The sequence below is a fragment of the Zonotrichia leucophrys genome, chromosome 21, assembly GCF_028769735.1.
Source record: "Zonotrichia leucophrys gambelii isolate GWCS_2022_RI chromosome 21, RI_Zleu_2.0, whole genome shotgun sequence".
NCBI classification, from domain to species: domain Eukaryota; kingdom Metazoa; phylum Chordata; class Aves; order Passeriformes; family Passerellidae; genus Zonotrichia; species Zonotrichia leucophrys.
The window spans coordinates 4,836,521-5,049,806 of NC_088190.1; the positions used below are offsets into that span (position 1 = coordinate 4,836,521).

General features: G+C 45.0%; 10 protein-coding genes and 1 long non-coding RNA gene across 21 annotated transcripts; 4 read left to right on the forward strand and 7 right to left on the reverse strand.

Moving 5' to 3' along the window:
• The first annotated feature begins 15,092 nt into the window (after nucleotides 1-15,092).
• NPPA (natriuretic peptide A) lies at nucleotides 15,093-17,405 on the forward strand. The gene is made up of 2 exons (XM_064730906.1): nucleotides 15,093-15,607; nucleotides 17,082-17,405. Exons 1-2 carry the CDS (start codon nucleotides 15,488-15,490, stop codon nucleotides 17,403-17,405), a joined length of 444 nt encoding a protein of 147 aa, XP_064586976.1. The 5' UTR covers nucleotides 15,093-15,487.
• Nucleotides 17,406-20,554: 3,149 nt separating this feature from the next.
• CLCN6 (chloride voltage-gated channel 6) lies at nucleotides 20,555-40,987 on the reverse strand. The gene is made up of 23 exons (XM_064730376.1): nucleotides 40,780-40,987; nucleotides 39,975-40,034; nucleotides 38,878-38,943; nucleotides 38,326-38,391; nucleotides 37,620-37,686; nucleotides 37,131-37,237; nucleotides 36,776-36,902; nucleotides 36,145-36,212; nucleotides 35,990-36,048; nucleotides 35,237-35,369; nucleotides 34,722-34,835; nucleotides 34,298-34,464; nucleotides 33,304-33,430; nucleotides 32,809-32,935; nucleotides 32,340-32,493; nucleotides 32,086-32,245; nucleotides 31,833-31,939; nucleotides 31,070-31,256; nucleotides 30,499-30,656; nucleotides 29,590-29,746; nucleotides 28,815-28,922; nucleotides 28,289-28,414; nucleotides 20,555-26,341 (listed from the first exon to the last, which is right to left on the reverse strand). Exons 1-23 carry the CDS (start codon nucleotides 40,855-40,857, stop codon nucleotides 26,261-26,263), a joined length of 2,604 nt encoding a protein of 867 aa, XP_064586446.1. The 5' UTR covers nucleotides 40,858-40,987; the 3' UTR covers nucleotides 20,555-26,260.
• Nucleotides 40,988-41,021: 34 nt separating this feature from the next.
• On the forward strand, nucleotides 41,022-52,144 carry MTHFR (methylenetetrahydrofolate reductase). Of its 5 annotated transcripts, XM_064730378.1 has the most exons (13): nucleotides 41,022-41,202; nucleotides 41,861-41,895; nucleotides 43,811-44,062; nucleotides 45,070-45,308; nucleotides 45,602-45,712; nucleotides 45,880-46,073; nucleotides 46,503-46,753; nucleotides 47,166-47,300; nucleotides 48,148-48,328; nucleotides 48,698-48,880; nucleotides 50,146-50,247; nucleotides 50,455-50,574; nucleotides 51,172-52,144. In XM_064730378.1, exons 3-13 carry the CDS (start codon nucleotides 43,821-43,823, stop codon nucleotides 51,367-51,369), a joined length of 1,956 nt encoding a protein of 651 aa, XP_064586448.1. In that variant the 5' UTR covers nucleotides 41,022-41,202; nucleotides 41,861-41,895; nucleotides 43,811-43,820; the 3' UTR covers nucleotides 51,370-52,144. The 5 variants fall into 5 exon arrangements, with proteins under 5 accessions (XP_064586448.1, XP_064586447.1, XP_064586449.1 ...); XM_064730377.1 differs by lacking the exon at nucleotides 41,861-41,895; XM_064730379.1 differs by lacking the exons at nucleotides 41,022-41,202; nucleotides 41,861-41,895 and adding an exon at nucleotides 41,211-41,713.
• Nucleotides 52,145-53,017: 873 nt separating this feature from the next.
• Nucleotides 53,018-57,029, reverse strand: C21H1orf167 (chromosome 21 C1orf167 homolog). 2 transcript variants are annotated; one of them, XM_064730873.1, is made up of 6 exons: nucleotides 56,909-57,029; nucleotides 56,571-56,679; nucleotides 55,745-55,952; nucleotides 54,889-55,024; nucleotides 54,080-54,190; nucleotides 53,018-53,380 (listed from the first exon to the last, which is right to left on the reverse strand). In XM_064730873.1, exons 2-6 carry the CDS (start codon nucleotides 56,590-56,592, stop codon nucleotides 53,321-53,323), a joined length of 537 nt encoding a protein of 178 aa, XP_064586943.1. In that variant the 5' UTR covers nucleotides 56,593-56,679; nucleotides 56,909-57,029; the 3' UTR covers nucleotides 53,018-53,320. The 2 variants fall into 2 exon arrangements, with proteins under 2 accessions (XP_064586943.1, XP_064586942.1); XM_064730872.1 differs by lacking the exon at nucleotides 56,909-57,029 and having other exon boundaries at nucleotides 56,571-56,698.
• A 3,570-nt stretch (nucleotides 57,030-60,599) lies between these two features.
• On the reverse strand, nucleotides 60,600-61,990 carry LOC135456568 (uncharacterized). The gene is made up of 3 exons (XR_010442573.1): nucleotides 61,909-61,990; nucleotides 61,274-61,416; nucleotides 60,600-60,743 (listed from the first exon to the last, which is right to left on the reverse strand). It is a non-coding gene; the product is annotated as an uncharacterized LOC135456568 (long non-coding RNA).
• A 12,219-nt stretch (nucleotides 61,991-74,209) lies between these two features.
• AGTRAP (angiotensin II receptor associated protein) lies at nucleotides 74,210-83,602 on the reverse strand. 3 transcript variants are annotated; one of them, XM_064730580.1, is made up of 5 exons: nucleotides 83,474-83,602; nucleotides 78,159-78,193; nucleotides 77,841-77,952; nucleotides 76,948-77,146; nucleotides 74,210-74,949 (listed from the first exon to the last, which is right to left on the reverse strand). In XM_064730580.1, exons 1-5 carry the CDS (start codon nucleotides 83,498-83,500, stop codon nucleotides 74,843-74,845), a joined length of 480 nt encoding a protein of 159 aa, XP_064586650.1. In that variant the 5' UTR covers nucleotides 83,501-83,602; the 3' UTR covers nucleotides 74,210-74,842. The 3 variants fall into 3 exon arrangements, with proteins under 3 accessions (XP_064586650.1, XP_064586651.1, XP_064586649.1); XM_064730581.1 differs by having other exon boundaries at nucleotides 74,211-74,949; nucleotides 78,060-78,193; nucleotides 83,474-83,530; XM_064730579.1 differs by lacking the exons at nucleotides 78,159-78,193; nucleotides 83,474-83,602 and adding an exon at nucleotides 78,032-78,130 and having other exon boundaries at nucleotides 74,694-74,949.
• A 7,085-nt stretch (nucleotides 83,603-90,687) lies between these two features.
• Nucleotides 90,688-108,123, reverse strand: DRAXIN (dorsal inhibitory axon guidance protein). Of its 2 annotated transcripts, none has more exons than XM_064730815.1 (7): nucleotides 108,047-108,123; nucleotides 99,255-99,721; nucleotides 97,762-97,949; nucleotides 95,976-96,087; nucleotides 95,553-95,642; nucleotides 95,206-95,295; nucleotides 90,688-91,710 (listed from the first exon to the last, which is right to left on the reverse strand). In XM_064730815.1, exons 2-7 carry the CDS (start codon nucleotides 99,697-99,699, stop codon nucleotides 91,598-91,600), a joined length of 1,038 nt encoding a protein of 345 aa, XP_064586885.1. In that variant the 5' UTR covers nucleotides 99,700-99,721; nucleotides 108,047-108,123; the 3' UTR covers nucleotides 90,688-91,597. The 2 variants fall into 2 exon arrangements, with proteins under 2 accessions (XP_064586885.1, XP_064586886.1); XM_064730816.1 differs by lacking the exon at nucleotides 108,047-108,123 and adding an exon at nucleotides 103,357-103,513.
• Nucleotides 107,985-115,172, forward strand: MAD2L2 (mitotic arrest deficient 2 like 2). Of its 2 annotated transcripts, none has more exons than XM_064730819.1 (9): nucleotides 107,985-108,122; nucleotides 111,061-111,112; nucleotides 111,322-111,440; nucleotides 111,966-112,037; nucleotides 112,838-112,938; nucleotides 113,054-113,148; nucleotides 113,251-113,324; nucleotides 114,305-114,397; nucleotides 114,693-115,172. In XM_064730819.1, exons 2-9 carry the CDS (start codon nucleotides 111,073-111,075, stop codon nucleotides 114,732-114,734), a joined length of 636 nt encoding a protein of 211 aa, XP_064586889.1. In that variant the 5' UTR covers nucleotides 107,985-108,122; nucleotides 111,061-111,072; the 3' UTR covers nucleotides 114,735-115,172. The 2 variants fall into 2 exon arrangements, with proteins under 2 accessions (XP_064586889.1, XP_064586888.1); XM_064730818.1 differs by lacking the exon at nucleotides 107,985-108,122 and adding an exon at nucleotides 108,693-108,779.
• LOC135456748 (F-box only protein 44-like) lies at nucleotides 113,615-119,670 on the reverse strand. Its single transcript, XM_064730817.1, has 6 exons — nucleotides 119,629-119,670; nucleotides 119,199-119,512; nucleotides 118,455-118,581; nucleotides 117,681-117,776; nucleotides 117,207-117,342; nucleotides 113,615-116,447 (listed from the first exon to the last, which is right to left on the reverse strand). The coding sequence occupies exons 1-6, from the start codon at nucleotides 119,640-119,642 to the stop codon at nucleotides 116,301-116,303; spliced, it is 834 nt and encodes a 277-aa protein (XP_064586887.1). The 5' UTR covers nucleotides 119,643-119,670; the 3' UTR covers nucleotides 113,615-116,300.
• Nucleotides 119,671-119,913: 243 nt separating this feature from the next.
• Nucleotides 119,914-127,515, forward strand: FBXO2 (F-box protein 2). The gene is made up of 7 exons (XM_064730820.1): nucleotides 119,914-119,928; nucleotides 119,973-120,034; nucleotides 121,935-122,203; nucleotides 123,476-123,602; nucleotides 123,694-123,789; nucleotides 124,952-125,087; nucleotides 126,560-127,515. Exons 3-7 carry the CDS (start codon nucleotides 121,960-121,962, stop codon nucleotides 126,692-126,694), a joined length of 738 nt encoding a protein of 245 aa, XP_064586890.1. The 5' UTR covers nucleotides 119,914-119,928; nucleotides 119,973-120,034; nucleotides 121,935-121,959; the 3' UTR covers nucleotides 126,695-127,515.
• A 22,198-nt stretch (nucleotides 127,516-149,713) lies between these two features.
• On the reverse strand, nucleotides 149,714-193,408 carry DISP3 (dispatched RND transporter family member 3). 2 transcript variants are annotated; one of them, XM_064730564.1, is made up of 21 exons: nucleotides 193,146-193,408; nucleotides 175,420-176,356; nucleotides 173,395-173,614; nucleotides 171,731-171,867; nucleotides 170,789-170,923; nucleotides 169,768-169,928; nucleotides 168,196-168,335; nucleotides 167,379-167,524; nucleotides 165,842-166,003; nucleotides 165,103-165,264; nucleotides 164,073-164,195; nucleotides 162,963-163,099; nucleotides 162,248-162,429; nucleotides 161,696-161,826; nucleotides 160,641-160,813; nucleotides 159,396-159,522; nucleotides 158,241-158,386; nucleotides 157,650-157,809; nucleotides 156,560-156,673; nucleotides 155,564-155,730; nucleotides 149,714-154,659 (listed from the first exon to the last, which is right to left on the reverse strand). In XM_064730564.1, exons 2-21 carry the CDS (start codon nucleotides 176,345-176,347, stop codon nucleotides 154,297-154,299), a joined length of 4,014 nt encoding a protein of 1,337 aa, XP_064586634.1. In that variant the 5' UTR covers nucleotides 176,348-176,356; nucleotides 193,146-193,408; the 3' UTR covers nucleotides 149,714-154,296. The 2 variants fall into 2 exon arrangements, with proteins under 2 accessions (XP_064586634.1, XP_064586633.1); XM_064730563.1 differs by lacking the exon at nucleotides 159,396-159,522 and having other exon boundaries at nucleotides 158,241-158,360; nucleotides 193,146-193,269.
• Between the last annotated feature and the right edge of the window lie 19,878 nt (nucleotides 193,409-213,286).

The window sequence follows — 213,286 nt, forward strand, 5'->3', positions numbered from 1 at the left end:
CTGAAGTTATGTGAGGAATCTCCAGTGGGAAAGGAATACTAAAAACATTTTCTGCCTCTGAGGTCCCGTGGCCTCTCTCTGTGCAACCCATACTGATGTGATGGTTTTAACTGAACAGTTACGGGATTTAAAGTGTAGGCAACTGTTCATAAAGCAGTTTTTTTCTAAGATGGGTTTTGAGTGCTCAAATGAAGGCCCTTTGGAGGGTTCTCCCCTGTTTCAGAAAGCACTGAAGCACTATTTTCTATAAAAAGCAGATTGTGTGGCTGTATTCTTACTCCACCTTCCCATTACTGCTATTCTTGCACATATTATTCAAGGTTTCCCATCTGTTGGAACCTGGATGCTGAGAATTTTAAACTTTCTGTGCTGAAAGGCACAGACCCGCAAGAGAACACTGCATTTGATCTGAGGCTGTGGAGAAGCCTTCCAAAATTGATTGATAGCACTGGGATTAAAGTGTGGAGTTGGTTAGAAGTGTGTAATATCACATGGGGGAAAACTTAGAGTTTGGGATTTTAGAATATAGAAATAAATATGAAGCAAGATGGGGGGTTTAGGGTGGAGGCAGCTGGTTCTTCTTTACCTTCTTCTTCCTTCTTCTTCATGGGTTTGGGTGATGTTTTGTAATTGCACAGAAAAATCCACATTGTCTCAGAATTTTCCACTGCAAGAAAACTGAATAACAACTTCTAGCTTAAACCATAATGTACTAACTTTTAGTGATTGGAGAACAGTAACATGGATATGGTAATTATAGTAGTTATGATGGGCTATAGATAACAGTTAAGGTATAGATTGGTTCTGCTGTATTGAGATGCTCAGCAAAGAAAAGTCTATAATGCATTGTAACCAAAAGAAAAGTATATAATGCATTGTAACTGAAACCAAAGGGTCTCCAGGCCTGCCTGCAGCTCTAGCCGACCGCTGTAGGCACAGCTCTGTCACCCACAACCCTGGAGTGCTGTAACCTCTTGGATACAATAAACTGCATTTTGGAGAGCCCCTGGAGTCCCACATCTCTCATTCAGGCTCTTAGAGTGCTGCTCAACATGGGGTTCTTACCATTAGTAAGAACCTGACTGAGGAATGTGGATCTCCAGGCCTGCCTGCCTGCAGCTGGAGCTGACAGCTGTGGGCACAGCTCTGTCACCCACAACCCTGGGCTGCTGTAACTGCATTTTGGAGAGTTGCTGGGAGTCCCACATCCCTCATTTAGGCTCTTACAGTGGTGCCCAACGTGGGGCACCGTTAGTAAGAGCCTCAATGAGGAATGCAGGACTCCAGGCCTGCCTGCAGCTGGAGCTGACACAAGCTCTGTCATCCATGACCCTGGACTGTGTAACTCTTGGGTACAATAAACTGCATTTTGGAGAGCCCCTGGAGTCCCACATCTCTCATTTGGGTTCTTACAGTGGTGCTCAACGTGGGGCACCATTAGTAAGAGAGGTTAATAAGAGCCTCAATGAGGGATGTGGGTCTCCAGGCCTGGCTGCAGCTGGAGCTGACAGCTGTGGGCACAGACTGTGTCACCCACGACCCTGGACTGCTGTGACACCTTGGATACAATAAACTGCATTTTAAAGAGCTACCTGGAGTCCCACATCCCTCATTCAGACTCTTACTCCACCCATTCCTCTTTCATCCAGACAGTACATCCCAAGGGAAAGGGTTTGAGTCCAAGGTTGTGGGGGACTATCCTTAGTGACAAATCACAGTATTCCTTCTAACCAATGTCAGCCCAAGGGCACAGGGAGCTGTGCAGCCCCTGTGGGCACAGCCCAGGCCCTGATCCCCCAGGGCTGAGGCTTTGCAAGCGCCTGGTGGGAATGGCAGGGCCAGGGGCTGTGACAGGGGAGGTGTGAATGTGCTGCTGACAGTGAACTTTATCTCAAGCATGAGCACAGCCTCCAGCCCTGCAGCCTGAGCACCTTATCACAGCTTTGGAGTGTTGGTTTTTGAAAGGCTGCTTGCCAGTCACGCTGTGCTGAGAAGCAACAGCTAAAATATCCTGTCCCTCTGGCCCTCAGCCACCCACCCTGCAGCACAAAAGGCTCCAGCTATTTCCAGAAGCTTGGCAATCACGGTGAGTATTTTCTGGGAAAACAAAGAAAGGTTGTTAAATCAAGAACAGAGGGTGATAAGAGCAGCCACGCTGAGTTCCTGAGGGAGAGCAGCTTTGCTTTCCCAGATTTTCTGGGTGAAGCTGCATCCTTCCCACTGCAGCAAGAAATTCCCTCTGTTCACATGCAGCTTTGTGGGCATCCACTGCAGAATTCCAGGATGGTCTTGCAGTTCTCAACAGGAAGGATTTGCCCTCTAATCACAATAAGCAAGAGTGGGTACATGTTGCAATTGGGCAAGAAATGAACGATGAATTACACACACAAGCTGAGATGTCCAAGGTAAAAAGAGAGCAGTTTATTTCCAAACTCCAATATTTATAGACTTTCAAAAGTGACCATGGATTGGAGGATGAAATTGCCACCTCTCCAGCCACACTGGTCCATCAGTTCTCTCCTCCTCCAGAAATGAATGCAAAACAATCATTATTTACATGAAAAGTGCGTGAGAAACTACATTACAAAAATTGAGTTACATTACAGTAATGTAATATAACTCCATTACATTACTGCACACTTGCATGTACCTGTTGCCCTGTTCTAAAGTTCTTCTAAGCCTTCTTCTTCTAAGAACTTCAGAAGAACAGGGCAACAGGTGTGCAGTTGTACCTGAACTGATGAGAAGCATTGATGAAAAGAACCATAAATGTTAGCAGGAAGAAGAAGAATACATGCATGAGTCCTGGACAAAAATCAGGGTAGTTTACCTCCCTATTCTCAAAACTGACCTACACCACTCTCTAGTCAAGCACAGTCCACAAACCTGAGTTTTGTCAAAACTAATGGACAATTGGGATCCTGCTCTGGGAGCACAAAATTTAGGTTACGTACAGTGCCACTCTCACAGGCTGAGGGAAAATCTGCTGAGGGTTTTGTGGAGGACAGGCTTTATGTAATGATTACATTTTTAGTTAGTTGGGTTATTTTTAGGTCCGTCACCAGTCTGTTAGGGGAGGCAGAAGGGAAGTAAACAACCACTGCAACTCCTAGGACAGGAGCCATTTCATTCCTGTAGCTGTTTAGCCATTTCTAGAAATGGCTTCACCTTCTTCAAGCCCCACAGTGACAAATGGCATGCAGCCATAAATAGCACAATGGGATGGTGTGACCTCTTGCCCCTGGATTTGGCTGCCTGGCAATAAAACCCTGGTCAATGGGCACTGGTGACACTGCTCCCAGCTATGCCAGGGTGAGCTGAGCTCAAAGAAATACCTGGCAAGTGTTATCCCAGATAAAATGCTCAAGAAATATCCTCCTTACACCCTTCTCTTCCTACACAAACTTGCATCCTGTAAAATCCATTATGAGAGTCCAGATCAACATATCCAACCATCCATGTGACACTGAAGCTTTTAATAACTTTAATGTTTAAATAAACAATACACCATAGACATACCAAGAGCCTTCCCAAGACATGACCACTCACACACACTTCCATGACTAAACCCCAAAAAAGAGACACTCAGAACTTTGTTGCAGTGCATGCACCATGGTTTTGATTATGAAGAAATAATTTTATTGAAGCCTCTCAGTGTCTGGTCTATTATTTTCTCTGTTTTTAGCAGAAGTTGCTCTGGAAATTGAGGCACGTTCTCCACTCACCAGGAGAGGTCACCACACACCTCAGTAACCAAACCAGGAGCCCGGATGGGATCTCAAGAGAGGGACCTGGGTGAATGTCCCAGCTCGGAGCAGCTGGGGATGTGTCCTGTCCATGCTGCCCACAAAGGTTCTGTTTCTCTCTCCCGTGAGGAGTCAGGAAGGGCAGAAAACGAATGCCACAGCTTTCCTGCCTGCAGCTGCTCCCACTGCCAGTCCAGCCTTGCTCCATGCAGAAAAATTAGACCTCCAAACACCAAAGATGTCCCATAAAACACAGAGAATGAGAAACTTGGATTCTGAGCAGTTTGGTGCAAGATCAACCTATGAATTTCTGAGATCCAACCTAAAGATCATGTGGAAGCAAGGATGTCCAGATCAACACATCTAGTGATGAACTCAACCATCCGCGTGACACTGAAACTTTTAATAAATTTAATAATTTATTTTATAAATTTAAATAAGCACCCATTCATGGTGGTGCTGCTGTGCACTGAGCCTGCACAGCCCAGCTGCAGCCCACCCAGGGAGGGGAGGCAGGGGGACACCAAGAAAATGCTTGGAGCATTTTTCCAGCTAAATGTCAATGTCTCAGTGAGGAGCCCCTGGTGCCAGCATCCCTCACAGGCTCAGTGATCCCTCTGTGATGAAAGTGCTGCAGAAACACCACTGCCCTTTCAGCCAGCCAGGGAATGTTGGCCTGAGCAGCTGGGAGGGAGAAAAAGGCTAAAGGGGTCACTGAGCTTGGAAGGAGGAAGATGAGTTACTGCAGCAGGGCTCCAATGATCCCTTACCAAACCTAATTTATGTGCTGTCAACTTCAGTGCTCAGCAACCTCATGGGATGGGCAGGTAAATCCCCAGAGTGTGGAAACCCAGGGCACTGGGAATATTTCTGTGTCTGTTCCCTCAGGGCAGCACTGACTCTGACCCTCATTCATGGAGAAAGTTTCCTAAACTCCAGAATAGCCTGGAATCCACAAAAGTGTGAAATAAATTATAGAGAGCAGTGCAGGTGGATCACTTGGTGAGAAATTGAGGTTTGGGATTTTTAGTGTGTTGTGGATGGCAGCAAGATAGAGGGCACAGGGTGTTGTCCTGGGTTTCTTCTTCATGGGTTTGGGGGGCATTTTGTAATTGAGCAGAAAAGTCTGCATTGCAGCTCTGTGGGATCAGTTATTGGGTTAAAAGGGAAAATAATCCAGGTGTCAGCTCTTAATTGGACAGTTTAGTCTGAAAAGCCCTTGTACCAAGAGATTGTTGGCCATTTTGTGCCTTCTGATGAAAAGCTGCCCAACTCACAGCAGTGAGACTGTTTCAGTGATAAGGAATAATAAACACCTGAGTGTGAACATGAACTGCTGTCTCAGTGCCTTCAACCCAGACCCAGAGGAACCCACAGCTGGGACCCCCACACCAGAGGAATAGTTTGCCCTCATCTTGCTCCTAATCAGATTTCTGATGATACAGGAGAAATATCTCAGGAACCTGGTAAACAACTTCTGGAGATGAGCAACACACACCAACCTGCTTCCTTCCACCCTACATGAAAGACTTGCCATACAAAGGAACACTTCAAAAAGGGACACAAAGCCATTTTCTAACTCTAACTCCAAAACATTTTCTGCTGTCCTCAGGGGTTCATTCTTTCTCATAGACTGATGTTTGTGCTGAGGTCTCCATCTTAGCTGCAATGATAAATCTCTGTGAATATCCAGACCAAGGCATTAGGGTGAGAGGCAATGACACAAATGGCAATGGGAAAAATTCCAAGTGGATTTTGGTAAATCGTTGTTTCTTGAAGGTTTTCAAATTCACCTTGACAAGGCATTGAGAAATTTCATCTAAGCTGGCTCTGCTTTAGCTCAAGATTGCACCACAGACTTCTAGAAATCCTGTCCAGCCTTAATTATTCTTTTACCAGCACAGTCATAGATGAGGATTGTACTAATGAGAGTAACCAGAGAAACATTCAGCAGAACCCCAAAACAACTTCAGAGATCTCAAGGTTTTCTCAAGAAGATTTATTATCCATTTCTGCAGACCTGTGAGAAGCCATTCAAAACAACAAAACAATCCTGGGGAAAAGATGAACCTGAAACTGCCCTGACCTTTTCTCACTGTGTTGTTACATTGAGAAATACACACCTCAAACCTCTGGGATGATGATTTCAATTTCATTTACAAACAAGATTCATGTCAAATGTGGTTTTCACCAGCATCAACCACAAAAAAACCTCAACAATATAATAACATGAAACTTCCTTTTCCTTCACAGAGGGATGTTTCTAAGCTGTCTTCTTACAACACCCATTTAAAATGATACCTCAAACTGATCTGCACAAGAAAAAAGCATTGAAAACATTAAACCTGCTGACACATCACAGAATTATTTTTTCCAAGCTTCCAGGACCAACAAGTTGATACTGAAAACTGGTTTGCAAGCTTTCAGTAACTCAAATATCAGATGAAAAATACCAGATGGTCTTTAATTTCCATTTCCTCCATGTAGGTCCAGCTTGATGGCCTTTAACTCTGTGCATCACATGTGTGCAAAAATGCCATGAAAGGGCAAGAAGTGTTATTGCATCTCAATTTTTCAGTGAAGCCAAATTTCAAGCCTGTCCTTCCTTTCAGACTGATTGTGATTTAATAGAAAACGTGTACAATAGACAAAGATCACACAAAGGAACTATTTTAAGCTGGATCCAGGGAAAGAGGAATTTCTTCCTCAACTTAAGCCTTGTAGAAGTTTTCTGTGCATGTCAGGTTTTGGCCACACTCGCTGTCATTCAGGCCAATAACCACTGCAACTTGAATTTGTAATAATTGGTTTTCCCCTTCTTGTCCAAATCACACTCTTTCATCTCTGAAGTCAATAACATCATATTAATAAGTTATATATATTATTATGTTATGATAGCATTATTATGTAATAACACTCAGTTCTGAGCATGTTTTCTGAGCTCATCCCTCTGGTATGGAGCTCACAGTGACAAAGGAGCCAGGGGGATGTGGTGGGGACACCATTCACTTCCTTTCCCACTTCACAGCTCTCTCACAGTTATTTTCCTTTGGATAAAAAAATACAGGGTTAGCAGTGAGCCCAAGGAATCCTGAGCTGTGCTCACTCACGTACATCCGTGCCACCAAAACTCCAGATGGATGCTGCATTGCCTGAGTGGAAATTGCTCCTTTAATTCACCACCAGAAAAGAGAATTATTTCCTCCCTCCTCCTCGTCTTCCCCCTCCTCCTCCTGGGTGGATGAAACCAGATCAAAACCTCAAACCAATCCTTGCACCAGCAGGAACTCCAAAGGTAGATTTGGGAGGGGTTGGAGGGAGATATAAATGCTGATAGCTGGAGACACAGAGCAACACTGACCTGCAGAGACTTAAGGGAAGAGGGATCAGACACCAAACATGAACCTGAAACTCCTTTTTTGCCCTGGATTCCTTCTTCTGCTCATTGTCAGTCAAAACCAGGCAGGGGCCAGATCCATCTCCAGCTTGCAGGTAAGTGACTGAATAGAGCTGAAAGAAGCTGATGCTTCTTTAGGAATTGGACGTGTCAGATGAGCTCTGCTTCTTCCAAACCCATCCTAAAGAGATAACATGACAGCAGGAATGCTGAGATGGGCAGATTCAAAGTGATTAAACAGAGGAAATTAAAGTCATTGATCACTGGATTTAAATTTCTGATCACATGAGGTGATTGAAAGGAAAATATTTGGGGTTTTTTTCCTGTGGATTCAGTTAGGGGATTGTACATTCAGGGTCATCCTGTGAGTGTAGCAATGAGCTTTTGGAGTAAAGGAATTATTCTGGGAGGGCTGTGATCTGAAGCCCTGCAGCAGTCACCTGCCTGCACCCCTGAAATCCCTGGTTTTAGCTGAAAAAGGAATTAAGGGTTATGAATGCAGGATCTCCTCCTCACTCAGCTCAGCAGCAATGCAGCCCCTGCCTGTGACTGCCAGGTGCAGAATATAAGAAAAAGGGAAAGTATGTATGTGTACCTCTGTGTATTTGTTTGTGCAGGAGTTCCAAAACATTTCAGTTACTGCACTAGGGAGCTGGCATTGCCATATATGAAGTGACCTCTCAGTGTGCTAAGAAATGTATAAGATAATCCTTCAGAACCAATTTCAGCATGTCTCCTGCCATTGCATTAATTCTCTTAGATATCAACTATTTTTTTCTTTTTCCTTATTCACTATTTTTTTTCTTTTTCCTTATTCTTATTCCTTATTCTTTTTCCTTATTCCTTATTATTTCCTTATTTCCCTTATTTTTTCCTTTTCCTTATTCATTAAGGATGCCTTAATGCAATGGCAAGAGACGTGCTGAAATTGGTTCTGAAGGATTGTCTTATACATTCTTTGCACACTTTATGATGCCTTTTTCAAATTTTTAATAATTTTTCATAATTTTTCATAATTTATCCCTATAAATTACGAAAAATTTGAAAAAGGCATCATAAAGCGTGCAAAGAAATGTCCAAGATAATTTCTAAGATTTATTCGCAGTTCTAGGAAACACTTAACTGGCAGTCTGGCAGCTCAGAAATACATCCTCAGATTTAGCACTGAGTACGGCTTACATGGAAATAATGAGAGTTTCCCAAACCCCTCCTTCTTATCTTTTCCCACTTCCTGCCCTTCCCTTTTTCCAGAGCGTGTCCAAATTGCTGGATGAGGACCTGGAGCATCCCCTGGTGTCAGAAGAGTGGGAGCATGAGCAGGACGAGCTGATGGCAGGAGATGTCCTTGATCAGCCAGATACTGAACTGCAGTGGGTGCAAAGCACCAGGGAGCAGCCCAGGGACGTTCCCGTGGCTGATGCTGCTGCCACCCAGAGATTCCTCAGCCACCTCCTGAGCTCACCCCGCAGATACCAGGGCAGAAGGAAAAAGGGGCTCCCCAAACCACACAGGGGCTGTTTTGGTGTCAGACTGGACAGAATTGGGTCACTGAGTGGATTAGGATGCTGACTCTGCTGTGGTAAGAGAGAGGCAGAGGCTGCTGGTGTGTGTTCATATATAACTTGCAGAAATATGCAAAAGAGCAGAGTTAGTTCAGCTTTAAGGAAATGGTGCCTTAAAGTTAAGTTTCCCCCTCCTATCACAAACAGAATTTTTTATTTTACTTTCCTCAGAATTCACTGTCATCAGATGTAGATTTAAAACCTGTGAATGCCACTCCTCTGTTTTATTTGCTTTCCCTCCTTTCTCTGAGTCAGCTGTGAGCATTTCATCTTGTCTTAGAAAATCAGAGAGGTTTTTCCTCTCTGCTCCCCAGGGATAATTGCTTCAATCCAAACAAACTCTAAGCAGAGCAGTGGAGCTAAATCTGCCTCTAGAACAGCAAGAAAACAGTTAATTTCCATATGTGAAACCCTTTATACTTCTATTTCTTATTGATCTTCTTTATTGACAGGATAACTTTGGGGTTTCAAACACCCCTTGCCTGCTACAGTTCTGCTCTGTACTGAGCAAACAAACCCACTTCTCCCATGATTTACTTGTCCAACAAAATGCACCTTTGCTGTACTGCCTGTTTGTATCAGAGTATTTATTTGTCAACATCTATCTGAAAATTAATTGCAGAAAACTACATTTGTACTCTTTGTTTACTGACTGTATAAATAAACAAGTCTCATTATGTCACAGGTAATAAACTGTTTTCCATAATGTAATGAATTTGCCTCGAGGTTTGCTGTGTGATTTGTTCATATTTCATTCCTGAAACAGAGCCCTAGTTTGCAGTTAGACATTGGAATTCAGGAGCATTTCAGAGGGTTTTTGTCTGATAAACAGAAACCAAAGCCCCAAATCTCTGACCCACAATTTGAACAAAGGGCAGCTCTCTTAGCAGACATCACTAGAAAGCAGTGACTCTGCATTTGCATCCGCCACTGATGGAGGAAAACAAATTTTCCTTAGTATTTGTTTTATTTAAAAAAAAAGAAAAAAGAAACAAAAACCCACAATACAAAAAAAAATTATAAAAAAAACAAAAAAATCACACAAGAAACCCAAACACCACCAACTCTCCATAGCAATCCAGTATTTGAAAAATCCACTCTTAGAAGGAACAAATTGAAAAACATATCCTGAAGGCTTCTCTGTTTAACATTTTTGGTTAGGTCTTATGTTGTTTGCTAGTTAATCTGTTTAATTTAACTTTATTAACAAAGCAACAGCAACTGTGAAAATGCACTGAGCAGGTATTTGTTGCCATATGCATACACAGCCCTGATACAATGACTTTAGTTCATAATGAATTTGTTACACTCTGAATTGCCATTCCTAAGAGAAAAATCACAAGAAAATTAAGATTTCTACCAATCAAAAAAAGAATTAAAGTCCAGAGTGAAAACTGTGTTATTCTTTCATCTTCCAGCATAATTCCATACCAATAGCCAGCCTATACATGGCTTAAAATCATATCTTGTGACACCTGGAGTTAATGAGAAGTTTGCAGCCTCCTTTCTGATAATCCTGAGTCTAAAGCTTGTTCCTGGCTCCCAGTAGCCCTAGAGCAGGGATGTTGTCACAGACATAAAGGTTTCTTAATGTTGAAATTTCACTGAAAACCCAGTGGAAGGCAAGAACTACTGAAGTTTATTTGCAGAAAAATAAGAGGTCAGAGCAGGTTGAAGTCTGAGCTGCGAGCACCTGTGAACAGAATCCTACAGAAGATGAATAAGAAGCAGATAAGAATTGCAATTACAGAGGTCAGGCTGGTGATGTGCCACCCCATCACCTGGCAATTTGTGGGAACACTTTAAAAAGGCACTTTTCTCAAAGCAAGAGCAATTTATCTCACATAAAAGCCTCTATAATTAGATCCCCAAGACTGAAGCCAGGTGTGGTTGTACTTTAGGTAATTTGCTGGGTTCTATTAGCATTTAAATAATCCAAGCTAAGCTTTGAAGTGAGGATGCCAGTCAGATGAGGGAAGCTCCTCTCGAGCTGTGCCCTTTCCATCTTTGCTAAGAAGCAATGCATGAATTTACAGACCAGGGTAACACAAGCTGCTGAGGACAAAAGCCTCCAATAAAAGTACTCCTACATGGAAAGAAACATTCAGATATCTTTCTCAAATATGTGTGCTTTTGGTGTGTCTGATTTGAAGTGATGTAAGGCAGAAACTGAGATTTGGTCTCATCCAAGACTCACTTCTGGCTAGCTTATTATCAGAGGGCCAATTGTATTTATTCCCCTTGGGCTTTAAAAATAGCTTTGAAAACACACCGGGGAGCAGCTGCAGGTGCCGGCAAAGGGCTGCGAGGGCTTCAGCACCGGGGACAGACGCCAATGGCCCCGCCGGGCTGCCCCAGCCTGCCCGGGGCTCCCTGAGCACTGAGCCTGCAGGGTCCAGCACACAGACAATGTGACACAATCACCGGGAGAAACAACCCGTGCTTGGGATGAAAATTTAACTCCCCCCTTGGAAAAAGTGAGGCACCACTTAATTGCATCCTCTTAATTGCAGGATGGCCACTCCAGACATTTTTACATTTCTGTTTTGATTCTTGTCTGATGGCCTCACCGATTAATTTCCTTCTCAATCTAACCATCATGCAGGGAAAGAGAGCCTGGGTGCGGTGTGGTGTCGCAGACATCTTTTATGAAAAGTCTTTTCCTTAGGATTTTTCCTCCTGAGAAGCTGAGAGGGCTCAGGAACAAAATGTAAACAATGGTTATCTGCTGCTGTGGAATGCAACAGGTGGATCTTTGATTAGCCCATGTTGGTTGTTTCTAATTAATGGCCAATCACAGTCAGCTGGCTCGGACTCTGTCTGAGCCACAAGCCTTTGTTATTCATTCTTTCCTTTTCTATTCTTAGCCAGCCTTCTGATGAAATCCTTTCTTCTATTCTTTTAGTATAGTTTTAATATAAAATATATCATAAAATAATAAATCAAGCCTTCTGAAACATGGAGTCAGATCCTTCTTTTCCCTCATCCTCACACCCCTGTGAACGCGGTCACAGTGTGGCACAGTTTTGTCAAAGGTTTTGTCACTGGGAGATGAAAGGAATCCAAACCCAGGCTGTCCCTGAGAACAGGAGGCTCTGCACACACAGCTCACAGTGCCCAGCCCAGCGTGGCAGCAGCAGAATGGACGCAGTGCCAGGATGTGCAGCAGGTCAGGGCAGCACTTGGGGCAGGTCTGTCCATCTGCACATGGAACCCACACAGTGCCAACCCCAGGGTTACAGTCCTTACCCTCACAGGGCTGAAAAACAAGGACACAGAATCACCTGGCTGGGGAAGGGGCAGTGCCATCTCCTCATCACAGCACCCACACACCGGCTGCCAGCAGCATCTCTCTGATCTGAACAACCAGAGCTGCTCTGACGGAGCCTCCTGGCACCACAGCTCCCACCCCACACCCTGGGCAGCAGGGGGAATGTGCCAGGTTCCCCAAAACCAGTCACAGAAAGCTTTGCAGAAGAACCTTCTGCCCTGTTAAGGCAGATATTTTACTGGGGAAATGCCCAGCTGTGTCAGAACTCAGTGCATCCCTCTGGGTGTCCAGAGTTGCCAAGGACCCCATTGGGGGGCTCAGAGACCCTGGCATGCTGCCCAGAGCACCTGGGGATTTGATTTTGACCCCTGGAGCAAGTTGTCAGCTTTGTATGAGGACCTGAAAGTCACACAGGTTTGAATGGTGTAACAACAAAATGATCACAGGGTGAAAATGTGGATTTTAGGATTTTTGGTAGGGGGGTTATGGGGACAAGATGGAGGAACTTGGGTGTGTCCATCCTTTCCTCTTCTTCTTCTTGTTCTCCATTTTCTGCAGTGATGTTGGCACTTTGGGATTGGTTTAGAGTAGAAGCTCACTGTCTAACGCAGGTGGTAGGTATTGGGAATTAAGTGTAAATATGTTATACGTAGTTTGTGGTATAAAAGGACAACACAAAGAGTGCCTGTGGCTGCCCTGCTGAGCAGAAAGAAAATTTTATAGATAAGAATTAATAAACAACCTCAAGACTGAAAAGTGAAGAGTCCAGACTCGTTCTTCAGTTGTGCAGGCTGAAACAGAGACACCCTGCACATCTCAGGGCTGCAATTAATAACCAAAACCCGAGACAGCTGAGCATGGGCAATGCCAGATCTTGACTTTACTGCTAGGCTATAAAGCCTAAAGTCCATATTAATTTACCTGGGTGATAAGACTGAGATAAACAAGTGACTTTTATAGCTTAACAATGATGAGCTGAGTTCTGACATTTCACACTCCGTTTGCTTTGGCAGAACTGCAAGATGGATAACTGAGGGCAGAATTTGGCTGTGAAAATACAACTGCTACTGTGACCGGCAGCCATTTCATCCCATGTCTACACTTCACTACATTGTACATGGAATACAGCACAAATTTTTCCTTAGAAGCTTCCTTTTTCTTAGAAAAGTGTTGTCAAGGCTGCTGCATCTTATTTATCTGCCATGGAACACAGAAGATGAAAAAGAATGAACCAGTAAATAAAGGACTATCTTGGGGTATGACTTAATGACTAAAATCCTGGACAATTAGATTGTTTCACAGGGACAGGTCACTGAAAGCAAAATATTTCACATCTGAGATTAATATTGTGTCTCTCAATTTCTTGCTGCTGGGTTTGTGCCACAGGGGCTGCTGTACAAAACAAAAATAAAAACAAAACAAAACAAATTAAAAAAAAACCAAAACAGACACAAAGGAAATGTCAGAGCAAGCTACAAAATGTTTTTGTACAGAGAGCACTAGAGAATACTTAGTGTGGGGGGATGTGAAAGGAAAGAAACAAGAAATACAACAATAACCGATTCCAATTATCTTAAATTGGACACTCAAAATGAACGAATAATTCTGGTTTATCTTCTCCCACTTTTGCAGTTTACAAAACAAAGTGTAACAAACACCTTGGCACAAACAAACAAAGAGCAGCAGGAAGAGAAAATTTGTAACTAATTAACAAATTATACAGACACTGCAGTATAGAATGTTAAATATAAAAAATAAGCTATCAGGATCTTAATTCTTTTTTAAAAACACAAAATAAGAAAGTGTAATAATACAAAATTAATAACACAAAAAAATACAATAATACAAAACAAATAGTGTTGCCTTTATGTTCTGAAACAAATAAAGCATTGAGGAAAAACACAGAGAACTCTTTTAATAAAGGGCTTCATCAGAACATACACAGAGTTGGGCTGACTTCGGGCTATATTAGGAAGAAGTAGCATTTGAGCATGACTTCACAACCTTGAGAATGTCCTTTCTGGTATAATTTTGGTAGCTGATCATGTGAGCAGTATGTGCACATGTTTGTACATAAACACCATATTAAGACATATAAGACATGGGCAATAGTTTTTCATTCTATTGTTATTTTGAAAGCATACTCAGGTTTTTCTTTCAAGATATATGTTCATATGAAAAGTCAACAAATTATTACTAGACTGACATTCAACTTACTCCTATATTTGTTGTTGTTTCAATTTAAAATAACAAGAAACATTAGGAAAATGAAAAAAAGCTATTGCTTCATGATTTAGAACTCTCTTGCATTTCTGTAAAAGGATTAATTTTTAGTTATACTATATGTACAAAGACAAAAACGGAAGAGAAATTTGAAGCATTTCTGTACTTCTGTAATTTCTCATCTAAGAACAGGCAGTTTCTAGCAAATTTTAAGACATCCAGCACTTAAACAAATAAATACTTTTAATTTTTTTATATATTATATTTAAGATTTTGTTTTAACTTCTCACAAAACTCACATATACACAGATTCATCCATTCTTTCTTCGGGACAGATTCTGAATAAAACCAGCTAAGTTCTCATTGAACAGGTTTCTTTCTTGTATGACGGTAAAATAAGATTATTGCTGAAACTGGCTGCCTGTTCTTTGTATTTTATTGATGCAGGGTGAAGCCTTACCATGAGTGCTTACAGAAATCCCATTATTTAAGCTTTTGGCTGTTGACAAACTCTAGTGTTTGTCAGCGGTGCCGAGCCGGTTGTCGCGCAGGGCTGGAGGTGCTCGCTCTCCCCACTGCCGGTTCTGCACTGAGCTGCAGGTCCAGGGGCTGCTCTTGTTGCTAACACACAAACACAGAGTTTCTGTGGTGATATCACCTCAGGAGCAATGGGAAAATGGCCCAAATCTGGGATTTTCAGCACATTTTCTGTAGGTGGTGGCCGCGCATATTCCATATAAGAAGTGTGCACAATGCTTTAGGTGTCCTGAAAGACAATTTATCGTCATTCTTGACTCTTCACCAAACACTGATCTGAAAGCCTGCTCTTTCCCCTGTAAAAGGCATTTTCTTTATGGAAATCTTCTAAGTGAGCAAAGTTTAGAGCAGTTTTGGGATTGTTTCCCATCTCTGTAAATCTGACCATAGGGGTCTCTTGAAAGAGAATTGCTAAGAATTTCCAACTGGACTATGTAATCACAGCTCCTGGTATCAAGAGGAGGGGGAGTGACATGAAATCACTGACTTGTGACATACATTCCTCAGCAACAGCAGCTGCTGCCTAATGACAGCTAATAAAGGGAATCTTCCCTTGACAGAGCTGCATGCCTGCAGTGGGACTGGAATGTGCCCGAGATAAACCCACTGATAACCTAGGAAGCAGGGATCACCCAAAGAGTATAAAAGACGAGCTTCACAAGAGACACAACACCACGAGGAAGAAAGAGACTTGAAGGGACATCTCAGAAGAAACAGCTTGAACTTCCCAACTCCCAACGAGCTCAGCGCCATGGACACTAAAGGCTCATTTTTCTATGGCTTCCTTTTGCTGCTGCTCATCCAGCTCCAGCCCAGCAGAGCCAACCCCATCTACAGCCTCAGCCCTGCCAAAGAACTGGCCAGCATGGAGGTGAGGACTCTCATTTTGCAAGGGTAAACTTTTGGGGGGCTCAGCAGGGTGTGAGGGGGTGATTTGCCTTCCTTTTGCATGGTTGGGTTGCAATAACCACATCAGACATCTCATGCTGGGGGACAAAGCTTTTCAGAGGGGTTCAGAGAAGCTCTGTAGGGAAATATCCTCCTGTGTTGGGTTCACCCCAGCTCCTGGGCAGTAGTGGGAACCAAAATTGTGATTGCAGGATGTCTGGTTTGGTGTTTCGGTTCTTTTTCTTTTAAAGACACATCTTCCAGGGAACAAAGTTCCAGGGAAGGAAAAAATCATCAGAGTAGCTCTGTAAGAACAAATAGAAAACTCTGAGGTGGGGTCCTGTCTATGTGCTTACCCCTGCTCCACAGGGCAGCCATATGGCTCTAGCTTTGTGAATTTGAGAGACCTGCTTGTGTATGGATGAGAGATGAGGAGGTAGAGTGGAGCACCCAAAGACAAACTTTTAGAAATTTTACTAGAGGAATAACACATTAATTTAGTGTGGCTCATCCAGAAAAGCTTCCAGAGCTATAAAATTACCGCTAAGCATTTTAACAAATGATAGAGAAAATCTATTGTTACAGCATAGTACAAGCTTGAGACTCTGATGGGATCTGAAAGCTCAAACCTTTCCTTGGGCTGGTTGGTACCAGTAACCAGCTTCCCAAAGCTGTTCTCAGGCCCTAAGAACAAACTCCCTGAGCTGATAAGGACAATTTGAGGTAAAGCTGCATCTGGGGTGTTTCCAGCAGCCAGGAAGAGTGGCTTCCAAATGCACTCACTGTCAGGCAAGCCATAAGGCTCATTCCTCTATATTCATATTCTAGAGTTGGGCAATTAGATTCCTCTAATTGGTTGAGCTGCCCTTGAGGAGGTTATCTGACCCCAGTTACACAAAGCTTTACAAATTACAAAGAATGGTGCCGAGCAAGCAGTCACACAGCAGGCTGTATGAATTTACCACACAGGTATTTTCAGTTACTTTCAGGAGTAGCAATCCTGTAATCCCTGGGGCAGGAAAACACTAGAGCTTCTCCAAATGATGTCCATTGAAATAGCCAGGGGTGACAAAGCAGTAACATGGGAGTGGGCTGTGTGGCTGGAGGTTCTCTCGGGCTGTGTACCACTGGTGGGCTGAGCAGACCCTGTCCAACCCACATCTTGCATTTTCTTCTCTGCCATCGTGTTCTAAACTTGCCATTAAGATGCACATGATGGCAAGCAGCTTCACTCAGTTCACAAGGTGAAGCTATGCCTTCCCATAGATGGAATTAGTGTGAACAGGGAAATAATGCAGAGGACAGAACCCAACAACACCAGCAAGGCTGGGATCCAACCTGTCAGTGTCCCCAGGGTGGGCTATGGGACCATGGATGAACACAGAACAGAATGACTGGAATAATTAGCAAATGACAACAAAACAAGGAATTTCATTCAGTTAATCCTGTTCTTACAGGCTCTGCTGGAAAGACTGGAGGACAAGTTTGCAATGATGGAAGCCCTGGAGTCCAATCCTGACCTGCAGGAACCCAAAGCGCAGGAGGAGATCCTGCCGGAACTCACCGATGACGGCGACAACCAGAAGGCTGAACCCAGGCTGGCACCCAACACCCCCCTGTCCTACAGGGAGCCCCTCCTCAAGGGACTGAGGGGGCTGCAGATGCCCAGGATGATGAGGGATTCTGGCTGCTTTGGGAGGAGGATTGACAGGATTGGCTCCCTCAGTGGGATGGGCTGCAATGGTGAGTCCTGGCTAAGCCATTTCACCGAACAGCACTGACCGTGTCCGTGCCATGGCAGGGAGCAGCTTCTCCTTTAAATCTTTAAGAAAAAGTCTCAGAATAGAATTAATTTGAGCCTAGTATTGGTTTTTCAAAAGCATTGCTGACAATGGTGACACGTACCTACACAAGAACACATCCTAATAACATTTATTTCATGTTTGGTTTGCAGGTTACCGGAGGAATTAGGATCAGCCTCCCTAGAACCTGCTCTGAAGAATGCTTTACAGTACCCCTTCCTCCCAAGATGAAAGCCAGATGCTTTCCAAGCTCCTCAACAGAAAGTTATTCCTATTTTTATTTATTTATTTATTTATTTATTTGATGTTTTTTAAAGAACGTTTCTTACGTTAGCACTGCCAGACCATCTTTAAATAAAACTAACACGTTAGACATCTGTGCTGGACCTCTCTCCTGTCTGTTGCATTAAATTTTCTTGCATTTGCCTAAAGTCAAAATCTTAAGTTTTATTAATATTCTGGTACCCACAAGCCTGGATCTTACTTACATGAGACAGAGAAAACTTAGTAAAAATGAAAATGAGTTTTTGACTAGAGGCTTTTCCTCTGCAGTAAGAAATGCTAACAGGTTAGCAGGAAAAAAAAAAAAAAAAACAACTTGCTTAAAATTGAAAGATCATCATGAGTCCTCCTATAGACAGGGTTTCAGTGATAAGAGAGTCCTTTTGCTGGTTTAAATTATTCAGTCATGGGAACTGCCACAAATGCCTCAAGTAAGCAAAAGAAAAGAAAATAAATAAAGAAAAGAAAAGAAATACATGAAAAGAAATAAATAAAACCATAACACTCCACAAATTTCAAGATAACCAGAGGGAGGAAAGGGAATTCATTGTATATGCTTTCTAGCAGTGACCCAATAAAGGTTACGAGCATCAACACAAAGATACATCATGAACTGTGTCTTGTCTCACTCTGCACGGGGCTGAGATGCTGATTCCCAGAATTTCTTGAAGGATCCTCAAAGGTTTGAATATTATCATGAGAGGGTAGGTGGGATCACTGAACTACACAGCAGCTTGTATGCAAAAATCATTTATCACTTTCTGGGAGTGGCTCCTTGCAAAATTGTCCTGACATGGCTAATGGGAACACTGCAAGTCTGATTAAGGTTTATTTAACCTTGCTAGATTTCACACCTAGGAGCTGAATTTGACCCAAAACTATTTTAGCACCCCACAAAAGAAGGAAATATTGCCAAAAACACACATTCAGTCAGCATCCCAAGGAACAGAGAGCTTGGATCCCCATGTGAGCCCCAGCAGTGGCACCAAGCCCAGCTCACACAACTGTCCTGTGTCCTGCATGTTCTGCTAGGAACTGTGTTATTTTGAGCACCTCATGAGTGTCATTCCCAGAACCTCAGTGCATTCCCATGGACCTGAGTACCCTGAGAAGCTTGTTCATGGCTTAGGAAGGCAGCACAGCACAGACTCAGCTGGAACAATCCAATTCTGACTTTGCTTATGCAAAGGTGCCAGGAACAGTGCGTGGTGAGGATGAGGAATTGGACTGCAGGTGTTCCAGAGCTGCTGACAACAGCTCTCAGGGGCCACAGCTCCAGGGAAAGGGTAAATTCAAGCACACAGCCCTCCTTGCACAAGGCCAGTCACAGCTCAAGGTGCTGCAACGCTGACAGGGCTCATGTCACACATCACATTTGTGACAAGCCACCCTCCAGTCACTCCCTGCAGTGCTGACACGGCCTCCAAGAGGTTTCTGTGTGCTCCTCTCCACGCTGGGCCTTGTGATTCTTTCCTGGGGAAGGAGGGCAGAAGGCCAATCTGAGGGACTAATTTTGGAACACTCCAACAGGAAACCAGAGTGTGATACAAATCCTCTCCTTCCAGCAGCACCAGCTACAGATAAAATGCTTTGTGGAATAGTGTCCACACAGCTTTCCCTGACAGGAGAATAAATTCTCAGGCTGAGATTCCCAGCAGCCTCTCTGCAGTGAAAGGTACAGTGACTTTGCATTTACTCAATTTCACAGATCATGGGGGTGTGAAGTCACCCTTTGGGGGGATAATGGGGCTTTGTCTTTTTAAAAGTTTTCCAAACACACCCCCTGCAGCACGATGGGAACATGCAGGTGGATCCCTCTACACCAGAAATGAACAACAGCCTGACTTCCCCTGTGCTGCTGAAAGCAACAACAATTCATGTACTCTGACAACAGCTGGAACTGAATTTTACCCAGTCAAGCACAGCTTGCACAGACACCGTAAATTGTCCCTCCCTGTCAGTCCCTCAAGGCACAAAACACTGATTAGTTCAGTGGAATGTGCTAAAAATGGCAAGAAGAGGCAATGCTTCCTGACCTAAAGCCAGGTGGGTCCAGTATTAGCAGCAAGCCAGTTCCTGGTGGAACAAGTCTGTATGAGCTTGCAGACAGTGAGTTAATAGACCCTGCAGTCTGGGAGAACCTAATGGAGGGTAAGCAATCGAGGAAAAAAGCATCTCTGACTGGATTTTTACTGCTACTACCGAGCTGTAAAGCACCCTCAGGGAAATCCTGCAGCCAGGGCAGAATAGTGCTGCACTGGGAAAAGCTGAATGGGAGAAACTCAACACTGCTCAGCTCTACAGGCAAAAACATCATCCCCAAGGATGGAAAAAGCTGCCACTGGTGCTGTGAGTGATCAGAGAGAGCAGGGAGCAACCTTGTGAACAGCTATCATGTAAATGAAATATCCCAGCGGGACCAGAGGAGGACAAGGCTGACACCCTTCACACAGCTCTAATGACATTTGTCACCTCCTGCCCTGGCAGACTTCATTCTGACTTCTGAACAGCATTTGGCAGCACCCATTATTGGCCATGCATAATCCAGCTTGCTTTCCTCTGGACTCTGAAACACAGAAATTCCATTAGTGTGCTCCATGCACTCTGCAAGGCAAGAGCCTTGTTTGAATAGGGCTCTGCTTGGCACTGAGTATATTTGCAAATTAGATTTGATGGTTTCTCTGCCCCTCAGACACTGCACTATCCCTATCCAGCTTCCCACTAAACAAAATGCTCCCACTGAAATCCAAGTTGGCAGGCAGGAATGCCAAGAGGTGTGTGACCGTGTTCACAGGGGTCTTTGGATGAGGGAAGAGACAAGGATCTGACTCCATATTTCAGAAGGCTTGATTTATTATTTTATTATATATATTACATTAAAACTATACTAAAAGAATAGAAGAAAAGGTTCATCTCAGAAGGCTGGCTAAGCTAAGAACAGAAAAGAATGAATCAACAAAGGTCTGTGGCTCGGACAGAGAGAGAGCCAGCTGACTGTGACTGGTCATTAATTCCAAACATCCACATGAGACCAATCCCAGATGCACCTGTTGCATTCCACAGCAGCAGATAACCATTGTTTACATTTTGTTCCTGAGGCCTCTCAGCTTCTCAGAAGTAAAAAATCCTAAGGAAAGGACTTTTAGTGAAAAGATGTCTGCGACAGAGGAGCTGTCAGCACTGCTTGGCTCCTCCAAGAAATCACAAGTGAAGGACAGGGCACACACCCACCCTCCAGTGCTGCAGGGAGACGTGGAGCTGTGCCAGTTCACAGCCCAGTCTGGCCACAACCAGCTTGCCTGATTTACTTCTCCTGAATCTTGGCCCCCACGGGCCTTTGCTGATTGACATCTGCTTGATAAGCGTGTCCCACACTTCTGTGTGGGAAGGAAGGAAGATTTGTAAGACTTTCCCCCTCTATTACCATCACCTGACTGCTCTCTCAGAAAACCAACACAATCCCTCTCAGGAGGAGGTGAAGTTTGTGATGGGAAGGAAACTAGAGTCAGGCCTGCTATGCTGGGAATTGGAATACAAAACCAGAAAAATAAATCTGGTGTGTTAATCCAGTCATCACAGAGAGATGTTCCTTAGTATGGGCATCAAAGAGCTGCTGGGGGAGTCAAAGGTCTCGAGGTGGTCATGTCTTAGCTGTTAGTCATGAGTTTTCAACACAGTATTGTTTTCTACTGAAATTGGTATATATGGATTCCAGTCTGCTTTAAAATGCTTGAAGTATCAGTAAGATGTGTGTTAAACCATACACAGCCCATACAGCAATGGAAACAGCCTGGAGAAAGGGACATCCTGCTCACTTTGAAACTGTTATCTTGTGGAGTTTGTGAGGGTTTCCAGCACGAGGTGAGAGATGAGAATCTGACTGTATGTTCTCAGAAGGCTGGTTTATTATTTTATGATATTATATTAAAAGAATACTACACTAAAACTATACTAAAGAAAGAGAAGGATACAGACAGAAGGTTTAACAAGAATGATAATGAAAAACTCATGACTGACTCCTCAGAGTCTGACAGAGTTGATGGTGATTGGTCATTAAATAAAAACAATTCACATGAAACCAATCAAACATTGACCAGTTGGTAAACAATATCTAGACCACATTCCAAAGCAGCAAAACAGGGAGAAGCAATCTGATAATTATTTTCATTCTTTTCTGAGGCATCTCAGCTTCCCAGGAGAAGAAATCCTGGCGAAGGGATTTTTCAGAAAATATGACAGTGACATTATCTCAACATCCAAGGCAGCAGGGGAGCTCACTGATGTCTCATCCCAGCTCCCAGTGAGCCCTTTCAGACACTGCATTTGAGCAGTGGATGCAGAGCAGACTGAGTGTGTCCCTTCAGCACCCTGGACAACAAGAGCAGCTTCACTCTCCTCTCACAGCCCTGCAACAGCCAAGGCTCCAGGCAGCCATCCTCTGCTCCTCCCAGTGCATGACTCACAACTGGGAATGCACACACACTGAAGAGGCAGCTTGTATCCTGCTAGCAAAGCAAAAATTAAAAAAAAAATAATAATCTCACTGAACACCACTATTTTTTTTTTCTGCTAGAGCCCCAGTGTGTCATTACAGGGCCAAGGATGCATGGTTGGATTCAATGAGTCTGTAAACCTCTCCCATTCCCTCCTGTGTTGCTGCACTTACAATCCAAGGCAGCACAGAGCTGAAGATTTCCCCCAGTCCTTTCTCCTGATGACTCCTTCCCACCCCTGCTAGGGTATCCTTCCTATTTTCCTTAGTTAAACCCTCTGTGGCACTTTTTTAGCTCCTCAAATCAGATTTTCTGCCATTCCCTCCCAAAAGAGGGTTTTGCCCATCTCAGGCTTTCCCTGGCATTGCACAGCCAGGGGGCAGAGCCAGACAAGCTGCTGGCCAATTCTGTGTTAGAGAGCCTCAGAGAGCCACTGTGAGCATCTGTACAACATCTGTACATCCTGTACTGCATCTGTACAACATCTGCATATCCTGTACTGCATCTGTACAACATCTGTACATCCTGTACTGCATCTGTACAACATCTGTACATCCTGTACTGCATCTGTACAACATCTGTATATCCTGTACTGCATGAATCCTGTACAACTCAGCCCCCAATGCACAGAAACATGGAAAGGAAGGGAGGTTTGGGTCAGATATTTCCACAGAGCTCAAAGACTCTACTTACATTTTTGGCTTGTAAACCAAAATTAAATGAAAGCTCAAAAATTGTCACTAATTCTTTTCTGTAAGGCAGACAGCAGGACAAAGCAGGAAAGATAGGCATAAACTAAATAAATATTCAAGATGAAACTAAGATTTTTCATACCCTGGAGAAGCCAACTGTAAGTGACACAGTGTAGTTTTAACCTCTTTCATTAACTTACTGGGAAGAAGGTGAGTTGTCAGGTAAGAAAAGCAGCACAATGTGCACAATTTATCCTTATCAAATTCCCTCCTCTGAAAGAGCTGTGGTGAGAATGTGGAACTGCAGTGGTCACAAGCTAATGGATCACAGCCATTCCTCTCTAAAAGCACCTTCTGTACAAACTGTTAAATCCAGACAGCTCATAAATACCAACAACTCAACTACCTCAAATCATGCTCTTGGATGTTGCCATGTTCTACTGGTTTTATTATCATAAAGGGCAAAAATAAAACAATACTAGAAACATCAAAAGGCCTTGAAAGTGCTGAAGGAGACACACAAACATTTTACTCTCAGACATGTTACAGCTACATGAATACTTCCCAAGTGCCATTGTTCAAATAAAAATATATTCATACAAATTATAAAAAAAATACAATTTATATACACACACCATGGAATTAGCTTACATCATTTCATAACAAAAACAACAGTGCAAAAAAAAAACCAAATGGAAAGGTAAGTTGATACCATTGGAATGGTTCACAGTAATTAATAATTCAAAACTGCATAATTAACACTGCACAGGAAGCCACAAGGCAAGGAGGAACTAAGCCCCTAACCTTGCCATCAGAACTCACCCAGTTCTGGGTTATTTTTCCCTTAGTGTTGCTCTGTTAAAATGTTCCTGGCACCTATGTTAGAATAAGTTCCTCAGTAAATCACTTAGCAACTACAGCCAGGGTAGAAGCAGTGAGTGTGTTGTAAGAAAGGATTGAAGTAACTGAAGTGTGAGAAGACTGATTCAACACAAACCCCTTGGCATCAGTCCTCATCAGAAGGGAAATACTGCATCTCCAAATGTCAGGTGAACTTGTCATTCCTTTTCTGCAGGCTACAGAACAGTAATTGCACACTGAGATTTCCCTTTAAAGCAGCTGACAGGGTCACCCACCACCCTCACTGAAAATGTCTTTACTGAAAGAAGGAAAGGGGGTTTTTCAGCTGAAACATTTGAATAAGATGCCCAGGCAGAGCAGACAGTGCTGCCAACAGATGGAAGGAAAATGCCTTGTCATGGGGAAGCATCTGGTGCCCAGAAAAACCTTGATAAGATTCTCCAGCCTGATTTGTCTGGATTGCCCAACTCTTGTCTCAGCAGCAATGACAAATTCATCCTGTAGAAAAACACCCTGCCATTTGTGTACAGAAATAAAACAGGACCAGCTCAAGGCAAACAACCCAAGGAGCCTTCATGTGCAGGAAGAGAAGGAACCTTCCCTTCCACACACATTCACTCAACATTTGTCATGGAGAGACACAGGACATTCTTGACAGGTGTTCTAACAGTACAGGATTGCCAATCCCACCTAAGTGATCTGAAATCCCACAAAACCAGGATTCCTGTGATTCCTAATTACCCAGATCCTTTGAATGAAATCAGGTAGCCTAACAAAAGCATATTTCAAACCTACAGCCCAGCTTCAGGGAGTGCAAATGGGTGCTGGAAGTTTGCAGGGACAGCTCAGTGCAGGAGCAGGGCTCAGGGAACACAGGCATTTCAGACAACACCTGCAGATCCTATCCAGACAGAACAAACATCCTCACTCTACTTACAGGGAAAGAACTCACAAATCAAGGGTAGCACCTGATGCCAACTCCTATGCTCTAAGGAAATACAGAAAATCAACAAAGTCTGCTTTCTGTCCCAATTCCCACCCAGGCAGCTCCTTATGGCAGGCAAAGGGTTAACTGCAGAGCTCAGAGGCTGTGTAGAAGCTTTTCTGGAATACATTCCCCATGTCTCTTGGCTGAGAGAATGCTCTGTGCTTTATCAAGCCAATCAGCCCTGCAGTCCCTGAGGCACAGCACTGGCTTCCCACTGAGGGTTATCTGCACACAGAACCCAGCAGGGCAGGTGCCTGCTGGAACAATACAGGTGCTGGCCAGGATGGTACCTGCTAAAGCACTCAACTGGCTGCAACTGGCTCCTGAGGGCTGATTTTACCCTTACAGATTGCTGCAAACATTATCCCAAGCATTTACAGAGCACAGACAGCCCCACTTATCACCTGCCTTAGTCACCACCATCCCTCCTTATGGCAGCCTGGAACTACAGCAACTCCTCTCATGACACAGAGATAATTCAAGCAAGCCCAGGGACCATCAGCTCTATTTGCTTCCACAAAGCAACATTTCTCCATGTGGAGATGGAGAGAAATGCTCTCAGGATGTGGAGTTCCCTGGTCTCTGACTCCAGCTGGAAAGGTGGCCCAGGCTCTCACTGTTTGAGCAGTGCAGGGACAAAGTGCCTACAAACCCCAAGAAATGTCAAAGTGGAGTGCCACCAAGCATCTTAGAAGAGTCTCTTACAGGGAGATAATAGCAACAGCTAACAGGGAAGAGATCTCCTTTCTCTGAGATGTTCACAAATGTATTAAATATTTATAAACCTAGTGTAACCATTCTGAACTTCAAATCTGCTGAGCTGTTCTCAAGTCATCTGCTGTCAAAAACATCACAGCAGAAACATTTCCCTATGAAAAAAGGAGAGAAATTAAGAACAAATGAAGCCAGAGTGAAAAAATATGGGCAAAGGGGAACACTTGCAAAGACAGGTGCATTTCCAAAACGCTGGATTTTTTAAAACTGCTTTTGCAAGGAACCATCCTGGAGAGCAGCTATCTGATATCTGCAACCTTCAGTATCTCCGCTCAGTGGTGACAGCAACTCCCTTCTCACACAAATAAGGCAACAGTTGCAGGAACAAGGGAGGAAGAAGAAAAGGGAGTCAGACAGGAGGAAGGGAAAGACACTGCAGTTCTTTGCCCAGGACACAGTGGAGGGAAATGGTTCTTTTTTCCAACTCTTCAGAAAACCCCAAAACAAAATGGCAGAACACACAGTGGTGTCAGGACATCTGACAGAAGGAGATAACTGGGGGACAGGGGAAGAAAACACCTGGATCAAGAGTTGTCACACCAAGTGCCTGAGGCCAATCAACAGCTCTGGGCTCAGGCAGCTCCTCGAGTTCTCTGGCTAGCAAAATGTCTTCCAGTTCCCCAGGCTTGATATGCACGTGAGAAGCCAAACGGGAGGTCTTGGGCCTGGTGTGGTCCAAGCAGGATGCGAGCATGTGAGCCAGCTTGGAGAGGGAGGAACCACACTGACAGAGGGGCAGGGGCATCAAATGGTCTGATAGTGCTGCCTCAGTCTGGCCTGCAGGAATTCGTGCGTCAGGTTGTGCCGAGTGATTATCCCAACAACCTTAAACAGGAAGGAAAGAAGAAGAAAAGATACAAGTTTGTGTCAGAGATGTGCCACTGAAAGACATCCATAATAAAGTGTGTGAAAAATGCATGTATTTAATGATTGGCCTTTTGCAAATATTAAAATGAATGTTATATGCGTTGTGTTAGAGGGTAACACTGTATTAATTTTCTTAAGTAGTGTGTTAAATATAGTTTTAGGTTATAAAAAATGTTAAAATAGAAACTATGCTACGTAGGATACTTTTTTTAAAGAAAGGACTCGCACTGAGATAGCAGCCACAGGGCACCTGAATCTTTCAGAGAAAGAGAATTTATTGCTCCATTATCAGGAGAAATGAACTTCTTCCTGCCTCAAAGGCGCTGTCAGGATTCAGAGGAAGAAGCTGACACTGCCCAGAATCCTGTGTTTGAATGGAATTATGCATCATGGATGAGGTGTATGAATATGCAACAGGCTGTTGCTTTTAAGGGTTAATCCTCTGTAAACGTGGGTACTTTTTCGGGCTCATGCTGCCCAGAAAGAGGTACCTGGACATCCGTAATTCTTTGTATTTATTGTCTCATATTGTCCTAATTCAAACTGTCCAAATTATTATTACTCTAATTGTCTTACTATTTTTATAACCATTTTATTACTATTAAACTTCAAAAATTTTAACAACAAATGATTGGCATTTTTCACAAGTGATCATTCTTTTCAACACCTCAAAAAGAGGAAACCTGAGAGCAGTTCTTGACCAATGCTGAGTTAGAGTGGATTCAAATTGAAATTCACAGAAACAACATTCCTCCCTCTACCAGCACTTACTCTTCAGGCAAGAATGCTGATTTAACTGTACCCAAACAAACAACTTACAACCAAACAACAACACCCAAACAAACAGCTTGACCATTGCTGTGGTGTCTGGCAGCAGTAGGACCCTGTGCCTAGGAAGGGAAATCCTTTCCATGTCAGACAGCACAAGGATGTAAAATCCTCTGGGAAGTAAAAACTGCAATTGGAAATAACAAAGGTGTCTTTTAGGGCTTCATTCAAGATATTTCTGGTATTCCACATGGCATGACCTCAGATAGCTCCTGTCAGGTACATTCAAGGAAGCTCTAAAGACCAAAACAGAGAAGTGTTGAAGATTAGCTAAGGCACACTGGCAGGTGACAAGAGGGACCCTCTCCCAGCCTGCTGTGGATAAAGCCAAACCACACATCTCAGCTGGTAAAATCCCTCTCTGATTTTACACATGGAAAGAGTTCAGAACTAGGCTGCTCTCTAGTACCACAAGCATCTTGTACTAAAATGGAATAAGCTAACATCTCCTTTGCAACTCACAGGCCCTGCAGAGTCACTGTGGGAACCCTGAGGTACAAAAAGCAGTGCTGCCTCTCACAGACCAGGTCAGCTTAGGGGAAACAGCTTCTCACAGTGGTTACAGGAGGCTGCTGACATCTACTGACTGTTTCTGAGCATTGTAGATGGCAAAGGGACAGTGAGTCAAGCACAGACCATTTAAACACTCCTTTGCTTTGCTGCTTCTGTGAGCAGAAATAGAATACAACTCCCTTCCTACAGAAAAACCTCTTGCCCCAACATAAAGGAAATTTTGCTCTTAGCCTTAAAGGTGTGAAAGGAAAGGCAAATTAGTGGCCTCTAATGAGCTCAGGGCCTCTCAACAGATAGAAAAATGGGACAGCTTCTACAGCTGCACACCTGAGACAGGAGAGATGCACATCCTGCTCTTTGCAGGTAAAGGGGAAACAAGCAGGACACAAAAGATGCCAACAAAGTCACAGCAATCAAGCATTCATGGCCCTGAAAAAATCCTATTCTGATCTCTTTAAAGCATTTCTGTTTGATGTTAAAAGAGATCTTTATTACCCCAAAGATGGAAAATGTTGCACAAACACTGTGGCCTCCTTGCTCAGCTAAGCCAAGCCAAGGACTCACCTCTCCAACTGCATTCACAACTGGTAAATGCCTGAGTCCCATTGTCCTGAACAGGTTGAAGACTTGTGACACATGAGTATTTGGAGAGACAGTAAAGGGTGATGGGTTCATGTATGGGGTGACATCCTAAGAAAGAAAAGCAATCATGTTATTTACAAGATGCATTATCAATGTCTCTGGGAATCACTAACATGCAACCCCTACAAGTCCTGCATGGCACTGATGCCTGGTCAGAGTATTTGACTGTGGTCATCTTCTATTTCTGCACAAATATGACAATATTTTGGTTTGTTGAGTTTAACTGGACAGGCAACACCTTATTCTAGAAGTAAAGCACCAGTGGACACTGGTACCTCATAGCAGGGGGTTTCCACATGCAGAGAAGGCTGAGTGCTTGAGGAGCACAGGATGTTGGTCACTGTGCCAAAGAATATATTAAAACATGCCCTCAGTGTTTTTTAAAGGCTTTGGACAGTTGTAAATATACATCTGAGGAGGGACTGTCACACTGCAGTGCATATCTTACCACTATCATACGAGGGTTCAGCAATGTGAGGTCCAGATCATGGATATCTGGGTAGTGGGGATAATCCTCCAACATCTCTGCGTGGGACAGACGAGGCTGACTTGCACTCTGCAATCAAAACAAACCCCACTGAGCCCCTGTGTCACCATTCCAGACAACACAGGGGCTGCAAGCACAGCAAACCATGCCTCCTAATTGCTCCCCCAGATCTCCTTCTCCTCCCACACCCACCTTCTGCAGAGGTGCTGTTACCCAAACCTATGCAGGCCTTCAGCTGAGACAAACCAGCTCCCCAGCCTCTGACAAATCTACACCTGACACTGAAGGACAGCAGGAAACCAGCCTTGTGGGAGCTGGGCCTGATCTCAGTGACACAGCTGACATTTTTCTGCTAGGACCTCAACACACAGCAGTAAAATACAAAGTATATACTGCTGGATGCTCTATTTGCATTTAATATCTGCCCTCTGTTCTCCAGTTCTGCATATCTTTATGTCTTATATTCATATCATATATTCTCCATAGCTTTATGCAACAAACAGGTCTGTTGGATGAATTTTTTTAACAGTGGCTATCCTTTTCCTGGAGATATTTTCAACTTCCTTTAAGAGTGCAAGGGAGAATTCACATTACCCATCTGCAACTTAAAAAACACACATGCCTTCCTTAAAGTGTAAAAATAGATATATTCTTCTTGGCAGCCCATGAAGATTGTTCCCAGCCTCCTGAGAAGGCAGGGATGTGTCTGCTGCCCTTTCTGAAGAGGAGGACTCACCGACTGGCTCTCAGAGTAGCAAACCCCCCTGTCAAGGAGGGTGACCAGCTGTGAGCGCAGGATCAAGCCATGGAAGGTCAGGGGTCTGAAGCGTTCCTCCATGGTCCACTCCTCACTGGGAGACTGGTCAGGGTACAGATTGGGGTAAGGAGTGTATCTGTGATGGATTTAACACCATGTGTTACAAGGTTCACATACCCCAAAAGAGCAGCTGTTTCAGCTCTTTGCAACCTTCCCCTGAATATTTCAGGGACTCTTGCTAGGGACAAGCAAGACTTCACAATAAAAAAAAAAATAGAGGGGAGAGAGGTCAAGAGCCATTATGTGGGACAGTCTCCTAACTCAATTTCACATGATTTGCTATTAAAGCAATTTTCAGTTCCAAATTACTCAGATTCTAATAAAAGCTGAAGCATCTGGCAAAATATTTGGGTCAGGATGCCATTCATGAAAGTCACAATCTCTTATGTAGAAAATTATTCACTAGACTGGGTTTCTACTTGGGAGTAACAGAAACACAAGCCTGGTGACTCAGCCCAGTTACCAGAAAGGTGGGATCAGTATCATGGCACCAGGTCATTAGCTGGGATAAGGGAGCTTTCCAGAGCTCTCACATTTTTGCAGATAAGAGGACATTGATTTCTACAGAAATCCTTCCAGGTACTTCATCCTCTCAAGGAAATATGTCTGTATAAGTGTTTGAAGTAAATGTGAAAAGCTGGACATAACCCACTTGCTTGGGACTTGGTCACAGGTGTGAGACACAGCATTGGCTCCTCACACCTGACAAATCACTTTAAAACATGGATACCAGCACTGTTTCCACTGACATATGAAACATTCTTTACAACACACCTCAACATATGGAAAAACCCTGCTTCTGTACATTTGTGCCTACCAGGACCTCACCTTCTCTCCAGCATCTGTTGCAGCAGATCCTCTTTTTCAGGAGGCTCCTCTGTTGCTATGTGCTCGTCGCACATGTTACGCAGCTCACTCGAAGGGTACGACTTCATGGACTGGCTCCGCTTGCGCTGCTCTCCAGCCCGGGTGAGGATGCTGGATTTCTGCATACAACAAACAATTTTCAGACACTCACTAAGCAAGTCAACAGTTATCCAAGAGTGACTATGAACTACTAATCATAGAGTTGTGCCACCACATGACATGTTCATTAGCCGCTGCTGCTGCAGGACTTGCAAGAATAGGACTGTGCAATTCAGTAATAAATCCAAATGTTTCCATGTCTATGCTAAACAGATTAGTTTTTCTTCTTAATTTTTCCCTCTGGGAATGCAGCCCACTCTTTTGTCTCCACCATAACCCCGACAATAGAATGGAGTTCTTAAAAATTTTCTATTGCAGTAGGTGTTTATCTCTGACCCAAATTCTGCCCACAAGCTTAAATAGCTAAAGCAAGGCCATTCTGAATGCAAAACAAAGCTCTCTTCAACATATCAAACAAACAACCCTTTTTTACCTTGAATTTGATGTTGTTACTGATCAGCTGATTTCCCTTCATGAACTCCCTCTCGTTGCCCCTGTTCTCTGTCACCACAGGGAAGGCGTGGTGGACAGTGGTGCGCAGGATGCTGACAAGGGACTGGATCCGGGTGTGGGGGTACACGTACGTCAGGTTGGGCTCCATGATGTCACTGGCTTGTAGCCTGAGCAAACAGAAATCCAAGATTGCTGCATGAATCACATCAGTGACAAAAGGCTGGTGATGAACAAACCAGTCCCTAAACAAGATCCTGAAGGAGTCTGCTGCAGTTAAATTCTGCTGGCTCCTTTTACCTGTGCGCTCACCTTCACTGTGGTATCAGCAGTGATTGTACACCTGATTTTTTAATTATTTTTTTTATAACATAACATTGTATCAATGAAAGGAAAGGTAGAATGTTCTAACTTACAAATAAAGTTTTTAAACACTACTGGGAAGACACAACAGGTGGGAAGAGGATGACGTTCCACAAGAAGTCCAATGGAATGTTTTCACAAAGCATTTGCTGAACTTCCCAAACCCACCCTGCAGATTTCCATCCATCCATCCACCCCCTCAGAAAGGGCTTCAGCATCTCTTTCCTGCTGCTGGTCTGGTGCACAACTCCTTTCACAGCAGCTCCTCAGAGCAACCAGGTTGGTTGAAGATGAAGCATCACCCCCCTGCATTAACGCATTTCTAAACAAGAATTCCCACCACAAACTGTAACCCACAGCCTGGCCAAGAGGAGCAGCCTTACTTATCCATTTCCATCCCGGTTTCCCACTCCAGAAGAGGCACTCCTCTCAAGTTCACATGGATGTCATAGATGCCTTTGTTGAAAAAGTCTCCTGTCCACTTGGCTACCTGCATGGCAAACACGAGGTCTACTGAGTCACTGTTCCAAGGGCGACACCCCTTGGCTTATGACAGCCCTGAAAGTAACAAAGATTCACGGCCAGCACATGTTCAAGCATTCTGCAAAAAGCCAGAGCTACTGGTGCTGCACTCACCATGAGGGTGATCATTATGGGGAGCCCATAGGTGATCTCATTGGTGGACTCAATGAGGATGACAGTCAGGCTGATGGTCATGCGCACCACTCCTCCCAGGAATGCTGCTGCCCCAATCAGTGCAAAGGTTCCTGAGTAGATGTGATCCAGACCAATGTAACTAGAGCAAAGCACAGAGCCCTCAGATTAGAAAAACCTGCCTGAGAGCTCATGGTGCACCTGCAGCATGTCCCTCACACGCACACTTGATGCACCTTTTGAGGAGGTTGGCGACCAGGCGTCCGAAGGCAGCCCCACAAAGCAGTGATGGCACAAACAGACCACTGGGCACAGAGATCCCATATGTCCAGCAGGAGAGTAAGAAATAGAGAAGGAAGAACAGGGATAGGGTGACTGGGCTGAAAGTACCTGCAACACAAGAAGAATCATGACTAAAGAAAGGGGCACATGTCTGTCCAAGACAGAGCCTTGCACCATCCACCCCTCAGCTCACAGCAGGCTCATCTCACAACAGCTACTGAGTCTCCCAGTCCAAACACACGTGCAGACAATGAGTAAGTGAAAAGAGAGGAAAAACAGGTTTTTCTTCCCATCAAAGAGACTTTCACCAGTTTTACTAGCAGGCCTCCAGAGCCATGAAGGCCTGAAGGTGCTGCTAGCCTTGTGGTGCTGTTCCAGCTAAGATGAAACTGAAGCTTAAGTGTGGGATGAGTAACCACTTACCATCCTGGTGGAAGAGCTGCAGGATAGCTGACTCCTGAGGGTTGAAGAAGAGCGTGGCCATGTCATTGTAGGTTTCATTTGGGCAAAAAAATGTTTTGATGCTTGAATTGACATCCTCTGATATATCCTAATGCAGAACACAAAAGACACAAAGGGTTAAAATTCACTGTCTCATACATTAGCCTTTGGGGAGAATGGAAATAACACTTCTGTTACTGTTAGCCCAGGACAGCCATGCTTTGGGAAGACAGACCAAACATCAACAGCAGAAATGGGGCCTACAAATCAATGTGCTCCTTGACTCAGAGCCTGAGTTGTTTGTACAAAAGCACAATGCAGGTTTCATTATTACCCACAGCTCCTGCAACCCTCCATGGGCTCTCACTGCAGCTCTGTTATGCACTGCAGGCTGTCAAAAGCTCACTGCATGCCTGTGCTTCTCTGCAGGGTGAACAACATGACAGGGAATATAATATTCACAGAAGAACCCCTCACCTGCAGGCTCAGGGTGTCATTGCCACCGTGCCTGCTGGAAGATATCTGCCGGCATTCCCCCAGAACCATGGAGGCCACAAAGACCATGACAGTGGTGGTCAATGACACAAGCAAGCTCTCCAAGACTCTGAAAGACACAACAGAAACCATGCACTGAAGCCACACTCAGCACTGTAACCCAGTCCCAGTTCTGCAGATGATTTGATAAAGCTGCAAGAAGCAACAGTCACCACAGCTTAGCATCAGAACAAGGGACGCTGCAAATCAAGTTGAATTTTGACTTGGTTCTCAAGGACTGCCTTAGCTCCCCTTTTTAACTGGTTGCCCCAAAAAGGAACTATTTCTACTCAGAGAACACACAGCAGTCACACATGAAAAGCCCCAGGGTTCAGTAATGGGGCTGTTCACATGGAATCAATGTTCTGTACATCCTTACAGGGTAAAAGGGTAGATAGGACTGGGCAGAATGATGCACAGTCTCTCAATCTCTTTTCTAACTGCTGAAATACGCTTGTTTTTCTCTTTAAACCTGGGCTTTGTGTTTAGGAGCTGTCCAGAGCAAACAAGCACCTGCTTTCAGAATAACACAGAAGTTCCCTCTCTAAACAACACACATATTGTGAATTTAATTAATCAATATGATTTTAAAGAGTGAGATCAGCTATTTCATCCACATCAGTTTGGACAAGGACACAAAAAAATCCTGCATGGAGACAAAGCTCTGGTTTGTTCAGCCTTTATGATAAAGAGCTCCCTCCACTGCTCTTATAAGAAGGATTGCAATTCTCTCTGTACCACCAAAGTCATCAAAAAATTACAGGGACTGTAACATTTGTTTCTGGTGTTCACTTTTAAGTTCTATGGAGGATTCATTTAGTGATTTTTAAAACAACCAGGCTGAGATTTGCTCCAATCTTACTCAAAGGGTCTTCTAGACTGATTCTTTTGCTCTGGGAGCAGAGATGCCTGCACAAACTGGAGAGGGCACACACACCTGACCAGCTTTGGCTTGGGGTGCACATTGCGCATGCGGTACTTGGCAAGCCTCTTGTTCAGGCAGTTAAAGGTGGCTCCAAGAAGGCCTCCTACAATCCCCATCAGAATGAAGAAGCCCAGGTCCACAGCTGTCCAGAGGTGGCATTTCTTATCAGACTCAGAGCACTGTGCAGAAAAGTGTACAAAAAAAGGATTACAGTAATTGCTGCAATTTCCTACCAACACTTCTGTCTCCACACCTAGAGATTTTGAGTAGCTAAAATCAAAAGGCAACAATTCTGAGGATATCAATGTGTTGCAGGTAAATATAAAGTGCCTTCCACTGAAATACAATTATGTGTCAAAAGAAACCTCCAAACTAACAGACAGAAGCACAGGACTAACAAGAGACTGAAGAGTGGGGAAATAAGAGTAAATCTCACCTTAAACTCCCCGAAGTTCAACAGCCCAGGGAGCTGGAAAGACCCCCAGCTTCCAAACTGAATCCCAGAGCGGAAAAAATTCAAGGTGAAAGTGGCAGCCATGGAACAGAAAAGCTGTGGAACAAAAAAAAAAAAAAAAAAGAAGGGGAAGCAAAGGTTCCCAAAATTAAGATTGGCACAGTCAGCTCTTCCTTGAGACCCATGCCTGGGCCAAGGAACTGACTGTGGAAGGGATCAGACTGCAGAGAGCCCAGGCACAAAAGCCCACTCTGCCAGGTACACTAAACCTGCTGCCTAAAGCTGTCCCACAGTTCCAGATAATACCAAATCAGGTATCAGGGCTCATCTCTGCCCCTGATCTGCAGTAGTTCTGGAACACTGACAGAACAGGCAACCTTCCTCCTGCCAAGGCAGCTCAGGAAGAGGCAGGATAATCAGAATGCCCTCATGGACAAGCCCTACCAAGGGCAGCCCTCTTCTCAAGGCACACACAAAGAGTCAGAATCACCACTCACCACTTTCCATGTAAGTCCCTGGTTCCAGAAGGAGGAACCTTCTTCCAAACTAAAAAGAGTGCCTCCAATTGGGGCTCCAAAGGCAGCTGCAACCCCTGCAGCTGCTCCAGCAGATACAAAATCCCTTTTATCCCTGAAATGAAGAGAAAAACAACCTCAGTTTAGCAAATTAGAGCTCTGGAGATGCTTAGGTTCTGCAAAGTAAGGGATCATCCCCATTTATGGAATATCCCAGGGATTCAAGATGAGAGTTGAGAACAAAGCTGGCCATGGCAGACACCACCATTTATTCATTAAATTGCAGCATTGTGTTCTTTCTGTAGAGCACAAACACAGAGCAGAATTCTGGTGCTGCACAACTGCCCAGTATGTGAGGAATCATCCCAAACTATGGACTCCAGCATCACTTGAAACAATTACAGAAACAAAAGGGCAAGAACTTGTTCACACTCAGAAGTAGCCTTCTCTGTAGTATATCCTAATCATAAGGGGTGAGCTTTCAACCACCCACATTAAAGGTTTGAAATGGGTAGAGATCTGCTGAGAAGCACAAGAGAACATCTATGAACAGGATGACCAGAGCAGCTTGGAAGAGTGACACCCTGGTGTTGTCTTGCTGCAGAATGAAAATGCAGGACTCTAGAAAGAAACTGATAAAACAACTGACTGGTTCACCCCAGCCCACCACCCTTCTCCCAAGGAAGTCTGCTCACTCATCCTCCTCTCCCCTCCTCCACATCCTGGGTACAGTACCTGTCACTGCAGAAATAGGGAAAGTTAAACTGGATCTTCCTCAAAGAGATGCTCTGGAACTACAAACAAAGTAAAGATTTAGAAACACAGGAGATGGGAACTTACTCTTACACAACAGGGGCGTGACCAGGAGCGTGGCTCAGGCCAGCACTAACCTGTGGCAAGCCTGCACCCACAACAGCACCACTGTGAATCATGGGCCCCTCCTTCCCGACAAAAAGACCTGGAAAAACAGAGTTTATTGAGGGAATGCACTTTCCCCACTGCCACCCTCCCTTGCTGAGAAAGCCAGAAAAGATCAGCTCAGCACTCCCATGCCATGGAACATCTCTCTGTGCCAAGCCTGCAGCTCCTCACAGGGAGGTGCTGACCTCCTGCTCACTCAACAACCCCAAATGTTTGCAAAGACTTGCAGATTCTGCACTCTAAGTGGGTGAAATAACTGAAAAACAACTGTACAAGGACTCTGAACTCTCCAGGTTATTCTGCTCTTCTGCCCTCAGGCTGCTCCTGGAACATTCTCAGGTCTTTTTTCTTGGATTCTGCCCCAAGAGTCACATGTCATTAGCCCATCAGAAAATCACCTGTTTCCCTGATAGTCCTGATGCTTCTGTTTATTCTCTACTCTCTAAATGCACTCAGGGCTCATGACTCTGCTCCAAATCACCAGAATGATTTTACTGGAAAGGCAGGGCCTTCTGTGCCCTATATAAGCAGAGAAAACATTTTTTTCCCCTTCAGTGACTCCTTCACCCAACAAGAACAGCACAGCAGAGCCCTCCTCACCTCCTGCCACGCTGAAGAGCACTCCTGCAGCTTTGCACACCACGGTCCGCAGGCGCACAACCCCGGGAACCTTCACTCCATTGAGGTAGCACTTAATTTCAGGAATTCCTGACCCAGCTGCTACAGGCTGCAGAAAAGAAACACTGGCACTATGGTGCACTGATTTCATACCTGACCAACTTCTCATCAGAGAGCAAGGAACCAAGAGACCCTGCTTAGCTAAATCAAATAGAACTGTGAAGGTAATTTGATGCTTTGGGGCAGAAAGTGTTTCTAGCAAGGATATTTCATCTCAAGGACATGTGTGAGAGGAAAGGAAGGTTGTGTAAGGAGCAGCAATGGACCAAAGGCTTACTTGGATCAGGACCAGAAGACTGGCAAGGAAAACAAAGGTCAGGTTGAACCCCAGCAGCTCCAACAGGGACAGGGCAAGGCAGCCTTTCTCAGTGCACTCCTCCACCGCTGCAGGGATGGTCAAGGAAAACAACATTCCCCACACCAACACACAACCACTTGGTAATACCTGAGCCTCCCACTGGCCTCAAAAACCAAGCCTGTGCTTCCTAATCCAGCCTAATCCTGTCAGGAAGTCAGGCTTCCTTTTCAAAGCTCAACACTGAATTAGGAAGAAGGGAAACCACTCATTCTTTCTGCCTCTGCTTATGTACCCGACACTGGAAACATTTCTTGGTTTCAAGGGCTGAATTACATAAGCAAGTTGAAAACTTGCTTAATTATGAACAACATGCCCAATGGCAAAATTGTGAAAGTCAGCTGTTCTGAGCAAATGGGAACAGAAAGGAAAAGGTCACTTGAGTCTAGCAAGGCCCAAGGTAAAAGATACAGCTTTGTACCACCTGAAACTTGAGCTGGGTAAAGAGTCTCACGAAGAAATCTACAAAGAGGCCCACCTGGGAAAAAGAAGACAGAATTTCCATCAGTTATTTCTACATACAAATTAAGACCACCCTCTAGTTAGTCCTACCAGAAATATGTACACAGGGGAGAAGAGAAAATGAAGAAGACAAAAGCATCATTCAGAGTAAAGCAGCTTTGAAAACTCAGATTTCTTCCCTCTTTCTCACTGGGACAGAGCCATCCTAGAATTATTCCTGAAATTATTCACTTCTGCATCTGATTATTTCCCATTAAAGTACTAATCTGGCACCATTTTTAACACCCTCAACATACTTAAGGCTACAGAAGAAAACTGATATTTAATTGAGGTATACAGTCAGCTGAGCTGATTATCACAGTTCAGCCAAAAACTGTCATCCTTTTTTACTAAGTTGTTTGCTTTGGAAAAGTTTTCCTGCATGCAGAATTAAAGGATTTGCCAGACTACTTTACAAAGAAAACCCAGCAAGTTCTGAAAGAAAAAAAAATAGTCTATAACAACATGCTACAATTTCCAAAAGACAACTCCATCTACTAAATTCTAATCACCATGAAAGAAAATGCTTCCTCTTAACTTTACTCTTTAGCCATTGGCTTCTAAATGATTCCTGCTTAGAAAGATTTCCTAATTCCCCAAACAGCAGGATCCTTACCAGTCCTGTACAGACTCCAATAGCAAACACCAGCACCCACTTCACTGCTTCGTATCTCTGGGCTTTCTGTTTGGAAAGAGGATGAAAAAATAAGTAAAATAAAAGCAACACAGAAACAGGGATTTTCTAGAAGGTGGGTTTAGGCTCCACAGCTCAACAGCCAGAGGAATAAATGAACAGAAGATTGTGTTGTGACAACAGCGAATTGAAAATAGGAAACTGAAAGACTCAACATCTTGCTCACTTTAAACCTGAGGATCACAAGAGATGCTGGCAGCTACAATCTCCACTATTTTATTTTTTATAATAGAGAAACCAGGAAAACATGTAGAATTTCAGTCATAAATAAAGAAAAAATCCATAAAATTTCCTGCTGATCTGGGTTGGAAGGGACTTTAAAGCTCATCTCATTCCACCCCCCTGCCATGGACAGGCACACCTTCTCCTTCCAGGCTGGTCAAAGCCACACACAAAAAGGTTTTGAACACTTCCAATCCACAGTTGCTCTGGACAATTTCCACACTTTTAGCTTATAAAAGAACAAGGTCCTACCTTGTTGTCCATGCTTTCCAGAATTTCCAAGTACGGGTCATTGATACAGCGATCATAATCCAAGCTCTGAAATTTAAAAAGGTCAATTTAGGAAAATCAGCTGCAACAGGTTATGAAAAAAATTATGTCTAGAAGACCTTATTAAAGACTACAGAAGTCATTGCTACCCCCACAGTAGAATCTGCAAACAACAGTAGGAGAAAATACTCCTAGAAACAACTTAATTTAAATATTTAGATCAGTCAGACCCTGAAAATCACAAAGTGAAAGAACAATTTCACTGCTCAAGCTGAGAGAGACAGTGAAACAAACAGAAGCACAGCTGATTTATACATCTTTATATTAGAGAAGTCACATTGTACAGTTTTTGACTTCTTTATGTCTCCACTTTGACAGTGCAGGAGATAACACTGGATCTTTATATTCACCCTCTCACTGGAACAGGAATACTAGCTAGGAACTCCTGTGCAGATGAACCATATCAATTCTTCAGTTTATCACAGCAAGGAGTTAACAGCAATAGTTTCCCACTCACACTCACAAAACTCCACTAGTTCTATCCACATCTTCACCTTTTCAGGCCAGGCTGTAACAGGCTGGGCTGGTGACACCCATACTGACAGCAGCTGTTCTAAATACTTCAGGGCCACCAGACAGTGATGCAAAAAGCAAAGACCTCCTGTAAGCAGCAGAATCTATGGGAAGATCTGCTGTGAGCCAGCATGACAACACAGATAGCAGAAGGGCAACTGTGACCATGTATCTACAGATACTTTCTATAGTCACCAGAAAACAAGGCCACCAGAGCCTATAAATCTCACACTGAAGAAGTGGGAAAACGCACCAGGCTCTGAAAATGAATTTTCTCAACAAGAGTCTGACTTGAGAGCAAACATTCAACCTACTCACAGAGCTTTATCCCAGAAACACACAAAGATGAGGAACAGTTCTTTGCAAGCACAGAACTCTCAGTATTTCTGCTGATGCGAATGCAACCAAATGATCCATACTGAGCATCTACCCCATTACAAACTCAAACAGATCAAAACCTGTCTGCAGTTCTTATCACATTAATATCAGATTAATTAATTCCCCACCTCATAGTCTTTGCGTGGAAGGATCTCATCCTCCTCTTCATGAGTTTCTCCTAGGATCGTCTGCAAAACAAATGCAGGAAAGGAAAACCATGAAGGGAATGAATGCATCTACAGCTGTTCATGAACACTGGTAGCAAAGCCAAAATTGCAGGAGCCCTATACCATTGTTGCTTATAAATTGAGAGTGTGGATTACCAAACCACCACTTACTTTGTGGTAACGCTAAAGGGTCTTACCTTACAGCTTGTCCCTCAGCCAAACACACATTATTTCTATATAGGGGCTCCCGGGAGTAAAGTTCTAACCCACATCCCGTTTCATTCACAGCAACGGGGTACAGGGGAGCACAGGACAACAATTTTGCAGAGAGCACTCTGCAGGGCTAGAGTCAGAGAGAGCCTCTGCCAGGACCACTCCCCCTTAGGGCTGCGAGGGGCAGCGGCTCCAAGCGCTGGGATGCGAGGCCAGACAAAGAATGCGGGCTAGGGACAGCGCGGGGCTCCGGCACTGGCGGGGAAGCACCAGGCCCGGCAGCTGAACGGGCGGGAACGGGCTGTGCCACCGGGACGGGCATCGGATCAGGGACTGGGCCAGGAGCAGCACCCTGAGCTGGCGACACCGGGCCGGGAGGCGCGGGGCCCGCACTCCAGCACCGCTCCCCGCCCGCCCACCCCCAGGCGCTGCCCAAGCCGGGCGGGGCCGGGCCGAGACCGGGGGTGATGGGGCTCCGCCAGCACGCACGAGTCTGGAGGGGGATCAGGGAGCAGCTGGGGCAGGGCAGGGCGGGGTGGGACGGCGGCCGTACCAGCTCCTCGGGGGTGCGGCTCTCCCGCTCGCCGCAGCAGCAGCAGCACAGCCCGGCCCCGCACCCGCACCGCGCCATCTTCCGCCGCCGACCGCGCCCCGCCCGCCCCGCGCGTCACCCGGCGCGCCGGCCCCGCCCGCTCAGCATGGCCGCTCCCCTCAGCCCCGATCGGCCTCTCCTGCGCACGGCCGCGCCCCGTCCCTTGCCGACAGCGTTCCCTCCCTCAGCCCCGCCGCTCCCGCCTCCTCGGCCCGCTGTGGCCGCACCCCCAGGCCCCATCCGGCCCCCGGCCCCGCCCCGGCCCGGCCCGCGGCGCCATGTCGGGTGAGGGCAGCCGCGGGCACACACGTGACGCGCCCGGCCGCGGCCGCCTTTAAAGCGCGGCGGGCGAGCGGCGCAGGCAGCGCCCGACAGCGGCCGCAGGTGAGCGGGGCCCGGGAGCGGGAATTCCATCGCTGCCCCACTGCCCGGGGCTCCCCTCGGCCCGTGTGGCTGCTCCGGCCGGGCCGTGCTGCTGGCGGGGTGAGCTGAGGTGAAGGGGCGATCGGGCTGCAGTGACCTGCCTGACTCCGACCCCTTCCCCGGCGCTCGGGATCGCAGATGCTGCTCCTGCCCTCCTTCCCCAGCTGCCGGGTTCCCTCCGGTCTTTCCCCCTTGGCTGTCCCTTGGCCCCTCAGCTGTTCGGGGGGTGGACGCAGCCCCGGGCCCCTCGGTGCCCGCCTGGCCTCAGCCTGATGCCGTGGCCCTGGAGCAGCGCCGTGCAGCGTGTGCACCTGTGAGAAAAACGCATCTGCTGCTGCCGAGTTCAGTCTGAAGGGAAAAACTGAGCTTAGGGGAATGCAGACTGCACACTCTGTGTGTATCGGTGTCAGCTCAGGGCTGGAAGGAGTTGGAATACCACTAACATCATAAAAACACAGCAGGTACATCCATGGTGAGCATCAGAAGTGTGTTGAGCCACGGATCTTTGAGCTCTGCAGCATGACAAAGGAGCAGGAATGTTGACAGGTGTTAAAAATTGTCTTGCTTTGCTGCTGTTCTTGTTGTTTAGGCTTATCTTTTTTCTCTTTGCAATAACTAGAAGTATCTGCCAGCAGATCTGTGATGCGTATCATGGTAAGGAAATTGTTCCAAATGCTGCCTGTAGACAAAAATCTAAGCGTGCCTTTGTCATGTCTTCATGATTTGTTATTGCTAGTAAGATAAGGAGCTTTGCTCAACAGCCAATCTCATTTTATAGAGACCTGAACCCTTTTTCCATGTGATGGGTGTTAAAATCTCAAATCAGAAAACAAAGCTCCTTTGATTTGCCTGCAGGGCTGTGCTGTGCTTGCTGGAAATGCGATGTTGGGAGTTGACAGCATGTGATTGTGAGCTGCTAGCTCGATCACTAATGTGTGCTTGGGGATATTTCTCCCAGATTAATGCATGTGGATGTCAGGCAGAGTCCTCTGAGCCTAGTCAGGGCTGTGGCTGTGCACCCAGTTGGGTTTGCTTCACCTCTCAGTAGGTCTGTGGTGCTGATTTTTACTGCAGCTGCTGTGTTGGTACACAGGAGAGCTTGGAACAGAAAGCCTGCGCTTCTTTCTCACATCTGCTGCCAGCTGGACAGGTTCCTCAGGTGATAAAAGTAGACTTTCTCTCAAAGGGTTTTGCTTGATTGGCAGCTCCGGTGTAAACAGTAGAAGATGAGTTCAAAGTCTTCTTGGCTGAACTAAACCCACAGACCTGATGATAAGGACTGAGAGTGTGATGGTTCACGCAGCTGCTTCCCCCAAAACACTCTCCAGAGTTATGTCATACTTGGACATGCTGCTTCCCAGTGAGAATTTCAAGTTTTGGCAGCTACTAAAGCAAATAACACAGATCCAAATATTGTGGTAGCTCTTCCATAACTGTAATCCCTACCTCGTTTTAAAGGCACAGGATGGGACATTTTGCAGAGCTAAGTGGAGTTGGGTATCCTAAACCTACTTGTACCACTGACTTGCAGTGCTGTTTAATTTCTGTAGTACCAAGCAAGCACAGCTGATCTTGTTGCAAGGCAGGGAGATGAGGATGGTCCCTGCTGGCCTTGTTTCCAAGCAGCCCCAATTGTTGACCAAGGGAACAGTGTGTCTGGTACAGAGTTGAGTGTGTGCAGTGGGACTGGCATAGGGGACAGTGGTGTGTGGAGAAGGCTAATGGTTGGAAATGCAGGTGTGAAACCAGCAAAGAAAACAGGCTTTACTTTGTTTCTGACACAGCAATAGTTTGTGCAGTCTTGAGTATCTGCCCCATTAGCACTGACTTTCCTACCTACACTGTGAAGCAGTGCTGCCTTTTGGGCACAAACAGGATGGAAACAGTCCAAGAAGCAGCTGCAGTAGACAATAAAAAATATCTGCCGGCATGCCTGAAATAGGGGTCTCCTCAAGGCAGGTCTCATAAGCTCTTGGAGATCTATTTCACACCCAAGATAGCTCAGCTGCCTTAGAAGGCATAAAATCAGCAGGATGGCTTCTGTGGTAGTGTTGGAAACATAAAGATTTAATAAAAGGCAAAATAACAAAACTCTTTACAGAGAAAAACCGAGCCTGGTGCAAGAGGTTCTTGCTCCTGGTAAAGCACCTCACAAAAGCCATTGGTTTCTTTCTCTTCTTTTTCTAGTAAATTGCTCAGGTGGAACTTTCTGGCTCCTGTCCAATTGGCTATCCTTAAGTTTGAGGTGAAGTCCCCCAGGTCCTATGAGGTGTCTTTTCTGATTGAGGAAACTTCTGGGCTTATTTCCTCTTTAAAGGAGGGTTTTGTCACTCCTTCAACAGGGGGCACATTCCTATGCATGCCCAGCCCAAGGCTACAATCACTATCAGCGCTATCTAAACACGCTTTTTCCTGTGTTTTCACCAGATTTCCCACTACAGCTTACAGTGAAAGGTGGTGGTGGTGGTGGATGCTGGGTCTCGGCATTGGCTTCTTCAATCATCTGCTGCTCACCCCAGCAGTGCAGACACCCACGTACCGACCATCCTCTTTGTGCTCCCTTCTGCAGAGCTCCCACCATGGTTAATGAGAGCCAGCAGAGCTGCAGCGGCAGCTCCAGCTCCAGGTCGGATGGCGGCAGCAGCAGCGGCAGCGAGGGCTCCAAGGACAGCTCGCGCTGCTCCACGCCCGTGCTGGACGCCGAGCGGCACGAGCGGCTGCGGGACAAGATGCGCCGCCGGCAGGACGCTGGCGACAAGTGGTTCTCCCTCGAGTTCTTCCCTCCACGCACGGCCAATGCTGCTGTCAATCTCATCTCCAGGCGAGTGCTGCAGGGTACGAGAGGGGAGGTGTCTGTGGTGGAGGGCAGGGAAGTAGCTGACTAACAGAGGCAGGCTCTGCTCCATGCTCTGTCTCCCCTTCCAGGTGACGAAGCAGGTAGTGGGGCTGTGCTTTCCTGCTGAGGAGGGTAATGGACACCAAGTAACGTGTCTTCCTTGGAGGCCCTGAAGAGTTAAGTGTCACGGTGGGATTGCTGAGGGGCCAGGTTGTTTCCCCACTCCCATGCCCTGGGAAGATGGAGTAAGCCCAATGTCACTTTCTGGGTCTGAAGCACAATACTGGGGCAGAAAAGTACCTAGTAAAAGCAGAAAATATTCCTTGATGGCCAGTGTGCCAAAATCTCTGAAACACATTCCCATTTCCTTTCAATATTCATCCAGCCACTATGGTTTGTGCCTCTGTACTAGAGTTTTAGCCTAGACATAGGTATCCACATCTACATGCTAAATGAAAGCTGATAGGTCACAGCAGAGCTAGGAGTTATTCTGGAGCCCCAGGAGCCACCATGGACATATCTGGAGGAGAAAAGGGTATTTCATAATTCTTTTTATAATTGCTATAAGCCACTGCTGAACAGAAGGGCCTGTTCCACCTTGGAGCAGGAGAGAGACAAGTTAGGGAAGCTCTGTGGCCTCTACAGTTCAAGCTGGCAACAGAGGGGGCTGCAGCATAGTCTCCTATCTCAAAAGGAATGGGATTTGCATTTCTGTCTGTCAGAAGCTGTGTCAGTCTATCAGAGCAGGCAGGGAGAGAGTCTGTTGTACAGAGAACACCTCCACTGCCTCTTCTATGAAATTGTAAGGATGGCTTTCCTTATTTACATCAGCCACTTGCTAAACTCTTAGTGCAACACTTTAGTGGTCTGTCCTGTTGCTGTCATCCAAGCTCTCTCTGCCTGCTGGCATTCCAGCAGTGAGCAGGATACTCAAGGCACAGGGAGGGGATTTGGCCATCTGCTGTAGGCTAACTCAGCTTTAAACCCCACAGGTTTGACCACATGGGAGCAGGTGGTCCCCTCTTCATTGACGTGACGTGGCACCCTGCAGGGGACCCAGGATCTGACAAGGAGACCTCTTCCATGATTATTGCTTACACTGCAGTGAACTACTGTGGCCTGGAGACCATCCTGCACATGACCTGCTGCAACCAGAGCAAGGATGACATCACAGGGCACCTGCAGAAGGCCAAGAGGCTCGGGCTGAAGAACATCATGGCCCTGCGTGGAGGTGAATCCCTCTGTCCTGGGATGTTAGTGCAGAGGTTGTGCTGCTGCTGCTGTGTCCAATTCCAGAGTAAAACCAGAAAAGATTTGGGGGCTCCTTCTGCAGGAATTAAATGCTGAGACTGTTTTACCTGAGCCCTTTGTTAGCAGTGCCTTCAGCTCAAGGGCAGACAAAACCAGTCCATAGGTAAAACTGCAGATTTGGGAGTTCACCTGTCTTCCTTTTGATACCAGGTTTTTACAGAACTACCAGATCTGAGTTCAGCAAACAGACCTGTGAATTTGTTCTCTTTTCAGATCCTGCTGGTGAGGAATGGGAGGAAGAAGTAGATGGTTTCAACTATGCTGTTGATCTGGTTAAGCACATTCGCAATGAATTTGATGATTACTTCGACATCTGTGTGGCAGGTAAATGCCTTCTGCTGCAGACTGTGCAGGGTCTGAGACAGGGAAATCAGCTCAGCAGTCCCTCCCTGGACCTGGGCTGTGACAGTACAATCAGATTGGATGCTTCCTAATTTCTGCATGTTGTCCTGACCACCATTTTTCATTTTTTTTCTCCCTTCTCCCCAAAGGCTACCCCAAGGGTCATCCTGAAGCAGAGAGCTATGAGGCAGACCTGAAGCACCTGAAGGAGAAAGTCTATGCAGGAGCAGATTTCATCATTACACAGCTTTTCTTCCGACCAGAAACCTTTCTCAAGTTCATGAAGGATTGTCAAGCCATTGGCATTACCTGCCCCATTATTCCTGGCATCTTCCCTATACAGGTGAAATCCAGTTATTTGGATTTAGGGAGGGAATAAGGATCTAGGATGTTAGGTATTTGTAGGGGGCCTGAGAGAGGTCTGTAAATATCCTCCACAAAATTTTAGGGAAGAGAGACTGCTGAATGTAATAAATCTGTTGGTGGTAGGCCAAATTAAACTCTTAGGCTGCTAATAACAAGCTGAAAACGTTTCTTGTGCCCATATGGCAAAAAGGGATATAAAGGACAATGGCCTGCAAGTCCTGAGTATGCTGGGCTTAGGCAAGGATGTGGGGACAAATCACCTAAAGTGGCTGTGTTACCATCCTAGAGATGAGGCCTGGGAGCCCCAGTTGTAAATCTCCTGCCACAAAAATCGAGATAAAATACCTGTGTTAGTGGGATGGCCAAAACGGCTCTTGGAAAAATAATAATCTGCATTCTCATCCAGGGCTACCACTCCCTGCGCCAGCTGGTGAAGCTCTCCAAGCTGGAAGTGCCCCAGGAAATCAAAGATGTGATTGAGCCCATCAAGGACAACGACGCAGCCATCAGGAACTACGGGGTGGAGCTGGCAGTGTCCATGTGCCGGGAGCTGCTGGACAGTGGGATGGTGCACGGGCTCCACTTCTACACCCTCAACCGCGAGGTGGCCACCACCGAGGTGCTGAAGCGCCTGGGCATTTGGAACGAGGACCCCAGGTGGGCAGAATGCCTTGGCTTCTGTTAGTTCCACTTGTCTGTCCATCTGTCCATCCCTCCCGTCTACTGAAGGTACAAATAATGGATGGGTGTCACCATGATGCTTCCTGAAAAATCCCTTCACCAGGATTTTTCTTCTGAGAAGCCCCAGAAAAGAAATGTAAACAATAATTAGCTGATTGTTTGGAGGTTGCTTACCAACAGGTGCATCTTTGATTGGTTCCATGTGAATTGTTTTTAATTAATGGCCTATCACAGCCAGCTGTGCTGGACTCTGAGTCTGTCATGGGTTTTTATTATCGTTCTTGTTGAGCCTTCTGATGTCTCCTTTCTCTTTCTTAGTATATATTTTTTATATAGTATTTATATAGTCAGCAGAGGAGCTGTGTTAACATCTGCTCATCCCCTGCAGGCGGCCTCTGCCCTGGGCAGTCAGTGCCCACCCCAAGAGGAGAGTGGAGGATGTCAGGCCAATCTTCTGGGCCTCCAGGCCAAAGAGCTACATCTACAGAACCCAGGAGTGGGATGACTTCCCCAATGGCCGATGGTAAGCTGGCACCTGCTGTGGGGGTCCCAGCTGTGGGTTTCTCTGGGTCTGGATTGAAGGCACTGAACAGCAGTTCATGTTCACACTCAGGTGTTTATTATTTCTTATCACTAAAACAGTCTCACTGCTGTGAGTTGGGCAACTTTTCGTTAGAAGGCACAAAATGGCCAACAATCTCTTGGTACAAGGGCTTCAGACTAAACTGTCCAATTAAGAGCTGACACTTTGATTATTTCCCCTTTTAACCCAATAACTGATCCCATAGCTGCAGTGCAGACTTTTCTGCTCAATTACAAAATGCCACCCAAACCCATGGAGAAGGAGGAAGAGGAAGCATGAAGAAGAAACCCAGGACAACACCCTGTGCCCTCCACCTTGCTGCCATCCACAACATACTAAAAATCCCAAAACCTGAATGTCTCACCAAGTGATCCACCTGCACTACTCTCTGTAATCTATTTCATACCCTAGTGGATTGTAGTCTAGTCTGGAGTTTAGGAAACTTTCTCCATGGATGAGGGTCAGAGTCAGTGCTGCCCTGGGGGTCAGGGCACCCCACAGCAGACACAGAAATATTCCCAGTGCCCTGGGTTTCCACAGGGTGCAGGAAGGCAGAGCTGTGGTAGGAAAGTCTGATGTTCTGGGCACACCTGAGGTGGCTTTAGCAAAGTTGTCCCCTGTTGCTTGGATTTGAGTGAGGTGAGATGAATAGCACCAAGATTTTGGGACTTTTTGTGTCAAGGTGGGTTTTGTTGTGTGCTTCTCTTGCTGCTTGGCTCTCTTCCTGCATCACCAAACCAGCTCATTTTCCTCAGTAATTTCAGCTCTGTGTCTTCTCCCCTTCCAGGGGTAACTCCTCCTCTCCAGCTTTTGGGGAACTGAAGGACTATTACCTCTTCTATCTGAAGAGCAAGTCTCCCCGTGAGGAGCTCCTGAAGATGTGGGGAGAAGAACTGACTAGTGAGGAAAGTGTCTTTGAGGTGTTCACATGTTACATCACTGGAGAGCCCAACAAGAATGGGTACAAGGTGAGAGGCCAGGAAGGGATGGTCAGTGGGCCACAAACAATAATGCATATTTCCTCTTGTTCTTGGTACCACATTGTTTTTGTAAAGAATTAGCACTTCTCTATCCAAAAGGATTTCCTAGCACACTGGTTGAAGGGGGTCCAGCAGCCAGAGCTAAAGCTCAGCATAAAAGAGTATACAGGACCAGTATTGATTGAGTTCAGCATTCTTAGAGTTGTGCATATCCTAACCCTTGAACCAAACCTGGGAGTTCTCTCCTGAAGCAGCTGTGTTTGAGACTGTTAAGGCACTGCTGAGTTACCTCAACACCCCGATGGAAATCCAGGGGTTGTTACATCCATTGTGAACCATCCTTTCTCCTCATGGCAGGTCACATGTATGCCTTGGAATGATGACCCTCTTGCTACTGAAACCAACCTCCTGAAGGACCAGCTGGAGAAGGTCAACAGACGGGGAATCCTGACCATCAACTCCCAGCCAAACATCAATGGCAAACCATCCACAGACCCCATTGTGGGCTGGGGGCCCAGTGGAGGTTATGTTTTCCAAAAGGTACTGTATTTCTCTGGGCTGGACAGCAGAGTTTGACTGCTTTGGTCTCTGTTAGGCTGGGAGCTCCCAGCCTTACATCCACATAATCTTTCTATCCACACCTTACTGCATTCTTGGTGAGATAAGGCAAAGCTCCTTTGGTGTCTTAAGAGCCATAATGCCATTTCTATGGCTATTTCCCCCCACTTCAAAACATCTATTGAACATCTGTAGAGTTTCATGGTTTTATTCTCAGCAAGTAATTATTGGTAACTTGTTTCTAGAGCAGGGCTGTGACATTTTATCTATATACACATGTGCCTGCCCCTGCATCTGATTCAGTGATGCACAAAGCACCCAGATTTTTCACACAATGGGAATCAATGGGGTAGTATCTCTACCACCCAGCATCTCTTGGTGATAAATAGATATTTAAAAATTTCCTCTGTCCCTCTGTATGTCAGAGTTGTCCACAGTTGCCCCCAGCCCATGCACTGTGCTGTTTAGACTGGTCATGTTCCTTCCCTGGCCTGCAGTCATGCCTGCCTCCCCCTGTCAGGCATTTCAGGCCCTAGAATGGCTGTGACAGGAATATCCCATCAAGGTAAATGCCAGGCAAGTAACTCCTACTGGAAGACAAAGCATCCTTGTTCAAAAGGGATCCAAACCAGTAAAACCAGAGACCAGCAGATGGCAAATGCATTTATGTTTTCAAAGGAAGAAATTCCCCTGAGGTGAGGGAAATCCATCATCTCCCGCAATTGCCAGGAAATGGGGGGAGGGGATGCAGTTGTTGGGAGCAGCCAAGCACAGAATTTGGTTATGTAAGCACACGGGGAGAATTGGGAACAAAAGATGAGGACAGGGAGTGGTGGTGCTTGGGAGAGGCCAGCTGAGACCCCAGAGTTCTGCTCTCAGCAGGCTGGGCTGCCTTGGCAGGACACTCCTGGAAAATGAAGATTAAGCTGAGGCTTCTTCCAAGCTTCCTTGTGCAGTTGTGGTAACCCTGGAGTTTGTTGCTGCTCCTGGACTTACCTGGATGCAAAACAGGCAGCGTGTAGCTTTCTTCAGTGCACTGTTCCTGGGCTGTTCCCTCTGCTCTCCCCAGTTATTTTTCCCCTAGCTCACTCACCACAGAGGCTTGAGCAAGAGTGAATCAGTATGTGTTTCTGGGAATGAACATACAACCCCAGACTCTACAAATGTCATTGTTTACCTATATTTGTGCAGTTCTGTTGTGATTTAAGGTTCTGATTCTCTTCCTCCTTCTCCATCCCTCCCTGCAGGCATACCTAGAGTTCTTCACCTCCAGTGAAATTGTCAGGGCACTGCTCAAAGTGCTGAGGAAGTATGAGTTGAGAGTGAACTACCATATTGTCAATGTCAAGGTAAGGCCACTCTCCTTTCACCACCTTGGGAGAGACACAAATACCAAATATTCAGACATGATGAAAGGAAGGGAAAGCAAAGCTCATCAGCTGTGGTGTGCAGCAGCTTTCTGGTCCCTAAACAAGGAGAGGGTAAATACACTTTTTCCAACTAACTCAGTCCCTTCTCCAGCAGTTGCTTCAGAAAGGTTTTCCTTCCTTTGTCAGGGTGAGAATATCACCAATGCTCCAGATCTGCAACCCAATGCTGTCACCTGGGGCATCTTCCCAGGCAGGGAGATCATCCAGCCCACTGTAGTGGATCCTGTGAGCTTCCTCTCCTGGAAGGTGAGTCCTCCCTTCTGTTGCATGCATTGCTGTGATGCCCTGGAAATTCAGTGTCTGATTTAGTTTTAGTTTCTGGCACTCCTCCCAGTTGAGGGCTGTTGCTATATTGGCTTGCAGAGGTCTTGCTCCTCCTGCTCCCTCAGCTCCAGCAAGAGCTGTTGTCAGACACAAAGCACCCAATAAACAGGGACTGAGAGCTGCTACTGTTACTGTACTGTAAATTCTGATAATTTTCCCCTCTGGTAATTTTCCTGTGCCAGAAATGCTGGCAGGGGAACAGAAACTCTCCTGTCAGCTGTGCCTATGCAAGGGGATTGTATCAGCAGTTACCAAACTGGAAAAGAAAGTGGACAGTGGCTCTTCCTCCCCTCCTGCACATGCAGGGGCAGCATTGAGCCATCCATTGTACTGCAGGGTCTCCTTTCAGCTCTGAGCACTTGCTGCTGACTGGAAAGCATAAAGCTCCTTGCTCAACTCTGAGCATTTTTACTGTGAAGAAACAAGCCACAGTCTGGCCAGTGATGTGTAACACGTGTACCTAAATTAAGTAACATGAAGAAGTCTCACAGCTGCCCATGTTTGTTGTCCCTGTGGCAGGATGAGGCCTTTGCACTGTGGATCGAGCAGTGGGCCAAGCTCTATGAAGAGGAGTCTCCCTCCCGCATGATCATCCAGTACATCCATGACAATTATTACTTGGTCAACCTGGTGGACAATGACTTCCCACTAGAAAACTGCCTCTGGCAGGTCGTGGAGGATACCTTTGAGCTGTTGAACTCTCCAACTCAGCAGTGAAAATTCTTCTCCTAATCTCCTACTTCCTCCTCCCATCCACTGACCTGGGGAATGCAGCAGCTGCTGTGCTGACAATGAACACACTCCCACACCGTGAGCAGGGTGGTGCTCCCATCTACCCTCACTTTGTGCTCCTCTGTCCCCACACCAAGGCTGCCTGAGCCATTCTCACTGAACACTAGCCAGAACTGCCTGAACCTCTGAGCCCAAAGGCCGGGGTCTGCAGGATGAAGAGCTGCTAATCATGGTTAAGCTAATTAGAGTAACTGAAGAACACCAGATTCTGGTAACTTTCCCCTCTGGTAACTTGCCTGTGCCAGAAGTGCTGGCAGGGGAACAGAAACACTCCTGTCAGCTGTACCTGTGCAAGGGGATTATATCAACACTTACCAGCCTGGAAAAGAAGGTCAAATTGCTTTTATATTGCACTCTTAAAATATATTTCACAGTTGATCATCAGGCACTTTTGCACTCACTCCAGAAGAAGGTTCAAATTTTCTTCCTAACTTTTCTCTTTGTATTGTATTTCCTGTTTTCTTTTTAATACAACTATGGGAATTTCCATTTGGATAAGACTAAGTAGGAATCATACTATTTCCTAGATTACATACAATAAAATACATGCATACAAATGTCTCTTTTATTAGGTTGTATTCTATAGCAGAGACTCATGTTGTTTGCTTATTAATCACCTGGCATAGGGGAAAGTTTTAAGAAAATTCAATTGTTTCTGGGGCAGTTCTGCCTTCACTTTCAATGCATGTCCTGAGTGTGGTCCAAGTTCCAAGGTAGAGTGGAGAAAGTGTGAATTGTAGAATTTACCAAAAGTAACCAGCTACACTGTTGAGCTCAATCCTGCAAGGTTAGGTATTCTTTTCAAGAAAAGATAGGTTATCTTTCCTGAGCTAAGCTTATCTTTCCTGACCTAATGCCTCTCAACAGCCTCAGGCCCCAAGGCATTGGAATAAGGGGCTGGGGAAGCTATGGCGGCTGCTTTGTGTACTTAACAATCCTGCAAAGCTGCCACAGGCTAGGAAAACTACCTTGGAGCAGTTCCCAGTGGGATTTCAAGATCCCCGCCATGCTGTGAGCATCTCTTTCAAACAAGCAAGGAAGAAAAGCCTTTTCCAGATTGTTCAGACCCTCTTGTTACAGCTGTCTGAGAGCGGGCTCATATATCCAGGGTAATTACAAGGCATCAATCATAGAGGCAAGTAATGGGAAGGCTGGGGATCAGACACGCCTGTCTAGCCTCGGCAAAGCTTTTGGTGCTCAGCTGTTCCCAGCAGGTTTCTTCATACCTTGCCCATTCAGCACAGAAATGAAGCAGCAGGAAGCAGTCAGGAGGTTGGCCACCCACTGAAAGGCTTAATGAAGAGCTGATGGACCTAGACAGGGGGAGGAGGTGGGAGCCATGTGGAAATCTGCCCCCCCACCTCCAGGGGAAAAGCCAAATCTAAAAATAAAGAGCTGTGTTTGTACCTACCCAAGCCAGAGTTTGAAATCAAAAGGATTCAGCACTCACAAACTCCTGCTCGTCTCTAAGGCTGTATTTGCACACTCCCCCCTTGACACCAAGCTCCTGTCCAGGGAAAAAACACGGAGTAAAAGGAAAGCCTATAAGGTTTTTCTGCTCTTTAATCAGAACTCCAGCAAAAGCATGGTCCAGAGAAGAAGAGAATGTACCCTCACAACTGTGAAGAGGTAAAGGGATTGTTCTCTGTTTGTGTTGCTAAGGAGTTAAGACACAAGTCCTTTAAAGAGGACCTTTCACTAGGTACAATCTCTTCCTGGTTGTTCTTTGGCTGTCATCCTTCTGAGTGGCAGCCCTGCTTTTATTGTAAGAGCAGAGAGTTCTTTTTTGGCAGCACAGGACCACCTCTTTGTTGTGACAGGAGCTGGATCCTCCACGTGTCCTGAATGGAGCAGCAGCTGCAGGCAGCCCCTGCATTCAGCGGGATCCTTTGTCCTTACACTGGAATGCTGTGAGCTGCCACCACCTCCCAAAGGCCTGAAAGAGCAAAGTGTACACATCAAACACTCAGGTTACCCTTGAGGGGCTGCAGCCATTCTTACAGAACCCATAAACAGCTTTCCTAGCAATGGCTCTGCCAGCTGCCTTACCCCTCACTCAAAACCCTTCCCTGTCTCTCCTGGAGCCAATATGGGGCGTGCAGAGTACAAATCAATGTGACAGAAGAAAGACCAATGCCCTCTAATTTCAGTACCTGCTCCTGTCTCCTTAAAGGAGGCCCTAATCCTGCATCAATCTTTGGGATGCAGGCAGAGGAGCTACTGGATACGAGTTCTAAGGCTTTGCCTGCTCGCTCAAATTCATAAATTCATAGTGATTTGCTTGCCCCTGGGTGCAAGTCAGCACAGTCCTCCTGCACCAATGTGGAGCCTGTTTCCTCCCTGAGTGGGGTCTCAAGAGGCAGGGGATTAGGGGATTAACACCACTAATAACAGCAGGGAAGGGGGCACATGTCAGGGAAATTGACTCCTGACACAAAGCTTTGAAAAACACCCATAGATGAACCCATGTAAAGCTGGAAGCTTTTTTACTGGCTGGTCCAATTCCCTGATGTGTTCATCTTCTCCCCAAGCAAGTGCATTGTGCAGGGGGAGACACAGGGAACACCAGTTGTCTCTTTGAGGTGCTTTCTGTATCACTGAGGTCCACTGAATTGAAGAAGGCATAAATGCTTACCTGAGACAGGAGGCTCCTGGCTTCCTGCTCCAGAAGATTCTGCACCACACAGCTTTGCAAGTATCTTTGTCTCCACACCCTCCAGGCCTTCTCCATCAGCCGCTGCTGGTGCTGCCAGGAAAAGAGGCAGCACACAGATTAACTGGGCTCTGGCAGGCAAATGACCTCACCTCCCTCCAGTCCCACCTTGCTCCAGCTGCTTTCCTGAGTCCCTCTTACAAGACTTTGCACTGGTAACAAACAGAGCAGACTAAAACCAGAGTTCTTGCTGAGCTGCTCTCTCCAGCACAGTGTGGGTAAATCCCAGCACCCTGGGGAGAGGACAATGCCCCATTGTGCCCCAGCTATGGATTTGCTCACACTACACTGGCATCATCCTGTTACCTGGGCAGGCCAGAGCACAGCTCACACAGCTAAAGCCCAGGAACCAGGCAGAACATGGCTATGAACAGAAGGGGAAATGCCAAATGACAGCTCTTGGTAAACTGTGGGCACCAGTGGGATGTATCAGGAACACAGATGAGGACAAAGATCATAATAACTGCTGTGAACTTTTTGCACAGTCTACAGACAATCTAGACAAATCCTGTTTGAGCTTCCCATCTGTAAGGGCTAAGCACAACTAAATCTGTGGATATGCCAGTCTGTCAAGCTGACATTCCAAGAAGAACAATGGAAAAACCAGCCACAGCAGTAAACCAGGATTTCTGTTGCCTACTGGTATTTGTTAAACCCCCAGGTCTCATCTCCCAGAGCAGGCTTGCCCAGTAACACCCATCACTGCCACCCCAGTGGCACCAGACACTCACCAGCACCTGAGCCAGTATCACCACCCTGCTGCCTTCCCTCCACTGGTGCCACCCCCTTGCCAGGCACAGCAGTTTCCTGTCGTGCTGGCACCGGTGCAGTTCCACTGTGTGCTGCCACCTCTTCAGGTATCTCCTCCTGCAGGCAAGAGAATCAAATCAGCTTTACCAGCCATACAAGGGAGCCCTTCCCTGATGGTATTGATTTATTAAAAATATGGATATTGATCCTGCACTGATATCCAACTGTGACAGAAAAAGACTCTCTAACAGTTTAAAGTTAGAAAGTGTGTGTTTATTGTGGGATAGCTCCCAAACACACACTGCAATTTACAGGTGATTACAGAGTCCTTTTATCTATACAAGTATTGAATACCCAAAATACAAATGCATATTCATAACTTTGGTACATCTCATTCCCCCCTTCGTATGGTAATTAGTTAAGCATGCATAGTTTGTTCCTAGAAATGGATCAGTGGTCCCAAAATGAGGAAGTAAATGAAGCCTTCCTCGTTCTGACCTTTCTACCTTTTCAATGCAAATATGACAAATGAACCCTTGGTAGAACTCCCATTCCTGTCTTCAATTGGTTTCAGAACAGAGGAGGCCACAATTGTCTGATGTTCCTAAAAGCTATTTATCAGTTTCTATATTCTTCATTACAAACCCAGCTAACCAAACATTATGTTGACAAGCAATCAATTATTAGTTAATTACTAACTCTTAACTTCATCAATGCCTACCTATTTATTTTGATTATTTCTAACTAAAACCTCAGCTCCTCTAAAATCCCTAAATTCCTTAAAGTTTATGTCTCAGTATCAGCAAGAGGAAGCCCAGAGCCCTGCACTCCACTTACCCAAGCCACTTCTTAGCCCGCTCCTCCAAGTCCACACCTGCTGTGTTCTCCTGGATCCTTGCATGAGCATGAGAGGCTCCTACCACATCAGGTCTCTCCAGAAACCTCTCAGCCCTGTTCTGACTCCTGTAGATCACCAGCCAGCGCTGAATGGCACTGGGAAAATGTCCAGTTGGTGCTGAATCTTCTTCTCTGCCTCTTCTGCTTTCTAAGAAACAAAAGAGGAATCACACAGGAGCTAACCTTGGAGAGGGAGACATCAGAGCTGCCATGAGCCCTCAGTCCTTCAACTCCTGAACACCAGAAATCAACTGAGTTTGATTGCCATGAGCTCCTGCTCCACAGAGGAATCCTGTAGCCATGATATTTTCTGAAAAATCCTTTCCTTAGGATTTTTTTCTCCTGAGAATCTGAGAAGCCTCAGGAACAAAATGTAAACATTGATTATCTGCTGCTGTGGGATGCAACAGGTGCACCTGTGATTGGTCTCATGTGGTTGTTTCTAATTAATGGCCAGTGACAGTCAGCTGGCTCAGACTCTCTGTCCGAGCCACAAACCTTTGTTATCATTCTTTCTTTTTCTATTCTTAGCCAGCCTTCTGATGAAATCCTTTCTTCTATTCTTTTAGTATAGTTTTAATGTAATATATATGTAATAAAATAATAAATCAGCCTTCTGAAACATGGAGTCAGATCCTCATCTCATCCTCGGACCCCTGTGAACGTGGTCACAGAATCCCAGTCATTAAGCTGGTGAACACCAATCCCCTTTCCCTCACACTCCCCACATGGGTCTGTGAAAGGAAGAGAGGAGTGAGAATCTTACTGGTGGGCCAAGAGAGAGCCATCTTTCTGCTTTTCCTGACACCTATGAGGGTGCTGCGCTGCCGTAAGCACTGGGAAAAAGCAGCTGCTCTGGTCCAGTAGTTGCAGGCCTGCAAAGAGAAATAACACAGCTGCAGCCAAGAGTAAACACAATGCACACAGCACTCACACAGCCCAGGCTCACAGCTCTGCAGGCAGCTTAATGTGCTAGACCCCAGGCTGGAAACTGCACAGATGAGATCCCAGCAGGACTGACTCAGCCCTTCCAAATCAATGGACTTCTTTGTAGTTTGCTAGCTGTGAGTCTTTTGAAAAAAAGCTGTATCTCTGGCAACTCACTCTGCTCTGCAGGGACAGTGATTATCCCATCTTATCTTTGAGCAGAGAGGAAGGAGTGCTCTCATCTCTCTGGTCAAAATGTCTCCTTTCCTTATTGCTGTGCTCCATATGGTTGCTGCAATCAGTGCCAGATTATGGTGATGAAGTTGTGTGCACAGTCGGTGAAGAATTTCACAGCAGGGACTAAGCAGTCACCACAAATCAAACCAGGTTTTTATGCAAGCCTTGTCACACTACCTCAGTGCCTCATGACTCACTGAGTTAATAATAGCTGTCTCATAGGGACCTTTATCTTCTCATACTTAGGGAGCTTTATCTTGTCTTACTTGTTTGACAGTGCTCACAGATCCCAGGCGCAGGGCTCGCTGTCCTCTCGCAGCCACTCGCCAGCGGTGACAGGCTTTACCTGGAGAGGGCTCCTGCCACTTGTGCTTGCTCCCTCCTGGCACCTGTTCAGCTCTCCAGAGTTTGTCCCTCCACTTAACAAAGCTCCCAACCAGCAGTCGGTGCTCTCTGACTCTTTTAAAATAAGAGAGGGCTTCACGCTGCCTCAGGTGACATGCAGTGACCTGGGCCCAAGAGACAAGGCACCTGAAAAACAGTTCCAAGCACAGAAAAGAAGCAGATGCCTAAAGTAACAATTCCATCTCAGACCAAATTTCACCCTCTCACCTGCCCTGCAGTATCCCACATACATGGCCAAAGCAAGACAAAGAGAATTCAACAAAGAAAAAATCCTGTTCCTGTTACTGCTGCAATCAAGATTTATGCATTGACCTCTATGCTATGTGTGTTTTTCCAGTGCCTCATCTCTGGGAGGTGCAAGTTCAGGCTCTTCAAACATCTTCCTGCTGAAAACCTGCCCTCATTTTACTTCCAGTTCCCAGCACTGTTACCTCTCACACCTACTCAAGAGACTCTGCTTCCCTCTGGCCATTTTAGCATTTCCTCCTATTCAAAGGCCTCTGCAAACTGAATCCAATCTTATACTATGCATTTTCTTTGCCTACAAAACAAATTCTTTCCAAGGCTGCCTTGCCAGTACACATACTCGGTCCCCCACACACACTAAAAAAAATAAAAATTAATTAGCCAGTCTTCAGTTTATCTCTGTGTTACCAGCTGACCAGAAAGATGGTGCTGGATGAAGGCTTTTTCATTTTTCCATTATAGGATGAGAGTAAAACTGTTAAAATTTCCTTCACCATGGAACCCAGCAGATTCCTGAAGCCTGCTTGCAGCATTTATGACAGCCACTTGCTGTCAAGATTCAGATTTTGTTTCTTGGCTGTCACAAACTAAAGCCCTGTGTATGTGGGATGTACAACTAGAATCTTTGCAAAGACAATTTTATTCCAAAAAATCAACAACTTCAGGAGTTACTATAATCAGCACTGTAAATCTGCACCCACAAAAATCTCTCTGTATCTCACAGGCTGATGCACAGGAGGCCAGTCTTCCTCTGCAAGCAGAGAATGCAATCTGCTTTTAATTCTAGCTTATCCTTTTGGTTCCTTGTTCCATTTGGACCTTCATTATAAAATCACCCCACTGCACCATAGGGCAGAGGTGTGAATATTCTGTGCCTGGCAGGCTTTCTGGAAGATCAACAGAAGCTGTTCCAGGTTATCCCAGCACAAAAAATGCCCCCCTCAAAAGAGAGAGCTCATCCAAGTGAGAAATTAGAAACACTCTCATCAAAGAGACTCAGAAGGAAAAGATTAATGGTGGAGACACACTCAACAGGAAGGAGCAACATTAAGGGCTTATCCTAAATACAATTCCCATGAGGGAGCCACACAGATAGATTTGCAGAGGAAAATGCAATTGGATAGGGTAAGTGCAGAGTCTAAACATCACCAAAGTTTTACTGGGTTTTTAGTTGCCTTTTCCTCTGCAGATCTTTGTGTTCTCTCAGTCTGAACCTGCAATTCAAAACAAAAACTTATAGGGCCAAACTTGCACATCTCGTACCTTAAAATGAACCCTTGGCATAAATAATCTTATTCATTCTTATCCTCCTGAATTATTTTCTGGTTCACTACAGCTGGACACTTCTCTGCACTTCAGGCAGGCTCTGGCCTCATAGAACATAAACTACAAACAAAACTGTTTCCAATAAGAAGACCACTGAACACAGTTAAGAGAGAAAAAATTTAAATTCTTGTGTTTTCAGGATCTGTCAATATAACATAAGACTCAAAGACAGATTACAGCTTCACCTATATTGTAATAACCCCAAGATGAGTTGAATATCATGGTTCTCCCTCCATAAGCTTTACACTGCTTTGCTGCAGGAACAAATCAATCTCAACTTTTCACATTAAATTAAAATCAACCCACTGTGTCAGAATCCTAAAAGACTAACTTTGTAAACATCAGATCTCTGCAAGCTCTCTGCCCACCATTCCTTTCAGCAAACACTGAGGTGCAAATAAAGCTTGCAAATTTTAAACTGCAGAAATTTGTTTGCATCTCTCCCTTGCTTAGTGCACAAATACCACCCTGCACAACAAAGACTGAATACAAGTTCTGGAAGGAAAATAATTTTTGAATGGGAAAAATGAGGTGGGGTGTGAGGCTTTAGTTAAGAGACCCTTTAATAGAGACATCCTCAGAGAAGTGCTGCTACAGAAGCTCCATTTATACATGAGCTATCCACACTTTCAAAGGCAGGATAATGCTACATAAATTGGATACTACTACATAAGTGGATACCACTACATAAATTGCTCTTCATGCAGAGCTTCCTTTGGAAATGCATTGAGAGCAAGAAACAAACCTGTGCAGGAGAAAACGTTCCCAGAACAAAACAGCATATTTCTGCTTCCTTGTTTGGCAGTACCATGTGTGCAGGACCAGCCTCTTCTTCTCCTGGCAGCTGTGCCAGGCCCATTGCTGCTGCAGCTCTGCCAGAGCACGGCTCCCTGTGAGAGAGCACACCTTCCTCAGCGAGCCCAGGGACTGCTTCTCCAGAGAAATAACAGCAAAGAATACATCTCCTGCAAACACCAAATGGGACCTAACTTGCTAACATTTCCTGTCCTCTGTTAAGCAGCTAAAGAAACTTTTGAATTCACCTTTTAGTTTTTTGTCTGCAAGGCAGTCAGACCTTCTTTCAAAGTTTCCCTGCAAGAGAGCATGGATTACTTCCACTCTTATCTGCAAGGCAGTTTTCCATTAAAAATTGGGAGTTTTTCTTCCCTGGCACAGTGCAAGTACTTAGAGCATATGGAATTCCTTGAGGGATCAGGATTGTTAAGATACACCCTGTTCCCAACCTGACTGCTTGGGCTGAGGAGACATGTTCAAACTTGGAATGCTGCATGGAAGCCCATTTAACTCCTCAGCTCCTAAAATACAGTGCTTGAACACACTTTTGTGCAGGTAGAAGTGTCAAAGGAGCATCTTCCCTAATTTAAAGCACAACAGAACAGTAGGTCACATGTCCTACTGACAGAATGCAGTGACAATGCACCTGCTAACTCCTGGTATGTGTTTTTCCAGAGGAGCAGTGCACAGAATTCCAGCCAAAAGTGTGACTTTCTCCATCCCAACTATTCCCAGAGCTGCTGAGCTGCTGTCTTCTCTAGAGACCAGTGATGCAGTGGGATGGGGTAACTCACTTTGCCAGCAGGAGTGCCAATGCCACAGAGCATCAGCAGTTATCTGGTGAGCATGACACCTGAATCTCCGGTCAGCTTCCACTTTCTGGGCCAGTCTCCTTTTCCACAGGCTGAAAGCCACCTGGACACAATGAACTCCATGTTTTAGTGCTGCTGCTGCTTCTTGGTTCTTATTTTCCATGACCCACTGGTGCCAGCTGAGAAAGGCTCTGAGAAGGACAAAGTTTGCTGCACTGACTGTGGGAACAACTCACAGAGATACACACCTTTGTAATGGAAAATTTAACAACAAACATACACACGAGGGAGTTTTGGAAACACATCTGACCTGTAAACATCCTTTCCCCATTAAACATCAGGGGAAATGATGGACAGGACAAGCTGGTCAGAGTTAGGTTTTCTGTCCTGGCTGTGCCAAGCCTGTTGTGCTCTTCAGCTTTGGAATCAGTAGAGAGCAAGGCCAGTTCAGTGGATAGGAAGTTATCAGGACTTGTTATCAGCAGAGCTGGGCTTGCTCTAATTCGTAAGGCATTCCATCAAACCAGAAATTACTGTGTTCCTACATAGTCATTTTGAAGCTGGAAAAACCCCAAAATAATGGGCTGCAAAAATCCCACTGAAGACAAAATAAAATAGCTAGAGGAAGAATCTTTTCCTTTTTCTTTTTTTTTAATTAAAGCAAGTGTAAAGCTTTTAGAACAGAGAGCTTTAGGAAACTTCTAGAAATCATGATCCCTACCGAGACAGCCGAACACGCCTGCAGTGCTGCTGGGCCTTCACATGGTGTTGAGTTTGAGCTGACCAGACCATGAAGCACCTCTGCAGGCAGTGCTGCTCTGCTTGCTGCCAGCAACTCCTCACTGAGTTGTCAGAGGTGTAATCCTGTAATCCAGAAAGCAAAAAAGGGCCTTGAACTGCTGTTATATCAGTTACTCCCCACAGCTCAGCTGTGTCTCCCTGCCACTGCCACTGTGTGATTGCCCAGCTCCATCCCTAACCCATCCACCCCACATGAACAGCCAGACATGAGGGTCTAACACATCCTTTTAAACCCCTGACATGCCCCACATGAACAGCCAGACATGAGGGTCCAACAGATCCTTTTAAATCCCCGACATGCCCCACATGAACAGCCAGACATGAGGGTCTAACACATCCTTTCTAAATCCCTGACACCTGCCTTACTTCCACTCAGCTGGGAGGGAAGAGTTACCCTGAGAAAAGCCTCAATCTCCCAAATTTTCTGTTTGAGAGTGAACAAAATAGCAGTGAGGCCTTCCATATGCTTGATATTGAAACCCAAAGGCTCTTTGCTAAATTTGAATATGCAGAAAACACTTGTTTATTTACATTTTACACACTTTCTAGCCTTACCTCTTCCCATGCAGAGTAACTGGTGAGAGGCTGGGAATTATTATCTGGACTCTGCAGCACTGAAGACTGGAACTGATTTCCCACAAACCAATTTCTTCTGCAAGACAGAAGTGTTGGGTGAGGAAGGAAAGAAAGAAAAAGATAAAGTCCCCTGGAAGGATGGTGTGACATGACATGAGGGATTATCCAGAAGGAAGGAATTCAGCCAGTTCAAACAAGGGTTACTCCTACCAGCATCCCAAAAAACCAGTCTCCAACTCACCCAGATGCAGGGAAGGAGCTCTGCAAGCACAGCTCAGCTGGCAGCTCTGTGCACTGGTGGAGCTGAAGGGAAGAACTGTGGCATGACACATGTGTGACATCCTCAGCAGCCACAGGGGAGGAGAAGCCATGCTGGCTGCTGTCACTAAGACTGCATTCCTGCAGGTAGGAAGGAGGAACATGCTGTGAGGTGAGAGTTCTCACAGTGGAAGAGCCCAGCTAACAGCTCTGACCATGCCATTTATTCCTTTTTTTATCAAGGATTCAGGCAAATCCAAAATGCATCCAAAGGAATTGCAGGCTAGCCATGGCACCTCTGCAGAGCAAACATGTAAGTGATGGGAAAGTTATTTCTATACTAATAATTTCCATACTGAATCCAGAAACACATGTATTTCTATATGGAGAAAAGGGGAAATGAGCATGTGCACTGTCCCAGTGAGGAAGCTCTTTATATCTCATCCCTTCCACCTTGCAGCCACAAACAGAAACAACTGTACAAGGGAAACTCATTAGCTCAGCTTCCCACATCTCTAATTGATGAACCAGAAAAGGCACAGAGAGCATTGACTTTACATCTTTAGATTTCATTTCAGCTTGAAGACCCCACAGATTCAGCATTACATTTTAAGCACAGTTTGCTGATGACAATACCATGTTGAAGCAGAAATTTTCCCCTGAAAAATCCCAGCAATTTAATACCCCAGAGCACTCTAGGTGTACCAAGACCTTCTCACCTTTTCCAATGAGCTCTGAGAGGTCAGAGTAGCTGGTGCACTGCTGTCAAAGCCAGATGATGTTGAGAGGTCCTCAGAAAACAGCATGGCAAGAGGTTCCTCATAGACAGCTGTGTGCAAGTGCTTAGAACTTTGTTCAATTGTCTTCAGCATGAGATACTTTTGGTGCCATAATTTCAGAGTTTTTCTGAGTTTACACTGCTCCAAAGTCTGAGAGAAAGAGCTGAGACAGAAGATACTGAGACAGTAAAGTGAAAGAAGAAGAACACCAGAGGGGGTGACTAGCACAGACATGATGGACAATAGACAGGGTAAAAGGGGCTCTAGCAAAAGGTTCAGAAAATCAAGTGGACACTACTAATGGGGGCAGGGCTCCAGGGACTGGCTCTTCTGCACTCACTCAGCCTTGTGATGCTCACAGAGCCTTGTTTTCCACAGCAGATATACTCTCTGCAGCTTCAGTTTTTGGCAGAAGTCATCAAAAGAACAGACAGTTTTCTCCAGAAACTGTTTCTCTCCCGTCCATATCTGACATTCATGCCTCTTTGTCACATTCTTGTCAGCTGCTGAGCCCACAACTGCTCCTTAACCAGTTACATAAAGGAACAAGAGATTGTCTCAAGGCATTCCAAGTCAGCCCAGCCCAACCCTCAAATTGCTTCTTTTCAGCAAGGTTTAAGAGTTTATGTTTGGTTTATGATGCAGAGCAACACACCTCCCTGTAGCTTCACTGACACACCCAGAACCAGCCCTCTGCCCACCCTGGTTTGTTCACACCCTGTATCATCTGAGCCCCTCTGTTTTCAGGCTGTTTTCAGTGTGCAAGAGGAGGAAGGAGCCTAAGCACATCTAAAGTTTAGATTCTGCACAGAGCCCAAACTGCTCACCATAATGCTGCCTCCACTGCAGGAGGAAGAGGTTCAGCACTGCCTGCTTATCACTTCTGCTGACCTGCAGCATCCCAAGCCACTGCTGGAAGTGCCTCCTCAGTGATACTGCTCTGAGATGGGCCAGGTTGCACCTGTCAAGTGCCTTCTGCTCAACAGTCTCCTTCCATGTACTGAAGCACCTGAGAATACCAAAGGAAAATGTTGAAAAACACTTAAACAAGATTATGTGTCTTCCTGAGACTAGGTTTAGTTCAGGGAAGACAGACACAAGCTGACCCCTGAGCTTTTTTTTGTTTATTTCAGTAAATAGCCACTGTCATGCTTAGAGCACAGCAGCACAGTGGCTGCTCTTTGGTTTGGTCTTTCAGAACATCAAAAGTCAGGACAAAAAAGTTTTGGCAGTGCACAGGAGGCAAGTCATAACATCTCTGGCCACAGCAGTTCCTTTTTATGTTTCTACCCCTACTTTCATCTTTATTAACTCCTGAAACAAAAGGATGGATGGCTTTAAGATGGAACAAATGTTACTGTTGGGTTGGCTCTGTTATTCCATGGACTTGCACAAACAACAGATTTTTCACATGAAAACCAGATCTCACCAACTCACCAGGAGACCAAATTTCTTTGGATTTGAGTTGTCAGTGTTAGAATCTTTTTCATTTCCAAGCTTTGGGAATGCCACATCCAGAAAATGTTTTGTAGCTTTTTCTTCTCCAGCAGAGCACGGGCTTCCAAAAGCCTGGCTTCCTCTTTGCTCAGCAGCTCCTTCTGCAGGCGCCACAGTCTGAAAGCTGCTGTGTCACAGGGCAGGAGGAGATTGACAGGAAGAGAAATAGCAGAAGAACTTCAAACACCTTCGTGTCACACAGCAAACACTCCCTGGCTTAAATCCAAGCTGCCAGAGGAAGGACACTTAAGGAAGGCAGCTCACATTGCTGGAGCAACACATGCTGCAGCTGAATTCATACAAGGAATGAGGCAAAACTTGTGTGGCATGGTGAGTGGCCGTCCTCCACCATCACACATACTGGTCCAGCTACTTTTGTCACCGTTATATTTCCTGAAAAATGCCCTTGCCCAGGATTTTACTCCTGGGAAGCTGAGAAGCCTCAGAGAAAAATTAAAACAATAATTTTGCTGCTTTGGAATGTGTTTGGAGATTGTTTACCCACAGGTGATTGTTTCATTGGTTTCTGCTGTGAATTGTTTTGACTTAATGTCCAATCATGGCCAAGCTGTGTCAGGACTCTGGAAGGAATCATGAGTTTTCATTAGTATCTTTTAACCTTCTGTCTGTGTCCTTTCTGTATTCTTTAGTATAGTTTAGTATAGTATTCTTTTATATAATATAGTATCATAAAATAATAAATTAGCCTTCTGAAAACATGGAGTCAGAGTCATCATTCCTTCCATCATCTGGAAACCCCACAAATGCAACATCACTTGCAGGATCACATTCTGAAAGAGCTCAAAGCAACAACCAGACACAAAGCACAAGAACTGGTGAAACAGTGAACACCTCCAGGCTGTTCCAAGGCTGTGGAATGTGTGCTTACCAGCCAGCCTCCTCATGTCTCTGATTGCTTCAACTCCCCAGCAGAACTCATCTCCTCTCTGCCTGCGACGAAGCTGTGTCCACAGCTCTGCCTCCATCCTGAGGGAGCCACAAACATCCTTAACATCCAGCTGTCCAAAGAGGCACTCACAGAACAGAACCCAGGGCTTTCCTCTCTCTTTTCATCTCAACCTGTTCTTCTGCCTTCAGAATTAGAAGCCTCAACAAAAGGCTTTTCTTTTGACACTTCTACTGCCAAACTGCTGCTAGAGACTGTAGTATTGCCTCACTCCAACCTCATTTACCCCTGTATCACACATGCAGGTGATAGCTGAAGCAAAGAATTAGTACAGGAATATTTCTGTCAGACACTCAGACTGCAAACACTGGTGCACAGAAGCTCTGAAATAGGACTGTTTAGTTCTTAACATTAAACTGCTAATTCTTGCAGTGTTATCCACAGCAATACATCCAAGGACATGGAAACAAGTCTGCCATCATTTGAGAAAAAAATTGCGTTTGTAACCCTTCCTTGTTTGTAACCCTTCCTGTGTTTGTAACCCTTCCTTTGTCCAAGAAAACAGAAAGGGAATACTCTCTGCTTACCTATGAGCCTGCTCCACTTCCTTTGAGTATCCTGCTGGAAGCTGATGCTGAGCTGGGGCTGTCATAGTGGCCAATCTTCCTACTCCAAAACTCCCCACTGATGAACTTTGAGTGTAGGGGTAAGGCTCAGGCTGCAGAGCTTTCTTCTGGCTCTGCTTTGCCATAGCTTCCTTCCACTGAAGAAGAAACCACACAATTAGAACAAACTGCAGACAGAGTATTGGCACCAGGGTCTACACCACAGAATTTCACACAGGGTACCCCTTCCTCCTCCCTACCCAAACAGGATTTGTGCTGCCTCTGACTGCACAGCAGAAGGTTCATGGCACCACTGTCCCCAGGCAGTGCTCACCCTCTGGAAGCTGGCAGCTAGCAGAGCTGAAGCATGTCTCTGCTGGGCCACCTCCAGTTGTGTCCTCCTTTGGTGCACAATCCCCTGCAGAGCACCAAAGCCCTTCTGAAGCAGCTGGTGTCTGTAGAGCTGTGTGGCTGCCCTCTTCCAAAGGATGTATCTCCTCCAGGCTTGGAAACACCTTGCTAGGATTTGTTTGTCACACAAGTGCCAGAAACTTAAAAATGAAAAACAGAGGTGAGTTCCTGTTACACAGAAAGGAAAGTCAAACCAGCCAGGAGGTGGCAATCAGAGTTCAGCCATCGAGTTGTAAAGAGGTTATTTCAAATCATTCTCTCTAAAGAATGGAAAACATGCAATCTCACATCTAATTAAGGAATCAATGTTGCTGAACAGGTAGCAACCTCATTCATGTCTTATCCACAAATTTGAATTCCATCTCATGGATAAATCTAGCTCTTGATCTTCCCTAATTGTGTAGGGAGCACATCAGAATTTGCTGCATTGAAAAGTAGCACTGATTATACCAACACTTCATTTCTAGCAACAACCAAGGCTGAATTTAGAAGATAGCAATGAAAAGATACAGAAATTATATTTTAGGTCATGCTCTATTCTAAATGACAACCCTTTGAAAAGAAGTGGATGCAGCCAACCACAGCCAACCACAGCAGATTAATGTAGGTTAAGTCCCAAACCCAAATGTTCCCAGGGACATGGCTCCTTAGCCACTTCCCAGGAGTGCTCCTTGGTTAACTACCAGCACACTCACACTCAAACACAGAGTCTTTTTACCTTTGCTCATTCACCTTCAATGACCAGAAGCTGTTCTCTGAGATCTGCAAACAGACAAGAGACAGTAATTCACAATTATTCACACTGCTCCACTCTATTGAAGAATTTGTGTTTGTGGCACACATCATGCTGGATAGAGACCAGAGCAGGACTGCCTCAAAATCATGTATTATGTGGGATGCCTTGGACACTGCTCCCACACCATTGCTCTGTGAATATTTTTATGTACTTCAGACATAAAAAGGCACAAAAAGCCTGAAATCCAGGGCCCTGCAACAATGCACAGAGTAAAATCCAGTTTAATGCTTTCCCTCAGCATGCAGATTAGGGAATATAAACAGGTGGTTACATTCCCAAAACAACCAAGTTGGCAAGCTGGTCTTTAGGAAGAAACATGTGAGATGGAAAGATGCATACATTGGGATGAAGAAGGACTGTAAGAGATGAGATTCTGGCTATTCAGTGACAAGAAAAAATGATAGGACAAGCATCCCCATCACTTGTACCTCAACTCTGCACCTCTAGCAAGTGGCAGAAACAAGCACAAGTAATAGCTGTGGACAGAGATGCTTCACAGTGACCACACCCTCACCTCTGTGGGCACAGTTCTCTGTGTCTGGTTCCCTTCTTCACAGCACCATGGTTCTTTGGCATTCCTTCCTACAGAACATTCTTCAGGCTGCTCAAGATTGCCATCAGCTTCCAAATTCCACCGGCTGCTTTGGCAGGAGTATTTGTTTCTCCTTTCTTCTCTGCTCATGTTCACACAATCTACATCAGAATGTTCATTAAAGCCTTCTTCAGCTGGTGTACCCAAAGGATTGGACTGGCAGCTGCCCACTGCAGCTGTTCTTCTGCCTGCTGGTGATCTGGAGTGACACACCTCTTCTGACTCTTTGCTGCACTTAACATCACAGTTGTTGACTTCTACAGATTTAGCACTAAGCTGCTGGCCTGGTCTAAACTCTTTATCTCCAGGATGAGAAGTGATGCTCACACACACTTCTGTAGGAGTGCCACACATGGCTACACAAACATTCCCCTGAGCTCCCCCCAAATCTGTCTCCAGTAACACCTGCAGACCCTCTGGATCCAGACTGGCTGAAAGGTTTTTCATCCAAGACTCAGCACATGAAGAGCCCCCATTAGATGTTTGTTCTCCTTTAACAGCCCTTCCACAAGAATGACTTTTTCTGTGAACATAAAGACAACCAGTTTCCAGAGATGGCTTTACCAGGGACTGGCACCTGAAGAAAGGGGAGCAACTGAAGGAGGAATCTGTTTCTGTACCCACTAGCCTGCCAGAGCCCCCTCCAGAAGCAAGGGTTTGTGGTTGGATGCCACCTGAAATTTTGGTTCTCCATGTGTTAGAGCCAATGAATCTGTGTCTGTAAGAGCCAGAGAGAGGCTCAGCAGCACTGAAGTCTCTTGTCACTGCACTAAGGCTCCAGTCTTTAGCAAATGGGACACTCCATTTCAATCTTGCCTGAGCAGCACTGGTTCTTACTGCAGCCAGCTGCTCTCCCATGGTCAGGATGCTGGGACCTGAATCATCAGGAGCAAAGCAGGAATGGCCAAACACTGGAGAAGACTCAGACTCCAGAGGGAGGGAACCCCGAATCCCCATCAAAGCACTTTCTTGCTCCAGCCTCTGGACTGAACAGCACAAGCTAGCAGAAGTCTGTGAGGATTGCAAAAGAGACTGAAAAGACTCCAGATTAGATACATCAAGGTTCCCCAGGGTCAGGGCTGAACTGTGACAAGTGTTCACACTTTCACCTGAGCTCCCTAAAGAAGGACCCACCACTAATTCATGCCTAAGAGGGGAATCTGCAGCATGAGATGACAAATGTGCATTGACCACTAAAGGGCTCACAGGATTCATACAGGAAGCAGCAGAAGGCTGATGCTGCTGGCTTCCCACCAGCCACAATTCTTGTTCCTTCTTTCTGAATAGTGATGGTGAACAGTGGGTATGGAGCAGCTACAAGCTGCCTTGGCTTCCTGAAAAGTCAATACTCTCACTCCTTCTCCCTCCCAAAAGACAAGGCTCAAGGTGAAAGTGCCTCTGGGGGAGATGCACAGCAGAGAGGACTGACAAAGCAAGATGGGGACTCTATGAACTACACACTTAGAGCTGTGCTGCTGCAGCCTGGAGCACAGATTATGCTGCTGCAGCAAGCAGGAGCTGCAGAACTGGCTGGCAGTGTCCAGGAAGGGCTGAGAAGGGCAGGAGAGATTATTCTGTCTTCAGACTGGGATCTCCTCCCATCTGACAGAGGTGTGGCACACAGCTAGCCCTGTGCTGCTGTCTCTGGGCTTATACTGAATGCTGCAGCCTCAGGCCAGGGGTGAGAAATGTCTACTCAACTTCCAGTGCCCAAATACAGATTGAAATTCACGTTCTTCTCAATGTTTCTTTGCTCTGAAGAAAAACAAGAAGAAATATAAGCAAAGGACTGTGAGTATTTCCTATCTCATCTCGCCTAGTTTGCCAAAGCCTTTGGGTACTTTCCTTGTGAATTTCTTGTCTCTGATCCACCAGCCTCAGTCCTCAAAGTGTTATGGACACTACTCTCTTCCTGTTTTTCAGCAGACAATCATATCTGGCAGAGCAGGAATGAATGAAAAGGACAGATTCAGTTCTCCAAAAAAACCTGGAAAACAAAGACTTCCAGCATTATACACCAGAAGGAGTCTGTTGCTTGCAAGGCTGAATTATCCCAAGCTCAAAGCTACACAGACTTATTTCTTTTTGTCTGCACTAAAGGATGAAACCCTGTTTTACATATTCATAAAATCCACACTGTCCCCTAATCTGGAAGATTTACAGCATAGCTGGGAGACCTACTGTGCAGTCTAGCCACTAAGTCTGATGGTTATACATATAACATTCATGCTGAAAATGGATTCTTAAGTTGCTGCTAACAGGCAAGTGCAATTTGAGAGGACTGTGGTTCCATTCCCTCAGATTTTAAAAGCAAGTTGTCAATCACTGTCATTCTAACCACCATTCTTTTCCACCTCTCTTTTTAAAAGTGAAAATGGTATTCTATAAAGACACACACATCTCTATCATCTTAAAGCCCCCTAGTCAATCTGAGAAGAGACAGCAACGAAATCAATGCCCATTGTCTTTTTCAAACACACTCTAATCCCAGAAAGCCTCCTGCCAAACTGCACTGTTTCTAAGCTGTGTTTATCTCATTCTCTTCTGAGGGAACATTCGAGGCTCAGTTGTCCCTGTTTGTAACAGCTCATTTTTCCCTCTCACATGCAAACTCCTTCAGTAATCACCACAATCTGGGGAGCAAACACAGTTTCTAAAGCAGCAGGAGACAGCCAGGCAGTGCTGCAATTATCGCTGGGAGCTGCTGTTACTGCCTTTCATCCATCACCGAGGGTGCCACCACGGAAAGATCCCATTATTTCCTCCAGACCAGTTGAAGTTGGCAACTACAGAGTGAACAGACAAAGCACAGCTGCCTTCCTTGGGGTGCCTATCACTGCATGAAGTATAACCACAAAATGCACTGGTGTTCCATGGAAGCACTCCTTGCATCCCAGAAATATCCAATCAGCAAGCAGTGTATCACAAAAGGGTGTTACAAAGGATTTAAATTGCAAAAGGACATAAACCCACCACGTTTTTCAGTGTTATTTTGCTCTGTGAACACCCAAAACCTGGCTCTGGACTACCTTGTGCTCAAGAATCTGGACATAATCTATTTTCTTGATAATAATCCATTTTCTTGATAACTTGTGATTTTTTTTTTTAGCTCTTCATTTCAGTTCTTTGTGCTAGGTACCAGGTTCTCACCACATCACCACAGTTATTCAGGTGGTGTCCTTCACCTCACTCATTCCTAATTTCAGTGTCATTGAGATCTGGAAGAAATAGTATCCTTTCAAAATCACATTTATTTGCCTTCTGATATTGCTACTCAGATCTTTAACATAACAACTTTTAAGCAGTAGGGTTAATCTCAGTCACAAGAAGATCTTAGGAAGATCTTTTAGAAAACTTCTTCTGAGGCCAAAAGATACCCAAGGCAAACTGCACATTCTATGAACTGCAAAATCCATGACCAATGGATTTTATGTTAGTTTTTACGATTCCAACTAAAACATTTAATGCAGGCTTACTATATACACACTAACACATTAAAACCTAAAACAAATTCAATTAAGCAAAAAATAAGGATGGTCAAGTTATTTCTGTTGTTATAGGCAAAAGGAAATAAATAGCACAGTTAATGAAAAGTAAATCAAGCTCTTTCAAGCAAATACCATTTCAGCAAGACGGTAACAATGCCAGACCCATAATAAACACATTTGCACTGCACACGCTGCGCTTATTCCCGATCCCTGCAGATCAAGACTGATCCATTTCATATTCCAAGTGAGGGCCAGTGATTACTCTGAGCTCACACTTCAGCTGCCTTAGAAAGCAGGTTTTTCCCAAACACTGCTCAGCGTTACAAACCAAACCAACCATCACTGCGGTAATGCCTGTGAGACCAACAAGTATTGGAATATTACCAATATAGCTGGACAGGATGTGCCTGAGCTTGTCTGGCTCTTGCTGCTGAACCAAAAAGTGGCAACTGTGGTGCTTCACCCCAGAGACATTTTTGGCTGGCTGTATGCTGCAGCTGGGTGCTTGGAGGCAATTCGAGGCATGCAGGAACTCTGATGGCTGAGGAATAGAGCTTCAGGGTCTGCTCCTCAGGTTTACCTCTGGTGGAGAAGCTTTAAGGCAGTGGTGAAGGAAAGGAGTCGGTTCTGATGGAGGGTTTGGATCCACAGCTTTATTCTGGCCCACAGGCCTCTGAATGCAGCACCAGCTCCAACAGAACTCCCTGACCCTGTGGTTGCTGTTCCTTTTAACCCCGGGGAGAGGGGCAGGGAGCCACCAACCAGGCACATAGAAGGAGGTCTGAAGGAACAAAGGACACCTGGATAGCTTAATGTCTCTCTAGGGGTAGAGGGCATCTTTTGAATTTTGCCAATCACTCGATGCCCTTCTGGAATGACAGGATTGACGGGGGCAAGGGAGAGGGAAGGAGAGGTGACTGACACACCTGGGGAAGGAATCTTCAAGGAGAAACCCGGGGTATCTGAGGCAAACAATGACATCACACCGCAACAAACAAGCACACACAGGTAGTCCTCCCTCCGCAGCGCTGCCATCCAAGCACCCACGAGGCAGTAATGGGAGTGAGAAACTCCTCACCCACGGCCGAGGCTCCACTTACCCACTCCGAGAGGCACCGGCGGCACTGCTGGGCCCCGGGGACCGACCACACCGAGCGTCTGAGCCGGCACCTCCTTCGCGGCCACAGCCACCCTCGGCCCCCTCAGCGCCCACTCCAGCTGCGCCTCCATAAGCAGCTTATCCCCCCGATTAGGTCGGTCACCGGGGCTACAGATGGCCGGGGAAAGCCGCTCTGGGCCATGGCTAATTAAAGCCGGGGCCCGGCCGGGGAGAGGGGGGCTCATGCCGGGCGGGAGCTGTGCCTGTCCCGGGCAGTGCCTCAGGACACCGCCATGGCTTCCTCTTCCCCCTCCTTCCCAACCCGAACCCGCCATGGCTGAGGGAGGCACCTGCCCTGGGCAGGTTGGGCTTAATGTTGCGAGTTGCCTGCTCGCCACCAAAACGCCGGGCACAGCAGGACCTGAGGGTTTAAAACAACAAAGCAAAACCAGCCGAATGGAGCATCGCAGCTGTCTGGGTGAGATCTCAGTGAGACCCCCTGAGAGGCAGCAAGGCCATGCTCTGGCACAGCAGCCCTGTGAATCCCCTCACACCCTCCTGAACAAGATGCAAACACTCTTTTCCTCCTCAGCCAGGAGAGGGGTCTGTTTTTATCATCACTTCTGATCTACTGCCCAAAATAGGTATCCTTGAGGCACTGTAAGATCAGTGTTACTCGTGAGGGGTTTGTTCCTATCATCACCTCTGATTTACTGCCCAAAATAGGTATCCTTGAGGCACTGTAAGATCAGTGTTACTTATGCCTTGCTCTGCTTCTTGGAGCTCCCAAATGTACCAAATTTCCCACAGAAAAACGCATGGCAGGTCAGCTAGATGGGTATTTCCCTACCTAGATATGACTGACTGTGCCAACACCCAAACCCACAGTATTAAAAGCAGTGATTTTGTCCTTGGTCCATGGATCTAGGTAAAAAAAGCATTTAAATGTCTTATTCAGGGCTCTGTGCTGTCATTGTACAGTTCTAAAGAGATGAAAAAACCCATTCACATAAAGGCTCTGGAACTCCACAAGCCGCAACAATTTCTGCCTACTCTTTCCTTCTTTGCCATCTAATCACAAGAACAGACCAATTCCTAGTCCTGTGCCCTATTATATGTAAAGTATGAAAGAAAGAATGTACAACACTTTTATGGCATTTACCATGTGCTTGGTTCAGGTACACCAAGAGGTCAATGTGCTTGTGCAGCAGAGGAGTGGAAGCATCTGAAGTGATGGAAATTGGGTGAAATCTGCTTGGTTTTAAAAATACAAATGGTTTCTGGAGGTTACAGCAAAGTCAACAGGGGCCTTGGTTACTGAAGAATCAACACAGCAGAAGGTCTTGTCACGAGAAATGCAGTTGTAAAGTAACAGATATAAACTTTGACAATGAACTTGCTTCAGAAAAATACCTATCTTCCTAGCACTAGAATTCTGCCAAAGCTAACACACTCATTTTCTTCTGTAAATGAATCCTGCTGAAATTTGGTTGTTTGCATGCTTCTGGGGTTTTGTTTGTTTGGTTTTCTTTTTTTAGAATCTTACCTGAAAGCCACAGCAGGACAGATTTATCGTGCACAACAACAGAGTCTGTAATTTGTCACACCCAATGGAACTCACATCTATAGTGTAAATAACTCCATCTTTGCTGAATCCCCATTTTACTAGCCCATCTTCCCACCCACACAATTATATGCAGAATTTTCTACTTCTCAGACTAAATCTTAGGCTAAAAGCCATCAGAGCCCTCTAGACCTTCCCCTATAATGACCCTCCCAGACTGCCTGGCTACAGTCCCAAGCCCTCAGGAAAAGCTACATTTTCAAATGAGACATAAGTGACCAGAGTAACTTTTTCTAACACAGAAAAACTGTGTTCATTTTATAGTTTTCTTAGAAAAATGTAACATTTCAACTTCTGTTAAGACAATCAGCTGAAGGCAGAAGGACATTTCAAGGCACAAAGGATCTGTAATCTACATTCAACAGTCATTTTAAGTATCCTAAAGGACATTCAACTTGCATAAAAGCATCAGTTAATAAAACCCAATACCAGATCCTGGGAGCACAAGAAGTTAAATAATGCCATCAAAAACAGCTCTTGGGAACTCCCAGGTGTTTCCTGGAAATATATTGCATAAAATCAGGCTAAACTGTGTTGCTTTAGGGCAGTCCATGAGCCTTTTAAAGATTGCTTGTCCAGGAGTGCTTTGAGTGGTTCTCTTATAAAGAAGAGGAAGCACAGTGGAAGACTGTAGGAGGTGCATGAATCACATTTAGGGGGAGGGAAGAGAGTACTGGGATTACACCGTGCTTAACATGACACCTCCAAAATCTTCTGGACTTACTGCACCACCCTAGCCTTTAGGCAGGCAAAAGAAATATCAGCTCTTCTCTTATTTTCCCAGTAGCAGGTGCTGCTCAGTGGGAAGAGGAAGGCTTGGCTGGGCAAGGGCAGTGTCAGTGCTGGCTGCAGGGTGCTCAGTAGGGTGGCTGGGCTGCCTTGCTTGAGGAAGGCCACTGTGGAGCAGCCTCTGGCTGATCAATGGGCTCGTAGCTGCTGCTGTCCCGGCCTGCACTGCTGACACCTGAAAGAGATGGAAGAGAACAAGCTTGGCACAAAGGCAAAAGCACAAGAACTGAATGCTCTAGGAGAAACAAACAGCTCAGGAGCACATATTTTACCACTCCCCCAGCATCTGTGGTCTGTGATCCTCACTGAACAAGGGGTAAGAAAAGTCATCCTTCCAACATGCCTGTTCTTGCCTTGAGAACAGCTCTCTTAGCAGCCACATGGATGTGTGGAAAGCAAAATTCACAATACCCCAGAGCAGCACAACAGGTTCCTGTAACAGTGCATTTCAGCAAGATAAAGTGTATGAGAACTCAGGGGAAAATGAACAGAGCCAGAAGCTGCAGGAGCTGTGGCCAGCTGACAGCACAGATTTAAAGGAATGCTACATCCAGGAACCACTCTTCCCAACAATGCAGCTATGCTCAATTGTGGTACCAAATTTGAGTCCAGCTGTGATCCTAACTGCACCATGAACAGTTTGTCTGTGCAAAATCATGTTACTGTCCAGGGGATGAGCAGGGAAAGAAGAGGCAGAGAATATCCATGGACAGCTCTTTATCTATGGGCATTTGCCATGGAGAGAAGGCAACTTGGATCACAGACAGCCACCAGACTATGAGGGGTTTGCTCTAAGCAGCAAGGATGCTCCCAGGCAACAAAGAGGGACAGTGTAGAAGGAAAACAAGACAGAAAAGACCAGGAAAATTTTAACACTACTGAGTTCAAAAGAAAATGCCAGATAGCAGGAAAATAAGAGGAAATTTGTTAAGCACATTCATCACAAAGCAACACACAGTACTGAAAATCTTGTAAGAAAGACAGTTCAGGAGAGGATATGAAACTACAAAGTGTCTTAATTCCCACCTGTATGTGAGAGGAGACTCAGTTTGGCATAGTGTGGTTGAAAAGAAATGCTGCCAAATCCCAAGCAGAGATGAAACTCCTCAATGATTCCAATACTTTCTATACACATACTGAATCCCAATGACAAGCACAGTGAGCAGCTAATAAAAACTGACACAAAAAAGGCACTGCAGGTGACTCACATGCCTCCTGACCCAGGAGACATAAGACATATCCATCTGGATTTTCACAGGTAGCTGGCAGAGATGACTCCACTAGCAGAGAGGTGCAAATATCACTCATGGTTTCTTTCCATGGCTTCTCCTCCCCTGCAGGTTTCCCCCTCTTTTCACAGGAGTGTGATCTTTGCTACCACCAAAGCTTCCAGACACTGTAATGCAGGTACACCATCCTTTTGTCTGGCACAGCCTTCTCAGGATGACAAACAGAACTGTGACAGGCTGCAGGTTTTGCCAGCATGAATTCAAACAACAATCCCTGGCAAACAATCAATCCCTGGCAGCTGCCCAGGCATGAATTACTACCAGGAATGCTTGGCAAAGCTGACCAAGACCCAGAATATCTAGCCACAGCCCATCCTCTCTGGCAAATCTTCCACGTTATCATTTTCAAATACAACCAGGGGAAAAATTAAATGTCTCCAAGCTAACCCACATCAGGTAAACGTTAGTGCTATTTTCCATGTGAGGAACAAAGTCCAAAGCAATCAAGGTAAATAGGACATGTGAGGCCCACATGGAGTTAGAAATCCAGCTTTATTTCCCTCTTGTTCATAATCCAGCCAGAGGAAATACTGCCTCTACTTTCCCCCAGAAGGAAAAAAAAATGGGTTGACAAAGAAAGGACACCCAAAAATTTCCAACAAACACACAGAAATGCAGGAGGAGAAGGAGAGGAAAAGCCTCTCAACACCATTGTGGGCAAAATGTCAAAATCTTCAGTTCTGCAAGGGGAGAGAGGAAGAATATAAATTTAAGGCCAAAGACACACCAGAAGGACAAAATGGGATAACAAACATGAGCAAGACAGAGCAAGCACTGTCTGCCTGGAGTGAGGGCAGAATCCAGTTACACAGAGCTCAGGCTGAAGTGCAGGGCAGCCCTGAGGAGGTGTCCCACACTGACATGGAAGCAGAAGCAGCTCCTACCTATGTTCAAGGTGTACTCTCCTCCACGCTCCCGATACATCCGATACACCAGGTAGCAGGACAGGGGTTTGAGGAGGAGGCTGAAGATGGCCATGCCCACACTGAACCGCCTGGCATCACTGAGGTTGTCGTGGGAAGGGTAGAAGATAGAGATGTGAATGATGTCTGTGAGGACTGTGAGCAGCAGGCCAGTCAAGAACTGCAAACAAGGACAGAGAATGGGACATGAACAGAACAAGGGTTTAACCACTGACAGTGACAGTCAGTATCTGCTTCCTGCAAGATCTGTGTTGCACAATCATCCTTCACCCCAGTGTCACACAGCACTCTTGGTACTGCCCCAGGCAGACAGATACTCCTAGATCAATTATCTTGTATTTCATGCCTTTTCCTGTCAGATATCTTCTCATAATATATTATGATACAATATCTTCTCTCTAGAACTGATATTATATATATAATCATATATCTCATGATTATATAACATCTTATATATCATAAGATATTATGATACAATATCTTCTCTCTAGAATTGTTTATTTTTGTTTGCCAATCTATTCAATATTCAGAAAAAGGTTTTACAGAGCCCCTCCAACTGAAGCATATGAAACATTTTGAATCCTCATCTGGCCTTACAAGTCACAACAGCAGGTTGTGAAAAAAAGGAAGAATCAAGTGTGTTTCATCTCTGAGAAGAAAAATAATTGACAGTGAATGCTTCTCACCATGGTTTACAGAGTTCATAGATTTATGAACTCTTAAAAAAAAAACCAAACCCACCCAAACAGGGAGTTTCTGTATTGGGAGCAGCTGAAAATCATCACCAGCTCAAGGACTCTGCCCTCCACCCTCTTCCTGGGCAGCCTGGGGGAGAGCAGCACTTTTACACTCACCATCGTTATGGCATCAAGGGAATCTCGCTGCACAATGGCCCAGATCCCCACTGCAAGGACACTGAAATTTCCCCAGGCATAGGAGACAGGCAACATGTAATTCATGCATCCCCTGCCAAATGAGACAAAAAAAATCCAGCTCACATTCACAATAAGCCTGCAACAGTTTGGTTTTATCCCTGTTCCCATACCTCACTCTTAGATTTAGGATTTTCTTACAAACAGGCACAAACAGGGAGTGCTGATTCCCAGGGAACATCCCATTCCTGGTTTGAAGGAACACCCTCTTCTCCCCCAGGCCAGACACTAATCACTCACCACACTGTGAGCAGCCAATGCACCAGAATGATAGCCTATGAAAAAAGAACAACAAACAGGAAGACAGGTTAGCATGTTGGGAGAACTCTGGGAGGATCAGTGTGAAATGGCACCATCTTGTTCCCAAGGGATGGCTGCAAGAGTGGCTTGGACCCATGAACCAGTGCAGAAAGATGGTGAAGCAATTGGGACAGTGAAGACAAAGCTATTTTTCTGCACATCTGTTGCTGAGTATGTCCTGTGGTGCTGCACTGTAGTCATTCACTCTTCTTGTCATCTCTGTCAACATCTGATTCAGGGACCACTCAGCCTTTTCTAAATGGGTTATTAATTTTGGAACTCCAGAAGGGTTTGCACAGAAAGCCAGGCAATCTGATTAACACTGTGCTAGCAGTTTATACATGGCCAATCTGGCATCCCACCACCAAAAAGCCCATGGATAGCCATGCCTGCAGCTCCCAGAATTTCAAATCCTTCTTTTACTCCCTTCCAGTCTGTGCAGAGCAGTGGTCCAACCTCACTGCAGTATTAACAGACCTGAAGGCTCCTTCCAGCACTCTGGGAACCTGATCCTGCCAGAGCACACAGCTTTTCTCTCCCACTGAAGCCACAAGGTCCAGTTGCCAACAGTGCCCTGAGCAGCAGTAAGATAATGCTGTCACAAATTCTGTGCAAGTGTCCTTAGTTATCCTGGTCCTTGTGCTTAATGGGACAAATCCAAGAAAAAAAGGATTGTACCTTAATAAGTGCTACAAGGATTCTCTTCACCACCACTTGCCATTTTTGTAACCAAGGAAACAAACCCTACATGTTTATTCAGAGAGCATATGGGAACAAAAATATATCACTTCAGGCTTTTTCTACATCTATAGCCTGCTGGTCACTCCAGCAAAGGGAGATCACTCATATTTGCTCTCTAAACATTTGTGAAAGCAAGAATTTGGAAGACAGGCTCTATTAAGAGCCTCACTAAAGAAAGGCTGAAGCCTGGACATATCAGAGGATCCATGGGATGCAGGTAAACTTTCATTTTTTCCTAGCTGTGAGAAAGGCTTCAAATTGGCATTTCTGCTGACCTTGGTATTAAATAAACCAAACCCACATTACCAAAACCCCTCTGAAGCACGCTCCCCCCCACCAAAGGAAAAAAAAGAAAATTGGGAAATGAGTACACAGCAAAAGCCTAAGTTACTCAGTGGAGGAAAGCTGTATGCAGATAGGAGTAGTGAAAAACAAACAAAAAAATTAAAATCTACTGACACCCTGCTAGATTCCTTGACTTAAAACATCTCTCTATGCTCTAACTGAAAACAAAACTAGTTGCTGGAGAAGAGAGTGAAGCTGTGAAGCTGTGACATAAGTGCAGCACAGTCAGGACAGCACAGGGGTGGCCCAGCTGCTGGGCCCACACTGCTCTGCCAGGACACCACAATGCAAATGATTTCCTGCTCTTCCTTCACTGCACTGCCCCATCACAGCTGCTGAGCACTCACACACTTTGCTGTAACTTCCAACACTGCTTAGACAGATTTTTACTGATTAATTTCTTTACTTGTTCATGAAAGCTTACAAAATGCTTCACCACCCCTCATGCTTCCCCTTCTCCCAAACTGTACCACAGACACACTGGAAAAACTGCTCATCAGTAAAATACAAGATATTCCTGGATATGAGAATGAAGACATGCAAATAGTGTTTACTCAAGAGACTATCACAACATCAGGAAAATTCTTAATTAGGTAGTATTTAATTGCATGTTACATACCCTCAAGACCCCTCAAAGCTCACCAGTTAACATAATTAGGCAGGGTGAGTTTTTTTAAAAGCTGTCTAGATCAATACTGCAGTTACTAAATTATGAAGTATGTTTAATCATCAGCATAAAGGGCTGATACTGTGAATGACTGCTGAAATAAAACCAAGATATTCCCTTTTTAGTTATTTATCCAATTTACCTGACAGTTCTTCAGCACACTATGGAATTGGCTGGTGGTGTTGGTATGCTTTAACATAGAAAATATAGTGTTAATGAAAAACTACAAGTTACTATGTGAGATTAGTTAATTTGCAGGCAGTCTCCTGATAAAACAGCAGAAGAATTTAAAATGTGTCCATCTATCCAAGGACTTAAGTATGTAGCTAAGACAGACATACATTTCTTCTTTTGAGAAAATAACTCCAAAGTTATTGATGAACTAGTCATGAGAGCAGAAAATAAGAAAGGTGGGTCCTTTGTCTCCATCTCTTCTGGGAAAAAGGATGGCTTTGTAATTAAAAGCACCCCATTGGAAACTGGGGAGAGCTCAGGAGAATTCCCACCTCCTCTGCAAATCCCAGCAGGCGATGGAACTAATTGCCAAGCATAAAAAGAGCCTAGGTCTGCCAGGGTCTCATTAGATGGGAAACTCTTTGGAACAGGAACTCCTTTAAACATGCTTCAGCACAAGATTGCATTTTGACCAAGTTAAAAATGAAACAGTTCCAAATTACAATTATTTTCTTGTTGTATCTAAATTTCTATTTTCCAGTGAGCTCGCCTACTCTGTGAGTGACATTCACCTGAGAACACACAAAACCAAAATAAGAATCTGAGTGGCCACCTGTGAGGATGCTCCTCATTATTATAGCAGAGTGATAATAATGAGAGTGCTTAAGCAGTGGGACAGGCTGTCCAATGGGGCTGACATGGCTCTGTTCTTATTTTAAAACTCAGCTGATTTTTGAGTTGAGCTATTTGATCTAACTTTGCCGTTTGCCTTGCTTTGAGTAGGAGGTTTAATCACATGCCATACAGACATCTCTATTATTCCTTGCTTCTGTGACTTAGCATTTAGAAATGCCTAAGCACAAAATGTGTGTTTCCAGGCACATGAATGGTAGGGCATTGTCCAGGCTTGATCAAAGTCAAACGTTGCATTTCGAGGCTCTGCATGATTATTTCAATAATCACAGGTGTCAAGCTGTCATGGCAAAAGCATGGCTGTGCTGTTCCCCCATGTTTTGCTGGGCATGGCTGTTAGAAATGAGCCAGTGGATCCTGTTCAATGAGCATTCCCCACCCACTGCAGGGCAAAGCCTGCCACCTTAATTTTACAGCTCTGCAAGGAGCTTAGAGCTACCCCAAGGCTAAGGTACTGCTACATTCTGGCACAAACACAGCTCAGTCATGCAGCTTTCTTGGAACCACTTCTATCACAAGGCTCATCTTCATCATCTCTCAGAACCAGTAAGCAGATCATGCCAATGAATAGTAGCAGTGTGTGATATTTCCAGGCCCCTTCTGAGTAAGAATCTTCCCCACCTTTGTGGTATTTTATAGGGAATCAGAATAAAGTGTAGGTACAACTATTCACTCCCAATTCCTGTCTTTGCAGCTCAGAGCAGAAGTGGCAGACCTGTCAACAAGGAATCTCTTAATGCTGAAAACAGTTTGCCCAGGACAAGCTCACACTTATCTAGCAAGAGATTGGGGAATGGTTGTCTGAAACAAGGAAGAAAGGCAACATTTTAGTTTTGTTGTGTTTGTGACTCATTCATTGAAAAATCAGTGTTTTTCAGCTTACCTATCTCCATTTCCCTTGGTAGAACATGTATTTCGTGTTGGCAAACTTTTTAATGAAATGTCTTTAGTTTTCACTGTTGTTTTAGCATGGGAAAAAATAATCAAATCGAGTTAAAAAACAAAGCAGAAGGCAAGATCTTTTAATCTTCCTGGTGCCCTGGGAATCACACAGTAGTCCAAACTTGTCAGAGCAAAGTATCAGCTAGTTTCCAGAATGTAATATAATCCATCCACAAGCTGGGTCTTGAAAAATCCATTTGCTTACTTGCCTCTAATGAGGGAAGTTGCTTTTCTTGGTGAACTAGTAAGAGGGGTATTCATCATTATAGGAACACCAATCTTTTCTTTAATACAGCCACATGAAAGCTGTCCTGTACAAAGCTGAATTAATAATAAAGCTGAGATAATACTATTGTCCCATCCAACCCATAGGCAGCCTGGTCCAAGGCCACTGCTCACAGCTTAAAAAATCAGCAAAAAAAGCCCTGATGTGATCTGTGATGCTTTCAATCTCTGGGCAAAGCTTTAGCCAAAGATAGCACCTGAACCATGCTGTATTAAATGAAATCACAAAGTAGTGAAGCCGGGAAAGGACACAAACACCTAGAAATCTCAGGGCTCTGAAAATGTGAAAGACAAAAAAATAGAGGAAAATGTCACACGTCTGGTAGCATAGAAGACATCGGAATCAAACATCAACATCAAAAGCTAACAGTGTGATTTTAACATCCACTGGCCAGAAGCAAGGAAGTGTTTCTTCCAAAAGTGAAAAATGCTACGTTACTGTTTAGGTCTCTTATATTTCCTTCCTGTGGTTATCAGATATTCACTGAAATTTCCCAAGTGCCCACAAGTGGAGCCTGCCCTACCCAGCAGAGAAGCAATTGCAGTTATGTATCAGATTATAAGCCTCAAGTAAGTGGGCTTATTTTTCTAAGATACTTTGCCTGACAAGCAAAAGCTTTGTCTCCTCAGGATCTTGTGCAGTGTTTATCTTGGCTTAGCTCTGGTCAGCTGATCCAGAAACCTCCACGGACACTAGTTAATAACTTCAGCAATATCCCTGAAGTAGGGGCAAACTTTGGAGTCATCACCTGGTGGATTTAATCAAGAATCATAGAATACATTAAGATGGAAGGGACCCATCAAAATCACCAACTCCTGGCCCTGCACAGGGCACCCCAAGAATTCCATCCCGTGCTTGAGAGCTTTGTCCAAATGCTCCTTGAACTCAGACAGGCTCGGTGCTGTGACCACTGCCCTGGGGAGCCTGTTCAATGCCAGATCACCCTCTGGGGAAAACATTTTCCTGACAGCCAACCTAAACCTCCCCCTGACTCGGATTCATGGCCTTCAGAACTTCTGTAGCCTTTGACCACGTGATAAAAAAAGCAGAAACTTCAGTTCTTCCTCCTCAGAGGGCTCTGGTTTTCCTCCTCAGAGGGCTCTGGTTTTCCTCCTCAGAGGGCTCTGGTTTTCCTCCTCAGAGGGCTCCATTCTCCCCCTCGGAGGGCTCGGTTTTTCCTCCTCAGAGGGCTCTGGCTTTCCCCCTCAGAGGGCTCTACAGCTCCAGCAGGGCCTCAGCCAGGATCTGGAGCAGGCACTCGGCCGGAGAACATGCGAGAGGAGCAGGGTACAAGGAGGGCCGATCCGATCCGAGCGCCCGGGGGGCTCAGCCCGCCGCAGCCGCCCCCAGCCGCCCTCCCGCTTCCCCGGCCCCGCTCCCGAGCCCCGGGGCAGGGGAAGCCCCTACCTTGAGGCTGACGGCCGGCAGCTCCATGGCAGCAGCCCCGGGACCGCCGGCAGGGCCGGGCTCGGGGACGGAGAAGGGCGGGAGGAGCCGGGACACCGCCCCCGGCCCCGCCTGGCCCCGGCCCGGACACGGCGGGCGGTGCGCGGCGGCTCTGGGGCGCGCCCGGGTATGGAATTTGTATGGAACCCCCCATGAGGGGAGGGAATGATGCATCTGATTCCATCTTATCAGAAGGCTAATTAATTACTTTATTACACTATATTATTTTATACTATATTACATTACATCTAAACTGAATCTGCCAAGCACTCCGCTGCGCTCAGTCTCGTGACTGTCAGCCGACAGTCCCGACACACACACCCTGACAGGCCAAGGAAACAGAACACCGGCACTTTGGGTAAACAAGCTCCATATTGCATTCTACTTTGGCACAGCAAATTACAAGAATTGTTTTTCCTTTCTCTGAGGTTCAGAGAATGTGAAACCCAGAAATATTCTGGGGAAGAATTGTGCCTTGCTTTTCTCTGTGAAGAGAAATGTGGCTACACAGGGGACCCTTGCTGGGGTTCGCTGAGTTGCAGCTGGTTAGAGGTGTTCCAGCCAAGGAGGCAGCCTGGCTGCTCTGCCTGACTGATGTGAAGCTCACAGCTTCTGATCTCATTAATGCCTCGAAGGAGGGTGCCACGAGGATAGTGCCAGACTCTTCTCTGTGGTACTCAGTCACAGGATGGTGGGCATAAACTAAAACACCTGAAGTTCCAGCTAAACGTGAGAAAGAACTTCTTTACATTGAGGGTGGCTGAGCACTGGGACAGGCTGCCCTAGAAGGGCGTGGAGTCTTTCTGGACACATTCCAAACCCAACTGGACACGTTCCTGTGTCACCTGCTCCAGATGACCCAGTGGCAGGGACCTGGACTAGATGATCTCCAGAGGCCCCTTCCAACCCTAACATTCCTGTGATTGTGTTTCAAAAGCCACCATTAAGTTAAAAATATGCATATATCAGTTTCTTGGCTGCAAACACCCAGCCAAAGTGTGCACAGATCAGTTTGTTGGCTCCAAAAACCCAGCCAAACTCTTCCATCTGTTTGCACATGCAATGCAGTGAGACAAGGTTGGACATTATACTTTGATTGTAATCAGTGTCTGGAAAAGCTAATGTGTGCAAAGGACTTAGCAGCTTTCTGCAGGAAGAGAGTTTTTGTGCATATATCAATGGTGTGACCAAAGAGTAAGGAGTGACAAAGAAACTGTTGATAGACACCAATAAAAAAGTTATTTTAAGGTGCTAACTGTGCTCAGCTATGTCACCCAACAGCTGAGGCAAGTTAAGGTGAGTCTCAGGGGTTGAGCCAGGTAGCTAACATGGCTGGCAGGTACTTAGTTGCTTCCTTTGGCCCTGGATTTTTCCCTAGAACTAGATGACTGAACCCTTTGCCTAAAAACCTGGTACAAATAACAAGTTCTTCATTTCTTATTCCGAAAGAAACCTGGTTTCATTTCAGGGCTTGGGAAGTTGATAAGTGACCAATTCAACCACACCCAGTTCAGCTATAACCATTTCCTGTCCACTTCATACCAGCAGCCTTCTCTGCAGGTCTAGCAAATGAAACAACAGAACCCAGAGGTCAGGATGACATTTCTCAAACCCTCCCATCCTTGCCTAATGAATGCTGTCTGCAGTGTAAGGCTGCAATGTCTTACTAGGTTCGTTCCTTTCTTGTCATTATTCCCTCTTTGAGAAAAGATGGGGCCTCTAAGAAAGTAGCTGGGTCAGAGGTTCATTGCAGAAGTTGGATGTGGAAATGCATGAGTCATCCCTCAGTCTCATTTCCAGTTCAAGGAGTGAGAATTGTGCAGTGCTGAACTTGCTGTCAGACATTCTCAAACCAGCCACAAATGTAGTGCAATCCAGCCTGTCCTTGACCGTGTCCTGAGTGCTATTGACTGCTTACAGCAGCACACTTCAAGATTTCCCAAGGCAAAGCATTAAATGCCAAAATGAAATTACCTAGAAAATGCTAGGAAGCATCAAAATAAAACTGACTGGCTGCATAGCTCAGAACAACAGTAAAAAAAACCCAAAAAGGCTGTGAAAGTCCCCTCAGGAATCTCTGAATATGTCACTTTCAAATGAAAGATTGAAATATAACTCATCTATTGCCACATGACACATGAGCTGTGCCTTCACCTCCATTATTGTGTCTTGCAGGGAAGTTCTGTCTCTATCTACAGAAGTCGTGGTATCAAATGAGATCAATGCTTGTGGCTCCAGTAATGTCAAGTGTCACTGTCATATTTTCTGAAAAATCCCTTTGCCCTGGATTCTTCTCCTGGGAAGCTGAGAAGCCTCAGAGAAAAATGAAAATAATAATTATCTGATTGCTTCTCCTGTGTTTTGCTGCTTTGGAATGTGTTTGGAGATTGTTTATCCAACAGGTGGTTGTTTCATTGGTTTCATGTGAATTGTTTTAACTTAATGACCAATCATGGTCCAGCTGTGTTGGGACTCTGGAAGGACTCAGAGTTTTCATTATCATTCTTTGTGGCCTTCTGCAAATATCCTTTCTATTCTTTAGTGTACTTTTAGTATGCCATTCTTTAATATAATACAGGATCATAAAATAATAAATTAGCTTTCCAAGAACATGGAGTCAGATTCTCAATTCCTCCTTCATCCTGGGGACCCAGAAAATACCACAGTCAAGGAATGACTGGATTTCAACATAAATGACAAAAATATAGGACACTTGGGATGGGGGGAAAGACAGAGAGACTGAACAGCCATATTGTTGGCTAGTTCTGTGTGTGCAGTGCACTAGGATGCCCTTCTGCCAAGACAGGTATCTATCAAAGGAGAACTGTTTGTTATGAAGATAAATTCCATTATCCCATGTTGAATGATAAGCACTGTTAGAATCCAGCATCATGTGGGTGTCACCCTGTTTTTTTAAAGTTTTTCTAAGCCTTCTGATGTTTATATTCTTGTGATGAACTTTCTCACGCACTTCATGTAAAGTACTTATTGTTTTGCATTCTTTTATGGAGGAGGAGAAATTTGATGGACTGTTGGTTTCTCCAGTGTCATTGGAGAGGTGGCACTGTCAACCTCCAATCCACTGCCACTTTTGGAAATTTATAAATGTTGTAGTCAGAAATTAAACTTCTCTCTTTTTTACCTTGGGGAGCTGTGTGTCCATGTTGTTTTATTTCATGTCCTACAGTGACAATGTGGGTGTCTTTGGTCCCTTCAGCATTCTCACTCAGCCTGAGACAGTCTCATTATCATTTATGCACCATGAGCCATAATTTGAATTGATGTATCCTCTGTTTAATGCAAAGCATTTCCCCTTGTACAATAAAAGCACTTGATTTCATTTTGTTCATCATTGTATCATGCAGCTAATTCATCCCTGCTTATTATATCCTGGGCTTGCTTGTCATGGGCTCAAGGGACTTAGGAATTATCTCATGGATATGAAACAATGAGAGCTATGACTGACATTATGCATTTATATGTCTCTCACACCTGTGTGATCTGGGGGTTGCTTGTTTTTTATTTCTACTTTGTGCTGGTGCACCTTGTAAATTTTCCTCTCTGTGTAACCCACTGTGTCTCTTCCCTTCCCCAGGTTTGATAAAGCAACACAACATGGTGAGGAAGATAAGCAGCAAGTTAAAGGAGGCCTGCAGGGAGGAGCAGGTTACCCAGGAGACTGGATACAGAGATTTTTGTGACTAGAAGACTGCTCCAAGTGAGTTCAGCTCACTGCAACCAATACCCAGCAATTAGCTGCTTTATGCAAAATCTGGTGTTTTTAAAAATCTATTGGTTTGCCTTGTGCAGACTGAGTAAAAGCCTGGATCCCCTCCTGATAGCATAAAGGTGAGGCTAATAAGGCAGAAATGCTTTCCTTTGCATTTTCAGGACACTGTACCCTATGAAAGCAATTCCATAGGGTTAATTCCACAGGGTTAATACAATTGTTCCTGCTGGCCCTTGGAGGTGCAGACAAGCTTCCCCTCTCTAGGGGTTCAGTCTGAAGACATCTAAAGGCTGCAGCTGACACCAGTGTCTCTGAGTTTTGCCCCTGGCTATGGGGCTGAGAGCAGTGAAGGCACCACCTCAGCACAAATTTATATATATCAGCCACAGAGCCTTTCTGAATAAGCAGTGAGGAAGGGCATATAGAAGTTGCCTGGCTCTACAAACTCCCTTTTAAATCCCAGTGGGAAATCAGCAAACAGAATCATTATCTGGATTGGAGGGGAATCTGAAGGCATTTTGTAATGCTGATGGAAAGCCTCCTCCTGCAATTTCACTGCAATTTCACTGGCAAGGTGATCTGGGGAGTGGAGAGGGTCACATTAATGTGGTGTCCTGACAAATGCACTTGGAAATCCTTCCCATCTCAGCAGCAATGAGCTGCTCCTCTGATTTTCTAAAATCTAACTAAAGCTTTGAGATATCATTAAGAGACCACTCTTCAAGGTTCACTGGCACTCCAGAAAATGAACTGACACACCAGAAGTGGTTTTATGGAGTGCATATGCTCTCTCAGAACATTCCAAGAAAACAACAGCCCTCGGGTTTTTTTGATAAAAAATATGAAAGCAATGTTTTTTCCAGGCTTCATGTAGCAGAGAATGACTGGCATGGATGTGAACAATTTGGTACAGCATGGGTTTCAAATTGAAGCACTTTCACACACTGTGGATTTACAGCAGGGTAATTACTGGGGGAGGGAGGGAAGAGACCGAGTTTCAATAAAACACCTCCAAGCAAAAATGAATGCAGACTATTACAGACCTGAGACAGAACCATTCCCAAGTGTTTTAATTTGTGCTTCCACTCCTTGCCTGTCTTGCAGTCATAATTTTGGCAACTGCCAGCAACATCCCTGAGATTCAACAGCATTGTAGAGCAGGCAGCTGCTGAAATGATTATGTCAAATCAGCATGCTGTTCTCTCTTTTCCATGTTTAATGATTCTCACCCTTGGAGAGCAGTTTAAGGTGATGCATAACCCTTGGACTCTCAGAGGCCACTAACAGCAGTAGCTGTAGAACAGGACTTTGGGTGGGACTGTGTCACTCACCTTTCTTGCATGCATGCTCTGTGATTAACTTCAGAAATTATTGCACAGAATCCTGCTCTGGCTGGTTTGGGACTGGTCCAAAGTCCTTTCAAGACAATAGACAATCTTGCAAGAGCTCTGACTTAAATTCTCTGGGGGCAGCAGAGAAGCTGAGTGAATTCTTATTTGTGTGAATTCTTAATTTGAGTTTCTTAAACAATCAGTTGTGAAGAACATCTAAATCAAGCCTTGCTTGACATTTGTGTCTCTCTCTTGTTCAGACCTAATGCCCCCAAAGGCAAAACTTACTGACAGCACTGTGGCTATGAGATACTGGGGAGAAAGGGGAAAGCTGCTAAAAGCAACCCATGATGGTGATGCTCTGCAGCTGCTGTCACAGAGTGGCACTAAGAGCTTTGCTGAGCTCACAAGTGGGTTGGGCTTGGGCAAATGCTGCCCTGGGGTTTTATATCACAGGCTGCTCTTGCATTCCACACCTTTGCACGTTGTTCACTCAACAGCTTTCCTTTGCACTGCAATTGTGAGGTCAGGAGTTGATCTGGCTGACCCATATTTCATGCTGATTCTTTTCACACTGCTGTGGTTATGCAGCGTGTGCCTGTGCCACTGCTCACCCTCCCTGCTCCACCTCTGCCACAGCACAGCTTGACTCAGCAGCAATGACACCTGGTCACAGGCTCTCCTTCTGAAACCCCAATGTGAGCAATCAATCCAGTAATCTGTAAATTGTATCAGTAAACTTGACTGATAATAGCTAACTGAATTTTCACTGACCTTAAGTAATCCCACCAATTAAGAGTAATGTTTTCTCTATATTCAGAGTTAATAGCAGACTGAAGGCTGAAAAAGCAAGAACTGAAGGAGTAAGTCTCCTTTTAGAGTCTAAAAGCTCTGATAAAATTCAGACTTGCTGGTATTTCATGATATGCAGCAGTCTTGCCTAAAACACTGTCCATGATCCTACAAGGATCCCATCTGCAGTGTAAGAGGCAAGGAATACCTGCATCACCAAAGATAAAAATCCCTGCAAAATTTCCTTCTTACATTCAATTGCACTGCTCCCCCCAAATCTTGGCTCCTACACTAAAAAGCAGTGTGATATCAAACCTGGTTTTGATAGTGCCTGTGCATGTGGTTCTCATCAGTGTCACACAGATCAGAGGCTGAGAGCTCTGCAATTGAATGTGATCAATTAGGAGCCTTTTTTCCCTTTATGCTTCCACTGACAATGGCTCAGGCAGCACCACCCACTATTCACATCTGGGCTGAAGGAGGGGCTGCATTGCTCTCCCTGGGTTAATAAACTGAATTCTTGCTGCTGTGGCATCGAGCTGAAGGCAAACCACCTTTCTTTATTTCTTTTGTGCTAAGACTGTCATGCTGTAAACAGAAATTGAAACAGCTGCATCCAGCTCTGTGGTAGGTTTTGCCTAAGTGCTCCCATACAAATTCCTCCTTTAGCAGGTGTGCACAGGTCAGAAGTGACATTGTGACATTCACAGTGTTTCTCTGTGGCCATGAGTGGGCTCACAAATTAGAGATGTAAAGTGTAACTCTCACAGTTTTTGAGTGAATACACAATGCACAGTGGCACTGTAGCATAAACAGGATTGCAAATTGGAGTTTTGAATAACTAAATGGAACATAGGGGGTTTAGAGAAGCTGTGTAAAGAGGATTCTGCCCACAGCACCATGATTAATATTTCTGTTCCTAAAGAAAGTGCTATCCATCTCCAGGCTCTGGGATATAAAAAACTTCATAGCTGCAGAAGTCAGGGTATTGGGGTGTTAGCACTAACAAAGAACATTTCACCAGCTACCAATACTCCAAATTAACACACAAAGCCTTTTTGCTCCACTGAAGCTAGTAATTAGGTATTAATATAAAGAAGTTTAAAACATCTGGCTGGCTACACTAGGTAGAAACAATTATCTCCAATTTGAGTGAGAATACAGGCAACCTTGGGCAGAGAAATTTTTCTACCAGTGGTACAATTGTTCTGTGTGGTTACCTCAAGTCACCAGTGTTACCTGCTGACCAACTTCCTTACAGGCTTTTCTGGCTCCTCCACATCCTTGGGTGCAGTCAAAAAGCAGAAGAGTTGCACAAAGGATATCCATCATATCTTTATTTACATATCACAGAAACACACATGCAACATGTCACAGGTTTTACTACAATGGAACAGCCTGTCCCTATCTCTTGTTACCAAAAAATTTATTTTTGGCTCACTAGGAAAACTATCACTTCCCCAGAAAGCTCCTAAAAATAGTAATTAAAAATAACAGACCTGGCAGGATAGAAAAATGAGTGAGAGCTACAGGCTGGGATGTGCTGCCACATCCTTGCAGAAACCAGGTGGTTCTCTGAAAGCAAGAAAGGAGGATGGAGTGGGATTGGATGGTCCCAAAGATGACAGGTCCCAGGATGCAGTGGTAGTGTGGAACAGCTAAGGAATATGCCTGGAGCAGTGAAAAGGGGAGAGAGCAGCAGGTCTGCCTCTGCCAGAGGGTCCCCCCTCACCTAGGCAGGCAGCTGATCAATCTCCCATCTTTGATTCCACCTGGGTGCTACAAATTTCCTCTCCTCTAGGAACTTCCAGTCGTTAAGGAGGATCTGTCTACCTTTATTCTCAAGCAATAATTAAGGGGTAAAGTTTAGGCTTATATCCCCTTGGCCCTGAAGGATCTTCCACATCTTGTCTGTCTTGAGAGAAGATGAAACTGCAGAGCCTTTTCCTGCCAGGACCACCAGAATGGGAGTCAGGATCATTGCTCACTAACTAGGAGAGGGGGACTCAATTCAGTGGCAGGAATGTGCTGAAGGGAGGGACAGGGAGTGCAGCCCTGCTATGGAAAAGGCTGATGCCACTGTATTTATAATGAACACGAATTTCAGTCTAGCTGGGACCTGGCACGTTCAGAGCCTGCAGCTTCCCTCATTTGCTCAGCTTTTCCCTCTAATTCCCACTGCTAGGTATTAAGAGTTTGACCCCTGACCGTGCAGGCAGGAGTCCCACCCTCCTAAACATTAATGAAAGATCCCTGCTCTCCGTTGGCTGAGTCGGGCTCCACACAGCGCCCCTTCCTCCGGGTCACTCTTCGGTTCCGGTGGAATTTGGCGTAACAGCGCAGCCCTATGGAAAAGACGTTGTGAAAAATGTGTAATTTATCATTGGCTTTTTGCAAATATTAAAATGAATGTTATATGTGTTGTGTTAGAAAGTTATGCTGTGTTAATTTTCTTGAGTAGTGTGTTAAATATAGTTTTGGGTTATAACAAAATGTTAAAATAGAAACTATGCTATGTAAGATACTTCTTTAAAGAGAGGAATGAGGTACTCCCACTGAGATAGCAGCCACAGGACACCTAAATCTTTCAGAGAAAGAGAATTTATTGCTCTCTTATCGAGTTCTTCTTGCCTCGCTCAGCCCTGAAGATGCTGTCAGGATTCAGAGGAAGAAGCTGACACTGCCCAGACAGAATCCTGTGTTTGAATGGAATTTATGCATCATGGATGAGCTGTATGAATATGCAACAGGCTGTTGCTTTTAAGGGTTAATCCTCTGTTAACGTGGGTCCTTTTTAGGGCTTATTTTGCCCAGAAATAGGTACCCAGACTGTCTGTAACTATTTGTTTTTATTGTCTCATATTGTCCTAAATCCTAATTGTCCAAATTTTTATTACTCTAATTATATTACTTGTTTTATAACCATTTTATTACTATTAACATTTTAAAAACAAGTGATTGGCATTTTTCACAATGTGCAGAAGTGAGGAGGGACCAGGGCTCACTACAGCAGTAACACCAACTATTTCTGCCTCAGATACTGCTGCACTGGGGACAGTCCTGGTGCTGTGTCAAATAGGGTGGGAGAGAAATGCCTCACATTCAAGGCCTATTGCTCTCTGGGCACTGCCATTCTGTTTGGCTCCCTGTTCTGGTTTGGGATTCATTGTTCAGTCAGGTTTCCCTGGATTCTTGAAATGCCAATGAATTATTCCAATTGTTTCCAGTGATTTTATGGAAGCCCTGCTTGGTTTCCTCCTATTACTTCCCATTACTGTCTAAGTAATCTCTCCACTGGGAAATTACTCCAGACTTAATGTGCAGCAGCAATGACTAGGGACCTCCCCTTGCTATTTATTTCTCTGAAGCTTCAAGAGAGAAGGAAGAGGCTTTGAAGTGTTATTACTGGGAGGTCTGATCCAAAGCCCACTGCTCATCTCCTTTAATTTCTCTGTTTTAGATGCTCAATGTGCACAGTCTGAAGGAAGCTAGCTAATATAGCATGGGTGAGTATGAAGGGGAAAAAAGGAATTTATTTGTAAAAACCATGAGTACATATTCTCCCATGGCAGTGGAAGGTAATGGGAGCCTCTGGTCGTGGTAACTATTTGGTTTCTGCCTCCAAGAGGTTGATTTTATGCTATTTCTTGTCTGACTTTGTTACACCAGAATGTATAGCTAGTTGGGCCAAACAGGGTATAGCCTGTGGGTAAATAATTCTCATGAAAACCCTGCTTTCAGTAGTGCAGGATCTTGTCATTGGGCTTGGCAGGAGCTGATTTGATCATTCCAGAAACTGCAGCTCTTTTCACTTCTAGAGCAGGCAGCAGAGGATTTATAGCTTTTGTAATGAGACAGCTCAAAACTTTCCTTGGTTGTACACTGGAGATCCAGATGATGTCACATAGCAGTCCTTGGGAATTATGTCCCTGGGCTACATTGAGAGCAGCTTCCTTAAAAAGCTGGGTTTGTGCCCCTCATTACCAATCACCCCAGGGCAAACTGGCCTCCTAAAAGGGGAGCATGCAAGATCAGAGCTCTCCTCTTATCTAAGCCTCTTGTCTATCTTACCTGGATCTCCCCTCTCTGGGGATCTTTTTTATGCTACACAGGATGCACATTTCCTATCAACTGATAACTAGCTTTAGGACAAAGCAGGGCCTGGGGCAGCCTCATTAAAGATTGCAGAAACACAATTCTTGTTTCTAGGCTAATCTATCAGATGGTCATCTCTGATTAGGACCTTGTGGTGTTACACAACACGCCCAGGGTGAAGACTATCATTTAACATTGCAACTCCAGGAAAGCTGCCCATTGAACTGGGTAAAAAGTAGGCAAACAGCCTGGTCAAATCACTGGGTACCTAATGCAGGTCACAAAGCTTGGCAAACAGTTTTTCTGGCAAGCAAGACTCAGTGCCTGGAGCTGATCCTGAACATGTTCAGACTAGGAGTGCCTTTTAACACTTTCATAATGCACCTGCCTAGTAAAGGCTGCTGTGGATTCTTCAGAAATAGAAGGAAATAGAAAAATAGAAGAAAATAGAAAAAAGAGGAAACAAAAGCCTGAGTCCTTCCCTATTAAATCTATTAAATCTATTAAATTGCTACAAGCTGAGTTGAAATTAACTTGGGGAAGTCATGTTAGGTACAAGAGTATCCCCAACTGGCCATTGCTCCTCCAGATAGTGCAGCCTTGTGTCACAGACATATTTTATGAAAAATCCTTTCATTAGGGTCTTTTCTCCTGAGAAGCTGAGAGACTTCAGAAATGAAATGTAAACAATGATTATCTGCTGCTGTGGAGTGCAATAGGTGCATCTGTGATTGGTCTCATGTGGTTGTTTTCAATTAATGGCCAATCACAGTCTGGCTGTCTCAGACTCTCTGGTCAATCACAAGATTTTATTATCATTCCTTTCAGGCCGTCTGATGAATCCTTTCTCTATTCTTTTAGTATAGTTTTAATATATAATTTTCTTTTAATATAATATATATAATAAAATAATAAATCAGCCTTCTGAAACATGGAATCAAGATTCTCCTCTCTTCCCTGGTCCTGGGACCCCTGAGAACACCACCACAGCTTTGTTCAGCACAGCTTGCCTGGGCTCCCAGGCAGTTCCCAGCCACAGGCTACCTTAGCAAGCTCAGCTCTTAGTGATTATCACCTCATTTTGTGATTTCAGCTCTTTAGCTTGCTAAGTGCCTTAGGTAGACACAGGGAGAGAGAGGAGAAAGCTGTGTGAGGTTCCACAGGGATGGATTTATTTGCAGCCTCTGCAAAAGTCTCAGGGACAGCTCTTCTCCCAGGCTGGGCAAAAGTAGCTCTTTATATAGGATACAAGAGTTTTAGAAATTGTCCAATAGTAAGGGTCAAAAGGAAAGTAACTTATAGTCTTAAGAGAGATAAGCAAGGGTCTGAAGGTGGAAAAAGGGGCTTAGGTCCAGTCATCATGACTTGGCATTTTCTGTCTTAGGCTGCTGAACTCCATGGAGGCCTTGCAGGCCCTGTGCCTGCTACAACTATAGATATAAAGATAAAAAGATAGATAGATAGATAGATAGATAGATAGATAGATAGATAGATAGATAGATAGATAGATAGATAGATAGATATTAAAGAACTGTTATTCCTTTCCTCATATCTATAGATAGATAGATAGATATTAAAGAACTGTTATTCCTTTCCTCATATCTTTGCCAGAAAGCTCCGTAATTTCAAAGCTATAATAATTTGGAGGGAAGGGGTTCACATTTTCCATTCCAAGGGAGGTTCCTGCCTTCCTTGGCAGGCACCTGTATTTTAAAGCAAGACAGGGAGCAAAGAGCTGCACTCACCTTCAGTGCACATACAGTCATCATAGCACTTGTTGTTAAGGCCTCGATTGTGTGGCTTGCAGAGGTGCTCACGTAGGTCACAGCAAGAGCCTGCAACACAGGAGCAGGGGTCAGCACAGCTCAGGTGTGCCCTTACCTGCAGGGCTACTGACACCCATGACAGCCTTATTTTACAAATAAACACCCATGACATTGTACAGACACCATCTGGTCCCACAACACACCTAGAGAGCCTCTGCCCTTCCCTTGCACTCCTTCCTATCACTAGTAGAAATTGGAATGCATGTCTTAAAACCTGGGCTAGATTGCAAACATCCCATGTTTGCAGAGCCATTTCTGATGCTGACCTGGGGGGCAGTCAAGGTGGTGATCACATGGCTCTCCTTCAGCTGTTGTGGTTTCATTTCCACTGTTGGGGCTCTTACTGCGGCGTTTTTCTATGGAAAAAAAAAAGATTCTGATAGAAAATTTCATTTTTGGAGAAGATATTTTTCCAGGGTAAAAACAGCCTCAAATTTCAACAGTTTGAACTCTAAACCTTCATAGTCTATTCCTCTCCCTATTTCTTCACTCTCCATTTATAATTTTTATTCTGCCTTCCAAATATCCAAAATGAGAAGCATTCTGAAACTAAACACAAAACTCAATCAGCATGATGCTGCTTCTCTCTTCTCTCACTATGACCTTCTGTCCTTCAGCACATCTATGAATACAACCATAGACAAGCCTTACAGGATGACTTTTGGGAAAGAGGAAGGGAGGTTTAGCACCTTTCTTTTTAGCAGATGGCCACATTTCTGGTTTGAGATCCTCATAATCAGTCCAGTCAAAGAGTGCCATGTCCAAGGTGGGCATCACATCCCCATCTTGCCTGAGGCGAGCCTGCAAACCACAAAAAAATAAACCACATAGACAATGGATTGCACTTCTGTAGAGACACTGAAGTCTTTGCAAATTTTCATGGTGCTTTTACATTAAAAAGCTTTATGATTGCCCCTCCCCTCCTCCACTCCTGTTTTATCTGTTGGGGGTTCCTGGCATCTCATTTTCAAAAGCAAAGAGCTTTCCCTTGTGGAGGCTGAGGGCAAGAGGGAAGTTTCCACTGCTTCTGTGTGAAGGTTAGGACATGCTGGCACTTCAGTCAAGTGCTCCCACTGTCTCTGTGGTCCTTGAAACCCAGTGAGGTTGGATAGCTGAGGGGAGTGTCATGGTTTGACCAGGAAGGAGTGGGAATTCTGGGAAGCTGTGGTCAAACCAATGAAGGTTTTGGGTTTCATACTGACACCTGGTGTAGCCAGTGGGGTTTGGACACACCTCCGAGAATACACAGGGGTTAAAAGCAGGGCACTGCCCTGGCACTTCCTCTTTTGGACATCGTCGGGCGAAGAGTTCAGATCTCTCTCCCCCGCCCGGCCCGCTGCTGCTGGGCGGGGGAGGGGCCAGCCATGCGGTGAGGCCTGGGGCCTGGACAGAGGCGGGGGTTGAGGGGGCTCTCAAGGATGGAAGGGTGGGGGAGCCCCAAGAGACATCGAGAAATCGGGCAGCCAGCCCCCCCCCCCCCAGGAGAGCAGCCAGCGAGAAGGGGGAGGAAGACTGCCCGGCCGGAGCGGCAGCGTGTGGGCAGCGTGCGTGGGAGTCGCTTCGGGACCGACAGCAGAGAGACTGAAAACTTTTAACCCTTTCTTGCATGATTGGGGCCTTACAAAAATGCTAATCCTCCTCGAAGCTGAATAAGAAGGGAGATGAGAGATGAGATGACTTGGCCCGGAGATTGTGGAGATGATTGGATGGGGAGAGATGATTTGGAGTGGCCTTTTGGCTGGACTTTTTCTTGTAGCCATGGACTCAGTTGTTCCTGTGACACAGACTGCATTTAGGGGGAGGCAGTGCCTCAAAACCAGGAGGGTTCATTTGTGAGGACCCCCCGGCCCCAGGGGGTTGGAAAAATATGGGGGGGACAGTTGTCCCAAAAGCAGAGACTGTGCCTTTTTGGAGTGAGACAAGGCATCCTTGAAAGACCACCCTAAAAGCAGCTCTGATCCATGTCTCGGTGGTGAGAGCACTGGGCATGGAAGGAACATGTCACAAGCGGCAAAAGGACTTTTTTTCCCAGGCGGTGCCGAAGTGACAGGGAAGCACACGAGGTTCTCAGTGTGTCTCCACGAGAAGCCTATGGAACGAGAAGGACTCCTTTCCTCTTCATGAACTGCAGTTTGAGTATACTAAAGTGTCGTGCCGGGCTGGGCAGTTGGTGTTTTTTGAGAGAATGTATTGGATTGGGAAAGTCAGGGAGTGGGGAGGAGGAAAAGTGGTTTTTGTAAGGTTTTCAATTTTCTTTCTTTTTCCTTATAGTCTTTCCCTATTTTTCCTGTAGTTTTAGGTAATAAAGTGTTCTTTATGTTTAAGTTGGAGCCTGTTTTGCTTATTCCTGGTCACATCTCACAGCAGACACCAGGGTGAGGCATTTTCATGGGGGCACTGGCTCTGTGCCAGGCTCAAACCATGACAGAGAGGCAAGGCTTGGAGGTACAGAACAGCTCCCAGCCGTCTCCTTACCTGTGACCTTGGGGAAGTGGCTGGAAGAACAGGAGGCTCCTCTGTGGAAACAGCTGTGTCCAGAGCAGCAGTGAGCAGTGGGCTGGGAGTCAGACTTGGAGCTTCCTCTGCCTGAAGATTTTGAAACTGTTCTTCAGAGCTTTTGGGTTTCTTGTACAGGGAGCTTGGCCCAGCACCAGCAGTCTTCCCTGCAGAGGGCAACAGGAACAGTGGCATTACCCTTTCTCATCCCTTTTCCCCATGTGACAGATTTGAATCAAAGGAATTAATGTTTCATCCAGTTGCCAACCACTGTGCCATGATCCTGAGCTGCTGTTTTAACCACTGCATAACAGAGTAATGAGCTATTACAGTGATGAATCAGCTCCAGAGTATATGCAGCTTGATTTTTACAAGCTTAAGACACAAAATCACACCTCCCTCAAGATCTGTCTCTTGTTTAAGAAGCAAAACATGTTTTTTTGTGGTCTCAAAAGTACAAAATGTACCTGTTTAACCATTTTTAAACCAATGGATTAAGCTATTGCAAATACCTGTGAATACGTTCTTATTTGATTTTAGTAGTGAGTTATTTCAATGTAGCTCAAGTCAGGACTTACCTACCTTGAAATTACCTTCACAGATATGTCCATCTTCTTCATAAGTATTAATTTAAATACAGACCTTAAGTTAACCTCAAGAAATAAGCCCTGTTTGTAGTCTGCAAATATTGCTTCAAACCAGCTTTGTTGCATGTTCTTTTATATTGCTAACACAAGCTGTTTAGTCAGCCCTCTGAAAAAACAATGGAGCTCTTCTTACTGAGGCAGGGAGGAGTGAAGGATGGAACCCAAGGACGTGACACCCAGCTTGTCACACAGTGTAGATTGACACAAATTGCCTAGTTTTAACAGAACTCAAGGTTTACCACAGAAACACCCACCCACAACTTGACCTGCAAAGGAAAGCAGTCCCAGTCAAAATCAAGCAACATTTTAAAGTTATCACTGCAATTTCACATATGCAAAATCTGATTTTTTGTTGTTGTTGTTGTTCAGCATAAACATAGAAGGGTACAAGCTCTGGTGAGAAGAAACTGCTCTTCAAAGCAAAATAAGGGGGTTGTGTTTTTTCTAATTCTCATTATTTTTTTGAAGTCAATGGAGAGATTGAGCATGGCTCGGACATATTTGTTCCTAATTTGGGCCACTTGTTAAAAAGGAAAATAAAAACAAAACAGACCACCCTAAAACAGCCTCTCAAGTCTTAGGGTCTCTCAGAGCTTCCCCTGTAAGACTAACTAGGTCATTTTCACAAAATTGCAGCCAGCACTAAAATTCTGCTTCTGCAGTTCCCCTTTTTTCTTGCGCCTCCTTTGTTTGGCACATTTCCCCCCAGAGCAGGCAAACACACACACTCCACACCCTGCACACACACATGTGGCTCCCCCACAGCTGCCTCCTCTTGGAGCTGCTCATTCCCAGTGCCACCAGCTCCCCTTGGAGCTCCAATACCTCGGTGATGTTTGAGCCTGTCCCTGCGGCTGTGCCGACGGTGCTCTCGGTTCTGCTTCTTTCCTTTCTCAGAGCCTGGCGACTGGTTTTCCCTCTCAGGATACGATTCAAACCCCAGGAAAACATCCTTATTCTGCTTCAGGGCTGCTGGCTGTCCCTCTGCCACCAGCTCTTCCACAGCTGAAGCTCCACTGCCCATCTTGAGGCTCTCCTCCCCAGCCAGCTGCCCTCTTGAAGGCATCTTCTCCTTCTTGGCCAAGCCTTGCCTGTGGTGGCGCCCAGTTCTGGGCTGCTGCAGCCACATCTCTTGGTTTTCCAGGTGGTGGTTGTTCCCTGGGGCATTTTTGAGCTTTGTGCCAGGGTTCAGGGAGATTGCAAGGCTGATGTCTGAAAGAAGCAGCACGCACAGGAAAAGGAAAGAAGAGAAGGTGGAAGAAGTTTCCATAATCGTGGGTGCTCTGGCTCACCTGCAATTAAAAAAGGGGGGGGAAAAAAAAGCAACCAACACTTAGGAACTGTAAAGGCCATCAAGATTCAGTCCTAGGACACTTAGATAAAAACCATTATGGTGACACTTAGATAAAAACCATTATGGTGGCACTTAGATAAAAACCATTATGGTGGCACTTAGATAAAAACCATTATGGTGGCACTTGGATAAAAACCATTATGGTGGCACTTGGATAAAAACCATTATGGTGGCACTTGGATAAAAACCATTATGGTGACACTTAGATAAAAACCAATATGGTGACATTTAGATGAAAACCAATATGGTGGCACTTAAATAAAAACCAATATGGTGACACTTAGATAAAAACCATTATGGTGTCCTGAGGTGGAAGCAAGTTATTCCCTCTTTGCTTATCTCCTCTTGTCCCTGGTTAGAGCAGCTGAGACACACGTGCAGGGCCTGCAGGGCTGAGAGGTCCCAGTTTCATGTGCAAATGAGGTCATCAATCAGCAGGACACTTCCCTTTGATTCCCCACCAGCCCCCCTACCCTGCTATTCACAGCCACCATCTGAGGGGCTGGGGGGGCTGCCTGCTGCCCACAGCTCTGAAGCCTGGCACAACACCAGCTGCCAGGCTGGCATCCTGGGCTGGGGGCACCGGCCCCTCCTCACAGCTGGTTTTCTTGCAATGGAGATGTCAAAATGAACAGAACTGGAGGCAGATGGTGGCCACGCAGGACCAGTAACAGCCCTGAGCAGCTCAAGACAAGAGACTTCCACACGTGCTTGCATGCAGCTTCAGGGTGGTGGAAATTGGTCAAAGAAAGAAAAAAAACACTGGAGATTTTGTGCTGATACCCCATGGCATGGCAGGGAAATAAAAAGGCTGTCAGCAGGGCAGGGGATGCTGGTCTAAAGCACCAAAGGGCAGAGGCAGGCTGAGGTTTCCTGAGCTTGTCCCACTCTCCTTCCTTAATCCTGCACAGGTCACCAGGCAAGGCTGTCACTGGGAGGGGAATTTGAGTCCCAAGAACATCGAGACCAAGTTTCATTGAGTCCACCAGCACAGTGGCTGCAGACTGTTCTCATTCATTCTGCTTCACTGTCATGTTTTTGAGGGTCTTCTTTCATCCTTTTGTTTGTGTCACAAGACATGGCTTTGGGACGTTGTGGCTTCGTGCTCTGTGCAAGTCAGAGCATTCTCTAATTAAGTTATTCAGTCATTCTCCCCTGTCGTTTCCCACGAAATGGGGGAAGGAATTTGCAATTTGCAGCATTTCTAGTGCAGCTTTTGCAGACTGTCCCTCTCTCTCTGGGCAGCATGAAGACATGCTTAAAACCAGAGTTCCCAGGGAGTTTGACTGCCACAAAACCAGGCCTGTGCTAACGTTTGAGAAACAGTCAGAGTTACAGCCACAGCTTTTCACTCAACCCCATCTCAGCCTTTCTGCACCTCAGCACTTGGCTGCACCTGATTTCCCTCTGTTCACCAGGAGAACCACTTTGCTGCTTAATCACAGGGGCTCATGCTCCCTCCTCCAGGTGATTTTCTGCTTGGCCAGCCTGTTGATTTGGCACAGCCTGGTTTTTGGTAGCAGGGAGGGGGCCACAGGGGTAAGAAGCTGCTAGAAGCTTCCACCATGTCCAACAGAGCCAAAGGGAAGGGAAGGAGGTGGGAGAGGAAAAGTGGATTTGTCTTTACAAACCAGCTGTGGGTCTGCTGGTAGATAAAACCAGCACTGGGAGATAAAAGAAACAATGGGAAGGATTCCACTAATTGATGGATGGAAAAAGATATTTGCTTTTACAAACAAACTTTAGGGTTGCTGATAAATGAAATTAGACATTGAAAAACAAAAGAAGCAATGGGGAAGAAAAACTCCTAAATTCAGTAAGAATTAAAAATTAAAAGGGAGGGTTATACATTAGAGGGAAATCTTTGGGATCAGGTGTTTTGGGAAGTCTGAACCTCTCATGCACCTGAGCCAATGGGGAAAGAGAGAAGGGAAATGTGGCTGGAAATTGGGATAAAAAGGAGTCTGGGTCCTTCAAAACTTGAAGAGATCCCAGGGGAATGCCCCATGACCTCTGCCTTTATTGGAATAAAGCCAGAAAGGGACTCCTCTGTCTCCTTTTTGGACATAAACCTCTGGTGGTTGTGGATTAATTTCCCTAACAGGTGCTCCAAGCATTGGAGCAGAGATTCCTCTGCAAGCTGTGGTGAGGACCATGGCAAAACAAACCGTGCCCTTGTGATGCATAAAGTCCATGGGGCATGCAGAGATCCACTCACAGCCCTGGGAAAAGTGCTCATGGTGGAGGGCGTGGGTGGCAGAGAAAGCTGGGATCCAGCAGGAGAGCCAAACAGAGAGAGAGGGCCCCTGCTTCCAGAGATAGAGATAGAGATAGAGAGATAGAGATATAGAGATATAGAGATGATAGAGAGTTTGGGGCCCTGCTCCCAAGCTGGAGCAGCCTGTCCTTTGAGGACTGCACCCTGTGGATGAGTGACCCACGCCACAGCAGTTTTGGGATGGCTGTTGCCTGCAGGAGGGAACCCAAGGCACAGCAGAGGAGATTCCTCTCCCTGAGTGAACAGAACAAGACCTTGAGTGATAAACTGACCAAAACCTCTCTGCCCTGTCTGCCTGTGCTGTTGGGGGAAAGAAGAAAGGGCTGGGGAGGGGAAAGGGTGTTTTAAAGGCTTCTTTTACTTCTCATTATCCTCCTCTGACTCTGTTAACCATAAATTTACCTTATACCTTTAAATTTGAACCTGTTTTGCCCTTAGAGTATTTTCCTGTCAGCCCTTATCTCAATCTCAATGTAATTTGTTAATTTTTTTCCCCTCTCTTCTGCCCAACTATAGCATAAGAGGGTGAACAAACAACTTTTGTGTGTGCCTGGTGTTTGGCCAGTGTCAAACCATGACACCAACCATTGGAACCTGTGAAGGGCAGCAGGTAACAGCCTTTCAGGCCAATTCTGACTCCAGTTTTTGTGGAAATGACAGAAGATACACTAGGAGCAGCTTGGGCTCTTCCTTTCCCCTTTTCTTTCAGCCTGAGAGACAGATATGGAGAATTTTGAGTCAGTGAAAACTTTGCCATCACAGCATCATCATGGAGTTAAGAGAGAGATGCTTTCACCCTGTTAATTGAATAAACCCTGCTCATGGACTCCCCAGCCAATCCTGCCTTTCCAGGATTCCTCTCTGCTGCTGTTCATAGCCTGGGAATGTGTTTTCAGTTCTGGAAAAAGGCAGGCAGCACAGGGGCCTTCTTTTCATGCAGTTCTCAAAAAGCAGGTATTTCTACTGGCCATAAAAGACAATAAACTGTTCCTTGAGGACTGATTTAGGAGGCACTGGGAAGCTCACTTGCAAAGGCATAACACTAGAAATGCTATTTTATTGCCAGCTACCTGGAACAAAGGAAAACCAGACTGACAGCTAAATCTATTTTAAAAAATGTAAGATCTTCTTCCAAACTGCTAGAACAAATATCAACACACAGCTCAGCATGGGGCCATTTGCTTTTTCCCCAGACCATGGAATCTTTGCTTTTTTCCCTAGGATTTTCTCTTTAAGAACCAGCTGGATTAAGACATCACTCAGAACAACTCAAAGAGCTATAAAGAGCATCTTACCTTTTCATCTGTAGGCAAAATACCAGGAGGAGAGAACAAGTGCAAAGAGAATGCAAGGGTGTCTCCAATCTCACTCTCACAGACGTGTCCCTTTGATGGGGAATCTGACAGACACATTCTGATTTTCAGTGGGAGCTGGGAGGCAGCTAAATGCTGCAGGGCACTTAAACAGAAGGTCTGCTTCAAAGCATAGGGGGTGTTTATTTAAGCAGCCCAGCTGTCTTGTTGGCACAAGCCAGGGTGAAAATGCAGGTAGGAACACAGATTGCCTCATCTCTGCACTGGCAGGTTAATGTCACTGTGGTACTGTCACTGGGAATCTTGCATTAATAATGTAGATTACCTGCATTGCTTGACAACCTACACTGCTACACTGTTGTCAGGGGAGATCTGAGCTGTTTGCTAAACCAAACCTGTGCATGGACAAGTTTTGGGTTAATGCAACACTGCTGTGCTAGAGGCAAAGCAGTCCCAGCCTTCTCCTAACCACTTGTTTCCATGTTCTGATCTACCTTTAATTACGGAAAACTCTTCATATCTCCTTCATTTTTCTTACCCTATAGAATTCACACTTCCAAAAGACAGCTAGATAACACAACAGCATCCCTAGCTCTCAATGCTCAGGTGTTTTGTATTTGCTGGGAATGTCCAGATGAAGGCAGGAATGATGAATTTGGCTCCATGTTCTCAGAAGGCTAATTTATGATTTTGTGATACTATATTATATTAAAGAATACTATACTATACTAAAGAATACAGAAAGGATACTTACAGAATGCTAAAAAGATAATAATGAAAACTCCTGACTCCTTCCAGAGTCCTGACACAGCTTGGCCCCAATTGGCCAAAGAGTGAAAACAACTCACATGAAACCAATGAAACCATCACCTGTGGGTAAACAATCTCCAAACACATTCCAAAGCAGCAAAACACAGGAGAAGCAAATGAGATAAGAATTGTTTTCCTTTTCTCTGAGGCTTCTCAGCTTCCCAGGAGAAAAATCCTGGGCGAAGGGATTGTTTCAGAGAATGTGAATGCTACACAGGTTGAACACCAAAATAAACTTCACCCTCTTTTCTAGCAGGACCACAGCCCACAAAATAATCCCGTGCTAGACCTGGGCTCATTGATGACAGCAAGGTTCTCACCCTGCTGATGCAGCCTGCAAAGCATGAAATTCTGCCTGAGACACACACCAGCAGAAAGAAGTCTGGCCTTGTAAGGAGCTGCCTTTTCTAAATTGCTGTAAACAAACACACAATTTCAACAAAGCCCAGAATTCATCATCTTCTTAGGGTTCATTAATAAGGGAAATAGATGGAATATTTGCCACGTTAAGCTGCCCCTGTAGTTCCTCACAGCACCAGACCACATCCTCATTGCTCCACCCCTCTTCCTGCACTGCCTCTCAGACCCTCAGGATTACAAAGCACCTGACACAGCAAATCTGCCTCTGACATGAACACAAGTACAGCAAAGAGCTGCCCAGAGTGTGGACTCAGGGCTGGGCAGTGAGTTGCAGTGCTGTTTTCCAGCCACAATTTCTGATCCATTTTGGGTTAAGACATCAGTGGATGTTTACAACCCCATAAGTGAAATTGAGGGGGGGTGGGGAGTTGCATCTTGGATAATTTTCCCTGTGGGAAGTCTTCTCTGGACTCACTAATATAATTGCTGTTTTTCTGCTCTCTGCTTGTAATCCTGCAAGGATTGAGCAGGTACATGGAAATTCTCTCATGTTTTTCTGCTATAAATACAGTTGTGTCACCTTGGCTCCGAAATAGGCTCTGAAAATGTTCCTGGTGTATTTGGTTTGGATTTGACAAAACAGGAACATGAGATCATCTGCATCCATTCACGTGTCTCGCTTAAAACATGATATCTGACAGTCCTAGCTTTAACTTTGCACATTTCTTCATGTCACACCCAAGAGGAACAAAACCCTTGAACTGAGAGACTGTCAAGATCTTTGATGCATTTATTATGCTCAAGGGCTGAACCAAGCTGGACCCAAGCACGTGTGCTGGGCTAGATTTGTTTTTTGGCTCTGATAAGCTCAGACTTTGGCAGACATGTGTAAAGATTTCCTGGACTCCAGACAACCCCAATCTGCAGCAACACACAAAATGTGTGGGCATCTGCATGGGTGTTGTGTGTGTGTGCCTGTGTGGCAGGGATGGCAGACAATAAAGCCAGCTCTGTGTGCCAGGCTCCCTGCAAATGAGGAGCCATGGGGTGATGGATGGGCTTGAGAAGGCCTGGAGCAGAATGGATGGGGTGGGCTCTGTGGTGGCTGACATGCAGAGAGCTGGCTGGAGCCATGAGGATGGCATTGTGCAGATAAATGAGATTTGACTTCCCTGCTGGGTCTCTTTCCATCTGTTTTTCTGTTTCTGGAGGCAAACGCTGGGAAGGTTCACAGACAATCTGCCAAGAGACTTTCCCATTTCTAAAAGCTCAATCCCAGCTTTGTGGGGTTTCCCAAAGCAGGCAGGTAATATTTGCCCTTCTCTTTTCATTTCCAGGACAAAAGTACTAAGATTTTTACTCTTTCCAACATTTCCTGCACACAAGATTTGTAAAGAATTTGTAAAGAATTGTTTTTGCAGTTGTCCCAGACATCCTTGGGATGACAGAACAGCTCCCTGCTCACAGATCTTCAGTCCTTTTGTGTTCCTTTTCAGAGCTGCCCTGCTTTTTAGGTTTCTTGCTTCCATCATCACCATTCCTCCCTATCTTGCCTTTCATACTTACCAGACTCCAAAGTTTCTTTGTCCCTCCTGACTGTGATGCAAGACATTTCCTCTCTGCAGATATTCAGGCTACTTGAACACCCCCTCCACTTTGCCCTTTGAAACATCTGATTCCTTTACCTGTGCTGTTTTCTCTCACTTTTGCACTCCAGAATAGAAAGGGCCAAATTCAGTAACACACCAATTGCATTAGTGGCAGGAGAGACAGGACATAAGGATTGTAAGGAGCTGCCTTTCCTAAATTGCTATAAACAAACACATGTTACAACAAAGCCCAGAATTCATTGTTTTTGTAGGGTTCATGTATTAGTAAGGGAAATAAATAAATAAGGATTCAGGCTTGCAAGGTATTAAGCAGTAGTTGTAGCTACCCCTGTGCCTTTGCAAAGCCTCTCCCTGTATCCAGTGACCACTTGAAACTTGATTCACTCAACATTAGTTGCAGGGCTGGAACTGGGACTCCCCTCACCCATCATCTCCACTGACAGCCTGTGCTCTGCTATCCTGGTGAGCACAGAACTCATCTGTTCACACAGCACAGCCCAGGGAGCTCCCTGCGCTGCAGCCCAGGCTTGTGAGCTGCCCGAGTCCCTGCTGAGCTCCAGCACCCCGGCTTTGGCTGACACTGGACACCTTCGAGTCAATACATGCCCCTAGGCACAGCTGAGCCGCTCTTTCTGCTGCCCTGAGAGCTTCCCAGCACAACATCTGCCAGGGACTGGTCAGCCCAGCAAGCCACTGCCTTGAAGGGCAAGGGGGGCCCGTGAATGAATATGCAGAACCCTCTGCTCTGCTTCCCTCTGGGACTTCATCACAGCATCACAGGCGACCTGCCATCAAACAGAGCCTGCTCTACCCAATAAAGAGACTAAAACAGCAGTGAGCCTCAGATTCACACCCAAGATAGGGTTGTTTGATGTCAGCATGGCAGAGAAGACTGTTCGGTTTTGTGCCCAATGCCAGGTGACAAATGGGACACAATCAATAGGAGAGGTCACTGCTCACCCAGCTGGAAAGTACTCGCCGGTGTTACAGGGAAGAATGGGGCAGATTTGCCCTGATCTTTGCTGGGAGGGAGACAGGGATGTGTCTCGACTGGCAAAACAGTTAGGCTGTGTTTTCAAAATCCTTCCTTGCATGACATTCTCACTTTGAACCATATATATTAATGCCTCCTTCCTCAAGAGAGAGGACATGGCAATACAAAACCACTTCCACTAAACCCTCCAGCTGACAGAAAACTTCAGGTGCGAATTGGATAAGCGCCACTTAAATTCTGCGTGATTAATTACTAGTTGCAATAAGCCATTAACTGATGCCAAGCTGATTTAATTCAGAAACGAGACCTCACTTTTCTCAACAGAGGAAGAGCAGATAGCAAGCCGCGGGTACGCAGGGGCTCTGTAAACACAATGACTCGGTGGGAAAAGCTTGGATCTCCCCTCGGCATCGCTGGCTCGGAGCCGGGACGTTCCTTTGGGGTGTGTGCGAGGGGCTCAGACCCTGAGAGAGGGACGGTGCCTCTGTCCGAGGAGACTTTGCCTCCCAGAGTGATGTGGGGAGGAATTTGGCAGGAATGACCCACAGCGGGGCGGCGGGACGCGTGTCGCAGAGCCCGAACCGCGCATCCATCCCTGCGAGGCACCGGGCACGGAGCCGACCCGTGTGGTAAAACCCGCAAAGTCCGGAGCGCGCTCCCCAGCACGGGTGACAATAGGTCCGGCCGAAGGCACCGCGCCCCGGCCCCGGCGCTGTCCGAGCGGAGCGATGCCGCCGTAACCGGAGCTCCGCTGCAGGACCGGGCAGCCCCGCCAGTCTTTGTCTGCTCCGGGGCGCACGGAAAGTGGGAAGGTGCTCCCCACTCCTCCCCAGCCCCTGAGATAGCGGAGGGGATTCAGCTCGGCGGAGCATCCAGCGGCGCGGGCAGCGCTGCTTACCTGTCCGGAGGTGCCGGTCCGGAGAGCCTGGCGGGCAGGGCAGGGCAGAGCTGTGCGAGCGGCGGAGGGGAGGCAGGTCTGCGGGGGGCAGGGGGTGTTCAAACCCGAAAGGAGAGGAGGAGGAGGAGGAGGAAGAGGAGGAGGAGACAGGGGGAAGGCAGTGGGGGAATGTGGAGAGGAATCGGGGACATGGGGAATCCCGGGGGACTGGGGTGCATGGTGCCGGAGGAGGTGGGGCTGCGAGGGGCGGAGGGGCTCTGGGCGTGCGGGGGGCACAGGAGGAGTGCGGGCCATGCCAGGGCAGCGTGCTACGGAGGAGGTGGGTGCGAGAGCGCAGGGCGCTGGTGGCAGCAGCGCTCCCTGCCCCGGGCACGGACGGGACAGACAAAGACCGGAGACAAAGGCGTGGCAGCCCGGGGAGGCGGGGAGCCGGTGAGCCCCGCTCACCTGCGCGGTGCGGCGGGCTCCGCTCTCCCGCGCGCTTTCCCCGCGTTATGGTCCCGGGGAGGGAGAGCCGCTGGGGGCTGAGCGTGCCCCGCTCTGTGCACCGAGCCCCGGCCCCGCCGTGCCCCGGGAGCTGTGGCGGTGCCGGGACCCCGCGGGGCAGCGGGACCGACCCGCGCCCGCTCCTCCCGCCCGCCGGGGGGCGCTGCTACCGCCCCGCCATGGCGTCATCCGCAGGCGCTGCCGCCGCCGCTTCCCGCGCTGGGCGCCGTGAGGGGCGGCGGGCCCGGTACGGAGCGGGGACAGCGGGAGGGGGACAGCGGGGTGGGGAGCACCGCCGGGCGGACACGGGGAGACACGGGGGCAGGTGGCCGTGCTGAGGCGGGGCGCTGGGCGGCAGTGGAGCCGTGCGAGGAGCCCCGTTCCGGGAGGGAGCAGCGGCGGACGGGCGGTTGCCAGGCTCGGTTCTCAGGCTGAGGAAAGGCGGTGCCGTGCGGTTGAGACGAGGAGTGGGCGAGGCAGCGGCGGTGAGGGGAGCCCGGGTGAGGGAGCGGCGGTGAGGGGAGCCCGGGTGAGGGAGCAGCGATGACGGGAGCCCGGGTGAGGGAGCGGCGGTAACGGGAGCTCGGGTAAGGGAGCGGTGGTGACCGGAGCCCCCATGAGGGCAGTGGCGGTGAGGGGAGCCGGGGCTCGGCAGCGGCGGTGACCGGAGCCCAGGAGCGGGCACGGCACGTCCGGGCTGCTGGAGTGGCCTGTGCGCGCTGCTCTGGGCTGGTGCGGAGCTCCCGTGATAGGCACAAGGAGGGCGCTGGGTTATATTTACGATATTTATGATATTCCCCATCCCCGGAATGTCCGAGGTTGGATGGAGTTGGTACCAGCCTGGGATAGTGGAGGGTGGCCCTGCATCTGGCAGGGTGTGAAAAACGCCAATGACTTGTTTTTAGAATTTTAAGTGTTTAATAGTAATAAAATGGTTATAAAAAGAGTAATATAATTAGAGTAATAAAAATTTGGATAATTAGGATTTAGGACAATACGAGACATGGACAGTCCAGGTACCTTTTTCTGGGCAAAATAAGACCAAAAAAGGACCCACATTAACAGAGGATTAACCCTTAAAAGTAACAGCCTGTTGCATATTCATACAGCTCATCCATGATGCAGAAATTCCATTCAAACACAGGATTCTGTCTGGGCAGTGTCAGCTTCTTCCTTTGAATCCTGACAGCATCTTCAGGGCTGAGTGAGGCAGGAAGAAGTTAGTTTCTTCTGATAAGGGAGCAATAAATTGTCTTTCTCTGAAAGATTTAGGTGTCCTGTGGCTGAACGTCTAAAAACACAGATTGTTTATGATACTCTGTAGGTGTTTTGTACTAATTTGAGAGCCACTGTGGCTGGGGTGCCAGAGAGATTGTTAACTATCTTAATTGTATTTAGTGTAGCAGATCACTAATATTCCAGCAAGTCCTTGTATACGAGGGTACAACTCTGTTTTAAAAACTGGGGCTGAAAGTAGCTCCCTGTTTTGTGCAGGTTGAACTAATTCTTTGTAGGTCTGAAAACATTTTATTGCAGCTGAAACAGCTTGAAAATGAATGTCTATAGAGCTTATTGGAACATCTGTGGTTTGTCAAAAGTCTTTGTAGAAAACCTGAGTTACTGGTGGAGCCAGAGTGCTCCAGAGGCATTTAAAGATCTCTACAGTTCATGAATGGTGCTGCTGTTAGTGGTTTCAATTTGTTGGCTTGCAGAGGTAAAATAATTAAACAAAATAAAGTTTCTAATAGATAATTATGTACACAATGTGACATAAATTATGTAAGGCGTGGAGTCTGCTATGCAGGGAAAGCTGTTGGGAAGCTGAACTCCAGCATCTGCTGTTTGATTGTCAGTTTGCCACAATAATGTGCTGCCCTTTGTTGCTCACAAATTTCAGGCTCCCCAGGGATGCAGTCACAGCCCAAGCCTGTCAGAGTTCAAGGAGCAGCTGAATGATGCTCTAAATCACATAGTTTAGTTTTTGGTGGTCCTGTGAGGAGCAGGGAGTTGAACTCCATGATCCTTATAGGTGCCTTCCACCCTGAGGAATTCCATAATCCTGTGTCACAAAGTTGACTTAATTATGCAGCTCTGCAGGGTTTGGGTTCCTTGGGACTGGAGAGGGAAACTCAGAAGTTGTTGATGGTGTGTCAGTGGAAGATGTAGCCCCAAGCTTGGACAAGCAATGGTTGGTGGTGGTGTCAGAATAAACCCAAAACCCCAAGAAGTTCTTGTGTTACAGGAAGAGATAGGGCTTAGAAAAGGCAAATACTATGAAGCTTTAAAAAACAGTGTTTCTTGTGTTACTAGAAAGTATTTGTCTGAACTTTCCTGTGTCCCAGAAAGGGAGACTGAAAACCCCAGGAATTAGATGATGGATAATTTCTCATCCTGAGGTGTGGCACTGGTTTGTGCACTGCTGGTAATGCCTGAGGATGTGCTGGGCTTATAGGGTTTAGCTCCATGATCTGACTGGATGAACAATACAGGAGCCAGAGGATAACCATTCCTTTTGTGCTTATTTCCAGGGTCTGGGGAAGATGACCACTCTCACACGGCAGGACCTTAACTTTGGGCAAGGTAATGTGTTGTACCAAGCTGCATCTGGTGTCCTTGTGAGGCTCCTCTTGGGGGAGTGTTGTAGGGTTGCTCTGTCCCTAAACTTTCTGCAGCTAAGAGGAGGCAGGTGAAATTTATGCAGAAAAAATTAACCTGTAAAAAAGGTCCATTGAGTCTCTGGTATTGCTCTACTTTCCCACACCTTATTCCAGCATCCTTCTGTTTTTCAGTTGTTGCAGATGTTCTTTCAGAATTCCTGGAAGTGGCTGTTCACCTCATCTTGTATGTCAGAGAAGTTTACCCTATTGGGATCTTTCAGAAGAGGAAAAAATACAATGTACCTGTCCAGGTAGGAGATTTTCCTGGAAGCTGACAGCCACATGGACAAGCAAAATAGCAAGGATCAATCAACACTCAGGAGAAAAAACTTACACTCTGCAAGTGATTGTTTAATGTACAGTGATTATTTTTGGGGAGAGCTTAGTTCCTGTCATAAGAGAGGATACAAAAAGTGCTCATGGGACAAGCAGGTCATGGATAACAGCAGTGAAGGCTGCCCCAGCTCTGTGCAGGGAGGTGACAGGAGTGATGTTCACTAGGAATTAGGGATGGTTGGAATATGCTATTCCATATGCTGTTCTGGGTATCCATTCCAGATACACAACAACTGCATGGCTGCAGTGATCTGCCTCAGCTGGTTAACCCTTCCCTGGAAGAATTGCTGATTTGAATGGGCAACTCAGCATTTTCCAGCACTATTTGGAGCATGACTTGAGTTCCTTGTACACACTGGTGCTTCTGTTTAAATCTTCCATTTTAGCATTGTCCTGGCTCATGTCCAACACAGCTCTGACTCTTCCTGTGTTTGCTGCAGATGTCCTGCCACCCAGAGCTGAACCAGTACATCCAGGACACACTGCACTGTGTGAAGCCTCTGCTGGAGAAGGTGAGCTCAGACTGGGCAAAAGTACTGCAAGTGGATTTAATAGAAAGTGAGAGAACATAAATATTATCTTAACTGCAACATTTGTTTACAAATTTACCATACACAGTATACTAGGTGATAAAAGGTCCTAACAAAACTAAAAACATCATAACCTTCCTGACAAGACCCTGCCTTGTCTCATATAGCACACAAGGACACATGTCTGTATATTTCCAGTTACATCACCCAGCATTCTGCTTTACAATCCACTTGAGTTTAAGCACCTGCTGTGGCAGAACAGTTTGAATGCTTTGCTGAGAACCAGGAAGCAAAGGTAGGCCTGGACTCCAGGTTTTGTGAGAGAAGGATGTGACCAATGAAACATTCCAGGCAGGTTTTCTATGCCTTGCTCTTTACAGACAATTTTAATGCACATGTAGCAAATGGAATAAGGACTGTTCTAAATTGGGGTTGTACAAAGCTGCTCTGTTTGGTCAATGGCCTTAACTCCATCAGTGTCAATCAGGCTGTGCATTTCCTCCTTTGTTCCAAAACAGGACCTAGAGGAATGTACTGTTTAGCACACTTCATCTCCCTCAGCCTCAGCCACCAGCTGGCAGCTTAACACCCAGCAAGAAATGGCTTTGCAAAAGCATTTTTTTTTTCTGATTGCTAAGAATAATCTGAAGTCAGATTTTGGATAAGGGCTTGTGCTGTGAGCCCTGTCAACTGAGTGTACTCCACTGCATCAAAGAATGTAAAGCACACTGTGGGCAGCAGACAGCTCGTATTGAGGGATTTTTCTGTCTTGGTTCCTGCAGAACGATGTGGAGAAAGTCGTGGTTGTAATTCTGGATAAAGAGCACCACCCCGTGGAGAGATTTGTCTTTGAGATCACCCAACCACCTCTTCTTTCCATTAGGTGAGCTTTCCACTCCTGTTTGCCCCTGGCATCCAGCACCCAGCCCTGGGAGACATTCTGGGAACAACTTCAGGCCTTTGCTGCATGCCAGTAACAAGTTCTGTCTCCTCCACAGTTCTGAGTCCCTGCTGTCCCACGTGGAGCAGTTACTGCGTGCCTTCATCCTGAAAATCAGCGTGTGTGATGCTGTGCTGGACAACAACCCCCCAGGTAAATGTCACCTGGATGCAGACAGCCTCAGGCCTGGCATTGCTTGGCTTGGCTGATCCTCTGGGAGCTGTGCCCTGAGCTGGAACCTGACACTTCCCTTAGGTTGCACCTTCACAGTTCTGGTTCACACACGGGAGGCGGCCACACGCAACATGGAAAAGATCCAGGTGATAAAGGTGAGTGATGGCCTCGGGCACCTGATTGTGTGTGAGGAGCTGCACAGCAAAGACTGGGCACTGCAGAGTTTTTGGCATCTTTAAGGTTAAGGCTGAGAGATATTTTGAACATGTAGGTTGGTGTCACATGAGACACATCATAACTACTTGAAATGAAGTGAAATTGTAAATGCTGGTGAGCTGACAGCACATTTTCCACACACAGCCACCACTGCAGAGAAGTTCAAATTAAATAGATTGTAACAATACTCACTGTCCAGTGCTTGCTCAGACACTTAGAAACACTCAGGCATGTAGAATAGGTTCTTTAATTTAATCAAGCAGAAAAGCAGCCCTCACCCACCATCCACTTATGTATAAAGAGCAAGAAAGACTAAGATTAAACAAATGAGTAGGTTTGGGGGCACAAATACATTGTATCTTACACTTTCTAAAGGAAGATTATTTTCAAAGAATCTTTGCTTAGATACAGGGAAACTTTTTTCCTGAGTCAATTATTTTATGTGTCCTAAGGCATAACAAATAAAGCTAGCAAAGTATAAAATTGTTTCAAAATGAAAGTCTGTTCTGCACTGCTCAGTAATGGAAACTTGTGGTGTAGTAGACCCAACTTTAGACTTCCAAGGCAGGATGGAAACCCATGCCCTAAGCATTCTGGAGTTGCAGTTAAATCTTGGTGTAATGAACTGGGCAGGGTAGCTCAGGACAGCAGAGAGTGTATCTTTTAAAGAAGTGAGATGTCACCTTTGCAGTAAATGCAGTGGGTTCACCTCACAGTTTGATGCTGTAACTGAAGACAATTATGCTGAGTGTCAGGGCCAAGCGTGTAAATGTTAAGTTTTGTTGTAGGGGAAGGTTTGAATTACCTGTTCTTCCCTCAGCCACTCTTGTCCCTCTTTCAGCTTAAGTGCTGAGGAGGAGCTCCCCTCACAGCACTGCTGGGTTCTGCCAGTGACACCTCCTTGTGTTCCTGCCCCCAGGATTTCCCCTGGATCCTCGCTGACGAGCAGGACGTGCACATGCACGACCCCCGGCTCATTCCCCTGAAAACCATGACATCTGACATCCTAAAGGTGAGCAGGGCATGCTGACCAAGAGGTGCTGAACCTGCTGTGGTTCTGAACTTTGATCTGACATCAACTCTGCAATTTTCTGTGGTGTAACAACTTTAAAACATACTGCTGAGCAGTAGCTTAGTCTTGCAGATGTCTGGGCCAGTGATCAAAGCAGGGCAAGACTCCTCATAGTAAAATAGGAAACTTGGTTATGGGGGAAGGTATAAGCACTTCCTATTCAGTCTCTTGCAGGCTTTTTTTCTCATTCACCTACCTGTATACCAACAGGACTGTTCCTTGTTTCTCTCTCCAGATGCAGCTCTATGTAGAAGAGCGAGCTCACAAAGGCACCTGATTTCAAATCTTCCTTGCCTTCAAGCTTCATCTGATCTTCCAGTGGAGTAAGATCTGTCACAAACTGTATCTTGATAACCATCTCTTCAGCTGGCCTTCTGGGTGAATGTAGAGCAGCTGCTGCCTCTTTATTTCAAGTGCTCTTACCACTGTATAAAGAACTGACTTGGAATGGGGAGCCAGAGCCTGTTCCCATCTTGACTTGTGTGAGAGCACAGGTGTTGATGCAGTGCATCCCTGGGGAGTCAGTGCTTTATTACCAGTCCAGTTCTCACCTGGAAAGGGCAGCTCCATTGCACACAGGCAGTGACAGACAGCTAGGAGCTGTCACACAGTCCATGGGAGCAACACTTGTGCTAAGGGGGAGTGAGGCCTTATGTAGTGTCTGTCCACTGTGACCATCCCAAGCAGTCTTCAATAAATACCAAGTTTTACCCCAGTTGAACTGGGCTGAGTTCTGTCAAAACCAGGCTCCCTTCTTCAGCAAAGAAGTATTTTTATTTTCTTTTCTGCCCGTATATGGACTCTGTCAGTTCCTATGAAAGGCTGTACAACCTTGGTCTCTCTCCTTTCACTCAGAGGTGGCATTAGCAATGTGGAATTTGTCTGTCCAGCAAGGACACCTGCCATGTATCCTACTCCTAACTGAGAATAAGCAAGGAAAGCACTAATAATCCTACACCTGTCAGAGGAGATGGAACATGGCCTTAACATCAGCTCTGGGTATATAAGGGTGGGAGACACAGTTCAAACAAGCTGAGCTTGTTTGTCAGAGAATTTGGTACACTAGCCTGTCCAGCACCTTCTGCTTCCTCCAAGGAACAAGTGTAGGAACATTATAGAACAAGTCTGGGCACTGCTTTAACATTTTATATTGGGTTACACTGCTCAGTACAAACCAAAGGTGATGTGGGAAAAGCCCAGCACAATCAAAAGGCACTTGTGTTGTTAGGCAGCTGTCTGAAGGGACTTCTTACCTCCTCTTTCTCTACCTCTTTATTCAAACACCAAGGGACTGTTTTGCATCATTTTGATCATACACACTTAGAGAAAGGGTAAGGAATTCACTACCAGTGACACAGCACTTAGGGACAAGGGGTGACAGTTTCCTGATGCTATGAAAGGTCTGATGCAGATCATAAATCTTAACACTGAAACAGGAAAGAAAATACCATACATGACAAGCTGTGGCAGAGTCCTTGTAGATACCATTTATAATCTGAAATTAAGCATTTTAGCCTTATCTTTCCTATATTCCATAAACATGAAAGTGTCTTTAAGTCTCTGTGTGTTAGCATAATAATGTATTAACTAGAAAAGATAGATCCCATATTTAATTGTCCCAGTTTTTCTCTGGAAGGACACCAGTAACTGGAGTAGCATCCATGGTAGAAGAGAATGGAAGATGAAGACAGAACACCCTCCCAAAAGGCTGGGCCTGCTGAATTCTACTGTGAATATGAGCTGCAAGACAAAGCTAGGACACACCCAGACAGAACAGGCAGACAGTGCACCTGAGGCCACTTGGTTCCAGTCCTGAGGTAAAAGCAAACCCTTCCAGAGTGGCTCACAGTGAGCTGGGGGGCCCAATGGTGATGCTGCTGTTTGTCACACGCACCCCATACCAGCCTGCCCAGTACTGGGTGTCCTGGCCTCCGTGCTGGAACCAGATGTGACGAACTCCTGCTGGGTAATTCTGGAAGGTGTGAGAAATCTGCACAGAAAAGAGAATTCCTCTTAATTTGCCTGAATAAATCAGCGTTCACCTAGAAGCTCAGAAAAACTACAGTGTGTGAGTCTTAGAGTGAGCTCTTCCTGAGCCTAGATAGCTTTCATTGAAAGTGCACCATACCCTGTTTTTTTGGGGAGGAGAGGGTGACAGGAGGAGGAAAGAAGCTTTTCTCACTCAGCCTTCTCCCCAAAATCCTATCTGTGTTAAGCTAACTAAGCTATCCCATCTATAAAAGATAAACCTTAATTTCAGAGCTGACATCGTGCCAGCATCAAACTGTAACACTAACATTAAGCTTGATTTTTAAGTGCATGTTTAAGTAACATCTAATGCAGAATGTACAGCAAATCAAACCAGTTAAACACCTGTAGCAGTTTAAGAAAAGTTAAGTCTGCAATACTTTGCTATTTTTAAAACAGTTTTTTGATCAAAAAAAGCCCTGAAATCTGCTCTTGTTATTTAATTATTTAGACAGAATCTTACATAAAACCAAGAAACAATTAAAAGACTGCATTAAAACAACACAGAAGCCCACAGGATACTCTATAGAAAATGCTGGGCACCTAAAAATATTAGCTGTCTCATTCAGGACACCACTGCTTCTTCAGCATCATCAACAGCAAGAGCAGGGGAGGCTGAAGAGCAGAGAAAGTCCACTGGCACTTCTGGCCAAGTAAGACTTGCAACACACCAGTGTCACAACACTGCAGTGAAGCTCCTGCCTCCCTGGCTGCTGCTCACCTCTCTCCACTGGGCATCGCTCCACTGCTCAATGACCACTGGCTCAGGATGGAATTCCTGCAGGCAGATCCAGTCCTTGGAGAGCAGCCTCACGGTGAGCTCGTAGCGGCACCCGCAGTCAAACCTGGCAGCGTACCTGGAGGGGCAGGAGGAATCAAGGAGCAGGGCTGTATACACAGCATTCAGTGGCCTTTATTTTTCAAAAGCAGTCTCCAAGGGGATCCCTGTCTGCAGAGGAAAAGGAGTAAAGGAGTGTCATCCCCATAGCTATAGAGAAGTTGTGGAAGTTACAGCTATCCCACCCTTCACAGGATTGCCACCGTGTAGTCCATTAAGTAAATTTAGATTTAGCTTCTTTTTCACTCAATAACTCCCAAAGAATAAAGAACTGATTTTATGGCATGAAAAGCTCCAGAAGCCTAGCTTACCTCTAGACCAATGCTAGAAATTCTACTTTTCAGTGCTTCCACTCACCAGTCCTTGACTGTAATTTCAGGCCGTATCTCATCCATCAGCTGATTCCAGTAGCCTTCTTTATCCAGGGTAATGATTTGAGACTTGAAGCATGGCCTGAAACAGACATAGAAATAGTTCTACAGAACACTTCTCTCTTGCTGTCCTTTCCCTGACAGCTTTAATACCCACCCAGATCCCGAAGGCCCACAAAGCTGACCTGGCTAAACCCTGCCTTTTCCATAGCCAGAACCTGACAAGAAAATGAACTGAATTAGCTTCACCCCAAGATAAAAAGAATAGTTACCTACAAGCTGGATTAAGAGGAGTCTCTGTATTGATGTACTGGTAACAGGAAACCAGTGCCTAGTGCTTGTAAAAGCTGTTGATCCTCCTCTGGTGACAGCTTTTATTACAAGTTGTTTGTGTGACACACCCACCGCTCCTGAAGCTTACAGAGCTTTGACCTTGCCATGTAAGTACAGTTGATTTTCTCAATCAACCTTTCTCCACCACCTTTGGGAGAGGAGAAGCAGGGATTCCATGTGGAGTATCCTAACTATAAAAATTACAGGAAGTTCCTGGTAGGCAGAGAAATTTAGCACCTGCTGTGATCAATTCTCTCAGCAGGACCCATCTCTTTAGATTAACTGGTATAAAGGGTTAATGAAGCTCCTTCCTTTTCCCACAGGTGATCTAAGGTTCAGGACCTGCCACCAGCCTTCTAACCATGGTGCCTTTTCAGGCAGGTGGGAGGGAGCAGGTTTCCCAGTTCCACTGGAATCCAGTTCTTACCCATATGAAGTGACAAAGTATTTTTGTACTCTGGGGTCTGACATATGACTTCCATGAGCTCCAGGCAGATCCTCAATTTTCCACTTATCTCCTTCATTGGCATCAATTGTCCAGTGCTGGAAGTTCTCTAAAAACACAGATGTCCAAGGTGAGGGTTAGGACCTCACTCCAGCTACCAGCAGGATCTCAGCTTTTGTTAGAATCAGCAACAGGAGAATTTTAGGAAGCTACCTGATGTTTTCAGATCCACTGTATTTCTCCTACAGCTGTAAGTGACTCCTGTCATTATGCTGTCATTACTTTTATGTGGCTGTCAGCATCTAGGACAGCGGGCAGCAGATTTCTGACCTCATCAGAAAATCAGCAGCAGCAATAAAGTAGGATTACTGTAGTTATATTAGTCAAGTCTTTGGTAACAAAAGTTCTCCAGCTGCCCAAATGTTTAATCCAATCCCTGATCGTTTCACTACCCCATTGTACTTGCAGTGCAAATTAATTGTCACTGCCTGCTGTACTGGGGCCTTATGACTCCAGATTTTTCTGGCTAAAACCACAAAGTATTGGTAAATACATATCTATGTATCTATCTACAGCAGTTTTACTGCAGGAGCTGAGCTATAAATCTGACCTAGCAGAGCTAAACCCAACAGCTGGACAGTCCCACAGCACAAGCAGAAGTTGAGGCATGACTCATTTAGACTGCTCAGAAACTCTTAGTCCTTTATTATAAATAACGAAACCAACCTTCAGCACGAGGGTTTTTGAGTAAGTTTTTCTTCATGTGGCAGAGCATATAGAAGATCTTCCAGTCCGAGATGCTCCTGTCATAGCTCTGACGATAAAACCCATCGCGCTGGCACTTGCGCTTCCACAGCGTGTTCAGGTCCACCACGTAGCGCCACTGCGAGCACACCAGGCGGCAGGTGCGGAGCAGCTCCCGGGCGGGCAGCAGCGACAGCAGCTCCACCAGCACGTCCTCGGGCAGGTCCCCGATGCTGGTCATGGCAGGCCGCGGCCCGCGGGAGGGCGAGGGCGGATCCGCGGCACGACGGGCCGAGCTGCCGGAGGGGAAGGCAATTTCCTCTCGTGACTAACAGCGCCGCGGAGAGCCCGCCCGGCCCCCGGCCCGCTCCCGCCGCAACCCCCGAACCCGGTCCCCGGTGCTCGGTCCCACCTGGCTCCGCCCATCGGCGCCTCCGGACGCGGATGTGCGGGGCCAGGGGGCGGGGCCGCCGGGGCGGGGCCGCGTTTGGGCGGGGCTGCTTTAGGGCGGGGCCGCTTTGGGGCGGGGCTGCTTTAGGGCGGGGCTGCTTTAGGGCGGGGCCGCTTTGGGGCGGGGCTGCTTTAGAGCGGAGCTGCTTTGGGGCGGGGCCGCCGGCCTGGGGCGGGGCGGGGCCGCGGGGCGGGTCCCGGTTCTCTGCCCGGTCCCGGTTCTCTCTGACCAGACCCGTGCGGAACAAGGCGGGACCGCGAGGTGGGTCCCGCTTCTCTCTGACCGGTCCCGGTTCTCTCAGACAGGCGCCCCACCCCCGTGAGCCGTGCTCGGTGCAGCCCAGCTCGGAACGGCCCCTGCGGATCAGGTAAGAGCGCTCGGTGTCCCTCCTGAGCCTCCGCGGGATTCCCGGGGTGTCTCCTGGGGAAGGAGGAGTGTGACCCGAACTCATCAGGGGATGCGCGCTGCCCGGAGAGTGGCCGTGATGCAAAGCCGTCCCGGTTTGGGTGCTTGGCTGGGGTGGGAAAGGAAAAAGAAAAGGGGAAAAGGAAAGAAAAAAGGAAAGGGAAAAAAGGAAGGGAAAAAGAAAAGAGAAAAAAGGAAAGGAAAAAGAAAAGGGAAAAAGGATAGGAAAGGAAAAAGGATAGGAAAGGAGCCCCCGTCCTTCTCCGAGTGCCGGAGGAAGCCTGGCTAACAGTGCTCTGTCAGCACGCAGGGAGCTGGAGAGGCTTCTGAAATTCCTGTACGAGATGAAACCAGCATGATCCCTCCCGCCTGCTTCTAAAAAATTACGTTTCTGCCGTCGGGATTGTGGTTGAGGGTTGGAAGTGTGGGGAGAATAAGAAATCACTAATTCTGTCTGGGAGTTTTAAATCACAGTTTGCTGGATGCAGTGCAGATAGAGGACGCATCTGAACTCTAGATGTAGGATGCTGCAACAGTAGTGACTCCCAGTTTCTTCCCTTCCTTACCAGGTTTGGCACTGCTGTATTTTGTTTAGCTGTATGCCAGAGTATTTCACCTCTGTTCTTAGTGCTCTTCCAGGTTTAATGAGTCATTCCTGAGGAGTTTGGCTGCATCCATGCAGTTTGCTGCAATCTCAGCAGCTTCCCAGCACCGGGACTCAGCTGACATCAAAGCAGTGTCACAGTGCATCCCTCACGGGCTCTGAATCTGCACACTCATCTTGCCACAGTCCTGCAGCACCTGCACCTGGGGCCTCAGGGCAGCAGAGAGCTGCTTGGAGTCCAGAATTAGCACATGGAGTTAGAGCAAACCCTTCTGACTTTATTCCTCCAATAATGAGGCCATAGACATTAGAATATTAGAAAATACCAGCTGAGTTATTTTCAGTTATGCTCAGACCTTTACTTTATACAGGCTCCTGATTAAGTGCCAGCACTCTGAGGGAAAGGCTGTCAGATATGGAATGAACCACTGCAAAGATGTCTGGCAAGAAGCTTAACACTGATATTTGAGTACTGCTTTGCAGCATTTGTAATCAGGGATGTTCTTAAAGGCAGAACAAGCACCCCTGTGCCTTCCTCTGCAGAGGAAATCATTACTAGGAAGTTGATTTTTGCAGCAGCAGAGATTCTGGAAGGACTGAGTCCAGCCTGGAAAATGAACAAACTCAGTGTTCAAATACATACATTTTGTGGGCAGATTTAATTCAGGGCTTTTAATTAGAATATACAAATAGTAATCTGCTTTAGGCTATTAATCTAATGAGGAACAGGAGACCTTGAGGCTAGGAATCAAAAATCCTGTCTTCAGATAACTGTGGTGGTGTTCACAAGGGTCCCAGGATGAGGGAAGAGATGAGAATCTTCACTCCATGTTTCAGAAGGCTGATTTATTATTTTATCATATATATGATATTAAAAGAAATGATATATTAAAACTATACTAAATAATAGAAGAAAGGATTTCATCAGAAGGCTAGCAAGGAATAGAAAAGAATGAATAAAAAGCTCGTGACTCTCAGAGAGTCTGAGCCAGCTGACTGTGATTGGCCATTAATTAGAAACAACCAGCATGGACCAATCAAAGATGCACCTGTTGCATCCCACAGCAGCAGATAATTATTGTTTTTCTTTTCCTCTAAGGCTTCTCAGCTTCTCAGGAGAAAAATCCTAACGAAAGGATTTTTCATAAAATATGTCTATGACAGATAACATATTAATTTTCCCTTTTTTTCCCCTGCATCCGTGTCTGGCATTGCTGAGGGTGGGAAACCCTGACCATTGCTTTCCACCCTGTCTCAGACAGCTGTGCCCAGCTGCCCCAGGGATGGAGTCCCTCCCTGAAGCAGTGCTGGTCCGGATCCTGGCCTCCCTCCCTGCCGTGGAGCTGGTGCTGGTGTGCCGCCTGGTCTGCTGCCAGTGGAGGAACCTGGTGGATGGAGCTGCCCTGTGGGTCCTCAAGTGTCAGCAGGAAGGCCTCACCAGAGCAGAGTCAGATGTGGAGAACTGGCAAAGCTTCTACTTCCTCAGTAAGAAAAGGAGGAATCTCATCAAGAACCCATGTGGTGAAGGTGAGAGGCATCACAAGCTCCAAGGTGTCAGAGAGGTGACCAGTCACTGAGAATTGTGTTTATCTAGTCTTTGAAAATAGATCTTGGTTGCTGTCAGGTTGCAGAATTTTCTCCTTGCCAAGAGTCAAGTCACTCAATCTGTGCAGCCAAATCATTTGATGAGCACAAAGGCCCTTGATAATCAGCCTTGAGAGACATTACAACAAGCTTCAGGTGACGAGAGGTGCCAGTCACTGAAATTGTGTTTATCTAGTCTTTGAAAATAGATCTTGGTTGCTGTCAGGTTGCAGAATTTTCTCCTTGCCAAGAGTCAAGTCACTCAATCTGTGCAGCCAAATCATTTGATGAGCACAAAACCTCTTGATAATCAGCCTTTGCAAAGGGCTTTTACATAACATTCACTTTATCTAACCTCTGCAAGGATCTAAATCATGTCTGAGACACAGACATGTCCTTTGTAGAAACCATCCAACACAGTAATGGCTGTGGCATTTGTTTCTGTATTGCCTCTTGCCAAGCCATGACAGGAGAGATGAAGCCTTTCCCAGCTCAGGGGTGAGTCTGCCCTCAGCTCACCAAGCCCTTCAGGCTTCTCTCCTTGGAGCAGCTCAGAAAAAACAATCATGTTTTTTCCTTCCTCACCTCAGCCCATGTTAGAGACTGGGCACACACCCCATGTGCCATCATTCTGAATCTGTGACCTTCACTTGCCAGAGCTGTAAGCTGCTTGGCAATAAGCAGCAGTAACCAAGCCTCACAACCCAAGCAGCAACAATTTCACACATCATAGACCAAAGCAGCATCAACACAACTTCCCCATTTTGTTACAAGCGACCTTCTGCAAGCTTTTCCAACATCCAGGTTTGCCTCCTGAAAACCCTGATGTTTAAGGTCTTACTGCTTCAGAAAATACCACTTAGTGCTTTAGAAAACTTAGAAACAAAGCAATCAGCACCTGTCCCCAGAGTTTGTGTGCTGTGACACTGTTCAGAATACCTAAATTCTTTCCCTGGAGTACTTTCTTAAACCCACACATACACAGCCACTTTTTGGGAATGTTAAAGTTTGGTGTGATTAGTTAGACCAAAGGTTTTTGCCTGACCTCTACTTAACAAACATCTCCATATAACAAACATCTCCATCTCAGCACATATAAAATCAGTGCTGTGTCTAATATCAAACCTTCACAAGCCAGAGGAAGGTTCCAGTGGGAGATGGTCAAGTTCCCCACAGCCACAGGACTCATCCAAGTCTCTTTTCTGCCACTTGCAGAAGGCTTGGAGCACTGGGGAGAGGTAGAGAATGGAGGTGATGGCTGGAAAATTGAAGAGCTCCCAGGGGACTTTGGAAAAGAATTTCCTAGTGAAGAAGTCCATAAATACTTTGTCACATCTTATGAGTAAGGCTGCTTTCTTCTCTCCCTCAGGAAAGGGGGCATTTTTGGTTCTCCCAGGAGGGAATGTGATCCCAATTAACATTTTGTGTTTCAGGTGGTGTCGAAAGGCTCAGGTCATTGACCTGAGGGCTGAGGGCTACTGGGAAGAGCTGATGGATACAAGCCAGCCTAAAATCATGGTAAGAGACTGGTAAGTATTGAGGAAGGCTCTGGGGACAGGCAGAGGGTTAAGAAAGATAAGGAAGAGAGGGAGGGCATAGGCTGTCTATCCATCTATCCATCTCAATCTATAAATAAAAAAATAGAAAAAAGAGATTAAAAATATTACAAATATTTAAAAATATAAAAAATATATATTATATATAAAGGTATAAAATATATATAAAACTATACATAAAATATAGATAAAACTATACATAAAATATAGATAAAACTATACATAAAATATAGATAAAACTATACATAAAAATATAGATAAAACTATACATAAAAATATATAAAACTATGTATAAAATAGATATGAAAACATAAATACACATAAATATATAACTATATTATATATATGTAAAATTATATAAATATATATACATGATATATAAAAATTATATAAATGAATAAATCCATAAATCTATAAATATAAAATTATAAAAAATATAAAATATTTAAAATAAAAATACATTTTATATATAAATATATAAAATAGATATAAAACTATATTAAAATATATAAAACTGTATATAAAATAGAAATAAAAATATAAATACACATAAATATATAACTATAGTATATATATGTAAAATTATATAAATAAATAATATATATAATTATATAAATAAATATATGATATATAAAAATCTATAAATAGAAAAATTATTAAAATAGATTAAAATATATTAAAATACTTAAATAAAATATACATTTTATATATAAATATATAAAAATATATTAGAATACATAAAACTATATGTAAAATAGATATAAAATATTAAAATATAAATATGCATAACTACATAACTATATTATATATGTAAAATTATATAAATATATATAATATATATATGAAATATATATAAAATTATATAAATAAATATATATATTGGGCCCTAAAACTTCAGCTCCCAGGACTCTGGATGTGGGACAGGGCTCACAGGCAGCTCCCACAGGCTTTAAACTGTTGGAGCACATGAACTCCAAAGCTCAGGTTCCTGTGGTCAGTGAGGGTGGGTGGTGGGCTGGGCTCAGAACCATTGCAGATTTCCATCTCAAAGCAAGGCTGCAGTAACCTGGTGAGCGTGGTGGAGCCTTTGCAGAGCTCTTACAGGTAATGCCAACACCTTGGGCTCTCCTTGTAGGTATGCAGGACGTAGTGATGCTGGCTGCCTCTATGAGCTGTGTGTGAAGCTGCTCTCTGAGGATGAGGACGTGCTGGCTGAGTACAAAAGTGACACTGTCACCATCCCAGAGGGAAATGATGGCAGCTGGACTGAGGTGAGTTACAGGTATGGGCTCAGCAGGTGACACCCCAACCTACATGAATCAGGAATATTTTAAAGCAGAATTTTCCAAGGGGAGGAGAAGGCTCTGTCATGTGTTCTCTGGAGCCATGATCCCGTGATTGAAAAAGGAAAAGGGAGGCTGCTTTACAGGAAACTTGCTGAGTCACCACTAGCAGGTGTAAGGTGCAGGAGATGTCACAGAATCACAAGGTTGGAAGAGACCTTCAAGATCATTGAGTCCAACCTGTTCTTTGACACCTCAACTAAACCCTGGCACCCAGTGCCACATCCAGGCTTTGTTAAACACACCCAGGGATGGTGACTCCACCACCTCCCTGGGCAGAACATTCCAGAACTTTATTGCTATTTCCGTGAAAAACTTTTTCCTAATATCCAACCTAAATTTCTCTTGAGGTAGCTTGAGGCTGTGTGCTCTGGTTCTAGCTCTGTCTGGAGAAAGAGCCCAGCCCCAGCTGAGCTCAGGCACCTTTCAGGAGTTGCAGAGAGTGACAAGGTCACCCCTGAGTCTCCTTTTCTCCAGGGTAAACACCCCCAGCTCCCTCAGTGGTTCCTCACAGGGTTTGTGTTCCCAGCCCCTCTCCAGCCTTGTTTGGACATGCTTAAGCTCTCAATGTCCTTCCCAAACTGAGGGGCCACAACTGGACCCACAATGTCCACCTGGGAGCGATTCAGTGCCCTTGGAACAATGGGATCAAAGCTTCTCCCACTGTGAATTCTCCCACTGTTACCCAGCCTGGCAGGTCTGCCTGTGCCCAGCGGGCTGAGGGCTCTGTGCACTGAACAATGATCAGTTTGTGGTGGTCTTATTGGAATACGAATCCCAATATTACCAGTTAGATTTAGCCTGGGCCAGTCTGACCCTCGCTGCTGAGCCAAAGGCGGCTTCTGTGGTGCTTCACCCCAGAGACACCTTTAGCTTGCCGGTGGTTTCAGCTGGGCACTAAACAAGTCCAGGCTTGTTAGGGACTCTGTTTACCTTAGGAAGAGGCTTCAGGCGAAGGTGAAGAGAAAAAAGGAGGATTCTGCAGAGGGTTATATGCAGTGGTTTATTCCATGGTGACAGAGGTCTGAATCTTGGGAAGACCTCCAACAGAATCGCGAGCACATGGCTGGACTCACCTTTTAAGCTCAGGGAGTGGGGAGGGGAGGGGACAGGTGAGCCACCAACCAGGTGGGGGGGGCGGGGTCTCAAGGGGCGAGGGACACCTAGACAGACCAATGACCCCCAGGCCTGATGGGCATCCTTTGAATTTGACCAACCACACAACGGCCTTGTTGGAATGTTAAGTCTGATTGACAGGACTCACTCAGCAAGGGGCGAGGGGGAAGGGGAACGGGTATTGCCACACCTGGGAGGTGACCTGGAAATCTAAAACAGGACATTGCAACACACCGCAACAGGTCTGACACTTACTAACACCCATTTTGTCGCTTGTCCCCCAGATCTCTCACACGTTCTGCAGCTACGGGCCCGGGGTGCGCTTTGTGCGCTTTGAGCACGGCGGGCAGGACACGCTGTTCTGGCAGGGCTGGTACGGCGCCCGCGTCACCGGCAGCAGCGTGACCCTGGAGCCATAGCCCTGCTCAGCAGGACCTGCATGCTGCAGCTCACCTCCCTCAGGGCATCCATCCCCCAGCCTCTGGATGGTTTCTGCGCGGTGCTGCTGCTGGCTGTAGAGCATTTGGCCTTCCTGCGTAGGAATGTGTGTGCAAGGCGCCAGGAGCCACCAGCTCAAGAGGACCGTGCAAAAATGTGAATGAATTTGGGAATGCACCTCGCCATGTGCACTGGTGTTCTCTGTCAGACAGGAGATCACCTGAAAACCCTGCAGATCTCTGTTAGTCTCTAATGCCTAGCACCCAGCCTGAGTCATCTCTCCTACCTGCTCCCCTGACTTGGGCACTCCTTAACTTGAAGGGATTCCTTAAGTATATTTCCTGGAAGTTAGAGTGGGAAGAAAAGAATAAAGAAAACCACAGACCCTGTGTCTCAAAACATATCAGGGAAACCCAGAGCCTAATTCTCAGCTGTTTCCATGACCTGCAGTGAGAACCTTGGCTTCTTGCATTTATAAAATGATAACATTGTTTACCACAGAGGGGCTCTAGCTTGGCTGTCTACACTAATAGTTTAATTTTTAGTGATAATGCAAAGCAAGAGAGGTTGAATCCTTTTCTCCTTTACACTGTTCCATTTATCAAGGGAAGTGTTGGAAAGAGAAACATGTCTGATGTCCAGCCCTGGGGCTTCATTTGGCTCCCTCAGAGAGATGGCATCTGAGAGTAATTGCTGGTGGACAGAGAAAGAGATTACAACAATTTAGAGTACTGAGTTAGAAAAAATTTGAAATAGGGTCCAGAAACAAATGAAAATAAACTCATTTAGCCCTTCCTGGTCATCTAGTGTGACTCTGCTGGCAGGACACAGACAGCTCTTGGCCTCGCTCCACTTCTGCTGGCCGTGTCTGCAAGAAAACACATCTGCCTCTGCCCTGTGCTTGCTGACAAGACAGCACTCCAGCCTCCCACTTGAACTTCTTGACAACCCTCAGGGCTCTGTGCCCCATCCTGAACAGACCCCTAAGCTTTCCTGAGCCAAGACTGTCCCTGCTAGGGTCACTGTAAGACACAAAATAAAACAGACACTGGAATCTCCAGGGTAAAAAGAAGGGTGTTTAATTTCTGACTCCAACATTTCTAGATTTTCAAAAGTGTGACAGTGGATTGGAGGGTGACAGTGCCACCTCTCCAATGACACTGGGCAAACCAACAGTCCATCAAATTCCCCTTCTCCAGAACAGAATGCAAAACAATAATTATTTACAGAAAAGTGCATGAGAAGGTTCATTACAAAAATGTAAACATCAGAAGGCTTAGAAGAACAGGGCAACACTGCTAGTTATTCCACTCAGAAGAGCATCCCCTAACAGAGCTGGTGTTGCCTAAAGAAAGTATATTTTTGTGTCCATGTGTCTGCCTTCCCTCCCTGGGCTGCCATTTAAGTGCCCTTTACACAAGTAGTGGCTGCTGCTGCCTGCAGGCAGAGGAAGGAGCTCCCACCTGGACACTGCATGCAGCATCCTCAGGCTTTCTGCACAGCTGCTCCCGGGTGCCACACACACCACAGTCCAGGCAAACACAATAAAGTGACACAAATGTGTGTGGATTTCCTCTTTTGTACTGGGTATTTGTCCCCTGTGCTCAAGCATCTGTTTTCTGTCTATGTGGAGAATGTCAGCCAGTTCTCTCCACAATCAGGAGTCACTGTGCTGTGTGTAATTCCATGGTGTCCCTGAAAGAGGAACATGCTCTGTTCCTGAGCACCCTGCACCCATGGGAAGCATTTAATGTGCAGTGTAACAGCAAGCACAAGTGCATTTCAAACACAGTGGGAATTCATTCAAGGCACAGAGAAGGTACAGGAAGGCTTCTGCAGAGCCCAGCCCTGCTGCACACTTCCAGGTCATTTGTCACTGGCTCTGCTGTGAGTTCAACATCAGTTCTGACCCAGGAGGCACCAGAATCAGTTCACAATGTAGTTGTTTCCCTTCCCTTAACCCTGCACACACTGCCATGCAGTGCTGCTTTACCCACCTTTAGCCTTTAGTGCAGCTTTACAGAATACAGAAAGGATATTTACAGAATGCTAAAAAGGTAATAATGAAAACTCGTGACTCTTTACAGAGTCCTGACACAGCTTGGCCATGATTGGCCAATGAGACAAAACAATTCACATGAAACCAATGCAACAATCACCTGTGGGTAAACAATCTCCAAACACATTCCACATGAGCACAACACAGGAGAAGGAAACGAGATAAGAATTGTTTTCCTTTTCTCTGAGGCTTCTCAGCTTCCCAGGAGGAAAATCCTGGGTTGAAGGGATTTTTCAGAGAATGTGAATGCCACACTGGGGACACACTTTGGAATTGCAGAGAGAGCAGCTACAGTGAGTTCAGCTGGGAAGTCTCACAGAACCTGGCGAGCACAAGGATTGCTCAGGGAGCTGAGCTCCTCACACAGCAGTGTGTGAAGCAAAGGTTCACAGACAACTTATTGTTTTGCATTCTTTTCTGGAGGAGGAGAAATTTGATGGACTGTCGGTTTGTCCAGTGTCATTGGAGAGGTGGCACTGTCACCCTCCAATCCACTGTCACTTTTGGAAATCTATAAATGTTGGAGTCAGAAATTAAAAAGTCCTTTTTTACCTTGAAAAGAGCAGCATTGTGTTATTTTGTGTCCTATAGTGACAAGGGAGGGCCCCTTGAACTCTGAAACAGACACAGAGAGGCTGCAGGAGACAGGGCAGGATGACCCAGGAGTTCTTTCTGATAAAAAAATATAGTGGCAAATATAAAGCGAAATCAGTAGAATAAATATGTATGAACCTATTGTGAAATTGCATGCATATGGATTAGAGAGGGAGATTAAAAAGGATCTGGAGTTACCAGAGGTACACATGTTATTTAAGGGGAACGATCCCCACGTGCATCCAGCGCTGTAATAAACACACCGGCTTTACAAATTTCACAAAAGTTGTGAAATCTTCTGCAAATCACTCCTCAAGCTGGGTCCCTGGGTGGTGACAGCAGAGGGCACTCGGGCTGCAGGCAGGAGCCACTGCTGGCTCTCTCCATGCCATGCCACACACAAGAGATGTAATTAATCACACCGCTCTGGATGCTGGGTTTGGGTTTTGGCTCCTAAAGTTTAGTATAGTTTAGTATAGTATTCTTTAATATAATATAGTACCATAAAATAATAAATTAGCTTCTAAGAGCATGGAGTCAGATTCATCATTCCTTCCTTCACTGGAGCACCCCACAAATGCATCAGAGTCTCCCCCAGAGCAGCAGGGCTCTCTGTGTCCCACCATGCCCAGGTACTCCCATCCCCTCTGCATGCAGAGCTCTGCAGCCTTCCCCAGGCAGGCAGGAGTCCCAGATCCATCACCCATGCCCTTGGCTGACCTCCCCTGCAGGCACTCAGAGCAACTCATCTGCAGCTGGGTCTGTGCAGAGCCATTAAGCACAGTGCAATCAGTGCTCCCAGAGAGGCTGCAATAAAGCCACAAGAGCTCTCTTTGGGCTGATGGATGCTGGGGAAACATCTCACTGCAGCAGGAGCAGGGGCTTGTTGCAATAGGACATGAAATAAAAACTACAGAATTCCAAAAGAGACCCTGGACTGGAGGATGAAATTGCCTGTTGTGTTGTTGGGGTCCCCAGGATGAGGTGAGAGATGAGAATTTGACTCCATGTTCTCAGAAGTCTATTATATTATATTATATTACATTACATTACGTTATGATATATTAAAACTATACTAAACTATAGAGAAAGGATTCAGACAGAAGGCTAGAAAAGAATAAATAGTAAAAACTCGTGACTGACTCAGAGTCTGACACAGCTGGCTGGGATTGGTCATTAAGTAAAAACAATTCACATGCTGGGATAAACAATTTTCCAAATCACATTCCGAAGTAGCAGAACAGGGAGAAGCTGAAGCTTCCCAGCTTCCCAGGAGAAAAAACTCTGATGAAGGGATTTTTCATAAAATATCATGGTGACAATTGCCACCTCTCCAGTGACACTGGTCAAACCAACAGTCCATCAAATTTCCTCTCCTTCAGAAAAGGATGCAAAACCAATCAGTATTTACATAAAAAGTGTGTGAGAACTCCATCACAAAAATGTAAACATCAGAAGGCTTAGAAGAACTTAGAAGAACAGGGTGACATTGGCTGGGCACTGACAGGGAGAGGAGGAAGCTTTGGCAGTGACATTCCACCCACAGAGCACACTGCAGATGTACCATGCTTGGAAGCACTGAAATGCAGTGGGATATCTACATCTACATCTATCTGTAAATCTATATACCTATACAATCCATATCTATAAATCTATATAATTTTATCTATATCTATATCTATATAATCTATAACATCTATATCTATCTATAAATCTATATCTACATCTACATCTGTATCTATATCTATATCTATCTAAAAATCTATATCTCTATATATCTATATCTATACATATCTATCTATATCTATATAATCTATATCTATCTAAAAATCTATATCTATACCTATACAATCCATATCTATAAATCTATATAATTTTATCTATATCTATATATCTATATCTATATCTAATCTATAACATCTATATCTACATCTGTATCTATATCTAAAAATCTATATCTCTATATATCTATATCTATATAATCTATAACATCTATATCTATCTATAAATCTATATCTATACCTATACAATCCATATCTATAAATCTATATAAATTTATCTATATCTATGTATAAATCTATGTATAAATCTATGCATATATCTATATCTATATCTATCTAATCTATTTATATCTATCTAATCTATCTATATCTATACCTATACAATCTATATCTATATATGTATATAATCTTATCTATATGTATATAATCTATATCTCTATATCTATATCGATGTCTATATAATATATCTATATCTATATAATATATCTACATCTATATCTATCTATCTCCAGGTTTCCCTGAGCATGAAGATTCTTTTTTGAAGAGCTGAGAGCAGAGAAAGGATGGCATCAGAGCTCTGCTCCTTGCAATCCTTGCAGAAGGTCCTGAAGTCAAGCAGTGATATTTCTACCTCACCACGCATAATGCAGCTCCTCTCGTTAATATTGACACACCGAGCACTGCAAAATGAAGCAGATAAAATCCTGAGCCAGATATGAGTAATGACTTTGCATTTTGTTTGAAAATTAAACCTAATCTTGTGTTGTCTGTGCTATACAAGGAGGAATAATGAAACAGATTAAGATGAGATCTTGCTCACTCTTGCTGAACAAAAGCCAATTAATTGTCAGCAGGATTATCCTGGAGTCTTTCTTCTCTCACACAAATACAATCAGACAGAGTGTGTGTGCTGGTGCAGGAGATTGCTTTATTGGTAACTCTGTCTGGACAGATGAAAACACCACAAAGACTCAGTTCCCCACACCGACACTTGTCGGGGTCTCTAGCTGGTCACAGTGACCCCAAGAAAAGTTGGAAAGTCTCTTTTCCCAGCCTGGTGCTTGAAGAAGGAGTCAGGGCTCTTCATTTCTCAGTCTCAAGGTTGTTTATTGCGTTTATCTATAAAATTCTTTCTCCTGCCCTGCTGAGGTTCGTCCAGCAGGACAGTCCCAGGCACTCTGCCTGCCCTCAGGTTGGTGTTATGTCTTTATACTAAAAACTACACATGCAATATTTCCAATTACTTCCCAATACCTATCACCGATGTTAGATAGTGAGCTTTTACTCTAAACCAATCTGTAAGTGCCAACATCAAGCACAAGATGGAGGCCAAGAAGAAGAAGGAGAAAGGCTGGACACGCCCAGATTCCTCCATCTTGCCCCCTGAACCCCCATTCTAAAAACCCCAAAATCTACTTTTCCACCCCGTGATAACTTCACTAATATTCTCCTTAAACTGTTGTGGCTTGCAGATCTTCATCTAAGGTTGGTAACTTGCTCCACGGGTCATAATCAAACCCAGGGGTGTTCTGGGCTCTGTGCCAGGGTCCCTGAGCCCCCTGGCAGGGTCCTGGACAGCCAGAGGGAAGCTCTGGGTTCCCACAGACATTCCCTCCTTGCTTTTCCCCAGCCTCTCCTGCTGACTTGCACATAGGAGATGCTTTGGGACCAACACTCAAACTTCCAACTCTACAACCCAAGCCTGCCTGCTCCGAGTCCCCTTCTCCTGTCTAACTCCGATCCCTTCCCAGATGTACACCTCTCCTGACACAGATCTGTCCAGTCTTTTTCAAAATTCTCTGGCTAGAAAGGCTTTACCCCTGCAGATCCTTTGTCACACTCCTCCACCATGCTGAGATGATTCCTCTCTCACCCAAAATCCCTGCTGCAGTCTTTCTGCTATTTGCCTGCTCCATAGCAGAACCATCCTCTACCTGTCTGCCATGATGACAAGCAGAGAAATAATTCCTGCCTCTCCTCATCTGCCATTTTTCCAATATAAACCATCTGTGAAAGGGCAAGGACTGTGGGAAAAGTTTCTAATATCACTGCTCTCCCAGAAAAATGAGGGAAGACTCAGCACAAGGACTGAAAAGGCTTCAGCACTGCAAGGAGCATCACTTGGGAGTCATTAATGTACATTTACCACGGCATGGGAGCCCTGAGACATCAATGGCGTGTGGGACTCAAGGGAAGGTGCAGCAGATGTTGTGGCACTTCACAGAAATAGTTGGCATGGAAAAGCAAATCCTGGTTTTAGCTGAGAACCTTCAAGGTAGGAAGAGGAACCAACACCAGCACACTTGGAAAAAGGAGAACACCTGTGCTGAAGCCCCACTCCTATGGCAGAGTGAAGCTAAAACATTGAAAATCCCCCTTTTACTGACAGCGCTGAGAGCTCCACACAACTCAGTAGAAAAGGAGCCTGCAACAGCTGGAAATGAAAGGCATGGAGAGAATTTGTGAACAATCTACTTGGAGAAAATACTTCCTACTTTCACACCAGGTTAAAATAAAAAAGTAAAATTAAACCCCACCAAAGCCTGCAGCACCAGCACTGACAGACAAAAATGGCTTAACAGAAAAAACATGGGCAGGGAAAGTGATTTTCTTTGCCTGCATTGCCAGGGGAATTAAATCTTGTTTTTTTCCCTGTCACCAGCAAGTGGAATAATCCAATATATTAAAGTTAATGTGCTTCTTGTATTTATTGCTGTGTATTTGACCTAACAGAATTTTATTCCTACATCAAGAATAAAACCATTCCGGAAGGCAAACTGCAAAGCTCTAGATCAATTACTCCCTTTTCCAACAGCTGAAAAGTGAGTTATTTCTTGTTAGAGAGAAAAAAAAAGGTAGGAAATAATAATAAAAACAAAAACTCTTTTTCCCTGTGCAGCAAGTTCTGCACTGCAGACCTGTTGAATTACAGTAATACTGAGTTCGGTTTTGTTAGGAAAACTAATCCACAAACACCAGAGGTTTATGCCCAAAAAGGAGACAGAGGAGTCCCTTTCTGGCTTTATTCCAATAAAGGGAGTGGCCATGGGGCATTCCCCTGGGGTGTCTCCAATTTTTGGAGGATGCAGCCTCCTTTTTATCCCAATTTCCAGCCACATTTCCCTTCTCTCTTTCCCCATTTCTGAGGCACTTGAGAGGTTCAGACTTTCCAGAATGCCTGATACCAAAGATTCCCCTCTAATGTATAACCCTCCCTTTTAATTTTTAATTCTTATGGAATTTAGGGGTTTTTCTTCCCCATTGTGTTGCTGTAGGACACGAAAGAACACAAGCTCACACCTCTGTTCTGAAGGTGAAGAAAAAGGGAAGTTTATTTTCTGACTCCAACATTTATAGTTTTCTAAGAGTGACAGAGGATTGGAGGGTGACAGTGTCACCTCTCCAATGACACTGGACAAACCAACAGTCTATCAACTTTCTCTTCTTCTATAAAAGAGTGCAAAACAATGAGTTATTTACAGAAAGTGTGTGAGAAAGTTCTCTACAAGAATGTCAACATCAGAAGGATTAGAAAATCTTAAAAAATCAGGGCGACACCATTTTTTCTTTCACTTCTCAATGTCATTATTTTAATTTATCAGCAAACATAAAGTTTATTTGTAAAAGCAAATATCTTTTTCCATTCATCAATCAGTGGAATCCTTCCCATGGTTTCTTTTCTCTCCCAGTGCTGGTTTTATCTACCAGCAGCCTCACAGCTGGTTTGTAAAGACTAATCTGCTGTTCCTCACAAACAGGGACTATTCCAGGGGCAGAAGGCACTGCCACACACATATCCAATGTGGTTTATGCCCTTTCCAGCTTGGTTTGTGAAGGGTGGAGCTGCCAGGCTGAGGGCTCAGAGCATCCCCATCCCACCCTGGACAGAACCAGCCCTGTAAGGACCTGCACAGCCCAGCTCTGAGAGCGCTGAACGATCCCCATCGGTGCAGCTGCTTTGTAACATAAAATAAAAATAAACCATTTTCTATACGTGAGAGCCTGCAAGGTAATTAATATCCTGGCCATTAAATTCCACTGCAGCGTAGTCAGTGTTAATAAGCTAGCTAAGAGCCCTGCTTGAAATTAATAAGTTGCAAATGACCTAAGGGCCACTGCTTCATGCTTGCCTTTTTCCCCCATGTCCCCCCCCAGAATTACAGAATTTAAGCAGAGAGACAATTTTCGTCTATGAGCTAGTATAATTATTCATAACTGGAGAGTTTTAAGGAATAAAAAGCCTTTCTGGTTAATTAGAAACTCCAGCATCTCAGGGAAATCAGGAAGGGAATAAAATCTGGGTTTGACTGAGGTGCACAAATGTAAAGCACAAATCAAATGGAAGGGCAATGGAGTTTCTGCAGAAATTTTTAAATGCATGAAATTTTTAAATGCATGTTCCTGGGGGTCTGTGCAGGGAGCATGAAGGGCACCAGAGGTGCAGATGCCCCTTGTCCAGAGGATTTCCTCAACTCCTGCTGCTCTCAGGTGAGGAGAATAGAGGGATATGATCCAAGGAGGAAAGGGAAGATGGAGAGATGTGCTCCAAGGAGGAAAGGGATCAGTCTGATCAGTTTCTGATCTGAAAGATCAAATCTCTTTTGCCCATCCAGCCTTGCAGCTCTGCAGCTCTCCTGGCACTGCCTGTTCTGCCTTTAACTGAAATTTGAGGAACAGAAAAACTGGGCAACTGCCCTTGGAGTCCCAAAGCTGAGATTTATGGGCTAAAATCTCTTCTCCCCTTCAAAAATAGGGTCATGGTGGGAGGAATTTGGAGTATTTTTAGGTATAACTGGGTTTTTTTCTTTCTCACATGATGGTCAGTCTGCTGTCACCTGCCAGCAGCAGAATCTCTAATAAAAACAAATGAGGACAAGAACACCTAGAAGTACAGCAAATTTCTGCTAATTGTGTGGCTTGTTTAGCAGGCTGTGGTTTTGTTTCTGTCTTTTCTAAGAGAAGGTGGCATTGCTCAGAGATGCTGAGGAAAGGAAGCGAACAGCCTTGGAAACTCAGATTATTTGTACCCCTTGTATATGTGTGGATTGCCTCTGTGCCAAGTTATCAGCCTGGTTCCCATTTTCCTGTACTTTGGCAGTTCTTTCCACTCTCTCTGAAAACTGGGTGCTCCCACTGAGCTGCTGAGTTCTGAAGCATCACTAATGTGCACAAAATCCCTGGAGCTCCAGCTGCTCCTCCTTTCTTCCATCCATACCCTATCCCTCGGAGGCAATTAGGGAAGAGCTTGCAAATTCATCACTGTGGACCTTCTCAAACCCAGATTAGTTCCTCCAGTCTATCAGATGAATACATATTTATAAGTGTGCTTAAAAATGCACCATCCCTCCCTCAATGAGGTGTAATGAATCCATCATGTAAATCCAAGCTCAGGTGCAGAATGGAAAAATCCTCTGGGTATTCTTTAGGATTAATAGCAGGATGTTCTTTGAGTTGCTTGGCTTCTTTCAAAAGTGATAATAAAAGTGATTTAATTATATACAATGCACAGTAGTAAGTTAAAAGTGCTTAAGGAATAACTCACCTTCCTTCTTGCAACATTTGCTGCCTTGTTTGCCTGTGCTATCTTTCTGCTTGGTACAAAAATCTTATTTGAGGTGGGTTTATCCTTTGCTCTAAGCCATAAAAACCCCTTCTAACTAACACATCCTTTGCCTTCTTGATTATCCAGTGAGACTGGCTCAGCAATTCTTTTCTTCTATATCAAAACTTGCTTTCACTTCTATTCCTTCTTCAGATTCTACATTCAAAAATCTTTCTGCCAAGAGAGCACAGGCAAACAAGTCAGCAAATGCTGCAAGTAGAAAAAAGGTCTCAGAATTTTCCACTGCAAAGAAACTGAAAAACAACTTCTAGCTTTAACTGTAATGTACTGACTTTTAGTGATTGGAGAACAGCAACATGAATATGGTAATTATAGTAGTTATGATGGGCTATAGATAAGAGTTAAGGTATAGGTTGGTTCTACTGTATTAATATACTCAGCAAAGAAAAGTATATAATGCAATGTGACCAAAACCAAAGGGTCTCTGACATCTGTAGGCACAGGTTCTGTCACCCATGACCCTGGGCTGCTGTAACACCTTGTATACAATAAACTGCATTTTGGAGAGCCCCTGGAGTCCCACATCCCTCATTTGGGCTCTTACAACCTCCAGGTACTCTCTGCCTCTTGCTGGACTCAGCTGTGACAGAACTTTTGAGTGCTAACAAAGAAGGAAAAGTCTATATAGCCCATATAACCAGTGACCAGTTAATTTCCAGACCCAGGGAACTGATTTAAAGGCAATTCATGGCGTAGTGTAAAGACAAGACAGCTTTTCTGAGCTAAATCAGGTAACCACAAGGCCTTTGCTCTCCTGGCAGTGCCAAGGAGCACAAACAGATCATAAGCATTGATTTTAACATAATTCATAAGGCACATAAAAGGGCCTTTCAGCCATGCTTGGAGGAGACACCTGTCTCTGCCCCCCTTGCCACCAGATAATTAAGTTCTAATCCCATGGCTGTTCCTGGAGAGTGCAGATCAGTCAATTGGCTGTAAATGGGAGAAAATAAAATGCAGCAGCACTTTGCAGTCACTGCTCAGTGCTCTGCAGTAATAGTAAAGCTATAATGTGACTTTTCTTGGCGTTTTCTGTTGAGGAAGGATTCCACCTGCTTTAGGATTCAACACAAGAACAGTAATTTGCATCTCTGCTAAAACAACCTGACCCCTTGCAAACCCTGAAATTGCCAAGTGGCCACTTCCACTGCTGCATGTGGCTACTCACCCTCCTACACTGTCATTAAAAAACTGATAAACAAAACCAGAATTCCCCAACAAATCTGCATGGAGAAAACTGGACTATAAGTTATATGAACAACAAAACCACTGAAGAAAAATGTACTGTCACTGCTAGAGCAGCCACCATTATCACAAGTTCATAGATGCACAGTTGTCCCTCCTCACCCATGAAAAGCCATGGTTATCTGCTTGGGACTGCAATGTGTATTTTCCAGATGACATAAACCTCTGTTAAAGGACGGAGAGACAGACAAAATCCCAAATACCTTTATCTGACCCACAACCTGAGGCTTTCAGCAAAGGAAAGGAGCAGAGAGGACAGGTACAGGTTAAAATTATGATTTTCCTCTCCCCTCTTTCTTGTATTTTAAAAATTGTTAATTTCCTCCCCCCTGCCTCCTTAAAATTATTTCTCAAAGAAGTTAAAGGATCTGGCACTTTCTCTCCCCTTTTTTCCTTCTTCAGATGCATCTCCTGAATCTGGAAGAGGATTCCTTTTATATTTCCACCTCAAAAGGATCAAAACAAGGTTCTGGGGACTGGTGTGTCTGCATTGTTACTAGGACAGAAACTGAAATGCATTGATGCTAATATATATATCTATATCTATATCTATATATATATATATACACACACACATACATACATATATATATATATACACACACACATACATACATATATATATATACACATGTATATATACACATACATATATATACATACATATAACATTTATATATATATATGTATTAATGTACTCAGCAAAGAAATATATATATATATATATATCCCCTACATCTAGTCCCCCAGATACTCCTCAACTCCTTCAGCCCTGTCCTTAAATCTCCGTTACTTCATTTGGGATCAGGGAGAAACCATGGCCTACAAGGCAAGATATTCCTCTTCATTTTATTTTTCTTGTGAAAATGTAACTTCGCCTAAGCCAAAGCCTCAGAGGTGAGTAAGGATTTTATTTTTACAAAACACAGATTTGTTAGAGGTGGGGATGTGGATAGACATCAAAGTTGTTCCAGTGAAAAGATCGTGTTCTGTCGCAGACATCTTTTATGAAAAATCCTTTCCTTAGGATTTTTCCTCCTGAGAAGTTGAGAGGCCTCAGGAACACAATGTAAACAATGGTTATCTGCTGCTGTAGGATGCAACAGGTGGATCTGTGATTAGCCCATCTTAGATGCTTTAATTAATGGTCAATCACAGTCAGCTGGCTCAGACTCTCTGTCTGAGCCACAAACCTTTGTTATCATTCTCTTCTGTTCTATTCTTACCCAGCCTTCTGATGAAAGTCTTTCTTCTATTCTTTTAGTATAGTTTTAATGTAATATATATCATAAAATAATAAATCAAGCCTTCTGAAACATGGAGTCAGATCCTCATCTCTTCCCTCATCCTCAGACCCCTGTGAACACCGTCACAAGTAAGGATTTTATTTTTACAAAACACAAATTTTTTAGAGGTGGCGATGGGGATGGACATCAAAGTTGTTCCAGTGAAAATCTTGTGGTCTTATTGTTATCGCTCCAAAGTTTCTCATCCCACCTTTACCAGTGTCCCTGACTAAATGTGGATCTCTGCAAGTTCCTTCTCCCCAGCTTTGCTGGAGCTTTCCCCCCTCAGGCTCTGGGTCACACCATCCTTTGTCTGACCAGCTTGAATTTGCATTCAGGGAGGTGGGGACAGGTCAGGGGACCAGGGCCAGCCCCTTGTGACAGCAACCCCACCGTGCTGCCCTCACCCTCCTCCCCAGCTGGCTCCAGGAGGTGACAATTATCCTCATCTAATGGGGGTTCATTAATTCCTCCAGGCAGATGTTCCCCAGCAATGACAGCCCAAAGGTCAAAGCGCTTTTTGCACTGAAATCAAAGCAAGATCGTGTGGCTGAGTCTTGCCCAGTTTTAATAGCTGCTCACGGGGCATTTCAGGGGTCTCTCATTTGGTGACAGCTGGAATTATGAGCAGACCTGCTAAAAAGACCTTTTTATAGTGCAGATAGATGCACTAATCTGTTTTAATGGCTTTTCCAGCAAAGCCCTTGACACACATTTTCATTATGGTAATGCTTTAATGCAGAAAGCATCCATACAATTAGGATAAAGTCTCCAAGTTCTCCTCCTTATTAAGGCTTCTTTTAATTTCAACACTTTTTCAACTCACACAGAAGGACCAGCTTAAAAAAGCTGCTTTGTACAGCCCAAACTGGACCAATTCCATCCTTTAACAACAAAAAATATCCCTCACTAAACAAACCCCCTAATTCCTAGTTACAGCAGCACAACTGGTGTATAAACATGCATCATCCTCCTTCACAATCCTGGCCGTGTCAGAGAAGAGTGTTTTATAGCCAAGCAGTGCCAGCTCAGGATATTATCCAGTTTCCACAGTGTCTTGTTTACAGACTTGGAAGATGCTTTCTTCTCACTGCCACAGCATACTAAAAATAGTACTCAGGAATAATAATATTTTAAATAAACTCAAAGATGCAGAAGTTTCTCTCAAAAGAACCCTACATTGCAATCCCAAACTCTTCCCAGTGCAGAGGAGATGGATGAGAAATGTTTTACTGTCCTGCAGCTTGTCCCATGCAGGTGCTCCTCTGTCAGATCCCTCAGCTAAAGCACAAATTAATCTGACCCACAGCCCTCAGACCCATGAGTTAAATCAGCAGAATAACTTTATTCACTAAAACAACAACAATAAAAATTCTTTCTGAAATCTCAACTAGTCTCAGCATTATGTCCTGGCACCATCTGCCTGCCCCAGCCACACAAAACTCCCAGTGTCAGCAGCAGGGCTGAAATAGAGCCAGCCCCAGGGAGGGAATTGTACTTGTGGGGTGCCCCAATGAAGGAAGGAATGATGGATCTGACCCCATGTTCTCAGAAGGCTGATTTATTACTTTATGATACTATATTATAATTAAGAATAGTATAGTAAACTATACTAAAGAATACAGAAAAGATATTTACAGAATGCTAAAAAGATAATAATGAAAACTTGTAACTCTCTCCAGAGTCCTGACACAGCTTGGCCCTGATTGGCCAAAGAGTGAAAACAACTCACAGCAGAATCCAATGAAACAATCACCTGTGGGTAAACAACCTCCAAACACATTCCACATGTGAGCACAACGCAGGAGAAGCAAATCAGATAATTATTATTTTCATTTTTCTCTGAGGCTTCTCAGCTTCCCAGGGGAAAATCCTGGGTGAAGGGATTTTTCCAGAAAATACAAATGTGACAGGAGGGAGTAGCAGCAGGCCTAGAGCAGCAGGAACAGCAGGACAGGATGGTGCTCAGCCAGCATGGCTCATCATGCAGAGCAGACAATGATCCCCCTTCAGACAGGGGGGTTCATTTAAGGTTGTCTCAGAGGGCAGGTTTATTATTAATGGAAAAAACAAGGAAACCCCTCACCTCTTCATTTCACACTGATGATGTGGATGAATTTTGTATTTGCTTGAAATGACATTTCAGTGGGAGATGACTGCCAGCAGAGGGGGTCATGGGTTTTCCATCTGCTTGCTGGGAAAAAAGGATTTTGTGAAAGACAGAGCTGGCAACAATGCACTGTCAGCAACTGCCACATTCACATTTTCTGAAAAATCCCTTCACCCAGGATTTTCTCCTGGGAAGCTGAGAAGCCTCAGAGAAAAAGGAAAACAATTCTTATCTCATTTGCTTCTCCTGTGTTGTGCTCACATGTGGAATGTGTTTGGAGATTGTTTACCCACAGGTGATTGTTTCATTGGATTCTGCTGGGAGTTGTTTTCACTCTTTGGCCAATCAGGGCCAAGCTGTGTTGGGGCTCTGGAAAGAGTCACAAGTTTTTCATTATTATATTTTTAGCATTCTGTAAGTATCCTTTCTGTATTCTGTAGTAGAATAGAATAGAATAGAATAGAATAGAATAGAATAGAATAGAATAGAATAGAATAGAATAGAATAGAATAGAATAGAATAGAATATTTTAGCCTTCTGAGAACATGGAGTCAGGTTCATCATTCCTTCCTTCTTTGAGACATTTCTCAGCAGATACAATACAGAATTACTGACTTACTTCACCAAGACAGTGAGGCAGATGCAAGAAATCTTCTTCCAGTCCTGTAAATTCTGACTTCCAAAACATGCCCTTGATTGCCCAGGCTGATAGGGTGGGAAAATGCTGTGTCCAAGAAGATTTCAGAAGAAGAATCAAATAGATTTTTACATCATACAGCTCTCACAACAAACTCAGCCCAGCAAACAGGAGCAATGTCACACTGCTGATCTCAGGCTGGGCAAAGCAGAAAATCAATGAGGTGCTTGGGATTTGTGTCAGCGACAGGGAAAGCATAAAATAAGGATTTTCCCTTTTTTTTTCCAGCTATTTGCTCAAATCGAGCTGAAATGGTGCTCAGTTTATATCCCACCAAGAAATGAGCCTGAAGATTGAAGTGTCCCTTCATACCCTCCAAATTCCTCCTCCTGCTCTTTCTGGTGCTTGCCAGTGTCTGGCCTTGTGTGAATTTCCTTAAAAAGTCTCCTCTCCAGCACAGAAGAGCTGGATAATAACAAGGGTGAAATGCAGGGCACATAGGTCCCAGCAGCTTAGAGGGCAACTGGAAAAAAGCACAGATCACTCCATTGGCAGATAAAGAACTAATCCTGACAGAAAATCAGTTTTCTATGATATTGTCCATTCTGCGAAAGGAAAATGAAAAGGCTGGATGGGGCTGAGTTGCACACAGGAATCATGTTATATACCATGATATATGTGTCAAACACACAGGCACAACTTGACAGAAATCAGTTTTCCATTATATTGTGCATTCTGCAAAAGGAAAGTGAAAAGGCTGGATGGGGCTCAGATTGCACACAGCAATCCTGGTATATATATGTCAAACACACAAGCACAACGTGTCTGCAAGGAGCTGATTTCTGAGCTCAATTCTGGACAGAATCCCTGGATCTATTAGAGAAAACCAGACCAGAAGGGACACCACAGGACCAGGCTGGAGCAGAGCACTGCTCTGTCTTCTCCAGCACCTACAACAGCCAAAAACAAGAGCAAAGAACAAAATCTGCAGCTAGAAATAGCTGCTGTAAGGACTATCCCTCACTGAGGACCATTTCACCCTAACCTCATTAAAAGAGGATTGGTATTTTTAATAACCCCAAATTTTGTTTTCTCTCCAACATTTATTTTTACAGCTTTCTGTAAGGACTTCAACCACACACCCACACACCTCTGATTTGCTCTGATGTATTTCAGGGGCAAGCTGCACAGGATAACTTGTCCTTTGACATTAACCCAAGAAGTGTGGTAAGGAGGAAAGAGAAAAAGCATTTCCTTCTTGTCACAGCTAAATCACCAGCAGCATCTATGGGGTTACAAAGCCTGGCTCCCCTCCCTCCCTGGATATAGGGTCAGGTCCCTTGGTCCTGTAAGCAAACATTTGAGCCGTGGACCTGACGATTAATATGCAAGACAAGGGAGAACCAGGGTTCATTTTCAACTTGTCAGGGCTCACGAAATAAATTACAGAATAAAATCCCAGAATGACAAAATAACGAGCAATTCATTTGAAATGTAAAATAAATAGGTAAATCTCTAGCGGGCTGGCAGAATAAATGGGATTCAGCTGACATTTGGTGATTAAATTAAAGAGTAATGACCTCATGAATAATGGGCTACAGGATTGAATTTGGAGGGCAATATTTTCTTAAGTGAGGGCAGAGGAACAGCACATCCAGTAAGAGCCAAGCTACACATTTTTTGCATTATTTTCAGTGCTCTGCACAAACTCCCTGTCAGGACCCAGAACATCCCTCTGCCTGTCCAGGATGGCCAAGACCCTGCCAGGGGGCTCAGATACCCTGGCACAGAGCCCATAATGCCCCTGTGGGTTTGATTATGACCCATGGAGCAAATTACCAACCTTGTATGAAGATCAACAAGCCATGACAAATTAAGTAGAATGACAGTGAAGTTATCACGGGGGAAAAGTAGATTTTGGGGTTTTTAGAATGGGGGTTCAGGGGGCAAGATGGAGGAATCTGGACATGTCCAGCCTTTCTCCTTCTTCTTGGCCTCCATCTTCTGCTGTGATGTTGGCACTTACAGATTGGTTTAGAGTAGAAGCTCACTGTCTAACATAGGTGATAGGTATTGGAAAGTAATTGTAAATATTGTAGTTTTTAGTATAAAGACATAACACCACCCTGGGGGCAGGCAGAGTGCCTGGAATTGTCCTGCTGGACAGACCTTGGCAGGGCAGGAGAAAACTTTTTATAGATAAGATACAAAGAATAACCTTGAGACTGAGAAATGAAGAGCCCTGACTCCTTCTTCAAGTGCCAGGCTGGGAAAAAAGACTTTATAAGTTTTCTCAGGGTCACTGTGACCAGCTAGAGACCCCAACAAGTCCCCACTTCTGAAAAGCTGCAATGCCTGAGCACACAGCCCTCTCATCCCAAGGCCTTCAAGTGTGGAATCCCCAGCTTCCAAGAGAATTCCTCCTCTCCCAGCAGGCATTTGCAGTGTTCAGGAGCACAAATCCCACTGCTCCCTCTGGAAAAGAAGTTAAACCCAGCAGTAATTAAAAAATCATTGAGGTATGCATCCCTATCAAAGCCACCTCCTGCGCTGAGACCTTCACATTTCTGTGCCCCAGCCCCTGGCACACGCTGTCCTCTCTCTTGTCAATGCACACCAAATGCAAATCCAGGTTTCCAAGCTCTCCCCTTCCCTCGGCTGCTGGTATTATGTGGGAATTATTAGAGGATTATGTTATCAGGGCTTCCATGGTAATGTCAGCTGCTGTTTCTTGACCTGCAGTTCTGAGCTTGGTCTTTTGAGCTGTCACAGATCCCAGCTGTCATTCTGAGCAAAATTCATTGGTGAGCCAAGATTCCTTCCCCAATCTGCTGCTGGCCACCCTGTTCCCTAAAAATTCTAAAAACTCCATGATTCCCCCAAGGATACAGGGCCAACCTCTCCTTTCTCAGCCAAAACCTTGCAGCCTGGGGAAGGACTTGATGCAGTGAGTTCATTTCTTTGTTTTCTTGTGAAAAATGCCTATTTCATGATTGGCTTTTCACAAATATTAAAATGAATATTATATGTGTTATGTTAGAAAGTTATGCTGTGTTAATTTTTAAGTAGTGTGTTAAATACAGTTTTAGGTTATAACATAATGTTAAAATAGAAATTATGCTATGTGAGATACTTTTTTTAAAAGAGGAATGAAGTACTCCCACCAAGTTTGTTTCTTCTGATAAGAGAGCAATAAATTCATTTTCTCTGAAAGATTCAGGTGTCCTGTGGCTGCTATCTCTGTGCGAGTCCTTTCTTTAAAAAAAACCTTACATAGCATAAACCTAAAACTATATTCAACACACTACTTAAGAAAATTAATACAGCATCACTTTATAACATAATACATATAATATTAATTTTATTTCATTTATTTATTTTATTTCGTTTATTTATTTTATTCATAATATTTCTGAAAAGCCAATCATAAAATCTGCATTTTTCACAAGCTCTTCCAGGGCTGCCAGCAGAGTGGGCACTCCAAACAAGCTGAAGGGAAAAGGCACATTGTTTACATGAAATCCTGGCTCAACCCTTGCATTTGAAATGCTTGTGCTCACTTCTCCCCTTTAAACAAGTGGTGCTACAATAGGAATCCCCCTGGTGATAGAGCCTGATAAAGCAGATTATGTGCTCGGAGTCTGATTCCCTCTTGGCGCGGTATCAGATCTGAGAGCAGCTGTACAGCAACACTCACTGCAGCACCAGACATATGCCAGCCTTGGCAGGTACACCAAAGCTCCTCTCAGCATCCAAGTCCTTTTCTGGAGCTGGATTTGGGCAAAAATTGCATTTTCAGCACAGCTCCCAGTGCTGCCTGCATGCGCTGGAAGGAAAAACTTCCCTGTCCTTACATGCTCCACTTCAGTACTGCAAGGAAAGGACAAAAGCATTTTGATTATAAAGAGCATTTGCAAGGCTCAAAGCACAGTTATTACTTGTAATTACAGTGCTCCAGTGCAGTGTAAGGACATCCCCTTAAATAGGTCTAACCAGTGAAAGTGCTATTTTTAGAGATATCTTACCAAATAACCTTTAAAAAGCTGTTATTTGCTGAATTCTGCATTAGCACATCATCTTCCAAAGTCACCTTACAGCCTCCTGGAGCAAAGCAAAGCCCATTCCAGTGCATCAAGATGTACCACAAATAACCTTTCCACCTATTATATTGCAGGTTTACACTCTGCACATTCAGCAGAAAACAGTTATTAAAATACACAAAACATTGGCTCCTTAGAGCCCCAAGATCTACAGCCTTGACAATTTACATGCACTCATTTTCACCTCTGCTACACCCACACCTCGCTGTTGCTACCCCAAATTTTAGTGAAAAGCTTTCCAGGTTTGGCCTGGTGCAACAAAAATCAGCCCCTGGGTGTGAAGAGAGATGGAACAGATGCAGGGTTTTTATTTATAAAGCCTCCCACTCTCTGCCTCCTGGCAAATTGTACATCCTGCCAAGTCAGTACACACTGAAACCAAAATTAAAATGCAGTAAACTATCATAAGGAAAAAGGGCTGAGAACTCACATTTCCACAGATGAAGACGGTTGAGTATAGAAGATCCAATTAGGAATAGAGAGAAGGGCTCAGCAATTTGCCTTTTTAAAAGGCTACATTTGCATGCAGAGCAGGCACTGGCAGGACAGGGGAGCAGCGTCACCCTGCTCTTCTAAAGTTCTTCTGAACCTTCTGATGTTTACATATTGGTAATGGAGTTTTTCACGCAGTTTTCATGTAAATAATGATTGTTTTGCATTCCTTTCTGGAGGAGGAGAGAACTGATGGGCTGCTGGTTTGACCAGCGTGGTTGGAGAGGTGGCAATTTCATCCTCCAATTCATGGTCACTTTTGGAATTCTATAAATATCGAGGTTGGGAAATAAATGTGCTTTTTTTTATCCATTCTTTGCCATGGACATCTCAGTGTTTGAGTGTTCATTTTGTGTTGTATTGTGACAGAGCAGAGAGTGGGACTGTCACCACAGGAACTGGTTTTGGCTGACCCACAAGTGTTAGGGTCTGCACGTAAGGAGCTGAAACCTCACCAGGGTAATTCCAGCAGCGGGAACATCTCCCAAGCAAATGGGGGAGCTGCTTCACCACAGATTTGCCCATGTGCAGGATGAGGCCACTGAAGATCAGCGCTCTGGGCCAAGTCTCCAGAGCAGCTCATTTCTGGCTCCCCATCAATCTTCAGGACAGGCTCATGAGAGATGAGGAGCAGAAACCTTCTCATGACACCTCCTAATGGTGACAAATGCCACCCAGCAGTATCCTGGTAAACAAAGCAGAGCATGCCCAGCATCTCAGTTCCCCTGTGTAAGAACTGAAATGAGGGATGTGGGACTCCAGGGGCTCTCCAAAATGCAGTTTATTGTATCCAAGATATTACAGCAGCCTATGGGTGACAGAGCTGTGCCCACAGCTGTCAGCTCCAGCTGCAGGCAGGCCTGGAGACCCTTTGGTTTTGGTTACAATGCATTATATACTTTTTATTTGGTTACAATGCATTATAGACTTTTCTTTGCTGAGCATCTTCATACAGTAGAACCAATCTATACCTTAACTTTTACCTATAGCCCATCATAACTACTATAATTACCATATTCATGTTACTGTTCTCCAATCACTAAAGTTAGTACATTACAGTTTGAGCTAGAAGTTGTTTTTCAGTTTTCTTGCAGTGGAAAATTCTGAGAACTTTTTTCTGCTTGCAACATTTGCTGACTTGTTTGCCTGTGCTATTGTCTTGCTTGGTGAAAACATCTCCTTGTTTGAGGTGGGTTTATCCTTTGCTCTAAGCCATAAAAACCCCTTCTAACTAACACACCCTTTGCCTCCTTGGTTATCCAGTGAGACTGGCTCAGCAATTCTTTTCTTCTCTATCAAAACTTGCTTCCATCTCTATTCCTTTTTCAGACTCTACATTTAAAAATCTTTCTGCTAAGCAGAAATATCTGTGAGACTTTCTTGTCAAACTTTCATGCTTCCCAGCACCCCTGCAGAATGATCTGGGCACCTCTGTCCCCTGCCAGTCACTTCCACTTGGAGTGCAATCCTTCAAACCAGCTGCACCCTTCCCCTCCACAAGGGCAGTGGGTGGCACAGGGGAGCCCTGATCTCAGCCAGGCCAGATGAGTCTCCAGGAAAAGCAATCACACTGTAATCACAAGGCACATTACTCTATCAGCAGGTGAAATCCCGCATTTAAAAGAAGAACCACCTTTTGCACATCACACTTGCCCAGAAGCATATCAGGGGAATGTGAGTGCCCTTGAAAATCTTACCTTGCTCTGGAAGGCCATTCCTCACCCAAGATAAATAGCCCTCTGCTCAGCAGGGCATCAGAGTGTTTACAGATTTTTTTTTTCCCAAAAGAACATCTACTCCATAAAACAACAATTAGCTGCGCTCTGAATTTATGAGTGTAATTTGCAATGCTGTTAAAGCATGGGCAGCCGTGGTTTCCATGCAATGGTAATTGCATTGCTGTGAAGGAGCCTGAGAAAGGCACACTGCTGGCTTTTGGGGATTGCTGGAAAAATGAGAAGCTGCTGTTCCTCATGGAGGAGAACTGCCAGCACCTTCACAGTGATACAGGGCACACAATGGTGCCACCATCACCTGCAATGAGCTTGTCCTCTGGGTGAGTGGGGAATTCCAGTGTAACACTAGAATTGGTAACTCTAGGGTGTAACACACCTAGAGCTGTGGGAATCATTTCACAATTAGTGAAGTAAACTGTTATTATGATATTTTATGAAAAATCCCTTCACCAGGATTTTTCTCCTGAGAAGCTGAAAAGCCTCAGAAAAGAAATGTAAACAATAATTATCTGATTGCTTGAAATGTGGTTTAGAAGTTGCTTACCAACAGGTGCATCTGTGATTGGTCTCATGGGGTTGTTTTTAATTAATGGCCAATCACAGTCCAGCTCAGAGTCTCTGTCCGAGCCACAAGCCTTTGTTATCATTGTTTCTTTTTCTATTCTTAGCTAGCCTTCTGATGAAATCCTTTATTCTATTCTTTTAGTATAGTTTTAGTATAATATATATATAATAAAATAATAAATCAAGCCTTCTGAAACATGGAGTCAGAGCCTCATCTCTTCCCTCATCCTCAGACCCCTGTGAGCACCATCACAAGTGTGAGCACTCCCAGATGAGGGATTGAGGGGCTCTTCCACTGCAGCATCAGCTCAGTGGGCTCCTGGGAGGTGCAGGACAAGCCTTTGGTGCTGCAGCACAGCACAGAGGGACAAAACCTGCACCAGAAGTTCATGGCAGACACTGTGTGCTGTGGGAAATGCGGCGCTGCAGGTGAGCCCCATCCTCGTGGAGTCAGCTCAGGGCAATCTTCATACACAGCATGGAATGGAGGAGTGAAAATCTTCCACAAACCATGGCTAAAGCTCTTGTTCTGGTCAGCCCTCTTGCAGACCTGTGTGGGTTCCTGCACTGCCTTTTCCAAGCTCTCCTGGATGTGATAATTTGGCTTCAAGAGGCCCCACTTCAGCAGCAGGAGCAGAAAATCCTCTGCACTTTAGGAACTGGTTCTGTGGCCTCATCCCCTCTGCATTCCTGGCACAACACAGATGCTGTCAGTGCGCTCTGGCTGTCAGCATGAACAGTGATGTGGTGATGAGTGAGGGACCCAAACGTGCGAATGTCAAAATCTTTTTATTTACAACAGTCTCCAAAAAATCAGGGAACACTGAAAATAGTGAGGGTAGGAGACAACTTACAAAAGTGACACGCATACATCAGGAATTGTGCTACATCACTCTGGGCACTGACACTCTAAGGTCTGCACACAACATGGTGGAATGGCAGCGCCCTCCCTCCCGCTGTCCATGGGGTGTTTATGCCTCTTCCCCCTTGTACTTTGAACCATCTTTCCTCCCATTTTGAACCATTCTCCCTCCCATTTGTTCTGCTTCTGCCTCCAAACCTTTCTTTTCCTCCAAACCTGCTTGTTGCTCTGCCTCCAGCCATGGTCACTGCCCCCTTCAGCAACTGCCCAAAGGAGGAGCAGAGAAGAAAAAGCCAAAACCTCAGGATGGAGACAGGCATTGAAAGATGTCCAGCTCTGGGTACTATCCCAGGGATATATACTTAGCAGAAGCCTCTGAAATATCTGTAAACTATGGCTTACACGCTGTCAGGGGTGAGGAGTGATGTTGGAAGAAGTAACCAAGACACTGAATTTGTCCTGCCTGGCAGCAAATCAGTCTGCACAGCTTCCTTGCTGGACAGTGTGGGAGGATATATTTGTGTCATGGGGTTAAACAAAAAGCCTTTATAACCTTCCAGAAGGACAGGCTGGAAGCTCTGTGAGAAGCTGTTTAACTCCCTGGCTTCCTCTGCCTAAGGAAACTCTCAAGACTTTTCCAGCCACTTTCAGTCCAGACTCTGTGAGCACCTTAGGCATGAACCATGGTGAAGGCTGAAGCTTGTTTAGCAAGACAACAGGGCTCAGGAGATGGTCTGTGAGACAGAGGAGTCATCAGGGAAAGAAGATAGGCAAAGATGTGGGAGGAATCTTTTAAGGTGAACATCTGCTCCTGGAACAGCATCAAATAGGTGAAACATTGCCTTTTATTGCTGTGAGCATCTGCCTTGGAGCACCAATTCCCAGCAGGGCTGTCAGCTCTGCCTCCACATTGCTCAGATGAAGCCATCCCTTTTCTTACCTCCATAATTTATGAGTATTCTGTAACCACAAAGTTGACACTGCCTACATGGACATGTCTACATCTGCCACTCACATGCTGTCTCCACGTATGCCTGGGGAGATCAGGATGTTGTAAGTGTTTTGCAGAAGGCTGGGCTCCAATTTTAAGTCTCTGTCACTCCAGTGCATGAGGAGAAAGCACCAGCCACGCTGAGCACAGAGCTGTGCAGGGTGAAGCAGTGATGGGGCAATGTCTAGTTAGATCTTAAATGTCATGGCTGTGTTTAATCAGGGTCTCAGGTTACAACATTCAGTGAGTCTTTGCAGTGTAAATCACCTGGGATCCTCTAAGGCTCTTCTGCCATCCTGCTACATCTGGTGTAAGTTCCTGCTCCTCTCTTTGCCTCAGTTTCCCTCCTGGAGGGGCACAATCTCCTCAGCATGCCTTTGTGAATCATTTGCACTTATCTGTGTCTCCCCTGTTCCTTCTGATTTAATCTAGCCATTGCATTCCCAGTATCATTTTGGGCAACCAAACCCAAGGTGATGCCCTGTTCCTGCTAGAGCCCTCCAGTCCCTCTGCACAGAGGGAGCTGTGCTGGAGAGGAGGAGAGACAATGAGAGCTTGTCCTTTTCCCTACCTGCTTCAGAATACAGGATGGACCCTGTCAGGCGCCAAGAACTCTTTGTTATTTTTGCCTGCAGATCAGAGACGCTGCCAGAGCAGACCCAAGAAACACACAAGGTTTTCCTCTATTTTAAAATTAATCTTTGCTTCCCCACAGTGGCTGAATGGATGTTCCCAGCATGGCATGTCCAGATTACCACTGCAGGTGGGTGTTTATGGAGCCTCTTTATAGTGAGAACAGACAAAGGATACCAGGGGCTTACACAGGCTTTCAACTTCACAGGATTCAAAGCAGATCTGTGCTTTTTCTTAAAGGCCTTTAAAGGTTTCTTCATACTTATAGAAGGAAGAACTTCCTCTAAGAGGAGTCACTCTCTTACTCTCTTGTCTGCTGACCTGGAAACATCCATCAGCTTAAATCATCCAAAAGAGGTTTGAGGTGTTTGCTAAGTTCAAGTCAAGCCACAATCCAGAGAATCCTTGGCCACAGTGCTAGGGACACCTTGCTGCCCCTGCAGCACCTGCACAGCCACACAGCTCCATGGGGCTCTATGGATATCACAAACACTCCTGCCCTCTCCAGTCACTGCCTCTTAGGAGAGCTCAGGGCTAAATCTGGAACGCAGATTTAAATCTGGGGTTAAATCTGGAGCACAGACATAGGGAACAGCAGGGCTTGCAGAGCAAGGATGGGGCTAAACTGTGCACAGCATCCATCAGAGCAGCACAGTCTGAGGATAGTCAAAAATCCTTTCCAGAACTGTGGCATTCACATTCTCTGAAAGAATCCTTTTACCCAGGATTTTTCTCCTGGGAAGCTTAGAAGCCTCAGAGAAAAGGAAAACAATTCTTATCTCATTTGCTTCTCCTGTGTTGTGCTCACATGTGGAATGTGTCTGGAGATTGTTTACCCACAGGTGATTGTTCCATTGGATTCTGCTGGGAGTTGTTTTCACTCTTTGGCCAGTTGGTGCCAAGCTGTGTTGGGACTCTGGAAAGAGTCACGAATTTTCATTATTATATTTTTAGCATTCTGTAAGTATCCTTTCTGTATTCTTTAGTATAGTTTAGTTTAGTATTCTTTAATATAATATAGTATCATAAAATAATAAGTTAGCCTTCTGAGAAGATGGAGTCAGGTTCATCATTCCTGCCTTTGTCGGGGTAATACAATACAGAACCATTTACTCATGGGCACAGGGTTCATTATGAAGGAGCTGGTGCAGATTAGAGGTAGGTGCCAAGAAAACATTTCACACTTTGCAGAAAGGGATAACTCAGAAGCTCCATGGGATAGCAAGGAGAAACCAGGCCACTCACATTCTGCTCTACTCACATTCTCACTACCCTCACTGCCTGTAGCAGGATTACTCTGGAGTCTGCCTGGAAACAATAAGAACTCCTCTCTTCAGCTTGGGGAACCTACTTTAGAAACAAGTATTTGACCCAGTTTCACAGGGATGACAATGTGTAAGACTGGCAGGGATCAAAGCAGGGATGCCCTGAGCCACGGAGAAGCAGCTCAGTCTCTCAGCAGTGCAGGCCCCACAAACTGGCTGGCAATGGGGTTGGACTTCCTGGAAGTTTCATCTTAAAAAGAGAACACAAAGCCACCAGACATGAAATCTGCAAAGAAATTGAGTTAGGCTGCTTCCTGGCCACATTATTCTGCAGGCACCCTTGTAAGTAATGGCTAATGCATCTCCCAGTGGGCCTGACCCTCCCCTCCTGCCAAGGATCAGATGTGCTGTGCATTAATGCACACTTAGCTATTTCAATTTTAAAAATACGAGAGAAGCAGTGATGCTTAAAATGCACTTGTTAATGGCAGCAGTTTGTGATTTCATTTTAGTTTAATACCAACCATCTGCTCAGAGCAGACAGCAGCTGCAGCTCTGGTGCCCGTGGGTCTCCACTGAGGAGGGTTTCTGTGAGCTGCCACAGAGGATGCTGTGCACACCACCAGGAATGGGCTCTGCCTTGTCCTCAGCCAAGAGCTGTGAGCAAAGAGCTTTGCAGGGACCCCTGGGGTCTCTTTTCTCTCCACCAGGAGAGGCAACATGGGGAAACTGGGCATTGAAACTGCCTTGACCTCACTAGTGGGATGAGGGAGAGGAGGGCAGGCTGCTGAGGGCACCATCTGCTTCCTGGTGGCTGCTGGCAGACACATGAGATCCCAAATTCCCCCAGAAGGAAGGGGAATGCTTTGTGTCCCAGCACCCTCTCTGAACCATGACAGCAGGGCCACTGCAGGTGGTGCCACCCAACAGCTCTGGTTTGGATCCCAAAGTGACACTCAAAAGTGCAGCAAGTTCACTGCTGGTCTGGCATGGGTACAGGGCCTGGCAAAGTATCCAGATAATGCTGTCCCCAGGCCTGTCCAACAGCTCACTGCTGCTCTTGGAGGCTCAAGTAAGGAGGCACAGGCTTGGTGTGGGAGCAGGACATCACCCAAGAGTCATCCTTACAGTTCTGACCCTGGACAAGGGAGGGGAAAGACAGAGGGAAGGGTTTTTGAAAGGATCAGATGACCTTCCCAAATTCCCCCATTTTAGCCTTGTGGGTCCAGAAAGCCCTGTTTGATAAAAATAAATTAAAAGAAAAGAAAAAAAGAAAGCAGAAAGAAAACTGAGAGAAGGAAAGCTCCTCCTCTCCTATTCATGGGCTGAGGCATTCCCTGGGCAGCCCTCACTTTCCATCCATCACTACCCATCCATCACTACCTAAAATAAATACAAGTTTCGAGCAAAACTCATTAGAAAATAAAGTGCATCTGCAATTGAAAAACTTCATGAAAAAAGGGACTCTTTTTTTTTTCCTCTTTGTTTTCCTTACAAAAAATATTCTTTAAAAAGAAAAGAAAAAACGAAAAGAGCGACGCGGCTCTCTCGGCCTGGCGTCTAGAGGGCCGTCCCATTGGGTCACACAGGGCTGTCCCATCAGGTCTAGAGGGCTGTCCCGTTGGGGAGGGGGATCTTAAACCCACTCTTGAGCAGGGCAAGGCAGATGCAGAGAGCCAGCAGGCCAGCCAGGAGCACGGCCAGCAGAGCCTTGAGGCAGGAGGTGCTGCTGCGCGTGAAGGTGCCGGGCGCCATGGTGCTCAACAGGGCCGTGCTCACAGTCAGCGTGTACAGGATGGACACTGCCGTGTTGAGGGCCACGATCTTCCCAAACTTGGCAAAGGGGGCAATGATGCAGAAGAACAGCGGGACGGTGGCAATCAGCGTGGTGGTGGCGCTGGAGACGATGGCCACCCCAACGTGGCGCACGGCTTCCATTGTCCTCCACTGCCGGCACGCCGTGGGGTCCTGGGGAGGGACAGCAGCGTTAGTGTGACAGGCACAGGGGGTTCATTGATATTTTAGGGTTTGGGAGGGTGGCTTAGCTGACAGAATCCCAGTCTGGGACAAAGAGGCTGTTTGAGTGCAGCTCAGACATTTAGTGCAGTGCTATGCAAAGAGCCATTGGGTCAGAGTCACAGAATCACAGAATAATGAGGTTGGAAAGGACTTCTAAGATCATGGAGAGGTGGCTTAGCTGATAGAATGCCAGTCCAGCACAAAGAGGCTGCTTGAGTCTGTACTCAGACTGTCTGTGCTCAGACATTTAGTGCAGTGCTATGCAAAGAGCCATAGGGTTACAATCACAGAATCACAGAATAATGAGGTTGGAAGAGACCTCTTAGATCATCGAGTCCAACCTATGCCCTAACACTTCAATTAGACTATAGCACCAAGTGCCATGTCCAGGCTTTATTTAAACACTTCCAGAGATGGTGATTCTACCACCTCCCTGGGAAGAGCATTCCAGTACTTTATTATTCTTTGGGCGAAAAATTTCTTCCTAATATCCAACCTGTACCTTCCCTGACAAAGCTGGAGGCTGTGTCCTCTGGTTCTGTCAGAGACCGACCCCACCTGTCCACAACCTCCCTTCAGAAGAGCAATAAGGGCACCTCTGAGCCTCCTTTTCTCCAGGCTGGGCACCCCCAGCTCCCTCAGTGGTTCCTCACAGGGTTTGTGTTCCCAGCCCCTCTCCAGCCTCGTTGCCTCCTCTGGATGTGCTCAAGCATCTCAACATCCTTCCTAAACTGAGGGGCCATAGCTGCACACCACACTCTGACCCTTGCCTGTCGTGTGTCCTGCATCACAGCTGAGTGCCAGGGAGGCACAGGAGGAAGGAATGCCAGGCTGTAGGAGGAACAGAGCTCACCTCAGCCTGCTGGAGAGGCAGGTTCTCCCCTGCCAGCAGGTATCCCTCCACCAGGTGCACGCAGTAATCAACAGAGGAGCCCACCAGGATGGAGAGGGAGATGGCTTCCACAGCTCCCATCTCCCAGCCACACCAGTACATGATGGTCACCACCAGGCACACAACCCCTGTGGGAGAAAGGTGCTGTTAGACAAATGTAAAGGTGTCACAGACATCTTTTATGAAAAATCCTTTCCTTAGGATTTTTCTTCCTGAGAAGCTGAGAGGCCTCAAGAACACAATGTAAACAATGGTTATCTGCTGCTGTGGAATGCAACAGGTGCATCTGTGATTGGTCTCATGTGGTTGTTTCTAATTAATGGCCAATCACAGTCAGCTGGCTTGGACAGAGAGTCCAAGCCACAAACCTTTATTATCATTCTTTCTTTTTCTATTCTTATCCAGCCTTCTGATGAAATCCCTTCTTCTATTCTTTTAGTATAGTTTTAATATAATATATATCATAAAATAATAAATCAAGCCTTCTGAAACATGGAGTCAGATCCTCATCTCTTCCCTCATCCTCAGACCTCTGTGAACATGGTCACATAAAGGACTCTGGGGCTGCTGCACAAGCCATACCTGGAGAAGTTGTTTTTCAGTTTTCTTGCAGTGGGAAATTCTGAGACCTTTTCTTCTACTTGCCACACTGGCAGGCTTGTTTGGCTGTGCTATCTTTGTGCTTGGTAAAAACATCATCTTGTTTGGGGTAGGTTTATCTTTTGCTCTAAGCCATAAAAACCCCTTCTAACCAACACACCCTTTGCCTCCTTGGTTATCCAGTAAGACTGGCTCAGCAATTCTTTTCTTCTCTATTAAAACTTGCTTCCATCTCTCTTCCTTCTTCAGATTCTACATTCAAAAACTTTTCTGCCAAGCACACATATCTGTGAGACTTTCTTGTCAAACTTTCATCCTTCCCAGCAAAGCCGGACACATTGGAAGTGGTGTTTTTACCTAGGATGCTGAGCAGCACTGGCAGCAGGAGGAGGATGTGTGTGGTGAACACTGCCACAGCAGCCACACAGATGACCAGCGAGAGGACAAGGCCGTACAGGGCACTCTGCACTCCTGGAAGGAAACAGCCAGCTGATATGAATCCTGGAAGGTGACAGCTGCCATGGCAAAGGCACCATGTTCCTGCTGGCAACAAGGCAGGCAGGGACTCACACTGGGGAAGACAGGAGGGGGAGAATGAAAGTGGAAAGAAGGTGATTTGTCTGAACCCAGGACATCCCTCTGGCTGCCCTGGATGGCTCAAGCCCTTGACAGGGGGCTCAGAGACCTTGGCACAGAGCCCAAGACCCCTGTGCCTTCCATTTTAACCTATGGAAACAATTACCAACTTTGTGCAAGGAGTTACAAGCCACAAGAGTTTGAATAGAATAATAGTGAATTTATCACCAGGTGAAAAAATATAATTTTAGGGTTTTTAGAATGGGGGTTCAGGAGGCAAGATGGAGGAATCTGTGTGTGTCCAGTTTTTCTCCTTCTTCTTCTTGTCCTCCATCTTCTGCTGGGATGGTGGCACTTTTGGATGGGTTTAGAGTAGAGACAGACTAACATAGGTGATAGGTAGTGGAAAATCATTGTAAATAAAGTACATGTAGTTCTTAATATAAAAAGCCAACAGCACCCCAAGGGTGGTCAGTGTGCCACAAAGCAACCTGCTGGACAGATCTGAGCAGGTCAAAGAATGGAATACATAAGCAAAAAATAAACAGCCTTGAAAACAAGAACAGAAGAATCCTGACTCCTTCTTTGGGTGCCAGACTGGGAAAAAAGACTCTCTAAGATATCTTGGGGTCATCCTGACCAGAGACTCCGAGAGTGATTGGATTCTTGAATCTCACACCAGCAGGGCTGAGTCCCTTCCCTTGCCTATTTCCTTGGGCTTTGCCTAATTTTGACAATACATGTTCAGGCTTTAGGAGTTTGCCCAGCAATGGCAAAAGACTGCAGATAGAACCCATGCCCACCATATGGGATGGAGTGTGCTGTGAGGATGTGTCAGAGAGCATGGGAGAGAAACACGGCAGTCACTTGCCTATAATCTCCATGAAAATCTGCTTCCAGTGCTCACAGGTCTGGAATCCGTGCCGGAGAGCAGAGCCCTCTGGGAAGAGCTGGAGCTGCTGCTGCAGGAATGTCTCCCACTTCAGATAGTCAGCATATGTCTGGAAGGATGATTTCCCCTTGTAGGTTGTCTGCAACAAGATAAACACATCACTCATGGCCTGCTCTTTGGGCAGGCTGTGTGTGGACTCTGGAAAGAGTCACAAGTTTTCATTATTATCTTTTTAGCATTCTGTAAGTATCCCTTCTGTATTCTTTAGTATAGTATAGTATTCTTTAATATAATGCATGGCAAGGGGAAGGGCAGAACAACCAGCTCAAGTGGCAGCACCAGGCAGTGGCATTTGGGCAAATCTGCCACCAGCGTTTTGCCTGAGCTAATTGTGGTGTGAGCAGCCACTTCTACCAACTTGTGAGTGCAGGCATCTGCCTGCAACAAATGCTAATAAACACTAAACGATGTCTGCAAATGGAGGTGGCCAGTGCAGAAAGAGCAGAGCTAAAGCCCCAGAAGTCACAAGATGAAGCTGTCAGCAGAATGACAATGTTCCCATGTGCTCACCGACTCAAAGGCCATGGAGATCCACTGCACCTTGCCATCCTTCACCCCCACTGCCCCATGAGAGAGCTGCCCTGGCAGCAGGTTGGGCTCAGGGATATTCTTGCACTCCGGGTGCAACATCTGCAGAAAGGAGGAGATGCTGTAACCTGGAGAGAGGGAAAGAGCAAGAGATGGAGGGCAGAACGGGGAAAGGAAGCACATTGGAGCAAAGAGATGAAAAAAACCCCAACCAACAACCCAAAATGGGAGCCCCAAGAGAATCACAGGACCCATTTGTCCACAGCTGCTTCCCCTTGCCACTCTGCTTTGCCAAAACCCTTGAGGTCTCAGCATCACAGCTCCCAGCTGCTGTAGCTTGAAAGGACACTGTCACCAGCATGGGACAGGACAGTGCCACTGCTGTTTGTCCCCAGGTGTCAGGAAGCAGCACAAAGAGCAGGTGCTGAGGGGCTGTCTGCCTGGCCTGGCAGGGATTTGCTCCAGGCATGAAATTGGCTTTTAGCCTGAAGCCAACATACAGTTCCCAGGCTCAGCTCCACAAGCTTGTGACCTCTGAAGTTGGGAGAGATGGTCACTGGTCACTGGTCAGGTGTGCCAAGCCACAGGGACAGTGAGTAACCTCACTGCAATGAGATCAGGTGTGAGATCATTGCTATTCAGGAGCTACTGAGAGGATATTTACTGAGTTAAAAGATTGTATCTCAAACAACACCCATGACTAGAAAGAATAAATGCAATTCTGTTCTTATCTTTCTGGATTAACTCCCAAAGAATATACCCAGTGTCTTTGGCATTAAAGAGACCATCTTTCTTTATTTCTTTATTTCTGTCCCAAAAAGCACAACCAATGACACGTTCTAGAAGGGTCAAGCTGCCTTGGGAAGAAAAGGAGACTATGACTAGAAAGAAAAAATGCAATTCTTTTCTTATTTTTCTGGATTAAATCCCAAAGAATAAACCCAGTGTCTTTGGCATTAAAGAGACCACCTTTCCTTCCTTCTTTCTGTCCCAAAAAGCACAACCAATGACACGTTCTAGAAGGGTCAAGCTGCCTTGGGAAGAAAAGGAGACAGCAAGAAGCAGTCCCCCTTTCTGTTTGCTGCTGAGGACCCCAAGCAAGCACAGGCAGGGCTGCAGAGGAGTTGTCTAACCTACCCGAGGGCAGGCACTGAGCCCCTCCGGGCTTCACCAGCTCAGAGTTGCTGGCAATGGCTTTGCAGAGGCGGCACAGGTTGCCAATCTCTTTGAAGAGGTCAAAGCTGTCATCGTAGATAACACTGCCCTTTCACAAGGAGACACAATGACAAGAGCACCACACGTGAGACATGCACACAGCAACTGGCACTGCAGCTTCCTGCCTGCCCCTCTGCCTGCATTTCTCACTGCCCCTGCAGAGGGAACAGGAAAAGGCTGGCTCTGCACAGCACCCCCAAACCACAGAGCAGGAAGAACAGCAGAAAGCTGAAGTGCAGCAGCCAAGCTAAGCGTAATTTTTCTAGGGAATGACTGTCACGTGTCAAGGTATGAGATCTCACAGATAAGCTGTCACATTTAGTGACTTTCCCTAGAGTAACTGATTTTTATTTTTTGTTAATACTTCATAACAAGATATATATTATAGAAAAATATCAGTTCCCTCAGTCTTGATTGTGTAGTGAGATTTTATGCTGCGCTCAAGATGGGCTTGCTTCGAAAATCCTCAAGAAAGCCAGGTTTAGACTCAAAATTAGAAGGCTATATGTTGCACTCAGAGGGATTTTTTGAAAAGTCTGAAGTGTTTTTTCAATAAGGACTTCCTGATCTCCATTATTTTATCAATTTGCTTAAACAGAACTGTACTGGCTCATCCCAATGCTACAACCCCTGCCCTTCCATCTGTCCAGACTGCTGGACCACCCTGGGGGCTGTGGGTATTAACTAAACACCATCCAGAGAGCCTGCCCCTCACTTGCCAGCCCCCAGCATGCCAGACCATGAGTGTGGCATTCACGTTCTCTGGAAAAATCTCAGCTTCCCAGGAGATAAATCCTGGGCAAAGGAAAGCCTCAGAGAAAAGGGAAACAATTCTTATCTCATTTGCTTCTCCTGTGTTGTGCTCACATGTGGAATGTGTTTGGAGATTGTTTACCCACAGGTGATTGTTTCATTGGATTCTGCTGGGAGTTGTTTTTATTCATTGGCCAACCAGGGCCAAGCTGTGTTGGGCCTCTGGAAAGAGTCACAAATTTTCATTATTATCTTTTTAGCATTGCGTAAGTATCCTTTCTCTATTCTTTAATATAACATAGTATCATAAAATAATAAATCAGCCTTCTGAGAACATGGAGTCAGGTTCATCATTCCTCCCTTCAATGTATTTTGTTTGTATTTTGGGGCACAGAAGCACACCACCACGAGTACCATGTCTCCAAGAACGTGGTTGTCCTGGCGCCTGGTGCGGTTCACGCCTCTGATCCCAAACACCACAAACACCATGGCTCCAGTGTCCACCAGCGGCCTCACTGCTGGCTTCCCACAGCCTGTGTTCATGCAGGGGTTAAATCCAGATGTGGCTGACAGCTTTGCTTTGGGTGCTGTTGTCAAATAGAGAGTAAAGGTTGGTTAGTTGTTATAGTAACTTCGAGCTAGGTCTAATGAGCTCTAGGAGGTCTATAACACACCTAACAGCTCAGCTACCTATGGAGGCACAATAATCAGCAGGATGGCTTCTGCTGCAGTGTTGGAAACAAAAAAGGTTTAATAAAAGGCAAAATAACAAACAGAAAAACTGAGCCAGGTATTGGAATCAAATACCGACATCACACCGCAACAGCCAGGTGCCAAATCTTCTTGCTTGTGGTAAAACACTTTACAAAAACCAATAGTTTCTTTGTTTACTCCTTTTTCTAGTTATTGTCCAAGCCAGACTTTTTAGCTTCTGCCTAATTAGCTATCCTAAGTTTGAGGTGAAGTTTCCTGAGTCCTACGAGGTGTCTTTTCACTTAACCGAAGAGAGAAACTTTTAGACTTCTTTCCTTTAAGGAGACAGAAGAGTTTTGTCACTCTGTCAACCAAGAACACTAACTACAATTAGCATCCTGGTTTGATAAGGAAGGGTTGATTATCTGAAGAGTGGTGATGAACTGAGAGTTGATTATCTGAGGAGTGGTAGCTTGATTGAGAATCCAAGGCTTTGTCTCACTGTGTTGTGTTGGAAATTGGGGAGAGGAGGAGGAGGAATGTTTTTGGAAGGTTTTCATTCTGTGTGTTCCTTTTTTATCATATTGTAAATTAATAAAGTTTTTTCCTTTATTCCTAACTGGAGCCTGCTTTGCTCTATTTCTGGTCACATCTCACAGCAGACACTAGGGAGATTATATTGTGCCAGCCTCAAACCATGACAGTTGTATTAGATGGCAAGAAAAGGTCCGATTCTCTGGATCTTGGCATGTTTGAGCAGGGCCTCACCAGCTCACCTTTTTCACTGGGGACATAGAGGATGCCTTTGGTGGGTCCATCTGGGCTGGAGCTGAGCAGACAGCCTGGGGGTGCCACACACACTCGGCCGTGGTAAGGGGGCTTGTGGGACTGGGCAAAATACAGTTTCCTGTGCAGCAAAGAGAGTTTGTTATGGGGGAACAGAGGGAGGGAAGATGAAGCATCCAAAGTATTGCATGGCAACAGACATTCTCAATGGTTATATATATAACCATTGTATATTCTGTGCTGCCCATTCAGCCCAAGAGTTCAGGTGGGTAAGGGCAAGAACCGGACCAGGAACATCTTTTTGCCACTCAAAGAAGCTCACTCACAGTCTCTCAAGCCTTTTGTTAATGATCTCAACCATCACGTTAATGATGCTATGGGCCTGCAAAGTGACTGCAGAGATGGGGCATACATGCAGCAAGGCAAATTCTAGAGCCATGGATGTCACTGATTGAGGGCAGGAGTAGCATCAGGCATCTCAGCTCAGCCTCTCAGCTGTGCTGTTTCTGTTGCCTTGTCCAGAAGGGTTTTTGGAAGGTTACCGTGTGCGCTGCTGCTCCTTGGAGGCCACGTAGAAACTGAAATCGAACTTCCAGCCCCTCTTGGTGTCACAGGACAAGGTGGTCATCATCCACTTCCTGGGGCTCATCTGCTTAAGCAGCCCTACTGTGGACACACAAGCTGTCAGCTTCCTGGTGAAGTTACCGAAAGGCACTCTATACACCTAAGCAATGGATTAATGAAAACAGACACTTAACTCCACAGGGTTGCAGCCTCTTGCACATTAGCATCACACTCTCCCTTCCTCCCTGAGCACTGGCACAGCCACACGGAATGAGCAGTGCAGGCACAGTCAGCCCCCAGCCTGCCCCTTCCCAGTGATGGCCAGTGTGTGACAGTCCCCTTAATACCCTCATTCCCAGTGGTATAAATGGTATAAATGGTATAAACACCAAGGCTAAATGGTGGCTGCTCTGCCCAGGCTCAGGGACATCTGCCCTACAGACACCCACAGCTTTGCTCCCATCACTGACAGTCACCTCTCAACAGCAACAGGTGAAGTCTTGTGGCACTCCAAGCCATCATCCTGGATGATGCCAAGCACGATCCTTCTGTGTTATCTACCCTACTGCAGTGCTCTGAAAAGGTCACCCAAAGCTACACAGGACCCCATGGAGAGACAGGAGGAGGCTCTTGTGCTCACCTGCTGAGTGCTGCCCTCTTGCTAGAGGGGTGCAGCATCGTGGAGTGACTTACCTGGAATGAAGGCACCTCCCCATCTCCTGGTGACACCATCTGCCAGGGCGCAGGGACACTGGCGTTGAGTGAGAATCTGTAGATAGCTGGTCTTCCCTTGCTCCTGGACTTGGAGATATACACAGTCCCCTGGAGCTCTGAGGAAAACAGAGGGCATGAGGTTTGGTTTGGTGGCACTTCTCAACCAGCAAATCCTACAGATGCAGACAAAGGAGGGATCTTATGGTTTGCTGTCTGCTCAGCCTCTGCCTTCTCCCAGCACAGTACATCTTTCAAAGGCTATCACAAATACATCCTGAGCTGCAGTAATTCCTGATGGCTTATTGATTCATGTCATCTTGGGAGCTGGCCCAAAAACTCTTTTATCCTCAAAATCCCCTGCAAACTGAATTTACTCTCCTCGTGACCTGCCAACAAGGTTGTGAACAGGACTGGGATGTAAAGCTTGGAGTTCCTAGCCCTGTTCTCAGATCAGAGAGATAGGACACTAGATGATACTGCCACCTGGGTTATAGGACCATGTCCTAGAGAGCAGCAGGTGTTCAGGGAAAGGGGGATTCTAAAGATGCCCCATATTGTCACAGGCATCTTTTAAGAAAAATCCTTTCCTTAGGATTTTTTCTCCTGAGAAGCTGAGAGGCCTCAGGAACAAAATGTAAACAATGATTATCTGCTGCTGTGGAATGCAACAGGTGGATCTTTGATTGGTCTCATGTGGTTGTTTGTAATTAATGGCCAATCACAGTTCAGCTGGCTCAGACAGAGAGTCTGAGCCACAAGCCTTTGTTATCATTCCTTCTTTTTCTATTCTCAGCCAGCCTTCTGATGAAATCCTTTCTCCTATTCTTTTAGTATAGTTTTAATATAATAGACGTCATAAAATAATAAATCAAGCATTCTGAAACATGGAGTCAGATCCTCATCTCTTCCCTCATCCTCGGATCCCTGTGAACACGGTCACACCACACACCCAGCACCAACCTAGGACTCAGTGGGGCAGGCTCTGGAGAGAATTATTCCCATCAGCTATTCAGAGTGGTTTAGTTTGTACCCCAGTGGATCCTTGGGCCCTGGATGCAAATGTGGCCAGAGCCACCATGCTCCACTCACCTTGCTGCCCTGCATCACTCATGCTGCCTTTGCTTCCCCAAGGTGAACCTGAGCCCCTCTTCTTTTTTTCCAAGGAAGTTCGGATGTTGTTCTGCAAACTGTGGGGCTTTTCCTGAAACAAACCTGTCCCACAAGGTTAGTCAGGGAGGAAGGAGTGAATGGGAAGAGAAAAGAGGTACCAGGCCTGTGCACACCACAGACTCAGCTGCTGAATACCAAACCCTGAGCAGGCAACGCAGTGCCACAGTCTCTGGGCTGGGCACTGACATGATGTCGCAGACATCTTTTCATGAAAATCCTTTCATTAGGATTTTTCCTGCTGAGAAGCTGAGAAGCTTCGGCAACAAAATGCAAACAATGGTTATCTGCTGCTGTGGAAGGCAACAGGTGCATCTGTGACTGGCCCATCTTGGATGTTTACAATTAATGGCCAACCACAGCCCAGTTAGCTTGGACTCTCTGTCCGAGACACAAATCTTTATTATTAATTCCTTTCTATTCTTAGCTTAGCTAGCCTTCTGAGATGAAACTTTTCCTTCTATTCTTTTTAGTATAGTTTTAATGTAATCTATATCATAAAATAATAAATCAAGCCTTCTAAACATAGAGTCAACATTCTCGTCTCTTCCCTCACCTGAAAACCCCTGTGAACACCATCACAACATGAGACCAGCACTTATGAGTAAAAATCAGTCAATTTTCATGGTCTGTGAAGCGATTGCTCCAGAAGAAATATTCAGGTAGTTCATGGCTAAAGCAGGAAATATTTTATATTTATATCTAAATACTAATCTAATATCTAAATCTGTATAATATCTAATATCTAAATACTAATCTAAATATATCTAAATACTCCACTCCTACAGGCAACTCAACCATCCAATTCCCAACTTGAGCCTCCTTTCCACGGGGTCCATCCAATAAGGTATTTGAACATTGCAGGTGTCTGCCTCACATTTCAGCTCTTCCAGCCCAGGGCTTGGGCCAGGCTGGAGCGCACCCACCGTGGTTTGGGAAGCAGTGCTCTCACCTGAGCAGGTGATGCAGGAGATCCCCTCAGCACTCAGGTTGTATTTCAGATCCAGCAGCACCTGGATGTTGGTGTCTGGCCGGAACAGGACTGGAGCACGGCTGGCTGGCTGGAGGCGGCTGGCAAAGAATATGGACAGCAGCAAAACCAGGAGAAAGAGCCCTGCAGGGGGAAATCTGGGTAAGCATGGGATCCTACAAGCACTTCAGACATGCTCAGAGAGCAGCAATGTGGTAGAAAGATGGTATTTTCAGCTGGGAAAAGAACAGCCACTAAAGCACACAGGGCTTTCTTGTAATAAGCCCCATGCCTGGAAAAAATTCCATCAGGAATTGCCACTTTGGATCTGAGTGAGAAGAAAGGTATGACACCAGCACTTATGAGTAAAAATAGTCAGTTTTCATAGTCTGTGAAGGGATTGCTCCAGAAGAAATACTCATGCAGTTCATGATTAAAGCAGGAAATACTGTTCTAAATACTCCACTCCTACAGGCAACTCAACCATCCAATTCCCAACGTGCACCTCCTTCCCAAGGGGTCTATCCAATGTCCAATGAGATATTTGAACATTGCAGATGAGCCCCCTTATGGACTGTTCAGGAGCCCTCTCCCACTGTGTTAGAAGACATTTACCATGTCCCTTTTCCCAGCTCTTGTGACTAATAACCAAGGCTTGGAGAGAGATTGAAATGCCAAACCCTCTAAAATCCATGCAGATTCAACTCCCCTCCTTGCTTACCCACAATCACCCATCTGCTCTTCACTGCAGACCACAGCACCCAGTGCTCCAGCAGCTCCTGCAGATGAGTTATCAAGTGACCCTGGCTGCTCTTCTCTGCAGAGAGCTGCAGATTTTCTGGCATCACAGACACCAAGGGGACATCCCCCATTTCCAGGGAGACTAGAATAGAGAGAAATCAAAAGCAGTCTCAGTGTCATGAGTGTCTCCCAGAGCTCTCTGCTCTCCTTTATCAAATCTTGTGCAAGGTGCTGTACAACTCAGTCAAGCTAAAAAGATGGAGTAAAACCCCAGCAGAGGCAGTGACTCCAGGATGTTTTAAGAAGCATCTTTGTCAAGTCACTGCCATGCAACAGCTACAGATGGAACTCCATATCTCAGTCCAAATCTATGCTTCAGGCTATTCCCTGCTCTACCAAACCCCACAAACACTGTCCATAAGGTCACAGGGACACTAAATGCTTCTTGGGCCAAACAGAATTTCTTCCTGTCCCACTAAATATGCCTTACTGCTAATTACACACAGCTGATCTCTTCCTGAGTGCAGCCTGGCTCCTGATTCTCTTGGTTCAGGGATGCCAAGGGAAATGCCCCCTTCTCTACGTGTGAGAAGAGGGCACTTGCTGTGTGTTGGGGAAGATGAAACAGGAAAGCCTTATAAATAGGATTGCCTGGCAAAAAATTTTGAGAATATGGAAACTATAAGTGAGATTGAAATGAAAGCAAGCTTTGAGATACCTCAGTTACTGAACAACTGGAAAACAATGGTGTGGCTGCTGAAGGTGATCCCCTTTTGATGGAACAACACCCTCTGCTTGCAGACAGGCCCAAGGGTCAGAGCAGACCCTGCAGCTTGGCAGAAGGGGCCCAAAGAGGAGTTTTTAGGGTTTAAAATGTAACACAGTGTGGTGATGTAGTGATTCTTATAGGCTGTATGGAAGAGATTCCAGCGAGTTTTAAAAGCCAAGTACAAGAGAGCACGACCCTGTAAGCACCTTTTTCTTGGGCTGGAAGGATTATCTCCTGCTAACAACAGATAGGGAATTTCTGGGGTTTTGTTCTAGATTGCTTATGTGATCTCAGGCAAGTCACTGCCCTCTTCACACCATGATGAAGGAGCTGCTCTAGGGGGCTGAAGAACAACAGTGTTCTTGCTCCTGCTTCCCAAATACAGTGCTCCAAATGGCAGGGAAGAGGGGAAAACTTTGCTCCATGGTGAGCTGTCCTGGTGTTATGGATTAAATGTTTAGTGGCTATTTCCATGTCACAATCAGTGAATTCAGACAGAAATCAGACCACAGTGGACTCAAGAGAATTAGCAAACTAGTTAAGAAAGGATGCATTGACACCCAATAAAGATCTCAAAGCAAACTTATAAAGAATATTGAGTCCTGACTCCTACACCCTCCCATGATGACACCATCTCCAGCTTAAAATTCAGGGAACTGAGGCAAGAACCAGTGTCAGGGGTAGGGGAAATGCAGGATGAGCAGGGCAGTGTGATCCCCTAAAGGCACAAACAGCAGAAAACACTTACCAGGCTCCTCCTCCACGCTGAGCAGTGGGATGTCATCATCCAGGTAGGGAAGGGTCTCTCTGCCTGCTCTGGAGGGGGCTGCTGGGGCAATGAAGAGATCTTCAGCCAGGTGCAAGGCACTCTTTTTGGTGCACTTCTGACTGCAGCTGGATTGAAGCAGGAAAGGAGACAAAGGCAAGGGTTTAAAGCCACATACCCTGTGAGGAGTTACCAGTGGGCTCCTTCAGTGGCAAGGAGCACAGGAACAACCTGCTCCAATTTTTTGGAAAGACAAGGAGCTGCCAGGAGCAAATTCCATTGCAAGTGCCGAGAGGGCAGGGGCTGGGCTGCACACACAGAGCAGGGCTGAGCCTGGACACTGGTGCTGAGTGATGGCAGTTTCAGCAGATCATCTCCCTGCTAATGAATAAAATCATTCAAGGTCACCTGCAGTGCTGAAGAGCAGGGGAAAAGGAAATGTGCTGAGTTTCCAACACAAATTTCCACATCCTGCTCACAGGCAGGAGCAGTGGGGACCTGTCTGCCTTGCATCTCCACCTCTTGAAGGTTTAGCTGTCATTAAGAGCTCAGAGGAAACAAATGGTCCAATACTCACTCCATGGCATTCAACCAAGAGAACTGACTGAGAGAGAATGAGACTGGGACTTGACCCTTCCATTTTGCTCGGATCTGGAAAGGCAGAACTTAAATTTCCCTTCTGTCAGAGCCAAAGCCAAGCTGCCTGAGGGGAATGAGGATAAACTGAGATGACAGGGAAGGAATTTGCAAACTTGGCTGCAAATTCCACAACTTCCCACCCACAGGCTCCAGGGCTCACCTGGCTTGGCAGGAGCTCTCTAATGGGGACACATAGAGGGTCCATATTCCAAGAGCAGCTGGCATGGTGAAGAGCACAGCTACCCAGCAGCAGGACACAATCAGGGACATGAAGAGTCCAAAGTCATGCACAGCTGGGATCTACATGAAGAGAGAGAACATGGGATTGGGATTTGTAAAGGCTACAGCTGGTCTACAGCTACACAAATAATTTGGCCATGACAGACACTCAACCAGCCTAGCTTGTTAGAGAAGTGAAGTAAACAAGCCCCCAGACACAATACTGATAGGCTAAATTCAAATTCAAATAAGGGGACCCCAGCCAATCCCTTTGAATCAGGAATGCACCCATTTCATTGGCCAGTTAGCTGGGCAGAGTTAAGACCTTTGTCCAATCCTCTCTCTATGTGCAGGAAATTCAAAGCCCCTATAAAGGAGGGTGGGCTTCAACAAAGGTTGGCTGTTGTCACATGAACTTTGCAATGTGTGTACATCACATTTCTGCCTCCACCATCAGCAACAAGGATCAGCTGGGGCAAGGAAGAGATGTCTAGAGGAACCTGAGAATAACACATGCTGACCTCAGTCATGAAAATCAGCAAACCTGCTAGGTAAAGCGCTGAAACAGAGCCCGTTTGATCCGTGGCACATGGGGTTGTTGGCTGGAGACAGAGACAACACAAACTCTCAGAGATGCATGTGACAACAGCAATGGTTTACTATGGAAGCCTCCTTATATAGGGGGTTTAAAACCCCCAGGGTTAGACAACTGATTGGTCTGGGTCTGAACACCATCCCAGCTCCTTTACCAGTGGTATGTCTGCATTCCAGAAGGAACATGACTGGATGAGATCTCTGTCGCCACATTTCACAGAGAAAAGCAAGGCACAATTCCTCCCAAGAATATTTCAGGGTTTCACATTCTCTGAACCTCAGAGAAAGGAAAAACAATTCTTATCATTTGCTGTGCCTGTGTTTGTGCCAAAGTAGAATGCAATATGGAGATTGTTTACCCAAAGTGATGGTGTTTTGTTTCCTTGGCTTATCAGGGCCAGGTGTGTGTGTGTGTCAGGACTGTCACTGACGAGATTCTGTGCAGTGGAGTGCATGGCAGATTCAGTTTAGATGTAAGGTAATATAATACAGAACAATATAGTATAATATAGAATAATATAGTATAATAAAGTAATTAATTAGCCTTCTGATGAGATGGAGTTCTCCTCATCATTCCTCCCTGCCACGGGGGTTGACCTGTTTCGACAGATCTCTGTTTGAGTTTCAATCTAACCAATGACTGCTCACCCAGGGACTTGTTTTAATTCTTTTCTAGAATGAACCAGGCTAACCAAATTAGAATTCTGTTATGGCCAGATTTCCCTTGTCCAGCTACAGACCAGCACAGAAGTATTTCCTTGGATAACCCACTACCTCACAGCAAGTAAGAGACAGCCCTGTGAGAAGCAGTGTGGCAGCCCACTGCGCTGAAGGAGAGGACAGATGGTGCTGGCAGGCTCCTGATCAATCAGGCCCTTTGGCAGACATTGAAACCCCAAATTCCAAAGGCGCAGGGTACCTGAGAGAAGATGTTGGCAGCATATGCAGCAGCTGTGGTCAGGGAGGTGAAGAAGGTGGCTTTCCCTGCTGTCTGCACAGTGTGGATCATGCGCAGCCGCAGGTCCTTGAGGTGCGTGGCTTGGCGGTAGGTGTTGATGAAAACAAAGACATCATCAACTCCTGGAAAAAGACAGCAGGGATATTGGTGCTCTGCTCACAGAGGTGACACCTGCTAAAAATATCTGATTTCCCCCTTGTGAAAAATGCATGTGTTTTATGATTGGCTTTTCGCAAGTATTAAAGTGAATGTTCTATGTGTTGTGTTAGAAAGTAATACTGGATTAATTCTCTTAAGTACTGTGTTAAATATAGTTTTAGGTTATAACAAAATGTTAAAATAGAAACTATGCTATGTAAGATACTTTTTTTAAAGAAAGGACTCGCAGCGAGATAGCAACCACAGGACACCTGAATCTTTCAGAGAAAAAGAATTTATGTCATGTCATTGTTGCTCCATTATCAAAAGAAACAAACTTCCTGCCTCAAAGGCACTGTTAGGATTCAGAAGAAGTAGTTGACAATGACCAGACACAATCCTGTGTTTGAATGGAATTTATGCATCATGTATGAGGTGTATGAGTATGCAACAGGCTGTTGCTTTTAAGGGTTAATCATCTGTTAACCTGGGTCCTTTTTTGGGCTCGTGCTGCCCAGAAAGAGGTACCTGAACTGTCTGTAACTCTTTGTATTTATTGTCTCATATTGTCCTAATTCAATTTGTCCAAATTATTATTACTCCAATTGTATTGCTATTTTTTATAACCATTTTATTACTATGAAACTTTTAAAATTTTAAAAACAAGTGATTGGCGTTTTTCACACCCCTTGATATTTGAACTGCAAATATTAAATTTATAGGTAACAGAAAAAGGGCCTGAAAATTCAGTCTGGATTTGCCACCATCACCTTCTCTCCTGCAGACAGAAGGCAGGGCAAGGCAGCAGAGGTGAAGCACAGGCTTTGGGTAAAGATGAGCTTACCAATCCCCACGATGACAAAGGCAGCCACACCATTGAGGATACCCAGATACTGGATCCCAAACACGACGTGGTACAGGAACAGAGCCACCAGGCAGCTCAGCCCAATGCTGGCAATGCCAAAGAATGACAGAAACACTGCAGCAGAAAAGAAACACGGAAAAAAATAATATCTCTGGCCACCCCCAGCAGAACAAACACCTCCCATCTGCCCTGTTGGGACAGTGGTTCCCATAGTGTGTTTGTGATAACAGTTCAGGGAGTACTGCTTGCAGACTCCTTCCCACAAGGCTCATGCAAAAAATTACATCAAATTGATGCCAGTATTACCAAAACAAGCATTTGCATCTTATTTCTGATCTCCTGTGAGTCTTTCCCTCACCTGTCGCAGACATCTTTTTATGAAAATCTTTTCCTTGGGATTTTTTCTTCCTGAGAAGCTGAGAGGCCTCAGGGACAAAATGTAAACATTGATTATCTGCTGCTGTGGAATGCAACAGGTGCATTTGTGAGTGGTCTCATGTGGATGTTTAGAATTAATGGCCAGTCACAGTCAGCTGGCTTGGACACAGTGTCCGAGCCACAAACCTTTGTTATCATTCATTCCTTCCTATTCTTAGCTTAGCCAGCCTTCTGAGAACTTTTTCTTCTATTCTTTTAGTATAGTTTTAATGTAATATATATAATAAAATAATAAATCAAGCCTTCTGAAATATGGAGTCAGATCCTTGTCTCTTCCCCCATCCAAAGACCCCTGTGAACACGGTCACACTCACCCTGCCCATAAATCTCTGCTCTGGAGAATCAGACTTGCCCTTCTGCATGCTGCTGTGCCCCACTGCCACACTGGTGCCAGGGCATCAGAGTCTGTCCTCAGCCTTGACACAGAGACATTTGGCACATTTGGATTTGTGTTAGAACAGGGCAGCTGTGACCCCAGCGTACCTGAGCAGGAGGTGAGGATGTAGACCAAGACAGCTATGCAGCTGCTGCTGATGAAGGCCAGCAACATGTCATTGTTGAAAGTCCTCCTCACTTCATAGTCAAACAAATCTGTCCCTCCATACAGCACCTGGACTTTGCTGGGGTGGGGAGATGCGAAAGAAGAGGAATAGTTGAGCACAAAAGGAGCAGAGCCAGGTGGTTCAAAGCACAGCATCTCCTCCAGAGCCAAAGGAGGTCACTGCTCTAATAACCTGGCAGTTCTCTGAGAAAACACAGCAGTGAGAGCAGGTTGAACAAAGTTGCTGCTGGAGGTGAAATTCATACAGGGAACGAAAAAAATAAAGAGCAGGTCTGATATTTTTAAAATTCCTCCACTGCATGGTGGGTCTTAGGCACTAATAGACAGTTCCTGGAGCCTTTAAAGCCAATTCCATCTGGAATCCTAATCACTGCTTATTATATTAGCACTGTGGATGCAGGCAGAGGGGGAGATTAATCAGAAATTATATGATTTACCAGGTTCTGCCTCTGGAAGCAGGCTCAGAGCAAAAATAGCCCAACATAATTTAACCAGGACTACAACAATGCTGCACCATAGGAAGCTATCAGGGATCTGAGCTTTGGAACTGAGCCTTGTCCTCAATTCCTTTTTGGCCTGTCAGAATCACAGTGTGCTTTCCCAGCCCATTGCTGAGAATGCTCTGTGGGTGCCTGCACTCCAACCTGCTTTTGAAGATCAGCATCCCCTCATTCTGGGAAGCACCAAGACTCAGGGCAGTAGAAAGCTGGAGTCTAAGAAGGCACAGAGACTGGGACACACAGCCTTCTGTCAGCTGCCTGAGTCCTGGGATGCTCTTTTAGCTCTATTTTATCATCTCTATATCTCACAAGAACTGAGCAAAGCTCTGTTCAACCAAGACCTGGCAGAGAAAAAAGCCTGCGCTTCTTGAAACTTATCCTGCCTTGAAACTCCCTTCCCCACCTCTCTGTACAAAAAAGCAGAATTGCATCCACAGGTTGAGCAGCCTTGAGTAAAGACTTTCATCCCCTGCATCAGACCAGTAGTGGCCAAATTCAGAGCAGGAAGACAGCTCTGTTTGAGCTAGTGGAACTGGATTTGTAAGACAGAAGCAAAAAGATCCTGTGGAAAGACAGGCAGTAGATTCAAACTTTGTCCCCTTTTCATTGTCTCTGTTGGTGTCTCTGCATGTGGAAGTGGCAGTAATGAGAGCACATGAGTAATTTTCTGCCATGTATTCCCCACCATCATTCACAGCTCGGTGGCTGAGCCCAGTTTCTGTGGAGATGCTTTTTCATTTAGAACATTATGCCATGGCCACTGTTTGATTCTGACCAGTAGTCCAAGCTAGCATGCCAAGCCTTCTGTGCCTGGTGCCTTCCCAGTGAAGCCAAATGGAACATGGCTATCAGAGAATAGAATAGAATAGAATAGAATAGAATAGAATAGAATAGAATAGAATAGAATAGAATAGAATAGAATAATAAATTAGCCTTCCAAGAAGATAGAGTCAGATGCACCATTCCTTCCATTGTCTGGGAACCTTGCAAACACAATAGCAGAGCTTTTTCCCTGAAATGTCTGTTCCATCCTGTGCCCTTCCCTGCTTTGTGCACTCCCACCTGCCCTGCCCACCCCTCCTCACCTCGTGGACTGCTTGGCCAGCATGGCCACGTAGGTGATGACAAAGTTCTGGAACTTGCGGCGCTGCTCCTCCCAGCGATCCTCCACCGAGTAGTAGTTGGGCAGTGGGGCCCCAAAGAGGATCTCGCTCCTCAGCAGGGAGCTCTTCTTGTTCTCAGCAGACAAGCCCTCATCCACATACCAGTAGAACTCGGGGTGGGTCATGGCCAGCTCCAGGGATCCTGCAGGAGAAAGCAGTGCCACTTTTGTGAGGTCCTGATTGATTGTCTTGGCAAGGCACGGGATCTAGTGTGTAACAGGGAAACTGGGAGTCAGCCTGTCCTTCATCAGAGCAGTGCTGACTGCTGCTGCCCTCCAGAGAGCAAGGGAAACCTGCATTGCAAAGTCTCACATCCCACTGCTTGTGTTACTGCCCCCATGACCAACCTGAACTACAGCAGCCCCAGCCAACACCATCCTGATCAATACTCCCCTGCTGGAGGCTCTTTCTTCTCTTACACTGGGACAATATTTTCTCCATTACACCTGGAAGCAGAAGAACTAAGCAATGCCCATGGAAGAGGAGTCCTGGCTCTGCTGTGACCTGGCACCTCTGCCACCTGATGGTGTGAGGGATGCAGAGATGGAGGCACTCAGCTAGTTCTGACTAAGAGACACTGCCTATCTATTCCCAAAATCCAGTTCCCTAGAGTTTGTGCCAGAAAGACCAGAAACTGTGCTCTTTCCTGTTTTGGTAGCAGAACTGTTACTGGAGCAGATGGACCCAATCCTTTGCTTGTTCCCTGCATGGCTCCTGGACAGCTCCTCTGCAGCCTGGCTTGGAGACAGATGGAGGGTACATCCCACAGCCACAGCACACCCACAGACTCCTCATGAGTCACCTCTCTGTCACCACCCAGAGCCTCTGTTCTGCTAGAGGTGCACAGCACAAGGTACAGAGCTGGGAGGAGGAGGCAGGGTCTTTTTCCTCCTCTCCTTATAGGAATCTTTCCAGCTGGTGACTCACAAGCTGCCAGAACAGCCCACAGACCTCTTTAATCTGCTCTGTAGTGCAGGGAAGCTCATCCCTATTTGTCTTTTCAAGCCCCTGGCATTGCTCTAGTGAACCACAGCCATCTACAGGAGACAAGGGTCAGTAGAAGACATCTGTACCATGCAGGACATCCCCTCACCTGTCCCTCTCACTTGCCTGTGGGGGTCTGTGTGACCTGTGAGTGGAGCTGCAGGGTTGAAAAAGGGGCCCTGGTGCAGGAAAAGACAATTCCTCAAAGCACAGCCCAGCAGCATCTTCCTCTCCAAACAAGGCAATCACTCCTGTTAGCTGCACACCACTGACTGCCTGAACCTTGCTGGGATCTTTAGCTGGTCAGAGTGACCCCGAGAAAAGTTCCAAAGTCTCTTTTCCCAGCCCAGCACTTGAAGAATGAGTCAGGGCTCTTCATTTCTCAGTCTCAAGGTTGTTTATTGTATCTTATCTATAAAATTCTTTCTCCTGTCCTGCCAAGGTCCATCCAGCAGTTCAGTTCCAGGCACTCTGCCTGCCCCCAGGGTGGTGTTATGTCTTTATACTAAAAACTACATGTACAATGTTTACAATTACTTCCCAATACCTATCACCTATGTTAGACAGTGAGCTTCTACTCTAAACCAATCTGTAAGTGCCAACATCACAGCAGAAGATGGAGGCCAAGAAGAAGAAGGAGAAAGGCTGGACATGCCGAGATCCTTCCATCTTGTCCCCCCGGATCCCCATTCTAAAAACCCCAAAATCTACTTTTTCACCTTGTGATAAGTTCACTACCGTTCTACTTAATTCGTCATGCCTTGCAGGTTTTCATCTGAGGTTGGTAACTTGCTCCACGGGTCATAATCAAACCCACAGGGGCATTCTGGGCTCTGTGCCAGGGTCCCTGAGCCCCCTGGCAGGGGTCCTGGCTGCTCAGGACAGCCAGAAGGATGTCCTGGGTCCTGACAGAACATGAGGAGAGGCATTCCTTGAGCATGCCAGCCCTGGCCCTCAGCTCACCTTGGATGTCAGCAAGGTCTTGCCCCATGCCATCATAGTAAATCTTCCCTCCTCTCTCCGTGGGGAAGAAGTAGGTCATGAGGGAGCTGGGAGGGGAGCAGTAGGAGTAAGACCCCAGGGGCAGGTCCTTCAGGACCTCATGGGGCTTCCAGCAGAATTCACGGAAGCGAGGGTGGTCCATGATCTTGCGCTCCACCTCGTGGATGGTGACCAGGCGCTCTGTGGTGAAGATGTTGTTCTCAGCGTCGCCCCGAGCCAGGAAAATGAGCTCAATGCGCCAGTGAGCATGAGTCTGTGTGTTAGCACTGATGTAGCTGCTGGAGTAGTCCCAGCGTGGGGCTCCCCTGCCCACTCTGGAGCTCTGGTTTGCTGTGCTTGGATGGGGCTGGGGCTGCAGGGAGCTGCCCCTGCCCTGTGCGGGGCTGCGCCTCACCCGTGTGCTGACACCAAGGTGGGATGCGTTGAGGTGGAGCTGCTGGAGCTGCTCGAAGATGAGCCTCTGCAGGGTCTCTGAGGTAAAGTCAGCCAGGTCCCGGCGGTTCCTCCCCCAGGAGCCAAACTGGGATTTGAGGGCCAAGGCGAGGGCGTCGAAGCGCTGCGAGGACTCGTGGTTGCGGATCTCGAAAGCGTTGTAGGAGATGTCGATGTCCAGGGCGGGGTAGTGGAGGAACATGACGACAGCAAGCGCAGCAGGGATGGCACAGCCCAGGAAAAGGATGAAGCCAGCACAGTATGGGTTGGTGAACACCCAGCCAACAATATTCCAGAAGCCAGACATAGGCAGTGTGACACACAGGGGCCTGACTCTGCACGGGCTCTTCCCACACAGCAGAGCACCCTCACGCCTCTTCCGGGAGCTGAAGGCCACCTCTTCATCTTCCTCCTCTAGCCAGGCGTCCTGTAACAATGGGTCATCCTCTGCATCCATGTCCAGCACCTGCACACAGATAGAGAAGAGCAGTCAGTAGCAGCTTCTCACAGATAGAGAAGACCAGCAGTGGTGTCACAGGCACAGCTGTGAATCCACAGACTCGCAGCAGCAGAGCCAGGACACTCCAGTTCCCTCAGGAGGAAAGCATCACTCCTTCCAAGCCCCACAGATCTGCTGCAGCCTCTGAAACAACAGCCTTGTCATGGGGTATCCCACTCTGCCTGGCAGAGGAACCAGAGAGGGAGAAGTTCAAGTGACAGCCCCAGAGCCCAGAGCTGTGGCAGAGGAAGGCTCCAGGAGCACCAGGCAAGGAGACTGCAGGGATTCACAGTATGCTGCTCACCCTGCAGCAGCATGAACACTTAATTAGCTAACCTGGTTCTCACATCCAGGAATGGTTCATGCTACCAGGTACAAAATGCAAAGGAGTGCTGTCTTCCTCTCCTTAGAACTGCCAATAGATTTCCCCCAGCTATTTATGGCTTTGCTCCTAACCAGACCCCCAAACACAGCACCCAGCTCACAGGGCTCACCTTTCCCAGGCATCCAGTGAGTTTTCAGAGGGGTTGACATGTGCAAATGTGGTGTGCAGGTGTGGGTGTGTGTGTGCTTCTGGCTCTGTGTACACACACATGCACACTTCGTGGGGAAGATGAATACTGCTATAAATAACTGGGGGAAATCTATTTTCAATTGTAAGGAGAGGAAGATAATGCTCCTTCCTATGGCTGGTGTGTGACCCCCATCCATCACTGAGCTGCCAGGGACTGCTCCCCTTCTGCCTCTAAGGGACAGCCAAGCTAAACTCCAGTTCAAATTAGTGTAGATTGATGCTGCAGGAGCTCAGGTGTAACCTCACCCATCCCACTTGGGCAGGTTGGTGTGTACCTGCAGCTAGCTCCCCTCCACCCCTGAATTTTCTCCCTCTGCCCTGGGGAATGGAGTTAATGTGAGAATTGAAAAAGTGTATGTATTCTCTCTTTAGAAAGAGAGGTAAAGAGCCATAATAATTTCATTAGTGTAGTGTGATGCTGCAGGGGCTCAGGTATAACCTCACCCATCCCACTTGGGCAGGTTGCTGTGTACCTACAGTTACCTCCCCTCTACCCCCGACTTTTCTCCCTCTGCTCTGGGGAATGGAGTTACTGTAAGATCTGAAAAAGGATATGTATTCTCTCTTTAGAAAGAGAGGTAAAGAGCCATAATAATTTCCCATTTTATTGAGTTACTGAGGAGAAGGAGGGAAAAGATTCTTATCCTGAGACAGAAGAGCGTGCACATGACAAGAAAGGGAAATGAGGGAGAGCAACTTAAAGCAGCAGAAAAGGGATTACACCATCTTCTTTCTTAACCAAGAGCTAAATCCTCAACTCAGGGATGGGATCAGTTCTAAGGTATCTCCCTCTGATTTGTCCATCAATTGTCATGGACTGCAAACCCCAATTTGTAACATATGGGCACCTATAGTATCTGGTGTTACACTCTAGCTGCAGACTGGCACAAATTCTGGCACTGGTGTGAACTCCAGCACAGAAATTTCTGGAGAAGCCTCTGTATACACTCACATGAGAACTGAGGGAAGGATCAAGATTTGGTGTGGGACAAGGGCATGGGCAGGTGGGTGGCACCAGGACTGTGCCCAGCAGTGCCAGCCTCCCTCTGCATCCACATCTGAACCCCCTTCAGGAGAGCTGATTCAGCTCCACAGGCAGACATGGCACACTTAGCACAGCCCTTGGGACTCATCTGGCTTTGCCACCTTCCCCAGATCCTGCCTGGATCAGGATGACAGCCCATCCAACCCAAAGCATGGCAAATTGAACTGGTGGGGGAGATAAACCCTCAAATCATCCAGAAGGGGACTGAAATGCATTTTTTTTCCTGCTTGAATTTTACTCGAGGGCTGGCCTGTTTTCCCTCCATCACTTCTCATGCTATCCAGAGACTCTCAGCACTGAATCATGGCCCAATTACTTTTTCAGCTGCAGGATACACACAGAGAACTTAATCCTGCAGCCTTCATTAAAGCTCTGCCTCACTTCTGAGCGAGCTTAGCCTGCGCCAGGCTGAAAGAGGCAGAGGATTAGAGAACTCCTTGGAGCCCTGGGTCTGTTTCTTTAGAAAAGAGGCACTGATTCAGCTGCTTTGGGTAGGCATATAGATTTGTTGGGCTTCCCTCTGCCATTTCCAAAGCAAACAGGCTTCCTGCAAGCGAGATCCAGCTCAAGCCCCAACAGCCCCACAGGGGTTGTCATTCACTTGCACCCCAACCAGGGAAAACACCCATACAGCTCCCACAAGGCAGCTCTTTTCCAGTGGCATCTAGAAGAAAGGAAGTCATTGGCAAGTTGGAGAGAAGCAGTGACAGATGAGGAAGCTAATTACACCCGACCGGACTAATTAATGCTGACTTTCACATTAAAAAAATCCTCACTAGTGTTCCATTTCAATTACCCAGTTGTTCCTTCCTGCAGGAAAAAGGAAGCCTTGTGCAGCACCAAGCTAGAAAGAAAAAAGGAAAGGAAGCCCAGTACTAGAAGGGAGGGAAAGACAATTTCTGTAATAAAGGAGATTCTCATTGACAAAATAATCAGACTTCACATAGGTTTCTCCCATGTGCAGAGCATTCACAGCAGGGCTAGCAGTTTTGTGCTCCTGAAATCTTCTGGAGTTCCTACCAAAGGCAGCTTTAAGCCCCTTTGATAGCTACAAGGAGTTCCTATAAGGGGCAGAGAAATAGCCTTCATGCTTCCAAATTATCCTAAGAGCATCTGGTCCTGGTAAAAGCCACATCTCTGTGACACAGAGCTGCACACAGAACAAATGGAGGGCAGCATTAATGTGCCAAACTAAAGCAGAGCTCCACAGGGACACCAGGACACAGCACCACAGTCTGGCTCTACACTTTAATCACTGAGACTAACCCAGAAGTCTAATTTTAAAATGCATCCAAGAAGGGCTTTCTCAGGTCCCTGTTCTGTAGCATTCACATTCTCTGAAACAATCTCTTCACCCAAGATGTTTTTCCCGGGAAGCTGAGAAGCCTCAGAGAAAAAGGAAAACAATTCTTATCTCATTTGCTTCTCCTGTGTTGTGCTCACATGTGGAATGTGTTTGGAGGTTGTTTACCCACAGGTGATTGTTTCATTGCATTCTGCTGAGAGTTGTTTTCATTCTTTGGCCAACTGGGGCCAAGCTGTGTCAGGACTCTGGAAAGAGCAATGAGTTTTCATTATTATCTTTTTAGCTTTGAGTAAGTATCCTTTCTGTATTATTTAGTATAGTAAGTATTCTTAAACATAATATAGTATTATAAAATAATAAATTAGCCTTCTGAGAATATGGACTCAGATTCATCATTCTTTCCTTCATCTGGGGGCAATGCAAATACAATACCATTCTCCCTTATCAACACAGCTGTCACTGAGAGCATGGAGTCTTTTTCCAATGCAGACTACTGTTCATGAATTGTTAAACAAAACAATAGGGAGAATTAGATATTATTTTTTTCCAATTGGAAGTCTGACTTTCATAAGTCTTGCACTCCTGGAAAAGTCAAGCAGGCCATGGACACCTCACCCTGAATCTCCTGCAATACTTCTCGAAACATTGACTTAATTCAGCCACAGACCAGAAGCTGTGCCTGAGGATACAACACAGAGAGAAGCTGTTTCAGTGGGATATGAGCCCAGAGATGCACATGCTGCTCAAAAGCACTGGTTTGATCTGCTGGCTGAGCTGGCTCACCATTATTAGTTAAGCAGGTTCACTTTCCCAGTTGCAAGCACAGCACCACAACAAGCCTTTAATCTATTTTCTTTCTGTGTGCTTTGCTTTTCCCTTTCCACTTGCTTTAAATCCTTTAGTAAGATGCAGAAAAACACTGCCAGACCCCAGGCACTTTGCAGATCAGAATGATATAAGAATGCTCCAGCAGCACAGAGCTGTTGGAATTACAGTGTAATAATATAAATATGTGTTTGCTGGGAAGAAAGTTCAGCAAAATTATTTTAAATATATTTATTTATTTATTTAATATAATATTTATTTATCTATAACATATATATATAATATATGTTAATTATAATACATAATATATATTATACATTACATAGTATATATATAACATATATATTATATATCATATATATTATATATATTATATGTAATATATGTAATATATATTATATAGATAATATATATTTTAGATAGATAGATAGATAGATAGATATAGATATATAGATATAAAAGCTCTACAGTCCATAATTCCATTTGCCCACAAAAAGCAAGACAATAGGCAGGGCTGTATATAGGAAAGAGGATTATCTGATCTCAAGCTTTTATGAAATCAAGCACAGGCACATGCACCCTCATCTCTTACTGAGGTGTTCCCTTCCACTGCTGACTGTTCCACCCCTCTTCCACCTTACAGGGACTTTTAAACCCTTGCTAAGATAAGAGCAGCTGGAAACAGAAGGATCAATGATTTTAAGTGATTAGGTTCAACGATCTTTTCCAACCTAAATGATTCTCCCATCTCTCAACCAGCTTTCAGACTGGACAAAGGCTGCTTAGAGCACTCTCAGCATATGTTGAGGATCTTCTGCATGCACCCACCTGCTGTTCCAGGCTCTGACAAACACTGATTAGATCTACTCATAACTGCACGCCAAAAACAGTGTGGAAAGATTAGCTGCAAAGTCAAGCACTCACCAGTCAGGAAATGCCAAATTCAGGCCCAATACAGCATCCTTAATTTGTCCCTTTTTTGTAAATGCTCTGCAGTGTAGTTTTGCTTCCAGGCTCAGTGTCCAAGGCAAGGACTCTGGCTTCACCAGAGCATGCAGTGGATGATGCTCCCCAAACCCAGCAGGTATTCACTGCCCTGCTCTCCACTCATCATTCAGCGTGTGGCCTCACGCCTCATTTCCTGCATGCCGCTCATGCCTGCCTCACAGGCAGAATTATTAATTTCCTCGTGAGCTTTTTAACACTGCCTGTCATGACACAGTCTGAGGGCTGGAGAAACAGGGCTGAACTGAATCTTCCCCAGCATCTCGGAGAAGGAGGGGGTGGTGCAGTCTGCATCTGACAGAGGCAGGAGCTCAGGAGATGAAGGAAGAAGCAGACATTTATTTTGGGTGCTTAGTTTGACACACAAGGTACCAAATCTTTCTGAGGGCAAAAATGGGGGCTGTGGGCAACAAACCTGTGTTCTGCAAGTATAATTTGAGCTGTATCATCAAGCATAACCATCACTGTGCAATGTAACCTTTATGCTGGTGAGGGATATCCAACCTCCACAAGGAGAGCCAAATTCACACCATACACATTGTGAAAAATGCAGATTTTATGATTGGCTTTTCGCAAATATTAAAATGAATATTGTATGTGTTATGTTCGAAAGTTATGCTGTGTTAATTTTCTTAAGTAGTGTGTTAAATATAGTTTTAGTTATAACATAATGTTAAAATAGAAACTATGATATGTAAGATACTTTTTTTTTAAAAGAAAGAACTCACAGAGAGATAGCAGCCACATTTTAGCCACGTTCACTTTTTTTAGGACACCTAAATCTTTCAGAAATAAAAGAATTTATTGCTCCATTATCAGAAGAAATGAACTTCTCCCTGCCTCACTCAGTCCTGAATCAGGATTCAGAGGAAGAAGCTGACACTGACCAGACAGAATCCTGTGTTTGAATGGAATTTATGCATCATGGATGAGGTGTATGAATATGCAACAGGCTGTTGCTTTTAAGGGTTAATCCTCTGTTAACGTGGGTCCTTTTTCGGGCTTATTTTGCCCAGAAAGAAGTACCTGGACTGTCTGTAACTCTTTGTTTTTATTGTCTCATATTGTCCTAATCCAAATTGTCCAAATTTATTATTACTCTAATTATATTCCTATTTCTATAACCATTTTATTACTACTAAACATTTAAAATTTTAAAAACAAGTGATTGGCATTTTTCACACACATTACCAAAAAGAACCCAGTAAACTGCCCCAAAACACATGCTTTAAAGTACTGGAACTGTCAGTTTTCAAAAACAAAGGTCACCAAGCTTTGCTGACATCAAACCATGCATGTTCAGCGCCCTGACTCCCTGGGATTGCTGCAGAGGAATTCCTGCATGAGCACGTTGCTAACATGCTTGTCGCTGCCAAAGAAAATTAATTCCCTGATAAAATAATTTGCTCCTGGTTATTGTAACTAATGATTGTAGGTGTCAGAAGCAGCGTCTCGGATATAATCTCTCACAACATGCCTCGCAGCCCTGTGCCATGTTTACTGCTCAAGTTACTTGGCTTGTGCTGGTGATAAGCTCTGCTGTCACTCAGGTATGTGGCAATTCCAGGCTTGTGCAAACAGGTACAAGCAAGCTGAGGCTCTGATATGCTTCAGAAAAGACTTGCCTAACTGTGAAAAACGCCAATCACTTGGTTTTAAAATTTTAAAAGTTTCAAAGTAATAAAATGGTTGTAAAATAGTAATATAATTAGAGTAATAATAATTTGGACAAATTGAATTAGGACAATATAAGACAATGAATACAAAGAGTTACGGACATCCAGGTACCTCTTTCTGGGCAGCACAAGCCCGAAAAAGGACCCACGTTAACAGAGGATTAACCCTTAAAAGCAACAGCCTGTTGCATATTCATACACCTCATCCATGATGCATAAATTCCATTCAAACACAGGATTCTGTCTGGTCAGTGTCAGCTGATACCAGAGACCAAATATTAAAACTAATATTATATGTGTTATGTTAGAATGTTATGCTGTGTTAATTTTCTTAAGTAGTGTGTTAAATATAGTTTTAGGTTATAACATAATGTTAAAATAGAAACTATGCTATGTAAGATGCTTTTTTTTAAGAGAGGACTTGCAGTGAGATAGCAGCCACAGGACACCTGAATCTTTCAGAGAAAAAGAATTTATTGCTCCATTATCAGAAGAAACGAACTTCTCCCTGCCTTGCTCAGCCCTGAAGATGCTGTCAGGATTCAGAGGAAGAAGCTGACACTGCCCAGACAGAATCCTGTGTTTGAATGGAATTTATGCATCATGGATGAGGTGTATGAATATGCAACAGGCTGTTGCTTTTAAGGGTTAATCCTCTGTAAATGTGGGTCCTTTTTCGGGCTTATTTTGCCCAGAAAGAGGTACCCGGACATCCCTAACTCTTTGTTATTATTGTCTCATATTGTCCTAATCCAAATAGTCCAAAATTTTTATTACTCTTATTATTAATATATTTATTATAAATTTATTATAATTAGTTATTCTATTACTCTTATTATATTACTATTTTTATAACCATTTTATTACTATTAAACATTTAAATTTTTGAAAACAAGTGACTGGCATTTTTCACACACATTACCAAAAAGAACCCAGTAAATTGCCCCAAAACACAAGCTTTAAAGTACTGGAACTGTCACTTTTCAAAAACAAAGGTCACCAAGATTTGCTGACATCAACCCATGCATGTTTAGTGCCCTGACTCCCTGGGATTGCTGCCGAGGAATTCCAACCTGTCCTGCCAGACCTCCTTGCCAAGCACAGCACAGGCAGCTGTTCCAGCTCCAGTTCTTGCCACTCCAACTTAAAAAGTACAATGAGGTTAAAAGAAAATGTTAGAGATGCTCCACCTGAATGAAGAGTGTATTTAGCCAGCTCTGCTCGCTGTGCTCTGACCTGAGGAACAGGCACAAAGTCCCACTTGCAGGTGTCACATCATGCAGGTCACAGTGTCTCACTCCAGGTGCTCCCCATTTTGATCTAATGTATCTAAAAGGTCTTATTTTTCACTGCTACAATTTACTGCCATCAGAAAATAACAGATTTGGAAGAGGAAGGTTGTAAGGCTGCAATCTGCGGTGAGGACACAGTTCATTTTTCTTTTATTTTTATTTTATTTTAGCCACATTCACTTTTTCAGCAGGGCTTTCCACACACCAGTATGAGAGGAATGGGGGATCTGTAGCACTCTCCCAAATGAGGGAACAGCAGGAATACTGAAATAACTTGTGCACCATTCCAGCTCCATGCACTGAGCTGATGTCATCTGTGGCACAGACACAGTCTCTTCTATTTCTCAGAATGTGAGGGTGGATTCTGGGAGGAATTTATCCTGACAGTCACTACAGCTGAGTGAGAATAACTGCAGCAAACCACATGGAAAACTAACTACTGGATCAGGAAGGACTCACTGAGCAGCTTGCAGCTGCCTGAAAAGTGGGATCTGAACAGGTTATGTCTTTTTTACCTTCCACACTTTTTCTCCCAAACAGAGGCAGCTACCTGCGCTCCTCCCATGCAAACCCAGAGCTTGTGGAATTACTATTTCACTGCTATTTCACCTTCCAAGAATCAGTGAGAAATCTGGAAGCAGATGAGCAATATCCAGAGGCTGAGGAGCCTCCAGTGCCACACAGCTCACTGGTCCAGAGCAGGACCTGGGCAAGCACAAGGTTTTTCAGAGCAGAAGGAAAACTTCTTAAGGGAAAGATGTGAAGACAAGACAAGCAGCCTGAGTGCCTGAGCAGCAGGTCAGCAGATCCCCTGCCAGCACAATGAGTTAAAGCTTACTGCCAGCTGCACCAGCCATGCAGAAACTCACATTAAATATTACAACAGCTCAATAAGCACAGCCCTGCACACCATTAGCAGAGGAGGGGGCAGGGATTCAGAATAAGCAAACAGGCTTTGATGACACGTTCATTTCAGATGTGAAAAATGCCAATCAATTGTTTTTAAAATTTTAAAAATTTAATAGTAATAAAATGGTTATAAAAATAGGAATATTATTAGAGTAGTAATAATTGGGACAATTTGGATTAGGACAATATGAGACAATAGAAACAAAGAGTTATGGACAGTCCAGGTACCTCTTTCTGGGCAGCACAAGCCCGAAAAAGGACCCACGTTAACAGAGGATTAACCCTTAAAGGCAACAGCCTGTTGCATATTCATACACCTCATCCATGATGCATAAATTCCATTCAAACACAGGATTCTGTCTGGGCAGTGTCAGCTTCTTCCTCTGAATCCTAACCAGCGTTTTCATGGCTGAGCAAGGCAGGAAGAAGTTCATTTCTTCTGATAATGGAGCAATAAATTCTCTTTCTCTGAAAGATTTAGGTGTCCTGTGGCTCCTACCTTGCTGTGAGTTCTTTCTTTAAAAAGAAGCATCTTACATAGCATAGTTTCTATTTTAACATTATGTTATAACCTAAAACTATATTTAACACACTACTTAAGAAAATTAACACAGCATCACTTTCTGACATAACACATATAATATTCATTTTAATATTTGCGAAAAGCCAACCATAAAATACGCATTTTTCACATCAGAGAAAGTCCAGGATGCTTCCTAATACAAACAAGAGACACCGGGGGCTGGCTCCTGTTAGTCACAGTGCAAGGGAGGGAAATGTTGCTTGCAACAGCTCCCAGAAGCTGCCAGTGGAGCCACGTCTCCAGGATACAGATTCAGGCCACCAGAACTGAGCTGAGCCAGCAGGAATGTCCCTCCTCTCTGCTCCCTTCTCCTCCCTCCCAGCACAGACCCGGGAGTCTGATCTGAAGCAGCTCAGAAAGAGGCAAACATCACCATTGTCCTTATTCCTTTTCTACCACCAAAGATGCAGAGATCCACAGGCACAGGAGCTGCTGTGAGTGGCAAGCAGCCAACCCAAAGGGACAAAAATACCCCCTGGAAGGATCAAAGCATTTCAGCCGCTTCTTACTCCATCCCACACTCTCAGACAGATGTTCACAGGGCGAGATGCTACTTGTGCTATCTCTAAGGACTAAGTCCTGCAGTTAAAACACAAAAATGAAAGAAATATTTGGGGCTGTGCTGTTAGTTTTTCCAGCTTTCCTGAGGCAAAGCACATCATCCGCTCTGAATTGCTCTCATATTTTGGAGTTTGAGATTTCTATCCTTTCACAACCTGCCTTGTTCTAAAGACTCCTGGGATTCCCCTTCACAAGGAGACACAGACAATTTTTGAAAAGACATTTGTAAATTGATTTTCAAAAGGACACACTGCACAGCCCTGTGTGGTTGTGGAACTGTGTCTGGCCCTCTGAAAACCAGGCTGCTGGCTGAGTACAAGCGGAAAGTAACTGAAGGCACTTCCCAAATCAGATAAAGAAATGGAAATGCAAACAGCACCAGGATCTGCAACATAACCAAATAAATGAGCATGTAGGCAGGGTGGTGTACATGCAGGAACTAATTTAGCTGCATAGAAGCCAAGATTTGGGTCCAGAAGGAATTATCACCCTCACAACACATCAGACAAGGTACTGCAAGAGGTCTGTAAAGAAGATGTCATAAAAAACTTATTTGTCTGCTACTTACAGTAGAGCTCCCTGTTATTGGAATCTAAACAAGGCCAGATGCTTTCCTGTGCCACTTACACACAAACCCATGCTATGAACTCTGCAGTCTCTGTGAGGAAACGTGCATCAAGGAACTGGCTCCAGACAGATTTACAGGAATGAAGCTTTGCTTCTTTGGCATAAGCACTGCCACAGGGGACGAAACATTTACCTGCTGATATATCTTGTTTCCAGTTGTCATAGACTGGTGTTTTACAGCTCCCTGTGATGCTGCAGCTTTTCTATCAGGATTTGTGCACAAGCACATTGATAACCAGAGACAAGCATGCAATGGACCAAAGACCACTCCAGACCACAGCTCAGCTGCCCATCTGTCACTGTCATATTTTCTAGAAAAATCCCTTTGTCAGAATTTCTTTTCCTGGGAAGCTGAGAAGCCTCAGAGAAAAATGAAAACAATAATTATCTCATTGCTTCTCCTGTGTTTTGCTGCTTTGGAGAGTGTTTATCCAACATGTGACTTGTTTTTATTTAATGACCAATCACAGTCCAGCTGTGTCAGGACCCTGGAGAGCAACAAGTTTTTCATTATTATCTTTCTAGCCTTCTTAGAGTATCCTTTCTCTATTCTTTAGTATATTTTTAGTATAGCATAATATGATATGATATGATATGATATGATATGATATGATATGATATGAGCCTTCTAAGAACATGGAGTCACATTCATCATCTCCTTCCTGCCACATGGGAATCTGAAAATAACCCCATCCATCTCTCAGCCCTGTGTGAAGGGGCAGAGCTGAGAAGCAAGGGTTAGGATGGGGAGAAAAAGAAGGGATGGCCTTGGAAATAAAATTCAGTTTGGATGTGGAAAGAAATGGCTTGCAGCATATACATCAGACTGTACCTTTGAAGCTTGTTTTTCCAACCTGTATTTTCTCCTGTTAATGGTGTAACATTCCAGTTATTAATCTTTTCTGGTTCTCAGGGCTATAAAATCATGACTCAATAGCCATGCTCAGACCTCAGAAAGCTTCCCTTAGGTGCTGCAGAGGACGGTCAATGACAGTATAACAGGTCATAAATAACATTCAGCTGGGTGCTAGTGCTGACAGTTGTTGTAGCCCACGCCTGAAGCACACTGCTACCAATGGGAAAATTTACAAACTCACACGTAGTTAAGCTTTGCTGAAACATATCCTGGACGGGGGTCAATGGAAAGTCTTTTGCTGACTTCACTTAGAGCTGGATTAAGCATTTATGCTGTCTCCTCCATACTCCTGAATTATTCATGATGGGCCAGACACTGCAATCCATACCCACACTGCACTTAATCTGTCCTTTAAATTGATTTGCATTAGTCTGAGTCACAGGCACCACAGCCTTCCTCTTTAACAGTCTCACAGAAGGCAGCAGAGCTATTCATGAAATGAGGCGCTGCTCTGAAAGAGGAGAGGCAGGATCCAGCCCTCAGCAAAGGCAAGGACAGAACTGAGAGAAAATTCACCCTGGTGAAGGTACAACAAGATGAATGAACTCAGGTAAATCTGTGTTCAATCAATCTTTTAAATTAAAGAGACAGCCTGTTCTGCAGTATCACGGGTGTGAAAAACGTTTTTGTGATTCGTGTCAACTGGCAATGGAATCAGCAAATGCTTCTATCTGCTGTGTCAAAAGCAGATCCTAGTTCCTTGGAAAACTACAAAGAACAGTTTTGAAACTTTCTGACTGAATAGGCAAATAAAGCATTGAAACAGAAAAAGTATATTAGAATAAAGAGATGAGGTAGCAAGACGACTGATGCTTAGAATAAAATAGAGGAAGCTGTGGGAAAGCTAAAGGGATATTGCAACGAATGCTTAAGTATAATAAAAAGCTTGATGCACTTGTCAAAATCATGTAGCAGACACCAGTAAGGCCTCCCTCCAGATGGCCACAAGAAGGACAGGAAGCCAACAACCACCTGGAAAGATTATGAAATTGCTGATCCCACTTTATTGATATTTGCTGATTTGGACTAACATAAGCACACTGGAAAATGCTTTGTAGGCTTAAAAACAGTATATATACTATGGTGAACTTGCAGTGGTGTGTGTCATGAGTGGAGCAGTGACTCCCCGGCCACCCAGTGCTGCTTGATTGCTTTTTTTAAAATAAAAGATACAGAATTAAAATTTGGTTTGGTTATCAAAATTGTATATGAATGGGGGAGATTAAGTTCTAGAAATGAATATTTCATTGCTCAGCTTCATCACGAGGTCTGAAAACACATTCACAGAGCCAAAGACAGTTTTCACACACACCTTTGGAGGACTGCTTACCTCTCTGAAGAGAGACAAACAGCGAGGTGTGTGGAAAGGAAGAAAGCAAAGGACATTGCTAAAAATAGGTTAGAAACTGTTGTAAAATAGTTGATAGATCGTTAAGTGTGTACTGTTAGTTTGGTTGTTATATTGTAAAAGGGGTTAAAAGGGCAGTTATAAGAAATAAAGTACTCAATGTACCATAGAGGACACAGTCTCAAGCTACGTCAGGAAAGGTATAGGTTGGATATTAGGAAAAAATTTTTCACCAAAAGAATAATAAAGCACTGGAATGCTCTTCCCAGGGAGGTGGTAGAATCTCCATCTCTGGAAGTGTTTATAAAAAGCCTGGACATGGCACTTGGTACTAGAGTCTGGTTGAGGTGTTGGGGCATGGGTTGGACTCGATGATTGGACTCATTATTCTGTGATTCTGTGAGAACACAGCTCAGTAAAGTGCAGCAGGAGCCAGCCTGGACAGAACTGTAATGGCCAATCAAGCACCTTAAACCTTCATGCGAATGAAAGATCCAAACAGAAACCAATCCAAGGGACAAAAACAGGATAAAAAAGGACATCTGAGCCAGGGAATTTGTGCCATTCCCCTGGGACATCGGGGCCATCGCTGCTGAAGGAGCGGAGGGAACGCTCTTGCCTGGCTCGGGCCTCCTGCTTTAGGCCTTTCTTTTATTATAATAAATCCTGAGATCACTTCAGTACCAGGAACCTGCTCTCATTTTTATCAGACATCTTCTGCTCTTCCTGACTGGCACAAAAGCAATAAAAAGTGCACAAATAGGTGAGAGGCACCCCCTCAGTGGAAACTCCTTCCTCCCAGGAACCAGGCCCTCAGGCCTCACTCCTCGCTCTGATCCTGAAATCCCCTCCAGCTGCTCAAATCACAGATAAACTCTCACCATGGGAGAGCAGCTTACCTCTAAGTTTCACTACTAAACCCAAATTTATACTCTGATACCTCTAAACAAACAATGGATTAAAAAAATAAGCCAATCAGGTAAGTAAAAGGAGAAATATTTTGCCACTACACTGAGAAATATAATGGGATTTGATTTTTTAGAATGAATGAATTTGTTCAGTTCTCATTTATGTTAGCGCTTGATAAGATTAGAGGATTAAACCAATTGTATGCTAAATATTTTGTGCTGAAGAGAGCTTCTCATGCACAGAAACCACAGCAGCATTACCCAGAGACTCTGCGACTCACAGGGGGACCTGTTCAAACTTCAGAAATAAAAATCACAGCTTATCCAGATTTTCCACATGCACCCGGGTATGAACTTCTATCCCACTCCAGTTTCACTCAAGCTTATTTATTAAGTACTCATACCCAACAGGCAAGTCTTTGTATAAGCTGCACTTATCTTGGAGCACTGGCATCACAAGAGGATTACAGATGTGCTGTGGCTTTTTTGGATGCAAAATGTTAGCATCTTGTGCATACCCTCTCCCTGTGCCAAACTGAAATGCACCCATCCTATCACTCTCATGTCATTTGATTACATACACACACATCACAGCCACCCCATAAACTCCTGCAAAATACAGCTTGTCAACAACACTTCATTTGCAGTTCAGAAATTACAGATACAAAAGGGGTCAGAGTTTTCCTGTAACTTAACTGCTGCTTCTGTTGGTGTGACAAAGGCATTTGTGATGTTTAATTCATTAATGCTGAAAAAAACCACAAGATCTTGGGAGGCACAGCCAAGGACACACTAGATATTGAAAGAAGTTTTAGCACCTAGCAAACACATTTCCCCCAAACATTAAAAATTAACAGCAATTTTAACAGTGTGAAATCCCTCATTTATGTGCCCCCAAATGACAAAGAGCCAGTCAGATATTGCCACCTTGACTCCCTGTAAGTGCCCTATTCTACAACAAGGGTGTTTGTCAGTATAGCTAAAAACACCACACTATAGCCAGTGAGGGAAATCTGGACTGAGTAAAAGTGACTTCAGCTTGTGTTTAGGGTTGTGGTTTGGGGTTTTTTCCTACCCCTGAGGATGAATTTGCCCTGTACATTGCAGAAACTGAATCACAGTGGTCACCACTGTGGGCAGTTGGAGATTGGACGATGCTGATGCTTCTTCCCAAATGCCAGCCCAGTTCTCACATATTACACTGCTCCACACTGCTCTGGGCCATTGGTCCCTCAGCTTTCCCCTTGTGTCTCTAGGTGAAAGGGACACAAATGCAGATGGGTAGTCTCCCCTTAAATAATTTTCCTATTAGACAAGCATTCTCTCTCTGTAGAGGAACATTTTCCCCATGGGAATATTGCAGGTATGCACAGGGCCAGCAGGAAGAAAGGAAGAATGGATCTTTTATCATATTAAGCATTACCATTTCAGCTTTGTTGTCTTTTTCACCAGCTCAGTTCGGTTTTATTCCAGGCTTAGGGAATCAAGCTATAAGGCTCCAAGGGGTAAAGAGACTAGTTTGATGAGTCTAACCTCTAAAGATGCATGCAGGGTGATAAAAGAAGTGAAATATCTTCCTTCAATACAGTTGTTGTGTTGCTAGGTTTCCATCTAGATACACAGTCTAAAAGAGCAATTAAAGGAAGCTGGTGCTGTGGATTCTATCTTTATCAACACTTCACAAGGTTACTGGTGAGAAAGAAACAAAAATATTGTCCCCAAGCAAAGTTGCTCTGATGAGAACAGACAGCTAGTTTCAAAAGCTTACACAAATTTTCATGGGGAAATTGTTATCAAGAGCCTGAGTTTCTAAGGTAGCAAATTTTATGTGCATCAGGATGTGGCTTTGAGAGCAGAAGGTCTGTGTGTTTATTTGTCATTTGAATTGCTCTTCCAAAGCACAAGTCCTCACCCCACTCAGCTAGCCTGTCTTGCTGCAGCAGACGAGGACATCAGCCTGGTTTTAAAAGAACTTATTTGTTTGTCCGTTACATTAAACACCAGCAGACTCTGCACAGCTGTCAAAATACTATTCTAATCATTGCATAAATGAAGGTTGTTAACCAGCATGCTGCTATGCCTGTGCACAAAACAAAGGTGCCAGTGACACAGGATGCATCAACAAGGTCCCACACGCGCCTGAGGGACCCACCACCACTTCCAGCTTTGTCTGGCCTGGAATTTTTCAGTTTCACTCAGCTCCCAGTCTCTCAAGTGCTCTTAAATACTTGGGCAATAGCAAGACCCCTGCTCGTTTGGCTTATCATATCACCAAGGAATAAACAGAAGAGATTCTTTCCTCCAGGACAGCGGCTGCTTTACTGGCACATCTTTGGAGACCACCTGAATGGCAAGAGCCGTAAGGACCAAGCTAAGTTGGGACTGTTGCTAAGCAATGAAATGTCCTTATTAAGTGGTGCAGTGTTTTTAGACGGGAAAAGTCCATTTCTACACAAGCTGGTATAAAACAGGAAGGTTCCCTTACATGCACTAGTTACATGATGCTCTTTATATCTTTTGGGCACTGAGCAGATGAAGATCCTGCCTGGCTGGACCTGCTAACACCCCTGGGTACAGCCAATACCCCAGTGACTCTGCCAAGCGTCCGTGAAGCCAGGGACACAAAGCTGCTCAGTTCTGGCACCCAACTTTTCCCCCAGGAGAGCAGCCCGGCTGCAGGCGCAGCTCAATCAGCTCGTTATAGAGGCATCCTCCCGGGAAACGATCTCCCTGTGCATATTCATGAACTATCCACAGCTTCCAGCGAGAGTTGGCTAAACACACAGCTGAGGGGGGTTTAGCTGCTGGATTCCCAGGGGGTTAGAAAAAAGGGGAAAGGGGAAGAAAAAAAAAAAGGGAAAGGGGAAGAAAAAAGGGAAAGGGGAAGAAAAAAGGGAAAGGGGAATGGGAGAGACAGAGAGTAAAAAAAAAATATAATAAAATAAAAAAAAACATAGTCACACAACACCAAAAAAAAAAAAATAGGCACGATTGCAAGCGGCTGTCTTTAAGCATTGCGGGACCGGGGAGCCCGACCGATACCCCAGTCCAAGCCCCCCGAGCAGAACCGAACGCTGAGAGCCGCCGGCGGACAGAGCATCACGACAGACGGGCTGAGCTCCCGGACTCCCAGAACCTCGCAGACCCGCGGGGCCGCGGAACCGCGGAACGCATCGCTCACCTCGGCCCCGCCGGGCTCCGCTCCGCCGATGATCGCTGCAGCGGCGGCGCCGGTCCCGCAGCCCCGACCCGGCCCCGCCGCCGCTCCTTGGGACGCCGCGGCCGCCGTGGGCGGAAGGGCGGGCGGGCGGAAGGGCGGCCGGCAGTGCCTGCCGTGTGCCGAGCCGAGCAAAGCCGTGCGGTGCGGTGCTGTGCGGAGCTGCGGGGCTGCCGCCGCCCCGCCGGGCTGCGGGCGGCGCTGTGGCCGCACTACAAACCGCGGATATAAACCAAAGCAACCATATCAATCATATAACCCATATCAACCATATACACCATATTAACCATATCAACCATATAAACCGTGCCCCGTGCGCGGCCCCCGGTGCGGCGGTGCCGGACGGACACGCAGCCCCGGTGCGGAGTGCAGCCGCACCGCAGGGCCCGGTACCGCCGGGCAGGGCGGACCGGCGCTCAGGAACGTGCCCCGGTGCCAGCCCGCCCTGCGGAACTGCTCAGCGGACAGGGCAGGTAACGGGGGAGCTGTGGGTGCCCGTGTCCCCCCCAGGATGCGGGTCCCTGTGTCCCCTCCGGGATGCGGGACCACCGGGACTGCCCTGCCCGTCCGCCCGCAGAGGGAGCCCTGAGTTTGCAGGCTGCCCTTTGGAGAGGGATGCTGATCCCTCCTGTGACTCCAGCATGGGGATGGGAGTCCGGCTCTGCCCCCACCCCGAGACCGGGCCCGTCTTGGGACAGAAACTACCAGAAACTTTTGCAGCACTTGGCCTGTTAAAATAGGTTAGAAACTGCTGTAAAATAGTTGATCGTTAAGCATGTACTGTTAGTTTGGTTGTTATGTTGTAAAAGGGGTTAAAAGGGTAGTTATAAGAAATCCGGTACTCCATGTACCATAGAGGACACAGGCTCAAGCTACATCACGGAAGGCACAGGTTGGATATTAGGAAAAAATTTTTCACCAAAAGAATAATAAAGTACTGGAATGCTCTTCCCAGGGAGGGGTAGAATCACCATCTCTGGATGTGCTTAAAAAGCCTGGACTTGGCACTTGGTGCTAGAGTCTGGTTGAGGTTTTAGGGCACAGGTTGGACTCGATGATCTTAGAGGTCTCTTCCAACCTCATTATTCTGTGATTCTGTGAGAACACACCTCAGTAAAGTGCACCACGAGCCAGCCTGGACAGAACTGTAATGGCCAATCAAGCACCTTAAACCTTCATGCAAATGAAGGATCCAAACAGAAACCAATCCAAAGGGACACAAAACAGGATAAAAAGGGGCTCCTGACCCAGGGAAGCTGTGCTGTTCCCTGGCACATCGGGCACATCGCTGCTGAGGGAGCCCCAGTGCCGGCGCTGCAGCTCCTGCCCAGCCCGGGCCCTCTTGCTTTAGGCCTTTCTTTTATTATAATAAATGCTGAAATCACTTCAGTACCCCTTGCTTTAGGCCTTTCTTTTTATTATAATAAATGCTGAAATCACTTCAGTACCCCTTGCTTTAAGCCTTTCTTTTTATTATAATAAATGCTGAAATCACTTTAGTACCAGTAGCCTGATCTCGTTTTTATCAGGTCGGTGCTGCAGGTCCAGCCCATCTTAGAGCCAGGGCTTTGGGAAGAACTTATGAGTATTCACTGGTGCCCTCACTGCTAGATAAGTGCTCTATATAGGAGATAGCTATGTGTGTTAAGTGACAGAAATCTGCAGCAACAATCCCTGAATTAAGTAGAAGTCATTAAATGTGAGCCAGCAAGACTTATTAATTAAGGTGGTAGAGAGAATCTTTTATACATTCATTCTCATGGAGCCAGGCATTCTGCACAGCTGGTCATCCAGCTTGCTCTGCCCTTGCCTTGGCTTTCAGGAGATGGACTCCCATTGTGACAGATGAGTAATGCTATGATTGACTCTCACAATTAACAGACAAATATCATGTATATAGGTTAAGAAAAGTGTTGTAGATTTATAGTTATGTTTTACCCTCTCATGTTGTTATCAAGAGACAGCTGGGGTTGGGACATCTGGGAGGGCTGGCTTGTCACTGTGGAACACTGACCTCCAGTCAGGATTTGAGGAAGAGATCTCCACCATTAGACAGCAAAGAAGGGGTCAGAACAGAACTTTGGACAGAACTTTGGGAGGGTTAAAGGGTTACAAGGCAAAACCTCGATTGCGTGGGTGAGCACATGGTGGAGAAAATCCTTTGCTCCCTGCGCCATAACCTTTTCTCTATTCAGTTGTTGTATTTTTTATAAGGTTTAATAAACCTTTCTAAAATTATAAAAAATAACTATTTCTCACACCATCTATGATAAAAACATCTCTGAGTACAGGGGCTTTGCACAGTGTTGACAGATGGTCTCTAACTACTGTGCTGGGTCCAGTGGTTTTGCATTTATTTATTTTGTGCTTTTCTGGCTTTGGAGGCAGAGAGAACAGTAGTCTCCATATCCTTGGCCTGTTTACTGGAATATTACTGTAACATGGACTCCTGCAAGAGCAGGATTATGTTAGTAAATTGCTGAACAACTACCCAATAGCAATGGCCCTTAATCAGGCTACATTACAGAGGTAATGTAGCCTAAGCTTGTTTTGCCCTATATTCTCACTTATTTGAGTGTTGATGGTGCTTAGGAAAAATATCTATTTTCAGACAGATTTGTTAGGTCAATAAGAAATAGAAAGCAGCACAATACATAACAAATCCATCACCTGAGTCTGTCTCCAAGGGGGCTGTGTCAAAAGCTCTTTCTGATGCATCACCTGAAGTGAACAGTGCCCATAAAACTAACAAAGCCATATTACTATATATTTCTATGTGTTGTGTATTTTTATAAACCTCAGTCCTGACCTGACCAAGCAAAATATCTTCTAGCTACCACTGATTCTGGCCTGAATTCTAATTGCCACCCTATTATTTCTTACTCAAGCAACATTAGTACTCAAAGATTCTGTTAAACATTTCCCAGATGCAGAAACAATCACTTCCCCCAGCAAAAGCAGAGGTGAAGGCACACAGCCAGCCAGCCCCCTCTTTTATTGGATAACATTTCTCATATATTTAGTGAGAGCCAGATGGCACCATGAGAACAGCAGTGAGCTCAGGAGCCTCCAGCCACATCAGGAGAAGGAAAACACATCCCAGCCCTGCCAGCAGCTGCAGCTCATGCAGGTGGATATGAAGGGGCTGCTGCTGGGATTTTGTTTATTTTCTCAATTTCTATCCATCTCTATTGGCTTTAGAAACCCAAACTAGGTGGCGTTAGAAGGTGCCATACAAAGCTTTAGGTGCCACAATCTCAAAGCTATTGGGGTAATGGTTTAATGTACTGATCTAAGAAAAATAAAATCCAACTTGCACCAGTTTGGCAAATCAGCCACTGTTAAAACGTTGATGAAACCTCAGGTCTTGTGGACAAGCACAGAAAAGCAAGGAAAAAAATCAAATTCTGACTGCAATCCATGTAAAAATCATCCTGGCAGTGCCTTTGCCTCTCTCAGGAAAGAGCCATTTGGCCAAGGGGATAAACCCAACAGAGGTGGATATGAAGGGGCTGCTGGGATTCCCACAAATAAATCCCAGTCCCAATGGCCTTTTCCAGACAGAAAATCCAGATCCAAGTGACTGCCTCTGCTTGGACATGCATGGCAGCAGGGTTTTTTTGCATAAATTCACATGTGGAAACCTAAATCACCGCTGCTGACAGGTAAAACACTACAATTTTGAAGGTGGGAAGAGTATCCCCAGTTCTGAATCTTGCTGGGAAAGAGGTCCTTCTGCAGATTGCCATAGGGAAAGAAACATGTAAAGAGCACCAGTGTGTCCTAAACCCCTGCTGTGTGTGGAGCTTTTTCCTTGCAATTAGGAGAAGCTAATGGTTTTATGGAAGTTATTTGCTGAAAAGGCCTCCAGTGCTCTATTTAATGGAGTTTCACCAGCGTTCCCCAAAGGCTTCCAGGCTGCATTAGCATCCCACAGCTCACACCCTTGCCAAACAACCCTCAGCCTTCTTCTGCCTCTGCCCTGTGTCTGTGGATTATAGGAGTATGGGGACAGCAGTGCCTCCTGTGCTCTGGAGCCTTGCAGCCCCAGGATGTGATGAATATTCACAACACAAACATTAGCAATAAGTATTGTGCTATTAGGACAAAAAATATATTTCAGGCAAAAAAACCTGGGAGGGAAAAACTGAGAGATTATCTTTATTCCTGAGCTCCCAGAGGTACTGAATAGCATTTTCCTGAGCTGTAACTGGTGTTTTTTATAAATGCAAATCAGTCTTGGGTTTTTGAGAGACATTGTGAAAAAAAAAACCCAAAAAAACCAAACCCATGGAGCGAAGCTTGATTGTATTGTAATGAATGAGAGATTTGCAGAGCTGCCTCTGTGCCAGGGATGTACAGTGGATGCAGGCCAGGGACTGTGACCGTGTTCACAGGGGTTCTTGGACTGGGGAAGAGATGATGATCTGATTCCATGTTTCAGAAGGCTTGATTTATTATTTTATGATATATATTACATTAAAACTACACTAAAAGAATAGAATAAAGGATTTCCTCAGAAGGCTGGCTAAGAATAGAATAGGAAAGAATCACAAGGTTTGTGTCTCGGACAGAGATTCTGAGCCAGCTGACTGTGATTGGCCATTAATTAGAAACAACCAACATGGGCCAATCAAAGATCCAGCTTTTGCATTCCACAGCAGCAGATAATCAATGTTTACATTTTGTTCCTGAGGCCTCTCAGCTTCTCAAGAGGAAAAATCCTAAGGAAAGGATTTTCCGTAAAAGATGTCTGCGACAAAAAGGTAGGTTTTAAAATCAATATTTAAGCCTCTAAGCATCAACCTGAAGCTCCCATTACATGTAACATAATTTGTGAGTGCTCAAGGCTTTTAAAACTTGGTCATTTATTTCCAGATATGAAAATATTCCTTTTTACATAAAAACTTCTTAGGAAATGTTATACATTACCAGCAGAACATTTCAGCTCTTCACTGGAAACACAAGTTTTTAAGAAGCACTGACTGGAACAAAAATACATTAGTTTAAACTGCAATATTTAGAGTTTAGATATTCCTTTTTGAAGCAATTAAAATGTACTTACGCAAAGCATCATTTTTGACTCCTTCTCCCCCAGACATGCAGTGCAGACAATCAGAAGATTTTGCATGTTTGTAGCAGCATTAAAAAAGTGCTTCTGAAAATCAGGTGGGAGAAAAGCCTGCTCCAGGAAGGCAGAACAGAATAAGGAAAATAAGGAGGAGGAGGACAAGAACTCAAACCTATTCACACACTGAAGGGTGAGCACATACCCACTGCCACTCTGGAAATCTCACCAATCTCTTTTACAACCCCTTTTACAATATAATAACCAACAGCAGTTGGTTATTTCTTTAAGTTGGTTATTCTTTCTTTCTGGTTGGATATTTCTTTAAGTTGGTTATTTCTTTCTTTCAACAGTATATGCTTAACAATTATTACCTATTTTACAACAGTTTCTAACCTTTTTTTGACAGGAGTTTTAGAAATATCTTTTGCAGTTGCTTTTGGTGGTGTGCCCTTATTTACCAACACAGTGTAGTTAGAATAAATGTAAAGTGAGAAGTATAAGCATGGAAGAAGACAGAAAATACACAGCCAGGAAAAAGCTAAACAGTACATAAAGCTAAACTGGCAGATTGATAAAATATTCTTAGGTAAGAAACAGTCTGAAAGACAGGAAGATGGAGAGAGGAATTAAGAGCTGAACTTAATACTTCTGTGATTTATTTGCATTTAGCTCAAGCAGTGTGTGGCTTGGGGTTTTACTTGTTTGTTTTGCTTCCCTGACTGCCTCAGGTGCTGGCAGAGAATTGTTTTGCTGAAGTTGCAGTCCATGGGATGTTTTGGAAATTCATCGTCCCTGGGGAAAAAAATGAGGAGCATTTCACAAAATTCTGGAAAACTTCTTCAAGTTCTGAAACTCCAAAGAAAAAGAGTTGCATGGGAAGTGGTCTGGCCTCTTCCCTATGGTAAAAGTCCAGGTTTGTCTCTTCAAAGCCTAAAATAAGATGAGAAACTACCAGCAGCTTTCCCACTGTGCTTCACATGAGGACATCGTGCAAATTATGGAAATTTTGTTCATCCAGCCATCCTGCAACAGATGGCAAAGCAGTGAGAATGGCCAGAGCCGGTGGGTGGCACGGATGTGTTTACTTTAATATGCCCTGAGATTAAAGTGCCCATCAGCAGCCTACTACATTCATTTATTTATAATTATTTCCTATTTTTCCCTGCAGTTATATTTAAGAATTGCTGTTATTTAGATATCTGTAAGAATCCAATATAGCTCACATGACCCTGACCCAAAGTAGGGCATTCAAGATCCCTTCCAGGATTTCCTTGTAATCCAAGCCCAGGCTGTGGGACACTGAACCCCTTGCAGCCAAAGACAGGAATTTGGTATTGCAGAACCTCTTCTGCCATGATCAGGCTAAAAGAACAGGTAAGAAAGTGAGAAAGCAAGGAAATATGTGGGTATGGGAAGGAGAATACTCACAAGAGAGAAAAAGTGTGAAGGAGACAGGTGAGGGAATAAGAATTAGTACAACAGAAGTGTCTGTCACCATCATATTTTCTGGAAAAATCCCTTTGCCAGGATTTCTTCTCCTGGGAAGCTGAGAAGCCTCAGAGAAAAATGAAAACAATAATTATCTGATGGCTTCTTCTGTTTTGCTCCTTTGAAATGTGGTTGGAGATTGTTTATCCAACATGTGAATTGTTTTTACTTAATGACTAATCACAGTCCAGCTGTGTCAGGACTCTGGACAGTCACGAGTTTTCATTATTATTATCTTTTAACCTTCTGTAAGTATCCTTTCTCAATTCTTTAGTACAGTTTTAGCATAATGTAATATAACATAACATAACATAACACATAACATAACATAACATAACATAACATAACATAACATAACATAACAAAACAATAAATTAGCCTTCTAAGAACAGGGTCAGTGGGCAGAGCAGGAGAATTCCTGAGGAATGAGGAGGCTGCAGAGCCAGTGCTGGATCTTTTTCCTTTCAAGCAGGGATGTTCCCCATGTTGCAGGTCCAGCAGCACACTCTCACTGACTTGGATGCCCCCATTTATATCATTTTTTGTTCCTTGGGATTGGTTTCTTTTGGTATCCTTCATTTTTATGAAGGTTAAGGTGCTGATTGGCTCTTACAGTTCCATCCAGGCTGGCTCGTTCTTGCTTGGGGGGCATGCACTTTACTTAAGTGTAATATAGTAAGTTAAATACTGTATTTCTCATAACTACCCTTTAAACCCCCTTTAAACCCTTTTTTAAACCTCTAAGCATCAACCTGAAGCTCCCATTACACATAACATAATTTGTGAGTACTCAAGGCTTTTAAAACTTGATCATTTATTTCCAGATGTGGTTTGTTAGGCTTTGCTAAACCCACAGGCTCATTACCAGCTCCTGTTTCCAGGGAGGAGCCAGTGGGTGAGAGCTCTCCCTGATGTGACCCCAGACCTCAGCCAAAGGCTGACAGAATTCTCTGTCTCCTGCTGTGTGTTTTGAGCCAACACTGCCCAGCTGGGACCTTCTCTGCCCCTAAGCCTGGATACCCCAACATTCCTTATCTCCAAGCAGCTTTAGCAGGGAATTTCACTCTCTGGTCCTGTAATGAGCTGCCCAGCTCGATATGGAATTAGCAGAATCTGAGTTATTAATTGTCTACAACAATTAGCTGGGACACCTGGGTCTTCTGGCAGCTTGGTTACTCTGTGGGAGCCAATTACAGCCTCGTACATATTCATGCCATTCCACCCACAAGCCATAAAAGCTGCTTTCCCAGCTCTCTTCCCATCTCCTTTGCTCTGATGCACACCCAGTCCACTCTGAGACAGGGAGGAGTAGTTTCCTTTCTTTTCACGTTTCCCTGAAATCAAATATTTGCAGTTTACATAATTGATGTAATGGAAATAGCAGAACGAGCACATCTGACAGGGGAGAACAGAAAAGGCCTTCCCAAAGCTCCATCATGCCTTCAAAGAAAAGATGCAGAGATCTTGCTGGACTTCTTCCCCTGCAGCTCCTTGCTCAGCCAACAGACCCCATCATCCAGATGAGCAGAATGAGAGATATTTCTCATGGTCCACAACCTCCCCAGCTCCATCTGCGAGATGCTCTCATGGTGTGGATCAGTCACTCTAGTGACAGTGAATCTGATGGGTTTAGACCAGTTTATCCCTTGACAGTAAGTGCCCAGTGACACACTGGGCTGCACCAGTGTCAGGAAAATTAATCCACAAACACCAGAGGTTTATGTCCAAAAAGGAGACAGAGGAGTCCTTTGGCTTTATTCCAATAAAGGGAGAGGCCATGGGGCATTCCCCTGGGGTGTCTCCAATTTTTGGAGGACCCAGACTCCCTTTTATCCCAATTTCCCAACCACATTTCCCTTCTCTCTTTCCCCACTGGCTGAGGTACTTGAGAGGTTCAGACTCCCAGAATACCTGACCCCAAAGATTTCCCTCTAATGTATAACCCTCCCTTTTAATTTTTAATTCTTATGAAATGTGGAGGTTTTTCTTCCCCATTGTTTCTTTCATCTCTCAACGTCTAATTTCATTTATCAGCAAACCCAAAGTTTATTTGTAAAAGCAAATATCTTTTTCCATTCATCAATCAGTGAAATCCTTCCCATTGTTTCTTTTATCTCCCAGTGCTGGTTTTATCTACCATCAGACCCGCAGCTGGTTTGTAAAGACAAATCTGCTATTCCTCTCACCAGGTGTGTAACTTAATGCCCCTGTGTGTGGTGATCCTTCACTGCCTCCCAAGGTTTTGCTGAGGTTACACCTACCAATATCCAAGTGCTATGATCTTAGAAAATAGCAGCACTGTGAATTCATCACTGAAACCATGCTCCTGTCCCAACAGGAGTTGCAGCTGGTGCTGGGATGAGTGCATGGAGCTGCATGAATTTTTCTGAGTGCCTTCAGCCCAGCAGGATCAGAGCCCAGCCAGGCAGGGACCTGCATTTCTCAGGAATCCACTGATGCACCAGAGGTAATATCTCTCCCACAGCAGCCATATGGGATCTAAATGTGGTCTTTTTGGGGTCCCCAGGATGAAAGGGAAATGACTGAATCTGATTCTGTGTTCTTAGAAAGCAAATATATAATATATAATATATAATGTATAATATATAATATATAATATAGTATATAGCATATAGTATATAGTATAGTATATTATATTATATAGTGTATATAATATATATAGTATACACTATATTTATATTATATTATATTATATTATATTATATTATATTATATTATATTATATTATATTATATTATATTATATTATATTATATTATGTTATATTATATTAACTAAACTATACTAAATAGAGAAAGGATAGAGACAGAAAGCTAGAAAGATAATAATGAAAAACTCCTGAATCTCTCCTCAGAGAGTCCAACACAGCTGGCCCATAATTTGCCAATAATTAAAAACAATTCACATGCAACCAATGAAACAATCACCTACCACATTCCAGAGCAGCAAAACACAGGAGAAGCAAATCAGATAATTCTTGTTTACATTTTTCTCTGAGGCTTCTCAGCTTCCCAGGAGAGAAATCCTGGCAAAGGAATTTTTCAGAAAATATGACAGTGAACTAAAATGTTAAATCCATAACCTGCTCTCTAGATTTATTGTCCCAAAGGCTGTTAAGACTTTTGTGAACTTTGGAATGCAAAACAATGTTAGAAACTCACATTATTGTGGCTCCTCCTCAGCCACCACTGCTGAGGAAATAAACCCCTGTTCTGTGCTCAGGAAACCAAGCTATTTCTGTCACAAAGAAGATCATCTGAAGCTTTTGAAATAATCTGGTTTTAGTATTACTAATCTTTGCTTTTTGTTTCTGTACATCAATCAGGCCCCCTCACAAACAACTTTCTGAAGGGCCCTGATTGATTTTTCCTTTCCAGTCATTTTTAATCATCATCTTTGCAGGCTGGTAAGAAGCTGGTCACAATTTTCATTAGTGATTAGTGCTTTGGGTTGCTCCATTTCTGTTATGAACGCCACCTCAGTAAAAATCAATAACAAATTAAATCACAGTATGTGGTGTGACCAGTGAAGAGTGACCCTATGCTGTGAGAAGGAAAAGGGTTTGTATTTTTTAAAATTAGAGATAAATTGAAAAGAGATAACTTTGTGGCTTCATCAGAAGTAGCCATGCTAGAAAGGCACTGGGTAGGCACAGATTGTACTTTAGATCCTACATCATATTAACTCATGACTAGAATGTGGTGTTGGCCGCTGCTGGGAGGTGTTTCCCTGTGTAATGTGCTACACAGCCTGGTTCTCCCCCATTACTCCTGATTTACTCCATCTAACACCATTAACTTGAAGCAGGTTCCTTCTGACTTAATACCAGTATGAGACCAAAACCAGATTCCTCATTCTGAGACACTGAAAACGAGAGTGTAATGCAGCCTTCTACTCCAGCCTCCCACAAACATTTTCCAGTTCTCCTGAGTTCTTGTGAAGAATGAACCTTTCTGCTTTAAATTCACAAACCTGCAAGCTCTCCCGGGGCAGTGGGAGAGACACCATAAACTGTGGCATTCGCATTCTCTGAAAAATTCCTTTGCCCTGGATTTCCTCCTTGGAAGCTGAGAAGTCTCAGAGAAAAGGAAAACAATTCTTATCTCATTTGCTTCTCCTGTGTTTTGCTGCTTTGGAATGTGTTTGGAGATTGTTTACCCACAGGTGATTGTTTCATTGGGTTTCTGTGAATTGTTTTCGCTCTTTGGCCAATCAGGGCCAAGCTGTGTTGGGACTCTGGAAAGAGTCACGAGTTTTCATTATTATCTTTTTAGCCTTCTATAAGTATCCTTTCTGTATTCTTAAGTATAGTATTCTTTAATATAACATAGTATCATAAAGTAATAAATTAGCCTTCTGAGAACATGGAGTCAGATGCATCATTCCTTCCTTTGTTGGGGCACCCCTGCAAATACAATAGTCAACAGATTTTAGGTCTCCTCCATGTGCTTTGCAGTGTCTGTTTTGTTGTTCTACATCACCACAATGCCCTGAAAAGCAGCACTGTGACTGGAATTGCTCACTCTAAGTCACAGACTTGCCAGTCTCAGTATCTCAAGTTACTGCCTGGTTCTACACCAAGGTCCCTGGCATTTCCAGGCATCCTACCTGGGTCCGGTAAGTGCAAACATTTCCTTTCTGAAGAACCTCATTTAACATCTCAGTTATCTGTTGCTTCTTTTTTCTCTTTTGTCAGCTTCATAATTTATATTTTTTCTTCATAGTGGTGATTTTGCCCATTACAGAAGGGAAGATAAACAGAGCAGTATTTCATGTTGCATTTTCTATTTAGAAGTTTCTCTTTCTTCTCCCATTATATTAATATAACCACGTTGATCCATAAGCAAAATAAAGTATAAAAATATACTCTTTTTTTCATTTTGAATAATAAAACTTGAAGTTATAGTTCCCACAGCAACAGTAACTCAACCTTAATATGCACATAAATTAGAGGCAGGGAAATTAACACCCAACACAGCAATAGAACACAGCAATAGAATGTGTGTGAGGGAATTATGCTACTGGTTGAAATCCCATAGATGTGAAACATTTCATGTCTGTTTGTGACAAGATGTCACCAAAAAAAAAAAAGAAGCTATCTCAAAGATCTTGATCCTTCTGGAATAAATGGAATTCAACCTTGCAATATGCAGAATCAGTTTACTGAGATGGTGTTACCTTTATTGTTGAACTCCACTGACTTTAAAGATGTCAAGGCTAAGAGAGTGTCCTGAGCACACGTGTGTGAGCTTCTCTGTGGTGCAGAGCAATTGGGGTGACCCAGAAACACACAGGGAAGGGTCTGACACATCCCCCAGACCAGGGCATGCACCATGTACCAGATCACCAGGATGGAGGAATCATTAGAGACTCTACTGCATTCATAAACTGTCATCCATCCATGTGTCATCCATCTCACCTCTTCCAAGCCTATAGATCACTCCTGTTTTTAGCTGATCTTTGAGAGAAACACAGTTCTGAAACACAGCAAAGGATTAGAGGGATTGGATTAGAAAGGATTGGAGTCCACAGGGATACAGATGAAAGGCTGGAAGTGTCCACAGGCAAGGGGTCTCAGCCCCTCCAGCTCCTCTCTGCTGGCTGCCAGTCTCTGCAGGGATGCATTTTTAACACAAACTGCATCCCAAGGGACTTTGGCTTAGTTATTCTAATTATTTGTACAATAAGATGAAAGAGTAATATGTTCCCATTTCATAAAGGCTTCAGCAAATAGAGTCTACCAGGTGCTGATGCTCCTTTGTGAGGCCTGAGAGCTGAGAACTAATTAGTCTCAAATTATACCCCTGACAAAGATACAGCAAGGAAGCAGGAAAGACATTCACATGCCAAATGCACTTTCAAATGGCAATCAAATAGGTATCACCATTTCAGAGGGACAAGGATACCTGCAACAATCTGTGTGTGTTTACCTTAAACAGCAAGGAGAAAGGCAGAGCAGGAGAGGGAAAGGGAAACTGTTGTATTTGTGGGGTGCCCCATGGCAGGAAGGAATGATGGATCTGACTCCATGTTCTCAGAAGGCTAATTTGTTATTTTATGATACTATAATATATTAAAGAATACTAAACTATACTAAAGAATACAGAAAGGATACTTACAGGAGGCTAAAAAGATAATAATGAAGACTCGTGACTCTTTCCAGAGTCCTGACACAGCTTGGCCCCAATTGGCCAAAGAGTGAAAACAACTCACAGCAGAATCCAATGGAACAGTCACCTGTGGGTAAACAATCTCCAAACACATTCCACATGTGAGCACAATGTAGGAGAAACAAATGAGGTAAGAATTGGTTTCCTTTTCTCTGAGGCTTCTCAGCTTCCCAGGAGAAAAATCCTGAGTGAAGGGATTATTTCAGAGAATGTGAATGTGACAGGAAACATCTAAAGGGCTGGCAAACCTGGCTCTCCTGAATCCTCTCCATACTGTGGGTGAACAATCTCCTGATTGTTTACAAACAATTTCCTGCATTCACCTGCCAGAATTAAAACCCATGCCAGAGTTACTGGGGGCTGTTGGCCCCTAATGATGCAGGCACTCAGGCAGGAAGACCCCAAAAGCATCCAAAGGGCTCAGTGATCTTTCCTGTTCACAGCCAAACACCCAAACTGCTTGGGTACTTTGAACTTCTTGCTGGATGTGTTTCTCTTTCTGCAGATGCCTCCACACCTTTGAACATTTGCTCCAAAGCAGAGCTAGTCAGGAATGATACAGACTTTCTCACTGGAGGGTAGTTATTAAGTTAATAATATATTACTAACCTGTGAGATGTGAGACTGGAACAAGCCCAGCGCCTTTACTGACCCTTCCATTTGAGATTTAACTGACCCATCTTGGCACAGCTCTGTTCTCCTTCCTGACCAGCGCCTCATCCCTGGGGAAAAACAGGTCAAACACAAGTTGCTAAATCCCCTTTCCCTTAGCCATTCCCCTCATGTAAAGCAAAGCTTGAAAAGCTGAATGCCCTTGTGCCATGAATCATGTTTACCATAACACAAAACAAAGAAAGAAGAGAACAAAGGAAAACGGAAAGAGAAGGGAAAACAACAAAGGAAAAGACAAACAGGAGAGTGAGAGGGAGGGATAGAGATAGACCCATTAATTTTCCTCTGTTTGTTCTGGGGTTTAAACAACAAGTCTCTGTGTCTCTGGTTTATCTTGGTTCCTCAGCTGTGAAACGTGCTGTGCTCCAGTGTTTTCTGAGCCTCGGAGATTTGCTGGGGAGCTGGGAATGAAGCAAGAGGCTCAGCAAACAGAGATAGCAGAGGCAGCCTCATACATCACCCTCAGAGGAAATTCATTCCTTTCAGCACTGCCCATGGGTGAAATTACATTATATTCCGTTTGGATAATTGGATGTCATGTACCACCCAACCTGTTGGGGGATGGCATTTCCTTCCACAACGATGCTGTTAGCTGCATCCCAGGGCTGAGAGCACAAGCTTGGGCTCCATCAAGTGCAGAGGAAAAAGTCAGGACACAGAGGAGCTGGATCCAAGAAGTTCTCGTTCCAAAGTGGAGCTCTCAGGGTCAGGTTAGTCATGGAGAGGGAAAAGACACAGCATATGAAATGAGATGAAGAAATGAAAGGGAAAGAAACAAATCTAAGGGGAGAGGAAAAGAGGAGAAGAAGGGAAAACTGCTTAATTTGGGGATTTTTTTCTTTTCCAGCAAACACAAAGCATTTTCTTCTTGAATTGTGAGATGGGCTGCACAGGTCTTTCAGCTAGAAATTCACTGTGAGGACAAGCCTGTCCCACTGGGCAGGGGCAGGTCACATAACATCTGCCTGGGAATCCTGCAAAAATACAGCATTTTTCTTTGATTTCAGCCACTGAGGATCACAGAGGTACTCCAAGACTCCCACCCTTGCCTTGCTACCTTTATATTCACCATTTATCTGCATTTTAGGATGTCTAAAACATCCTCAAGTCCCCCTCATTGTGTCCTTTCTTGTCCAGCACCTCCCTCCAGCATATTGATGGCTTTTTAATAGCACAGTTAGAGCTGTCACACGAGTCAGAGGACAATTTCATGTGTCGTATTGTCTCAGTGCACCCTGGGAACTCCATCTGGCTCAAGCAAACTTATTTTATTGAAATAATCTCTCCTCCCTGCTAGTTATTGAACTGTCTTGGCTCAATGGCCTCGCTCGATATCAATTTTTCATGCTTAATAATTAGTGCAAAGAATAGAGTTTCATTGAATAAGTGTTTAATGTCACACATGATTAGGACACACAAAGATGACCTAACTAGGAATTCAATTTGGGGCTTACAAAAAGATATTAGCCTTTATTTTTCCAGCTGAGGTGTGCTGCTCCCCTCTGCAATGAACTTCTTCAGAAATCCATGCTACTGTTAGTTGATTGCAGCAATTGCTGCAATTCTCCCCTTGAGAAGAGTTGCCGAGTTTGGGAAGAAGCACAAAAAGGCAAATACCCAGTTTCATTGCTGCCTTTAAATGTCAGTGTGATGATGTCTTGGTCCCAAACCACAGGCTCATTTCCCAAAGAGAGCAAAAATCAAGAAATGACTTGCCACAGTGAGTCTCAGGTAAGGTATAGAAGCAAAGCAGGCAGCACAGAGTCGTTTGTTAGCCTGGCTGCTTGTCTCTATTTATCTACATGTAGTTAATACTACATCCTCACCTCTTTGTGCACCCAGTGCTGCCAGCTCTTCTTATCACGATGTTTGGTGGGTGCCTGATAGATTCAGTCTCCAAAGGGTCCATGCTAATACCCCCTTTTAAACGTATGGGAATTGAAATTTATATCAAAAAGTCAAGCCAACAAATATATTTAGGAATGAAGATGAGAGACCACCATTCTGGAGGTCTTCTGAGTGATTTTTCCATGGCATGTTAAATTGAGTGCTTCCAGTTCTGGGATTACCATCCTGACCGACTTTCCTTCCTCTGCACATTTCACTGGTTACAAGTGCTCTGCAAATGGTTGTGCTCTTCATGTTCACAGGGACTGAAATCTTGTCTTAAAATATTTCCTACAAAAGTAATTCTTCCCACTTAAAATTCACTAACACACCAATCTATGGCATCTTCATATATATCACACACTGCTCTGAGGAGTGATAATAAGAAAATTTGCTCCATGAAATCTACTTTCCTCCCTTTCTCTGATTCCCTCATCCCTCTTCTCACAGAGCATTTCCCAGAAAAAATTCCTTTAATAGGATTTGGAGAACATTTGATAGCAGCTGTCAGCCCTTTACACCTGCGCACAGCCCACACTCTGCTCTTCCCCATGAATGTGCACACTCATCTATCCTCTGCAAAATGTATTTAATTTTCTGGGAACTTCTGAGCAGCCAGCTTGTCCCAGTAGAAAGAGTGACTAGATGAGAAATGTGTTTCCTGTTCATAGTAATATTTTATGTGCAAGAAATTGATTTTCTATGGTAGCCACTGTCTAGGTTTGGAAAGACAAGAGTCTGCTTAGGAAGGCAGGAGCCTCCCCTGAAATGGAAAATGTAAACCCCCTCTGAATTGCTATAAATTTTAAATTAAGGGCTCTCAGGCAAAGATGTGGGAGCAGGAATAACAGTTCTTTATTAGGGAAGAAAATAAAAGATAAAATAAACAATGCAGTAAAACAAAACAACTCTGACAGAGTCAGAACCCAACCTGACACCCTGTGGGTCAGGCTGTTGGCAGCAGTCCCATTGGAATTGTGGCTCAGCCCTCCTGCAGTGTCAGGGCTGGTTCTGCTGGAGCAGGATCCTGGAGAAAGGTGCAGTCTCTGCCTCTGAAGGTCCAGGGGCAGAGGCAGCTGCTGCTCCTCTGGGGAATCCAGTGCAGAAGCTGTGCTGGTGTTCCAGAATCTCCAGATTATATCTGGGTAGGAATGCTTGGCTCCTCCCTCTGGGCTCACATCTCCCAATGGGATGCTGCAGTTCTTATCAGCCATGCAGTGACATTCAATGGCTGTTATCAGCAGATGTCTCCCCAGCTGTGGAAGAGATAAGGAAAACTCCCTAATGAACAGAAGACAACTGCCATCCACACTGCAAACAGAATACAATTTGCTGGCAATCCAGGGCAGCCACCAACTTCCATATCTGGAAACCTGGCAGAGCCTTGAACAGCCTCATACATCTACCCAAAAAGATGCCTGTAAATAAGAACTGTATTTACACTGTTCTTCAGCCTGGGGAATAAAGCAGCAGAAACCTCAGCTCACCTCTGTGCCTGTTAGTTGTCAATGTGGGTGTTTCTGTCAGCAAGCTAGAGGAGATCTGGACACTCAGCACCTTCCTCCAGGCCAAAAATACTTAATTTTTAATGAAACAACTGGGAGCCTTTTTACTTTGACAATTTCTTCTTGGCCCCTATGCTGCTGCAGCAGCAGGAGGGAAGTGAGGGTTAGCAGAACACATCAGGGCCAGCCTAGATTATCAAAGTGAGATTCAGCTTCACAAGAAACCCAGGCAGTAGAGACCTCTCTAGGAAAAAAGAAATCTTGATTTCTCAGCTGCTTTAGGGTCCCTGGCCAGAATTTCAGCTAATAGCAGTCTGCATCCTGAGCAGGATCATTTCAGAAGACTTCTGTCAGCTGTTTCTTCTCCACTTCCTTTCTGTACTCTGTTTTATTCCTGCTGGGATATCTACAGAACAGCAAGATGGCTTCTTCCTTTCTAACCTGAGAGAGTAACTGTGCATGCAGGCACTAAAAAGAAAAATCACTTGGATTAATTAAGGACTTTATTTCCTTATTTATTTGTGGGAGTGACAAACTTACTGCAAATGTATTGCCCAGGCTAATGAAACACAATTACCTATTCTTCTCCATCTCAGATGAGAACAAAGAAGCCTGAAAGTCTTTGGAAGGTGAAGGTGAATTAAAATCAGATTCAAATAAAAAGGAGGAAAAGAGCTTTGAAAGGAGTGGAGGGACTGTAAGCTTATTTTTCCTTTTGATTTCTCTATTAAAACCAGACATTATTTCAGAGGCTTCCAGCCCTAGCAGATAATTAATGAAATTAAGGTGAGGACTTGCTGCTCAATATTTGCTCATGTTACTAGGGAAAGAAGCAGTGCCAAAAACCACCTGGAATTTTATGGGCAAATAAATCAGGAAAGAGAGGTGTCTCAATTACTCAGACTACAAAGGGGAAATGTACCTCCCTTTACAACAGAGGCTTCTCAGTAAAGGTAAAAATTCATTGGTTTTCAAAGGCAGCTGCTGCCAGTGCCCAGCTTTGCAGTGGTTAAAGTACTGGGAAAGTCTTTAAAGCATTCTGGGACTGCAGATAATTTTATCAGGGTATAGCCAAAAGCCTGACATTTTCAGAGCTGCAGGTGGATTTGTGTGCTGCAGCTGGGAAGGCAATGGCAACCTTAAACAACCTCTCTCCAAATCTCACAAGGTGTGAGAGCCAGGTGAAGGATGGTGGCAATGGATTGCAGGATTTTCTCAGCCTCTCACTCGTGCTCTGACCAGGGGTGTGCAAGGCAGGGAGCTCCCACACTCTGCTGAGCTCCTGGGAAATTTATTTCTCTGGTAATCAGATTCATTTCAACTTTTACAAAAGATTGTAAAATCACTCAAAGGTGATTTTTTCATTGGATTCTGGTGTGAGTTGTTTTGACTCATTGGCCAATTAGAGCCAAGCTGTGTTGAGACTCTCTCCAGAGTCTCGAGTTTTCATTATTATCTTTTTAGCATTGAGTAAGTATTCTTTCTGTATTCTTTAGTATTGTATTCTTTAATATATAATATTATTTAATATTATATAATACAATATTTAAATATAATAAAACATAACATAATATAATATAATATAATATAATATAATATAATATAATAATATTATATTGTTTTAATATAATATACTATTATATATTATTATATATAATATAACATAATATAATATAATATAATATAATATAATGCTATGTAATATAGCATTATATTATTTTATATTATGATATTATATTATGATATATTATATATTATAATATTATATATAATATTATAATGGTATAATACTATATAATATAGTATTATAAAGTAATAAATTAACCTTCTAAAACCATAAAATCAAATTCACCATTCCTGCCTTCGTTGGGGCAGTTCCCAACAAATACAATAGCATGGTACATCTTTTGTGATGCACACAGGCTGTGAGAGGGCAAGAAGACAAAAAGGATTCCAGCCTGGCCTTGCATGGCAATCCCCAGCTATGTGGGCATGAATAACAGACAGCAATAGCAGGTCATTACAGCTGCACTGACAGTGATAAAATGTGGGGTCAGCAGAGAATCCAGAGGTTTTGCAGGGATCTTGCACTCAGCAGGCAATTGCAGGTTAGTGTGTGATGGACTGAGAGGCCACCTTGAGGAGACAGTTAATAAAAGCAGGACTAGAGGAATCAATGTGTTCTGACACACCAGTGACAGATTGCAGAGAGGGACAGATTTAATATCCCACAGTTATCCCTTCCCAGCCTAAGGGCCCTGCAATTGATTGAATAAATTAAAGCAGTGCTGTGGATGACACTCGAGTTAAGGTCATAGCAGAACTTCCATCTCAACTCCCTATTTCCCTCCCTCTGAGGTTTTCTTTTTCAAGTCTTTGCACAGAAAGCTTGCTGCTGGGCTACAATTTGGCCAAAAAGATCTCAGCTGCCACTCAATTTTGCTATTACAATTTTCAAGAAGAGGGGGAAAAAAACAAGAAAAGGAGGGAGTTACAGGAGGATGAGATAAATCTGGTGTGCTTTTGAAATGAAAGGATAAACAGGCCATGTCAGGCTGCTTGTAAAACTACCATGCTCATTCTATGTCATGGTCAATGTCTCTTTGCAAATAGTGAGCAGAAAAATAGACTTTGAAAAGAAAAATATACAGAGAACTGACAAAAAAAAATAGCTGTAGGTCAAATTGATCTCTGTGTAGCTTCACTGGCATGCAAAATTTATTCTTTTGTTACTAAAAGCATCTAACATAATTGCAGATGAATGCTCTCCCACTTTTATTCTTTATTATCTCGACAAATGTCTCTCAGAATCATCAGTAGGATTTTATGTCACAACAAATCTGACTGTTCAAGCAGAGTCAGATGCTGTGACAGAACTGGGATCTTCGTTGAGCTGGTCTGATCATCAGGACACCCCTCACCCACATACAGAAATAAGTCCTGGAAAATGCTCAGTATTTTCTTTAAAGCACTAGGCACCTTCATCTGAGGGGAAAAAAACCTAACCTCTCCCCTCAGAAATGTGCCATGTCTCTTACAAATCAAGATTTGAAACCATTCTGTATAATTTTCATTTTTATAGGCTGTGTCATTGTTGAGACTCCTGCACCAGCCACCATTGGGTCAGTTCCATCCCAAATATTACCAAAATGCTACCCAGGCATCTTTTGGTTAACAAATAATGGGCCAGCAGACCATGCTCAGAAAGTTGTGTATCACAGATAATAAAGATTGTGCAGTGCAAGTTGCATCTGCTGTGTGGTTCTTTGCATTAGTTCTTGGTATCACCCTC

Excerpts from the sequence above, each read along its gene's own strand:
- NPPA (XM_064730906.1), top strand. The coding sequence starts at position 15,488 with ATGGACACTAAAGGCTCATTTTTCTATGGCTTCCTTTTGCTGCTGCTC. Across the intron at positions 15,608-17,081 it reads AAGAACTGGCCAGCATGGAG|GCTCTGCTGGAAAGACTGGA; the intron begins GTGAGGACTCTC and ends CTGTTCTTACAG.
- CLCN6 (XM_064730376.1), bottom strand. The coding sequence starts at position 40,857 with ATGGCGCGGTGCGGGTGCGGGGCCGGGCTGTGCTGCTGCTGCTGCGGC. Across the intron at positions 30,657-31,069 it reads GTAACAACATCAAATTCAAG|AAATCCAGCATCCTCACCCG; the intron begins GTAAAAAAGGGT and ends TGTTGTATGCAG. Across the intron at positions 29,747-30,498 it reads CAACAGATGCTGGAGAGAAG|ATACACTCCTTACCCCAATC; the intron begins GTGAGGTCCTGG and ends AATCCATCACAG.
- MTHFR (XM_064730378.1), top strand. The coding sequence starts at position 43,821 with ATGGTTAATGAGAGCCAGCAGAGCTGCAGCGGCAGCTCCAGCTCCAGG. Across the intron at positions 48,329-48,697 it reads CCAACAAGAATGGGTACAAG|GTCACATGTATGCCTTGGAA; the intron begins GTGAGAGGCCAG and ends TCCTCATGGCAG. Across the intron at positions 48,881-50,145 it reads GAGGTTATGTTTTCCAAAAG|GCATACCTAGAGTTCTTCAC; the intron begins GTACTGTATTTC and ends CCCTCCCTGCAG.
- C21H1orf167 (XM_064730873.1), bottom strand. The coding sequence starts at position 56,592 with ATGGCTCTCTCTTGGCCCACCA. Across the intron at positions 55,953-56,570 it reads GGCTCTCTCTTGGCCCACCA|AAAGCAGAAGAGGCAGAGAA; the intron begins GTAAGATTCTCA and ends TTTGTTTCTTAG. Across the intron at positions 55,025-55,744 it reads CGGGCTAAGAAGTGGCTTGG|GAGGAGATACCTGAAGAGGT; the intron begins GTAAGTGGAGTG and ends TCTTGCCTGCAG.
- AGTRAP (XM_064730579.1), bottom strand. The coding sequence starts at position 78,099 with ATGTTCCCTGGGAATCAGCACTCCCTGTTTGTGCCTGTTTGTAAGAAA. Across the intron at positions 77,953-78,031 it reads ATCCTAAATCTAAGAGTGAG|GGGATGCATGAATTACATGT; the intron begins GTATGGGAACAG and ends CTCATTTGGCAG. Across the intron at positions 74,950-76,947 it reads AGAGTACACCTTGAACATAG|GTGTCAGCAGTGCAGGCCGG; the intron begins GTAGGAGCTGCT and ends CATCTCTTTCAG.
- DRAXIN (XM_064730815.1), bottom strand. The coding sequence starts at position 99,699 with ATGGAAACTTCTTCCACCTTCTCTTCTTTCCTTTTCCTGTGCGTGCTG. Across the intron at positions 97,950-99,254 it reads CAGGCTCAAACATCACCGAG|GGAAGACTGCTGGTGCTGGG; the intron begins GTATTGGAGCTC and ends TGCCCTCTGCAG. Across the intron at positions 95,643-95,975 it reads GCCATCTGCTAAAAAGAAAG|AAAAACGCCGCAGTAAGAGC; the intron begins GTGCTAAACCTC and ends TTTTTTCCATAG.
- MAD2L2 (XM_064730819.1), top strand. The coding sequence starts at position 111,073 with ATGACCACTCTCACACGGCAGGACCTTAACTTTGGGCAAG. Across the intron at positions 113,149-113,250 it reads GCTGGACAACAACCCCCCAG|GTTGCACCTTCACAGTTCTG; the intron begins GTAAATGTCACC and ends CACTTCCCTTAG. Across the intron at positions 114,398-114,692 it reads TGACATCTGACATCCTAAAG|ATGCAGCTCTATGTAGAAGA; the intron begins GTGAGCAGGGCA and ends TTCTCTCTCCAG.
- LOC135456748 (XM_064730817.1), bottom strand. Across the intron at positions 117,777-118,454 it reads TACTTTGTCACTTCATATGG|GCCATGCTTCAAGTCTCAAA; the intron begins GTAAGAACTGGA and ends TGTCTGTTTCAG. Across the intron at positions 117,343-117,680 it reads GAAATTACAGTCAAGGACTG|GTACGCTGCCAGGTTTGACT; the intron begins GTGAGTGGAAGC and ends CTGCCCCTCCAG.
- FBXO2 (XM_064730820.1), top strand. The coding sequence starts at position 121,960 with ATGGAGTCCCTCCCTGAAGCAGTGCTGGTCCGGATCCTGGCCTCCCTC. Across the intron at positions 123,603-123,693 it reads TACTTTGTCACATCTTATGA|GTGGTGTCGAAAGGCTCAGG; the intron begins GTAAGGCTGCTT and ends TTTGTGTTTCAG. Across the intron at positions 125,088-126,559 it reads ATGATGGCAGCTGGACTGAG|ATCTCTCACACGTTCTGCAG; the intron begins GTGAGTTACAGG and ends CTTGTCCCCCAG.
- DISP3 (XM_064730564.1), bottom strand. The coding sequence starts at position 176,347 with ATGGATGCAGAGGATGACCCATTGTTACAGGACGCCTGGCTAGAGGAG. Across the intron at positions 170,924-171,730 it reads CATCCTCACCTCCTGCTCAG|TGTTTCTGTCATTCTTTGGC; the intron begins GTACGCTGGGGT and ends TTTCTGCTGCAG. Across the intron at positions 159,523-160,640 it reads ACCACGTTCTTGGAGACATG|GGCAGTGTTATCTACGATGA; the intron begins GTACTCGTGGTG and ends TCCTTGTGAAAG.